Raw genomic sequence first — 286614 nt, 5'->3', positions numbered from 1 at the left:
AGCGGAGCCGCGTGTGTACGAGGTGTACGGAGCGGAGCCGCGTGTGTACGAGGTGTACGGAAAAAGCGTAAAACAATATTTGTTTCTGCTGCATTGACATAAGTACAATCTTTCATTATATATAAATCTATTACACGTCGAGTCAATGCTGTAAAGAACATTAAAGTGCCATGGTTGTGGTTGTGGTTTTGGGGTCACTCTTCTTCCCTCCCAAAAATGCAATCAGAAACTTGTAACTACTGATCTCTCCACAAGAAGAAGCCGACAACTCCATCAATGGGATCATTTTATAAAATTAGGTCTTCGCAAGATGAAAATGGTCTCACAAACCACATTTTTTTTCTAAATGTTCATAAAAAAACCCCAAACAAACAAAAATAATAATAACCTTACTTTGATTTTTTCCCCATTTTTCAATACTTTATGTGCTAAATTGAATGTTGTCATTCCAGACAACAACTAGTCCCACAAAACACAAGCCCTCCGTCTATGTGAATGGAAAAACAAAGTTATATTTTTTGGGAAAAAGGGGAGGAAAAAAAAAATTGGTCTTGTCAGAATAATGTAATTGCTATATATATATTTTTTTAAAATTGAATAATTTTACCCCAAAATTGTGATCTGTTATAATATTATCATTCTTCATGCGAGATTAATCATTAGTCTGTAATAAATCCAAACATCTGGAAGAAGTAGAACAATATATCTGTGATTCTCTTCTGCCAGGATAAGCGCCTCCTTTCTGTCCTTTCTGTGATTGAGAAAACGCTTGAAAGATTCAGAAAGTCCGATGAGTTTTTGGAGCTTATTGTAAAGGGCCTTAATAACGACCTGGGAAAGAAACCACCAGAAACAAAGGATCCAACCAGGTAAGTTCTAATTATCCCATCTGATAAAATGATCAGCTTTATTTCCATGGGATTGTTCTGTAGAAGAGATGGGACCTGCAGCATTTTGATCCTGAACTTCACTATGTATAGATGTAGCAAAGCTTAATGTGACAATTCACACAGCGCATTGATAAACTGTCTCAGAAGGTTAGCTCTCATAACAGAATTAACATCACTTATAGTGGAACTAAACTTACAATTTATTTTCAGAATTGTGAAAATTATGGCACTTTGCAAAGCACTTCATTAGTTTCTTTGACGTCATATCCATAAAATGATCATATTAAAGTGGCCTCCAGACCCTGCTTTTCCCCAGTGCAGGAGCGTTGCTGGGGTCCTAAGAGATCAGGGACCCCAGCCCCAAAGTACATGTTTCCCCATATAACCTCCCTGCCACTTAAAAGAGGATTTATACATATATAATTACAGTATACCACTGCTACTAATCTAAAATACACTATACAAAGACCAATATTCCCCAAATTACTACTATCCAAGGCCAAAATGATCCTGCTACACAATGTCCTCTACCACCACCACCACACAGTGAGTCCATATATGAAAGAAAACCCCGCAGGGTAAAAGACCATCAAAGGAGTCCAGGGAGTATAAAATCTATCATATTTATTCAGCAATAGAAAAATAGGATGATGGGGGAAGGGACACAACACATATGTGATTGTTAGACATGTAAGCAAAAAAACCAAGGCACGCAAGGAAGGGGCCATTCCAGGTATAATGGCTGTCTATAGGATCATCATGGGTGTACTAAAATATCCCAAAATAGACACCGCATATATTCCACTGGGGGCAACAGTCATCATATGCAGGTGCATCTCACTAAATTACAATATCATCAAAAAGTTAATTGATTTCAGTTCTTGAATACGAAAAGTGAAACTCCTATATTATATAGAGTCATTACAGAGAGAGAGATCTATTTCAAGTGTTTATTTCTGTTAATGTTGACGATTATGGCTTACAGCCAATGAAAACACAAAAGTCATTTTCTCAGTAAATTAGAATAATTAACAAAAAACAACTGCAACGGCTTCCTAAGTGTTTAAAAATGTTCCATAGTCTGTTTCAGTAGGCTCCACAATCATGGGGAAGACTGCTGACTTGACAAATGCCAAGAAGGCAGTCATTGACAGCATCCACAAGGTCCCAGAGTTCCAATTTTCCTTTGGAAATCAAGGTCCCAGAGTCTGGAGGAAGAGTGAAGAGGCCACAATCCAAGCTGCTGGAGGTTTAGTGTGAAGTTTCCACAATCAGTGATTGTCATCTGCTGGTGTAGGTCCACTGTGTTTTATCAACACCAAAGTCAGCGCAGTCGTCTACCAGGACATTTTACAGCACTTCATGCTTCCTTCTGCTGACACCTGTCCACACTGCCAAAAGTACCAATACCTGGTTTAAAAACAACAGTATCACTCTGCTTAATTGGTCAGCAAACTTACCTGACCTTAACCCCATAGACCATCTATTATAGAGAATCTATGGGGTATTGTCAAGAGGAAGATGAGAGACACCAAACCCAACAAAGCAGACGAGCTGAAGGCTGCTATCAAAGCAACCTGGGCTTCCATAACACCTCAGCAGTGCCACAGGCTGATCGCCTCCATGCCACATTGCCGCATTGATGCAGTAATTGATGCAAAAGGAGCCCTGACCAAGTATTGAGGGCATTTACTGAACATACATTTCAGTAGGACAACATTTCGGATTTTAAAAACATTTTTCAAGCTGATGTTATAAAGTATTTTAATTTACTGAGATAATGACTTTTGTGATTTTATTGGCTGTAAGCCATAATCAGTGGCGTACCGCCAATGGTGGCAGGCCACACCACTGCTATGGGGCCCGTGAGCCTCGGGGGAGCGAGGAGGATAGGTGAGTATTGGGGGGTGGGAGGTTGCGGCGGCGGAGGAGCGGGCACACGCAGTAGCGGCTGCTGTAGCTACCACGTGTGCCCGCTGCTAAAGGGACATTAATATTCCCTCTTCTCCACTTCCATGGGCGTGGAGAAGAGGGAATATTCATTCTTTTTAGTAGCGGGCACGGAGGAGCGCTGAGCTGTGGCTCCTGCTTACAGTTCCCGCTACTAAAGAGAACGCATATTCATGCTTGTCAACGCTCATAGTCCCGGTGTGGAGAGGAGTGAATATGCCGGCAGCAGCAGCAGCTCACCTCGGCAACTGAGAGCGCGCGCTGCTCAGATACCAGCATGAGCTGCTGGCAGACAGAACACAGGTGCTCTGGAGCAGAGGTGAGGAAGGAAGGTGAGTATAAGTGTTTATTTTTTGTGTGTGCAGTGATGGGGCCACACATACCAGGATTGGGGAGTGAGGGGGCCACACATACCAGGATTGGGGGATGAGGGGTGCCATATGTACCAGGATTGGGGGATGAGGAGTGCCATACATACCAGGATTGGAGGATGAGGGGGGGGCTATGCATACCAGGATTGGTGATGAGGGAGCCATACATACCAGCATGGTGAAATTTTCCAGTAGCTGCTGCATTTCCCACCCTAGGCTTATACTCAACTCAACACATTTTCTCAGTTTTTTTGTGGTAAAATTAGGGGCCTCGGCTTATACTCGGGTCGTCTTATTTAAAACATACGGTGTTTTAAAATCAGTGAGTACGTGGTGCCCATAATACTGCAGGACTGTGTGGTGCATTATGCTATATGGGGGCTGCATTTTACCCTTTGAGGTGTGAAATATACTGTATGGAGGACTATGGGGAGTGCATTATATTCTATCGAGGACCATGGGAAGTTCATTATACTATGTGGAGGATTATGGGGGGTGCATTATACTATATGGAGGATTTTGGAGGGTGCATTATACTATATGGAGGATTATGGGTGGCATATTATACTATATGGAAGTCTATGTGGGGCCATTATGATATTTTGAGGGCTATGTGGGGGGCCGTTATACTGTATGAAAGCAATTATACGGTGTGAAGGTTTGTGTGGGGTCCATCATACTGTTTGGAGGGCTAGTGTGGGCCATTATACTGTATGTAGGCCCATTATACTGTATGGAGGGCTGTGTGGGAGTCACAGTTGGGGGAATCATACTGTGTTAGGGTCACCATACTTTGCCTTGGGAGTTGAAGTGGGGTACAATAAGGTCATTATACTGTTCATGTAGAGGCTAATGTGGAGGAATGCACCATGGGGGTATCATACTGTGTTTGGGGGGCACTTTTATTGGCATCATACTTCATGGGGGCAATGAAAGAGGGATCTAGGACTTCAGTAGGAGGAACATTAGAAAAACTAAGTAAAGGCTGGAAAGTTGCGAGATCGGCTCTTCTGTGACACAGACAAATATTTCTTTATTTTTTTGGTGGGGGGGGGTCCAATTAGAGCTTCTGCTATGGGGTCTCATGATTTCTATGTGCGCCTCTGGCCATAATCATCAACATTAACAGAAATAAACACTTGAAATAGATCACTTTGATTGTAATGACTTTATAGAATATATGAGTTTCACTTTCAGCATTGAAGAACTAAAATAAATAAACTTTTTGATGATATTCTAATTTAGTGAGATGCACCTGTATATATAAGGGGTGTGGGTGCCATCATGTGGGGCTATGGGAGTCATCATGCTATATATAAGGGCCAGTGGGGCCATCATATTATATAAAATGGGGAGTGGGTGCCAGAATACAGTTTATAAGGGGCTGTGGGGCCATCATACAGTATAAAGGGAGCTGTAGGGGCCATAATATAGTGTACAAGTGGGTGTGGGGGCCATCATACAGTATATATTGGGCTGCGGGGGCTATCATACAGTACTGTATATATGGGGCTGTGAGGGCCATTATACAGGATATAGGGAGTTGTAGGGACCATCATGCCAGTTATAAGGAGTTGTAGAGACCATCATACAGTGCATAGGGAGCTGTGGAGACCATCATACAGTGCATAGGGAGCTGTGGGGACCATCAGACAATGCATAGGGAGCTGTGGAGACCATCATACAGTGCATAGGGAGCTGTGGGGACCATTATGCAGTGCATAGGTAGTTGTGGGGACCATCATACAGTGCATAGGGATATGTGGGGACCATCATACAGGGCATAGGGAGCTGTGGGGACCATTATGCAGTGCATAGGGAGCTGTGGGGACCATTATGCAGTGCATAGGGAGTTGTGGGGACCATCATACAGTGCATAGGGATATGTGGGGACCATCATACAGGGCATAGGGAGCTGTGGGGACCATTATGCAGTGCGTAGGGAGCTGTGGGGACCATTATGCAGTGCATAGGGAGTTGTGGGGACCATCATACAGTGCATAGGGAGTTGTGGGGACTATCATACAGTACATAAGGAGCTGTGGGGACCATCATACCGTGTATAAGGAGCTGAGGGAACCATCATACAGTGTATAAGGAGGCGTGGGGACTATCATACAGAGCGTAGAGAACTGTGGGGACCATCATACAGTGCATAGGGAGATGTGGGGACCATCATACAGGGCGTAGGGAGCTGTGGGGACCATTATGCAGTGTATAGGGAGCTGTGGGGACCATCATACCGAGCGTAGGAAGCTGCGGGGACCATCATACAGTACATAAGGAGCCGTGGGGACCGTCATACAGTGTATAAGGAGCCGTGGGGACCATCATTCAGTGCATAAGGAGCTGCGGGGACCTTCATACAGTGCGTAGAGAGCTATGAGGACCATCATACAATGCATAGGGAGCTGTGGAGACCATCATACAATGCATAGGGAGCTGTGAAGACCATCATACAGTGCATAGGGCACTGTGGGGACCATCATACAGAGCGTAGGGAGCAGGGGACCATTATACAGAGCATAGGGAGCTGTGGGGACCATCATACAGAGCATAGGGAGCTGTGGGGACCATCATACAGTGTCTAGGGAGCTGTGGGGACCCTCATACAGTATCTAAGGAGCTGTGGGGACCATCATACAGTGTGTAGGGAGCTGTGGGGACCATCATACAGCGCATAGTGAGCTGTGGGTTCCATCATACGGAGCATAGAGAGCTGTGGGTTCCATCATACAGAGCGTAGATAGCTGTGGGGACCATCATACAGTGCATAGGGAGCTGTGGGTTCCATCATACATGGCATAGGGAGCTATGGGGACCATCATACAGAGCATAGAGAGCTGTGGGGACCATTATGCAATGCATAGTGAGCTGTGGGGACCATCATACAGTGCATGGGGGAGCTGTGGGGATCATCATACAGTGTCTAGGGAGCTGTGGGGACCCTCATACAGTATCTAAGGAGCTGTGGGGACAATCATACAGTGTGTATGAAGCTGTGGGGACCATCATATAGTGTCTAGGGAGCTGTGGGGACCATCGTACAGTATCTAAGGAGCTGTGGGGACCATCATACAGTGTGTAGGGAGCTGTGGGGACCATCATACAGTGTATAGGGAGCTGTGGGGACCATCATACAGAGCGTAGGGAGCTGTGGGGACCATGTTACCAGTGCATATGGAGCTGTGGGTACCATCATACAGTGCATAGGTAGCTGTGGGGACCATCATACAGTGCATAGGGAGCTGTGGGGACCATCACACAGAGCGTAGGGAGATGTGGGGACCATGATACAGTGCATATGGAACTGTCAGTACCATCATACAGGGCATAGGGAGTTGTGGGGACCATTATGCAGTGCATACGGAGCTGTGGGGACCATCATACAGGGTATAGGGAGCTATGGGGATCATCATACAGTGCGTAGGGAGCTGTGGGGACCATCATACAGTGTCTAGGGAGCTGTGGGGACCATCATGCAGTGTATAGGGAGCTGTGGGGACCATCATACAGTGTCTAGGGAGCTGTGGGGACCATCATACAGTGTGTAGTGAGCTGTGGGACTATCATACCATATACAGGGTGCTATGGGGGCACTCAGGACATTATTTCTTTTAAATGGGTGCATCATCAGAAATTTCTTCTTTCACCACCCCGAAATCATCTTCCATAGACTTGAGTAAGAACTTTGTAGTTGGGTGTAGTTTGATTGTGGCTTTAAGGGGGCATTATTACTTAAAGGGGATTCTCTACGGTATTTGTTGCTTGGAGGGAGCACTTCAGATATTGAAACTTTCATAAGAGCATATCTGGCATTATTACTTGCTAGGTAGCACAGTGGGGTCTTTACTACTTTCTATGGGATGCTATTATTTTTATAGGTCCCCTCTATCTGGCACACAGTCTTTGTAGCATTAATTGGTGGAGGGTAATCATAGTAATGACATAATTTTTGAAGTATTGAGGTTCCCATTCCACGTCGGAAGAGCAGGCAGCATGGGGAGGTTGTGCAGGGTGGGAATAGATGGGGACGGTGCTGGAAATGTGAGAAGTCAGATGGTCTTTGTACAGAGTGTTTTTTATGTAGAGGCAATGGTCATATCATAATACTATGTACTCACTGTGTAGTGTTGATGGTAGAGGGCATTGTGTAGCGGGATTATTATTGCCTTGTATAGAAGTAATTTGGGGAATATTGGTCTTTCAGTTGTGTATTTTAGGTTAGCAACAATGGTGTACTGTAATTATATATGTATAGGTCCTCTTTTAAGTGGCGGGGAGGTTGTATGGGGAAACACCTACTTTGGGGCTTTGGCCCTTGATCTTTTAGGACCCTAGCAACGTCCCGGCATACAAGGGATATCGCGGGGCACAAAGTGTTCTGGACGTTTCCTTTACAGTATGAAGCATTTTCCACACAGTATCCTTCCTCTGTAATATACTCCAGGACTGGTGAGGCGCACTGTCGCTCCCTGTTTCACCATAACTCGGCCTCAGCACTGCAGTGCTGATCAGCAGGTCTGCTTACTTGTTCTTCGGTTTCGCGCACTATGTCTTCCACTACTGGCACCCTTGAACCCTTGCACTCGTGACTCCCACTAGTACATCATATTCAGTGCTGCTTTGGAGTCCGTAACTCGGCGTCCAATCCAAGGACCCTTCTCTGTAAGGCCACTCTGTCTCATCGGTCCAAAAAAGTCAGGCGCACTTCATGGCCGCCTCATATAGAATGAATGGAGCAGCATTTCAGCATGCGGACCACCGTTCCAATCTAAAGGGGATGAAGGTTCCTGTAGATTGGAGCTTGTTTTCATTGGACAACCCCTTTAATTTTTCACACCCTGTTTCTGCATTTAAGTCTATTTTTTGGTAAATATTCGATGACCTGGTGTAATTTGTGATGTGTTGTTGTTCACCTGAGGTTGTATTGACCTCATTTTATAACTTCTAAGGACCAGACTTTTTTTAATATATCCTGAATAGAACACAATAGAATTGTATGGAAAACATTATTGTGTTCTTCACAATTCAAGGCAACGTGTCCTTATGAGATCTTTTTCTTGAAGGTATATGGCCCTCAGGTTCTTTATCACCATGCAATCTGAAGAGCCAACTTAGACTAAGAGTGGCCACCACTGGGCATACACCATGGTGCAGTAAGGGCTAGCAATCTGTCCCTCCAATTGTGTGGGTACTTATTGCTTAGGGAATGTCAGTCCAATTCTTCTTTTTAAGAGGGTTCACTGTCTGTGCATCTCTGTGCCCGAAGAATATTAACCTGGTGTTACTGTATTACTGCTGTTCCAAGTGGCAAGCACATGGTTCTCTTACAGACAGGACCCTTGTTTAAACCCAAGTAGACTTGAATTGGAAAGGCCACTGGTCTGGACCAGGACTCTGGTTGTGGACGGTGATGGCGGCATGCACGGTTTCTATGGACGTGTCTGTGTTTAGTCAGAAAAGAATTTCAGTGGTGGCCTAATAACTGCAAGGAGCGACGGAGGTGTTGGACAAAGGTAACGAGTGGCTGCAGAACGGTTGGTAAATGTGGCCACTTCATGCGAATATTGGCCACTGATGACTGAGGCCTCCCTCCTGGTTTGGTCCTGGAGCCCCCGGCCACTTGTTGAACATCTTTCCTGTTTTTTACTGTTACACAAGACCCTGTGTCTCCTGTATTCTGCGGCTGCGTCCCGTTCTTCAGTCTTCTTTCTGTAGCATGGTGTGTACGGCGTCCTGGATACAATGTTACTGCTCCATCACAGACTGAACCCCAGAACAGTTGTCATGGAATTTGGTACCAGAGTTCTCTCTGTGTATGGAGCCCCCATATTTTGTGATTACTCTTATCATTCTCACTGTGTAAGGTGAAATCCAGGAAAAAAACACACAAAACAATATATATATATATAACTAATTTTTTTTTATTGAAATAGCAATAAGCAACATTGTAATGAAAATATTACTGGTCCTTTAAGAAATGAAACTATGGTCACAGTCACTCTCAGATTGGCCCCGGTGGAGACCACAAAACGAGCTGCGGTCATTGGGGACCACCTGAGAGTTATTGGGACCCAAAGATCCAGAAGAAGGCAAAGAAACCCCCCCAAAAGAATTCTGATTCAGGGGGGAAAAAAATTCCTTCCTGACCCCTTTTCTGGCGATCGGATATTTCCCTGGATCTCGTGTATCCTGCTGCATATTGCTGTATATAACATAGGCTTACGTCATGTGAACAATGGCCAAATAGCTGGTGGCTGAGAACTTCTCCTGTATGATAAAATCTGCGATGCAGGTTCCTAATACGGCTTCCAACGAAGATGAGACATCATCCAAATGTGTATAAGAACTAGCGAGTGATAAAGGAGACAATGGCTGGTAGGTAATAAGTCATTACCTGTCTGCCAATATCTTCTTCTGGAATACTTCAAGATATCATGTATTACATATTACATATTATTCTGAAAGAGCACCATGTAATACCACATGTGTCCTGAAGAGGCCACTACCTCCAGCAAAACACAGCTGATTGCTGAGGGGGTTCACTGCCGGACCCCCGACTATCAACTGATCGCCTGCAAGTCCTCATTTGGGGACAGGAGTTGTTCACACTTGGCATATTTTGTGATTCATGAGGGGAGGACAGTAGCCGGATATAGACTTTTTCTATAAAGTCAGATTAAAGGGGTTTTCAGGAATGTTGTTATGTAATATATAGGAGGTTCCCAGTGGTAGAGAAAACACACAGAGCTTTACTTTCTCCTGCTGCTCCAGCTCTGGATCTTCAGCGCTTCCTGTGCTCTATTGTGACAGGCTGCAGGGGTGATGGCTCAACTTCAGCACACATCATTGCTGCAGCCAATCACTGAGCTTAGAAGCTCTGTCAGCGTGGCCACTGAGCCAAATGATTGGCTGCAGAGCTGCAGTCATGATGTCACCCTTGAAGCCAGTGACTAAAGATCAGCGGCAGCGGTGAAGTGCTGGAGCTGGAGCAAGAGGTAGTAAAGCTTCATCTCTTCTACTTAAGTGACGATTTATAGGATTTATATTTAAGTGATGAAAAATAATTCAGAAATTTGTAAAAAAAATAAATAAAAATAATTTGTTTGTGTCTCCACTTTCCGAGATCTGAAAGCCGCGGCGTTTTCATGTTTCGGGAATGGGGCTGCGTGAGTGCTCGTTTTTTGCACCACAAACTGATGGTTATATTGATATCATTTTGGGGTATATACAATGTTTTGATTGCCTGTTATTATATATTTTTTTCTTGTTGCAACGACTGAAAATCTGAAATTCTGGCATTTTATGTAATGTTCTAGTTACGCCGTTTACTAAATGGATTAATTTATTTTATATTTTGATGGATCTGACTTTTACAAACGCAGCGATACCAAATATGTGTATTTTTTAAATGTTTTATATTTCTTAATTTTTAATGGGGAGAAAACTGGGATGATTTGAACTTTTATACTTTTTTAATTTTTTTTACTTTTCACTGTATTTGTTCGTCTCTTTAGGGGGCTTGAACCTGCGATCATCTGATTGCTTGTGCTATATACAGCATTGCTATATATAGCAGAAATCACGGTCTCCTATGAACACTAGCAACAGGCTGGCTGTCACAGGAATCCAGTGATGACAGACACAGGGATCTTCAGTGATCAAGTCACGGGTGCACCAATGAAGAGATGGAATGGTGCACCCCCTGCTGGCGCACATTAAATGCCGCTGTCACACACTGATAGCAAGATTTAATAGGCTAACTGTCGTGGGCAGAGCTCCGCTCAACCTGCGACTGTTAGAGGCATATGATTGCTGAATAACACAGCCATCATCTGCCGAGAAAGATGCAGACTCGGCGTGTGAGCCTGCAAGAAATGTGGGGAGCAGAATTATGACGGATATAGTCCTTCATAAGTTAAGATGCATTTCTTAGTTAAAGAGTGACCGTTATTAACTGTATTTTCTAGACTATATGACGCACTTTTTAACAACAAAAAATCTTGCTCAGTATTGTGTGCGTCCTATAGACCAGAAGCAGCGTCCTATCAAGTATGCTTATCATGTGTCTGGCACCTGCCGGAGCAGATTTCAGCTGATCGTGGGGGTGCCAGGTGTCAGACCCTCCGATCTCATACTGATGAGCTATCTTACAGATAGGTCATCAATTCTTAAGTCCCAAATAACCCTTTAAGGGGACTGGGAATGAAATCACCACCAAGGCACCAACAGAATAATAAATATGTCCTTGTATAAACTGTTGGTTCATTATAAGCTCATTGTCTACACAATGCAGAAATGAATGATTTATACAGGGGCATCTTTATAAACTCATTACACAGTGGTATTTCACAATGGTGGTGGTTTAGGGGCCTGAAATGAAGTGATGGGTTACCTTTAATACATACAAGAACATTCACACACATACACACTCACCTCAACACACACATACATACACACACAGACACAAATACACACTCACCTCTATACACATACAATAAACACAAGTGCACACACCCCTTCAGTGCTGCAGTGCTCGGTACACAAACACACAGACCGTTAGTCCAGGGACACACAAACCATCACACAGCCACCCCTTTATTGAAGGGGTCACAGAGACACATCCCTTTGGTGCTGAGGTCACACAAACAGACACAGACACACACCTTCAGTGCTGGGGCCACACACACAGCCCTTCAGTGCTGCATTTCAGGGGACATGTACACGTGTGCCAAACACACGTGCACACACCCCTTCAGTGCTGCAGTGTTGAGGACACAAGGACACACCCCATTTGTGCAGGGACACGCAAACCATCACACATCCACCTCTTTATTGATTGGGTCACATAGACGCCCCTTCATTTCTGGGGTCACAGACACACATCCCTTTGGTGCTGAGGTCACACAAACAGACACAGACACACACCTTCAGTGCTGGAGCCACACACACAGCCCTTCAGTGCTGCATTTCATGGGACATGTACACGTGTGCCAAACACACGTGCACACACCCTTTCAGTGTTGCACTGTTGAGGACACAAGCACACACCCCATTAGTGCAGGGACACGCAAACCATCACACAGCCTCCCCGTTATTGATGGGGCCATAGAGACACACATCTTTATTGCTGGGGTCACAGACACACATCCCTTTGGTGCTGAGGTCACACAAACAGACACAGACACACACCTTCAGTGCTGGGGCCACACACACAGCCCTTCAGTGCTGCATTTCAGGGGACATGTACACATGTGCCAAACACACGTGCACACACCCCTTCAGTGCTGCAGTGTTGAGGACACAAACACACACCCCATTAGTGCAGGGACACACAAACCATCACACATCCACCCCTTTATTGATGGGGTCACAGAGACACCCCTTCATTTCTGGGGTCACAGACACACATCCCTTTGGTGCTGAGGTCACACAAACAGAAACAGACACACACCTTCAGTGCTGGAGCCACACACACAACCCTTCAGTGCTTCATTTCATGGGACATGTACACTTGTGCCAAACATACGTGCACACACCCCTTCAGTGCTGCAGTGTTGAGGACACAAACACCCACCCCATTAGTACAGGGACACACAAACCATCACACAACCACCCCTTTATTGATGGGACCATAGAGACTCACCCCTTCATTGCTGGGGTCACAGACACACATCCCTTTGGTGCTGAGGTCACACAAACAGACACAGACACACACCTTCAGTTCTGGGGCCACACACACAACCCTTCAGTGCTGCATTTCAGGGGACATGTACACGTGTGCCAAACACACGAGTACAAACCCCATTAGTGCTGCAGTGTTGAGGAAACAAGCACACACCCCATTAGTGCAGAGACACGCAAACCATCACACAGCCACCCCTTTATTAATGGGGCCATAGAGACACAACCCCTTCGTTTCTGGGGTCACAGACACACATCCCTTTGGTGCTGAGGTCACACAAAGAGACACAGACACACACTTTCAGTGCTGGGGCCACACACACAGCCCTTCAGTGCAGCATATCTGGAGACATGTACATGTGTGCCAAACATACGTGCACACACCCCTTCAGTGCTGCAGTGTTGAGGACACAAACACACACCCCATTAGTGCAGGGACACACAAACCATCACACAGCCACCCCTTTATTGATGGGGCCATAGAGACACAGCCCCTTATTGCTGGGGTCACAGACACACATCCCTTTGGTGCTGAGGTCACACAAACAGACACACACCTTCAGTGCTGGGGCCACACACACAGCCCTTCAGTGCTGCATTTCAGGGGACATGTACACGTGTGCCAAACACACGTGCACACACCCCTTCAGTGCTGCAGTGTTGAGGAAACAAGCACACACCCCATTAGTGCAGGGACACGCAAACCATCACACAGCCTCCCCGTTATTGATGGGGCCATAGAGACACACATCTTTATTGCTGGGGTCACAGACACACATCCCTTTGGTGCTGAGGTCACACAAACAGACACAGACACACACCTTCAGTGCTGGGGCCACACACACAGCCCTTCAGTGCTGCATTTCATGGGACATGTACACTTGTGCCAAACACACGTGCACACACCCCTTCAGTGCTGCAGTGTTAAGGACACAAACACACACCCCATTAGTGCAGGGACACACAAACCATCACACAACCACCCCTTTATTGATGGGGCCATAGAGACTCACCCCTTCATTGCTGGGGTCACAGACACACATCCCTTTGGTGCTGAGGTCACACAAACAGACACAGACACACACCTTCAGTGAAGGGGCCACGCACACAGCCCTTCAGTGCTGCATTTCAGGAAACATGTACACGTGTGCCAAACACACGTGCACACACCCCTTCAGTGCTGCAGTGTTGAGGACACAAACACACACCACATTAGTGCAGGGACACACAAACCATCACCCATCCACCCCTTTATTGATGGGGTCACAGAGACACCCCTTCATTTCTGGGGTCACAGACACACATCCCTTTGGTGCTGAGGTCACACAAACCGAAACAGACACACACTTTCAGTGCTGGGGCCACACTCACAGCCCTTCAGTGCTGCATTTCTGGAGACATGTACATGTGTGCCAAACACACATGCACACACCCCTTCAGTGCTGCAGTGTTGAGGACACAAATACACACCCCATTAGTGCAGGGACACACAAACCATCACACAGCCACCCCTTTATTGATGGGGCCATAGAGACACAGCCCCTTATTGCTGGGGTCACAGACACACATCCCTTTGGTGCTGAGGTCACACAAACAGACACACACCTTCAGTGCTGGGGCCACACACACAGCCCTTCAGTGCTGCATTTCAGGGGACATGTACACGTGTGCCAAACACACGTGCACACACCCCTTCAGTGCTGCAGTGTTGAGGAAACAAGCACACACCCCATTAGTGCAGGGACACGCAAACCATCACACAGCCTCCCCGTTATTGATGGGGCCATAGAGACACACATCTTTATTGCTGGGGTCACAGACACACATCCCTTTGGTGCTGAGGTCACACAAACAGACACAGACACACACCTTCAGTGCTGGGGCCACACACACAGCCCTTCAGTGCTGCATTTCATGGGACATGTACACTTGTGCCAAACACACGTGCACACACCCCTTCAGTGCTGCAGTGTTAAGGACACAAACACACACCCCATTAGTGCAGGGACACACAAACCATCACACAACCACCCCTTTATTGATGGGGCCATAGAGACTCACCCCTTCATTGCTGGGGTCACAGACACACATCCCTTTGGTGCTGAGGTCACACAAACAGACACAGACACACACCTTCAGTGAAGGGGCCACGCACACAGCCCTTCAGTGCTGCATTTCAGGAAACATGTACACGTGTGCCAAACACACGTGCACACACCCCTTCAGTGCTGCAGTGTTGAGGACACAAACACACACCCCATTAGTGCAGGGACACACAAACCATCACCCATCCACCCCTTTATTGATGGGGTCACAGAGACACCCCTTCATTTCTGGGGTCACAGACACACATCCCTTTGGTGCTGAGGTCACACAAACCGAAACAGACACACACTTTCAGTGCTGGGGCCACACTCACAGCCCTTCAGTGCTGCATTTCTGGAGACATGTACATGTGTGCCAAACACACATGCACACACCCCTTCAGTGCTGCAGTGTTGAGGACACAAATACACACCCCATTAGTGCAGGGACACACAAACCATCACACAGCCACCCCTTTATTGATGGGGCCATAGAGACACAGCCCTTCGTTGCTGGGGTCACAGACACACATCCCTTTGGTGCTGAGGTCACACAAACAGACACAGACAAACACCTTCAGTGCTGGAGCCACACACACAACCCTTCAGTGCTTCATTTCAGGGGACATGTACACGTGTGCCAAACACACGTGCACACACCCCTTCAGTGTTGCAGTGATGAGGAAACAAGCACACACCCCATTAGTGCAGGGACACGCAAACCATCACACAGCCTCTACGCTATTTATGGGGCCATAGAGACACACATCTTTATTGCTGGGGTCACAGACACACATCCCTTTGGTGCTGAGGTCACACAAACAGACACAGACACACACCTTCAGTGCTGGGGCCACACACACAGCCCTTCAGTGCTGCATTTCATGGGACATGTACACTTGTGCCAAACACACGTGCACACACCCCTTCAGTGCTGCAGTGTTGAGGACACAAACACCCACCCCATTAGTGCAGGGACACACAAACCATCACACAACCACCCCTTTATTGATGGGGCCATAGAGACACACCCCTTCATTGCTAGGGTCACAGACACACATCCCTTTGGTGCTGAGGTCACACAGACAGACACAGACACACACCTTCAGTGCTGGGGCCACACACACAGCCCTTCAGTGCTGCATTTCATGGGACATGTACACTTGTGCCAAACACACGTGCACACACCCCTTCAGTGCTGCAGTATTAAGGACACAAACACCCACCCCATTAGTGCAGGGACACACAAACCATCACACAACCACCCCTTTATTGATGGGGCCATAGAGACTCACCCCTTCATTGCTGGGGTCACAGACACACATCCCTTTGGTGCTGAGGTCACACAAACAGACACAGACACACACCTTCAGTGCTGGGGCCACACACACAGCCCTTCAGTGCTGCATATCAGGGGACATGTACACGTGTGCCAAACACACGTGCACACACCCCTTCAGTGCTGCAGTGTTGAGGACACAAGGACACACCCCATTTGTGCAGGGACACGCAAACCATCACACATCCACCCCTTTATTGATTGGGTCACATAGACGCCCCTTCATTTCTGGGGTCACAGACACACATCCCTTTGGTGCTGAGGTCACACAAACAGACACAGACACACACTTTCATTGCTGGGGCCACACACACAGCCCTTCAGTGCTGCATTTCTGGAGACATGTACATGTGTGCCAAACATACATGCACACACCCCTTCAGTGCTGCAGTGTTGAGGACACAAACACACACCCCATTAGTGCAGGGACACACAAACCATCACCCATCCACCCCTTTATTGATGGGGTCACAGAGACACCCCTTCATTTCTGGGGTCACAGACACACATCCCTTTGGTGCTGAGGTCACACAAACCGAAACAGACACACACTTTCAGTGCTGGGGCCACACTCACAGCCCTTCAGTGCTGCATTTCTGGAGACATGTACATGTGTGCCAAACACACATGCACACACCCCTTCAGTGCTGCAGTGTTGAGGACACAAATACACACCCCATTAGTGCAGGGACACACAAACCATCACACAGCCACCCCTTTATTGATGGGGCCATAGAGACACAGCCCTTCGTTGCTGGGGTCACAGACACACATCCCTTTGGTGCTGAGGTCACACAAACAGACACAGACAAACACCTTCAGTGCTGGAGCCACACACACAACCCTTCAGTGCTTCATTTCAGGGGACATGTACACGTGTGCCAAACACACGTGCACACACCCCTTCAGTGTTGCAGTGATGAGGAAACAAGCACACACCCCATTAGTGCAGGGACACGCAAACCATCACACAGCCTCCCCGTTATTTATGGGGCCATAGAGACACACATCTTTATTGCTGGGGTCACAGACACACATCCCTTTGGTGCTGAGGTCACACAAACAGACACAGACACACACCTTCAGTGCTGGGGCCACACACACAGCCCTTCAGTGCTGCATTTCATGGGACATGTACACTTGTGCCAAACACACGTGCACACACCCCTTCAGTGCTGCAGAGTTGAGGACACAAACACCCACCCCATTAGTGCAGGGACACACAAACCATCACACATCCACCCCTTTATTGATGGGGCCATAGAGACACACCCCTTCATTGCTAGGGTCACAGACACACATCCCTTTGGTGCTGAGGTCACACAGACAGACACAGACACACACCTTCAGTGCTGGGGCCACACACACAGCCCTTCAGTGCTGCATTTCAGGGGAAATGTACACGTGTGCCAAAGACACGTGCACACACCCCTTCAGTGCTGCAGTGTTGAGGACACAAGGACACACCCCATTTGTGCAGGGACACGCAAACCATCACACATCCACCCCTTTATTGATTGGGTCACATAGACGCCCCTTCATTTCTGGGGTCACAGACACACATCCCTTTGGTGCTGAGGTCACACAAACAGACACAGACACACACTTTCATTGCTGGAGCCACACACACAGCCCTTCAGTGCTGCATTTCTGGAGACATGTACATGTGTGCCAAACATACATGCACACACCCCTTCAGTGCTGCAGTGTTGAGGACACAAACACACACCCCATTAGTGCAGGGACACACAAACCATCACACAGCCACCCCTTTATTGATGGGGCCATAGAGACACAGCCCTTTATTGCTGGGGTCACAGACACACATCCCTTTGGTGCTGAGGTCACACAAACAGACATAGACACACACCTTCAGTGCTGGAGCCACACACACAGCCCTTCAGTGCTGCATTTCAGGGGACATGTACACGTGTGCCAAACACACGTGCACACACCCCTTCAGTGTTGCAGTGTTGAGGAAACAAGCAACACCCCATTAGTGCAGGGACACGCAAACCATCTCACAGCCTCCCCGTTATTGATGGGGCCATAGAGACACACATCTTTATTGCTGGGGTCACAGACACACATCCCTTTGGTGCTGAGGTCACACAGACAGACACAGACACACACCTTCAGTGCTGGGGCCACCCACACAGCCCTTCAGTGCTGCATTTCAGGGGACATGTACACGTGTGCCAAACACACGTGCACACACCCCTTCAGTGCTGCAGTGTTGAGGACACAAACACACACCCCATTAGTGCAGGGACACACAAACCATCACACATCCACCCCTTTATTGATGGGGTCACAGAGACACCCCTTCATTTCTGGGGTCACAGACACACATCCCTTTGGTGCTGAGGTCACACAAACAGAAACAGACACACACTTTCAGTGCTGGGGCCACACTCACAGCCCTTCAGTGCTGCATTTCTGGAGACATGTACATGTGTGCCAAACACACATGCACACACCCCTTCAGTGCTGCAGTGTTGAGGACACAAACACACACCCCATTAGTGAAGGGACACACAAACCATCACACAGCCACCCCTTTATTGATGGGGCCATAAAGACACCGCCCTTCATTGCTGGGGTCACAGACACACATCCCTTTGGTGCTGAGGTCACACAAACAGACACAGACAAACACCTTCAGTGCTGGAGCCACACACACAACCCTTCAGTGCTTCATTTCATGGGACATGTACACTTGTGCCAAACATACGTGCACACACCCCTTCAGTGCTGCAGTGTTGAGGACACAAACACCCACCCCATTAGTACAGGGACACACAAAGCATCACACAACCACCCCTTTATTGATGGGGCCATAGAGACTCACCCCTTCATTGCTGGGGTCACAGACACACATCCCTTTGGTGCTGAGGTCACACAAACAGACACAGACACACACCTTCAGTTCTGGGGCCACACACACAACCCTTCAGTGCTGCATTTCAGGGGACATGTACACGTGTGCCAAACACACGAGCACAAACCCCATTAGTGCTGCAGTGTTGAGGAAACAAGCACACACCCCATTAGTGCAGGGACACGCAAACCATCACACAGCCACCCCTTTATTAATGGGGCCATAGAGACACAACCCCTTCGTTTCTGGGGTCACAGACACACATCCCTTTGGTGCTGAGGTCACACAAACAGACACAGACACACACCTTCAGTGCTGGGGCCACACACACAGCCCTTCAGTGCTGCATTTCAGGGGACATGTACACGTGTGCCAAACACACGTGCACACACCCCTTCAGTGCTGCAGTGTTGAGGAAACAAGCACACACCCCATTAGTGCAGGGACACGCAAACCATCACACAGCCTCCCCGTTATTGATGGGGCCATAGAGACACACATCTTTATTGCTGGGGTCACAGACACACATCCCTTTGGTGCTGAGGTCACACAAACAGACACAGACACACACCTTCAGTGCTGGGGCCACACACACAGCCCTTCAGTGCTGCATTTCATGGGACATGTACACTTGTGCCAAACACACGTGCACACACCCCTTCAGTGCTGCAGTGTTAAGGACACAAACACACACCCCATTAGTGCAGGGACACACAAACCATCACACAACCACCCCTTTATTGATGGGGCCATAGAGACTCACCCCTTCATTGCTGGGGTCACAGACACACATCCCTTTGGTGCTGAGGTCACACAAACAGACACAGACACACACCTTCAGTGAAGGGGCCACGCACACAGCCCTTCAGTGCTGCATTTCAGGAAACATGTACACGTGTGCCAAACACACGTGCACACACCCCTTCAGTGCTGCAGTGTTGAGGACACAAACACACACCCCATTAGTGCAGGGACACACAAACCATCACCCATCCACCCCTTTATTGATGGGGTCACAGAGACACCCCTTCATTTCTGGGGTCACAGACACACATCCCTTTGGTGCTGAGGTCACACAAACCGAAACAGACACACACTTTCAGTGCTGGGGCCACACTCACAGCCCTTCAGTGCTGCATTTCTGGAGACATGTACATGTGTGCCAAACACACATGCACACACCCCTTCAGTGCTGCAGTGTTGAGGACACAAATACACACCCCATTAGTGCAGGGACACACAAACCATCACACAGCCACCCCTTTATTGATGGGGCCATAGAGACACAGCCCCTTATTGCTGGGGTCACAGACACACATCCCTTTGGTGCTGAGGTCACACAAACAGACACACACCTTCAGTGCTGGGGCCACACACACAGCCCTTCAGTGCTGCATTTCAGGGGACATGTACACGTGTGCCAAACACACGTGCACACACCCCTTCAGTGCTGCAGTGTTGAGGAAACAAGCACACACCCCATTAGTGCAGGGACACGCAAACCATCACACAGCCTCCCCGTTATTGATGGGGCCATAGAGACACACATCTTTATTGCTGGGGTCACAGACACACATCCCTTTGGTGCTGAGGTCACACAAACAGACACAGACACACACCTTCAGTGCTGGGGCCACACACACAGCCCTTCAGTGCTGCATTTCATGGGACATGTACACTTGTGCCAAACACACGTGCACACACCCCTTCAGTGCTGCAGTGTTAAGGACACAAACACACACCCCATTAGTGCAGGGACACACAAACCATCACACAACCACCCCTTTATTGATGGGGCCATAGAGACTCACCCCTTCATTGCTGGGGTCACAGACACACATCCCTTTGGTGCTGAGGTCACACAAACAGACACAGACACACACCTTCAGTGAAGGGGCCACGCACACAGCCCTTCAGTGCTGCATTTCAGGAAACATGTACACGTGTGCCAAACACACGTGCACACACCCCTTCAGTGCTGCAGTGTTGAGGACACAAACACACACCCCATTAGTGCAGGGACACACAAACCATCACCCATCCACCCCTTTATTGATGGGGTCACAGAGACACCCCTTCATTTCTGGGGTCACAGACACACATCCCTTTGGTGCTGAGGTCACACAAACCGAAACAGACACACACTTTCAGTGCTGGGGCCACACTCACAGCCCTTCAGTGCTGCATTTCTGGAGACATGTACATGTGTGCCAAACACACATGCACACACCCCTTCAGTGCTGCAGTGTTGAGGACACAAATACACACCCCATTAGTGCAGGGACACACAAACCATCACACAGCCACCCCTTTATTGATGGGGCCATAGAGACACAGCCCTTCGTTGCTGGGGTCACAGACACACATCCCTTTGGTGCTGAGGTCACACAAACAGACACAGACAAACACCTTCAGTGCTGGAGCCACACACACAACCCTTCAGTGCTTCATTTCAGGGGACATGTACACGTGTGCCAAACACACGTGCACACACCCCTTCAGTGTTGCAGTGATGAGGAAACAAGCACACACCCCATTAGTGCAGGGACACGCAAACCATCACACAGCCTCTCCGCTATTTATGGGGCCATAGAGACACACATCTTTATTGCTGGGGTCACAGACACACATCCCTTTGGTGCTGAGGTCACACAAACAGACACAGACACACACCTTCAGTGCTGGGGCCACACACACAGCCCTTCAGTGCTGCATTTCATGGGACATGTACACTTGTGCCAAACACACGTGCACACACCCCTTCAGTGCTGCAGTGTTGAGGACACAAACACCCACCCCATTAGTGCAGGGACACACAAACCATCACACAACCACCCCTTTATTGATGGGGCCATAGAGACACACCCCTTCATTGCTAGGGTCACAGACACACATCCCTTTGGTGCTGAGGTCACACAGACAGACACAGACACACACCTTCAGTGCTGGGGCCACACACACAGCCCTTCAGTGCTGCATTTCATGGGACATGTACACTTGTGCCAAACACACGTGCACACACCCCTTCAGTGCTGCAGTATTAAGGACACAAACACCCACCCCATTAGTGCAGGGACACACAAACCATCACACAACCACCCCTTTATTGATGGGGCCATAGAGACTCACCCCTTCATTGCTGGGGTCCCAGACACACATCCCTTTGGTGCTGAGGTCACACAAACAGACACAGACACACACCTTCAGTGCTGGGGCCACACACACAGCCCTTCAGTGCTGCATATCAGGGGACATGTACACGTGTGCCAAACACACGTGCACACACCCCTTCAGTGCTGCAGTGTTGAGGACACAAGGACACACCCCATTTGTGCAGGGACACGCAAACCATCACACATCCACCCCTTTATTGATTGGGTCACATAGACGCCCCTTCATTTCTGGGGTCACAGACACACATCCCTTTGGTGCTGAGGTCACACAAACAGACACAGACACACACTTTCATTGCTGGGGCCACACACACAGCCCTTCAGTGCTGCATTTCTGGAGACATGTACATGTGTGCCAAACATACATGCACACACCCCTTCAGTGCTGCAGTGTTGAGGACACAAACACACACCCCATTAGTGCAGGGACACACAAACCATCACCCATCCACCCCTTTATTGATGGGGTCACAGAGACACCCCTTCATTTCTGGGGTCACAGACACACATCCCTTTGGTGCTGAGGTCACACAAACCGAAACAGACACACACTTTCAGTGCTGGGGCCACACTCACAGCCCTTCAGTGCTGCATTTCTGGAGACATGTACATGTGTGCCAAACACACATGCACACACCCCTTCAGTGCTGCAGTGTTGAGGACACAAATACACACCCCATTAGTGCAGGGACACACAAACCATCACACAGCCACCCCTTTATTGATGGGGCCATAGAGACACAGCCCTTCGTTGCTGGGGTCACAGACACACATCCCTTTGGTGCTGAGGTCACACAAACAGACACAGACAAACACCTTCAGTGCTGGAGCCACACACACAACCCTTCAGTGCTTCATTTCAGGGGACATGTACACGTGTGCCAAACACACGTGCACACACCCCTTCAGTGTTGCAGTGATGAGGAAACAAGCACACACCCCATTAGTGCAGGGACACGCAAACCATCACACAGCCTCCCCGTTATTTATGGGGCCATAGAGACACACATCTTTATTGCTGGGGTCACAGACACACATCCCTTTGGTGCTGAGGTCACACAAACAGACACAGACACACACCTTCAGTGCTGGGGCCACACACACAGCCCTTCAGTGCTGCATTTCATGGGACATGTACACTTGTGCCAAACACACGTGCACACACCCCTTCAGTGCTGCAGAGTTGAGGACACAAACACCCACCCCATTAGTGCAGGGACACACAAACCATCACACATCCACCCCTTTATTGATGGGGCCATAGAGACACACCCCTTCATTGCTAGGGTCACAGACACACATCCCTTTGGTGCTGAGGTCACACAGACAGACACAGACACACACCTTCAGTGCTGGGGCCACACACACAGCCCTTCAGTGCTGCATTTCAGGGGAAATGTACACGTGTGCCAAACACACGTGCACACACCCCTTCAGTGCTGCAGTGTTGAGGACACAAGGACACACCCCATTTGTGCAGGGACACGCAAACCATCACACATCCACCCCTTTATTGATTGGGTCACATAGACGCCCCTTCATTTCTGGGGTCACAGACACACATCCCTTTGGTGCTGAGGTCACACAAACAGACACAGACACACACTTTCATTGCTGGAGCCACACACACAGCCCTTCAGTGCTGCATTTCTGGAGACATGTACATGTGTGCCAAACATACATGCACACACCCCTTCAGTGCTGCAGTGTTGAGGACACAAACACACACCCCATTAGTGCAGGGACACACAAACCATCACACAGCCACCCCTTTATTGATGGGGCCATAGAGACACAGCCCTTTATTGCTGGGGTCACAGACACACATCCCTTTGGTGCTGAGGTCACACAAACAGACATAGACACACACCTTCAGTGCTGGAGCCACACACACAGCCCTTCAGTGCTGCATTTCAGGGGACATGTACACGTGTGCCAAACACACGTGCACACACCCCTTCAGTGTTGCAGTGTTGAGGAAACAAGCAACACCCCATTAGTGCAGGGACACGCAAACCATCTCACAGCCTCCCCGTTATTGATGGGGCCATAGAGACACACATCTTTATTGCTGGGGTCACAGACACACATCCCTTTGGTGCTGAGGTCACACAGACAGACACAGACACACACCTTCAGTGCTGGGGCCACCCACACAGCCCTTCAGTGCTGCATTTCAGGGGACATGTACACGTGTGCCAAACACACGTGCACACACCCCTTCAGTGCTGCAGTGTTGAGGACACAAACACACACCCCATTAGTGCAGGGACACACAAACCATCACACATCCACCCCTTTATTGATGGGGTCACAGAGACACCCCTTCATTTCTGGGGTCACAGACACACATCCCTTTGGTGCTGAGGTCACACAAACAGAAACAGACACACACTTTCAGTGCTGGGGCCACACTCACAGCCCTTCAGTGCTGCATTTCTGGAGACATGTACATGTGTGCCAAACACACATGCACACACCCCTTCAGTGCTGCAGTGTTGAGGACACAAACACACACCCCATTAGTGAAGGGACACACAAACCATCACACAGCCACCCCTTTATTGATGGGGCCATAAAGACACCGCCCTTCATTGCTGGGGTCACAGACACACATCCCTTTGGTGCTGAGGTCACACAAACAGACACAGACAAACACCTTCAGTGCTGGAGCCACACACACAACCCTTCAGTGCTTCATTTCATGGGACATGTACACTTGTGCCAAACATACGTGCACACACCCCTTCAGTGCTGCAGTGTTGAGGACACAAACACCCACCCCATTAGTACAGGGACACACAAAGCATCACACAACCACCCCTTTATTGATGGGGCCATAGAGACTCACCCCTTCATTGCTGGGGTCACAGACACACATCCCTTTGGTGCTGAGGTCACACAAACAGACACAGACACACACCTTCAGTTCTGGGGCCACACACACAACCCTTCAGTGCTGCATTTCAGGGGACATGTACACGTGTGCCAAACACACGAGCACAAACCCCATTAGTGCTGCAGTGTTGAGGAAACAAGCACACACCCCATTAGTGCAGGGACACGCAAACCATCACACAGCCACCCCTTTATTAATGGGGCCATAGAGACACAACCCCTTCGTTTCTGGGGTCACAGACACACATCCCTTTGGTGCTGAGGTCACACAAACAGACACAGACACACACCTTCAGTGCTGGGGCCACACACACAGCCCTTCAGTGCTGCATTTCAGGGGACATGTACACGTGTGCCAAACACACGTGCACACACCCCTTCAGTGCTGCAGTGTTGAGGAAACAAGCACACACCCCATTAGTGCAGGGACACGCAAACCATCACACAGCCTCCCCGTTATTGATGGGGCCATAGAGACACACATCTTTATTGCTGGGGTCACAGACACACATCCCTTTGGTGCTGAGGTCACACAAACAGATACAGACACACACCTTCAGTGCTGGGGCCACACACACAGCCCTTCAGTGCTGCATTTCATGGGACATGTACACTTGTGCCAAACACACGTGCACACACCCCTTCAGTGCTGCAGTGTTGAGGACACAAACACACACCCCATTAGTGCAGGGACACACAAACCATCACACAACCACCCCTTTATTGATGGGGCCATAGAGACTCACCCCTTCATTGCTGGGGTCACAGACACACATCCCTTTGGTGCTGAAGTCACACAGACAGACACAGACACACACCTTCAGTGCTGGGGCCACACACACAGCCCTTCAGTGCTGCATTTCAGGGGACATGTACACGTGTGCCAAACACACGTGCACACACCGCTTCAGTGCTGCAGTGTTGAAGACACAAGCACGCACCCCATTTGTGTAGGGACACACAAACCATCACACATCCACCCCTTTATTGATTGGGTCACATAGACACCCCTTCGTTTCTGGGGTCACAGACACACATCTGTAGCACCCTGAGGATTCGGCTGCTACAGGGGTATTGCACCTCAACCCAGAGGTGTGATATTCCACTCCCGGGTAAGGATGGAGTGTGGACCTGAGCTCGGTAGGCTGCATGCACTACACACATCCCATTTCCGAGGAGCAGACCAACGGTACTCCCACTTAGAAATGTGCAGGTACGACCGAGTCTGTTCCTGGCTGGAGTGGGAGGGGGGTGGTACATCCCAAGTAGTGTAGGGGCAGATAGGGGGAGCAGCCTGGGTAAAGATAGGAGCTCATTGGGTGCTGGTCACCTGAGCTCACACATAGAGGGAGTATATAAGGTGGGCACCATCTAAGATCAGGGTCAGTCTGGCAGAGCCAGTAAGAAGCAGAGGTCCAGATGAGCCTGCAGAGAGAGAGTGGAGCAGAGAAGGAAAGACCCAGAGAGGGAAGAAGAAAGGACTCTGAGAACCCAAATTCAATCCCCGGGTGAAGAGTCGGCAATAGGGTACCGGATCCCAAACTGGTGGGGGCAAAAGCACACCCTAGCCAGAGACCGGAGGCCGTGGGCAGCGTCTGCCACGGCCACCCACCACATCCACCCCGAAGGCAGACCACGTGGAGGGTCAGGGAACCCAAGGCCAAGGGTCTCCCAACAGAAGGCCCGAGGGAGCTGGACCTAGGTGGATCACTAGTGGGGACGGCCAGAGGAAAGGACAGAAGGAGAGCTCAGGGTCACGCTCCGGACTTGTTTGGGGGTTTGCTGAATCCAGGACCTGGTGGACGCAGCACGGCTCGGGTGGTCACTTGAAGCTGGAGTGACCGGAACATCAGCAGTGAGTAAATACCCTAAACTGCACAACCCGACTCTGTCTTCACTTAACATCTACGCTGCACCACCACAACCCCCATCCTCTGCACCTGACCCCCTGAGGCTATACCCCACCCGTTGGGGGTTATACTATCAAAAGCTGCACCAACACCATCAGCCTCAGCGGACCCTGCTGCAGCGGCGGCCGTAGTGACCGCAATACAACGGGTGGCGTAGTCGACATAAAGAACTTTATAACATCTGTAGGACTGCCACATACTACTGAGCTTAACACCCTGGGCACGGACCGGGTCACAGCCACTCGGAAGACTACAACCCCCATCTGATCCGGCTCCGGGTATTCCCCTAAAGAATATGGCCCAGGGGGTGCGTCAACTTTGGCGTAGTCGGCAGGATTACGTGCCCGCAACAACCGGGTACTGCGTGCCTGAAGAAAAGTGCAAGTTTACCTCAAAAAGAAGTCTCCTGCCGGTTCCGGAGGGTCCCCGCCATCGGACCCCATCACCAGTCGATTCCCGCCGGTTGTCCGCCATTAACAGCTTTTTCCCGCCATCTGCAGAGTTTCCCGCCACTGGGAAGCGATTCCCGCCATTTCCGAAGATTTCCCGCCTTGCCAGAGCGGACGCCATTATGGGCGTGCCAGAGGGTGGTGAGAGGCCGCCTCCCATCGTGGGCCAGGACCGAAAATGGCGCCAAAAGTGGAAACCGCCCCCACCAACAGAGACTGTGATGCTAGAGGTGTCTGTCAGCGTGAAAGAACTGCCCCTGGAGCTGACAATCACCAAGTGGCCCCGGGACCGCCCTCGAAGTGGGAGGAGATGAAAGAAGAGAGCAAAGATGGGTGTCGCTTGGAGCAGTCTGGAGAGAGCGCACCCGGAGACAAGAAGCCTGGAGAAGAGTATCGGAGGAGCTTACCCGGAGATGGCGAGAAAGCAGAGCAGCACCGGCCCGTTGGCCAGGAGCCTGCTAGAAACAGAGGAGGGAGAGCAGAGCAGCACCGGCCCGCTGGCCAGGAGCCTGCTGGAGACAACGGAAGGAGAGCAGAGCAGCACCGACCCGTTGGTCAGGAGCCTGCTGGAAACAACGACCCCACTAGGCCTAGTGGAGGTCCTAGCACAGCTCCCCCGAGACCGGGAGTGTGCACAGACCGCTCTGGAGGGCCTCGCAAGGAGGATGGCCCGGGTGCAGCGAGAGACGTTGGCGGAGTGGAGCCGTGAGATGGCCCAGCAGACCGAGACCTGTCAGCGGAGCACGCCACCCAAGACGAGGAGACAGACCGCCTCTGAGGATGGCGCGGGAGGACTGAAGGCCGGAGACGGCGCCGAGAAGGGAGCCGAACGAGTGGAGGCAGGTAAAGGGGACGTCTATACCCCAAACCGGGAAACCGCGTACCTGCCCCAGCTCCCCGTCGCAGAGCCCGAAGTCTATCCTGCCGTGCCCGTCGCTGCAACGTCACCGCCGCAGACTAGGCCTCAAACGGGAGCCGCGACCCCTGTGACGTCACACGCCTCGACCCCGAGCGTGGCCAAGCAGGAAGTACCATCGGCCTGGTCGCAAGGCCTAGTACCCCCGGGCGACGCAATACCAACAGCGCCCCCTACCTCCGCGGAGCCCCCGGCCTGGTCGCAGGGCCAAGTAACACAGGGCGCCGCCGTTCTTACGGTGCCCTTTACTTTCAAGGTGCCCCAGGCCTGGTCGCAAGGCCTGATTAACCCGGGCGCCGCTACCACCACGGCGCCCATAACACCTAAAGTACCGCACCTGGGTGAGGACCTATTCGCCCAGCATACGTGCCCGGATCAACACCAAAGTCAGCGCAGCCGTCTACCAGGAAATTTTACAGCACTTCATGCTTCCCTCTGCCGACAAGCTTTTTTGAGATGTAAATTTCATTCTCCAGCAGGACTTGGCACCTGTCCACACTGCCAAAAGTACCAATACCTGGTTTAAAAACAACAGTATCACTCTGCTTAATTGGTCAGCAAACTCACATGACCTTAACCCCATAGAGAATCTATTACAGACAATCTATGGGGTATTGTCAAGAGGAAGATAAGAGACACCAAACCCAACAAAGCAGACGAGCTGAAGGCTGCTATCAAAGCCACCTGGGCTTCCATAACACCTCAGCAGTGCCACTGGCTGATCGCCTCCATGCCACGCCGCATTGATGCAGTAATTGATGCAAAAGGAGCCCTGACCAAGTATTGAGTGCATTTACTGAACATACATTTCAGTAGGCCAACATTTCGGATTTTAAAAACATTTTTCAAGCTGATGTTATAAAGTATTCTAATTTACTGATATAATGACTTTTGTGATTTCATTGGCTGTAAGCCATAATCAGTGGCGTACCGCCAATGGTGACAGGCCACACCACTGCTATGGGGCCCGTGAGCCAGGGGGAACGAGGAGGATAGGCGAGTATTGGGGGGGTGGGAGGTTGCGGCGGCGGAGGAGCGGGCAAACGCAGTAGCGGCTGCTGTAGCTACCACGTGTGCCCGCTGCTAAAGGAACATGAATATTCCCTCTTCTCCACTTCCATGGGCGTGGAGAAGAGGGAATATTCATTCTCTTTAGTAGCGGGCACGGAGGAGCGCTGAGCCGTGGCTCCTGCTTACAGTGCCCACTAGTAAAGAGAATGCATATTCATGCTTGTCAACGCTCATAGTCTCGGCGTGGAGAGGAGTGAATATGCCGGCAGCAGCAGCAGCTCACCTCGACAACTGAGAGCGCGCGCTGCTCAGATACCAACATGAGCTGCTGGCAGACAGAACACAGCAGCTCTGGAGCAGAGGTGAGGAAGGAAAGTGAGTATAAGTGTTTATTTTTTGTGTGTGCAGTGATGGGGCCACACATACCAGGATTGGGGGGTGAGGAGGCCATACATACCAGGATTGGGGGATGAGGGGTCCATGCATACCAAGATTGGGGGATGAGGGGGCCATACATACCAGGATTGGGGGATGAGGGGGCCACACATACCATGATTGGGGGATGAGAAGGCCACACATACCATTCCTGACCCCATTTCTGGCGATTGGATATTTCCCTGGATCTCATGTATCCTGCTGCATATTGCTGTATATAACATAGGCTTACGTCATGTGAACAATGGCCAAATAGCTGTTGGCTGAGAACTAGTCCTGTATGATAAAATCTGCGATGGAGGTTCCTAATACGGCTTCCAACGTAGATGTGACATCATCCAAATGTGTATAAGAAGTAGCGAGTGATAAAGGAGACAATGGCTGGTGGGTAATAAGTCATTACCTGTCTGCCAATATCTTCTTCTGGAAGACTTCAAGATATCATGTATTACATATTACATATTATTTTGAAAGCGAACCATGTAATACCACATGTGTCCTGGAGAGGCCACTACGTCCAGCAAAACACAGCTGATTGCTGAGGGGGTTCACTGCCAGACCCCCGACTATCAACTGATCGCCTGCAAGTCCTCATTTGGGGACAGGAGTTGTTCACACTTGGCATATTTTGTGATTCATGAGGGGAGGACAGTAGCCGGATATAGACTTTTTCTATAAAGTCAGATTAAAGGTGTTTTCAGGAATGTTTTTATGTAATATATAGGAGGTTCCCAGTGGTAGAGAAAACACACAGAGCTTTACTTTCTCCTGCTGCTCCAGCTCTGGATCTTCAGCGCTTCCTGTGGTCTATTGTGACAGGCTGCAGGGGTGATGGCTCAACTTCAGCACACATCATTGCTGCAGCCAATCACTGAGCTTAGAAGCTCTGTCAGCATGGGCCACTGAGCCAAGTGATTGGCTGCAGAGCTGCAGTCATGATGTCACCCTTGAAGCCAGTGACTAAAGATCAGCGGCAGCGGTGAAGTGCTGGAACTGGAGCAGGAGGTAGTAAAGCTTCATCTCTTCTACTTAAGTGACGATTTATAGGATTTATATTTAAGTGATGAAAAAAAAATTCAGAAATTTGTAAAAAAAAATTGCTTGTGTCTCCACTTTCCGAGATCTGAAAGCCGCGGTGTTTTCATGTTTCGGGAATGGGGCTGCGTGAGGGCTAGTTTTTTGCACCACAAACTGATGGTTATATTGATATCATTTTGGGGTATATACAATGTTTTGATTGTCTGTTATTATATATTATTTTCTTGTTGCAACAAATGAAAATCTGTAATTCTGGCATTTTATGTAATGTTCTAGTTACGCCGTTTACTAAATGGATTAATTTATTTTATATTTTGATGGATCTGACTTTTACAAACGCAGCGATACCAAATATGTGTATTTTTTTAAATGTTTTATATTTCTTAATTTTTAATGGGGGGAAAACTGGGATGATTTGAACTTTTATACTTTTTTCATTTTTTTTTTACTTTTCAGTGTATTTGTTAGTCTCTTTAGGGGGCTTGGACCTGCAATCATCTCATTGCTTGTGCTATATACAGCATTGCTATATATAGCAGAAATCATGGTCTCCTATGAACACTAGCAACAGGCTGGCTGTCACAGGAATACAGTGATGACAGACAGTGTGCAGTGATGGGGCCACACATAGCAGGATTGGGGGATGAGAAGGCCACACATACCAGGATTGGGGGGATGAGGAGGCCACACATACCAGGATTGGGGGGATGAGGAGGCCACACATACCAGGACTGGGGGATGAGGAGGCTACACATACTAGGATTGGGCGATGAGGAGGCCACACATACCAAGATTGGGGGATGAGGAGGCCACAGATACCAAGATTGGGGGATGAGGAGGCCATGCATACCAGGATTGGGGGATGAGGAGGCCACACATACCAGGATTGGGGATGAGGAGGCCACACATACCAGGATTGGGGGATGAGGAGGCCACACATACCAGGATTGGGGGATGTGGGGGCCACGCATACGAGGATTGGGGGATGAGGGGGCCACACTTACCAGGATTGGGGGATGAGGGGGGGCACGCATACCAGGATTGGGGGATGAGGGATGCCATGCATACCAGGATTGGGGATGAGGGGGGCCATGCATACCAGGATTGGGGGATGAAGAGGCCATACATACCAGGATTGGGGGATGAGGAGACCATTCATATTAGGATTGGGGGATGAGGAGACCATGCATACCAGGATTGGGGGATGAGGGGGGGGGGCATGCATGCCAGGATTGGGGGATGAGGGGTGCTATGCATAACAGGATTGATGGATGAGGGGTGGCCAAAGATACCAGGATTGGGGGATGAGGGGGGGCCATGCATACCAGGATTGGGGGATGAGGGTTGCCATATGTACCAGGATTGGGGGATGAGGGGTGCCATACATACCAGGATTGGTGATGAGGGAGCCATACATACCAGGATGGTGAAATTTTCCAGTAGCTGCTGCATTTCCCACCCTAGGCTTATACTCAACTCAATACCTTTTCCCATTTTTTTAATGTTAAAATTAGGGGCCTCGGCTTATACTCGGGTCGTCTTATTTAAAACATGCGGTATTTTAAAATCAGTGAGTACGTGGTGCCCATAATACTGCAGGACTGTGTGGTGCATTATACTATATGGGGGCTGCATTTTACCCTTTGGGGTGTGAAATATACTGTATGGAGGACTATGGGGAGTGCATTATATTCTATCGAGGACCATGGGAAGTTCATTATACTATATGGAGGATTATGGGGGGTGCATTATACTATATGGAGGATTTTGGAGGGTGCATTATACTATATGGAGGATTATGGGTGGCATATTATACTATATGGAAGTCTATGTGGGGCCATTATGATATTTTGAGGGCTATGTGGGGGGCTGTTATACTGTATGAAAGCAATTATACGGTGTGAAGGTTTGTGTGGGGTCCATCATACTGTTTGGAGGGCTGTGTGGGGCCATTATACTGTTTGGAGGGCTAGTGTGGGCCGTTATACTGTATGTAGGCCCATTATACTGTATGGAGGGCTGTGTGGGAGTCACAGATGGGGGACTCATACTGTGTTAGGGTCACCATACTTTGCCTTGGGAGTTGAAGTGGGGTACAATGAGGTCATTATACTGTTCATGTAGAGGCTAATGTGGAGGAATGCACCATGGGGGTATCATACTGTGTTTGGGGGGCACTTTTATTGGCATCATACTTCATGGGGGCAATGAAAGAGGGATTTAGGACTTCAGTAGGAGGAAAATTAGAAAAACGAAGTAAAGGCTGGAAAGTTGTGAGATCGGCTCTTCTGTGACACAGACAAATATTTCTTTATTTTTTTGGTGGGGGGGGGTCCAATTAGAGCTTCTGCTATGGGGCCTCGTGATTTCTATGTGCGCCCCTGGCCATAATCATCAACATTGACAGAAATAAACACTTGAAATAGATCACTTTGATTGTAATGACTTTATAGAATATATGAGTTTCATTTTCAGCATTGAAGAACTAAAATAAATAAACTTTTTGATGATATTCTAATTCAGTGAGATGCACCTGTATATACAGTTAGGTCCATATATATTTGGACAGAGACAGCATTTTTCTAATTTTGGTTCTAGACATTACCATAATGAATTTTAAACAAAACAATTCAGATGCAGTTGAAGTTCAGACTTTCAGCTTTCATTTGAGGGTATCCACATTAAAATTGGATGAAGGGTTTAGGAGTTTCAGCTCCTTAACATGTGCCACCCTGTTTTTAAAGGGACCAAAACTAATTGGACAATTGACTCCAAGGCTATTTCATGGACAGGTCTGGGCAATCCCTTCATTATGTCATTCTCAATTAAGCAGATAAAAGACCTGGAGTTGATTTGCGGTGTGGTGCTTGCATTTGGAAGGTTTTGCTGTGAAGTCAACATGCGGTCAAAGGAGCTCTCCATGCAGGTGAAACAAGCCATCCTTAAGCTGCAAAAACAGAAAAAACCCATCCGAGAAATTGCTACAATATTAGGAGTGGCAAAATCTACAGTTTGGTACATCCTGAGAAAGAAAGAAAGAAAGAAAGCACTGGTGAACTCATCAATGCAAAAAGACCTGGGCGCCCATGGAAGACAACAGTGGTGGATGATCGCAGAATAATCTCCATGGTGAAGAGAAACCCCTTCACAACAGCCAACCAAGTGGACAACACTCTCCAGGAGGTAGGCGTATCAATATCCAAATCTACCATAAAGAGAAGACTGCATGAAAGTAACTACAGAAGGTTCACTGCACGGTGCAAGCCACTCATAAGCATCAAGAATAAAAAGGCTAGACTGGACTTTGCTAAAAAACATCTAAAAAAGCCAGCACAGTTCTGGAAGAATATTCTTTGGACAGATGAAACCAAGATCAACCTCTGCCAGAATGATGGAAAGAGAAAAGTATGGCGAAGGCGTGGTACAGCTCATGATCCAAAGCATACCACATCATCTGTAAAACACGGCGGAGGCAGTGTGATGGCTTGGGCATGCATGGCTGCCAATGGCACTGGGTCACTAGTGTTTATTGATGACGTGACACAGGACAGAAGCAGACGAATGAATTCTGATGTCTTCAGAGCCATACTGTGTGCTCAGATCCAGCCAAATGCTGCCAAACTGATTGGTCGTCGTTTCATACTACAGATGGACAATGACCCAAAACATAAAGCCAAAGCAACCCAGGAGTTTATTAAAGCAAAGAAGTGGAATATTCTTGAATGGCCAAGTCAGTCACCTGATCTCAACCCAATTGAGCATGCATTTCACTTGTTAAAGACTAAAGTTCAGACAGAAAGGCCCACAAACAAACAGCAACTGAAAACCACCGCAGTGAAGGCCTGGCAGAGCATCAAAAAGGAGGAAACACAGCGTCTGGTGATGTTCATGAGTTCAAGACTTCAGGCAGTTATTGCCACCAAAGGGTTTTCAACCAAGTACTAGAAATGAACATTTTATTTACAATTATTTAATCTGTCCAATTACTTTTTGTCCCTTTAAAAGCAGGGTGGCACATGTTAAGGCGCTGAAACTCCTAAATCCTTCATCCAATTTTACTGTGGATACCCTCAAATGAAAGCTGAAAGTCTGAACTTCAACTGCATCTGAATTGTTTTGTTTAAAATTCATTGTGGTAATGTCTAGAACCAAAATTAGAAAAATGTTGTCTCTGTCCAAATATATGTGGACCTAACTGTGTAAGAGGTGTGTGTGCCATCATACTATAAGGGGCTATGGGAGTCATCATGCTATATATAAGGGGCAGTGGGGCCATCATATTATATAAAATGGGGAGTGGGTGCCAGAATACAGTTTATAAGGGGCTGTGGGGCCATCATACAGTATAAAGGGAGCTGTAGGAGCCATAATATAGTGTACAAGTGGGTGTGGGGGCCATCATACAGTATATATTGGGCTGCGGGGGCCATCATACAGTACTGTATATATGGGGCTGTGAGGGCCATTATACAGGATATAGGGAGTTGTAGGGACCATCATGCCAGTTATAAGGAGTTGTAGAGACCATCATACAGTGCATAGGGAGCTGTGGGGACCATCAGACAATGCATAGGGAGCTGTGGAGACCATCATACTGTGCATAGGGGGCTGTGGGGACCATTATGCAGTGCATAGGGAGCTGTGGGGACCATTATGCAGTGCATAGGGAGATGTGGGGACCATCATACCGAGAATAGGGAGCTGCGGGGACCATCATACAGTACATAAGGAGCCATGGGGACCATCATTCAGTGCATAAGGAGCTGCGGGGACCATCATACAGTGCGTAGAGAGCTATGAGGACCATCATACAATGCATAGGGAGCTGTGGAGACCATCATACAATGCATAGGGAGCTGTGAAGACCATCATACAGTGCATAGGGCACTGTGGGGACCATCATACAGAGCGTAGGGAGCTGTGGGGACCATCATACAGAGCATAGGGAGCTGTGGGGACCATCATACAGTGTCTAGGGAGCTGTGGGGACCCTCATAAAGTATCTAAGGAGCTGTGGGGACCATCATACAGTGTGTAGGGAGCTGTGGAGACCGTCATACAGTGTATAGGGAAGTATGAAGACCATCATACAGTATCTAAGGAGCTGTGGGGACTATCACACAGTGCATAGTGAGCTGTGGGTACCATCATACAGAGCGTAGATAGCTGTGGGGACCATCATACAGTGCATAGGGAGCTGTGGGTTCCATCATACAGAGCGTAGATAGCTGTGGGGACCATCATACAGTGCATAGGGAGCTGTGGGTTCCATCATACAGGGCATAGGGAGCTGTGGGGACCATCATACAGAGCATAGAGAGCTGTGGGGACAATCATACAGTATGTAGGAAGCTGTGGGGACCATCATACAGTGTCTAGGGAGCTGTGGGGACCATAGTACAGTATCTAAGGAGCTGTGGGGACCATCATACAGTGTGTAGGGAGCTATGGGGACCATCATACAGTGTATAGGGAGCTGTGGGGACCATCATACAGAGCGTAGGGAGCTGTGGGGACCATGATACCAGTGCATATGGAGCTGTGGGTACCATCATACAGTGCATAGGGAGCTGTGGGGACCATCATACAGTGCATAGGAAGCTGTGGGGACCATCATACAGAGCGTAGGGAGCCGTGGGGACCATCATGCAGTGTATAGGGATCTGTGGGGACCATCATACAGTGTGTAGTGAGCTGTGGGACTATCATACAATATACAGGGTGCTATGGGGGCACTCAGGACATTATTTCTTTTAAATGGGTGCATCATCAGAATTTTCTTCTTTCACCACCCCGAAATCATCGTCCATAGACTTGAAGAAGAACTTTGTAGTTGGGTGTAGTTTGATTGTGGCTTTAAGGGGGCATTATTACTTAAAGGGGATACTCAACGGTATTTGTTGCTTGGAGGGAACACTTCAGATATTGAAACTTTCATAAGAGCATATCTGGCATTATTACTTGCTAGGTAGCACAGTGGGGTCTTTACTACTTTCTATGGGACGCTATTATTTTTATAGGTCTCCTCTATTTGGCACACAGTCTTTGTAGCATTATTTGGTGGAGGGTAATCATAGTAATGACATAATTTTTGAAGTATTGAGGTTCCTCTTCCACGTCGGAAGAGCAGGCAGCATGGGGAGGTTGTGCAGGGTGGGAATAGATGGGGACGGTGCTGGAAATGTGAGAAGTCAGAGGGTCTTTGTACAGTGTGTTTTTTATGTAGAGGCAATGGTCATATCATAATACTATGTACTCACTGTGTAGTGTTGATGGTAGAGGGCATTGTGTAGCGGGATTATTATTGCCTTGTATAGAAGTAATTTTGGGAATATTGGTGTATTTTAGGTTAGCAACAATGGTGTACTGTAATTATATATGTATAGGTCGTCTTTTAAGTGGCGGGGAGGTTGTATGGGGAAACACCTACTTTGGGGCTTTGGCCCCTGATCTTTTAGGACCCTAACAACGTCCCGGCATACAAGGGATATCGGGCATAAAGTGTTCTGGACGTTTCCTTTACAGTATGAAGCATTTTCCACACAGTCTCCTTCCTCTGTAATATACTCCAGGACTGGTGAGGCGCACTGTCGCTCCCTATTTCACCATATCTCGGCCTCGGCACTGCAGTGCTGATCAGCAGGTCTGCTTACTTGTTCTTCGGTTTCGCGCACTATGTCTTCCACTACTGGCGCCCTTGAACCCTTGCACTCGTGACTCCCACTAGTACAGGGGTCTCAAACTCGATAGAGTAAATGGACCACACATAAAAAAAAATGTAAGCTGGCGGGCCGCATTCCTTTCAAATTTAATACAGTGCAAAATTATAGTTAAACAATTATTTATTTAAACTACTATAACAATTCTCCATTACTGTATTATAATACTGCTAGGTTTAAGCTTAATGGAAATTTGCAGGCTTACTCCACATGCTTATTTTAACAATCCAGTTTTCCACTTCAAGTGTCGCTGAATTCAGTCTGGCTGCTCAGTTGTCAGCGTTTGCCAGATACGAGAATGTCAAAATTGGGCTTGAAATCATGAGCGTCGGCCAATCGCAATGTTGCACGAAGATGTTCATCTGTAAGTCTTGACCGTAATGCTGATTTGTTCAGCTTCATTGAAGAGAAAAACTGTTCGCATACGTATGTACTTCCGAACATGGCCATGATCCTGGCAGCGGCTTTAAGAAGATTTGGAAATTTCTCTCGTGCGACAAACCTATAGAGATCTGGAACAGCAATGTCCATATACTTCTGTTTAAGAACAGCGTCGCATTGCAAGTCCACAATCTCCATCTGCAGATCTTCTGAAACACAAGCAATGTCTACCGCAAACGGAGTGGTGAAGAGTGTAAATTCAGCTTCAAGATCCTGAAACCCATGAAAACGTCTATCAAACTCTTGTAGTAACTGAGAAATTATATTGGAAGAGTAGTTCAAGCGTTCTGGTTCAGCTCGTACCAGCGACTGCATAGCTGAGAAATGAGCCAAATTGCCTGACAGCAGCTGCTGGGCCACAAAGACAGCTACATCTGATTGCTTTTATACCAGCAAACATCATTGTAATCATCTGCTTTGGGCCCTGGAGCTTCAAGTTGAGTGCGTTGAGGTGTTCTGTGACATCTGTTAGAAACGCTAAGTCAGATAGAAAAGCTGGGAAGGAAAGTTGGAAAGCGTCTTCATCTTTCAGCGCCATAAAAATCTATCTCCTGTCTCAAAGCAAAAAATCTTTTCAACCCTCTTCACCGACTCAACCATCTGACCTCGGTATGCTACAGCAAGTCTCCATATTCACTGTCCATATCAGACAGGAATGAAGTGAACCGCCTATGGTTAAGACCTCTTGCCCGTATAAAGTTACCAGTCTTAACACAAAGTCCATAACTTCTTTCATTTGTACACTTTTTCCGCACAGCGCCCCCTGATGCAGAATGCAGTGTATAGCACTGAAAGGACCTGACAATGAACGCTGGCTTCGTTTTGCTTTCAATAATCCCACAACACCAATGTTTTCAGGACACATTGCTGGTGCCCCATCCTCTACCACAGACACCAGTTTATCCCATGGCGGTCCTGCTGGGTTAATACAACCTTCAAGCTCTTTAAAAATGTCCCGACCGGTCGTTGTGCCTTTCATTGGTAATAAATCCAATAATTCCTCGGTTATGTTTAGGTTTTCATCAACCCCACGAATGAACACAGCACAGTATGGAGTATCTGTTACCTTCAGTAAATGGTCGTGAATGATTTGTTATCATGTTACTGAGTAACTCGCTTTTCCAGAAGCTTCACTTCACCTGTTAATACTTGGGAAGAAGTTTCGCTGTTTTTGAAGAGACGCTTTCAGCTGCTGAAGCTTTTCCTCTCTGTTTGCCAGACATTGCTCCATGCTGTTTTCCATGCTGCGTCATGTAATGACGACGCACATTGTAGTCCTTAAGCTGCGACAAATGAAGACAAATCAGACTCCGGGCTCTCTCCGACCTCTGTGACAAAATATAAGTTTTCCCACTTTTCCTGAAATATTAGTTTTTCATCAGCAATCTTGAGCTTTTTTGATGACGATGCCATTTATGATGTTAAACAGGTGCTCTGTGTATTGAAAAATATGTCTGTTAGCAACTCCGTCCTGCTCCCATAGAAATGCATCATAGTCTGCGGGCGTATGCAGAGTATGGACTATAATGGTGCTGGCAGAGCGAACATGCGCTCTGTCGTGCATCACCGACTTGAGGCCGACACTCGGACATAGTAGACTGCGTCCAGTAGGTGTATACACCCGAAAATGATGCACGACAGAGCACACGTTGAGTCTGTCAGCACCATTATATATTCTATGGCCCTCGTCGGCACATACGTCCAAATCCCATTTTATATTGGTTCGGACATAAGCCCCGACGGGACCAACACACATGGGGAAGAACACAATGTGAAAGGGGCCTCAGCGATATATGAGGCTGCTGTGTTCTGCCCATACATTGCTTAGTTCACTGCCAGAGCAGTTTTCAACTGATAAAGGGATGTGCCGGGCGCCCGCACCCCACTGATCTCATATCACTGGTTTATTCAATGAAGTGGCCATTTAATCATTAAAGGGGTTGTCAGACAATTTTATTTTGATGGCCTATCATTAGGACAGGTGATGGATATCTGATCAGTGGGATGCAACATCCAGCTCCCCCCACTGATCAGCAGTTCCCGGTGCCCGTGGTATGTGCTCACTTGCGGAGCTGAACTACACAGCTCCATCAACTGCATAGTGGCCACGGCTGGGCCCTTCATATCCACTCTTATTGAATAGGCGTAGATTTGCATTACCCAGTTGCAGCCATTATAAAGGATAGCCCATCAATATAAAAGCAATGGACAATCCCTTTAAGTCCTGCAGAATCTCTTTATGTAGTTTCTCACCATAGCAATGCCTTACATGTCAATATTAAAGAGAACCTGTAATGTCAGAAAACGCTATTTACCTGGTGATATAGAGTCAATCTGCAGGTAAATATCTTTACAATGCTACATGGCCGTCTTACTGTAAGTGCAGCTACCAGGATAGAATTAACTTATTTCCTCCCGGGAGCTATGGGCTTTCAGTCATAGAAGTTACATTCATCGCTCACAGCACTGCTCACTATACTGTAAGCACGCCCCAGAACTTTTGATTTTCTCCGCACAGATGCGCTGCTCACTGAGCTGGCAACCCAAGTGCTGGAGCGTGCTTACAGCAACTACTCATAGTGTAGTAAGCCGGCTTAAGCAGCTCCTTGCATGACTGAAAGCAAATGGCTCTTGAAAGAAATATAGTTCAGTTTCCCAGTAGCTGAACTTTTAGTAAAGCTGCCAGGAAACGTTGTAACACTATTTACCTGCAGATTATTCCTGTATCTGACGTTTTCAGCTATACCATTTTTGGTATATGGCTTTTTGATAATTTTTTATTCTACTTTCTGTCAGTATGATGGAAAAGCTACATTTTTCACATGTCAGTATCTCCAGTGCTGGAGACATTGATACACGTAGACCCATTCAAATGAATTGGTCTGTGCACATCTCAGTGTGTTTCCACAGACCGTGTGTCCATGTGCTCCACATACTGATATGGTAGTTTTTTTGCAGATGCACAGTCCGCAAAATGTACCACACGGATGACATCCGTGTGACACGTACCGATGCCTGGGAATCAGCGCTACAGTTAGCGCTGTTCCCAAACGCTGGGTGCTGAATGCTGCCCTCATCATGGTTCCCTGCTGGCGCTGCGATCAGCACTAGCAGGGACAATGATGACGGTAGTAGTGTCTGATCTCGCAGTGTCCACCTATAAAAATAATAAAATCCATATACTCACCTCTCCTAGGTGTCCCCCGCTGTCATCCTCTGACCGATGCTGCCAAGGAGCAGGAGAGAATGAGCTGCGCTCAGTGAGTGACAGGACACGGCTTCTGAGCTCAGCTCTGGAGCCACACATTCTCCCCGGCTCCTCGGTATCAGAGATTTACAGCGGGGGACACCTAGGAGAGGTGAGTATATGGATTTTATTGTTTTATTCTTAGTTTTACACAGGGACACAGCGGGAGCAGACACTACCACTACCCTCATCCTTGTCCCTGCTGGTGCTGATTGCAGCGCAGGCAAGGAATCATGATGAGGGCAGCATTCAGCACCCAGCGTTTGGGAACAGGGCTAGCTGTACGCTGATTCCCTGGTGCCGGTATGCGTGATCCTGATGCAGCACATGGGCCGCACACGGATGCAACATGTAAAACGGATATCTCCGGTAACGGAAATATATTCAAAACCGGCCTAAAAAACAGGTTTTGTGGCGTTTTTTGGTGGAGATTATAGGAATATACAGTACGTTTACTAAAGTCAGTTTTATTCACCAAAAAAACTGCAAAATCAGTGTTTTCCCACTTTCATATTGCTATGGGTGAAAAACGCTGCAAAAACGCTTTTGTTCAATGTCCCCGTTGGGGCATACGTTCAAACCCTACAAGAAAACGGGATACGGATATTTGTGCCTACAGGGCCATAGACTGTAATGATGCCGGCAGAGCAAACGTGTGCTCTGCATAATTTTTTAGGGAGTGCACGCCTACAGGAGGCGGACACTCAGACATAATAGACACTTCCGAAAATGATGCCAGCAGAACGCACGTTCGCTGTGTCGGCACCATTACAGTATATGGCCCCATAGGCACATATGTCTGAATCCCGTTTTGTGGGGGGGTCCGGACGTATGCCCCGATGGGGACATTGAGTATAATGTGAAAGCACAGTAAGCCAGGGATATGGTACAGATTTATACCACAAATGTGGACTTTTTTTTTGCACTTTCAAGTTTAGTAGCAGAATATTTTTATTTCATATTTTATTTAGATTTTTTTTATGTAGCTTTTAACTTTTACTTTATAGTCACTGATCTAATGTCCTGCAATACTTCTGTACTGCAGAATATTAGGTCTGTCTGTCTGTCTTATATTGACAGTTCGCATGTAGGACCCTGCATATTCCTGTCCCCAAAGATGGCTAACCCAAAGGCCATTACTTGGCCTCAGGTTACCATAGGCTTAAGAGTAAGCCCCTCCCCTGAAATAGCCATCTAGATGCCGCTGTCACAATTGATGGCGGTATCTAAAGGGTTAAACGGCCGCGATCGGTGTTAATACCAATCGTGGCCGTTAAAGTAGGTTGTCAGCTGTGATGTACAGCTTACCTCAGCGGATGATAGTGTCGGCTCTGCATGTGAGCCGGCGCTATCATCTCGCTGTACACGCACAGCCACAGCGTATGTCACCTGCAACATCCAGCAATGGGGGGGAAAGTCACGCCTCCGCTCTCTGTGCACTGGCGTGATGTCATCACGCAGCGCCAGAGGAATGTCATAACGCAGGGCCACAGCCACTACGGAGCGGCGCACTCCTCCTCTCTGCTAGGGTCAGACATGTGGTGCACTGCGGGCCGCAGATGCCTGCCTCAGGGGCCGCATGCGGTCCGCGGGCCGCGTGTTTGAGACCATTGAGTTAGCCAGATGTAACGCACAGACAAACACATACCCTCTAATCGTATGTTACTTTATCTACTGACAAGGGTAACGGACACATATAGGCCATTATGCTCTGCGGTGTGGAACACATAACTACGGGAATGCGCAGTCACGGGTACGAGTGGCGCGGCAGCAATCAGTTTATCTGGCGTTTCAGTGTAAAGCACGTCACTTCCGGACATGCACACTAGGGGATGGACATTATCGGACCTCTAGCTCATGAGAAGTAGCGCAGGCGCAGTACATTATTGTAGACAGACTCCATTCTATATGTCCTATCACAATTCACCTCTAGGAATGGGAATGGGTCTCCTAGTCTGGGGAGGTTTTTTTTGGATGAAGTAGGATATTTAAACATGGACACCTGGCTATTAGGCACACTATGCTGAACATCATCAATTATTATCCCTGTATCAAGCCTCCTGATGAACCTGTTGAGGAAACACGTTGAGACGGATTATTGAAACATTCTTTGATGAGTACCATACCCTTTCCTTTATATATACCCTGAGATATATCTGGTTTTATTTAATGTATCAGTGTATTTTTTGATATACACTACCGTTCAAAAGTTTGGGGTCATTTAGAAATTTCATTATTTTTGAAAGAAAAGCACTTTTTTTTTCTATGAAACTAAAATTAAATGAATCAGAAATACACTCTATACATTGTTAATGTGGTAAATGACTATTCTAGCTGCAAACGTCTTGTTTTTATTGCAGTATCTACATAGGTGTATAGTGGCCCATTTCCAACAACCACCACTCCAGTGTTTTAATGGTACATTGTGTTTGCTGTGTAAGAAGGCTAATGGATGTTTAGAAAACCCTAGAAAACCCTTGCACAAGTATGTTAGCCCAGCTGAAAACGGTTTGGCTGATTTGAGAAGTTATAAAATTGACCTTCCTTTGAGCTAGTTGAGAATCTGGAGCATTACATTTGTTTGTTCTATGAAACTGTCAAAATGGCCAGAAAAAGAGAACTTTCGTGTGAAACTCGACAGTCTATTCTTGTTCTTACAAATAAAGGCTATTCCATGCGAGAAATTGCCAAGAAACTGAAGATTTCCTACAATGGTGTGTACTACTCCCTTCAGAGGAGAGCACAAACAGGCTCTAACCAGAGTAGAAAGAGAAGTGAGAGGCCCCACTGCACAACTGAGCAACAAGACAAGTACATTAGAGTCTCTAGTTTGAGAAATCGACGCCTCACAGCTCCTCAACTGGCAGCTTCATTAAATAGTGCACGTAAAACGCCAGTGTCAACGTCTACAGTGAAGAGGCGACTCCGGGATGCTGGCCTTCAGGGCAAATTGGCAAAGAAAAAGCCATAGCTGCGAGTGGCTAATAAAAGGAAAAGATTAATATGGGCAAAAGAACACAGACATTGGACAGAGGAAGATTGGAAAAAAGTTTTATGGACAGACAAATCAACATTTAAGGTGTTTGGATCACACAGAAGAACATTTGTGAGACGTAGAACAACTGAAAATATGCTGGAAGAGAGCCTGACGCCATCTTTCAAGCATGGTGGAGGTAATGTGATGGTCTGGAGTTGCTTTGGTGCTGCTAAAGTGGGAGATTTGTTCAAGGTAAATTGGATTTTGAATAAGGAAGGCTATCACTCCATTTTGCAATGTCATGCTATACCTTGTGCACAGCGCTTGATTGGAGCCAATTTCATCCTACAACAGGACAATGATCCAAAGCACACCTCCAAATTATGCATGAACTATTTAGGGAAGAAGCAGGCAGCTGGTATTCTATCTGTAATGGAGTGGCCAGCGCAGTCACCAGATCTCAACCCCATTGAGCTGTTGTGGGAGCAGCTTGACCGTATGGTACGCAAAAAGTGCCCATCAAGCCAATCGAACTTGTGGGAGGGGCTTCAGGAAGCATGGGGGGAAATTTCTCAACATGACCTCAGCAAATTAACAGCTAGAAGCCAAAGGTCTGCAATGCTGGAATTGCTGCAAAGGGAGGATTCTGTGATGAAAGCAAAGCTTGAAGGAGAAAATTATTCTTTTTAATAAAAATCATTATTTCTAACCTTGTCAATGTCTGGACTATATTTTCTAATCATTTTGCAACTCATTTGATAAATAAAAGTATGAGTTTTCATGGAAAACACAAAATTGTCTGGTTGACCCCAAACTTTTGAACGGTAGTGTATATCACAGTTAACTAGGGCTTCTGAGGTACAGCCACCCAGGGGTGGATTAAGAGTAGCAAGGGCCCCGGGCAGTTTAGAAGGCGCGGGCCCCCTCCACACACCTGATTTATCACGTGACATGTCACATGATCCCCTGTGATAGATCATGTGATAGTTCACGGGAAATTAATTTGGCACAATATTAATTGTGCTGCCCCATCTGAGAGCAGCACAATATTGGGGCAGATACCCTGATTCCAGCGATGTGTCACTTTTTCAGCTGCTTGTTGTCATTTTGAGAAAATCACCGTTTTATCTGCTGCAGATCTAGCAGCTCTCTGAATGCTGCGCTCTGTATAGCCCCACCCACACCACTGATTGGCAGCTTTCTGCCCATGCTCAGTGTACACAGAAATCTACTGATCAGTGAAGGGGGTGGGGTCCTACAGAACTTACTAGTCATCTAGTGATAATTACCTTCTGACAAATCAATGATTTTATCAAAACAACACTAAGCAGCCCAGTAAGTGACACATTACTGGAATCAGTGCCTCTAACCCTACATTATGCTGCTCTCAGATTAGGTGGCAAAAACCTGATGACAGATTCCCTATAAAGGAGCTGTAAAGACAAAAAAGTTTGTATTAAAAAAAAATACAAGCCATTTGTGAAATTAACTTTTTTTCATTGTTAATTCACATTAGACTGTATCTTCAACACTTTTGTCAGCAGGTCTTATTACAGACTCTGAATAGGGCAGCTCTCTCCCTCTCCCTCAGCAGAAAGTCACAGCATGGTTAAAAAACGGGATCTTTTATGATTTTCTCATAATAAATAAAAAAGGACATGCAAGTCCTCCAAACTATTTTCCGTTTCTCTATAGGGGAGGTCCTAAATCTTTCTTGTTCTTTAGTTGATCACATGTCAAAAAGGCAAAGCATTTACTATGAACTCACCTAAAAAAATATACACTTGGAGAGTAATATCATCATCTACATGTAAATATTCCTTGACTCTAAGGGCTCGCTCACACTGTCGTATAACACGGCCGAATGCTATGTGATGTTTTATCGGATAAGACTCGGCCCTATGTTATACTATGGGACAGTGCGATTATTGGCATGAGAAAATAATCTCATTCGATATTCGGACCATGTGCACCCATACAAGTCTATGGGTGCACGTAAAACATTGGACTGCACTCGGATGTCATCCAAGTGCAGTCCGATGAACACTCACAGAGACTATGGAGAAGATGGAGAAATTAAGTTCTCCATCTTCTCCATATCTGTGCTGCGAGAGAATCGGATCACACTCAGTTGAAGCTCTGACAGAGTTTGAGCCGAGTGTCATTAGCATAATTGGCCCTATTCTCTTGCATGAGAGAATATATGGCTTAGTGAGTGGACCCTAAAACTGAATAGTAGTGACGGACAGGCACCTCACAAGCGGGATCCATGTAGCTCTCAGATGTCATGTAGGTAGGGCTTCATTCCATGGGGTAGGGCTTAATTTCAAGGTATATAAAAAAATGGACTTCAAATAAAAATTAAATGAACACAAAAAGCACTAATTGAATTATTTTTTTCGTATTTATGTTTGCAGCCCCTTTAAAAACCCTTTGAGGACCAAGGCACATATATGTCCCATAGTTTTAAACTGGAAAAAAATTTGATTGAATAAAATTTAAGGTCCTCGAAGGTTTAAGTAGGTCATAAATTCATATGAATACTTGCTCATACAATTGCACATGCCAAAAAATGAAGAAGAACAGAATCAAAAATATGACATTAAGTGGAGCACTTACAGGTATTCAAGGTGAAAGAGACCAGCAAAGGCATCGTCTCGAATGACAGTAAATGAGATAGAATTCAGCAAGCTGAAAATGAAGACAGCAGGTTAGAAGCGAACCAGACTTTATGGTGCTCAGAATTAGTCAAGCAGAATTTATTGACTGCTCTTGCAAAGCACTGAGACTGCCGCTGTGTATAGATGGCGCTGTGCGGCCTCCCGCTGTGTATAGATGGCACCGTATAGATGGCTACGTGCGGCCTCCTGCTGAGTATACGTGTATAGATGGCTACGTGCGGCCTCCTGCTGAGTATAGATGCCGCACGGCGCTCCCCCCAGAGACAGCAGGAGACCGCACAGCGCCATTTATACTCAGCGGGAGACCGCACGTAGCCATCTATACACAGCAGAAGGCCGCACGGCGACATCTATACTCAGCGGGGGGCCGCACGTAGCCATCTATACACAGCGGGGGGCGCACGTAGCCATCTATACACAGCGGGGGGCCGCACGGCGCCGTCTATACACAGCGGGGGGCCGCACGTAGCCATCTATACACAGCGGGGGGGCACACGTAGCCATCTATACACAGCAGGAGGCCGCACGGCGCCCCTCCAGAGACATCAGGAGGCCGCACGGCGCCAACTATACTCAGCAGGAGGCCGCATGCAGTCATACACACACACAAACATATACAGACACGCATAAACACATTTGAAACACAAAAATACATACAAACAGACATCACACAATGACATCTGCCCATACACACACACACAAACAGACAGACATCACACACACACACACCTGCCCACACACACAGGCCAGCACAGGGAAATTAACTGCTGCAGTGCTGGCCCGGCCGATAAAGAAGTAGCGGCGGCCGCTGCTGGGGGAGCGGTCCAGGCCTCCCGCCACTGCTACCGCTATGTGCCGCGGCGGCCCGCACATATAATAAGGGCAATCCGGCATTAGACACCACGCCTGGAGCTGCGGGCCCCCTGCAGGCTCGGGGCCCCGGGCGGTCTCCCTGCAGGCTCGGGGCCCCGGGCGGTCTCCCAGATTGCCCTCATTATAATCCGCCTATGCAGCCACCAGTGAGCGGGGGCGCCATTATCGTCCCCTAGGGTGCCAACCTCCGCAGCTAGGCAGTATCTGCTTTGTTTAGGTAGGGGATCGGGTAAGGTAGTGACTGTATCAATTATTCAGCAGCATTATTGTTTACATCTGTTTATATACATCCACAGAAAGCCATTGAGCTTGTAATTTTGCTAGTATATATATATATATATATATATATATATATATTTATATAATAATGTTGTTAGTCCAGTTTTCAATGCATATATGTAAAAAAGGTTTAAGATTTCATTTTAGAGGGGTTTTCCCACAGTATTGTCCCCTACACACACAATATGGTACCATCCACCCCACCGACTACCCCACAGCTAATGAATAAATACTCACTTAGCCCCATTCTTGGTGCAGATACTAATGAACCCAGGACCTATGAGATATTTGCCACACAATAGGTAGCAGGGCTGTATCATCCATAGTGGCAGCCCTTGCGGCCACTATGGTGCCCATGAATTGAGACGGCTCAGCACCGAGCATGCTCTCCCTACCCATCATCACAATTTCAGTGATATCCACTTTCCCATGGTGGGGATACCATTGAATAGAATAGTAAATCAGGGAGTTGAAAGCTCCCCAATCCGCCATTCAGCCTTCACCTGTGAGTCTGAGACTCCGTGCACTGCAGGCACAATGGCGTCACTACATCACACCTGTAGTACGGAGCTTCAGTACTCACACTGCACAGACTGGAGAAGCGCAGCTCAGGAACAGAGATGGTTGAGTAGTGTGTGTTATTTATTTTTTTTTTATACCAGTAATTGTGGGGGCATCATTCTGTCTGGGAGCCCTCATTCTGGGCTAGATTGGCACACATGAGAACAATTTCCTGGTGATGAGTCAGATAGGGATAAGTAAGTGAGTTCAGTCAGTTCATTCAGTCCATCTGGTTGCAGACTTGAATTGATATGGTGATGTGTGCAGGAGGGAGACATCAAATAGTACGTTCTGAAGGAAAGCAAAGATATAATGGCAGTGTGAATCTGGATTCCAGGCAGGGAGCATAGTGGAGGCAAAGAGCCAGATAAGGTCCTTAACTCGGGCCAGGAGGCCTACTTAGATGGTACAGAACTTTGCCCTGAGTGGACAGTAGGCCTATTTAAAGAAGATTAAGTTAAGGAAGGATTCCATATCTTAAGCAAACAATTGTCTATACTAGAGAGGAAGCCACAGTATGGAGAACTGAAGATCCAGTGACCTAGAAAGGAGTGTGTGGCCCTCATCGAATGGACTTTCACATTACTAGTGAGGAGTCGTACCGATTCACCTCAGCCAGTGAGGTCCTCACAAATCAACTGGGAGCTGAGAGTAGGTCTGAGGGCCCATAGCGACACATCTCAACCTGTATGGTCCCCACAAGGGTGATGGGCCTTCCCATAATAGTTTACTGGACTGTTATAGCTTGTAACTGACGCGCCCCCTGGGCCAGTGCTGTAGGGGATACCCGGAGCCGGATCTCGATGGGGGTAGTAGTCCTTGTGGCGGTGACCCGGTCCGTGCCCAGGGTGTCAAACTAAGTGGCAGTCTATGGCAACAGATGTTAACTTGATTGTCAACTACGCCACCCGTTGAGTGCGGCTTTGAAGCCGCCGCTGCAGAGCAGTCCACTGAGGCCGGTGGTATATGTGCAGCAGTGATGGTATAACCCCCAACGGGAGGGGTATGGCCTCAGGGCAGAAGGTGTAGATGATGGGGGTTGTGAAGATGCAGAAGGGAAGACTCAGAGTCAGGAGATGCAGTTCAGGGCTTTTACTTACTGGTGTTCTTTTGGTCACTCTGGCCTTGAGTGACCACCCGAGCCGTGCTGCGTCCACCAGGTCCTGGACTCGGCCAACCCCCAGGCAATTCTGGAGCGTGGTCCTGAGCTCCTTTCTGACTCTCCCTTCCTCTGGCCGTTCCCACCAGGGATCCACTTTTGGCCGGCTCCCTCGGGTCTCTTGGTGGTCAAGCCTCCTCTGGGCTCCCTGACCCTATGCTCGGTGTGCCTTTCTAGTGGATTTGGTGAGGGTCGTGGCAGATCCTGCCCACAACCTCCGGTTCCTGGTTAAGGTTCGTTTTGGCCTCTGCCAGCTTGGGTTCCGGTACCCTTGTGCGCCAACCCTTCACCCTTCTGTCCTTATTCTGGGATCTTGGGGTTCCTTCTTGTTTCCTCTCTGGGTCCTTCTGACTCCTCTCTCTCTCTCTCTCAGCAGGCTCTGTTCTGGAGCTGGGCCCAGCCGGAGCCACAGCTCCCTGTCAGCCCTCCTGGCTGAGCTCCTCTGCTCTGCTCCTCAGGCTAAAGACTCACTGACTGACTGACCCTGTTCTAAGATGGTGCCCACCTTATATACTCCCTCTATGTGTGAGCTCAGGTGACCAGCACCCAATGAGCTCCTATCTTTACCCAGACTACTCCCCCTATCTGCCCCTACACTACTGGGATGTTCCACCCCCCCTCCCACTCCAGCCAGGGACAGACGCTGTCGTACCTGCACATAAACTGGTGGGAGTACCGTCGTTCTGTCCCCCGGAAATGGGATGTATGTAGTGCATGCAGCCTACTAGCTCAGTTCCACACTCCATCCTTACCCGGGAGTGGAATACCACACCTCTGGCATGAGGTGTAATACCCCTGTAGCAGCCGAATCCTCAGGGTGCTACATTCCCCCCTGGTAAATCACAGCACGTCCTCGGGCTGTAAAAGAATAAAAACATCCACAAACATACAAATTTTCTTTCAAAAACATCATAAACATATAAAACATTATATATATATCATCAGCATAAAACTTTTCATATAAAACTTTTCATAGTAAACATTCTTGTTCCTCCGGCCACGGTGCAACTTGTGACCGGGTAAAGTGCAACAGTCTCTTGTAGTAAAAACAACAGTTTCCTATAAAACCGGTAGGGGGCGCCTTAGAAAGCGCAACTATATACAAGGGAAGGTATGGCCGCTCTCAGTCCTCGGCCAGTGGGATTAGAGATGGCTGCTCACAGTCCTCAGCCTGTGGGGAGATGGGACACACTGGAACAGTTCACTGGTCCCAACGGGGACTATAATGGTAACAGTTATTGTACCTTCACGGGTAACTATTTACAGTGCTCCTACTGTACTTTAGTAGCGACGTCCTCCAGCTCCTTCCTCCGTGTATTCTTCAGACCCGTCCGGGTCCTCTTGCTCCTCCTGACACCTCAGCTCTTTCTCTGTCAGTCGGTGCACATGAAGGGCATAGGGTCCTTTGGCACATTGGTGCCGGGTGAAGGTGACCTCATCACCCAGGTAAAGATCACGACCTCTGTGTCCCTCCGGTAGGTGGGACTCGACATCTCTTCTGGTCACGAAGACGTCGCCGGGGGTGTGATGATCTCGAATGAAGCCCCAACCGTGCTGCAACTGGAATTTAATTACAGTCCCGGTGGCACGGGGACCGTGGGCTGCACGGGGGTTCCTCCTGGTCCGGCTCTTCTGTTCTGCACTTTTTATTTGCAGCCGCTGCTCGCGGACCCGCCTCTCTCTTCTTTCTCGGTCAAAGGCTTCCAACTGCTGGCGGCAGCACTCTGCACGCTCCGCTGCAGCCGCCCGGGTTTCTTGAGTGAACCCGATGAGGTCTCCTCCTGCGGGGTCCCACTCAAACTGCGCTTCCTCCAGCGAGAGCGGGGTCATCTTGACGGGCGCCGGAACCGGGATTAGGGGCTCATCCAGGGGTCTTTCTTTCCGGAGTCGGGGATGGTGGAACTCCGGTGGCCACACAAAGGGCTGCCCATCCGGGCATATGTGCTGGGCAAATAGGTCTTCACCCAGGTGTGGCGCTGTGGACGTTGAGGGCGCTGTTTTGGTGGCGGCGCCCGGGTTCACCAGGCCTTGCGACCAGGCTTGGGGCACCCTGAATGTAAAGGGCACCGTGAAGACGGCGGCGCCCGGGGTCACTTGGCCCAGCGACCAGGCCGGTGGCTCAGTGGAGGTAGAGGGCGCTGTTGGTACTGCGGCGCCCGGGGGTACTCGGCCTTGCGACCAGGCCGATGGCGCTTCCTGTTTGGTCGCACTCTGATTTGAGGCGCGTGACGTCACGGGGAGCGCGGCCGCGGCTTCTGCTTGGGGCCGAGTCTGGAGCGGTAGCGGTGCGGCAACGGGCACGATCAGTGGGACTTCGGGCTCTGCGACGGGGAGCGGGGGTAGGCTTACGGTGGCTGGGCTTGGGGTAGTGACGTCCCCTTTACTTGCCTCCATCTCTTCAGCTCCCTCTGCGGCGTCGTCTCCGGCCTCCGTCCCTTCTGCATCCTCTTCAGGGGCAGGCGTGCTCCTCGTTGCAGGTGGTGTGCTCCGCTGGCGGGTTCCAGCCTGCTGGGCCATCTCTCTGCTCCATGCGGCCAGTACGTCCCGCTGCACTCGGGCCATCCTCTGAGCCAAGCCCTCCAGTGCGGTCCGTGCATGCTCCCGATCTCTGGGGAGCTGCGCCAGGATCTCCACCAGGCCTTCTGGGGTTGTCGCTTGCAACAGGCTCCTGACCACTGGGTCGGTGCTGCCTGCCTCTCCCTCCATCTCCGGGTACGGCTCCTCCAGACTCCTCCAGGCTGCTCCCATCTTCTCTCTTTTGTTCTGTCTCTGCCCACATTGAGGGCGGTCCTGGGGCAACTTGGTGATTGTCAGTTCCAGGGGCAGACCCCTCACGCTGATGGACATCTCTAACATCACAGTCTCTGCTGGTGGGGGCGGTTTCCGCTTTTGGCGCCATTCCTTGACCTGGCCCACGATGAGAGGTGGCCTCTTGCCACCCTCCGACACGCCCATAATGGCGTCCGCTCTGCCAGGGCGGGAAATCTTCTGAAATGGCGGGAACCGCTTCCCAGTGGCGGGAAACTCCGTGGATGGCGGGAAAAGACTGCAGATGACGGGCAAATGGCGGGAAACGATCCGAGATGGCGTCCGATGGCGGGGACCCTCCGGAATTGGCGAGAGACTTCTTTTTGAGGTAAATGTGAACTTTTCTTCAGGCACGCAGTACCCGGTGGTTGCGGGCACGTTATCCTGCCGACTACGCCAAAGTTGACGCGCCCCCTGGGCCAGTGCTGTAGGGGATACCCGGAGCCGGATCTCGATGGGGGTAGTAGTCCTTGTGGCGGTGACCCGGTCCGTGCCCAGGGTGTCAAACTAAGTGGCAGTCTATGGCAACAGATGTTAACTTGATTGTCGACTACGCCACCCGTTGAGTGCGGCTTTGAAGCCGCCGCTGCAGAGCAGTCCACTGAGGCCGGTGGTATATGTGCAGCAGTGATGGTATAACCCCCAACGGGAGGGGTATGGCCTCAGGGCAGAAGGTGTAGATGATGGGGGTTGTGAAGATGCAGAAGGGAAGACTCAGAGTCAGGAGATGCAGTTCAGGGCTTTTACTTACTGGTGTTCTTTTGGTCACTCTGGCCTTGAGTGACCACCCGAGCCGTGCTGCGTCCACCAGGTCCTGGACTCGGCCAACCCCCAGGTAATTCTGGAGCGTGGTCCTGAGCTCCTTTCTGACTCTCCCTTCCTCTGGCCGTTCCCACCAGGGATCCACTTTTGGCCGGCTCCCTCGGGTCTCTTGGTGGTCAAGCCTCCTCTGGGCTCCCTGACCCTATGCTCGGTGTGCCTTTCTAGTGGATTTGGTGAGGGTCGTGGCAGATCCTGCCCACAACCTCCGGTTCCTGGTTAAGGTTCGTTTTGGCCTCTGCCAGCTTGGGTTCCGGTACCCTTGTGCGCCAACCCTTCACCCTTCTGTCCTTATTCTGGGATCTTGGGGTTCTTTCTTGTTTCCTCTCTGGGTCCTTCTGACTCCTCTCTCTCTCTCTCAGCAGGCTCTGTTCTGGAGCTGGGCCCAGCCGGAGCCACAGCTCCCTGTCAGCCCTCCTGGCTGAGCTCCTCTGCTCTGCTCCTCAGGCTAAAGACTCACTGACTGACTGACCCTGTTCTAAGATGGTGCCCACCTTATATACTCCCTCTATGTGTGAGCTCAGGTGACCAGCACCCAATGAGCTCCTATCTTTACCCAGACTACTCCCCCTATCTGCCCCTACACTACTGGGATGTTCCACCCCCCCTCCCACTCCAGCCAGGGACAGACGCTGTCGTACCTGCACATAAACTGGTGGGAGTACCGTCGTTCTGTCCCCCGGAAATGGGATGTATGTAGTGCATGCAGCCTACTAGCTCAGTTCCACACTCCATCCTTACCCGGGAGTGGAATACCACACCTCTGGCATGAGGTGTAATACCCCTGTAGCAGCCGAATCCTCAGGGTGCTACATAACAAAGTTATGTACCGCTACATGTAACCGTAAAGTTCCTGACTCTGCATAATGCAGAAGAAGCATTCATAAAGTGTTGAAAAGTTTAGTTTTGAACTTTGGTCTCCCTCATTCATCTCCATACTGTCTGGTCAGGGCCTGCCAGGTACAAAAGCAGCATGCGGTCTGCAGAGTTGGAGATATGACAAATATATATGTGTGTGTGTGTCTGTGTATATACACTGCTCAAAAAAATAAAGGGAACACTCAAATAACACATCCTAGATCTGAATGAATGAAATATTCTCATTGAATACCTTGTTCTGTATAAAGTTGAATGTGCTGACAACAAAATCACGCAAAAATCATCAATGGAAATCAAATTTATTAACCAATGGAGGCCTGGATTTGGAGTCACCCCCAAAATTAATGTGAAAAAACACACTACAGGCTGATCCAACTTTGATGTAATGTCCTTAAAACAAGTCAAAATGAGTTCAGTATTGTGTGTGGCCTCCACGTGCCTGTATGACCTCCCTACAATGCCTGGGCATGCTCCTAATAAGGTTGCGGATGGTGGGATCTCCTCCCAGAGCTGGACTAAAGCATCCGCCAACTCCTGTACAGTCTGTGGTGCAACGTGACGTTGGTGGATGGAGCGAGACATGATGTCCCAGATATGCACAATCGGATTCAGGTCTGGGGAACGGGCGGGCCAGTCCATAGCTTCAATGCCTTCATCTTGCAGGAACTGCTGACACACTCCAGCCACATGAGGTCTGGCATTGTCCTGCATTAGGAGGAACCCAGGGCCAACCGCACCAGCATATGGTCTCACAAGGGGTCTGAGGATCTCATCTCGGTACCTAATGGCAGTCAGGCTACCTCTGGCGAGCATATGGAGGGCTGTGCGGCCCTCCAAAGAAATGCCACCCCCACACCATTACTGACCCACTGCCAAAACAGTCATGCTGAAGGATGTTGCAGGCAGCAGATCGCTCTCCGCGGCGTCTCCAGACTCTGTCACGTCTGTCACATGTACTCAGTGTGAACCTGCTTTCATCTGTGAAGAGCGCAGGGCGCCAGTGGCGACTTTGCCAATCCTGGTGTTCTGTGGCAAATGCCAAGTGTCCTGCACGGTTTTGGGCTGTGAGCACAATCCCCATCTGTGGACGTCGGGCCCTCATACCACCCTCATGGAGTCAGTTTCTAACCGTTTGTGCAGACACATGCACATTTGTGGCCTGCTGGAGGTCATTTTGCAGGGCTCTGGCAGTGCTCCTCCTGTTCCTCCTTGCACAAAGGTGGGGGTAGTGGTCCTGCTGCTGGGTTGTTGCCCTCCTACGGCCCCCTCCATGTCTCCTGGTGTACTGGCCGGGCTCCTTTATTGAGGGTGTCTTGATAGAACATTTTTCAAGATGATAATGCATCCTGCCATAGAGCAAAAACTGTGAAAACATTCCTTGAAAGAAGACACATAAGGTCAATGTCATATCCTGCAAATAGTCCGGATCTCAATCCAATTGAAAATCTTTGGTGGAAGTTGAAGAAAATGGTCCATGACAAGGCTCCAACCTGCAAAGCTGATCTGGCAAGAGCAATCAGAGAAAGTTGGAGCCAGATTGATGAAGAGTACTGTTTGTCACTCATTAAGTCCATGCCTCAGAGACTGCAAGCTGTTATTAAAGCCAGAGGTGGTGCAACAAAATACTAGTGATGTATTGGAGTGTTCTTTTGTGTGTTTGTTTTTCATGATTCCATAATTTTTTCCTCAGAATTGAGTGATTCCATAATTTTTTTTCCCTCTGCTTGGTCTGACAACATCCGGGTCACCAGACAGCAGGAAGATTTTTTGGTCATGCTCAGTACATGACCAAACTATCTTCTCACTGTGCAGCGCTGACAGCCTGTATAGAACAGGGATGGTGCTCCATTCCTGTGCTATGCTGGCGATCAGAATAAAAAAAGTGAAAGTCTCATAGTTGGGCAAAGTAAACAAATAAAAAAACTGTCAGAAAGTGAAAATTTTTTTTTAAAAAATTGTAAAAATATAAAAAAAAAAAATAATAATAATCCACCAAAAATAAAAAATATAATGTACCCATCAATAAATATTATTATGAAAATAAAAAAAAACAATAAAAGTACACATATTTTGTATCGCCGCGTCCGGAACGACCTGACCTATAAAATTGTCCCACTAGTTAACCCCTTCAGTGAACACGGTAAAAAAAATAAATAAAGCATTGTTTTTTGCTTCATTTTTTATTATCATACCGCCAAACAAAAAATGGAATAACACGCGATCAAAAAGACGAATATAAATAAAAATGGTACCGCTGAAAACGTCATCTTGTCCTGCAAAAAACAAGCCACCATACAGCTCCATCATCCGAAAAATCTAAAAGTTATGGCTCTCAGAATAAAGCGATGCAAAAAAATATTTTTTTTCTATAAAATAGCTTTTATTGTGTAAAAGCGCCAAAACATAGAAAAACAATATAAATGTGGTACCGCTGTAAACGTACTGACCCGAAGAATAAAGCTACCTCATCAATTTTACCACACGCGGCGTAGAATAAAAAAAAAAAAAAAAAAAAACAATTCCTGAATTGTTGGTTTTTGTTTATTCTGCCTCCCAAAAGCTGGAATAGAAAGCGATCAAAACATGTCACATGCCTGAAAATGGCACCAATAACAACGTCAACTCATCCCGCAAAAATCAAGCTGTTACATGACTGTCTGCCAAAATATGGAAAAATTATAGCTCTCAAAATATGGCGATGCAAATACTAGATTTTACAAAATATGTGTCTTTTAGTGTGTGACAGCTGTCAATCATAAAAACCCGATATGATTCTGGTATCTCTATAGTCGCACCGACCCGAAGAATAAGGTTGTCTAATCACTTATACCGCACTAGGAACGGCGTAAAAAATAAACGCTAGGGCTGGGGTTGGGGTTAGGGTTGTGCTAATGTTGGGGTTAGGGTTGTTTTTTTTTTAAAAAAAAAAAAAAAAAGAGATGATGATATGGTTACTAGTGTTGAACGCAAGTGCTCGCTACTTGAGTTTGCATCGGGTGCTCGGGTATGCATTGAGTATTGCGGGTGCTCGAGTCTCCGCCCCATATGCTTCGCGGCCAAAAAAACCTCGCGGGGATTGCCTGCCATGCACGAGCGATCCCCGCATGTTTTTTTTGGAGTGTCTAATAACCGTGAAGCATGCGAGCGGGGACTCGAGCATGTCACTCGAGCATGCACGATACATGGTGCATACCCATGTACCTGATGTAGACTCAAGTAGTGAGCACTTGCGCTCAAGACTAATGACAACTTATTCAATATGATGACCTAATGTCATCAAATTCTGTGTTGTACCTCTGGGTTCAAAATGTTCACTATACCCCTTGATAAAATCCTTGAGGGGTGTAGTTTCCAAAATGGGGTCACTTGTTGGGTGTTTCCACTATTTAGGCACATCAGGGGCTCTCCAAACGCGACATGGCGTCCGCTCTCGATTCCAGCCGATTTTGCGTTCAAAAAGTTACACAGTGCTCCTTCCCTTCTGAACTCTGCCATGCGCCCAAACACTGTATTTTCCCCACATATGGGGTATTGGCGTACTCAGGAGAAATTGCACAAAAGTTTTTGGGGTCTATTTTTTCCTGTTACCCTTGTGAAAATAAAAAAATTGGGGCTAAAACATCATTTTTGCGGAAAAAGTTAGATTTTTTTATTTTCACGGCTCCATGTTATAAACTTCTGTGAAGCACCTGGGGGTTCAAGGTACTCACCACACAACTAGATAAGTTACCTGAGCTGTATAGTTTCCAAAATGGTGTCACTTGCGGGGGGTTTCCACTGTTTAGGCACATCAGGGGCACTTCCGCTAATTATTCAAGCAAATTTTACAATCAAAAAGTCAAATGGCGCTCCTTCCCTTCCGAACCCTGCCGCGCGCCCAAACAGTGGTTTTCCCCAACATATGGGGGTATCTTCTAACTCAGGAGAAATTGCACAACAAACTGCATGGTGCAATTTCTCCTGTTACCCTTATGAAAATGCAAAAGTGGGGGCTGAGAAAACATTTTTGTGGGAAAAATGTGAAAATTTTATTTTTACGGCTCAATATTATAAACTTCTGTGAAGCACCTGGGCGTTCAAGGTGCTCACCACACATCTAGATAAGTTCCCTGAGGGGTCTAGTTTCCAAAATGCTGTCACTTGTTTAGGCACATCAGGGGCTCCCCAAATGCAACATGGCGTCCGCTAATTATTCAAGCAAATTTTACATTCAAAAAGTCAAATGACGCTCCTTCCCTTCCGAACCCTGCTGTGCGCCCAAACAGTGGTTTTTCCCCACATATGGGGTATCTGCATGCTCAGGGTAAATTGCACAACAAATTTTGGGGTCCATTTTTTCCTGTTACCCCTGCAAAAAAAAAAAAAAATGGGTCTAAAGTAACATTTTTGAGAAAAAAGTTAAATATTCCTGTGAAGCACCTGAAGGGATAATAAAGTTTTTGAATGTGGTTTTGAGCACCTTGAGGGGTGCAGTTTTTAGAATGGTGTCACTTTTGGGTATTTTCTGTCATAAAGACCCCTCAAAGTGACTTTACATATGATGTGGTCCCTAAAAAAATGGTTTTGTAAATTTTGTTGGAAAAATCAGAAATCTCTGGTCAACTTTTAACCCTTCTTTTTGGTTCCAAAATTGTGCTGATGTAAAGTAGACATGTGGGAAATGTTATTTATTAATTATTTTGTGTGACATATCTCTCTTATTTAAGGGCATAAAAATTCAAATTTTGAAAATTGCAAAATTTTCACCAAATTTCCGTTTTTTTCACAAATAAACACAAGTGATATCGAAGAAATTTTTACCACAATCATGAAGTACAATATGTCACGAAAAAATAATCTCAGAATTAGGGGGATCCTTTGAAGCGTTCCAGAGTAATTACCTCATAAAGTGACAGTGGTCCGAATTGTAAAAATTGGCCTGGTCATTAACGTGCAAACCACCTCGGGTTGTAAAGGGGTTAAAAATGATGATAATCCTAATTGACCTAAAACTGGAAAGGTTTATTCTGATTTCATGTCAGATATTGAGTAAAACATGCAGATGTGTCTTTTTACATAGTGTCTGGAAACTTCTGGTTTCAAATGTATATATCCAGGGGTGGGTTAAGGATAGCCAGACCCCGGATTTGAGTTTATGTTACGCTGCTATCATTCGGTGATGTTGAGAAGTCTGGTCCAATCCAGCCCTTGTTCATTTTTATAAGAGTCAGCCTGTCAGCATTTTCAGTTGACAGGCGGATGCGCTTATCAGTTATAATTCCACCAGAGGCACTAAAAACACGCTCTGATAAAACGCTAGCGTGTTATGCACACGCCTGGACTGACTGACGTGTGCGGGTGTTGTGGTTCCACTGGACCATGGACCGGAGAGTGCCTGGAGGGGCGTGACTAAGTATCTGGCCGATCCGACCAAGGTGGCACGACGGCATACGACGCCAGTGCACCAGGGAGAAACCGGGCAGAGGGACCAGGTGCTACTCCAGGTCAAACTCCGGACACGGGGGTTGACCCACACTGGGATTACTGGAACAGGCAGGTTAGGCTGGCACAGACTGGTGGATGTAAGCAAACACGGCAAGTATGCAGATGGGTGGATACAGGCGAGTATGCAGGCAGGGAGGTACTGGCCGAAAGGACGGGCTGGAGCACAGAGAGGTTAAGACCCAGTACAGACTGGGTCACAGAACCACAGATGCGGTAGACAACCACAGCAGAGAGGGAACGCCCGAAGCGGTGGGCAAGAACAGAGCAGGACGGGGCTGCAGGAGCAGCGAGCACAAGCAGGGCAGGACAGGACTGCCGGAGCAGCGGGCAGAAGCAGGGCAGGGCGGAAACCGCAGAAGCAGTAAGTAAGATAAGAGCAGAGCAGAAACCGCAGGAGCGGCAAGCAAGGCAAGAGCAGAGTGAAAACCGCAAGAGCGGCAAGCTAAGCAGGAGCAGAGCGGACACCGCAGAGCGGTAAACAAGGCAGGAGCAGAGCAGAAACCGCAAGAGCGGCAAGCTAAGCAGGAGCAGAGCGGACACCGCAGAGCGGTAAACAAGGCAGGAGCAGAGTAGAAACCGCAAGGGCGGCAAGCTAAGCAGGAGCAGAGCGGACACCGCAGAGCGGTAAACAAGGCAGGAGCAGAGCAGAAACCGCAAGAGCGGCAAGCTAAGCAGGAGCAGAGCGGACACCGCAGAGCGGTAAACAAGGCAGGAGCAGAGCAGAAACCGCAAGAGCGGCAAGCTAAGCAGGAGCAGAGCGGACACCGCAGAGCGGTAAACAAGGCAGGAGCAGAGCAGAAACCGCAAGAGCGGCAAGCTAAGCAGGAGCAGAGCGGTAAACAAGGCAGGAGCAGAGCAGAAACCGCAAGAGCGGCAAGCTAAGCAGGAGCAGAGCGGACACCGCAGAGCGGTAAACAAGGCAGGAGCAGAGCAGAAACCGCAAGAGCGGCAAGCTAAGCAGGAGCAGAGCGGACACCGCAGAGCGGTAAACAAGGCAGGAGCAGAGCAGAAACCGCAAGAGCGGCAAGCTAAGCAGGAGCAGAGCGGACACCGCAGAGCGGTAAACAAGGCAAGGGGATAGGACTCTGTTCACAAAGAACAGACGGAGAAGGAAAGGCAGAACCAGAAGCACGCACAGTACTTACATAGAAGTAGCGAGCGTACACTAAATTCACAACAGAGGTACAGAGACGACGAGAAGGAATTTAGGAGCGGGTTCAAATTCTGCAGAAAGACGCAGAAAACAGACATAGAGGGAAAAGGGAGACAAGGTTAAAGTAGAAACGTGGCACAGACAACAGGGAACAGAGGAACGGGAACAGAGACAGCAAGGCAGGAACACAAACAGGACTCTGTTCAGACGGGAACAGATACCGCAAGGCAGGAACACAAACAGGACTCTGTTCAGACGGGAACAGATACCGCAAGGCAGGGACACAAACAGGACTCTGTTCAGACGGGAACAGATACCGCAAGGCAGGGACACAAACAGGACTCTGTTCAGACGGGAACAGATACCGCAAGGCAGAGACACAAACAGGACTCTGTTCAGACGGGAACAGATACCGCAAGGCACAGACAGGCAGATCTAGGAATACGGCCCCTAGAAGGCGAAAGAACAGGCAAGAAGCGTGTTACAAGAACAGACCACAGTTCAGACACAGAACTGGAAAACAGGCAGGAAAACAGGATAGGACCTGGCATGTCAGAGACAAAAAGGCAACTGACAAGAAACAATGCTCAGGCGCCATCTTGAGGAAGAAGGTGGTATAAATACCCAAAGATGGACAGCAATAGGCTGAAGGTGCAACAGGGGCGTGTCCGCAGCAGGTACAAGAAACAGGAAGTTCAGCGGGCGTCGCCCTATGCAGCCAAAGTGGACCAGAGCAGAGCACAAGGAAAGAAGCCAGACCAGGAAGCTGGGCGGGAGATGAAGTTTGCGATCTTGCATGATGAGAGATGGAACACCATGCAAGAACGCCGCCAGGTATGCTACAGTACCCCCCCCCCTTACGCCCCCTCTTCTTCAGGCCTGCAAGGATCTTCCGCAGGGAATTTGGGGGCCAATCCCTCTCTTCAAGGAGATTACTTCTATTGTCCACAGGAGGAGACAAAACTGGTCTTATAATCTGGATGGCTAGGATGCGACTTCCCATCCAGCCATCTTCAGCAACAGATGAAACGGGTGAAGTACCAGAAACAGCACACAAAAAAGTCTCTCTACATTTATTTTTAGGCAGCACCCCAAAAAGTTCAGGAGACAACTGGAGGTCCTCTGCCGGGTTGGAGGGGTGCAGAGACTCGGGGGTAGCCTCTGCTTCGGGGTACATCTTGTCAAGCTCACAGGATGAAATGGGCAAAGTATCAGGTACAAGGTGTAGAGAAGACACTGCCTCTTTGTTATGTGGTGGTACCCCGGAGGATTCAGGAAGCAACTGGGGGTCCTCCGCCAGGCTGGAGGGATACCGAGACTCGAGGGTAACCTCTGCTTCGGAGTACACAAGGTCAGACTCACTGGAAGAAGCGGGTGAGGTATCAGGTACCGAGTAAAGGAGAGTCTCTGTCCATTCGCTATCAGGTAGCACCCCGGAGGGTTCAGGAGACGACTGGAGGTCCTCCGCCTGGTCGGAGGGGTGTAGAAACTCGGGGGTAACCTCTGCTTCGGAGTACACTAGGTCGGACTCACTGGAAGAAGCAGGCGAGGTATCAGGTACAGAGAATAGGAGAGTCTCTGTCCTTTCGCTACCAGGTAGCACCCCGAAGGGTTCTGGAGACAACTGGAGGTCCTCCGCCTGGTCAGAGGGGTGTAGAGACTCGGGAGTAACTACCACTTTGAGGCACCCATTGTCAGGCCCACAGGACTGAGCGGACGAAGTATCGGGTACCGGGTGTAGGGAAGTCTCTCTCCAATTGTCATCGAGTGGTATCCCGGAGGCTTCAGGAGGTAACAAGGGGTCCTCCGCGCAGGTAGTAGAGGTGTACAGACTCTGAGGTAAACACAGCTTCGGAGCATCCTTGGACATGCACACTGGTTAAAGTGGGTGTAGAATCTGATGCCAGGTGCAGGAAGCTCTCCTGTGTGGACTCTGGATGGGTAGCAGTCTCTTCTGGCTGGAGAACTGGTGCACCACCCACGCACATCACCCGCTGGGGCTTCTCCGGGATACAGGAAGATGAAGCTTCAGTAGGGACTTCAAGGTTGGGGTCAGGAGGTCTCAGGGAGGACAGACCCTGGCGTGACGGCTTGCCTCTGCGTCCAGCACGTCTGGACTGCCTCTTGAGGTTGGGAGCAGTATTCCGGAGAGTGTAGTCATCCTGAGTGGATTCAGGGCAAGCAACAGTCTTTTCGGGCAGGAGAACTTGTGCGCTACCTATGCACATTACCCGTCGGGGCTGCTCCGGGATACAGGGAAGTGAAGCTTCAGCAGGGGCTTCAGGGTTAGGATCATCGAAAGCCAAAAGGAAGGCCACCAGGAAGGCCTGTAGGTCAAGAACGATAGGATCCTGTGCTTCCCATAGGGGGTTGATCCATTCCAAGGCATCACCCGCTAGGTTGGACATTATACAGTCATATGAAAAAGTTTGGGCACCCCTATTAATCTTAAGCTTAATGTTTTATAAAAATTGGTGTTTTTGCAACAGCTATTTCAGTTTGATATATGTAATAACTGTTGGACACAGTAATGTTTCTGCCTTGAAATGAGGTTTATTGTACTAACAGAAAATGTGCAATCTGCATTCAAACAAAATTTGAAAGGTGCATAAGTATGGGCACCCTTATCATTTTCTTGTTTTAAATACTCCTACCTACTTTTTACTGACTTACTAAAGCACTTTTTTTGGTTTTGTAACCTCATGGAGCTTTGAACTTTATAGCCAGGTGTATGCAATCATGAGAAAAGCTACTTAAAGTGGCCACTTGCAAGTTGTTCTCCTGTTTGAATCTCCTCTGAAGAGTGGCATCATGTGCTCCTCAAAACAACTGTCAAATGATCTGAAAACAAAGATTATTCAACATAGTTGTTCAGGGGAAGCATACAAAAAGCTGTCTCAGAGATTTAACCTGTCAGTTTCCACTGTGAGGAACATAGTAAGGAAATGGAAGAACACAGGGACAGTTCTTGTTAAGGCCAGAAGTGGCAGGCCAAGAAAAACATCAGAAAGGCAGAGAAGAAGAATGGTGAGATCAGTCAAGGACAATCCTCAGACCACCTCCAGAGAGCTGCAGCATCAACTTGCTGCAGATGGTGTCACTGTGCATCGGTCAACTATACAAGGCACTTTGCACAAGGAGAAGCTGTATGGGAGAGTGATGCGAAAGAAGCCGTTTCTGCAAGCACGCCACAAACAGAGTTGGCTGAGGTATGCAAAAGCACATTTGGAGAAGCCAATTTCTTTTTGGAAGAAGGTCCTGTGGACTGATGAAATCAAGATTGAGTTATTTGGTCATACAAAAAGGCGTTATGCATGGTGGCAAAAAAACACAGCATTCCAAGAAAAACACTTGCTACCCACAGTAAAATTTGGTGGAGGTTCCATCATGCTTTGGGGCTGTGTGGTCAATGCTGGCACTGGGAATCTTGTTAAAGTTGAGGGACGCATGGATTCCACTCAGTATCAGCAGATTCTTGACAATAGTGTTCAAGAATCAGTGTTAAATATGAAGTTGCAAAGTGGATGGATCTTTCAGCAAGACAATGATCCAAAACACCGCTCCAAATCTACTCAGGCATTCATGCAGAGGAACAACTACAATGTTCTGGAATGGCCATCCCAGTCCCCAGACCTGAATATCATTGAACATCTGTGGGATCATTTGAAGAGGGCTGTCCATGCTCGGCGACCATCAAACTTAACTGAACTGGAATTGTTTTGTAAAGAGGAATGGTCAAAAATACCTTCATCCAGGATCCAGGAACTCATTAAAAGCTACAGGAAGCGACTAGAGGCTGTTATTTTTGCAAAAGGAGGATCTACTAACTATTAATGTCACTTTTCTGGTGAGGTGCCCATACTTATGCACCTGTCAAATTTTGTTTGAATGCAGATTGCACATTTTCTGTTAGTACAATGAACCTCATTTCAAGGCAGAAACATTACTGTATCCAACAGTTATTACATATATCAAACTGAAATAGCTGTTGCAAAAACACCAATTTTTATAGAACATTAAGCTTAAGATTAATAGGGGTGCCCAAACTTTTTCATATGACTGTAAATCCCACCTTAACCCGATCAGAAGAATAAGCATTAGCATAGAACCGGAACTGCAGCAAGCATTGCCACACAAACGCACGGCATTGTTTTGGATCCCCGTAGTACCGTGGTGGATCCGCGGGAGCAGGTGAAGCTTCAGCAGGGACTCCAGGGTTGGGGTCATCGAAGACCATTAGGAAGGCCACCAGGAAGGCCTGCAGGTCAAGGACGATAGGATCCCAAGCTTCCCATAGGGGGGTGACCCACTTCAAGGCATCCCCCGCTAGGTAGTCAATTATAAATGCCACTTTAGACCAATCAGAAGGAAAAGAAAGAGGGTAGAACTTGAAGTGCAGCATGCATTGCTCCACAAATGCACGACTTTGTTTTGGATCCCCATAGTACTGGGGCGGATCCGCAGGAACGGGTGCAGAAAGCTCCATCTGGACGGGTGCGAAATTAGCCTGGAACTCAGCTAGAGAAAAAAAAAAAAAAAAAAAAATTTATTTATTTTTAATGCACGTATTAGCTGGAAAACGTCTCAGAGAGCGAAGGCCGTGGGGCTCAACGGGAACCATGGCCTGAGCATGCTGTTATGCACACGCCCGGACTGACTGGCGTGTGCGGGTGTTGTGGTTCCACTGGACCATGGACCGGAGAGTGCCTGGAGGGGCGTGACTAAGTATCTGGCCGATCCGACCAAGGTGGCACGACGGCATACGACGCCAGTGCACCAGGGAGAAACCGGGCAGAGGGACCAGGTCAAACTCCGGACACGGGGGTTGTCCCACACTGGGATTACTGGAACAGGCAGGTTAGGCTGGCACAGACTGGTGGATGTAAGCAAACACGGCAGGTATGCAGATGGGTGGATACAGGCGAGTATGCAGGCAGGGAGGTACTGGCCGAAAGGACGGGCTGGAGCACAGAGAGGTTAAGACCCAGTACAGACTGGGTCACAGAACCGCAGATGCGGTAGACAACCACAGCAGAGAGGGAACGCCCGAAGCGGTGGGCAAGAACAGAGCAGGACGGGGCTGCAGGAGCAGCGAGCACAAGCAGGGCAGGACAGGACTGCCGGAGCAGCGGGCAGAAGCAGGGCAGGGCGGAAACCGCAGAAGCAGTAAGTAAGATAAGAGCAGAGCAGAAACCGCAGGAGCGGCAAGCAAGGCAAGAGCAGAGTGAAAACCGCAAGAGCGGCAAGCTAAGCAGGAGCAGAGCGGACACCGCAGAGCGGTAAACAAGGCAGGAGCAGAGCAGAAACCGCAAGAGCGGCAAGCTAAGCAGGAGCAGAGCGGACACCGCAGAGCGGTAAACAAGGCAGGAGCAGAGTAGAAACCGCAAGGGCGGCAAGCTAAGCAGGAGCAGAGCGGACACCGCAGAGCGGTAAACAAGGCAGGAGAAGAGCAGAAACCGCAAGAGCGGCAAGCTAAGCAGGAGCAGAGCGGACACCGCAGAGCGGTAAACAAGGCAGGAGCAGAGCAGAAACCGCAAGAGCGGCAAGCTAAGCAGGAGCAGAGCGGACACCGCAGAGCGGTAAACAAGGCAGGAGCAGAGCAGAAACCGCAAGAGCGGCAAGCTAAGCAGGAGCAGAGCGGACACCGCAGAGCGGTAAACAAGGCAGGAGCAGAGCAGAAACCGCAAGAGCGGCAAGCTAAGCAGGAGCAGAGCGGACACCGCAGAGCGGTAAACAAGGCAGGAGCAGAGCAGAAACCGCAAGAGCGGCAAGCTAAGCAGGAGCAGAGCGGACACCGCAGAGCGGTAAACAAGGCAAGGGGATAGGACTCTGTTCACAAAGAACAGACGGAGAAGGAAAGGCAGAACCAGAAGCACGCATAGTACTTACATAGAAGTAGCGAGCGTACACTAAATTCACAACAGAGGTACAGAGACGACGAGAAGGAATTTAGGAGCGGGTTCAGATTCTGCAGAAAGACGCAGAAAACAGACATAGAGGGAAAAGGGAGACAAGGTTAAAGTAGAAACGTGGCACAGACAACAGGGAACAGAGGAATGGGAACAGAGACAGCAAGGCAGGAACACAAACAGGACTCTGTTCAGACGGGAACAGATACCGCAAGGCAGGAACACAAACAGGACTCTGTTCAGACGGGAACAGATACCGCAAGGCAGGGACACAAACAGGACTCTGTTCAGACGGGAACAGATACCGCAAGGCAGGGACACAAACAGGACTCTGTTCAGACGGGAACAGATACCGCAAGGCAGAGACACAAACAGGACTCTGTTCAGACGGGAACAGATACCGCAAGGCACAGACAGGCAGATCTAGGAATACGGCCCCTAGAAGGCGAAAGAACAGGCAAGAAGCGTGTTCACAAGAACAGACCACAGTTCAGACACAGAACTGGAAAACAGGCAGGAAAACAGGATAGGACCTGGCATGTCAGAGACAAAAAGGCAACTGACAAGAAACAATGCTCAGGCGCCATCTTGAGGAAGAAGGTGGTATAAATACCCAAAGATGGACAGCAATAGGCTGAAGGTGCAACAGGGGCGTGTCCGCAGCAGGTACAAGAAACAGGAAGTTCAGCGGGCGTCGCCCTATGCAGCCAAAGTGGAGCAGAGCAGAGCACAAGGAAAGAAGCCAGACCAGGAAGCTGGGCGGGAGATGAAGTTTGCGATCTTGCATGATGAGAGATGGAACACCATGCAAGAACGCCGCCAGGTATGCTACATAGCGGCAGGCAGGCCAGGACCTCCAAGGCGTAGAGAGCCAGTTCATTCCACGTGTCCAGCTTGGATACTCAATAATTATAAGGCACAGAGGAATCACGGAGGACGTTGGTACAGTCGGCAAGGTACTTCCTCAGCATCTTCCCAAACTTTGCACTCCTTCTGATAGTAACCAGCGCCTCAGGGCCTGTGCGATGGGAGGGGCTGAGAAAACTCTCCCAGAACTTTGAAAGTGTTCCCCTGCCTCTGTGGGAGTTGTGTCTCTCTCGACTGTACTCCTTGGTTGTCCAACGAACTGTGACCTCTGCCGCAAGCGTTTTCAGATCGGAATTTTTTTAATAGTTCCGCAACAAGGGCCTTCTGGTACTGTCCCATTTTTGTAGACCTGTCCGCCTCAGGAATAAGAGATATAAAGTTCTCCTTGTAGCGTGGGTCTAGAAGTGTCACCAACCAGTAATCACTGTCACCCAAAATTTTGAGAACGCGAGGGTCACGGGAAAGGCAGCATAACATAAACTCAGCCATGCGTGCCAGATTGCTAACAGGGAAGACTTCCATGTCCTCACCAAGAGGATGACTGACCATGCTCTCCTCCTCCTCCTCCCTGTCCTCAGGCCATGCACGCTGAACAGACGGTATGACAGTTGTAAAGGTAGTACCGTCTATAGCGCATGAAACTAGCTCCTGTTCTTCCTCCTCCTTTTCCTCATTGTCACCCAATCGACGTTGGGACGAGATGAGGCTGGGCTGTGTGTAATCACCCTGTATGGTTCCTTGCTCCATCTTATCGTGCTTCGCCTGCAATGCATCCTCTTTGATTGTGAGCAGAGAGCGTTTCAGAAGACAGAGAAGTGGGATGGTGAAGCTAATTATGGCATCATTGCACTCACCATCTTGGTGGAGTCCTCAAAGTTTTGGAGGATGGTATAGATGTCTGACATCCTTGTCCACTCCTGAGGTCTTATGCGTGGAGTCTGAACTGAATACCGACGGCCTTGTTGATGCAGGTAGTCAACAACTGCCCTCTTTTCCTCACAAATCTTTCCCAACATCTGCAGTGTAGAGTTCCAATGCATTGGGACATCACACACCAATAAGTGAGCCGGAAGCTGCAAACACTGCTGAAGCACAGCAAGGGCGGCGGAAGCTGTAGCCGACTTTCTAAAATGGACACACAGGCGGCGTACTTTGACAAGCAGATCCGGCAGCTCCGGGTAGCTTTTGAGAAACCGCTGAAACACGAGGTTAAGCACATGGGCCAGGAATGGTACATTGCCTCGCCTCAGAGCCGCCACCAGGTTCCGGCCATTGTCACACACGACCATGCCTGGCTGTAGGTTCAGCGGTGTCAGCCACAGATCTGCCTGCTCTTTCAGAGCTGTCCACAACTCTTCAGCATTGTGCGGTTTGTCACCTAAGCATATTAGCTTCAGCACAGCCTGTTGCCGCTTGGCCGAGGCAGTGCTTCCAGCTTGTGACTGATGTGGTCATTTCGGAGATGGAGGCTGAAGAGTAGGAGGAGGCTGAGGAGGATGAGGTGCAGGAGCAGTAGACTGTGGGGGCAACCCTGATTGACCTAGGGCCCACAATCCTCGGTGTCGGATGTGTTCCCTCCCAAGGTCTGGCTGGGTCCTGACTTCCACTATGTTAACCCAGTGTGCCGTCAGCGACATGTACTGTCCCTGCCCACAAGCACTTTTCCACGTGTCCGTGGTTAGGTGGACTTTCCCTGTATCTGCATTGTTGAGGGCACTGCTAATGTTGTGGGACACGTGCTTGTGGGGACTGCACACTGGGAAAAATAGTGGCGGCTGGGGACTGAGTACCGAGGGACTGCCACTGCAATCAGGTTGCGGAAAGCTTCCATCTCCATGAGCCTAAAAGGCAACATTTCGAGCGCAAGCAATCGTGAAATGTGGGAATTTAGTTGGCTGCGTATTTGCGCTTACATACCAAGGACTGGGGTATGGACAACTGAACGCTGCGCTGGGACAAGGACATACTTGCTGATGGTGCTAGTTGAGAGTGTGCAACGACAGGTGCAGCGCAGGAGGCATCTTCGCATGGCATGCGCCATGGGCAGGGGATTGGCTTGCACGCACAACAGCAGAAGCAGTGGTGTCACCTGCAGACACTGTTCCTGGACCCTGGGATTCGGTCCACAATGTCGGGTGCTTTGCTGCCATGTGCCTGATCATGCTGGTGGTGGTCAGGCTGGTAGTTTTGCTACCCCTGCTGATGCTGGCCAGGCAGGTGGTGCAAATGGCCTTTTTGGGGTTATCGGCAGAGTATTTAAAAAACAACCAGTCTCGGGAAGACTTAACAGTTGTACTGGCAACTTCAGTAGTGTTGGTGTTACGGGGAACGGTTGCTCGCCTTCTGTCTGTGGTCACCACACTGCTTTTTCCTGCCTGTTGGGGTGCTCTGCCTCCCTCCTCCTGTGTGCTGCTGTCCTTGCTCTGCATGTCCTCCTGCCAGGTTAGGTCAGTTACTATATCATTCACCACCTTGTCTTCCACTTCCGCACCCTGGTCTTCCTCCTAACTTTCTGGCAATTGTGTCTCATCATCATCCACCTCTTGTGACACTTTCCCACCGTCACCTTCGTATGACCGTGCCTGCTCAAATATTTGGGCATTGCTACATGCGATCTCCTTTTGCCCCGCTTAAAGAGGACCAGGTGAGACGTCCGAATCTATAAATGGAAAAGTGAACAGCTCTTCGGCGTGTCCAAGTGTGGGATCAGTTGTCTCTGGGCACTCGGCATGGTGGGAGGAAGGAGGTTCAGGGTGAGGAATATGCGGTCCAGACTCACAGCTACTGAGACTTGACCGTGTGAAAGACAGGGTGGTAGTGGTGGCTTAGTGAAGGAAGCATTATTTGCTATCCAACCAATAGCCTTTTCAAACTGCTCTGTGTTCAATAGTGGTGTATTGCGGTCCCCTATTAATTGGGACAGGAAGGTCGAGCGAGAAGATGTGGGTGTTTGTTGTGGCACAATTTCACGTTGCCCATGGCCTCGGCATGCACCATCACGTCCAGTTCCCCGTCCCTTCTCACGTGCCTTGCCCATTTTAAATGGAGGACAATATCTTCCACGCTCACTACAAATGGCTGAATTTGGAGCAAACTTATATGTGATCTGTGTGATGGACAAACCACAGTTTTAAATTGCTGGCCTGTAGGTAACTATTTTTAACAGCGTCGACCTCGTGTCAATAAGTTCACTGACACACTGCAACAAAATTTCAATGGAGGCCAAAAATGGCAGTATTTTCAGCACAATTATATGTGATCCGTGTGACGGACAAACCACAGTTTTAAATAGCTGGATTTTTAGCGCTTTAATATGGAAAGGACCTGGCTGTATTCTGCAGTGCCAACAAGCAAATGGCGCAGATAAACGGTGTTCTCTGGATTGCTTTTTAAGCAAATAATCAGGATTAAGATAAAAAATAAATTATTCCTGGCCCCTGATACCTGGGCCTATTTCTACAAATATCTGTAAAAGCACCAGCAGACAGAACTGGAATGGACCCTCTTGCTATGTGCACTGCAGTCTGCTATATACCCTGCCTGCCTGCTTAGCATGGCGGTGCCAGGTCTGATACAGACCTGATGACGCTGTGCGGCCAGCCAATCACTGTAATGCAACAACCAACATGGCTGCGGCATTACAGTGTGTGGCAGAAAATCCCTGCATGTTGATTGGCAATATAAAGAGCGCCAAACATGCAGGGAGGGGACTCGAGCTCCCGCCGAGCAACCCCGGAAAGTGTCACAAGAGCAGTGAGATGCTCGGGCATGCACCGAGCAGTAGCGAGCATGCTCGCTCATCACTAGTTACAGTTCATTACAACATTCCACTCTAAAGCGACAGAATTACGTGACTGTCTTATCAAATCATGGCCCATCTTAATGGCTGACCCCATATTGGCAAAATATCTACCAGAGAGACAGCAAATCACCTTCAGAAAGGTAAAAAATCTCAAATGTATGTGTACCATGTGGTAGATGTGTGGCGTGTCCTAATGTTGAACATGCTAACTCTTTCACAGATTCCCAGGGCTCTAGGACCTATTACATCACCAAACCGATAACTTGTACTTCTAAAGCGGTGGTCTATTACGCGATATGCCGGTGTCCTAAAATCTATGTAAGGCTCACAACAAGACAACTTAAGACAAGAATACGTGAACACGTCCTAGGTATTGAAGCGGAGGTATATGAAACTGATATTTCTACGTTAAAAACTATTCCCAAGCATTTTAGAATACACCATAAGTGTGACGCATCTAAACTTAAACTTCTGGGTATTGACATGATCACCACTAATATTAGGGAAGGTAGAGTGAGTCAACTATTGGCCCAGAAAGAGAGCAGATGGATTTGGACTTTAAAAACACTCCATCCATTGGGCTTGAACGAAAATATTAGTTATGCCCCATTTCTCTGATCACCTATATCCACATTGTTTTAGCTATTTTTCTATTTCTTTAGGCATTACATGGTGATTGGCATGTTTGTATACGTGATATCTAAATTTATATCTGTGAATGATGTTGAGGACTTCCATTCTGCTATTGGATAACATGGACATAATTGCTGGCGCTGTATGGTCTCTCAAGATCTGTAACTTTTTTCTGTGTGCGCATTTTTTGTCCATACAGTTATTATTGTATGTCTTTCGCTTTATAGATCAATATTTTGAGAGATATTTTCTTATATCTTATTATGCATTTATACTATGATCTCATATAATCATGTTATACTTCATGCTTTTCTTAAAGATATACTTTATTTGTTTTGTCATGGCCAATTAACTTCTCTGACTTATATATAATTGGCTATCGCCTATACCCCTTAGATATATATATACATTTGGGATGTGCAATTATTGACAGTTTACCCCATTATGCTTTTTTTCTCTCCGGTTGTATTTGACTATATATGTCTGTGGACTGGGCGGTACGCATGGCTTCACTGTTCTCTGTGGTGTCCTTGCTGGTCGTATCAATATGTGCTCCATGACGCCCGGTCACGTGGTTCCCCACGTGCTTGCGGCATCATGGATCATATGACGCGGTAGCCATGGATGCCGCAGTGTAGCGGTGATTGCCATGTGTCATGCCACGCCCTCCCTACACCCATTGGCGGAGAGACTACACCCCTCCTTTTCTATTGGCTCAAGGGTTTCTAAACCCTACCCACCTTCATTGACGCCACCTCCTGACGAAGGCAGCCGTGCTGAAACGCGCACCAGGGTGAGTGCCATTGAGGAGCGTGTTCACATCCACTGTGGCTGTAAGTATTCTATAGGATTCATGCTACACTCTTTTTGGTGCCGTTCTTTAATCTTTTTTCCTACTTAGGTGCATTTTCTAGGCTTTTAGATCTATTAGGATATACTTTTACCCTGTAGCCTAAGAGGTCAGGGCACTGATACCACTTATAAAGATCTGCTACCCCCGGTATGAGCTATCTATATTAGTACCTATATATAGACAGCGGTATGACTAACCTCTTATATAGCAACTACTTCTGACCTACCTCATAAGCACCTGCACTTTTATTGAATGCTTCACTGCATTTTAACAATATAATCTTATTTTTTGGCAGCCCAATTATGTATTTACATCAGAAAAGAATCATGTTTATTTGTCTCATGCTCCTCATTAGTGCTCCTCCATTGTTTTACTATTAACTGTCTCTGTGATTCATATTTTTTTCCTGTATAAATTATAATTAATACAATTTTGTAATTTTTTCACTATTATATGGGACTCTGACTTGAAGTTTTTTTCCTCTTGTTTCTTATGTATGGAGGACTATGTGGGGCCCATTATTCTGTATGGAGGACTATGTGGGGCCCATTATTCTGCATGGAGAACTATGTGGGGCCCATTATACTGTATGAAGGACTATGTGGGGCCCATTATTCTGTATGGAGGACTATGTGGGGCCCATTATACTGTATGAAGGACTATGTGGGGCCCATTATACTGTATGGAGGACTATGTGGGGCCCATTATACTGTACACTGGTTGGCCCACGACTTTGTCAAAGTTTTTCATTTTGGCCCTCTGCATGTTTTGTGTTTTACATCCCTGATGTAAAATCAGTATGGGTAATGTACATGGAAATGGCAATAATGGAAAGCTGCTAATTGGACTTTGCTACAAGCCTCCTAATATAGCTGAACACGTAGAGGATGATATGCTGCAACATATTAGAAAGGCAACAAAATCAAGTCATGGTCAAAAGTGTTGGATCCATTGAAATTGTTCCAGAAAATGAAGTCATTCTCCCAGAAAATTATTGAAATTACAAGTTTTGTTATACACGTTTATTTCCTTTACATGTATTGGAACAACACAAGAAAACAGAGAAAAAAAGGCAAATTGAACATAATTTCACACAAAATAGGCTGAAAAAAATTGTTGACACCTTGCAAAAATTGTGGGTAAACAACTTTGTTTCAAGCATGTGAAGCTTGTTCAAACACAATTTTGGCAAGTAACAGTTGTGGACAATATGAAAGTCACAACTAAAACCAAATAAAAAAGGGAGAAGTTGATTCAATCTTTGCATTGTGTGCATATGTGTGCCACACTAATTTTGGAGAAAACAGAAAAAGGAGAAGAGAACTGTCTGAGGACTTAAGAACCAAAATTGTTGAAAAATATCAACAATTTCAAGGTTATAAGTCCATCTTTAGAGATCCACATGTTCCTTTGTCCAAGGTGCACAGATAATCAATATATTTACAACCCATACAGTCAAATATGGTGGAGGTTCAAAGGTGTTTTGGGGTTGCTTTGCTGCCTCTGACTGTGTGCAAGGCATCATGAAATCTGAAGATTAGCAAAGGATTTTGGTTCACAATATAGTGCCTAGTGTCAGAAAGCTGGGTTTGCGTCCTAGGTAGTGTTGAGTAAGTATGTTCCATTAACCCTTTCGCCAAGTATGCTCGGGCTGAGCTCCAAGTATTTACAGCTTCTCAGTGATATGTTTGAATCACTCCCATGTGCATGATTTGCAACTGTTTGACAGCTTTATTACATGTGAGGAATGTCTATTTCTTACATATTCCTCACATGTAATAAAGCTGTCAAACAGTCACAAATCATGCACACGGGAGCGATTCAACCATATCACCGAGCAGCTATAAATACTCGGAGCTCGCCCGAGCATGCTTGGAACAGAACATACTCGCTCAACATTAGTCCTAGGTCATGGGTCTTCCAGCATGACAATGAGCCCAAACATACTTCAAGAAGCACCTAGAAAATGGATAGAAACAAAGTGCTGGAGAGTTCTGCCCAGCAATGAGTCTGGATCTAAATCTCATTGAACACCTGTGGAGAGATCTTAAAATTGCTGTATGGAGAAAAATATTAAAATTTGAGAGTCCTCAGTGGTTGATACCATCTTTTCAGTTAGCCATTAGTCAGTAAGCTTTCGAGACTACTCAGGTCTCTTCATGAGACATAGTATAATACAAAATCCGAATAGTCACATATTTATGCACAACAGGGCACAGGAATAATGCAATAGATAAGACAAGTGACGTGAAGCAGAACTATCAGTTTCGGAAAAGGATAAGCAGTTGTGGCCGTAAAAATGTGTGGACACAAGTAGATCTATTCTTTTTTTCTTTGTGGCGATTAGAATTCATCCTTGTTTTAAGTTTTTGCCTTGTCTCCCCTACATACAGACCCCCAGTTGGACATTTGGTACATATAATTAAGTACACTACATTAGATGTGATGCAGCTGAAAGTACCTGGGATCTTGTGGTCCTGATGTGAGTTGGGAATCTTTATCTTGTCCGTGGTCATTATAAATGGACAGGTTTACATTTACAGTTGGTGAGGATGAATTGTATAAGTTTCACCACAAAGGTGAAACTATCCTCCCGGTACCTTCTAATTCTAACAATGTTAGGTTTCTGGGAGATTATACTTGTTCCTTTTATTTTTGGTTCTCCTTAGCTTGCCTTCTTTGCCATATATGAATGTGTTTTTGTTTTTCATTCAGGGTTTTCGGATTTTACTTCATACTTTCCATTCCCCTTGTTGACAATGTGTTGTGGCCTCCCCTCTGGTTCCTCAGGAGGTATGAGAAACTCCTCACCGACTTATTAGGGAGTTAGGTCTGTGGTGGCGTTTTTAGTTGTACAGCTAGGGGCTTTCTTGTCTGTACAGAGACTAGTTGGGTGTAGTTGCGGTATTCTCCCCTGTGTGGGTTCTCCGGTGGTTATCAAGATGCGCTTTCTGTTTAAAACATTTCCCACATTCTGAACATGAAAAAGGCTTCTTCCCTGTGTGAATTCTCTGATGTTTATTAAGATGTGATTTCTGTCCAAAACATTTACCACAATCTGAACATGAAAAAGGCTTTGCCCCTGTGTGGGTTCTCTGATGGTTGATAAGAGTTGATTTCTCTGTAAAATATTTCCCACATTCTGAACATGAAAATGGCTTCTCTCCTGTGTGAGTTCTCTGATGGTTGATAAGAGTTGATTTCTCTGAAAAACATTTTCCACATTCTGAACATGGAAAAGGCTTCTCCCCTGTGTGAGTTCTCTGATGTTTGAAAAGATTTGATTTCTTTGCAAAACATTTCCCACATTCTGAACATGAAAATGGCTTCTCCCCTGTGTGAGTTCTCTGATGTATATTAAGACATGATTTTTGTACAAAACATTTCCCACAATCTGAACATGAAAATGGCTTCTCCCCTGTGTGAGTTCTCTGATGTATATTAAGATATGATTTCAGTACAAAACCTTTCCCACAATCTGAACATGAAAAAGGCTTCTCCACTGTGTGGGTTCTCTGGTGCTTAAGAAAACTAGATTTATGGTTAAAACATTTTCCACATTCTGAACATGGAAAAGGCTTCTCCCCTGTGTGAGTTCTCTGATGTTTGATAAGAGTAGATTTCTCTGTAAAACATTTCCCACATTCTGAACATGAAAAAGGCTTCTCAACTGTGTGAGTTTTGTGATGTTTGATAAGATTTGATTTCGCTGTAAAATATTTCCCACATTCTGAACATGAAAATGGCTTCTCTCCTGTGTGTGTTCTCTGATGGTTGATAAGAGTTGATTTCTCTGTAAAACATTTTCCACATTCTAAACATGGAAAAGGCTTCTCCCCTGTGTGAGTTCTCACATGTTTGATAAGATTTGATTTCTTTGCAAAACATTTCCCACATTCTGAACATGAAAATGGCTTCTCCCCTGTGTGAGTTCTCTGATGTATATTAAGATTTGATTTCTGTACAAAACTTTTCCCACAATCTGAACATGAAAAAGGCTTCTCCTCTGTGTGGGTTCTCTGGTGTTTAAGAAAACTAGATTTCTGGTTAAAACATTTCCCACATTCTGAACATGGAAAAGGCTTCTCCCCTGTGTGCGTTCTCTGATGTGCGATAAGATTTGATTTCTCTGCAAAAAAATTCCCACATTCTGAACAGGAAAATGGCTTCTCTCCTGTGTGAGTTACCTGGTGCCTAACAAGACTTGATTTCTGATTAAAACATCTCCCACACTTAGAGCAAGAAAATATATTCTTCGCTGTGTGAATTTTTTGATGTTTAAGAAAAGACTTTTTGAGAGGAAAACTATTTCTATATTCTGAATGTGAAAATGGCTTCTTTGCATTAGGAGCAGTTCGTTTTTTAATGCTTATTTTGTGACTTTGATTTTCCATAGTAGTCGGTAATGAATCAGAAAACAGGATCTGTTTCAAAGGATCAGATGACAGATCATTGCAGTGAAGGGATGATGGTAAATCTGGAGTAATGGCATTCATTTCAGTTGTATCCTGTGGGATCTCAAGGTCATCTGATTTAAAAATTGAAGATGTCAGCTGTCCCTCTGATCTCCTGGTACAGACATCTGCCAAGAAGAAAACCAATTATTATTTTTTAATAAAGAATCCTTGAATTTTATATTTTTGAACATTTCTACTTAAATTGTCTGTAAAAAAGGCAAGTTATATAAAAAAAAATCACTTATTCACCAGGACAATGACCATCTAATAGAAAACCTCATAGGATGAAGCAGTGGAGCGTGGTGTTCAACTGTTTGTTCATTCTGGCTCCCAAATATGGAGTAAAAGGCGCAGGCTCTGTCCAGCCACTAAGATTAGGGTGCCTGGGACCAGTAGTACTATCCAGTCTTGCAGTATAGGTGTGTGTGCTGTCCAGGTGGAGTAATCTGCTCCCTGCTTCAGCAATTTGGAAAGCACCGCACCCTACTAATGCTGGAAGCATATTGCCGGAAGCTGCCAGATACAGCCTTGTTCTCCTCTGGTTCAGTCCTCTGTGCTCATCTCCCGGCTTGTGTATTTGTTTCCAGCTGTGACCTCGGCCCGTTTACTGACTACTCTTGTGTCTTCTGATTTTGTATTTTCTCTATCCTCTTGGTTCTGACCCAGCTACCTGACTGTTCTTCTTCCCATCTCACTCCACCGAATAGCAGGTAACACCGTGGCCCAAGCCTAGGGGTCTCTGTGTAGGTTCAGATCCATGTAGAGGTGTTAAAGGGTGATGAGCAAAGTAATTTGTGAAATCTGTAAACAGGGTAGATAGTGACAAGCCTGTGCGTGGTGGCCATCTTTTGAGCATTCCTAATAGCTAAATGGCGCACCTTTCTTTCTTAACCTGCCATGTGCCCAAACAGTAGTGTACAACCGTATATAGGGGATTGTCAGATTCAAAAGAAGTTGGAAAATAATTTGTAAGGTCCATTTGTTTCCTATTATCCTTTGTGAAGAATTCCGAAGTTATCACCACATAAAGTGACACACATCAGATTTGAAAAATGGGGCCTGATTAGAAACATAAAACTGTGGGAAGTGGTTAAATCAGAGGATTACTGAAGTCAAAAACTGTGTCTACAGACAATAACACATCTACTGAAATGATCAAACTCAACAGTCTTCATCAGAGAAAAATGAGTAACTAGTGGTGAAACCTCTCTGGGGTAATTGGAGTATGGGGCTCGGTGGCTCTTGGCAATCTAAACTATCATAAGGGCCAATATTTTCTGGCAGATGAGTGTCAACAAGAAATATTAGACGTTAAAGTGAACTTTTTTATAATACTGCAGAGCTGAGGTGTCTTAAATTTAGATCTTGGGCATTTGGAAGAGGCAATGGAGACCTTTTTGAAAGACTACAAGGGAGTTACAGACTCACATAAGTGAGGCCGGCCGATCCCACCACAATCAAACTATCATAGAAAATGAACTTGTAAAAAAAAGAAAGAATATATAAACATGTAACATCCCCAACAACAACGTATGTATGAAGGGAGAAATCCAACACTAAACTGGAGTTGCACTCATTTATGGTTGACCATTTGGCGCGAACAAGCCGGAACCCCGAACACGAACCTGAATTTGAAATGCCGAACAAATTCACTCAATACTATTTATGATGTGGAGTGAATCCATGAAACCAGGGCTGGAGCCAACACATCTCCTGCAGGCGTGAATAAATGTATATTACAGCCATCAGCCACGCACAGCTTAGAGATATATCATGGCACAGGTGGAATGTTTTTTATGTAGTTTATCACAATCCTGTTTGAAGTTAGTTGGTTTTAAAAGAAATTGAACAGTCAGGATAAAGGGAAACTCTGCTGTTATTGTACAGAAATTCACACGTGTCCCTCACTGGACATTTAATGTTATCAATCAAAAAAGCGAAGTTTGGCCAGAAAGACTGGACCTGGTCTTGTAGGAACCATATGAGAACATTCAGCAGCACAGAAGGGAGAGAAGGTAGATTCATCCAATAAGATATCAGGGTTCCAGGAAGCCAACAGCATCATTACCCTCCGCTTTCTCTTACAGGCCCATCATAATATTTTTCTTCAAGTGATTTTCTAATTTGTCAGCACATTCTACATACGCTGTCATTTGGCTTTATAGTTTACAGACCTGGGCAGGTAACGGTCAGCGTCTCCTAATCCCAGGGGTAGGTAGATCCTCCAGGTTGTAAGTTCTATAGAAAAGGGCTTTCACAATTACACAAAGTAATTTGAATATTTTCGGACGGAGGAGAATGTTGTGGTCAAGCGGCAAAATGGTGATCACACGATTGTGATACGGCCGGACTACACCACCGATAAAGTAGCCACAGACAGGGACTGAGAAGAATCTGTGACTTCTCTGTATTCAGTGGTTACTACTCACCTGTGTAGTCATATGTAGGAATCTCCTCTTTACACCGCTCATCACCCCTCACATATGTCTCTGTATTAATATGGGTCAGATCTTCACCCTGAAACAAATATGATAAAAGTCAAAGACAGATGGAGAAGTCACATCTATGATCAGCTCTAATCCTGCCATCTCCACCGTTCTCATTACACAAATATAAAACATAATAATGGTGGATAAAACAGAACTGAAGACAAGACCTTTACAGCTGTCTACACATCATAGGGGAAATCTCATGATATCTTCTCTGTATCTACCTGAGGAACATTGGGATCTTCTTGTTTACAGTCCTGTGGAAGAAGAGGACGGGGACATCTCTCTGGTGTTGTCCTCTTACTGGATAGATCTGGAGGAAAGACATACAGGGACTGAATTCATTCTTTACATACAGATAATTATAGGCCGTGTGTATTTAGTCCTGTCTATTACCTGGTGATGTGAGGGGCTGGGGAACCTCCATCACGATGTCCCTGTACAGATCTTTGTGTCCTTCTAAATACTCCCACTCCTCCATGGAGAAATAGACAGCGACATCCTGACACCTTATAGGAACCTGACACATACAATGATACCGTCATCCCCCAATCCCTTCATAGCTTTACTATGAAATGTCCCAGCATTCCTCATTCCTGGCAGTGTCACCTCTCCAGTCAGCAGCTCAATCATTTTGTAGGCGAGTTCTAGGATCTTCTGGTCATTGATGTCCTCATGTATCAGGGGGTGAGATGGAGGCCCCATGATTAATCTCTGGTTATGGAGAGAAACATTAATAAATCTCACTACAGACATTTCCAGAGTCCTCACCTCTCCAGTTCTGTCCATCTGTTATTCCCATAGATAAGAATGATGTAATGTGACTTCATCAGAATCTCTCACCTCTCCAGTAAGCCGGAAGAGGATCTCTAGGGTGAGGTGTAATATCCTCTCCACCATCTTGTCCATCATTTTCCTGGATAAATCAGCAAAAATGTTCTTATATAGACGATCTTCACTGAGAGGATCCAGTATTTTAGAGATCTGAATGAGGAAAAGATAAGCTGATTGACCATTTTTCTGCAAACGATGATGCGGAATCCAAAATGTACCACGAGTACCCTTTATCCCTTAATCTGGTGTTCAGGTCTATTGCCTGTATACTAAAATCTGTGACATTCGAGCAGTACCTTCTCAACCATAAAAATTGTCCCTTGGGTTTTCCTCTTTTTATGGGGATGGGGGTGGTGGTTATCCCTCTTCAATAGTTTATTAGTCATTGAAGGTTTATGGTAGATGAGTGGCCCATTACAATCCTTCTTGATCAGTACATGCAGGAAAGGCAACTGGTAATAATTGGTGTTGGTCGGCTCCTTTAAACAAAATGTACTTTTCAGGTTATATTCTCAGTACCCTCACTTTTCATCCCTTCTTTTGAGGTCCACACAGTCAGACTCTACTGGCCCTTCTCCCTGCGAGTGGCGGGTGTGTATCGCCCTGCGGGCCCCTCCCATCAGTTTGTGGATCACTTTGCCACTTGGCTTCCACACTTTCTATCCTATGACATCCCCACCCTCATAATGGGAGACTTTAACATCCCAATAGGCAATTCCCTCTCCCCATCTGCCGCTCATCTTTTATCGCTAACTTCCTCCTTCGGCCTTTCACAGCTTACTAATTCTCCTACACATGAAGATGGAAATACTCTTTGACCTGATCTTCGCCCGGCTCTGTTCAATACATGACTTTACTAACTCTCCTCTTCCGCTCTCTGATCACAACCTTCTTTCATTCTCTGTCAAGAACTGTCACCCTGCTCAAGACACCCCCACTTTCCACACTTATAGAAATATACATGCCATTAACACCAAGAAATTTATGAAAACGTTGCAATCATCATTGGCCCCAATCTCCTCCCTCTCATGCCCTGACTCTGCACTGAAGCATTATAACGAAACATTGCAATGCGCCCTGGATGAAGCTGCACCTCCTACACAGAGAACAACTCGGCACAGACGGCGACAACCCTGGAACACGCTGCAAACACGTTTTCTCCAGTGGGGCTCCAGGTGTGCCGAACGGCTGTGGACAAAATCTAATCTGGCTGAAGATTTCCTCCATTATAAATTTATGCTTAAAACCTATAACTCCGCCCTTCACCTCTCCAAACAAACCTACTTTAACAACCTCATCATCTCATGGCCCAATAATCCTTAACACCTGTTTGACACTTTTCACTCTCTCCTTAATCAAACAGCACAGGCCCCAACCACCAACCTCAGCACTGACGATCTGGCCAATTATTTCAAAGAAAAAATTGACCATATCCGACAGGAAATTTTCTCTCAATCCCCAAATGTTATGCATGCTCCTTCCTCCCACACTGTATCTTGCTCATTTTCTGACTTCGAACAAGTCACGGAAGACGTGACAAGGCTCCTTGCTTCCTCTCGCTCTACCACCTGCACCAGTGATCCTATTCCTTCACATCTCCTTCAGTCCCTTTCTCCAGCTGTCACCACTCACCTAACTAAAATATTCAACCTCTACCTCTCATTTTGTATTTTTCCCTCCTTTTTTAAACACTCCAGCATACATCCATTTCTTAAAAAAACACCCCTCGACCAGAACTGTGCTGTTAACTACAGACCTGTTTCCAATCTTCCCTTTATATCTAAACTCCTGGGACGACTGGTCCACTCCTGTCTAATACGCTATCTCTCAGATAACTCCCTTCTTGACTCTTTACAATCTGGTTTCCGCTCTTTACATTCTACTGAAACTGAACTCACTAAAGTTTCTAATGATCTACTAACAGCCAAATCTAATGGTCACTACTCCCTGCTGATTGTAATGCTGTAATGCACACGCCCGGGCTGAGCGGCGTGTGCGTGTGATTCCACTGGACCGTGCCGGAGAGTGAATGCCTGGAGGGGCGTAACTAGGTATTCACCCGATCCGACCAGGGTCGCACGACGGCATACGACGCCAGTGCACCAAGGAGGAACCGAGCAGAGGGACCAGGTGCTACTCCAGGACAGACCCCGGACACGGCTGTTGACCCACACAGGGGAATACAGGAACAGACTGGTAGGCTGGCACACAGACTGGCGGGAAAAGGCAGGCACGACTGGTATGCAGGCAGGCGGGTATGCAGGCAGGGGGGTACAGGCAAGCACGGCTAGAGTGCAGACAGGGAGGCACTAGCAGGTAGGAACACAGGCGGGATAGAACCCAGTACACATTGGGACTCAGGAACAGAACCACAGATGTGGCGGACAAACACAGCAGAGTGAGGCCGCCCAGAGAGGTGAGCAGGGCAGGACAAGACCGCCTGGAGCGGTGAGCAAGAGTAAAGCAGGACAAGGCCGCCTGGAGCGGTGAGCAAAGGGTCTGAGCTGAGCGAGACTGCCGGAGCAGTGAGCAAGGAGTCAGAGCAGGACGAGACCGGCGGGAGCAGTGAGCAAAGGAGTCAGAGCGGAGCGAGACTGCCGGAGCAGTGAGCAAAGGAGTCAGAGCGGAGCGAGACTGCCGGAGCAGTGAGGTAAAGGAAGAGAGCAGAACGAGACTGCCGGAGCAGTGAGAAAGAGGGAGCTGAGCGAGACTGCCGGAGCAGTGAGGTAAAGGAAGAGAGCAGAACGAGACTGCCGGAGCAGTGAGAAAGAGGGAGCAGAGCGGGCTAGAACCGCCGGAGCGGTGAGCAAAGGAGTCAGAGCAGGCTAGAACCGCCAGATCGGTGAGCAAAGGAGTCAGAGCAGGCTAGGACAGGGCTCTGTTCACACGGAACAGACAGGAAGGGAAAGGCAGAGCCAGATACCCACAGGGTACTTGCACAGATACCCACAGGGTACTTGCAGTGAAGTAGCGAGTGGACCACAAACTCACAAACGGGAGTACAGAGACAACAAGCAGGAGCAAGGTACGAGTACAGACTCTGCAGAAAAAGGAAAGGAACGGACATAGAGGCAAAACAGGTAAAGGATAGGAGAGAGTTCAGACTGGAACTAAGTGTACGGAAGAGACCGACACTGCAGCGGGATACAGGAGCGGGTCTGGGAATACGGCCCCCAGAGAGGCGGGACGAACAGGCAAGGAGCGTGTTCAGACAGGACAGACAAGATACAGGAGCGGGTCTAGGTAATTGGCCCCTAGAAGGCGGGAGGAACAGGCTAGGAGCGTGTTCAGACAGGACAGACAAGATACAGGAGCGGGTCTAGGTAATCGGCCCCAAGAAGGCGGGAGGAACAGGCTAGGAGTGTGTTCAGACAGGACAGACAAGATACAGGAGCGGGTCTAGGTAATCGGCCCCTAGAAGGCGGGAGGAACAGGCTAGGAGCGTGTTCAGACAGGCCTGGAAATACAGCCTCCAGGAAAGGCAGACAAGAGAACACAGAACGGGACCTGGCACCTTCAGAGTGCAAGCACACACTGAATGAAACACAATGCTCAGGCAGGGATTGATTGGAGCAGCTGAGTTATATACCAGGTGACAGACAGCAATAGGCTGAGGACGCACAAGGGGTGTGACCCACAGCAGGTACAAAAAGCAGGAAGTGATCGGGCGCCGCCCTTAAGCAGCAGAAACAGACACAAACAGACAGCATGGAGGGAAGCCAGAGAGACATTCTGGACTGGAGACCAAGTGCGCGCTCTTGCACAGTGGGAGATGGACCACTATGCAAGGTCGCCGCCAGGTATGTTACACTGATTCTCCTGGATCTCTCTGCAGCATTCGACACTGTGGATGGGGTTCCGGTTGTTTTCTACTGGTCATGAAGATCCACGTATACTCGGACCCGGTGTCCGGTATATGCTAATAATATGTCCGAGACGGTTGGACTAGGGGACGTCTCTCCTTCCCCTCCCCGCTCGCTAGCCCACCCTGAGAGTTGGGGTACTCGGAAGCCGGGCGACTGTGCAGGGTGGATGTAGTTGCGGCCTAGGCCCGGTCAGTGCCCAGGGTTGTCACATTAAAAAGTTAAGGGCTAGGAGGGACGGCGACAGTGATTCGAATGGTGTGAAAGACTACGCCACCTGTGGTTTCTGGTGATCCTCCACCAACGCTGCATTCAGTCCTCTGTGGCAGGATGTAGTGGCAGCAGCAGATGGTACTACTCCCCACAGGAGGAGCAGGGCCTCAGGGCAGAGGAAGCAGGAGGATGGGAATTGTAGTGGGAGATGTGGTGCGGTGTCGTGCAGTGCCGCGTTGCAATAAGAAACCGGAGGCCATAGGGGTAGTCTTCCAAGCTTTACTTACGGTAGAATGCACAGCCCCAAGGCTTCTCCCTGCTCCTCACGGCGCGCTGCAGCCACCAGGACCGGGGGTCGACAACCTCCGAGTAGTTCAGGTGCTTTGGTCAGGACCCCGCACCAGAGTGTTCCTAGACTTTTCCCACTAGGTCCTCTCCTGTCTGTGTGTGGTATGTGTACTAAGGCCGGGTCTCCCTCTGGACTATGCACAGAACAAGGGTACGGGTGGCAACTCCGCTCCGTCCGTTACCCGGTGGGATCCACTGAGCCTCCGGGCTTCTCCGACTAAGACTTAAAGTGACAGAGTCAGATATCGGGGGCCGGTACCCCTTTTGCAGCAGGAATCCCTCTGACTAGGCCAGAATAGTGAGGACAGGTGGCGTATACCGCTCCGTCTGCATCCCCCTGGGATACTTTTGCCTGCAGAGCTTGTCTCCTCTGCTCCACTCCAGGCATTCTTGGGTAGGGACCTTGACCGGGTAGAGACAGCCGTTAACTCTAACCCGCTCCTCGACTCAAGGCCAGAGTACGAGGACCGTGTCCCCATCAACTGCAGGTTCACACAGAAAGCCACGTTCAGTGATGAAGATCACAATCAAAAGACCATAAGCCAAAGATGGCTGTTTATTAAATATGAATTTTGTTGTGTAACCTAAATGTGCGTCCTCCACCCTCACCCACTACTAGGTTCCCCCTATCTTTTGCCCCCCCCCCCATCTCCACTTATCCCGGGTGGGGCAGCACCCTGGTGCATATGAGCCCCCCCCTTAGGTGGGAGAGGTGTAGTGTTGGATGCAGAGGTGGGGTCCTGACAGTTACACCATCCTTACCTCGAAGGGGAGATACCACACCTCATTAAAGAGATGCAGTACCCCTGTGGCGACCGAACCCTCAGGGCGCCACAGATCTACCTCTCTGACTGCTCCTTCACTGTGTCTTTTGCTGGCTCCCCTTCTTCTCCCCTCCCCCTTATTGTCGGGGTTCCTCAAGGATCAGTCCTAGACGCCCTTCTTTTCTAATTATATACCACTCCTATTGGACAAACAATCAGCAGATTCGGTTTTCAGTACCATCTCTATGCTGATGACACCCAATTATACACCTCTTCTCCGGACATCACCCCTGCATTATTACAAAATACCAGTGATTGTCGTTCCGCTGTCTCTAACACTATGTCCTCCCTCTATCTAAAATTGAATCTGTCAAAAACTAAACTACTCCTATTTCCTCCCTCCACTAACCTATCTATGCCCGATATTGCCATTTAAGTTTGTGGCTCCATCATTACTCGCCAGCAACATGCCCGCTGTCTTGGGGTCATACTTGATTCAGATCTTTCCTTCACTCCTCACATCAAATCACTCGCTCGCTCGTGTCATCTACACCTTAAAAGCATCTCTAGAATTAGAAATTTTCTTACCTTTGACTCTGTAAAAACTCTTATGTAGCTCTTATTCATTCTCGTCTGGACTATTACAACTCTTTACTTATCGGTCTCCCTCTTTCTAAACTTTCCCCTCTCCAATCCGTCGTGAACGCAGCAGTCAGGGTCATATTCCTTGCCAACCGACACAACGATGCCTCTTCCCTGTGCCAGTCATTGCACTGATTGCCCATCCAATACAGAGTTCAATATAAACTTATCACTCTTACCCACAAAGCTCTTGATGATTCAGCACCGCCCTACATCTCCTCCCTCGTCTCAGTCTACCACCCTACCCGTGCCCTCCGTTCTGCTAATGACTTAAAACTAAAATCCTCCGTAATCCGAACCTCCCACTCCCGTCTCCAAGATTTCTCGCATGCTGCACCAATTCTTTGGAATGCACTACCCAGGACAATTCGATTAATTCCCAATACTCACAGTTTTAAGCGTGCCCTAAAAACCCATTACTTTAGACTGGCCTATCACCTCAACATACTTATCTAACTGTCCCAGTTTGGCCCATATTAAAATTTTCTTCAAAATCATGTTCATACCATCCATGCACTGAATAGCCTCTGTCTGTACTGTACACATACTGGCTGGCTATCAGTTCATGTAGTGTTATGTACTTACCATATTTAGTATATTAAGGCAGTATTATACAATATATGTACATTTTACCTTTTGTGTCTCCCCTATTTCCTTATAGACTGTAAGCTTGTGAGCAGGGCCCTCACTCCTTTTAATATCTGAGTTATGCTTATTCTGGAAAGTCTGTATTGTCTGTATAAGTCCCCCCTAAAATTGTAAAGTGCTGTGGAATATGTTGTCGCTATAAAAATAAAAATTATTATAATAAATTCAGATGTAAATCTAAGGTCCACTCTATTGATGTTGAGTTCCCCGACAAATTAAAAAGATTGTTCACTCGTCCCTGACCAGATGATAAAAATGTAGTCAATATATTTGTACCATACCCCAATATATGTCTGCCACCACTTATAATCATGTCTGAATATTGTGGATTCCTCCCACCAGTCCAGGGATAAGTTAGCATATGAGGGAACACAGCGGCTCCCCATTGCAGTACCCCTGAGCTGGTGGAAGTACTTCCTGTCAAAAAGAAAGAAGTTATGAGTAAGAGTGAATTTTAGAAGATCCTCCATGAAGTCATTATGTCTGCTACACTCTATTGATCTCGATTTCAAGAAATGTCTTACTCCTCTAATATCATCCTCATGCAGTATATTACTGTACAAAGCCTCGATATCTAGTAAGGCCTGCTCCCCTACATGCATGTATACATGCTCGAGGGTCTACAGGGGAGCAGGCAAAGGGAAAACCATTTTCCAGACGGATTATTTCAACTGTAAAATCTCAGGTGGTACTGGGGGAACATTATACTGTGGGGGGCATCATACATACTGCATAAGGGGGACATTACATTGTGTGGGGGCATCATACATACTGCATAAGGGGGTATAATGGGGGCATCATACATCCTGCATAAGGAGTACAATGGGGGCATTACACTGTGTAGGGGCATCATACATCCTGCATAAGGGGCATAATGGGGGCATTACACATCCTGCATAAGGGGCACAATGGGGGCATTACACTGTATGGGGGCATCATACATACTTCATAAGGGGCATAATGGGGACATTACAGTGTGTGGGGGCATCACACATACTGCATAAGGGGCATAATGGGGGCATCATACATCCTGCATAAGGGGCACAATGGGGGCATTACACTGTGTGGGGGCATCATACATCCTGCATAAGGGGCATAATGGGGACATTACACTGTGTGGGGGCATCATACATACTGCATAAGGGGCATAATGGGGACATTACATTATGTGGGGGCATCATACATACTGCATAAGGGGGTATAATGGGGGCATCATACATCCTGCATAAGGAGTACAATGGGGGCATTACACTGTGTGGGGGCATCATACATCCTCCATAAGGGGTATAATGGGGGCATTGCACTGTGTGGGGGCATCATACATCCTGCATAAGGGGTATAATGGGGGCATTACACTGTGGGGGGCATCATACATACAGCATAAGGGGCATAATGGGGGCATTACACTGTGTGGGGGCATCATGCATCCAGCATAAGGGGCATAATGGGGGCATTACACTGTGTGGGGGCATCACACATCCTCCATAAGGGGTATAATGGGGGCATTACACTGTGTGGGGGCATCATACATCCTGCATAAGGGGCATAATGGGGCATTACACTGTGTGGGGGCATCATACATACTGCATAAGGGGCATAATGGGGGCATTACACTGTGTGGGGGCATCATACAATCTGCATAAGGGGCATTACACTGTGTGGGGGCATCATACATACTGTATAAGGGGTATAATGGGGGCATTACACTGTGGGGGGCATCATACATACTGCATAAGGGGCATAATGGAGGCATTACACTGTTTGGGGCATCATACATCCTGCATAAGGGGCATAATGGGGGCATTACACTGTGTGGGGGCATCATACATCCTGCATAAGGGGTATAATGGGGGCATTACACTGTGGGGGGCATCATACATACTGTATAAGGGGCATTACACTGTGGGGGGCATCATACATCCTGCATAAGGGGCATAATGGGGGCATTACACTGTTTGGGGCATCATACATCCTGCATGAGGGGCATAATGGGGGCATTACACTGTGTGGGGGGCATCATACATCCTGCATAAGGGGCATAATGGGGGCATTACACTGTGTGGGGGCATCATACATCCTGCATAAGGGGTATAATGGGGGCATTACACTGTGGGGGGCATCATACATACTGTATAAGGGGCATTACACTGTGGGGGGCATCATACATCCTGCATAAGGGGCATAATGGGGGCATTACACTGTTTGGGGCATCATACATCCTGCATAAGGGGCATAATGGGGGCATTACACTGTGTGGGGGCATCATACATCCTGCATAAGGGGCATAATGGGGGCATTACACTGTGTGGAGGGCATCATACATCCAGCATAAGGGGCATAATGGGGGCATTACACTGTGTGGGGGCATCATACATACTGTATAAGGGGCATTACACTGTGGGGGGCAGTAAAGGGGCCCTGTACTATGAGAACAATACGTTTCCTCCCTTCCTGTCTCCATAGTTGGGTCGTATGTATCTATTACAGGAAACAGAACAAAAACCAGTAATGGGGACTCCACATACCTCCACCTGCAGAGCCGCCACCACATATATGGCTGCTCTGTGCGCACAGGAGCCGTGATGAGGTCACAGAAGGGGAGGAGTCAAGGGTCACATGATCAGGGGCCTCAGTGGATGCAGGACTCTGCTGTGCTGGTTGTCATGGTGCTGGATGAGCTGAAGTTTATGTGTGGGGTCAGGAGGGGTTTACAGTGTGGATGTAGCAGAGCCGCGTGTGTACGAGGTGTACGGAGCAGAGCCGCGTGTGTACGAAGTGTACGGAGCAGAGCCGTGTGTGTGCGAGGTGTACGGAGCGGAGCCGCGTATGTACGAGGCGTACGGAGCGGAGCCGCGTGTGTGCGAGGCGTACGGAGCGGAGCCGCGCGTGCGCGAGGCGTACGGAGCCGAGCCGCGCGCGTACGAGGCGTACGGAGTCGAGCCGCGCGTGTACGAGGTGTACGGAGCAGAGGGTGTGTATACAATGTGTATGTAGTGGAGCCGCGTGTGTACGAGGCTTACGGAGCGGAGCCGCGCGTGTGCGAGGCGTACGGAGTGGAGCCGCGCGTGTGCGAGGCGTATGGAGCGGAGCCGCGCGTGTGCAAGGCGTGCGGAGCCGCGTGTGTGAGGCGTACGGAGCGGAGCCGCGCGTGTGCGAGGCGTACGGAGCGGAGCCGCGCGTGTGCGAGGCGTACGGAGCGGAGCCGCGCGTGTGCGAGGCGTACGGAGCGGAGCCGCGCGTGTACGAGGCGTACGGAGCGGAGCCGCGCGTGTACTAGGCGTACGGAGCGGAGCCGCGCGTGTACGAGGCGTATGGAGCGGAGCCGCGCGTGTGCGAGGCGTACGGAGCGGAGCCGCGCGTGTACGAGGCGTACGGAGTGGAGCCGCGTGTGTACGAGGTGTGCGGAGCGGAGCCGCGCGTGTGCGAGGTGTACGGAGCGGAGCGGCGCGTGTACGATTTGTACGGAGCGGCGCGTGTACGGGGCAGAGCGGCGCGTGTACGAGGCGTACGGAGCGGAGCCGCGCGTGAACGAGGCGTACGGAGCGGAGCCGCGCGTGTACGAGGCGTACGGAGCGGAGCCGCGCGTGTACGAGGCGTACGGAGCGGCGCGTGTACGAGGCGTACGGAGCGGAGCCGCGCGTGTACGAGGCGTACGGAGCGGAGCCGCGCGTGTACAAGGCGTACGGAGTGGAGCCGCGTGTGTACGAGGTGTGCGGAGCCGCGCGTGTACGAGGCGTAGGGAGCGGAGCCGTGCGTATACGAGGCGTAGGGAGCGGAGCCGCACGTGTACGAGGCGTAGGGAGCGGAGCCGCACGTGTACAAGGCGTAGGGAGCGGAGCCGCACGTGTACCAGGTGTACGGAGTGGAGCTGTGTGTACGAGGTGTACGGAGCGGAGCCGTGTGTACGAGGTGTACGGAGCGGAGACGTGCTGAGCAGAGACGCACGTGTACAAGTTGTAGGGAGCAGAGCCGCGTGTTTACAAGGTGTACAGAGCGGAGCTTTGTGTACAGAGCGGAGCCATGTGTATACGAGGTGTACGGAGCGGCCAAAAGCAAAGCCCTCGAGGTGTGAAGAACATACGACCCCCTAAAGTGACCCCATTTCGGACACTGTACCCACAAGGGAAGTCATCTGAGGGTGTAATGGTTCTTACGTTCTTATGCCACAGGTGTCTCACTGATTTCTTTACCACTCGGTTGTGTGTAAATAATATTACATTTGCTCAGAGCCACAGCGAGGGGTTCAGCCAGGGGCGGACACACCGCCGATGCAGCCGCACCCAGGCAGTAGACCACGCAGCTGCTATAGTGCCCTTGACTGAGGGCTGATGCTGCTTAATCCCGTCCACTCCCACCCGTAATGATTTTTGATACCCTGGGCAGAGTGCGGGCATTGAAAAATGGGGCATGTCATGCAGGAGAGAGGCCGCTGGCCAATGAATGCTTTCCCATCAGACTATTGAGAGCGCTCATTGACTGCTGTGTCTGTCCTCCTGCAGGGACTTAGGCTAAGTGCCCACGTAGCGTTTTTCAAGCGTAAATGCTGCGGAATTTCCGCAGCATAAACGCTTGTTAAACGCTAGGTAATCCGCCCCCCATGGTCCCCAAGGGGATTCCGCACTGTCAATGCCCATGCTGCGGATTTTTCCGCAGCTTTTATGCTGCGCTCAAAAATCCGCAGCATGTCCATTAATTTTGCGGAAGCGCGGCGTAATCGCCGCCATTGACTTGCATTGAGACGCATATAATCGGTGTCAGTACATTTGTACTCACAGATTATATGCGTTTCAATGTGCGGATGGTACCCAGTTCTGGAGGAGAGGAGACTCTCATCCAGACCTGGGTACCATTGTACCTGTAAAAAAAGAATAAAATAAAGTTTATATTCACCTTCTGACAGCCCCTGGTCTCCTCCTCTGTGTTTGCGGGCAGGACTGAAGGACCTGCGGTGACGTCACAGTCATGTGACCGCAGGCCTTTCAGTGCAGTGTCCCGCGAACAGCTGGCAGCCAGGAACCAGCGCTGCAACACACGCCGGGCCATCGGAGGGTAAGTATAGGTTTATTTTTTTATTTTTAAACATTCTTACGGTCACACTGTATAAATCCATGCTGTTTGCATGGATTTATATACTGTGACCTAGTTGTCAAGCAGTTTCCAAGTGATGCTAAAATCGCCTGGAAAGTGCTTGTCAGAAACGCATGTGAAACGCATGCATGCTGTAACACCAGACTGCTGCAGGTTTGAAGCTGCATAAGCACGCAGTGTCAAACCCACAGCTGCTCCTGACCATGTGCACATACCCTAACAGTTCCCATAGAACACCATATCACATACATAGCAGCAGCTTTTGTTTTGGCCAAAAGATTTTGTAAGCCGCCACCACGACAAGGTAGACTCTTCTGGCAGGGCCCTACTCTACTCTAACCTATTAAACATTTCTTAAAATATCCAGTACTCTATTTAGGTATATTTTTCTTTAAGGGAATGTGTCACATACATTTTTTCATATAATATCACATACAAAGGGACAAAAACCGTCACACCATGGCCGGACTGCATATTACCACCACATAGTGACCAAATAATACCACATACAAAGAATACTGACACACGATGACTAGACCACATATCACCACATAGTGACCAAATAATACTACATACAAGGAGCAAATACCACCACACCATGGCCGGACCACATTTTACCACCACATAGTGACCGAACAACACCACATACAAGGAACAAGTACCACCACACCATGACCAGACCACATATTACCACCAGATAATGACCAAATAATACTACATACAAGGAACATAGAATTAAACCTCATACTCTTGTTCATGCATATTTGTATCCCACCCTGTATATAAACTGTTTATTGCAGGAAATTTGTGTGAAAACCACCGATGTTACTAAATACACCAGCATCTGATCTGGTGCAAAGCATAATATTCTGGCAAAGGATCATAGAGCCGCAGATATTCCAAGCATTATCAATCATATCAACGGGAGGCAAATAGATGCATCATTGTAAAACAGACAAAAACAAGTATGTACAAAACACTGGTGAGATTACTGTAGAACATTGCAATGGTGAATCAGATTAGATGGAATGTACAAATCCATGCTATCCAGGAGTTGGATGTATAACAGATCAATTGCAATGGGATACGTCTGCATAGAGTCTGATGCAAAACCTGATCGTGAGGCTATAGGTATAGCAAGCATTTCTATCTGTATCAATGAAAAACAGATTGTAATGGAAATATTGAAAATCTTTTCTTCTCCCCTGTCATAGATATTAAGAAGTCTCTCTCAGACTCCTCTTCCCTCCTCCCCTATAGTAATTGTCCACGGGAGAAGAGCTGACACTTTGGCCAGTGGCCTCTATGCAAATCAACACACATATGAGAAGGGCCTTGTAAGCAAATGCTGGCCAAAAAGCTGCTACCAAACTCAATTAACACAGGCTTGTGATAGATTTACAGCTAACTGGCTAACTGAGAAGGTTGCATTCCCAGTGCTTCAAAGGGAATGTAACAAAGGCCTGCAGACGGCCCGAAGCCAATATGGAATAACTAAAGTTCCATATGTCCGATAATAATGGGGCCTATATTTTGGGTGGCAGGGTCAGCTAAGGAACAATATGGATATTTAACAGTCACTGTAAGCCCCTCTGGGGAGTTGTGGCGCAAAAGTAACAAAATAGCAGACGGCAGCTATACCGTGTGTGGTCTCTGGAGAAAGGTAAAATCATAACGGAAAATATGGTATCACTTTTGGGCCTCTACGATCAACCCATGATAAGTTATTGCAAAAAACATATCTAATAAAAATATGAAGGCTGGAGACTAGCCCCCGTGATGTCATCACAGGGGGTATGTGGGCAGGTCTCCCTTTAGGCATAAAAGAATCCACGGAGGATGAATCAGCACTTATGTTGGAAGTTACATATTTTGTGTAGCACGGGTCACATTCGCTGAACGGCATCGGAGTGCTTCCCTCCACCTATACTGAGTCGTCCCTGCGAACAGTATAGAGTAAGTTGAGAATTGGAAGACAACAGTAATGTGTTGCCTGACAAAGGTTTTCTATAGCGTGTGGTGTCCACTTTATGAGATGTTACTATCCCTGTCAGGAAAATATCCAGAAATGGAGTGGAAATCAAAGGTTCACTGACATTGAATTTTAAATTTAAGGAATAGGAATTCAAATACAAAACAAATTGTGACACTAACTGGGGGTCACCTCTCCATACCAAAAGTACATCATCAACATATCTACCAAACCAAAAAATGTGCTAAAAAAATGGATTATCATCAGAAAAAATGTAAATTTCTTCCCACCACGACATGTACAGCATAGCCAAAGATGGTGAGAATTTGGAGTCCATGAGGGCTCCAAGTACTTGTAAATAATATTTAGAATCAAACATAAAATTGTTGCGGGACAACAAATATTTTATGTTATAATGAACCTTTGTAAATTCACAGAATATCCACTATATTTATTTAAATGGTGTTGAACGGCAATGATGGCCAATGCGTGAGGGATGGAGGAATGCAGGTTTACAACATTGCTGGTGACAAACCTATATTCTTCCTGCCACACGAACCTGTCAAAAACCATCAGGACAGACGTAGTATCTTTCACATAGCCTGGTGTTTGAATAACCAGAGGATACAAATGTTCACCAGCCATTGGTTAAATTCTCATTCAATGAACCCATACCCGAGATAATAGGGCGAAGGGTGGGGGGATACCCTTGTGTGTTTTGGGGAGACCATGAAAAATGGGATAATCAGGTAACAGCCAGCGCTGAATTTTGTTATTAAACACCGACAAATAAATGCCTTCCTCCAGAATAGTGGACAACATTGTTTTATACAAATTGGTAGGATTCATAGAGACCACCGGAGCAGATTTCATATATCAACAATTCTAATAGCACATACTCCGGGGCATCAAAACATGTTGTCCATACATAATAATGATCTCACACATTTTTCTTTCTTTGGTCTTGTAATGGTAAATTATCCGGTAAGGGGTGGAACAGACAGAAACACCTTAATATGCGTGAAGCCTTCTGGATCTGACGTGCAAATACTAAATACCCTTCGGGTAATGAATTTCCGCAATGACCGGTTTTACATCTAGTGATGAAATTCATACTGGTTTATTCCCAGCAGACATCTATATGGTGACATTCCAGGTTTTCTGAATTTATTTTGTGTTTTTCCGGTTATTATTTGCTGGTGTACTTATTTCCCTTTCTGTATATTGCGCTATCATTGCAGATTCATCTTCGCAGAACGCACATAAATGATGCAAATATCTTAAAGATTTTCAGCAATGACGGAGTATTTCCATTGCAATGTTCTGCAGCTTATTTATCTTCCATTTCTCATACATTTATTTTTGTCAGTTTTTTCGCAATATAATTCAATGATTTGTTTTTCGTTGATACAGATAGAAATTCCCGCTACATCCACAGCTTCACGATTCAGTTCTGCATCAGATATTTGTTTTTGTCAGTTTTATTATAATGTAATTACCTGTTTTTCGTTGATACAGATAAAAATGCTTGCTCCATCTATAGCCTCACGATCAGGTTTTACATCAGACTCTATGCAGACGTCTCCCATTGCCATTGATCTGTTATACATTCAGCTCTTGGATATCATGGATTTGTACGCTCCATCTAATCTGATTCACCATTACAATGCTCTACAGTAATCTGATTCGCCATTACAATGCTCCACAGTAATCTGATTCGCCATTACAATGCTCCACAGTAATCTGATTCGCCATTACAATGCTCCACAGTAATCTGATTCGCCATTACAATGCTCCACAGTAATCTGATTCGCCATTACAATGCTCCACAGTAATCTGATTCGCCATTACAATGCTCCACAGTAATCTCACCAGTGTTCTGTACTTGTTCTCGTCTGTTTTACAATGATGCATCTATTTGCCTCCCAGTGATATGACAGATAATGCTCGGTATATCTGCGGCTCTATGATCCTTTGCCAGGATATTATACTTCGCACCAGATCAGATGCGGGTGGATTTCCTCAATTTTGATTTGCATAATTTTTTCCCCTTTATATGTTCATTGTTATAGGTTTATAGTTTCTCCATATTGGTTATTGTGCATATTATTTTATATTCTATTTTTACGTGTGTCAGATCGATAAGAACAATATTTCTATTCACAATTTAGACATTGATGCGTTTTATCTGTTTATTGGACATTGTTATTGCGATGCTCTATACTGAATCTATCATCCATCTCATGTATACATGTTCCTGTCCCTCTATAATCAGTATATCCTCCCACCTTCCGTTGCTATAGTTGATGGCATTTGTGATGTTCTGACCCTGTGATCTCACACCTGTACACTTAATCCCGGTGTTGTGTTCCTATATGGGATAATCCCCTGGCAGCTAACACCGGTGGTCTTCACACAAATGTCCTGCAATAAACAGTTTATATACAGAGGGGGATACGGATATGCATGAACAAGAGTATGAGGTCTAATTCTATCTTATTTTTCACCATCATGGTGTTTTGCATTTCTGGCTAGTTGTGTGACGCTTGTAATGATCATCTTGTCTGTATTTGATCTCGTTGCCTTCAATGTGAACTGTGGCTGGGATTTTCTTCACACCTTTTGCATGTCTAATTGATTTCTCATTTTGTGTCATGTGACTCCATTGTGCTTGTATATATATATATATATATATATATATATATATATATATATATATATATATATATATGACTTCATTGTCCTTTTCTCATCTGCTATAACTATGGGTACAACCCTAGCGCCAGAAACACATAAGAATTTTAATTATTATTTTTTTTTTAAATGATCCAATACATTTTTTTCATATTTTACCTGTTGGAGTGCTGATTTTCTCCTTTTCGTTTTCTTCATATGTTTGTGCTCACCAGCCGGACTGGCACCCGTCAGTGGACTATCTTCACCCTGTTTGGATTCAGCGTTGCAGCTCCCTAACCCTCCCTCCTGTTTCTTCACAATATTTTAACACGTATCCTAGGCCTCGATGTTCTCCATACAAACTTGCTGTTAGAATTGTTAAGACGGGAGAAAAAGGTCTGAGGAACGCAGACCGGAAAGGTCTGAAATATATAAAGAAGATCTGGTAAAATGTCCATTTTGATCACACTAATACGACCAAACCAGGACAAGGGTTTCAAGTTATAATTCATTCGATTTTTAACCATTTGTTCAAGGATGGGGGATATAATTTAAAAGATACAGATCATCCAAGTTCCCCAGAATTTGTATACCCAGGTACTTAATTGTGTCTTTCTGCCACTTAAAGGGGAAGTTAGAAATTAGTTATTGTGTCAGTTCAGGGTTAAAAGTTATGTTCATGGCTTCTGTTTTAGAGTAGTTGACTTTAAAATTGCTTACATGGCCGAGTTATTCGAATTCCTTTATTATAGAGGGAAATGAGATCATTGGGTTTGAAACATAGAGCAACAGGTCGTCTGCATGTAGAGCTAGTTTATAGTGATGTGAGTCTATAGTAACTCCACTAATATCTGGATTTGTGTGTAATGCTACCGCTAAATGTTCCATCACCAATGTGTATAGGAGAGGTGATAAGGGACACCCTTGTCTCGTCCCCTTTTTAATAGAAAATGTGTCATATAGAAGGCCGTTTACCCTATCGCTTTAGGGTCAGTGTAGAAGGATAAAATTTTAGATAACAAGAAAGAGTCCAACCTAATTTGTGGTAGGGGGCTCTTCAAGAAAGTCCAATGCACTGTGTCGAACGCTTTTTTAGCGTAGGCAGAAACAAGGCACATTGGGATCCCGTTTTTTTGCATGTGAAATTAACGTTTTATTTTTATTATCACGAGCTTCTCTGCCCTTAATGAAGCCAACCTGATCATTGCTGACAATTGAGGGTAGATAGTGGGAGAGCCGTGTTGTAACCACTTTAGAGAATATTTTACATTATTTAATGATATTGGACGAATATTAGGGCAGGTATCTGGTTCTTTTCCAGGCTTTGATGGAACCATTATATGAGCCTTAAGTGATTGGGGGGCAAAAGGGGGAGTCTTCTGAGATATTATTGAACACTTTGGCTAAAAATGGTAATAACTGGGGGGAAAACATCTTATAAAATCTATTATTGAATCCATCTGCCCCAGGCCTCTTCCCGATAGGGAATGATTTATTGGCCTGTCCTATCTCTTGTTCAGTGAAAGCTTTGTCTAGTATCTCCTGCTCAGGGGTCTGTAAGGAAGGAACGGCAGTGTCCTTAATATATTTGTCATTTTTAGTTTCAAGAATATTAGGTGGCATGTCGTGGTATTGTCCATGAATATTATATAGCGAACTATAAAAGAAACTAAATGCTTCCGCTATGTCAATGGGGTTCTGAATTTCTGGCCCGGGTGCCCCTTTTATTTTGGATACTTATGTCCTTTACACGTGTGGATGTAACCTTCTTGCAAATGAGCAACCACATTTATCTGTGAATTAGTATGAGTATCTTCACATGTGATCTTGGCATTTTGTATACGTTTGATCTAGTAAAGACCTTCCCTCCTTTCTTTTTCTCAATCAGATTATTTTTATTTAACAAAACAAAGAAAGACCAACATTTTCTTTTTTTAAATAAACTTTGTGACAAAAAAAATAAAAAATAAAAACCAGTAAACAATACAAGAACCGGTATACAATGATATAAATCCCAATATTGCTCTATAGTACAATGTTTTGGAATAGTAATTTTACATTTGTACATAAATATCTGAATACTTCCTGACTGCTTATTTTTTTTCCTATTGAGACATCAAAAGAAAAAGAATATATCTAAGAAGGGACAATTGTGTGGACGGAGACAATTATTATTTGCTGACGCCTTGGGTATAAGGATATAAATTCCTGGTTTACTGTAAGGAAATGGACAAACGATCCAGTACAGTATTTCTGAGAAGGTTTTCTGAAGCAATACCTGGGGTAATTAACCATTGTTCCCATATGTGTATGAATTTCTTGAGAGCGTTCCTTTAATACAAGATCCCCTTTCCAAGCATAGAGTGTTATTTATCCTGGATTTTAGTTCTGTTATCGTTGGGGGAGAATTGTCTATCCAATGTAGGGCCATCAACTTTATGGCTGGGAATAATATTCTTGAGGTAGCTATTGCCATATGGGAGTCTGGGTCTACGTCCTCTCCCAGGAGTCCTAGGATACAGATTTTAGGTTCCAACTGAAGTTGTATCCCAGATACAGATAGTACAAGAGCGATCACCCCCTTCCAGTAGTCGCCAATATTTACACATTCCCACGTCATATGCATCAGGTGCGCGTCATTTTGACCACATCTAGGACATGTGTCATCAGTTTGTATTTCAATTTTAAATAAAGTACTTGGGGATCTATATACTCTTATGAATGAGAAGAATTCGGGACAATCTTTGTGACTCTGACAATGACAGATTCTGTGTCAAATCCAGTATTTCCCCCATTGCTCCTCAGATAACGGACCCACCTCCTCCTCCCATTTTGTCTTAACTATCAATATTATCCAAATGTAGGGCCAGTAACTGTCTATAAATAAGGGATATTAGACCTTTTGTATCCACTGCTTTAGCAATGGTATCTATTGGGTGATATCTATCAATCAGTATGGCGTTTATTCTAGTACCCCTATCCTCCCACTCACTAATATTATTTAGCTTCTGTAGCTCTGGTAAGTTATAGTTGTGCCATAAAGGAGTATAATTTGTGTACTTTCCAATCCCCAGAATATTTTTACCCCTATCCCACACCTTATATATTAACTTTAGTGTACGACATTTTAAGTAATTTTCTCGAGGAGGCCCTATATCTAGTACCGAGAATGGAAGCTTCCACTTGGTTCCTTCCATAAGTAGATGCCCTGAAATTACACAATATTTATCCCATCCATGAAACTACTTTAGCTCCATTCTAGCATTAAGCAGGTCTGCATATACCTGGAGGGAAGCAGATTGTTTATGTTGTTTGTCAAGGAGATCAATCCGCTCAAGCAAATGGGGACTTTAGCTGTTCTCTCCTTTTTTTAGCTTTTGTCTATGTTTTATTATTATCCCTCTGAGGACACATGTGAGTGCTTCCCATTTAAATGGTAAGGCAGTTTCATCATGCTCATATATTTGAAGGAGTCTATAGTCTCAAGAAGGTCTGAGACACAGAGTGAGTCTTTCGTCAGATTATCATTTAGGTTCCAACATCTGAAGCCTTGGTGGAGTCCGGCATAGTCAGATCTATAATATAACGGGAGATGAGAGTCTCTGTCTGAAGCCTTTATAGACTGCGCAAGCGTGACACGCCTGAGCAGTCCGGCTCCAGACAGAAGCAGGCATGGAGCCGTTACAGGTAAGAGGAGCGTATATGGTGCCAGAGATCACAGTATGCGTAGACACAGAACGCATACCGCGATCTCCGGCGCCATACTTACCTGACCGGGAGGAGCGTTGCCGCGGCGCCTTTCTTTGCCGGAGACCGGGGCAGGAGTGGAGGCGTCAGAGTCAGCACATGCGCATAGCGCTATCTGGCGCCATTTGCTGAAGACACATTTGCAGTGTGTCTTCAGCAAAATGGCGCCGGACAGCGTGGTATGGGCACGCGCTACTCCGGCGCCGCACTCCTCCCCCGGCCTCCGGCAGAACAGAACACCACAGCGCTGGAGCACAGGGAAGAAAGGTGAGTATAAGTGCTTATTTTTTTGTATGTGTGCAGAGTGAAAGGAATGAGGGGTGCCATACATACCAGGATTGGGGGGCGAGGGGGCCACACATCAGGATTGGGGGATGAGGGATACCAAGCATACCAGTATTGGGGGATGAGGGGTACCATGCATACCAGTATTGGGGGATGAGGGGTACCATGCATACCAGGATTGGGGGATGAGGGGTACCATGCATACCAGGATGAGGAATTGGGTGCCATGCATACCAGGATGAGGGGTACCACGCATACCAGGATTGGGGGGATGAGGGGTGCCATACATATCAGGATAGGGATGAGGAGTGCCATGCATACAAGGATTGGGGGGGTGAGGGGACCATGCATACCAGGATTGGGGGGGTGAGGGGTGCCATGCATACCAGAATAGGGATGAGGAGTACCATACATACCAGGATAGGGATGGGGTACCATGCATACCAAAATAGGCATGAGGGGTACCCTACATACCAGGATAGGAATGAGGGGTACCATGCATACCAGGATGAGGGATGGGGTGCCATGCATACCAGGATAGGAATGCGGGGTACCATGCATACCAGGATAGGGATGGGGTACCATGAATACCAGGATAGGGATGAGTGGTACCATACATACCAGGATAAGGATGAGGGGTATAATACATACCAGGATAGGAATGCGGGATACCATGCATACCAGGATGAAGGGTACCATGCATACCAGAATAAGGATAAGGGGTACCATGCATACCAGTATAGGGATGAGGGGTGCCATGCATACCAGGATGAGGGATGAGGAGTACCATACATACCAGGATAGGAATTGGGGATACCATGCATACCAGGATGAGTAATGGGGTGCCATGCATACCAGGATAGAAATGCCGGGTACCATGCATACCAGGATAGGGATGAGGGGTACCATACATACCAGGATAGGAATGCGGGGTACCATGCATACCAGGATGAGGGGTACCATGCATGCCAGAATATGGATGAGGGGTGCCATGCATACCAGGATTGGGGATGAGGGGTGCCATGCATACCAGGATTGGGGATGAGGCGTGCCATGCATACCAGGATGGGGGTGAGGGGTGCCATCCATACCAGGATGGGGATGAGGGGTGCCATGCATACCAGGATAGGGATGAGGTACCATGAATACCAGGATAGGGATGAGTGGTACCATACATACCAGGATAAGGATGAGGGGTATAATACATACCAGGATAGGAATGCGGGATACCATGCATACCAGGATGAAGGGTACCATGCATACCAGAATAAGGATGAGGGGTACCATGCATACCAGTATAGGGATGAGGGGTGCCATGCATACCAGAATGAGGGATGAGGAGTACCATACATACCAGGATAGGAATTGGGGATACCATGCATACCAGGATGAGTAATGGGGTGCCATGCATACCAGGATAGAAATGCGGGGTACCATGCATACCAGGATAGGGATGAGGGGTACCATACATACCAGGATAGGAATGCGGGGTACCATGCATACCAGGATGAGGGGTACCATGCATGCCAGAATAGGGATGAGGGGTGCCATGCATACCAGGATTGGGGATGAGGGGTGCCATGCATACCAGGATTGGGGATGAGGCGTGCCATGCATACCAGGATTGGGGATGAGGCGTGCCATGCATACCAGGATGGGGGTGAGGGGTGCCATCCATACCAGGATGGGGATGAGGGGTGCCATGCATACCAGGATAGGATGGTGGGGACAGGTTGGGGGCAGCACATACCAGCATGGGAGACCATATACCAATAAAAATGCTCGCCACCCGGGCGTAGAAAGGGTTCAATAGCTAGTTACAATGTACAGGAGCATGATCTGACCATACAGCAGTTCCTACCTGAGATGTAGGTTGCCATGTAGGCAAGTGACGGCTAATTAAGAAAAGGACTATATGGCTATGCATATTGTGTAAAGGAGAATAATAGGCATAATCCTTTACGTCTGGATGTAGTATCCTCCATACATCGCCCAGTTGAGATCAAAGCACAATTAGCAAAGCTTTTGTTTGTGTTTTAGATTGGTGACTCCAGCCCAGGGACGGGTCTAAAGAAGGATCCAAGACAAAATTAAAGTCACCTCCAATGATGATAAGGTCCTCCGCAAAATATTTTAGTTTGTTTAAGTAATGACGGCATGTCTTAATTTGGTCACAATTAGGGAGATAGAAGTTTGCCAAAGTCAAAATTTTGGAGTAGATGGAGATCTTAACAAACCCGAACCTCCTCTCCGTGTCAGACAGTGTGTCTACAATAGTATGCAGCAGTGATCTGTGGCGGCCGATACTCAGCACCTTAGACTTCAAAACTGCATTTTTATGGGACGCCAAGATGAATAATATCTATTAGTAATCTGAGGTACAGTATATGATCGCCTCTAAAGTGTGACTCCTGAAGAAAGAGAAAATGTACGTGCTGTTTATGCCTACGATAAAACACTTGAGCTCCTTTCTCTGGAACATTAAGTCCTCTGACATTTAATGAACAAGTTTTGAGTTGTGCCATATTATATGAAAAAAAGGGGGAATGGAAGAGAGAAAGGTTAAGAGAAAAGAGGAAGTATAGACGGTAGATAGTAATGTCTACCTCTCAGTGTCTAAGAAGTATAGATAATGAATATATCAAAACAGTAGGAAATTGCGAAACAAGCAGATCCCAATGCAAGTCCCTAACTGGGGGTTGTCTTTACAGGCGTAAGTCAAACTTTCAGTTCTAGGATTCCTATTAGGTGGAACCATGGAATATAAAGCAAGTAATGTAATACAGCCTGATATTACAGTAGTATCATGTGAACTCAACTTATATCCTGGTCTAAGATCTTATATGAATTTAGACATTCTATATAGTGGAAGAGTGGCACCTAACGCTCTATTTAGATATATCTAATTATATGCTTAACCCCTTTACAACCCAAGGTGGTTTGCACGTTAATGACTAGGCCAATTTTTACAATTCTGACCACTGTCACTTTATGAGGTAATTACTCTGGAACGCTTCAACGGATCTCCCTGATTCTGAGAATGTTTTTTCGGGACATATTGTACTTCATGATTGTGGTAAAATTTCTTCGATATCACTTGCGTTTATTTGTGAAAAAAACGGAAATACGGCGAAAATTTTGAACATTTTGCAATTTTCAAAATTTGAATTTTTATGCCCTTAAATCAGAGAGATATGTCACACAAAAGAGTTAATAAATAACATTTCCCACATATCTACTTTGCATCAGCACAATTTTGGAACCAAAATTTTTTTTTGTTAGGGAGCTATAAGGGTTAAAAGTTGACCAGCGATTTCTCATTTTTCCAACAAAATTTACAAAACCATTTTTTTAGGGACCACATCACATTTGAAGTCACTTTGAGAGGTCTTTATGACAGAAAATACCCAAAAGTGACACCATTCTAAAAACTGCACCCCTCAAGGTGCTCAAAACCACATTCAAGAACTTTATTAACCCTTCAGGTGCTTCACAGGAATTTTTGGAATGTGGAAGAAAAAAATGAACATTTAACTTTTTTCACAAAAATGTTACTTTAGACCCAATATTTTTTATTTTCGCAGGGGTAACAGGAAAAAATGGACCCCAAAATTTGTTGTGCAATTTCCCCTGGGCACGCAGATACCCCATATGTGGGGAAAAACCACTGACTGGGCGCACGGTAGGGCTCGGAAGGGAAGGAGCGCCATTTGACTTTTTGATTGTAAAATTTGCTTGAATAATTAGCGGACGCCATGTTGCGTTTGGAGAGCCCCTGATGTGCCTAAACAGTGGAAACCCCCCACAAGTGACCCCATTTTGGAAACTAGACCCCCCAAGGCACCTATCTAGATGCATAGTGAGCACTTGGAACCCTCAGGTGCTTCACAAATTGATTCGTAAAAATGAAAAAGTGGAAAAAAAATACTTTTTCATTATTACGGATCAATTTGTGAAGCACCTAGGGGTTCCAAGTTCTCACTATGCATCTAGATAGGTGCCTTGGGGGGTCTAGTTTCCAAAATGGGGTCACTTGTGGTGGAGCTCCACTGTTTAGGCACATCAGGGGCTCTCCAAACGCAACATGGTGTCCGCTAACAATTTGAGCCAATTTTCCATTCAATATGTTAGCGGACACCATGTCGCGTTTGGAGAGCCCCTGATGTGCCTAAACAGTGGAGCTCCCCCACAAGTGACCCCATTTTGGAAACTATACCCCTCAAGGATTTTATTAAGGGGTATAGCGAACATTTTGAACCCAGAGGTACGACACAGAATTTGATAACATTAGGTCATCATATTGAATAAGTTGTCATTGCTCTTGAGCGCAAGTGCTCGCTACTTGAGGTTGCATCGGGTACTCAGGTATGCACCATGTATCATGGGTGCTCAAGTGAAATGCTCGAGTCCCTGCCCGCATGTTTCACGGTTATTAGACACCCACAAAATACATGCGGGGATCGCTCGTGCATGGCATGCAATCCCCGCGAGGTTTTTTTGGCCGCAAAGCATATGGGGCGGAGACTCGAGCACCCGCGATACTCAGTGCATACCCGAGCACCCGATGCAAACTCAAGTAACGAGCACTTGCGCTCAACACTAGTCGCCATATCGTCATCTTTTTTTTTTTTTTTTACATTGGAAAAAAAAAACAACCCCAACCCTAACATTAGCACAACCCCAACCCCAGCCCTAGCGTTTATTTTTTACAGCGTTCCTCATGCGGTATAAGTGATGAGATTACTTTATTCTTTGAGTCAGTGCGATTACAGCGATACCAGAATCATATCGGGTTTTTATGATTGACAGCTGTCACACACTAAAAGACACATATTTTGTAAAATCTAGTTTTTGCATCGCCATATTTTGGCCTACAGAGTCATGTGACGGCTCGTTTTTTGCGGGATGAGTTGACGTTTTTATTGGTGCCATTTTCAGGCACGTGACATTTTTTGATCGCTTTCTATTCCTATTTTTGGGAGGCAGAATAAACAAAAACCAACAATTCAGGAATTGTGTTTTTTTACATTTTTTTATTCTGCTCCGCATGTGGTAATATTGATAAGGCAGCTTTATTCTTCGGGTCAGTACGTTTACAGCGGTACCACATTTATATAGTTTTTCCATGTTTTGGCGCTTTTACACAGTAAAAGCTATTTTATAGAAAAAAATATTTTTTTGCATCGCTTTATTCTGAGAGCTCTAACTTTTTGATTTTTCAGATGATGGAGCTGTATGGCGGCTTGTTTTTTGCGGGATGAGATGACGTTTTCAGCGGTACCATTTTTATTTATATTCATCTTTTTGATCGCGTGTTATTCCATTTTTTGTTTGGCGGTATGATGATAAAGCATTGTTTTTTGCTTTGTTTTTTTATTTTTTTTTTACCGTGTTCACTGAAGGGGTTAACTAGTGGAAGTTTTCTAGGTCAGGTCGTTACGGACGCGGCGATACCAAATATGTATACTTTTATTGTTTTTTTTTTTTTCATAATAATATTTATTGATGGGTACATTATATTTTTATTTTTAGTGGATTATTTTTTTTATATTTTTACAATTTTTTTTTTATTTTTTTTTTCACTTTCAGACACTTTTTTTTACTTTTTTTACTTTGTCCCACTATGGGACTTTCACTTTTTTTATTCTGATCGCCTGCATGGCACAGGAATGCAGCACCATCCCTGTGCCATGCAGGCTGTCAGCGCTGGACAGGGAGAAGATTGTTTGGAGATGCACTGCGCATGTCCAAGCAATCTTCCTGCTGTCTGGTGACCCGGATGTTGTCATGACGACATCGGGTCGTCATGGCAACACCCGGGAAGCCGCTTCAGACAGCGCTGGAAGCCGGAAGAGGAGGTGAGTATCGCCGATCACCTCCCCTTGCCCCCGCAATGCCGCGATCAACTTCGATCGCAGCATCGCGGGGGTTAATGTGCTGGGGGTGGTGCAGGACCGCTCCCTGCACATAGTATCGGGTGTCAGCTGTAACAATCAGCTGACACCCGGCGGCGATCGCGCCCGCACAGCCTGTGTGCGCGCGCAATCGCCATGACGTACTAATACGGGTCAGGCTCTTAAAGCCCAGGGCACTGACGCGTATTAGTATGTCATGGGCTTTAAAGGGGTTAAAGAAATAAGTAAGCATCTGCAAACTGTCTCTCATCAGGGAAGACAAGATTCATTTCAGGAGCTCATATGATTGGCAGGTTCCTTTCCCATCTGGCTGCATCACCATCAAGTTCATGATCCATTGAACGCCTTCTGTGACATGCTGGAACTCTCTGTGGCAATGGTGGAGCAGGTGGCCAGTCAGATATATGGAATGTCCAGGGCATCACAAATAGGTCTCATGTTGCTTGGATCTTTGAAAATATACAGCTGGAATGGGTACCCCCAGGAGTACATCAGGCCATTTTCCCGGATGGCATCAAGTAGTGGTTTCAATACCCTTCTTTTAGCAAGTGTCATTCAGGATAGATATGTGAGCAATTATATGCGTTTTCCATTGAAATCACCAGGACCCAACTCCTCTGCTTTACTCACAATGGCCTCTTTTACATTGAAAAAATGTATGCGACAGATAATGTCCCTTGGATGCTCAGGATCTGGGCCATGATTGCCTATTGTACGGTGCGCCTTATAAATCTCCACCTCCTTATCAATAGGATCACCAAGGATACTATGAATAATGATCGCAGTGTTGGCATAATCACTTGTGCATTGATGCTTTCAGGTATACCCCTTATCCAGATATTATTGTGATTTAAACAGATGGTTTATTTACTGGCTGTGAAGATCCAGTGTTAGTTTCTGAGCATTATGATGGCCTCTAACTTGGACGACATTATCCTCTAATCTCTGTACCTTGTCAGTAAGCTGTGACAGGATAGAAGTGAGGGGACGTATTTCAGTAATGTATGTGGTCTCCAGCCTCTGAATATATTGCTCCATATCTTCTTTAGTAGGGATAGACGCAATCTGATATACAAATAAGTTATGTTGTTCCCCATATCAGAATAACCTGTGGCTGTGGGGTAAATGTCCCTGTGAAGCAAGCACTGCTCAGCATGGGGGCTTTGGTGAGAGTACAGGGAGATTTATGGAGCTGTTTTCTTGTGAGGCCTACATTAAGAGAGAAGTTGGTGCAGGACTTACTGTCTGGAGCTGTCTGGCATCATGAGGGTTAAGGATGCTTCTTTTTCCATGCTGAGCTCAGGCAGTAATAGCTCCGGAGCAGGAAGATAAGACCTTCCATAAGAAACGCTGCATACCAGACATGCTGACGGAGGTGGAGGACCTCAGATTAACCTCTGATCTCTTCTTTCTTTTCCATATCGAAAGTCATGTTTGAGGCTGTAAATTGCTTATAATTCCCCAAGGAGCATGGTCTGAAGAGAGTGCTTTCAGTGTGTGCATTCTCTTGGTGCTATGTCCAGGCCATGTCCTTCCTGTTGATGTACAATGCGTCTAAAGGTGGCGTTGATTGGGGGCAGGATTGTGTGATGTAACAATCTTGTATGATGCAACATCCTTACAGAAACGCGAGTTGTGACACCAATGGAACAGCGCCAGAACAGGAAGTGCGTATGAGTGTTTTTATTTTAACAAGACCAAACATTAGGAATGAGAAGGAGTTGTCCTAGTAGTGGACAACCCCTTTATGAAGATACAATTTTCGGTTAAAAATGAAAAAGGCTTCTCCCCTGTGTGACCTCTGAAGTTTAAGAGTTGATTTCCGTGTAAAACATTTCCCGCATTAAGAACATGAAAATGGATTCTCGTCTGTGTGAGTACTTTGGGAACTAAGAAGTGATGATTTCTTCACAAAACATTTCCCACATTCTAAACAGGAAAAAGGTTTCTCCCCTGTGTGAGTTCTGTTGTGCTCAACCAAATCTATTTTTCGGCTAAAACATTTTCCACATTCTGGACAAAAAAAAGGCTTCTTCCCTGTGTGAGTTCTCTGATGTCTGATACAACATGATTTCGCTGTAAAACATTTCCCTCATTCTGAATATGAAAAAGGCTTCTCCTCTGTGTGAGTTCTCTGGTGATTAACCAAATCTGATTTCCGGCTAAAACATTTTCCACATTCTGAACAGGAAAAAGGCTTCTCCCCTGTGTGAATTCTCTGATGGCTGATAAAACTTGATTTCGCTGTAAAATATTTTCCACATTCTGAACAGAAAAAAGGCTTCTCCCCTGTGTGAGTTCTCTGGTGCTTAAACAAATCTGATTTCCGGCTAAAACATTTTCCACATTCTGAACAGGAAAAAGGCTTCTCCCCTGTGTGAGTATTGTTATGCTCAACCAAATCTGATTTCCGGCTAAAACATTTTCCACATTCTGAACAGGAAAAAGGCTTCTCCCCTGTGTGAATTCTCTGATGGCTGATAATACTTGATTTCGCTGTAAAACATTTTCCACATTCTGAACAGAAAAAAGGCTTCTCCCCTGTGTGAGTTCTCTGGTGCTTAACCAAATCTGATTTCCGGATAAAACATTTTCCACATTCTGAACAGGAAAAAGGCTTATCCCCTGTGTGAATTCTCTGATGGCTGATAAAACTTGATTTCGCTGTAAAACATTTTCCACATTCTGAACAGAAAAAAGGCTTCTCCCCTGTGTGAGTTCTCTGGTGCTTAACCAATTCTGATTTCCGGCTAAAACATTTTCCACATTCTGAACAGGAAAAAGGCTTCTCCCCTGTGTGATTTCTCTGATGGCTGATAAAACTTGATTTCTCTGTAAAACATTTTCCACTTTCTGAACAAGAAAATGGCTTCTCCTCTGTGTGACTTCGCTGGTGATTAACAAGATCTGATTTCTGGTTAAAAAATTTCCCACACTTGAAACAAAAAAATCTAGTTTCTGCTGTGTGAATGCTTTGATGCTTAGGAGAAGACTTTTCGAGGGAAAAACTATTTCCATATTCTGAACATGAAAATGGCTTCTTTGCTTTAGGAGCAATTTGTTTTTTAATGCTTATTTTGTGACTTTGATTTTCCTTAGCAGTCGGTAATGAATCAGAAGACAGGAACTGTTTCAAATGATCAGATGACAGATCTTTGCTGTGAATGGATGATGGTATATCTGGAGCAATGGCATTCACTTCAATTGTATCCTGTGTGATCTCAAGATCATCTGATTTAAAAATTGAAGATGTCAGCTGTCCCACTGATCTCCTGGTACAGTCATCTGCCAAGAATAAAACCAATTATTATTTATGAATAACATATCCTTAAAATTTATATTGTTGAATATTGCTACTTAAACTCTCCGTAAAAATGTACTTTATGTAAAAGTATCATTATTTAGCAAGAAAACATCACAGAAAAAATCAGCCATACCAACACCAAATCAGATAACAAATGCATTAGCATTTTAGTGTTGGTTGGGTGTACTGGGGTGTCTGTCCATGTGGGGTGCACTTATATAGTGCTGGGCAGCCTTCCTACCCAGTATGGACATCATCAGTATCCTAAGTCAGACACTGTGCATCAAAACTACCTGTGTGACTGGCGTCCTATGCAAGCTTCATCTGTGTGCATCTTTAATACTAGGCAACCACTCCCTCCATGAATTGGTACGATTGTGAGTGGTTGCTCCATAAGTATTTTGCACCTGCGCTGCCCCCACCTTTATCATGGGCGTCTGTGGCATCCTGCTAGTGCATTTGTTATATGATTTGGTGTTGGTAAGGCTGTATCTTTTTCTGTGATTTTTTTTTTTATTTTGCCCTATGTTAGCCGTCATTATTCACCAAGACAATAACAGTTCACAGTCTAATAGAAAACCTCATAGGATGAACCAGTGGAGTGTAGTGTCCAACTGTTTGTTAATTCTGCCTCCCAAATATGGAATAAAAAGCCACCAAACAATGTTATGTAGGTGAAATAATACCAATAAAAACTTCTACTCATCTCACAAAAAACAAGTCCCCACTCAGATCCATCATCTGTCAATGGAAAACCAGAGGTTTCCACATTATTAGTGGCTCAAAGGCTTTTGAAAAGCAACATGACTTCCATAACCCAATCCAGCAATATCCGCTCTCCCAAAGTCAGATCTCCCCCTCACTTCTGAGCCTTGCAGTGCGCTCAAAACACATTTAGCATCCATGTATTTGGCATTACTATAGTGAGAAGAACCCACTTAATTTACGGTGTGTGTCTCCTGGAGCACAATTTGGGCACTATGTGTTGGGTAATGAAATTATATATTTGTAATTTTCACTCTCCATCATCCTGCGTGCTAATTTCCGGAAAGTGCCTGTGGAGTCAAAATAGTCACTACTCCTATAGATTATTTCACTGAGGGTTATAATTTCCAAAATGGAGTCACTTTATGGGGATTTCTACTGCTCTGGTTTTCTGACATTTGGTCACATTAGGGCTTCTGCAAATAGTGGGTCCCATCTCCTCTGGGATCTGCTCCTGCAACGTCTGCTACTCTCACCAGGAGCTGCCTTATTCATCCTGCAGGCGGCGCTGGTGATGGAGGAGACGTCAGAACCAGAAGCTCTGGGCGGCGCAGGCTCTGTCCAGCCACTAAGATTAGGGTGACTGGGACCAGTAGTACCATCCACTCTGCCAGTATGGGTGTGTGTGCTGTCCAGCTGGAGTAATCTGCTCCCTGCTTCAGCCATTTGGAAAGCACCGCACCCTACTAAAGCTGGAAGCATATTGCGGGAAGCTGCCAGATACAGCCTTGTTCTCCTCTGGTTCAGTCCTCTGTGCTCAGCTCCCGGCTTGTGTATTTGTTTCCTGTTGTGGCCTCGGCCCATTTACTGACTACTTTTGTGTGAATTTGTATTTTCTCTGACCTCCATGTTCTGACCCGGCTATCTGACTATTCTTCTTGCCATCTCACACCACAGAACATTAGATAACACTGTGGCCCAAGCCTAGGGGGTCTCTGTCTAAGTCCAAATCCATGTAGAGGGGTTAAAGGATGATGAGCAAGGCAAACCCTGGGATCTGGAAAATGGAGTAGATAGCACCAAGCCTGTTTGTGGTAGCCATCTTTTGAACTGCCAGGTGACAACGAACAGAAGAATTCCAAAGTTATCACCATATAAAGTGACACGCGTCAGATTTGAAAACTGGGCCTAGATAGGAACACAAAACTGGCTGCAGGAAGGGGTTAAATCAGAGTATTTTGGGTACTAACTACTATAGTCAAAACTGTGAGTATAGACAATAACACATCTACTGAAATGATCAAACTCAACAGTCTCCATCAGTAAGTAGTGAGTAACTAGTGGTGAAACCTCTCTGGGGTAATTAGAGTATGGGGCTCGGGGGCTCTTCGTAATCTAAACTATCGTAAGGGACAATATTTTCTGTCAGATGATTTTCAAGAAGAAATATTAGACATTCAAAGAAAACTTTTTATAATAATGCAGAGATGAGGTGTCTTAAATTTATCTTAGAGATATATCGTGGCACAGGTGTAATGTTTTTTTTTGTTTAGTTTATCACAATCTGGTTTGAAGTTAGCCGGTTTTAAAAGAAACTGAAAAGTCAGGATAAAGGGAAACTCTGCTGTTATTGTACAGACATTCACACTTGGCCCTCACTGCAAATTTAATGTTGTAGATCATAAATGTGAAGTTTGGCCAGAAAGACTGGACCTGGTCTTGTAGGGACCATATGAGCACATTCAGCAGCACAGAAGGGAGAGAAGGTAGATTCATCCAATAAGATATCAGGGATCTAGGAAGCCAACAGCATCATTACCCTCTGCTTTCACTTACAGTCCCATCATATTTTTCTTCAAGTGATTTTCTGGCTTTGTGGTTTACAGATCTGGGCAGGTAACATCTCCTAATCACAGGGGGTAGGTGGATCCTCCAGGTTGTAAATTCTATGGAAAAAGCTTTCAATGCCCAAAATCATTTGAACAGTTTTGGGTGGAAGAGAATGTTGTGGTCTAGAGGCAAAATGGTGATCACATGATAGTAATACAGCCGGACTACACAACCGATAAAGCAGCCACAGCCGGTGACTGAGAAGAATCTGTGACTTCTCTGCATTTAGTGGTCACTACTCACCTGGGTAGTCATATGTAGGAATCTCCTCTTTACACCGCTCATCACCCCTCACATATGTCTCTGTAGTATTAATATGGGTCAGATCTTCACCCTGAAACAAATATTGTAAAAGTCACAGACAGATGGAGAAGTCCCATCTATGATCAGCTCTAATCCTGCCATCTCCACCGTTCTCATTACACAAATAGAAAACATATAATACTGGTGGATAAAACAAGACTGAACACAAGACCTTCACAGCCGTCTACACATCATAGGGGAGATCTCATGACACCTTCTCTCCATCTACCTGATGATCCTGAGGAACATTGGGATCTTCTTGTTTACAGTCATGTGGAAGAAAAGGATGGGGACATCTCTCTGGTGTTGTCCTCTTACTGGATAGATCTGGAAGAAACACATACAGAGACTGAATTCACTCTTTACATACAGATAATTATAGGCCGTGTGTATTTAGTCCTGTCTATTACCTGGTGATGTGAGGGGCTGGGGAACCTCCATCATGATGTCCTTGTACAGATCTTTGTGTCCTTCTAAATACTCCCACTCCTCCATGGAGAAATAGACAGCGAAATCCTGACATCTTATAGGAACCTGACACATATAATGATACAGTCATCCCCCCGATCCTTTCATAGCGTTACTGTATAATATCCCAGTATTCCCAGCAGTGTCACCTCTCCAGTCAGCAGCTCAATCATCTTGTAGGTGAGATCTAGGATCTTCTGGTCATTGATGTCCTCATGTATCAAGGGGTGAGATGGAGGCCCTGTGATTGGGCTCAGGGGTCTTTCCCATCCCTTAGACACAGGGGCCTGACAGCATACACTAGCGGTCTTCTTCACTAATGTGTAATCCTGGTTATGGAGAGACACATTATTAAATCTCACTACAGACATTTCCAGAGTCCTCACCTCTCCAGTTCTGTCCATCTGTTATTCCCATAGATAAGAATGATGTAATGTGACGTCATCAGAATCTCTCACCTCTCCAGTAAGCCGGAAGAGGATCTCTAGGGTGAGGTGTAATATCCTCTCCGCCATCTTATCTCTGTCCATATCCATCTTTGATGGGTCCATAAGGAAAATTCTCTTAAATAGAAGATCTTCACTGAGAGGATCTGATATTGTAGGGACCTGAATGAGAAGATGATGAGCCGATGTAACATCATAAAAATCCTGTGTAATAATACAATTACTGGAGATAATAAAAGGAAACATATGAGGAGATATATTATTTTACAGTATTTAGTTTTCTTCTTTACATCTAGTAATAAAACCTATATATTTTAGGCCACAGACAGCAAGCAGTTTCTTTCTTGGAGTCTGTAGCTGAACACATTTCTCAAAGACTCATCTTCCTTATTGCTAATTCTCGCCTCATTTACCAACACTAGAATCAGCATTAGCATAGGTGCAGGAGATATTCATTACACGTGACATGAGAAATAACTACTTCATGATGAGGACGACATATTCATCTTCTACTACGGCTCTTGAAACATATTTAGCCAGAGTGCTTCACTGACTACATCTCCACAGGCCGTCTATATCAGGGTTCCCCAACTCCAGTCCTCAAGGCCCACCAACAGGTCATGTTTTCAGGATTTCCTTAGTATTGCACAGGTGATAATTCCATCACCTGCACAGGCAATAATTCCATCACCTGTGCAATACTAAGGAGATCCTGAAAACCTGACCTGTTGGTGGGCCTTGAGGACTGGAGTTGGGGAACACTGGTCTATATGAATGTTTCCCGTCTTCCCCGGACTGTAATCTTCTATCACGTTAGATCTCATGTCTGATTCACACACAGAAGTTTGAGGCTTTGACACATGGTAAGGTTTTTATTATACATAGCAGGCCTATCCTGAATGGGTGCACCTTGCCATGGTGGGATAGCTTTCATGCTATTTTTGATCAAAAACAGTGTTGCTAAGAACCCTATTTTATTTAAATGCACTTTTGCTTTTTATTTATTTATTTATTTACAGCAGGGTTTATGACCATTTTTCTTCTTATAGTTTTTTTTTCTGATTAATGGCCCTAGTAAACATACATTTATGTGCTGCATGGATACCAACTAAAACCAAGCTCAAATTCTGTGTTTTTTCACGGGCACCATAGTGGCCGTGTGGGAAGACGCTATGGATGATACACCCCTAACTATCCAACTATCATTTGGTAAAAATCTCATAGGTCCTGGATTCATTAGTACCTGCACGAAGAATGGGGCTAAGTGAGTATTTATTAAAGGGAATCCACTCAACCGACTATCCCATGGCTGATTAAAGGGAATCTGTCACCCGCTGGGACTTATCTAACCTCTAATATGGGGATACAGGTGATAGAAATGTGAATCTATACTTACCTGTATGCCTCATATTAGAGGTCTGTTTGCTGTGAAATGGCTTTTTATTCAGTGAAGATTCCGATGCTTGCGGGCCGGGAAGAAATTCCCTGTGACGTGCAGTTAGCATGTCCAGGTCCCGCGCACTTCACTTTTTACGGAAGGTGCAGTTGTACTGTGTACTATGCAGTCATAGTACTGCAGGGATCTTGTGTGCAGGTGCCGGTGAGTCACGGTGAATTCCCGGCGCCTTGGCTCAAGATCTCTGCAGTACTATGGCTGCATAGTACAGAGTACAAGTGCGTCACTACCATAAAAAGCGCGCAGGCGCGGGATCTGGACATGGCGACTGCACGTCACAGGGCACTGTGACATGCAGGAAAGGGGGGAAATATTTTAATCAACACAGTAGGCGGGGATTTCTTCCCGTCCCCTGGCCAGCAAGCATAGGAATCTTCACTGAATAAAAAGCCATTTCACAACAAACAGACCTCTAATATGAGGCATAGATGTATAGATTCACATTTCTACCACCTGTATGTCCATATTAGAGGTCAGATAAGTCCCAGGGGGTGACAGATTCCCTTTAATCAGCCGTGGGGAAGTCATAAAACCAGATATGTATCAAGGTATTGTAAGGTGGCTAATGGCCGCGTAGTCGATGAGAGGTATGTGTCACAGAGATGGCTGGTCTCTGTGATGTAACCCGGAGTGTTTCTCTAGGGCACATAAGCACTAAGAGGATCGTTTGGTGCACCTGGGAGCCGGGTTACGGGTAGCTAGGAGAGAATGGGTGGGTCCAGCTACCCACATACCTCACCTCTGGGTGTGGTTAACAGCCTATAAAATGGAGGCAGTTGTTTGGCACATGGTCTGTGTGTTTGGAGGGAGAAGACCTCCTGTGTATGTTTGTCTTCAGACCAAGCCAGGACACTGGACGCTAGTCCAGCTTGTGTGCCACACAGGCCTGGCTGAGCAGAGACCTGATAAGGACATTTACTTTGTTTGCCTGATCTAAAGGCTATTTGCTTTTCTGTTTGGCTTCTGGGTTTATGAAGCAATAAACCCACATGAACTTTTAAAGGAACATGCCTCACGTTTTCCTCCTGTCGCACCCAAGTGAGTAAAACCTCTACAATTGGTGTTAGACGTGCGGGCAGTGTTCCCAGCAGAGATGTGTGACTGCTACAGGAAAACTTGCATGTCCTGGGTGAAGTCTGTTGCAAGCCATCAAGCATCGCCAGATGTAGCAACAGGAGACCAACAGGCTGTTGCTACAGCAGATCCAGCAGCACCAGCAGGAACAATGGCAGCAGATGCAGCTTCTGGCAACCGCCATCCAGGGCAGGAAGAATGCCCCAAACCCAGGTCCGGCTGATGACTCCCACGTCCCGAAGGCAGTAAGACGGGCTTTGCAGAAAATGACCCCTGGGGATGACATTGAAGGTCGTTGAGAGGGAGAAACTTCCGCCAGAGCATTGGGCAGAGGTACTGACGCCATACTTGATGGGAGAGCCCCAGAAGGTGTACTATGATTTAGCTTTGCAGGACGCCAAAGAGTATGGCAAGCTAAAAACTGAGATTCTCTTGCACTTGGGGGTGACAATGACTATCAGGGCACAGCGGGTTCAGTGCTGGGCGTATCACCGGGACAAACCACCTCGCTTCCAAATATTTGAACTGTTGCACCTGGTTCAGAACTGGCTGCAGCCGGAATCCTCTACGCCTGCGCAGATGGTAGAGCGGGTGGTGATGGACCGGTTTGTGCACTCCCTGCCGAGGCCCATACAGACTTGGGTTGCCAAGGGTGATTCCCAGAATGTGGATGAACTGGTCAGACAGGTCGAGAGATACCAGGGAGTTGAAGATTCCTTGGGAAGGCAGCCCACTCCATACTGGGGATCCAAAGTCCCTACGGGTGACGTTGTTTGCTGGAGGTGCCGAGGCCCAGGCCATATAGCCGCCCGTTGTCCCCTGATCCCTGAGCCGATGGATTGCAGCATAGGATGCCGTTGTTCATATTATGCTTATCTGGCCTGCAGTGTAAACTGTTCACCTAGCGAGGGGCCACAAGCATATCACGTGAAGGTGAACGGACGGGAGTTAATGGCACTGCTAGATTCCGGGATTCTGGTGACCCTTATGAGGACCACCCTTCCTCACAAATGATCCCGGGAAAAAAAGTTGGCATTCAGTGCATTCATGGTGAGGCTAAGGATTACTCCATGGCCAGAGTGGACATTGAAACGGCCCACAGTACTGAGTCCCAAGAGGTTGGCGTCGTTCAGAACTTATTGCACCCTATTATTATAGGCTGGGACTTTTGTTTGTTTTGGGATCTGTGGGGGAAGGGTTCCCGGCTTGCTGGCTCAGATAAGAAACCAGTTAACCTTGATGAGGTATCACCACATCCAGAGTCTGACAGGATTCCCTATTGTGTCCTTGTGGAGGATAAGGAGGTAGCGCCCCCAGAGTCTGCCATTCCGGAGTTAGGAGTGACCAGTGAGAATTTTGGGTCTGCCCAGCATAGAGACCTAACTCTGAAGGAAGCCTTTAATAATGTCACTGTCATAAATGGGGTTGCACAGGAGCCAGGGGCTGACACAAGATTTCCCCATTTTATGATGAGTGGGGAGTTGTTGTACCGGGTCAAGAAAGTGAGGGAAGAGCGTGTAGAGCAATTAATAGTGCCGGGCCCCTTTAGATGGAAGGTGTTGGACATGGCCCATTCACATGTCTTGGGGGGGACGGGACATCTGGAAGTGAAAAAAAACGCAGGAACGGATCGTGCAGAGGTTCTATTGTCCCGGATGTCCCCGTGAAATATTTAAGTATTGCAGGTCTTGCCCTATGTGCCAGTTAACCACTCCCACCTCTCACTTTCGAAGTCACCTCGTGCCATTTGGCCATTATTGAAGTGCCGTTCGAGAGAATTGATATAGACTTGGTCGGTCCCCTGGTTGAATCTGCTCGTGGGCATGAATATATATTGGCTATCCTGGACTATGCCACACGCTATCCTGAAAAGATTCCACTGAGAAACTCCTCTGCAAAGAGTATAACCTGCAAGTTGGTCCACGTGTTTTCCCAAACAGGCTTACCAAAAGGAGATACTCACAGACCAGGTAACTCCCTTTATGAGTAAGGTGATGAGGGAGTTATGCAATGTCCTGCAAATCTCCCAAGTGAGGATTTCAGTATACCATCCTCAGACAGATGGCCTTGTCGAACGGTTTAACAAGACTCTGAAGAGTATGCTGAGGAAGGTCATAGAAAGGGACGGCAGAAACTGGGACTGTCTCCTACCATATCTGTTCTCCATCCGAGAGGTTCCACAGGCCTCTACAGGGTTCTCGCCATTCGAACTCCTGCATGTCCGACATCCGCGGGGTCTCCTGGATGTCGCAAAGGAAACCTGGGAAGCAGAGGTCACGCCCCACAAGAGCGTTATCGAGCACGTCGCTCTGATGTAGGAGATGATTGCGAAGGTGATGCCAATCGTAAAATAACATCTCCTCCAGGCACAAGAAGTTCATGCCAGAGTCTACAACTGGTCAGCCAGAGTGAGGCAACTCAATCCGGGAGACCAAGTCCTCGTGCTAATTCCTACGGTGGAAAGTAAGTTCTTGGCTAAGTGGCAAGGGACATATGAGGTGTTGGAAAAAGTGGGTGAAGTGAACTACAAGGTTCATCAACCGGGACGACGTAAACCATACCAGATATACCACGTCAACCTCATCAAGCCGTGGCAAGACAGAGAAGCTGTGGACGCTCCATGCTAGCTGGGCAACCCAGAAGGTGACGTTGGCGCAATAGCGGAAATGCTAATGAAGGTTGAGAAACAGCAGTGTCGGGAGTTGCTGCAGAAGAACCAGGATCTGTTCTCGGAATTGTCAGGCTGCACAAGGTTCATAGAACACGAGATTCTGACGGAGCCACATGTGCGGGTGAACTTGAAGCCCTATCGGATACTGGAGGCGCAACGAGAGTTAATCTCCAAAAGAGGTGGCTCGTATGCTGAAGCTCGGTATCATTGAAGAATCCAAGAGCGGTTGGTCGAGCCCGATCGTCTAGGTCCCAAAGCCCGATGGTGAGTGGAGATTCTGCAACGACTATCGGAAGTTGAAAGAGGGCTCCAAATTTGACGCATATCCCATGCCACGCGTCAATGAGATGATCGAGAGGCTTGGGCCAGCAAGGTAAATAACCACCTTGGATCTGACGAAGGGATATTGGCAGATCCCCATGGCACAGGGAGCCAAAGAGAAGACTGCGTTTTCTACACCGGACGGATGCTTCCAGTATATCCAGATGCCGTTTGGACTGCAGGGGGCCACTGCAACCTTCCAGAGAGCCATGGATCGCATCCTTGCATCCCATAAGAAATATACCGCAGCATATCTGGACGATATTATTATCTTTAGACCAGACTGGGAGAGTCATCTGGAAGAAGTCCAGGCTGTGTTTGATGCTCTGAGGAAGGCAGGGTTTTCAATAAACCCGAAGAAATGTGCCATGGGGAAAATAAGAAGCTTACTAAAGTGGACCGCTGTAGAAAAAGCAAGTCAGAGCCTTCCTGGGAATCGTGGGATACTACAGAAAATTCATCCCAAACTTAACCATGATGGCCGCACCCCTGACTGACCTCCTTTAAAGGGACAAAATCAGCCATGGACAAGTGGACTGCAGAGGAAGAGATGGCCTTTCAAGAGATGAAACTGGCTCTGTGTAGGCAACCGGTCCTTCAAGAAGGAGTTTATACTCCAGACAGATGCCTCAGATGTCAGTTTAGGAGCAGTCCTTTCCCAGGAGATACACAGGGAGGAGCACCCTGTCCTCTACCTGAGTAGAAAGCTGTCCTCCTGCGAGAAAAATTATTCAGTCATAGAGTAGGAGTGCTTGGCCATAAAATGGGCAGTGGACACCTTACCGTACTGTTAGGTCGAAAATTTAAATTAGTATCCAACTATGCCCCACTCAGATGGATAAGGGAAACAAAGGGAAAAATGCCAGGGTCACCAGCTGGTTTATAGCCCTACAGGACTTCCACTTCCATGTAGAACATAGAGCAGGGAAGCTACATGGTAAAGCCGATGCCCTCTCCAGAATCCCTTGTCTGGTAGAAGAAGGTCCCAAGCCCCACGGCTTAAGGCAGAGGGGGGATACATGTAAGGTGGCTAATGGTCGCGTAGTCGATGGGAGTTATCACAGAGATGGATAGTCTCTGTGATGTAACCCGGAGTGTTTCTCTAGGGCACATAAGCACTAAGAGGATCGTTTGGTGCACCTGGGAGCCGGGTTACGGGTAGCTAAAAGAGAATGGGTGGGTCCAGCTACCCACATACCTCACCTCTGGGTGTGGTTAACAGCCTATAAAATGGAGGCTGCTGTTTGGCACATTGTCTGTGTGTTTGGAGGGAGAAGACCTCCTGTGTATGTTTGTCTTCAGACCAAGCCAGGACACTGGACGCTACCCCAGCTTGTGTGCCACACAAGCCTGGCTGAGCAGAGACCTGCTAAGAACATTTACTTTGTTTGCCTGATCTAAAGGCTATTTGCTTTTCTGTTTGGCTTCTGGGTTTATGAAGCAATAAACCCACATGAACTTTTAAAGGAACATGCCTCATGTTTTCCTCCCGTCGCACCCAAGTGAGAAAAACCCCTACGATATGTATAAAGGAAAGGGTATGGTACTCAGAGAATGTTTCAATAATCCGCCTCAATGCGTTTCCCCAGTAGATTCATCTGGAGGCTTGATACAGTGATGATAATTCATGATGTTCAGCATAGTGTGCCTAATAGCCAGGTATCCATGTTTAAAAAGCCCACTTCATCCAAAACCCCTCCCAGACTAGGAGGCCCATTTCCATTCCTAGAGAATTGTCACAGGATATACAGAATGGAGTCTGTCTACAATAATGTACTGCACCTACGCTACTTCTCATGAGCTAGAGGACCGATAATGTCAATCCCCTAGTGTGCATGTCGGGAAGTGACGTGCTTTACACTGAAACGCCAGATAAACTGATTGCCGCCGCGCCACTCATACCTGTGACTGTGCATGCCCATAGTTATCATTCCACGCAGGAGCGCCTCTAGGATCATTGTCCACAAATGCACATGCCCAGATGTCTGCATTCCACTCCAGAGCGCACATGGTATTGATTGCATTCCACCAACAGAAAAATCCTCTCTCTGAGATCAGTGTCATGGGAGACTAAAAACAAGTATTGCACATCCTCACATCATGCAACAGGCATGTAGATCTACTTTATCATTACAAAAAATATGGGATGGTGGCCCACAGTATATTCCTAAATGGTCTTATTTGACCCCTATTGCATAATTAGAGACTAACAAGTGTGGTGATCCTTGTGTATTACTAAACAGTGTTATGCACACGCCCGGGCTGACTGGCGTGTGCGTGATTTAGTGATTCCACTGTGCCATGAACCAGAGAGTGCCTGGAGGGGCGTAACTAAGCGTCAACCCGATCCGACCAAGGTAGCACGATGGCTAACGATGCCGTGCACCAGGGAGGAACCGAGCAGAGGGACCAGGTGCTACTCCAGGCCAGACCCCGGACACGGCTGTTGACCCACACCGGGGAATACAGGAACAGGCAGGTTAGGCTGGCACACAGACAGGTGGGTATTGGTAGACACGGCTGGCATGCAGACAGGTGGGCACTGGCAGGCACAGCTGGAGTGCAGACAGGAGGATACTGGCAGGCACGGCTGGTATGCAGACAGGAGGGTACTGACAAGTACGGCTGGCGTGCAGACGGGGAGGTACTAGCAGGTTGGAGCACAGGCGGGATAGGGTCCAGTACAGACTGGGATTCAGGAACAGAACCGCAGATGAGGTAGACAAGCAGAGCAGAGAGGAACCGCTGGAGGGGTGGGCAAGGCGGAGCAGAGAGGTACCGTGGGAGCGGTGAGCAAGCAGGGCAGGGAGAAACCGCCGGAGCGGTGAGCAAGGCAGAGCAGGCAGGAACCGCCGGAGCGGTGAGCAAGGCAGAGCAGGCAGGAACCGCCGGAGCGGTGAGCAAGGCAGAGCAGGCAGGAACCGCCGGAGCGGTGAGCAAGGCAGAGCAGGCAGGAACCGCCGGAGCGGTGAGCAAGGCAGAGCAGGCAGGAACCGCCGGAGCGGTGAGCAAGGCAGAGCAGGCAGGAACCGCCAGAGAGGTGAGCAAGGCAGAGCAGGCAGGAACCGCCGGAGCGGTGAGCAAGGCAGAGCAGGAAGGAACCGCCGGAGCGGTGAGCAAGGCAGAGCAGGAAGGAACCGCCGGAGCGGTGAGCAAGAAGGAACAGCCTGAGCGGTGAGCAAGGCAGAGCAGAGAGGACAGGGCTCTGTTCACACTGAACAGACTGGAAGGGTGAAGCAGAACCAGATACACACAAGGTACTTGCAATGAAGTAGCGAGTGGACTCCAAACTCACAACAGAAGTACAGAGACAAAGAGTAGGAGTTAGGTGCAGGTTCAGAGACTGGAGGAAAAGGGAAGATACGGACACAGAGACAAACAGGCTAGGAGAGTGTTCAGACAGGAACTGACACTGCAACAATATACAGGAGCAAGTCTGGGTATACGGCCCCCAGAGAGGCGGTCAAACAGGCTAGGAGTGTTCAGACAGGCCTGGGAAGTTATTGTGGGAGTAGATCCCACAGCACCCTCAGGTCCAGGTCGGTCAGGGTTTTCTGAGTACATTAAAGCTAAGGTCACTCTGATTGTCACAAGTTCCTATTACTGGTGTTATCCCATATTTTTCTTGGTGTCTTGGTTAGGTATGGAGGAGTGTCTGTCTCTCCCGATTTTCTGCAAACAATCGTGTGGAATCCAAAATGTACTGCGGGTACCTTTTTCCATGAATCTGGTGTTCATGTCTATTGCCTGTATATTAAGATCTGTGACATTAGAGCAGTTTCATCTCAACTGTAAAAATTGGCCCTTGGATATTGCTTTTTTTTTTTTTAAAGGATGATGGGGTGGTGACTATCCCACTTCAATAGTTTATTAGTGCTTGTAGGTTTATGGTAGTGGAGTGTCCTTAGGGTCCCATCTCATACTTTCTTGGTTGGTACATCCAGGAAAAGGAACTGGTAATAATTAAATTTGTTCTCTAACAAATTCAAGAAATTCTTCACTCGTCTCTGACCAGATGATAAAAATAGTGTCAATATATCTATACCACACCCCAATATATGGATGCCACCACATATGATCATCCCAGAATATTGTGGTTTCCTCCCACCAGCCCAGGAATACGTTAGCATACAAGGAGGTACAGAGACTCCCCATCGCAGTACCCCTGAGCTGGTAGAAGTACTTCCTGTCAAAAAGAAAGAAGTTATGAGTAAGAGTGAATTTTAGAAGATCGACCATGAAGTCATTATGTCTGCTACACTCTATTGATCTCGATTTCAAGAAATGTTCAAGAAATCATACCATTCTATGATTCTATGAAATGTCTTACTCCTCTGATACCATCCTCATGCAGAATATTACTGTACAAAGCCTCGATATCTAATAAGGCCTGGTCCCCTACATGCATGTATACATGCTCGAGGGTCTACATGTAGGGGAGCAGGAAAAGGGAAACCAATCCCAGAGGGATTATTCCAACTGCAAAACCTCAGGTGGTACTTTGGGAACATTATACTGTGGAGGGGGGCATCATACATACAGCATAAGGGGGGGCATTACACTGTGTGGGGGCATCATACATCCTGCATTAGGGGCATAATGGGGGCATTACACTGTGTGGGGGCATCATACATCCTGAATAAGGGGCATAATGGGGGCATTACACTGTGGGGGGCATCATACATCCTGCATAAGGGGCATAATGGGGGCATCATACATACTGTATAAGGGGCATAATGGGGGCATTACACTGTGTGGGGGCATCATACATCCTGTATAAGGGGCATAATGGGGGCATTACACTGTGTGGGGGCATAATGGGGGCATTACACTGTGTGGGGGCATCATACATACTGCATAAGGGGCATAATGGGGGCATTACACTGTGTGGGGGCATCATACATACTGCATAAGGGGCATAATGGGGGCATTACACTGTGTGGGGGCATCATACATCCTGCATAAGGGGCATAATGGGGGCATTACACTGTGTGGGGCATCATACATCCTGTATAAGGGGCATAATGGGGGCATTACACTGTGTGGGGGCATAATGGGGGCATTACACTGTGTGTGGGCATCATACATCCTGCATAAGGGGCATAATGTGGGCATTACACTGTGTGGGGGCATCATACATCCTGCATAAGGGGCATAATGGGGGCATTACACTGTGTGGGGCATCATACATCCTGCATAAGGGGTATAATGGGGGTATTACACTGTGGGGGCATCATACATCCTGCATAAGGGGTATAATGGGGGTATTACACTGTGGGGGCATCATACATACTGCATAAGGGGTATAATGGGGGCATTACACTGTGGGGGTCCTGTACTATGAGAACAATACGTTTCCTCCCTTCCTGTCTCCATAGTTGGGTCGTATGTATCTATTACAGGAAACAGAACAAAAACCTTATGATTCTTATAAAGGGGCAACACAAGACCCCAAAAGAGTCTCCGTGCTGAAGGGGTTAATGCCCTCTGCGCCCAGTAATGGGGGTCTCCACATACCTCCACCTGCAGAGCCGCCACCACATATATGGCTGCTCTGTGCGCACAGGAGCTGTGATGAGGTCACAGGAGGGGAGGAGTCAGGGGTCACATGATCAGGGGCCTCAGTGGATGCAGGACTCTGCTGTGCTGGTTGTCATGGTGCTGGATGAGCTGAAGTTTATGTGTGGGGTCAGGAGGGGTTTACAGTGTGGATGTAGCAGAGCAGTGTGTGTACGAGGTGTACGGAGCGGAGCCGCGTGTGTACGAGGTGTACGGAGCAGAGCCGTGTGTGTACGAGGTGTACGGAGCGGAGCCGCGTGTGTGCGAGGTGTACGGAGCAGAGCCGTGTGTGTACGAGGTGTACGGAGCAGAGCCGTGTGTGTACGAGGTGTACGGAGCGGAGCCGCGTGTGTGCGAGGTGTACGGAGCAGAGCCGCGTGTGTACGAGGTGTACGGAGCGGAGCCGCGTGTGTGCGAGGTGTACGGAGCAGAGCCGTGTGTGTACGAGGTGTACGGAGCGGAGCCGCGTGTGTACGAGGTGTACGGAGCAGAGCCGCGCGTGTACGAGACGTACGGAGCGGAGCCGCGTGTGTACGAGGCGTACGGAGCGGAGCCGTGTGTGTACGAGATGTACGGAGCAGAGCCGCGTGTGTACGAGATGTACGGAGCAGAGCCGCGTGTGTACGAGGTGTACGGAGCAGAGCCGCGTGTGTACGAGATGTACGGAGCAGAGCCGCGTGTGTACGAGGTGTACGGAGCGGAGCCACGCGTGTACGAGATGTACGGAGCAGAGCCGCGTGTGTACGAGGTGTACGGAGCGGAGCCGCGCGTGTACGAGATGTACGGAGCAGAGCCGCGTGTGTACGAGGCGTGCGGAATGGAGCCGGGTGTACGAGGCGTACAGAGCAGAGCCGCGCGTGTACGAGGCGTACGGAGCGGAGCCACGCGTGTACGAGGCGTACGGAGCGGAGCCGCGCGTGTACGAGGCGTACGGAGCGGAGCCGCGTGTGTACGAGGCGTACGGAGCGGAGCCGCGCGTGTACGAGGCGTACGGAACGGAGCCGCGCGTGTACGAGGTGTACAGAGCGGAGCAGGCGTATGGAGTGGAGCCGCGCGTGTACGGAGCGGAGCCGTGTATGTACGGAGCTGGGGGTGTACGGAGCCATGTGTGTACAGAGCGGAGCAGGCGTACGGAGTGGAGCCGCGCGTGTACGGAGCGGAGCCGTGTATGTACGGAGCTTGGGGTGTACGGAGCCATGTATGTATGGAGCGGAGCCGTGTATGTACGCTGTATACAGCTGTATACCCCCAGGTTCAGTCGGAGACACCGCGGCTCTTTATCAGACTGTAGAAGAACTGACTCTGGACACTCGGTAAAACTGCACTCGGACGTCTCTTGTTTCTCGCACAGATATTGATAACATAAGATGGAGTCAGACGAAACCTCCTACAAAACCTGATAACAAAGTCATTACTACAGGACTGGATGAGAAAGGGATTTATTCTACAAGAAACGCTGGGGCCACAAATGAGAGAATCTGGGCCCCGTGGCTGGATACTCCGGGCCCCCGGCGTGTTAGGACCAGACGGGGTCTTTGTCCCTGGAGCTTCTCTGCTCGGTATAATGAGACTCTGATCTTGTTCTTATAAAGAGGGTTGGAGTAAAATAGAAGCTGCCTGAATATGAGGACCTTGTCTGATCTCTATGTCCTTGTGTACAGAGCTATGGAGATAGCGCTATTCTCTGTATAATAGATGTGATGTCGCTGGAGCCCTAATATTCCTGTACAGGGGTCTCTGTAGAGATAATCTTACCCCAGCATTATGGATTGGGTGAAGGGAAAAGGGATTGGGGGCATTTTATTGTTATTTCCCTGTAATAAAAACTGTAATAAAATATAACGGATTAATAAAAAGTGTTTTGTTTTCCCACCATTTTGTCTGTAGGCGGTAAAGAGCCGAGGCTGAAGATGCTTTATCTACAAAAGGCCCCGGCCCCACTATCAGTATTTGGTCAGTATCTTTTCTCAGAAGTGGGAGCCAAAACCAGGAGTGGGTGATAAATGCAGAATTGGTGACTTGTTTCTATTATACCTTTTCTCTGATTGTTCCTCACCTGTTTTGGCTCCCACTCCTGAGAAAAAATACTGACCAAATACTGATAGTGGGGCCGTGGCCAAAGAGTGAGGATTGGAAACTCCGAATGTCCTTGTCTATTTGGGGATTGGGAGTTAGGAAAAGGGGCAGGAGAACATTTTGGGTTTTGTTTTGGGGGCAAGCGATGCAATATTTGTCCATATAGTGTAAATATATGAATACAGTTCGGTCCAGAAATATTTGGACAGTGAATTTTCGTGGTGATTTCAGCTCTGCAGGCCACTAATCTGGATTTAAAATGAAACTGAGATGTAATTGAAGTGGAGACTTTCAGGTTTAATTAAAAGGATTAAACAAAAATCTCCTGTGAAACGTTTAGAAATTACAACCATTTTTCTACGAAGCCTCCTCATTCCAGGGGTGCAAAAGTAATTGGAGAAATTAACTTTACCATAAATAAAATGCTCATTAATACTTTGTAGAGAATCCTTTGCAGCAATGACGGCCTGAAGTCTGGAAGCCATGGACGTCACCAAACGCTGGGTTTCCTCCTTTGTGAGGCTGTGCCGCCTTTACTGCAGTGACTTCAGTTGTTGCTTGTTTGTGGGTCTTTCTCCCTTATGTTTTGTCTTCAGCCTGTGAAATGCAGCTCGATGGGGTCGAGATCTGGTGACTGACGTGACCATTGCGCCATTACAGAATATTTCACTTCTTTACAGTAAAAAACTCCAGGGTTGCTTTCGCACTATGTTTTGGGTCATTGTTCATCTGTATTGTGAAGAACTGATCATGTGACTGCTGTCCATGTGATCGTCTCTGCCCAGCCACATGACCGTGACTATAATGATGTGATCGTACATCACTTCCCATTCTGCCACCACATTATTCATTATCATGTGATTTTTTTTATGTGCCGAATCCGTCAGCACCTCCAGTATTGGCGCGTCACCGGTGAGATGACTGCTTCCTCTCACGTGTTGGTCGCATCACATGAAAACAGCACCATCAATCATGCGCACAGGCACCTTGTTTTCAGTGGGCGTGCCATCTGAAGATAGCGTCTGAAGTCACTACCGCTTATTGGATGATGTTCCATTGATTTTGTATGTGCAGGAATCCACATGCGTTACAACTTTTTTGATTGGGTCCTACATGTAAATAGCCTGGTTGTTCAGTCCACCATCTCCCCATGACGAAGCCAGATGCAAAACGTGCGTCGGAAGTGTTTTTCCCTTTTGACTGGTGAGGTTACTTTATGCCACTGTGCATTTCTTACACTTTAATATTAATATAATATAATGATGGTCTGTTTCACTTCCATGAGAGCTCTTTTCCGTGTTATGGGTTAACAGCAACAGTTTCCAAATACAAATGCCACACCTGGAATCAGCTCCAGACCTTTTACCTGCTTAATTGATGATGGATTAATGAGGGAAGAGCCCATGCAGTCAATGAAAGAGCTTTTGAGATAATTGTCCAATTACTTTGGTCCCATGAAAAAGATACTGCTCCATATTAAAGAGCTGTAATTCCTAAACCCTTCAATTAGGATGTGAATACCCTCAAATTAAGGCTATGACTCCACTATCAGTTTTTGGTCAGTATTCGGTCAGTATTTTTTCTCAGGAATGGGAGCCAAAACCTGGTCACATGACCATGAATCGCCAATGGGTTGGCATGACAACCTGGGGTCTGGAGGAGACCCCTGCGGTTGTCATTGCCAGGATGCTATGAACGCCGCCTAGCGGTCGGCGCTTATAGCCAGTGAGCATTTCTGCTACACACAGGTGATCTGATGATTGCAGCTTCTACTCTCCCATAGAGACTATTGAAGGAAGTGAAAAGTAAAAAAAAATGTTTTTAAAAATATTAAAAAAATATAAAAGTTTAAATCGCCCCCTTTCACCACATTCAAAATAAAACAACAAAAAAAATAAAATATACACATATTTGGTGTCGCTGCATTTAGAATCATCCAATCTATCAATATATGGGCAGCTGACCAGTGCTCAACGGCCAGTGGCGGCTGCCCCATAGTTAGCCATGCTCCCGAAGTAACAAAGAGGGGTGGCAAGGTAGGGTAGCATGGTGGCTCAGTGGTTAGCACTGCAGCCTTGCAGCGCTGGGGTCCTGGGTTCAAATTCCACCAAGGATAGCATCTGCAAGGAGTTTGTATGTTCTCCCCGTGTTTGTGTGGGTTTCCTCCGGGTTCTCCAGTTTCCTCCCACACTCCAAAGACATACTATAAAATAAGTAGAGGGGAGAGAGCGCAGATTGTAAATGCAGTATCAAGATTCAAATCTATATTAAATAAGTGCTGGTTGCACTCACCTTTATGATGTCATAATAAACTTGTCAATAATTCCAAAATAACCATAAGATAGAAAAATGAGCTGCACTCACCAGTCCTTAACCGCTTCTCGACCGCCCACTGTACATAAACGTCCGCGCTGCCTGGGCTCTGTGCAGCGCGGACGTTTAAAAACGGTGGGTGGTCCCGCAGCGCTCAGGACCCCCAGGGTCCTGCAAGCGCTGTGGGAGCGGTGCAGAGCGATAGCTCTGACAGGGAACATCATCGGGACCTGATTGGATGAGGTCCCAGTGATGTTAACCCTTTGCTGTCTTCTATATGCCGCGATCTATAGTGACCGCGGCATATAGAAGACAGCAGGAGGAGAGGGGGTGGTATACTTCCCTCTCAGAAGACCCCTGATACCTTCCAGGACCTTGGGTTGCTATGGCAGCTGGAGGTCACATGACCGCCTCCAGCTCTGCCATATATGGTGTCCTGCCTGGCTCAGCCTGCAGCTGAAGCCTGGCAGGAGACTCTGACTGTGAAACAGTCAGTGAAGATCTCATGTAATGTAATATATGTCTATTACATTACATGAGATCAGTGATCAGAAAAATAAAAATTATTGTCCCATACAGGGACTAAGTAAAAATGTAAAAAAAAGTAAAAAAAAATGTTTTGAAACTGTTAAAAAAAAAATACAAAATAAATTAAAATAAATAAATAAAATATTAAACCGATAAATCCGTATACAGTGCCTACAAGTAGTATTCAACCCCCTGCAGATTTAGCTGGTTTGATAAGATGCAAATAAGTTAGAGCCTTTAAACTGCAAACGAGAGTAGGTTTTATGAACAGAAGCATAAATCTTACAAACCAAAAAGTTATGTTGCTCAGTTGAATTTTATTAAATTTTAAACATAAAAGTGTGGGTCAATTATTATACAACCCCTATGTTTAATATTTTGTGGAATAACCCTTGTTTGCAATTACAGCTAATAATCGTCTTTTATAAGACCTGATCAGGCCGGCACAGGTCTGTAGAGTTATCTTGGCCCACTCCTCCATGCAGATCTTCTCCAAGTTATCTAGGTTCTTTGGGTGTCTCATGTGGACTTTATTCTTGAGCTCCTTCCACAAGTTTTCAATTGGGTTAAGGTCAGGAGACTGACTAGGCCACTCCAACACCTTGACTTTTTCCCTCTTGAACCAGGCCTTGGTTTTCTTGGCTGTGTGCTTTGGGTCGTTGTCTTGTTGGAAGATGAAATTACGACCCATCTTAAGATCCTTGATGGAGGAGCGCAGGTTCTTGGCCAAAATCTCCAGGTAGGCCGTGCTATCCATCTTCCCATGGATGCGGACCAGATGGCCAGGCCCCTTGGCTGAGAAACAGCCCGACAGCATGATGCTGCCACCACCATGCTTGACTGTAGGGATGGTATTCTTGGGGTCGTATGCAGTGCCATCCAGTCTCCAAACGTCACGTGTGTGGTTGGCACCAAAGATCTCGATCTTGGTCTCATCAGACCATAGAACCTTGAACCAGTCTGTCTCAGAGTCCTCCAAGTGATCATGAGCAAACTGTAGACGAGCCTTGACATGACGCTTTGAAAGTAAAGGTACCATACAGGCTCGTCTGGAACGGAGACCATTGCGGTGGAGTACGTTACTTATGGCATTGACTGAAACCAATGTCCCCACTGCCATGAGATCTTCCCGGAGCTCCTTCCTTGTTGTCCTTGGGTTAGCCTTGACTCTTCGGACAAGCCTGGCCTCGGCACGGGAGGGCACTTTCAAAGGCTGTCCAGGCCGTGGAAGGCTAACAGTAGTTCCATAAGCCTTCCACTTACGGATGATGCTCCCAACAGTGGAGACAGGTAGGCCCAACTCCTTGAAAAGGGTTTTGTATCCCTAGCCAGCCTTGTGACCCTCCACGATCTTGTCTCTGATGGCCTTGGAATGCTCCTTTGTCTTTCCCATGTTGACCATGTCTGAGTGCTGTTCACAAGTTTGGGGAGGGTCTTAAATAGTCAGAAAAGGCTGGCAAAAGAGATCTTTAATCCACACATGTGAAGCTCATTATTCTTGGTGCCTGAACTACTTCTTAATACTTTAGGGGGACCAAACAGAATTCTTGTGGTTTGAGGGGTTGAATAATAAATGACACTCTGAATTAACTTTTAACGTTGTAAAAAAAAAAAAGAAAAAACAAAATTTGCTGCAGTGCATTTCCTACTTCCAGGCTGATCTACAGTAAAAATGTCACAATGCCAAGTTAATTCTGCATGTGTCAACCAGCTAAATCTGCAGGGGGTTGAATACTACTTGTAGGCACTGTATTTATGCAAAAATAAAAAAAGTACACATATTTGGTATCGCCGTGTCCGAAACAACCCGAGCTATAAAACTGTCACACTAATTAACTCCTTCTGTGCACACCGTAATAAAAATAAATAAAAAACGGAGCAAAAAACTATGCTTTTTCCTCATATCGCCAAACAAAAAGTAGAAAAAAATGCGATCAAAAAGCAAAATGGAAATAAAAATGGTACCGCTGAAAACGTCATCTTGTTCCGCAAAAAAAAAGCCGCCATACAGCTCCATCAGCCGAAAAATAAAAAAGTTATAGCGCTCAGAATAAAGCAATGCAAAAAAAATATTTTTTCTATAAAATTGTTTTATTGTGTAAAAGCGGCAAAACATAAAAAAAATATACAGTAAGTGTAGTATCGCTGTAAACGTACCGACCCGAAGAATAACGCTGCCTGATCACTTTTACCACACGCAGAACGGCATAAAAAAAAACTCAAAAAACAATTCCTGAATTATTGGTTTTTGTTAATTTTACCTCACAAAAAAACGGAATAGAAAGCGATCAAAAAATGTCACATATCCAAAAATGGTACCAATAAAAATGTCAACTCGTCCCGCAAAAAACAAGCCGTCACTCTGACTCTGTCGGACGAAATATGGAAAAATTATAGCTCTCAAAATATGGCGATGCAAAAACTAGATTTTGCAAAAAAAAAGCGTCTCTTAGCGTGTGACAGTTGTCAGTCATAAAAACCCGATATAAATCTGGTATCTCTGTAATCGCACCGACCCGAAGAATAAAGTAATCTCATCACTTATACCGCACGAGGAACGGCGTAAAAAATAAATAAAACCAATTCTTCACCTGCTACTGATTTGTTTATTATGTCTTCCAAAGATCGCAGTAAGGCTCTGCTCACACTTATCCTGTTCTCTGCTCTGAGCACTTACACCAGAGTTTCCGTGTAAATCTCTGAAATACGTGATTCAGCCAGAACCCATGATGGAAGATTCCCTGTAATGAGGCAGATATAGGCCACTGTGGATGCCGTCTGGCCTGTGATCCCACGGTGTCATTTGTTTTAGGCGTGCATAAAAGTGCAGTTGGCCACAGTTTTGTGCACTTCTGAAAAAAAGGACAACGCTAAACAGAGGCCAGACGGAGTCCAGATTAACTCTGCTGCCTCATTACAGTGAATGGATCCCGCAGGGGTTTCATCTGAATTACATCACTTGGAAATTTAGATGGAAACCCCGATGTAAGTGCTCAGCCTAGAGCGCCGGATAAATGTTACGTAAAATGTTCCCAATAAAAGCTTCAACTCAGTCCTCAAAAAAAGCTAGTCCCCACTCAGGTCCGTCATCTGTTAAAAATATAAGGGACTTCCAAGTTACTGGTAGCAGAAAGGCTCTGGAAAAGCGAAATGGCCCTTGCCCCCCAAAAGAAATTCAGAAAATTTTGTGCTCCCAAATCGAAATGCCTATTCTACAATAATTTGTTCTCCAATTGTCAAATAGCGCTCCGTCCCCCCCAGATCTCGCCGTATGGCTGAGCGGTATGATACAGCCACATATGGGGTATTGCCACTTTTAGAAGAAATTGTGTGACACATTTCGGCACCATTTTTACCCATTGCCCTGTGTGAAAATGTAAAATCTGAGGGTAAAACATTTTTTTGTGGTAAAAATATAATTATGCTTTTTTCACTGCCCAATGGTATAAATTGAAAAATTAAAAAATACTCACTACTTCCCTAGATGATATTCCTTGAGAGGTGTAGTTTACAAAATGGGGTCACTTGTGGGGGTTTCTGCTGTTTCGGCATGTCAGCGACTCTTCAAATGTGACATGGTGTCTGCAACCTATCCCAGCCAACATAGCGCTCCTTTCTCTTCCGAACCCTGCCGTACACCAAAGCAGTGGTTTTCCCCCACATATGGGGTATCGGTGTACTCAGGAGAAATTGCACAACAAATTTCATGGTGCAATTTATCCTATTACCCTTATGATAATGTAAAATTAGGGGATGAAAAACATTTTTTGTGGGAAAAATGTTAAAATTTTATTTTTACGGCTCAATATTATAAACTTCTGTGAAGCAGCTGGGGGTGCAAGGTGCTCACCACACATCTAGATAAGTTCGCTAAGGGGTCTAGTTTCCAAAATGGTGGCACTTGTGGGGAGTTTCCACTGTTTAGGCACATCAGGGGCTCTCCAAACGCAACATGGCATCCGCTAATTATTCAAACAAATTTTACATTCAAAAAGTCAAATGGCGCTCCTTCCCTTTCAAACAGTGCCATGCGCCCAAACAGTAATTTGCCTCCACATATGGGGTATCGGCGTGTTCAGGAGAAATTGCACAACAAATTTCATGGTGCAATTTATCCTATTACCCTTATGATAATACAAAATTAAGGGATGAAAATGGTTTTGTGGGAAAAATGTGAAAATGTTATTTTTACGGCTCAATATTATAATCTTCTGTGAAGCACCTGGGGGTTCAAGGTGCTCACCACACATCTAGATAAGTTCCCTAAGGGGTCTAGTTTCCAAAATGGTGGCACTTATGGGGGGTTTCCACTGTTTAGGCACATTAGGGGCTCCCCAAATGCGACATGGCGTCTGCTAATTATTCAAACAAATTTTACATTGAAAAAGTCAAATGGCGCTCCTTCCCTTCCAAACCCTGCTGTGCGCCCAAACAGTGGTTTTCCCTCACATATGGGGTATCAGCATGCTCAAGAGAAATTTCACAAAAAAATTTGGGGTCCATTTTTTCCTGTTACCCCTGTGAAAATAAAAAAAATTGGGTCTAAAGTAACATTTTTGTGAAAAAAGTTAAATGTTAATTTTTTTCTTCCACATTCCAAAAATTCCTGTGAAGCACCTGAAGGGTTAATAAAGTTCTTGAATGTGGTTTTGAGCACCTTGAGGGGTGCAGTTTTTAGAATGGTGTCACTTTTGGGTATTTTCTGTCATAAAGACCCCTCAAAGTGACTTCAAATATGATGTGGTCCCTAAAAAAATGTTTTTGTAAATTCTGTTGGAAAAATGAGAAATCGCTGGTCAACTTTTAACCCTTATAGCTCCCTAACAAAAAAAAATTTGGGTTCCAAAATTGTGCTGATGTAAAGTAGACATGTGGGAAATGTTATTTATGAACTATTTTGTGTGACATATCTCTCTGATTTAAGGGCATGAAAATTCAAAGTTTGAAAATTGCAAAATTTTCGCCAAATTTCCGATTTTTTCACAAATAAACGCAAGTTATATCGAAGAAATTTTACCACTATCCTGAAGTACAATATGTCACGAAAAAACAGTCTCAGAATCAGGGGGATCCGTTGAAGCGTTCCAGAGTAATTACTTCATAAAGTGACAGTGGCCAGAATTGAAAAAATTGGCCCGGTCACGAAGGCAAAAACAGGCTCTGGTGTGAAGTGGTTAAGAAAAGCGAGTAGAATTGTCTCCAATATAAATCGGAAAGATATACTCCGAAATAAACAGAAAAATAACATTAACACATTGGATACTAGGGTAACGTTTTCTACCACCTATAGTCCTCAGTATAATAAAATTACATCTAGAATTAAAAAGTATAACCCTATTATATATCAGAACAAGAAACTAAAAAACCTACTTTCTAATGACATCGGCTTTGTAGCCAGGAAAGCGCCCGCTCTGGGAACCATTCTTTCTCCTAGCTTATACACCAGTGAGACTAATACTGTACAACCAAATTGGCTCAGCACAAAAGGTTTCTTCAGATGTGGAGCCAATCGCTGCAAAGCGTGTCTACACGCGGTTAAAACAGATAGTTTTATGTCCTTAAGTAATGATAGAGAATATAAAATTCATGATTTCCTCAATTGTAATTCATCAGGGGTTATATACCTTATAGAATGCACCTTGTGGAAGGTCCACTATGTGGGTTGTACCACAGGTGCGCTGAAAGTCCGTATCAGAAGACATCTTTCTGATGCGATTAATTTGGAAGCCATAAATACATCAGCAGTATCGAGGCATTTTGCGAGAGTTCATAAAGGTGACACCTCATTCTTTAAATATATGGAGATAGAGAAGGTATATAGATCCACACGAGGGGGGGATCATAAGTGCAAACTTCTGAACCGGGAGTCCCTGTGGATTTTCACATTTGATACCACAGGGGTTAAATTCAAGACAGGATCTGATACTGCAGTATTAAGAAATATAATTCTGCATTTATTTCCATGCATGTACACTGGGTACGGAAAGTATTCAGACCCCTTTAAATTTTTCACTCTTTGTTTCATTGCAGCCATTTGGTAAATTCTAAAAAGTTCATTTTTTTCTCATTAAAGTCCACTCTGCACCCCATCTTGTCTGAAAAAAAACAGAAATGTAGAAATTTTTGCAAATTTAATAAAAAAGAAAAACTGAAATATCACACGGGCATAAGTATTCAGACCCTTTGCTCAGTATTGAGTAGAAACACCCTTTTGGGCTAGTACAGCCATGAGTCTTCTTGGAAATGATGCAACAAGTTTTTCACACCTGCATTTTGGGATCCTCTGCCATTCTTCCTTGCACATCCTCTCCAGTTCCATCAGGATGAATGGTAAACGTTGGTGGACAGCCATTTTCAGGTCTCTCCAAAGATGCTCAATTGGGTTTAGGTCAGGGCTCTGGCTGGGCCAGTCGTCAAGAATGGTCACATAGTTGTTCTGAAGCCACTCCTTTGTTATTTTAGCTGTGTGCTTAGGGTCATTGTCTTGTTGGAAGGTGAACCTTTGGCCAAGTCTGAGGTGCAGAGCACTCTGGAAGAGGTTTTCATCCAGGATATCTCTGTACTTGGCCGCATTCATGTTTCCTTCAATTGCAACCAGTCGTCCTGTCCCTGCAGCTGAAAAACACACCCATAGCATGATACTGCTGTTATGATCTGCTACAAGAACTAAGGAAAGAGAGGAAACCTGTCCATACAATAGGACTAAGCTGATTCCCTACGATGCAGCAGGCAATCTGTTCCTTGTGAACAGACCCGCCTTCGTCCGCGGCTAGTCTGAACGCAGACCTATAGATTAAAGGGAGGGGTGCCTAAAAGAACTAAGGACTGGGACAAAATTGGACACCTCCTGGCAGAAGTAGTAGCAGAAGAAGACAAACAGACAAAAGTACTTAGTGGTCCAAGGACCAAACAAACTAGAGAGATACAGTAGGTACAAAGCACCTGGCTAGATTAAGAGTCAAAGTAACACTGAAGTCCAGCAAAGCCTGAAGGGGGGAGCTGGAATAAATAGGCAGAAGGTCACGTGACCACAAAATAGAAAAAACTAACAGGAGGGTTCTAACAACTGCCGCCACCATGTTTCACTGTTGGGATTGTATTAGGCAGGTGATGAGCAGTGCCTGGTTTTCTCCACACATACCACTTAGAATTATCACCAAAAAGTTCTATCTTTGTCTCATCAGACCAGAGAATCTTATTTCTCATAGTCTGGGAGTCCTTCATGTGTTTTTGAGCAAACTCTATGCGGGCTTTCATATGTCTTGCACTGAGGAGAGGCTTCTATCTGGCCACTCTGCCATAAAGGCCCAACTGGTGGTTGATAGTTGACTTTGTGGAACTTTCTCCCATCTCCCTACTGCATCTCTGGAGCTCAGCCACAGTGATCTTGGGGTTCTTCTTTACCTCTCTCACCAAGGCTCTTCTCCCACGATTGCTCAGTTTGGCTGGACGGCCAGGACTAGGAAGACTTCTGGTGGTCCCAAACTTCTTCCATTTAAGGATTATGGAGGCCACTGTGCTGTTATGAACCTTGAGTAATGCAGAAATTCTTTTATAACCTTGGCTAGATGTGTGCCTTGCCACAATTCTGTCTCTGAGCTCCTTGGGCAGTTCCTTTGAGCTCATGATTCTCATTTGGTCTGACATGCACTGTGAGCTGTGGGGTCTTATATAGACAGGTGTGTGCCTTTCCAAATCAAGTCCTATCAGTTTAATTAAACACATTTGGACTCCATTGAAGGAGTAGAACCATCTCAAGGAGGATCACAAGGAAATGGACAGCATGTGACTTAAATATGAGTGTCTGAGCAAAGGATCTGAATACTTATGACCATGTGATATTTCAGTTTTTCTTTTTTAATAAATTTGCAAAAAAATTCTACATTGCTGTTTTTTTCAGTCAAGATGGGGTGCAGAGTGTACTTTAATGAGAAAAAAATGAACTTTTTAGAATTTATCAAATGGCTGCAATGAAACAAAGAGTGAAAAATTTAAAGGAGTCTGAATACTTTCCGTACTCACTGTATGTATCTATATACACTGCTCCAAAAATAAAGGGAACACTTAAAACAACAGAGTATAACTCCAAGTAAATCAAACTTCTTTGAAATCAAACTGTCCACTTAGGAAGCAACACTGATTGACAATCAATTTCACATGCTGATGTGCAAATGGACTAGACGATAGATGGAAATTATTGGCAATTATCAAGACACCCTCAATAAAGGAGTGGTTCTGCAGGTGGGGACCACAGACCACATCTCAGTACCAATGCGTTCTGGCTGATGTTTTGGTCACTTTTGAATGCTGGTTGTGCTTTCACACTTGTGGTAGCATGAGACAGACTCTACAACCCACAGAAGTTGCTCAGATAGTGCAGCTCATCCAGGATGGCACATCAATGCGAGCTGTGGCAAGAAGGTTGGCTGTGTCCAGAGGCTGGAGGCGCTACCAGGAGACAGGCTAGTACACCAGGAGATGTGGAGGGCGCCGTAGGAGGGAAACAACCCAGCAGCAGAACCGCTACCTCCGCCTTTGTGCAAGGAGGAACAGGAGGAGCACTGCCTGAGCCCTGCAAAATGACCTCCAGCAGGCCACAAATGTGCATGTGTCTGCACAAACGGTTAGATACCGACTCCATGAGGGTGGTATGAGGGCCCGACGTCCACAGATAGGGGTTGTGCTCACAGCCCAACACCATGCAGGACGCTTGGCATTTGCCACAGAACACCAGGATTGGCAAAATCGCCACTCGCGCCCTGTGCTCTTCACAGATGAAAGCAGGTTCACACTGAGCACATGTGACAGACGTGACAGAGTCTGGAGACACCATGGAGAGCGACATCCTTCAGCATGACCGGTTTGGCAGTGGGTGAGTAATGGTGTGGGGTGGCATTTCTTTGAAGGGCCGCACAGCCCTCCATGTGCTCGCCAGAGGTAGCCTGACTTCCATTAGGTACTGAGATGAGATCCTCAGACCCCTTGTGAGACCATATGCTGGTGGGGTTGGCCCTGGGTTCCTCCTAATGCAGGACAATGCCAGACCTCATGTGGCTGGAGTCAGCAGTTCCTGCAAGATGAAGGCATTGAAGCTAAGGACTGGCCCGCCCGTTCCCCAGACCTGAATCCGATTGAGCACATCTGGGACATCATGTCTCGCTCCATCCGCCAACGTGACGTTGCACCACAGACTGTCCAGGAGTTGGCGGATGCTTTAGTCCAGGTCTGGGAGGAGATCCCACAGGAGACCATCCGTAACCTCATCAGGAGCATGCCCAGGCGTTGTAGGGAGGTCATACAGGCATGTGGATATATATATATATATACTGTATATATATATATGCCTTTTTGTCATTCTAGTAGTAGGGCCATAATTAAGACATGATTTGTTGAAACGCGTAGGTCTGTAAGCTATGATAGTTGCACATTTGCTGTATTCTTTGTGGAGCAGTGTTTTATATGGCTAATAAAAGCTAAGTTTTAATATTTTTTCTACTAAACAAACCTTTACGCTGGATCATTTGCACTTTTCCCTTGTCTGGCTACACTTACGTTTCGCCCTGGTACCACTTATCTGCATCTCCAGAAGTTTCCCATTTCTCTATTATACTCTTCAAATTACATTTTGAGACTTTCTCCTCCTGTTGTTGCACATATTTTTTTTCTGCACAGGTATCATTAATCTATCAACTATAATGGCCGTACCAGGTTTTGCAGGTCCTGTATCCCGTACACATGACGTGGGCAGTGCACGGCATGCCGCTAGTTTTTATTCTGAGTGCTCTTATATACGGTCGTAGTTTTACACAATGTTGAGCCTGTGATTTGCAGAGTGAAATGTCTGACTGCTAGAACAGAAGTATACGGCATATTCTACAGCATGGATACATAAAGGACGTCCTGGGGGAATATACCTCCCTCCATCACTCGTCCAGTCCCTGCCTCACACTAGAGACATTTATAATAACTCCAGGACTATGGAGCTGGTCATTTTCTCATAATCTGTGGCCATTATTAGTAATCTCGCATTGTACGGTAATATCACCCTGGAGGTTGTGATGTATTTAGTGTAATAGCGCCATCTAGAATATACAGTATATATCAGGCGATACCATGCTTTCTATAGTTAGTCGTCTTATGTGCCCTCTATAGCTATATATTATACTTTATATTTCTTTATAATAATTTAGAATAAATTACTCGATAGTTTTACAGCTTTATGATGTTTATTAATCTGCTGTAATTATAAAAGAAAGTCCAACCTTACAGTGGACACAGGTGGAAGTGTCCTCCATGATGGTGTAGGCTGAGGTGGAGCAAGTATATAGTCAGTGGGGGATCAAGATGACCAGTATTCCCCAGGGTTCCTTGTTATCAGGGAGGAACCCGGTGTATGCAATCAAAAGATCTTATCCTCTGACCTGTGCCATCAACAGGTAATGATCCTCTTTCCGGCTGTGTGCAATCAACAGGTAATGACCATATTGCAGTGCGACATCAACTGGTCATCACCCTCCAGCTGTGTGCCATCAACAGGTAATGACCATCCGGGAGTGCGCCATCAACAGGTAATGACCCTCTGCCTATGGCCATCAATAGGTCATCACCCTCCGGCTGTGTGCCATCAACAGGTAATGACCATCCGGCAGTGCGCCATGAACAGGTAATGACCATCCGGCTGTGTGCCATCAACAGGTAATGATCCTCTGTCCGGCTGTGTGCCATCAACAGGTAATGACCCTCTGGCTATGGCCATCAATAGGTCATCACCCTCCGGCTGTGTGCCATCAAATGTTTTTATCTTCTGTCCAGTTTTGTGCCATCAAGAGGTAATGACCCTCCAGCTGTGGGCCATCAACAGGTCATCGCCCTTCGGCATTTAGGCTTCTTGTCTTCTGTAAGATGCGATTCTTGAGTCTCCTGATGTTAAAAAATATTGAAAAAATCACTGATTAAACTAATAATCTATCTAGTACATAAGCATCACAATTTATAATCTATCTAGTGCATAAGTATGACAATTTAGCTCACAGAACATACACTATGCTAAAACATTAGACCCTACAAGCAGAAATTTGCTAAACTAACATAAATATAACTGACAAATCAGTAGAAAAATCGCTACCAATGGCACAGCTCTCTTCACATCAACCTGTAACCATAGTAGATAAGAAATAGAGGACAATGCTCATAGTCAGTTATCAACAATTCGGCATGGGGCATCCCACCAGAGACATTATAATATCTAGTAGATTATAGATGGCAATAGAATTTACCAACAAGCACATAGTATGCCAAACTCAAGTACATAGTATGCCAAACCTCGACACGTTTTCCTAAAATAGGTTCATCAGAAGAGCATACTAGACAGTAATACTTAGCAAAGCGTTCATAGATATATGCGCCATATGATAAGGTGCTAAAGTGCAAGTGTGTGACGAAATATCCATTCGATTTCAGGTGCAATGCTGCATTGTATGTAGTAAGATGGTGCCCATCAGACAGCATGTATAGGACTAACCTGTGATGAAAACACGAGCAATGGGAAAGTTCAAGCAGTTGCCTTCTCAATCTTCCTCGCCTCTAAGACATCTAAGGAAACATCTTCTCCTCTTGATTTTGGGTGGAGGTGTTGTAGGCATTTCAGGCTCTGGCATTCTAGGTTCTGACATACTAGGTTCTGACATGGTAGGTTCTGGTGTTCTAGGTTCTGGTACTCTTGGCTCTGGAATTCTGGGTTGTTGGCTTCTCTGAAAAATCAGTAACCTCTCTTTATGCTCCGTGGAACTTCGAGCTCTTCTTCCTATATTGTTGTGAGGGATCGTTCTGACCCAGACAATATCACTGAACGCCAATTAATAGTTGCAACTAGGAACCTTTTTCGTATCCTGCGGTGCAGGAGCCATGGATGGAGTAGAACATTTGCCATTGGGCAGGACAGGTGTTCTCCTGGAGTCTTGCTCCTGAATCTGAGGGATGCAAATCGGCTCCTTACAAGCACTTTGTTCCTTCAGAATGGTTTTGTTCTCAGGAGTTTTCTGATTGTTTCACCAGGTTCAGACATTGCCCACTTGCTCAGGACAAGACTTAAGGCCAAATACTCTAGTATTGTCAGTAGTGTCATCACCGCAACAAAAACTGCGTCACGGAAGAGCCAAAGAGGAAGATTGATGGAAGCTTGATAGGTGCTTCTCCTGAGATCCACGGGTAGTGGGTCATCCTATAATAAAGAAAAAAACATAATAAAGTCCTGTATATTTATACCCAATCCAGTCAAACAGAGAGCCCTTGTTATTATACAGTGATGGATACATTATCAAGCAACTTTTAGAAATATCCCATTGAGAAGATCAGGAAGAAGTTTGGGATTCACCTCCAGGGTCCATGGAATATTATTTACAGTTGGACTTTCATATGACGGACGGTCACGTGTCCAGTATGAGAAGTCCTGCAAGAGGCGATATTCTCATTAGCTGATCCTTGTGACCTCCATATTGATGAGAACATACTCGCCCTCAGTGTACTGTAATGTGGGGGGTAGAGCAACGTAAAGCACAGAAATGATAGGGTGATACTCATCATCTCCAGAGGTCTCTCAGCACCAAGGTATGGTCAATGAGATACAAGCTGCAGATGGGCCGAGGCTTCTAATATACCCAGGGGTGACATCACAAAGCCCTCTGTGACATCATTGCACAGTTCTATCCATCATGTCACTGATACTTTGGACCTAACTAAATGTCTGAAAAAGAGAACCCTTCCACATGATTTCCAATCACGGAGCAGCTTCAGTTTTTCAAAAAAAGTTTAAAAAATATAATCTGTGCTGTGATTGGTCACAATGGCACATGAAGCAGAACGTCTTTAGATCTTTTAAAGGGAAAGTGTCAGCAATTTTTTTACAATTGTAAAATTGTAAAGTATTTATATTTATTTATAAATACACATATATATTTAAAAAGGTTTCAGTGGTATAAAATCTGAAAAAAATATTTTAACTGTTTTGATGTTTTCATCTTGTAAACACTAGGGGGAGCAGCTGCTGACATTTCCATGAAAACAGAATACAGCTAGCTCGCATTACGACTGCAGTAAAAGTGGGCGGGATCTGCTCACATGGGTGTGATGTCACTCCTCCCCTTCTGGGCGTTTGCAAAAAGGTAAATGAGACTGTAGTTTAGGATCACAGTGCGGAGCGATCACTGGTGAGTGCAAAGTGATATATAAGGGACAACACCAAAGTCATTAATCACTACAAGGACAAGGCAGGAATGTGGGAGTCAGAGGGGTCACCCCACACTTATATCCCCTCTGACTGTCACTTCCTAAGCTCCTTTCCCTGCCATAACCTCTTATTCCCGCAGGTAAATTCTTACAGGACCCCCCTCCCCATCCCCTTCCCCTGCCGCAGCTGATTCTAAACGTCCTCCATATGTAATAATAGACAGGTACTCACCGGCAGCCTATGGTAATTCACAGGGTAGAACAGGGTTCAGCACAGAAACAATATGGCGATCCTCATTGTCTCCAGGGGGTATCTCAGCACCAAGATATGGCCAATGAGATATGAGCTCCAGGTGGATGGAGCCCCCTTATATACCCCAAGGGTGACATCACAACTCCGTCTGTGACATCATCACCCACAACATTCCGTCACATGACATCACCCAGCACCAGCATCATGTGACCCAGCATAAATAGAAAGTCCTTGTTGCCTATAGCAACTATTCAAAACTAAGTTTAAACTTTTCCAACAGCTAAAGGCGGCTCTGTGATGGCAGTTTCTTCTTGTGGACGGTTGTGATAAATCTGCAGAACATCTACATAACGCGACATGTAGAAAATCCTGTCTTTTCCCCTCTGTTCTTCCTCTGGTGCTACAGAGACGGATAGAAGGAGCTTTTCCAGACCTTACAGTGCACAATATGGGACCTAATCACTGATATCCCAGATCTCCTCAGTACAAGCATACCGCCAACCTATGAGGACTAGAAAGAGGGCAAAACCATGCGGCACGCGTAGTCTGACCACGCCCCTATCCACACCCCAAGCTACGCCCATTTACCATGTCTTTCTCCCCCGGCAGGAAGAGTTATCAGAGGGGCGGTGGGGCATAGACCTAAATCCGGGACTGTCTGCTGTATCCAGGACGGCTGGGACTAGAGATGAGAGGATCGACTCATGGGACTCAGGTCCAGCATCCAGGTCAGTGGTAATTGGTGGCTGGACGGGAGGCCCTGTCGCGGCTTTAGATTAGCCCGGGCTGCTGCAAAATCATCTGTGCGTCCTGCTCTTCTCTAGTTGGGACCTGTGGATTATTTTTTGTTCCCTCATTCACAGTCAGACCCTTCAGAACTTTCTCATCTCTGTGTAGTTTCACTATATGACATCTGGCTTTTTTGTGTCTATAAGGCCGTGTTCACACGTAGCATAAATATTGTGCACCAATCTACACAATAACAATCTCCTCTGGTTATTGCATCTTTGGTGCACTATTTTAGGCTTTTTCCCCCTTATTTGATGCATTTTGGTGCAGATGTGAAACCGCGTTTTTAATTGTTTTTTACAGTACAGAAAAGCTTTGATTCTGCACTTAAAAAAGTATCTGCAGTTTCTTACAGACGTTTTTTTATGCTCCACATAGAAGTCTATAGAGGAAAAAAATCACCAAAACCGCACAGGGTGGGGGCAGGGTGAGGGACACTGAGGGCAGAATGGAGGCATGGGGGGGTCGAATGGGAAACATGGAGGCAGAATGGGAGACATTGGGGGCAGAATGGAGTCACATTGGGGGAGAATGGAGTCATATTGGAGGCAGAATGGAAACACATTGAGGGCTGAATGGAGACATGGGGGGCAGAATGGAGACGGGGCAGAATGGAGACAGGGGGGAAGAATGGAGACAGGGGGGCAGAATAGAGACGGGGCAGAATAGAGACCGGGGGGCAGAATGGAGACAGGGGGCAGAATGGAGACAGGGGGGTAGAATGGAGACGGAGCAGAATAGAGACCGGGGGCAGAATGGAGATAGGGGGCAGAATGGAGACATGGGGACAGTATGGAGACATTGGGGGCAGAATAGAAACCAAAGGGCAGTATGGATGGAGACAAGGGTGGCAGAATAGAAACATGGGGGAAGAATGGAGACAGGGGGGCAGAATGGAGACGGGGCAGAATAGAGACCGGGGGGCAGAATGGAGATAGGGGGCAGAATGGAGACAAGGGGGCAGAATGGAGACAAGGGGGCAGAATAGAGACCGGGGGGCAGAATGGAGATAGGGGGCAGAATGGAGACATGGGGACAGTATGGAGACATTGGGGGCAGAATAGAAACCAAAGGGCAGTATGGATGGAGACAAGGGTGGCAGAATAGAAACATGGGGGAAGAATGGAGACAGTGGGGCAGAATGGAGACGGGGCAGAATAGAGACTGGGGGCAAAATGGAGATAGGGGGCAGAATGGAGATAGGGGGCAGAATGGAGACGGGGCAGAATAGAGACCGGGGGGACAGAATGGAGATAGGGGGCAGAATGGAGACATGGGGACAGTATGGAGACATTGGGGGCAGAATAGAAACCAGAGGGCACTATGGATGGAGACAAGGGTGGCAGAATAGAAACATGGGGGCAGAATGGAGACAAGGGGGACAGAATGGAGACATGGAGGGAAGACTAGAAACATGGGGGGCAGAATGGAGACGGGGGCAGAATGGAGACATTGGGGGCAAAATAGAAACCAGGGGGTAGTATGGAGACAAGGGGGGCAGAATGGAGACAGGGGTGCAGAATGGAGTCACATTGGGGGAGAATGGAGTCATATTGGAGGCAGAATGGAAACACATTGAGGGCAGAATGGAGACATGGGGGGCAGAATGGAGACGGGGCAGAATGGAGACAGGGGGGCTGAATGGAGACGGGGCAGAATAGAGACCGGGGGGCAGAATGGAGATAGGGGCAGAATGGATACAGGGGGCAGAATGGAGACATGGGGGCAGAATGGAGACGGGGCAGAATAGAGACAGGGGGGCAGAATGGAGATAGGGGGCAGAATGGAGACATGGGGACAGTGTGGAGACATTGGGGGCAGAATAGAAACCAAAGGGCAGTATGGATGGAGACAAGGGTGGCAGAATAGAAACATGGGGGAAGAATGGAGACAGGGGGGCAGAATGGAGACGGGGCAGAATAGAGACCGGGGGGCAGAATGGAGATAGGGGGCAGAATGGAGACGGGGCAGAATAGAGACCGGGGGGGCAGAATGGAGATAGGGGGCAGAATGGAGACATGGGGACAGTATGGAGACATTGGGGGCAGAATAGAAACCAGAGGGCAGTATGGATTGAGACAAGGGTGGCAGAATAGAAACATGTGGGCAGAACGGAGACAAGGGGGACAGAATGGAGACATGGAGGGAAGAATAGAAACATGGGGGGCAGAATAGAAACCAGGGGGTAGTATGGAGACAAGGGGGGCAGAATGTAGACAGGGGGGCAGAATGGAGACAGGGAGGACAGAATGGAGACAAGGGGGGCAGAATGCAGACATTGGGGCAGAATAGAAACATTGGGGCAGAATGGAAGCAAGGGGGGCAGAATGGAGAAAGAGGAGCAGACTGGAGACATTGGGTGCATAATAGAAACATGGAGGCAGAATAGAAACATGGTGGCAGAATGGAGACGTGGCAGAATGGAGACATTAGAGGCAGAATGGAGAGACATTGGGGGCAGAATGGAGACGGGGCAGAATTGAGACGGGGCAGAATGGAGACATTGGAGGCAGAATGGAGAGACATTGCGGGCAGAATGGAGACATGGGGCAAAATAGACACATGGAGGCAGAATGGAGACGCGGGCAGAATGGAGAGACATTGGCAGAATGGAAAGAAATGGGGGCAGAATGGAGAGACATTGGGGCAGAATGGAAAGACATTGGGGCAGAATGGAGAGACATTGGGGGCAGGATGGAGAGACATTGGGGGCAGAATGGAGAGACATTGGGGGCAGAATGGAGACATGGGGCAAAATAGACACATGGAGGCAGAATGGAGACGTGGGCAGAATGGAGAGACATTGGCAGAATGGAAAGAAATGGGGGCAGAATGGAGAGACATTGGGGCAGAATGGAATGACATTGGGGCAGAATGGAGATACATTGGGGACAGGATGGAGAGACATTGGGGGGAGGATGGAGAGACATTGGGGGCAGGATGGAGACAAATGGAAACATGGGGGCAGGATGGAGACATTGGGGGCAGGATGGAGACAATGCGGGCAGGATGAAGACAATGAGGGTTAATTAAAGGATATTATTACTGCTGTAATGTATTTTATTTTTGAGGATACTGTTTTCTGTGGGGGGTTCATGTTACTGTGCAGCGCGGCACTATATCACTTTTTTTCTTCATCTGGTGTAGTGTAGAAGTTGGGGAAATATTGGGGAATGTGCTCTATAAGCTGCTCTAGATAACTGTGTTATTTTATGCAGAGACGAGTCCTGGCGAGAAGAAGTGATGGCGGTCTGCGATGGATGAAGAGGAAAAGTGGAGATGAAGGACTTCAACTAGAGACATCACCAGTGAGTCAGTGTGTTATCTGTACACTGACACTATACACTGTATACTATACACAGAGCTCCTGTGAATAATGGCACTATTAGTAATGGTAATATTAGTATTCTGTTTTTGTATTAATGCTCAGTATGGTAGTATTCGGTCACTATGTGGTGGTAATATGTGATCTGGTCATTGTGTGGCAGTATTTGTCCCTTGTCCACTACAGGATATTGGCCCCTCATGCTGTACACATGGAGTTTATTTCCGTCCTATTGAGACTGTGCTGCGAGATTTAGCAAACCTTCTTGTGACGGCACGTATGGATGCCGTCCTGGCAGAGCCAGACCACCTGTACAACCTGAATGGGCCGCCTCATGTTACCCACAATTACCAAGACAAAACAGAAATGGAAAACTAGAGAAGTCAGGTAGTAGGAAGAGAGAGGAATTGTCTGTGGCAATGTCATGCTCCAGGATTTGATCCCTTCAGTTTGTGTTCTGTGGTCGGCTTCTCTTTCTGCCGAGCCACAGGACACACACCTTTTCACTGGGTGTTTGTGTTCTGCTTTTCTGGCTGCAGCCTGCTTAGCTTTACACATTTGTATTTTTATTTGGATGCCTATCACATTTTGGGTGCAGCTTTATAGTCTGCGTTTCCTGCTGGTGATAGATTCATTTGGATATTCTGACATTCTTTTGATATTTGGAGCTAGGGTTTTTCGCTTTGCTGTTTATTTGCTATACTTTGCACTTTTCTTCTTTTTATCATTTGAAAATAGGCAGTATATTTGTTAACAGTACTTGCTGTATTCTTTGTTTGGTATTTTGTTTCTTCCTTTACTTGCTTTGGGATTATTCCTTTGTTCAGCACACTTCTCTTCTTTTAGATAATTCACACTCTGCTCTGCCCTCTGGTTCTTTAGGAGGAACGTGAAGCAACTTGTCTGCCTTTTAGGCAGTTTAGGCCATAGTTGCCATCTCCTAGTCTGTGGTTAGGTCTATCTTTTCACCCGCAGGTACCGCTGGGGACTGTGTAGTCAAGGTATCTAGTCTGTACAGGAGCAAGCAGGGTCAGTTGTAGTTTTTAGTGTTTAACCTATTTTCCCAAGTAAGTTGCTACACAAGCATAGATAAACTAGGAGTTGTTAGGAGCATTCAGGGTGAGCCACTATTGATAGGGGGCGCCATTGCGTTATCTTAGAGTGCCAACCTCCATCATCATGTAGGGACAGACCAGGGTCAGAGTAGTGCTTCTACCAGTCTGAATTGGGATCTGCCAGGTTCAGGTATTTGTTCCCCTTGTTTGTACGCTACCAATGTACATGGGCTTGTGCAGTCATAATAGGCCACTATCTGCACCATTCCCTCTTTCGGGGTGTCTCGCTGTTCCTCTCCCGGGCTCCTGTTGTCACTTTCATCTGCACCAGAAGAGGTGACATTGATTCACAATCACTTCTCCCCCTAACTAGACAGATCGATGTCCCTGACATTTAAGTGACTCGTGGTTATACAGTAAAAGTGTGTGAAGATGTCGGACACCGTCCCAGAAGACTTTTACAGTTTGTGTCATTATAACATGTATAATGGTTGAGCAATGTTTAATGCTGAATTTAATGTAATATCTCCCATCAGAGCTGTAGTAGATTGGACAACTGGGTAAGGAAGACTTAACAGTCTGCTGGCCCTACAGATGGGAGGAGTGTTTGGAAGTAAGAAGAGAGTTTCTTCCTGCTTAGAGAAGTCAGCACTGGAATGAGTAGTGCGGTGACGCCAAATACAGAGAGTGTGACAGATGAGGCCGCATAGTGAGGAGTGTGAGACTGGAAGGAAGCAGAACAGAGATAGCAAGATTCTGTAACTGGATCCAGTGACAGAGTAATATGGCCAGAGCAGCCTGTACCCTGTGTGGCGAAGTGGACTATAGACAGAAAGAGGTCAGCTGCACTGGATACGACCAGGAGCTTAAGGAGGTAGAGCTGTGGGTTAGCAGGTAACCCTGAGACAGCACAGGCAAAGTAACATAGTAACATAGTTTTTAAGGTTGAAGGAAGACTAAGTCCATCTAGTTCAACCCATAGCCTAACATGTTGATCCAGAGGAAGGCAAAAATAAAATATGTGGCAAACACTAAGCTCCACATTGGGGGAAAAAATTCCTTCCCGACTCCATACGACAATCAGACTAGTTCCCTGGATCAACGCCCTATCAAGGAATCTAGTATATATAACCTGTAATATTATACTTTTCAAGAAAGGAATCCATGCCCTTCTTAAATTTTATTAGTGAATCACTCATTACAACATCATGCGGCAGAGAGCTCCATAGTCTCACTGCTCTTACAGTAAAGAATCCCCGTCTGTGATTATGATTAAACCTTCTTTCCTCCAGACGTAGAAGATGCCCCCTTGTCCCCGTCTCTGGCCTCAGAGTAAAAAGATCAGTAGACAGGTCTTTGTACTATCCCCTCATATACTTGTACATAGTAATAAGATCACCCCTAAGCCTTCGTTTTTCCACAGTAAATAACCCCAAGTGCAATAACCTGTCTTGGTATTGCAGACCCCCAGTCCTCTAATAAGCTTTGTCGCTCTTCTCTGCACCCTCTCTAGTTCAGCTATGTCTTTCATATACGCCGGAGACCAGAACTGAACACAGTATTCTAAGTGTGGTTGCACTAGTGACTTGTATAGAGGTAAAATTATGTTCTCCTCATGAGCATCTATGCTTCTTTTAATGCATCCCATTATTTTATTTGCCTTTGCAGCAGCTGGCTGACACTGGCCACTAAACGTGAGCTTGTCGTCCACCAATACACCCAGGTCTTTTTCAGTTACAGTTTTGCCCAGTGTTTTACAATTAAGCATATAATTATACATTTTATTTCCTCTGCCCAAGTGCATTACCTTACATTTATCCCCATTAAAGTTCATTTGCCATTTATCAGCCCAAGCTTCTAGTTTACATAGATCCTCCTGTAATATAAAATTGTCCTCCTCTGTATTGATTACCCTGCAGAGTTTAGTGTCATCTGCAAATATTGAAATATTACTCTGTATGCCCCCTACAAGGTCATTAATAAATATGTTAAAAAGAAGGGGGCACAATACTGACCCCTGTGGTACCCCACTGTTAACTGAGACCCAGTCTGAGTGTTTTCCATTAATAACCATCCTTTGTTTCCTATCACTGAGCCAATTCTTAACCCACATACATATATTTTCCCCTATCCCCATTGTTCTCATTTTATGTATCAACCTTTTGTGTGGAACTGTAGCACCCCGAGGACTCGGCTGCTACAGGGGTATTGCACCTCGATCCAGAGGTGTGGTATTCCACTCCCGGGTAAGGATGGAGTGTGGGACTGAGCTCAGCTAGCTGCATGCACTACACTCATCCCATTTCCGGGGGACAGAACAACGGTACTCCCACCAGATAGATGTGCAGGTACGACAGCGTCTGTCCCTGGCTGGAGTGGGAGGGGGGGAGGAACATCCCAGTAGTGTAGGGGCAGATAGGGGAGGGACTCTGGGCATAGAGGTAGGAGCCCATTGGGTGCTAGTCACCTGGGCTCACACATAGAGGGAGTATATATGGTGGGCACCATCTAGAGACAGGGAGAGCTGAGAGAGTGAGAGGGAGAGTTCAGCCAGGAGGGCTGACAGGGAGCTGTGGCTCCGGCTGGGCCCAGCTCCAGGGCCAGGCCTGCAGTGGAGAGGAGGAGGAAGAGAGGCCCAGAGACGCAGGACAAGAGGGAACCCTGAGATCCCACAAGCTAACGGGTGAAGGGTTGGCAGATCAGGGTACCGGATCCCAAACTGGTGGAGGCTAATGATCCTCAGCCAGGAACCGGAGGTCGTGGTCAAGTTTTGGCGCGACCCTCACCACATCCACCAGGAAGGCACACCACGAATGGGGTCAGGAAAGCCAGAGAAGGTTTTACCACCAAGAGGCCCGAGGGAGCCGGACAAAGGTGGATCCCTGGTGGGAACGGCCAGTAGGAAGGAAGAGAGGGGAGCTCAGGACCACGCTCTGGACTGCCTGGGAGTTGGCCGAGTCCCACACCTGGTGGACGCAGCACGGCTCGGGTGGTCACTCAAGGCCGGAGTGACCGGAACAACACCTGTGAGTAAAAACCCTGAAACTGCATCGCATGTCTCTGAGCTTCCTTGCTGCACCATCACAACCACCATCTTCCACATCTGCTGCCCTGAGGCCATACCCCTCCCGTTGGGGGTTATACCATCCTTGCTGCACAATCCTACCACCGGCCTCAGCGGTCTGCTCTGCAGCGGCGGCCTCCTGGCCGCAATCAACGGGTGGCGTAGTCGACACTTAAACAACATCTACAAAAGACTGCCACACACTTAGTTTGACCACCCTGGGCACGGACTGGGTCACCGCCACAAGGACTACTACCCCTATCCAGATCCGGCTCCGGGTGTCCCTTGAACATAGCCCAGGGGGCGCGTCAACTTTGGCGTAGTCGGCAGGATAACGTGCCCGCAACCACCGGGTACTGCGTGCCTGAAGAAAAGTTCATATTTACCGTAAGAAGAAGTCTCCCGCTGGTCCCGGAGGGTCCCCGCCATCGGACGCCATTTCGGGTCGTTTCCCGCCGTTTGCCCGCCATCTGCAGCCTTTTCCCGCCATCCACGGAGTTTCCCGCCATTAGGAGACGATTCCCGCCATCTGAGACGATTTCCCGCCCTGGCAGAGCGGACGCCATTATGGGCGTGCCAGAGGGTGGCAAGAGACCACCTCCCATCGTGGGCCTGGTCCCAGAAGAGCGCCAAAAGCGGAGACCGCCCCCACCAGCAGAGACTGCAATGATAGAGATGTCCATCAGAGCGAGGGGTCTGCCCCTGAAACTGACAATCACCAAGTTGCCCCAGGACCGCCCTCAGTATGGGCGGATCAAAAACAAAAGAGAGAGGATGGGTGCAGCCTGGAGGAGTCTGGAAAGATCGCACCCGGAGATGGAGGGAGAGTCAGGCAGCACCGACCCTCTGGTCAGGAGCCTGTTGCAGGCCGCCACCCCAGAAGGCCTGATGGAGATCCTGGCACAGCTCCCCAAAGATCGGGAGCATGCACAGACCGCGCTGGAGGGCTTGGCTCGGAAGATGGCCCGAGTGCAGCAAGAAGTGCTGACAGAGTGGAGCAGAGAAATGGCCCTGCAGGCTGGAACCCGCCAGCAAAGGACGCCACCCGGGACGAGGAGTCTGTCTGCCTCTGAGGATGGTGCAGGAGGGACGAAGGCCGGAGACGACGCCGTGGAAGGAGCTGAAGAGATGGAAGCAGGTAAAGGGGACGTTACTACCCCAAGCCTAGAAGCCGTAAGCCTGCCCCAGCTCCCCGTCGCAGAGCCCGAAATCCCACCGACCGTGCCCGTTGCTGCACCGCCACCGCTCCGAACTAGGCCTCAAGCGGCAGGAGCCACGGCCACGCCCCCTGTGACGTCACGCGCCTTAACCCTGAGCGCGGCCAAGCAGGAAACGCCACCGGCCTGGTCGTAAGGCCAAGTGCCCCCGGGCGCCGCCGTCTCCACAGTACCCTTCACCTTTAAAGTGCCACCGGCCTGGTCGCAAGGCCTGGTGAATCCGGGCGCCAGTACCACCACCGCGCCCTCGACCTCCACAGTGCTGCCCCTAGGCGAAGACCTATTTGCGCAACATACTTGCCCGGATGGGCAGCCCTTTGAGTGGCCACCGGAATACCTCAATCCCCGATTCCGGAAGGAATGGCCCCTGTGTGAGCCCCTGATCCCGGCTCCGGCACCCGCCAAGATCACCCCACTCCCGTTGGAGGAGGCGCAGTTCGCATGGGACCCCACCGGTGAAAACCTCATGGGGTTCACCCAAGAGACCCGGGCGGCCGCAGCCCAGCGTGCGGAGTGCTGCCGACAACAACTGGAGGTCTTCAACAAAGAACGACGAGAGAGGCGGATCCGCGAGGAGCGGCTGCAGGTCCAGAGCGCGGAGCAGAAAAGCCGGACCCGGAGAAACCCCCGTGCAGCCCACGGTCCCCGCGCCACCGGGAATGTAATCAAGTTCCAACTGGAGCACGGTTGGGGCTTTATCAGGGATCACAAAACCCCCGGCGACGTCTTTGTCACCCGCAGGGATGTCGAAACTCACCTGCCGGAGGGACACCGCGGACGTGACCTTTACCTGGGTGACGAGGTCACCTTCACCCGGCATCAGTGTGCAAAAGGACCATACGCCCTTCATGTGCACCGGCTGACGGAGGAAGAACTGCGGTATGAGGAGGAACAAAAGGACCCGGACGGGTTTGAAGATTACCCTCAGGAGGAGATAAGGAGAGGACACCGCTGCTGAAGGGAAGTAGCATAGACTGAAACTGTAGATAGTTACCCGTAGGGGTACTTGATATGATGCAAATCAGAGTGTGGTCCCCGTTGGGACTAGTGTGAACTGTTTGCTGTGTGTCCCTTTTCCCACAGGCTGAGGACTGTGAGCAGCCATCCCTCTTCCCCACAGGCTGAGGACTGTGAGCAGCCATCCCTCTTCCCCACAGGCTGAGGACTGTGAGCAGCCATCCCTTTTCCCCACTGGCCGAGGACTGAGAGCGGCCATACCCTGTAAATAGTTGCGCTTCCTAAGGCGCCCCCTACCGGTTTTATAGGAAGAACTGATTTTCTTCTAGTGACTGTTGCACTTTACCCGGTCATAAGTTGCACCGTGAACGGAGGAACAAGAACGTTTTATATGAAAAAGTTTATATTGCTAGAATAATATATAAGTTACCTGTCATATTATATTCTGATAATGTTTTATAATGTTTTATATGTTAGTGTGTACTTTAAAAATTTTGTATGTTTTGGTATGTTTTATTCTTTTACAGCCCGAGGACGTGCTGTGATTTACCAGGGGGGAATGTAGCACCCCGAGGACTCGGCTGCTACAGGGGTATTGCACCTCGATCCAGAGGTGTGGTATTCCACTCCCGGGTAAGGATGGAGTGTGGGACTGAGCTCAGCTAGCTGCATGCACTACACTCATCCCATTTCCGGGGGACAGAACAACGGTACTCCCACCAGATAGATGTGCAGGTACGACAGCGTCTGTCCCTGGCTGGAGTGGGAGGGGGGGAGGAACATCCCAGTAGTGTAGGGGCAGATAGGGGAGGGACTCTGGGCATAGAGGTAGGAGCCCATTGGGTGCTAGTCACCTGGGCTCACACATAGAGGGAGTATATATGGTGGGCACCATCTAGAGACAGGGAGAGCTGAGAGAGTGAGAGGGAGAGTTCAGCCAGGAGGGCTGACAGGGAGCTGTGGCTCCGGCTGGGCCCAGCTCCAGGGCCAGGCCTGCAGTGGAGAGGAGGAGGAAGAGAGGCCCAGAGACGCAGGACAAGAGGGAACCCTGAGATCCCACAAGCTAACGGGTGAAGGGTTGGCAGATCAGGGTACCGGATCCCAAACTGGTGGAGGCTAATGATCCTCAGCCAGGAACCGGAGGTCGTGGTCAAGTTTTGGCGCGACCCTCACCACATCCACCAGGAAGGCACACCACGAATAGGGTCAGGAAAGCCAGAGAAGGTTTTACCACCAAGAGGCCCGAGGGAGCCGGACAAAGGTGGATCCCTGGTGGGAACGGCCAGTAGGAAGGAAGAGAGGGGAGCTCAGGACCACGCTCTGGACTGCCTGGGAGTTGGCCGAGTCCCACACCTGGTGGACGCAGCACGGCTCGGGTGGTCACTCAAGGCCGGAGTGACCGGAACAACACCTGTGAGTAAAAACCCTGAAACTGCATCGCATGTCTCTGAGCTTCCTTGCTGCACCATCACAACCACCATCTTCCACATCTGCTGCCCTGAGGCCATACCCCTCCCGTTGGGGGTTATACCATCCTTGCTGCACAATCCTACCACCGGCCTCAGCGGTCTGCTCTGCAGCGGCGGCCTCCTGGCCGCAATCAACGGGTGGCGTAGTCGACACTTAAACAACATCTACAAAAGACTGCCACACACTTAGTTTGACCACCCTGGGCACGGACTGGGTCACCGCCACAAGGACTACTACCCCTATCCAGATCCGGCTCCGGGTGTCCCTTGAACATAGCCCAGGGGGCGCGTCAGAACCGTATCAAAAGCTTTTGAAAAGTCCATATACACAACATCCACTACATTTCCTCGGTCCAGTCCGGAACTGGCCTCCTCATAAAAGCTGATCAGATTAGTTTGACAGAAACGGTCCCTCGTAAACCCATGTTGATATTGGGTCATGAGGTTATTCTTCTTCAGATACTCTAGTATAGCATCTCTTAGGAAACCCTCCAGGATTTTACCCACAGTAGAGGTTAAGCTTACTGGCCTATAATTTCCAAGTTCAGTTTTTGTCCCCTTTTTGAATATTGGCACCACATTTGCTATACGCCAGTCCTATGGTACAGACCCTGTTATTATGGAATCTTTAAAGATTAAAAATAATGGTCTATCTATGACGTTACTTAATTCCTGCAGTACTCGCGGGTGTATCCCATTGGGGCCCGGAGATTTGTCAACTTTAGTGATTTTTAGACGCCGCCGTACTTCCTGCTGGGTTAAGCAAGTGACATTTAATGGAGAAGTTTTGTTATCACTGATCATTTTTTCTGTCATGCGCTTTTCTTGTGTAAATACTGTCGAAAAAAAATCATTTAGCATATTGGCTTTTTCCTCATCCTCATCCACCATTTCCCCCAGACTATTTTTAAGGGGGCCAACACTATCATTTTTTAGTTTTTTACTATTTATGTAGCTAAAGAATATTTTGGGGTTATTTTTACTTTCTCTGGCAATGATTCTCTCTGCCTCAATCTTTGCTGCCTTGATTTGGTTTTTCAGAATTTATTTAATTTTCTATATTTATTTAATGCCTCATCACTACCTACTTGCTTTAGTTCTCTAAATGCTTTCTTTTTGTCACATATTGCGCCCCTTACAGCTCTATTTAGCCATAGTGGTTTCCTCCTATTTCTAGCATGTTTATTCCCATAGGGTATATATTGTGTACAGGTCCTATTCAGGATGCTAATAAATGTCTCCCATTTGCTTTGTGTAGCTTTATATCTCAGGATATCGTCCCAGTTTATTGCACTAAGATCATCTCTCAACCGTTGGAAATTTGCCTTCCTGAAGTTTAGTGTCCTTGAAACCTCTCTACTACACATCTTATTAAAGGTTACATGAAAATGTATTATTTTGTGATCACTATTACGCAAGTGACCCCCAACTCGTATATTTGATATGCGGTCTGGCCTGTTGGTTAATATTAGGTCTTGCAGTGCCCCCCTTCTTGTTGGGTCCTGAACCAGTTGTGAAAGGTAATTGTCTCTCATAGTTGTCAAAAACCTATTACCTTTGCTTGAACTACAGGTTTCTGTCCCCCAATGTATTTCAGGGTAGTTGAAGTCCCCCATAATAATGACTTCTCCTTGAGTCGCTGCTTCATCTATTTGCTTTACGAGGATATTCTCCGCTGCTTCCATTATTTTTGGAGACTTATAACAAACCCCTATCAGTAATTTATTATTTTCTCCCCCTCCCCTTATCTCCACAGGGACTCTGTTAAAAATTATGGGTATTCATTTTATTCTTAAATCTGAGTTCTATACATCAGCCATCGTGTCTAGTTGACATGTGTCATTTGTGTGTGTATTTTTAGTTCACTACCATATGTAGAACAGGTGTGCCATACGACCGGCTATAAAAGCCCATGGTTGGAGAAAGGGGGCTCTCTTGGACTTCACACGACACCAGTCAGAGGATCTACACGCGGAGGAAACAGCTGATGTAGGCCAATGGACTCATGGTCCATCCTGACATGTGCTCAGCAAAGACGGATGGAAACTACCATTCAGGACTCAGGGAAAGATGGACACTCATGATTGAATCTCTTTGTAACTACTTCACCTATTTTATATTCTGTTTCAACTATTCTTTTTAATGGACAATCCAAGAATAAATCAATACATTTTTTATAAGAAAATCTTGATATTGATACTTTGCGAAGTCCTCAGTAGAGAAAAATAATACAGAAAAGAGTAGCATTTAACATTTGGTGAGCCAGCCAGCTTTTTCGTTTTTTTAAGTTAATTTCCTTTTTTGAACAAAGGGGGGGGTCCTGACGAGCTGAACATCTGTTGTTCACGTGTCAGTAAATTCACTAATTTGTCACGAGAAGCAGAAAAGACCTACAGACTGAGGAAAGACAGGAAGCAGAGGTATTAACAAGGAACAGAATCAGACGGAATCAGACGAACTGAGGACACGTGCTGATAAAGAGAAGCTAAGGAATCTTAAGGTAAGCAAAATATGGATATAATTTCTTCTTTTGCTAAACAAAGTAAGATTAATTTTAGAGTTAATGAAGAAAATGACTTAGACTGTTTGTGGCTCAGTCTATATAGAGAATGTGAATTGCAGAATTTATAGTTAACTTCTAAATTGGTAAATAGAGAGAAACACAAATTGCGGAATATTCTACATCTTGTACAAGTATTTCATAATTTTGTACTTGAGAGATCTAAGCAGGACAATTGTGTAGAAGAAGTGTCAGATGGTGATATTGATTCTGACTGTAATGTGGAAATTGAACAAGATTTGAGACACGTGTCTGTAACTGAAGGTGACCTTGGGTCTGACCAAGAGGCGGACATACAGAAACCTGACATGGGAGGAGACATGACTGACATACGAGAAACCGACATACTAGGTGATGTGGGAGGAGACAAGAGTGACGTAGGAGAGACGGAAATAGCAGATGATTCAAAAGTAGCTACCGAGGCCCAACTTCAAATTAAAATGAGGAAAAATTTGCTAAAATTATACAAAATCATGCCAAAATATGATGTCAAAATCCATGCCTGTAGAAATTCAGAGACATTTGAGAGCTTTTCTGATAAGTTTGATTTATCCAATGAGGAGAGGAATCAATTATTTTAAATATGGATTCCTGTGACATTGTCCAGATGTTACTCTCCTAATGGATGGGAAAATGATTCGGACAGGTTAAAATATTTGATTTATTGTGTCAGAAAGGATTTTCCCAACATAGAAGATCTGCAGAAACTAAGGATTGGTAGGAAGGAATGTACATATACATTCATGTCCATATTGGAACGGTTGTACAAGGCTCTCATCAAAAATGGAAAAGTACAACAAATGATAACAACTTTTGTACAAAAATTCAAATTCCTAGATCCAGTATCTAGAGTTATAGCGCCACAAAAAGAATCCCTATTCAAATGTGCGCAGTTGCTGGATTCTGTTAGAAAACATGAGAATCGTGAAAAGAAAATAAATCAAGCTAAATTTATAAAACCAGGAAAGGTAAAATCTTACCAAAAGCCAATATCAAACTCTCATAGACTGAGTCATCCCCAAAGTGAACTCTATCGAATACGCAGAAGATTTCATATCTGTTATAAGCCATATCAGATAATTCAAAACTCCATAACTCCACAGAAAGAGTTAAAATGCAAAGCTGTGACTTTTCCCTAGAAAAGAAAATGGCCGAAATAGACGGACAGAGGCAGGTGAGACGACCAGGTGAGAGTGACGTCATGGAATGTGGACAGAAGGACAGGCAGTTCTCTGAGGGTTTGAAGGATAGAAAAATTAATTTTCTAAATAGGGGGTTTATGGAGATATTTGAGAGAGACAGAAGATTTGGTTTAGGGAGTGGCTAAGGAAAAACTGTAATTATAATGTTGTATAAGAATGTTATAAAATGTATCATTATTTATTTATAATCTTATACAGTAAAATTGTAGTTACATAGTTTCTAATAGTTCATATATACATATAATATATATATATATGCATTTGTCTAAGTGGAGATTGTGTATAATTGTATATATATATATATATATATATATATATTTATAGTAATAATTAAAATATTAATTAATAATTTAGAACTTCATATATAAATTAAAGTAGCAATATTTTGAATTACATTAGAACCAACCAATATATGTATAAGATATTTAAATAATTCTGTTTCTGTATGAATTTGATATTTAATTCTATTTTCTTATATTTCCTTAGAGTTTTCATTCCAAAGCAGGATTTGATCAAACAACTCTAAAATGGATTTATTTCTTTATTCACACAGGAAGTTGAAAAAATTGCATGATTTTATGTGTATGACATTTTAAAATAATAACAATATAACTAGTTAATTAGTATGTGTGTAATATTAATGAATTAATATTTTTCTGTGCATGAAGTGTTCGTTATAACAAGTATCTTTACAGCATGACGTGTGACAGCTGCGGCCTTTGAACTTTGAGTAAATAGTATAGAATCCCATTCATTCTATTTCCAGCTGATGTAACTAAAAACCTGGCAGCCAGTGAGTAAAAAAGAATCTACGTACATTTTTATTTTTTTTTCAAGACAAGAGTTTTTTTTCAAGTGTCTTAAAATTTCAGTGATTTACTCTCATATTATATTATATGTACAGTACAGACCAAAAGTTTGGACACACCTTCTCATTTAAAGATTTTTCAGTATTTTCTTGAAAATTATACATTCACACTGAAGGCATCAAAACTATGAATTAACACATGTGGAATTATATACTTAACAAAAAAGTGTGAAACAACTGAAAATATGTCTTATATTCTAGGTTCTTCAAAGTAGCCACCTTTTGCTTTGATGACTGTTTTGCACACTCTTGGCATTCTCTTGATGAGCTTCAAGTGGTAGTCACCGGAAATGGTCTTCCAACAATCTTGAAGGAGTTCCCAGAGATGCTTAGCACTTGTTGGCCCTTTTGCCTTCACTCTGCAGTCCAGCTCACCCCAAACCATCTCGATTAGGTTCAGGTCTGGTGACTGTGGAGGCCAGGTCATCTGGCGTAGCACCCCATCACTCTCCACCTTGGTCAAATAGCCCTTACACAGCCTGGAGGTGTGTTTGGGGTCATTGTCCTGTTGAAAAATAAATGATGGTCCAACTAAACGCAAACCGGATGGAATAGCATGCCGCTGCAAGATGCTGTGGTAGCCATGCTGGTTCAGTATGCCTTCAATTTTGAATAAATCCCCAACAGTGTCACCAGCAAAGCACCCCCACACCATCACACCTGCTCCTCCATGCTTCACGGTGGAAACCAGGCATGTAGAGTCCATCCTTTCACCTTTTCTGCGTCGCACAAAGACACGGTGGTTGGAACCAAAGATCTCAAATTTGGACTCATCAGACCAAAGCACAGATTTCCTCTGGTCTAATGTCCATTCCTTGTGTTCTTTAGCCAAACAAGTCTTTTCTGCTTGTTGCCTGTCCTTAGCAGTGTTTTCCTAACAGCTATTTTACCATGAAGGCCTGCTGCACAAAGTCTCCTCTTAACAGTTGTTGAAGAGATGTGTCTGCTGCTAGAACTCTGTGTGACATTGACCTGGTCTCTAATCTGAGCTGCTGTTAACCTGCGATTTCTGAGGCTGGTGACTCGGATAATCTTATCCTCAGAAGCAGAGGTGACTCTTGGTCTTCCTTTCCTGGGGCGGTCGTCATGTGAGCCAGTTTCTTTGTAGCGCTTGATGGTTTTTGCAACTGCACTTGGGGACACTTTCAAAGTTTTCCCAATTTTTCGGACTGACTGACCTTCATTTCTTAATGTAATGATGGCCACTTGCTTTTCTTTACTTAGCTGCTTTTTTCTTTCCATAATAAAAATTCTAACAGTCTATTCAGTAGGACTATCAGCTGTGTATCCACCAGACTTCTGCACAACACAACTGATGGTCCCAATCCCATTTATAAGGCAAGAAATCCCACTTATTAAACCTGACAGGGCACACCTGTGAAGTGAAAACCATTTCCGGTGACTACCTCTTGAAGCTCATAAAGAGAATGCCAAGAGTGTGCAAAGCAGTCATCAAAGCAATAGGTTGCTACTTTGAAGAACCTAGAATATAAGACATATTTTCAGTTGTTTCACACTTTTTTGTTAAGTATATAATTCCACATGTGTTAATTCATAGTTTTGATGCCTTCAGTGTGAATGTACACTTTTCAAAGTCATGAAAATACAGAAAAATCTTTAAATGAGAAGGTGTGTCCAAACTTTTGGTCTGTACTGTACGTGGGGAATATTCAAAGAAATATTAAGATATCAGACTTAATAGTTTATAATGCGCATTAATAATTGGAAAAAATTTGGGGTTAAATATATATATATCTATAACTTCCTATGTGGAACGTATGGGTTGAACAGATCTGTGAATGTCAGAGTGAACATGACAGATGAGTAAATCAGCAGCTGCTAAGTGTGATTGATGTGACAGAGGCCTCGTATGTTTGTAGAGGGAAAAAAAATGTTTCTTTATGTGAAGGTACACAAATATGTTTAATTCTGAGAAAATTATGATACATAATTAAGTATTATCTACATTATATATATATTTCTATATTTCTTTAATAATTATTATTTCTTGATTTAACTAATAGTGGATAAGAGCAACCACACATCAAAATGGATTATAAAGCAAATTTACATTTAGAATAATTTTTCCACATGATAATATCCTTGAATAACTATGATATTATTATTATTTTTAATGGTTACCTAAATAGGTACACACCTCTCTAGACAAATCTATGCTACTCATCAATATGAAATTTATGCAAAATATTTATAGAAGAATAATTAGTTTTAATTTGGTTCTGATATATACATAAATTTTATAAAATAATATTTTTGGTATTAAGGGGGAAAATGTTTTTGATACTGATTACATAATCACTTTTGATCAATACTTATTTTTCACACATTTTAATAAAGGTAAAATATTAATAAGGTACTATGGTATAATTAAGAAGGGTATTACATGCAAAGTTGCATAATTTAATATTTTTTGGTGATGCAAGGTTATGACAAATATGAAATCATCCAGATAATGGAGATATAAGGGTATTTTTTTATGGAGAATATAATTACTCTGCATTTGTCATTAAAATTTAAAGGCCTTATTTTTGTTTTTATTCTTATTTTTACTCTTAATTTTATTTTTCATTTTTAAAATTATATTCTTACTTATTTTCTTATTTTTCCATTTTTCATTTTTAATTCTCAATTTTTGATTTTAATTCAGTTCAATATTTCAATTGAGAAAACACATTAATATTTAATGGGGTAATGTCAAGTACAAGAATATTGCTTCATTAAATATAATGATGATATAAATTAATATAAGAAAAATGTTTCATTTTTTGAGTAAACACAACAATTCATTCATTCATTCATTCCTTCATTCATTCATATATTTATTCATTTTGGTCCAGGAGTATACATTCTTTGGTATTATTGGTTTAATAAAGAAATAAACACTTGTTGTTTCAAAACACACTGACACCTATGGGTTGGAAAAGGTAATTACACTTATGACATAAAAATATTTTATCACATGGAGAACTTGATTGAATTACTATCTATTATTGTTTATTATTCCAAACATAATTTGTTTTAATATTTTGATAATAATTAGATGGATATTACTGATTGCTATGGTACGCTGTGATATTATAGGTAAGGAAAAATTGCCAGATTTGGTATCAGATTAGGGAATGAAGACTTCAATCAAGACATCGCAATTATGAATTCTATCTTAATAAAGACTTTTCATATTTATAAATCAAAGAGACTCTCAAAAGTTACAAGAAGAAGCAACTGATATCCGGAAGTCGCAGAAGGTAACAGGTGTGAATGCTGAGTGGTAATAGACTGTGTCCATTACATACAATACAATTCACACCACTGATCACCAGGACGGGAGAGGACGATGATCCTACATGAACTGGGTTGTGTTCAAGTTTCATCACGTTCCAGTGGTTTCCTATCACCTGCAACGCTTCAATGAAAGCTGGTGAGCAGGTAATACCTGGCATATGTGTCCTGTACATAAAGGACTGAGTACTGGTTATGGTGCTATATAAAGCAGGGAAGTGTCAAGTTAACCCTTGCTTTACTGACCAAAGACGTCACATCTGTTCCAAGAGTGACACGAGACCAGTGCGGACGACACGGAAGATTCCAGAATATCCAACGTAAGTCCAGGTGACATCACACAGATATTAAAGCTACATTTCATCCATGGACTTTGTTTTCTTATCAATTGACACACATGATCTTTCTAATAAAGAGTACAGTTTATGGACTGAACAATAATGAACACAATTATGGACTGTACAATATCTACACGCTATCATTTATTTCAAAGGAGTTTTCATCTAAAGACTGTGTTATAAAAGAACCAAGAAGAAGACGAGACGACGACCCGATGACATCAGATGATGGGACCCGTGATTACTTCAATTTAGATATAGGGAAGTATAATTATACATATTAAATGAATATTAGTCACGGCTTACCATAACATGAATTCACATCATTATATAACAATAATCCGATATTGATATTATTATTACTATTGTTATTATTATGGAAATGTAATGATATTGCCAAGGAAGAAGGAAAGGAAAAAATGATTGTTATCCTAATGATAAACCTGTCTTCTTTTGAGGATTTTTCAGTCCTTTTTATCCTCAAAAAGGGGGGAATGTTAAATAATTAATAATCGATAATCATTTTTCTTAAATCTGAGTTCTATGCCTCAGCCATCGTGTCTAGTTGACATGCGCTATTTGTGCGTGTATTTTTGGTTCACTACCATATGTAGAACAGGTGTGCCATACGACTGGCTATAAAAGCCCATGGTACAGAAAGGGGGGGCTCTCTTGTTCTTCCCACCCCACAAGAAGAATCTTCATGCTGAGAAGCTGATGACATGTAGGCCTGGACACATGCTGGACAAAGACATGATTTACCAGCCAGGATCCAAGGAAAGATGGGTGAATCTCAACAATTAAGCTAATTATGGACAAATGGACAATTACTTTATAACTAATTATTGTATGTACCTGCTGCAATCTGATTCTTTTTAATGGACAATCCAAGAATAAATCGATACATTTTTTATAAGAATATCGTGATATTGATACTTTGCGAAGTCCTCAGTAGAAAAAATAATACAAAAAGAGTATTATTTTACAAACATCAAAAAATTCACACAGCAGAGAATAGATTTTCTTGTTCCAAGTGTGGGAGATGTTTTAATCAGAAATCAGATCTTGTTAGGCACCAGAGAACTCACACAGGGGAGAATCCATTTTCATGTTCAGATTGTGGGAAATGTTTTGTTCAGAAACCACAACTTAATATACATCAGAGAACTCACACAGGGGAGAAGCCATTTTCCTGTTCAGAATGTAGGAAATCTTTTACAAAGAAATCAGCTCTTATCGCACATCAGAGAACTCACACAGGCGAGAAGCCTTTTTCATGTTCAGAATGTGGGAAATGTTTTACAGAGAAATCAACTCTTATCACACATCAGAGAACTCACACAGGAGAGAAGCCTTTTTCATGTTCAGAATGTGGGAAATGTTTTACAGTGAAATCAACTCTTATCAAACATCAGAGAACTCACACAGGGGAGAAGCCTTTTTCATGTTCAAAATGTGGGAAATGTTTTAACCAGAAAGCGTATCTTGATAGCCACTGGAGAACCCACATAGGGGAGAGTGCCACAACTACACCCAACTAGTCTATGTACCGACTTAAAAGGCACTAGCTGTACAACTAAAAATGCCACCACGGACCTAACTCCCTAATAGGCCGTTGAGTTTATCGTACCTCCTGAGGAACCAGAGGGGAGGCCACAACACACTGTCACCAAGGGGAAAGGAAAGTATGAAGTAAAATATGAAAACCCTGAATGAGAAACAAAAACACATTCATATAGGGCAAAGAAGGCAAGCTAAGGAGAACCAAAAATAAAAGGAACAAGTATAATCTCCCAGAAACCTAACATTGTTAGAATGAAAAGGTACTGGGAGGGAAAGCAAACTGACCGGGAGGATAGTTTCACCTTTGTGGTGAAACTTACAGGATTCATCCTCACCAACTGTAACTGTAAAACCTGTCCATTTATAATGACCACGGACAAGATAAAGATTCCCACCTCACATCAGGACCACAAGATCCCAGGTACTTTCAGCTGCATCAAATCTAATGTAGTGTACTTAATTATATGTACCAAATGTCCAACTGGGGGTCTGTATGTAGGGGAGACAGGGCAAAAACTTAGAACAAGGATGAATTCTCATCGCCACACAATAAAAGAAAAAAGAATAGACCTATTTGTGGCCAAACATTCATGGACATGAAATTACTTGTATTAAAAGGTAACTTCAAATCTCAGAGAGACAAAGTTATGACAACCTTTGACACAATCAGAGCAGGAATGAATGTGTCTCATGGATTTATGTCTTTACATCAACTAAGGAATGTGCTCCTCAGACCGTTTGAGGGCATCACAATCATGGGCCAGACCTCAATCACAGGACAATAAAACTTTCATACTCCTGATATTTGAACTTTTCCAATATTTGCGGCCACAACTGCTTCTCCCTTTCCCATACTGATAGTTCTGCTTCATGTCACTTGTCTTATCTATTGCATTATTCCTGTGCCCTCTTGTGTATAAATATGTGACTCTTCAGATTTTGTGTTATACTATGCCTGATGAACAGACTTGAGTAGTCTCGAAAGCTTGAAATTTCTTACCTTTTAATCGCTAACTGAAAAGATGGTATCAACCACTGATGACTCTCAAATTGTAATATTTTTCTCCAAACAGCAATTTTAAGATCTCTCCACAGGTGTTCAATGGGATTTAGATCCTGGCTCATTGAGGGTCAGAACTCTCCAGCACTTTGCTTCCATCCATTTCTGGGTGCTTCTTGAAGTATGTTTGGGGTCATTGTCATGCTGTAAGACTGATGACCTAGCACACAAACACTGCTTTCTGACACTAGGCACTACATTGTGACCCAAAATCCTTTGCTAATCTTCAGATTTCATGATGCCCTGCACATAGTCAAGGCACCTAGTGCCAGAGGCAGCAAACTAATTCCAAAACATCTTTGAACCTCCACCATATTTGACTGTATAGGTTGTAAATGTATTAATTATGTTGCGCACCATGGACAAAGGAACATCTGGATCTCTGAAGATGGACCTTGAAATTGTTGATATTTTTCAACAATTTTGGTTCTTAACTCCTCAGACAGTTCTCTTCTTTTTCTGTTTTCTCCATGCTTAGTGTGGCACACATATGCACACAATGCAAAGATTGAATCAACTTCTCCCTTTTTTATCTGGTTTTAGGTGTCATCTTCATATTGCCCACACCTGTTACTTGCCACAATTGCATTTGAAGAAGCTTCACATGCTTGAAATTAAGTTATTTACCCACAAGTTTGGCAAGGTGCCAACAATTGTGTCCGGCCCATTTTATGTGGTTTTGTGTGAAATTATGTTCAATTTGCCTTTTTTCTCTATTTTATGGTGTTGTTCCAATACGCACAAAGGAAATAAACAAGTATAACAAAATGTGTAATTGCAATAATTTTCTGGGAGAATTACTTCATTTCTGGAACAATTTCAAGGGATCCAACACTTTTGACCATGACTTGTTTTTGTTGCCTTTTTAATTTGTTGCAGCATATCATCCTCTACGTGTTCAGCTATATTAGGAGGCTTGTAGCAAAGTCCAATTGGCAGCTTTCCATTATTGCCATTTCCATGTACATTTACCCAGACTGACTCTCTACATCAGGGATATAAAACATGCAGAGGGCCAAAATAAAAAACATAGACAAAGTTGTCGGACCACCAGTTTACAGTATAATGGGCCCTACATAGTCCTCCATACAGAATAATGGGCCCCACATAGTCCTCCATACAGTATAATGGGCCCCACATAGCTTTCCATACAGTATAATGGGCCCCACAAAGTACTCCATGCAGAATAATTGCCCCTCATAGGTGTGGTGGTTCTGGTGTCGCGGATTTTCCCTCTCTGCTTTCGTTGGTAAAGCACGCAGTGGATGCTGGGCTGTGACATGCGGTGAAATCCCGTCCACAGCCCATCAATCAAGGGGCAGTGTGTCACTTGCTCACGCCCGACTGCAGCCGGAACTTGACGTGACATCAGCGGATGTCGGAGCCGGCTGCAGCCAGGGTCACGTGATGCCTGGTGATAGCGCCGCCCACAGACAATAAAGAACAAGCAATGTATTTACAAAAAGACTTGTTGCCACTATATAAATCCATAGTGCCAATGTTAACAGTAATGGACAACCTTTAATTAATAGGGAACAAAATCTCTCCTCCTCTGGCATGGAGGACTGTAATCTTGAAATATTCCCAAACACCGGATGAAAACTACTGCAGCTAAAAAAAAAGGCAAAGTCCCGATAACCTTAGAGGAATGATTATTTAGAGCACGCTCGGTAAGGGGCAGAAACTCCACCCGGTCTTCCTGATTGGAGGAGACAAAACATCCCTAATACTGCTCTATTTCCTGGTTCATTCTTTCCGTTTGACCATTAGACTCGGCATGATAGACTGAGAGAAAAGACAATGGATAGGGAAGGAGGGGAGGTGGAGGCTTACCATGTTGAGAGAAGGAATGACTTCAGCTGGAGAAATCCTGCGGGCGCCGCACCTATCGGTGATTACAGACCATGAATGGAGAAAAAAAAAGTAGAACCGGCACATCCAACCAGGACTTATAAAAGGGAAAAAATTTATTTGAAGAAAAAAGTTAAATCATGGAAATAAATTCAGAAATCTCAGGAAATCTGATGCGTTTCAGGTGCAGAACGCACCCTTAGTCATAGGATGTCAGAGGTAACACATAAATGCAGCTATATATCTTAAAGAACAATGTCCATTGACTGGATAATGAATTAATTAATCAATACTGAGGTATCAGGTGTTCGCATACACATAATGTGAGTACATGGCGTTATAAGCTGACATGAGTGACATAGATATATTGAATAAAAACAAAAAGACTACCGCAGGGAAACACAGCACCATGTAACACCAGCCCAAAAACCACACAACTGGATATCAAACACCCTGCCACACTCAAAAATGGACTAAAGAAACCAGCGATCTTGGGAAAGAAAAAGGGCAGATTGTATTAACATCAGAAGTATGGATCCTAGCTGACTAACTCACAACTACCAAGAGAAGCAGCGCGGCTCAAAGAGGCACATAGCACCGCACACGAAACCACCGATATCCCGCCGGAGACACCAAGGACCAACATGTCCCAGCAATCCCGGAAAGCCGTCTACAAATACGAGCACAGCAGACACGGCCAACACTGCAACACAAGTGCCAAACGCCATGTTACACTCCAAGAATGAACTAGAAGAACCAGCAATCTTAGAAGAAAAGACTACATGGTATTGACATCAGTGGTATAGATCAGGGTAACTAACTGGAAGCCAACGAGGAATAAAGTGCGGTTTATAGGGGCGCATGATACTACATCCAAATACACCGACTCTGCGATGGAAACATTAAAGGACAACATGTCCCAGCAAAACGTCCACCAATGCGGACACGACGAGCATGGCCAGCGATGCAACTCAGATACCACAACGTCACCACCAGTAAGTAAAATGATTATAGTAATCTATACCGGCGGCCTGGATGAACGGATCTGCCGGCACCATACTGGAACCTCGGAGGAACAACTGGTCCCAGGAGTCCTGACTGACGAACCATTGCTACCAATGCAGCAGACATGGCTGACAATGAAACTTAATGCTGCAACTTGGCCGCAGGTGAGTGGAATGAATGTGAACAATTGTAAAACAGCAAAAGCCAACGACCCAATGGACCGGCCGTCTACACTACTGCGATAGACACAGATGGAAATATATACAAAGTCCATAAGGGAGTTTTATCGTCTCTTACTAAACGCATTGCCAGATAATTATTAGGAGAAAAAACAAGTGTGAATGGTGAATCAGATAGTGATTCACAGGAAGCAGATACATCATTTACAAAAGAAAACTGAACGTGTGCACAGGGTGCGACTGGAAGATACATATAGTGAATCACAGCTGATCATTAGACATTATATAGATTAAATGTCCACATTCCTGAATAAGTAAACACAGTATTTTGATGTAAAATTGAAGTTAAATATACATCGCCAAGCCGAAAAACGGGGAGAATGTTCATAGATGAAAAACAAATCATTTTTGAAGTCCACGCCATGGTGGTACATTGTGTTTAAAGTCAGGATCCAATACGCTTCCCTCAGGGCCGGCTGCTTTTTCCAGCTGCCACCACAGGCCACAAGATTGACCTTTTCGAGTCCGAAAAATGATGAACACGAGGAGACCCCTTTATGTATTAAGGTAAAATGTTTGGCCGCACCAGAATACCCCGAGTCGTTGTTGGTGATATTGTTGATGTGTTCGGCGATCCTCTTCTTCAGTTTGCGTGTGGTATAGCCAATATACTGAAGCTGACGGCTACTGCAGAATATACCGTATACCATGTGGCTGGACTCACAATTTATAAAGGATTTGATTGGATAGGATAAATGAGATGAAGTGCACATAGAGGGGAATTCCTGTTCTCTATTGTCAGTAAAGCCACATACGCTGCATCGATTTAATGCACAACCGGAAGCCGAGAGCCATGTAGAAGGTGTTCTGGTATTACGCAGCATACTGGGGGACAACATATTCCCAAGTGTTTGTCCTCTCTTATCAACTACCTGACACCCCCCTTCCAAAATAGTACTGAGACATTTGCCCTGGTTACATACATTTGCAAGTATTTCAGAATATTCTTTATAGTGTTAAACTGTCTACTGTTCGGAGTGGAAAATACAATATTCTGAGGAGAGGACAGTTTCAAATTATTATTGGTGCCGTACAATAAATCCCTGCGTGGAGTGTTCCTCACCTGTATGACGGATGTTAGATTTATCATCGCCTCTATCTAATAACCTGTCAGTTATGATTTTTCCTTCACTGGTAAAAGTGTCATCATTGGAGCAGATTCTCCTGGCCCTGGTATATTCGCCTCTGGGGATTGCATTGGTCGTGTGCTTGGGTTGAGAACTGGATGCCAACAGAATGGTGTTACCACCAGTGTCTTTACGGTGTAAAGAAGTATCAACCCTACCGGTGACTGTGTTACCATGCAATTCAATATCCAAAAACGAGACATGGATGGACAGCTGGCTAGAAGGAAAACGGATGTTACAATTGTTTGAATTGATGTAAGAAACAAACTCAGAATATGTGGATGTGTCTCCCTGGTAGACAAGGAGTACATCATCCACATATATGGAAAACCAAACCAAATGAGTAGAGAATGTATTATTAATAGAAATAAAATGTAAATTTCTTCCCACCAGGCTATAAAAAGTATTGCTAAAGATGGGGAGAACTTGGGACCCATCGGTGCCCCCTATGTCTGTAAATAAAATTTAGTACCAAATATGAAAAAAATATGTTTTTAACAGGTAATCCAATGATAATAAAATAAAATGTTTGAGGACTGGCGAATAGGCACTATACCTCTCCCAATGGTATGCAATAGCCACCATAGCTGTATTGTGAGGTATGGATGAGTATCAGTTGACCATATCACATGTAGCAAACGAATAGTTAGGATGGCATTTGAAATGATCGAAAACCTTAAGGACAGTAGAAGTGTCCTTCAAAAAACTGGAGTTTTAATAATGAGTAGTTGGAGATGACCATCCAACCACTCACCAAGGTTCTCGTTCAGGGATCCAATACCAGAAACTATTGGTCTGAGCGGAGGGAGGAAAACCCTTTGTAAACCTTAGGGAGCCCGTGGAAAATAGGAATAATAGGGTATTCAGGAATCAACCGTTTTCGTAATTTAGGGTTCAAAATACCGAGTCTGCTATATCCAGACTGTCAGGAAATATTAAAAATCTCTCAAATCTCTCCCTCCAAACTGTTCAGGCGCCCCACCTCCCCTATCCCATTTGGAGTAAGAAGAGCTTGCAATCTAAAAAGCTGCTTCTATGCAAAATAGTAGTGTACAAAAGAAGTGACAAACTTAATTATCCAAGCTAATTACCATACTAAATGGAGCTCCTGGTAAAGGAGACGTGTGACAAAAAGACACCTTTGAACATATGGGCCAGAGACTGAATGAGTTGTGCATTTGATCAGAAATAACAAGTATGACACCTGAAAGAGATAATAAATATCTCGTTAAGGCTTCAAAGGGAATCTATCACACTCCTTACAATAGCCGGGACAGTCCCAGCTGCACATGAGTTCGATCTCCAGACTCTGAGGCACTGAAATGAAATATGGAATAGCGGCATTTCTATATTTCCGATTGTGATAGGACATATATTTTTAGTGGCGGGGCTAAATAAGGAACAGTATGCACATTTTTCCATATCTGTGAGCCCTGCCGGTGAGCTGTAACTCAACAGTGCATAGATAACCAACAGCATCATGTTTGATCTCTAAGGAAAGGTAAAATCGCAATAAAAAAGATGGCATCATTCGCTAACTTCTGCGATCATGGAGCGAGGCGATATCACAGAAATTAGAGATTTAATAAAACCATGAAGGGCGGCGACCAGCCCACATGATGTCATCACAGGGAGTGTGTGGGCAGGGCCTACTTCGACATAAAAGATCAAGCTGATTATTGATCTATGCTCATGCTGGGAGATACATACTTTCATGTAAGCAGGGATCACGTTCACTGAAATGGCCAAATCAATCAAAGTGCTCTCCTTCAGCTAAACTGAATCGTCTCTGTGATTGGTATAATAAGTTCTTCTATTAATCCCTTTTATTTTGTGTAACTGTATATGCTGTATGGTATTGTCCCCCTTTGTAAAATATTTTGTAGATTTTTTTCATAAACATTGCCTCCCTTTGGTTTAAAGGGGTTGTCCACTACTTTCACATTGAAGCTCTATCCTTAGAATAGGGCATCAATGTATGATCAGCAGGGGTCCCGCACCCGGCACCCCCGCCAATCAGCTGTGATCGGTGCCAGGGGCAGGAAGTGCTTACCTGCGGTGCTTGGCCTTCAAGCTGTAGTGGCTGGCGCTTGTTACTGCACATCCGCCTCCTATTCAATTCAATGGGAGGTGGATGTGCAGTACCCTGCGGCGGCCACTACAGATGGACGGCCAAGCACCACAGGCAAGCACTGACAGCCGCCGTCACCACAGTCGATTGGCAAGGGTGCCGGGTGCGGGTAGTGGACAACTTCTTTAAATATAACATTTAATAGTTCTGTTTCTTTTGCTCTGTACTTGTTCCTCCTCTGAAGCTACACGCTACCTATAAGGCGTCCAATCGTCCGGAAAAACAGATTGGTGGTGGTAAAGAATAATCTTTCTTGGGTTATTGTGAAGCGACAGCGATCGTACAAGGGTGCATACATATATTCCATGTGTTGGAAGGTGGTGTGTACGCCGTACGCTCACTGCTAGCTTGCCAATACCTACGTAGTGAGAACAGCCTGCAGCAGCCTATATTGATTGTCGGCCAATCGTGCAATTGTCCAGACAATAGGGGGCTGCAGAGAACTGTTCACTCCAGAGATCACAGTGGGTGGTCTCTATGAGTAAACGGGATCGTGTGGAATCCTTGACACAGACATTCTGGTAACTCAGATTTAAATGCATTAGTAGGATCACATCTTAAGGTGGTGTAGGTGTTTGTGTCACTGAGGATGGAAAGAGCCATGTTACAATACAATTCAGTGTCCAATACCACAACATATCCACCTTTGTCTGATTGCTGGATGGTTATACTAACATTTTGTTGAAGTTCTCTAACCGCTGGAGCATATCAAAATTACTATTATACTTCATATTACAGATGCCACCATGTAATTTTTTTAAGGTTGTTTTCAACTAGCATTTGAAATAAAACTAAAGATAGAACCCTGGATTGCAGAGGATAGTATGCAGGGTTAGATGGGATGATGTTAATTCCTCGATCTTGTGGTTTATTCAAAGAAAAATCTGGATCCTGTAACGAAGACAAAGTTAGTAAGACAGTCTGTTCAACGACTAAGTGTAGCATCATTATGCTCCATAATCTCTGCCGTCATGTTACTAGGAGTGGAAGACTCTTCAGACTCATTGAAGAAATGTTTTGTAACTGTTAATAACCGTGTAAAGCGATTTACATCTCTTATTGTTTGAAAAAGGTCAAAATCTTGCGAGGAGACATAAATTGTGAGACTAGTCACGTGGTATACGGTATATTCTGCAGTAGCCGTCAGCTTCAGTATATTGGCTATACCACACGTAAACTGAAGAAGAGGATCGCCGAACACATCAACAATATCATCAACAACAAAGCAGGGTATTCTGGTGCGGCCAAACATGTTACCATAATATATAAACAGAATACTTCATGTTAATCATTTTTCGGACTCGAAAAGGTTGATCTTGTGGCCCGTGGTGACAGCTGGCAAAAGCAGCCGGCCCTGATGGAAGCCTATTGGATCCTGACTCTAAACACAAAGTACCACCATGGCGTGAACTTCAAAAATGATGTTTTTCATCTACTAATATTTCATTGTTTTTCGGCTTGGCGATGCAGGTTTAACTTCAATTTTACATCAAAACAATGTGTTTCCTTATTCAGGAATGTGGACATACAATTTACATAATGTCTAATGATCAGTTGTGATTCACTATATGTATCTCCCAGTCGCACCCTGTGCACACGTTCAGTTTTCTTTTGTAATTGATGCATCTGCTTCCTGTGAATCACTATCTGATTCACCATTCGCACTTGTATTTTCTCCTAATAATTATCTGGCAATGCGTTTAGTAAGAGACGATAAAACTCCTTTATGAAAGCTTTATATATTTCTATCTGTTCTTTCCAATTGTATATATTTCCATCTGTATCTATCGCAGTAGTGTAGACGGCTGGTCCATTGGATCGTTGGCTTTTGTTGTTTTACAATTCTTTCCATTCATTCCACTCACCTGCCATGTCTGCTGCATTGGTAGCAATGGTTCGTCAGCTGGGACTCCTGGGACCAGTTGTTCCAGTATGGTGCCGGCAGATCCGTTCATCCAGGCCGCCCGTATAGTTTGCTTTTTAGGCAGATATAATCATTTCTTACTTATGGTGACGTTGTGGTACTTGAGTTACATTGCTGGCCATGTTTGCTGTGTCCTCATTGGTGGACGTTTTTTGGGACTGCTGGGACATATTGTCCTTTAGCAGAGTCGGTGTATTTACAGTTGAAACCAGAAGTTTACATACATTATATAAAAAGACATATGATATTTTTCTCAATATCGGACATGAAATCAGAATAAACCTTTCCTGTTTTAGGTCAATTAGGATTACCATAATTACCATAATTTTTAATATTTGCCAAATGCCAGAATAATGAGAGAGAATGTTTTAAGGCATTTTTATTACTTACTGCAAAGTCAAAAGTTTACATACACTAAGATTACTATGCCTTTAAACAATTCTGGACTGCCTATATGATGATGTCATGTGTTTGGAAGCTTCTGAGACACACCTGTGGATGTATTTTAATGCACACCTGAAACACACTGCGTCTTTGTGCAGCATCATGGGAAAGTCTAAAGAAATCAGCCAAGATATCAGAAAGAGAATTATGGACTTGTACTTGTCTGGCTCATCCTTGGGTACAATTTCAAGATGCCTGAAGGTGCCTCGTTCACCTGTACAAACAATTATACGCAAGTACAAACAAAATGGGAATGTCCAGCCATCATACCGCTCAGAAAGGAGACGGGTTCTGTGTCCCAGAGATGAATGTGCTTTGGTCCGACATGTGCATATCAACCCAAGGACAAAAGCAAAAGACCTTGTGAAGATGATGGTGGAAGCTGGTAAGACTGTGTCAATATCCACAGTGAAACGAGTACTATATCAACATGAGCTGAAAGGCCACTCTGCCAGGAAGAAGCCATTACTCCAAAAGAAACATAAAAAAGCCAGTTTACGGTTTGCAAATGCACACAGGAACAAAGACCTTAACTTTTGGAGACATCCTGTGGTCTGATGAAACTAAAATTCAACTTTTTGGGCATAATGACTATTGTTACGTTGGGAGGAAAAAGGGAGAAGCTTGGAAGCCTAAGAACACCATCCCAACTGTGAAACATAGGGGGGCAGCATCATGTTGTGGGGTTGTTTTGCTGCAGGAGGGACTGGTGCACTTCACAAAATAGATGGCATCATTAGCAAAGAAGATTATGTGGCAATACTGAAGCAACATCTCAAGACATCAGCCAAGAAGTTAAAGCTTGGGTGGAAATGGGTCTTCCAAATAGACAATGACCCGAAGCATACTGCCAAAATGGTAACAAAGTGGCTTAAGGATAACAAAGTCAATGTTTTGGAGCGGCCATCACAAAGACCTGATCTCAATCCTATTGAAAATTTATGGGCAAAGCTGAAAAGGCAGGTGCGAGCAAGGCGACCTACAAACCGGGATCAGTTACACCAGTTTTGTCAGGAGGAATGGCCCAAATTCCGACCAACTATTGTGAGAAGCTTGTTGAAGGATATCCCAAATGTTTCACCCAAGTCATTCAGTTTAAGGGCAATGGTACCAAATACTAATGAAATGTATGGAAACTTTTGACTTTGCAGTAAGTAATAAAAATGCCTTAAAAACATTCTCTCTCTCATTATTCTGGCATTTGGCAAATATAAAAAATGATGGTAATCCTAATTGACCTAAAACGGGAAAGGTTTATTTTGATTTCATGTCAGATATAAAGAAAAACATGCAAATGTGTCTGTTCATATAGTGTACGTAAACTTCTGATTTCAACTGTATATATTGTATCATGTGCCCCCAAAAATCTGCACTTTATTTCTTGTTGGTTTTGAGTTAGTTACTCAAATCTATACCCCTGATGTCAATACAATGCAGTTTTTTATTCTAAGGCCCCGATCCCACTATCAGTATTCGGTCAGTATTTTTTCTCAGGAATGGGGGATAAATGCAGAATTGGTGACTTGTTTCTATTATACCTTTTCTCTGATTGTTCCTCACCTGGTTTTGGCTCCCACTCCTGAGAAAAAAATACTGACTGAATACTGACCAAATACTGATAGTGGGGCCGTGACCTAAAATCGCTAATGTTTCTAGTTAGGTAAGGATGAGGTTGCTTTATTAGTTAACTTTCATTTTAGGGGACATTGGCTTCATCTGGAATTGGCGTTATGGTAAGTAGGGTTTAATTTAGAACAATAAAAGGTCTCTGTGTTTATTTCAAATAAAATATTTTATTCATGGTACTCTTGTAGTTATTTCACATATCACTTTCACTATGGTGTTAGTAATGGGGGCGTCTTATAGACGCCTCTCCATTACTAAGCTGGGCTTCATGTCAGCTGGCCTTATAAGCTGACATCAACCCCAACCCTATTACCCCCTGCCACTACAGGGCAGTGGGAAGAGCGAGGCTAAGTGCCAGAATTGGTGCATCCTATGGATGCGCCACTTCTAGGGTGGCTGAGGGCTGCTGTTTCTAGCCTCGGAGGGGGCCAATATTCATGGCCCCTTCCTAGGCTATTAATATTAGTCCCCAACTGTCTGCATAGCCTTTGCTAGCTGTTAAAATAGGGGGACCCCAAGTCATTTTTTGCGGGTCCCCCATTTTAATAGCCTGTAAAGGCTAAGTATTCAGCTGGAGGGCTGATATTAGTAGCCTGGGAAGCTCCGTGGGTATTACCCCCTTCCCGGGCTTCAAAAATCTGCCCCAGCCGTCTGCTTAACCTCTGCTAGACTATAAAATTACGGGGGACCCCACACCAATTTTTTTAAATAAATACTTTAACAATAAATGACAAGTACAGTAACCAACACTGTCACTGTACTAATTATATACATGACTGACACCTTTCTATCTATCTATTCTATGTGTATAGCTATTCTTTCTATTCTAAATTGTCGGGTACCGATGTATTGTAACTGTATGCGGCTGATGAATTGCCGACTTTTAAAGAGACGGGTGCGTGAAAATCGGAGGGCACTCGCATGGTCTGAGTGCTGTGCGATTTTTTTCACACACTCATTGACTTGATTGACTTGCATTGGCGAGTCTCGTCCGAGATACATGGCAAATCGCAGAATGCTGCGAATTTGTTCTCAGCCCGATTTCAGCTGAGAAATCGGGCTGAGAACAAATGAGATGTCACTCATTCATTTTTTATTGCTCTTTCCCAACTAAAGCAGAGAGGGAAAGTGCGCGGTTGATGCTGGGCTGTGATGTGCGGTGAAACCCCGACCACAGCCCATCAATCAGACAACTAAGACGAGAACACACACATTTTGTGTGCCCCTAACGGGGATCTTCATGCGATCAGATAGACAGATTATAGGCTGGGGCAAACAAAGCAGTCATGTACACATTGGTACCAATGACAAAGTTATAGGGAGGTGAAAGGTCTTTAAAAATGATTACAGGGAATTAGGAGAGAAGCTGAAGTACAGGTGGTGTTTTCAGAAATACTGCTGATTCCACTACGTCACTAGAAAGTCAGCGGGAACTTAAGAAGATAATTCTCAGGAAGAAAGGGTTTGGGTTCATGGAGAACTGGGCTGACTTCTCTGTCGGCTACAGGCTCTACGATAGGGACAGGCTGCACCTCAATGGGGTGCATGCAGATGTGCTGGGGGAAAAAATGGTCAGATGAATGGAGGAGCTTTCAAATTAGTATTTGGGGGAAGGGAGGGTAGCTATGCAAATAAGGGGGTAGAGTAGACAGAGAGAGTGAGACATTCAAGGAAAGTAAGAAGGCGAGTAGCAGTAATAAATGTGCTAATAGTATTAAATGTCTGCAGGCAAATGCAAGAAATCTTGAAAACAAAATGAATGAATCAGACTCTTAGGTCAGCCACAGATTACAATGTGGTGGGCATTACAGAAACCTGGCGGGATGAAAGCCATGACTGGGTGACAAACATAGAGGGTTACACTGCATTCAAACGGATAGGAAAGAAAAATAGGTAGAGGGGTGGGTATTTTCATTAAAACCAATTTAAGACCTCAAGCTCAATGACGACATGGGGGGCAGCTTCAACAATGTACAGCACACATGTCCAACTTTTGGTGATTATATTTGACCCACGACACCAGAACCACTACACCTATGTGGGGCCATTATTCTGCATGAAGGATTTTGTGGGGCCCATTATACGGTATGGAAAGCTATGTGGGGCTCATTGTACTGTATGGAAAGTTATGTGGGGCTAATCATACTGTATGGAGGACTATGTGGGGCCCATTATTCTGTATGGAGGACTATGTTGGGCCCATTATACTGTATACTGGTTGGTACACGACAATTTTTCATTTTGGCCCTCTGCATGTTTTGAGCTTTACATCCCTGATGTAAAATCAGTTTGAGTAATGTACATGGAAATGGCAATAATGGAAAGCTGCTAATTGGACTTTGCTACAAGCCTCCTAATATAGCTGAACATGAAGAGGATAATATGCTGCAACAAATTAAAAAGGCAACAAAAACAAGTCATGGTCAAAACTGTTGGAATTGTTCCAGAAAATGAAGTAATGCTCCCAGAAAATTATTGCAATTACATGTTTTGTTATACACGTTTATTTCCTTGGCATGTATTGGAACAACACAAGAAAACAGAGAAAAAAAAGGCAAATTGAACATAATTTCGGACAAAATTGTTGACACCTTGCCAAAATTGTGGGTAAACAACTTTGTTTCAAGCATGTGAAGCTTGTTCAAACGCAATTGTGGCAAGTAACAGGTGTGGGCAATATGAAAATCACAACTAAAACCAGATAAAAATGGGAGAAATGGATTCAATCTCTGCATTGTGTGCATATGTGTGGCACACTAGGCATGGAGAAAACAGAAAAAGGAGAAGAGAACTGTCTGAGGACTTGAGACCCAAAATTGTTGAAGAATATCAATAATTTCAAGATTATAAGTCCATCTTTAGAGATCCGGATGTTCCTCTGTCCAAGGTGCGCAGCATAATCAATAAATTTATAATATATCAAGTCAAATATGGTGGAGCTTCAAAGATGTTATGGGGTTGTTTTGCTGCCTCTGTTCAGGTACTTTGTGTGCAAGGAATCATGAAATTTGAAGATTAGCAAAGGATTTTGGGGCATAATGTTGTGCCTAGTGTCAGAAAGCTGGGGGGCTTCCAGCATGACAATGACCCAGAAAATAGATGGAAACAAAGTGCTGGAGAGTTCTGACCAGCAATGAATCCGGATCTAAATCCCATTGAACACCTGTGGAGAGATCTTAAAATTGCTGTTTGGAGAAAAATATTAAAATTTGAGAGTCCTTAGTGGTTGATACCATGTTTTCAGTTAGCCATTAGTCAGTAAGCTTTCGAGACTACTCAGGTCTCTTCATCAGACATAGTATAACACAAAATCTGAAGAGTCACATATTTATACACAACAGGGCACAGGAATAATGCAATAGATAAGACAAGTGACGTGAAGCAGAACTATCAGTATGGGAGAGGGAGAAGCAGTTGTGGCCATAAATATGTGTGGACACAAGTAGATCTATTCTTTTTTTCTTTTTTTGTGTGGCGATGAGAATTCATCCTTGTTTTAAGTTTTTGCCTTGTCTCCCCTACATATAGACCCCCAGTCTATAATTAAGTTCATTGTGATGCAGCTGAAAGTACCTGGGATCTTGTGGTCCTGATGTGAGTTGGGAATCTTTATCTTGTCCGTGGTCATTATAAATGGACAGGTTTACATTTACAGTTGGTGAGGATGAATTTTATACGTTTCACCACAAAGGTGAAACTATCCTCCCGGTTAGTTTGCTTTCCCTCCCAGTACCTTTTCATTCTAACAATGTTAGGTTTCTGGGAGATTATACTTGTTCTTTTTATTTTTGGTTCTCCTTAGCTTGCCTTCTTTGCCCTATATGTGTTTTTGTTTCTCATTCAGGGTTTTCATATTTTACTTCATACTTTCCTTTCCCCTTGTTGACAGTGTGTTGCAGCCTCCCCTCTGGTTCCTCAGGAGGTATGAGAAACTCCTCAATGGCTTATTAGTTAGTTAGGTGTGTGGTGGCATTTTTAGTTGTGCAGCTAGGGCCTTTCTAGTCTGTACAGAGACTAGTTGGGTGTAGTTGCCACATTCTCCCCTGTGTGGATTCTGCGGTGGTTATCAAGATGCACTTTCTGGTTATAACATTGCCCACATTTTGAACATGAAAAAGGCTTCTCCCCTTTGTGAGTTCTCTGGTGCTTATCAAGATCCGATTTCTGGTTAAAACATTTCCCACATTCTGAACATGAAGTAGGCTTCTCCCCTGTGTGAGTTCTCTGATGTCTGATAAGAGTTGATTTCTGTGCAAAATATTTCCCACATTCTGAACATGAAAAATGCTTCTCCCCTGTGTGAGTTTTGTGATGTTTGATAAGAGATGATTTTTCTGTAAAACATTTCTCACATTCTGAACAGGAAAATGGCTTTTCTCCTGTGTGAGTTCTCTGATGGTTGATAAGAGTTGATTTCTTTGTAAAAGATTTTCCACATTCTGAACATGGAAAAGGCTTCTCCCCTGTGTGAGTTCTCTGATGTATATTAAGATATGATTTCTGGTTAAAACATTTTCCACATTCTGAACAGGAAAATGGCTTCTCTCCTGTGTGAGTTCTCTGATGTGCGATAAGATTTGATTTCTCTGTAAAACATTTCCCACATTCTGAACAGGAAAATGGCTTCTCTCCTGTGTGAGTTCTCTGGTGCCTAACAAGATCTGATTTCTGATTAAAACATTTCCCACACTTGGAACATGAAAATCTATTCTTTGCTGTGTGAATTTTTTGATGTTTAAGAAAAGATATTTTGAGAGGAAAACTATTTCTATATTCTGAACGTGAAAATGGCTTCTTTGCATTAGAAGCAGTTTGTTTTTTAATGCTTATTTTGTGACTTTGATTTTCCTTAGTAGTCAGTAATGAATCAGAAGACAGGACCAATTTCAAAGGATCAGATGACAGATCTTTGCTGTGAAGGGATGATGGTATATATGGAGTAATGACATTCATTTCAATTGTATCCTGTAGGATCTGAAAATTATCTGATTTGAAAATTGAAGGTGTCAGCTGTCCCTCTGATCTCCTGGTACAGTCATCTGCCAAGAAGAAAACCAATTATTATTTTTTAATAAAAAATCCTTGAATTTTATATTTTTGAACATTTCTACTTAAACGGTCCGTAAAAAAGGCAAGCTATATAAAAAAAAATTCACTTATTCACCAGGACAATGACAGTTCACAGTCTTATAGAAAACCTCATAGGATGAACCAGTGGAGCGTGGTGTTCAACTGTTTTTTCATTCTGCCTCCCAAATATGGAACAAAAAGCCACCAAACAATGTTATGTAGGCGAAAATAATACCAATAAAAACTTCTACTCATCCCACAAAAAACAAGTCCCCACACAGATCCCTCATCTGTCAATGGAAAAACAGAGGTTTCCACATTATTAGTTGCTCAAAGGCTCTTGAAAAGCAACATGGCTTCCATAAACCAATCCAGCAATATCCACTCTCCCAAAGTCAGATCTCCCCCTCACTTCTGAGCCTTGCAGTGTGCCTAAATCACATTTAGCATCCATGTATTTGACATTACTATAGTGAGAAGAACCCACTTAATTTATGCTGTGTGTCTCCTGGAGCACAATCTGGGCACTATGTGTTGGGTAATAAACTAGCCCATTTGCAATTTTCACTCTCCAACGTCCATTGCGTGGTAATTTCTGGAAAGTGACTGTGGAGTCAAAATAGTAACTTCTTCTATTGATTAATTCACTGAGGGTTATAATTTCCAAAATGGAGTCACTTTATGGGGATTTCTACTGCTCTGGTTTTCTGCCATTTTGTCATATTAGGGCTTCTGCAAATGATGTGTCCCATCTCCTCTGGGACATCTACTTCTCCTCCTGCTTCGACTTGTGTGACGTCTGCTTCCGTCACCAGGCGCCGCCTTATTCATTCTGCAGGCGGCGCTGGTGATGGAGGAGACGTCAGAAGCTCTGCGAGACACAGGCTCTGCGCAGCCACTAAGATTAGGGTTGCTGGGACCAGTAGTACCATCCAGTCTGGCAGTATGGGTGTGTGTTCTGTCCAGTTGGAGTAATCTGCTCCCTGCTTCAGCCATTTGGAAAGCACCGCACCCTACTAAAGCTGGAAGCATATTGCTGGAAGCTGCCAGATCCAGCCTTGTTCTCCTCTGGTTCAGTCCTCTGTGCTCAGCTCCCGGCTTGTGGATTTGTTTCTGTTGTGACCTCGGCCCGTTTACTGACTACTTTTGTGTGATTTTGTATTTTCTCTGCCCTCCTGGTTCTGACCCGGCTCCCTGACTATTCTTCTCCCCATCTCACTCCACAGAACAGCAGGTAACACTGTGGCCCAAGCCTAGGGGTCTCTGTGTAACTCCAGATCCATGTAGAGGGGTTAAAGGGTGATGAGCAAAGTAATTTGTGAAATCTGTAAACGGGGTAGATAAGGCAAGCCTGTTCGTGGTGGCCATCTTTTAAGCTTCCAGGTGACCAAGACCAGCTCCCCCAACACATTGTGTCTGCGAACTATTCCAGAAAAATCTGCATTCCTAATAGCTAAATGGCGCTCCATCCTTCTTAACCTACGATGTGCCCAGACAGCAGTGTACAACCGTATACAGGGGATTGTCAGATTCAAGAGAAGTTGGAAAATAATTTGTAAGGTCCATTTGTTTCCTATTATCCTTTGTGAAGAATTCCAAAGTTATCACCACATAAAGTGACACACGTCAGATTAGAAAAATGGGCCCTGATTAGGAACAGAAAACTGGCAGCAGGAAGGGGTTAAATCAGAGTATTTTGGGAACTAACTACTGAAGTCAAAAACTGTGACTATAGACAATAACACATCTACTGAAATGATCAAACTCAACAGTCTCCATCAGTAAGTAGTGAGTAACTAGTGGTGAAACCTCTCTGGGGTAATTGGAGTATGGGGCTCGGTGGCTCTTGGGAATCTAAACTATGATAAGAACCAATATTTTCTATCAGATGAGTGTCAAGAAGAAATATTAGACATTTAAAGTGAACCTTTTTACAATACTGCAGAGCTGAGGTGTCTTAAATTTAGATCTCAGGCATTTGGAAGAGGCAATGGAGATCTTTTTGAAAGACTATAAGGGAGTTACAGAGTCACATAAGTGAGGCCGGCCGATCCCACCACAATGAAACTATCATAGAGAGGGAATTTGTACAAAAAAGAAAGAATATATAAACATGTAACATCCCCAACAACAACGTATGTATGAAGGGAGAAATCCAACACTAAACCGGAGTCACACTCATTTATGGTGGACCATTGGAGCTACTATGAGTCCTGACCAGAAGAGTAGAGAAAGTATTAGCGCCCCCATTTCAGGAGAGATTGTGCAGTAATCTGAACTCCTTAGGATTGAAAACATAATGGAATTTATGACGTGGAGTGAATCCATGAAACCAGGGCTGGAGCCAACACATCTCCTGCAGACGGGAATAAATGTATATTACAGCCATCAGTCACGCACAGCTTAGAGATATATCATGGCACAGGTGTAATGTTTTTTATGTAGTTTATCACAATCCTGTTTGAAGTTAGTTGGTTTTAAAAGAAATTGAAAAGTCAGGATAAAGGGAAACTCTGTTATTATTGTACAGAAATTCACACTTGGCCTCACTGCACATTTAATGTTGTTGATCATAAAAGTGAAGTTTGGCCAGAAAGACTGGACCTGGTCTTCTAGGGACCATATGAGCACATTCAGCAGCACAGAAGGGAGAGAAGGTAGAATCATCCAATAAGATATCAGGGTTCTAGGAAGCCAACAGCATCATCACCCTCTGCTTTCTCTTACAGGCCCATCATAGTATTTTTCTTCAAGTGATTTTCTCACTTGTCAGCACATTCTACGTACACTGTCATTTGGCTTTGTAGTTTACAGATCTGGGCAGGTAACGGTCAGCGTCTCCTAATCCCAGGAGGTAGGTGGATCCTCCAGGTTGTAAGTTCTATAGAAAAGGGCTTTCATAATTTCCCAAAGTAATTTCAACATTTTCGGACGGAGGAGAATGTTGTGGTCTAGTGGCAAAATGGTGATCACACGATTGTGATATGGCCAGACTACACCACTGATAAAGCAGCCACAGCCGGTGACTGAGAAGAATCTGTGACTTCTCTGTATTTAGTGATTACTACTCACCTGGGTGGTCATATGTAGGAATCTCCTCTTTACACCGCTCATCACCCCTCACATATGTCTCTGTAGTATTAATATGGGTCAGATCTTCACCCTGAAACAAATATTGTAAAAGTCACAGGCAGATGGAGAAGTCACATCTATGGTCAGCTCTAATCCTGCCATCTCCACCGTTCTCATTACACAAATATAAAACATAATAATGGTGGATAAAACAAGACTGAACACAAGACCTTCACAGCCATCTACACATCATAGGGGAGATCTCATGACACCTTCTCTCCATCTACCTGATGATCCTGAGGAACACTGGGGTCTTCTTGTTTACAGTCCTGTGGAAGAAGAGGACGGGGACATCTCTCTGGTGTTGTCCTATTACTGGATAGATCTGGAGGAAACACATACAGGGACTGAATTCATTCTTTACATACAGATAATTATAGGCAGTGTGTATTTAGTCCTGTCTATTACCTGGTGACGTCCATCATGACGTCCTTGTACAGATCTTTGCGTTCTTCTAAATACTCCCAATCCGCCATGGAGAAATAGACAGCGACATCCTGACACCTTATAGGAACCTGACACATACAATGATAAGGTCATCTCCCCAATCACTTCATAGCATTACTGTATAATGTCCCAGCATTCCCAGCAGTGTCACCTCTCCAGTCAGCAGCTCAATCATCTTGTAGGTGAGTTCTAGGATCTGGTCATTGATGTCCTCATGTATCAGGGGGTGAGATGGAGGCCATGTGATTGGGCTCAGGGGTCTTCCCCATCCCTCAGACACAGGGTCCTGACAGTGCTCACTAGAGGTCTTCTTCACTACTGTGTAATCCTGGTTATGGAGAGACACATTAATAAATCTCACTACAGACATTTCCAGAGTCCTCACCTCTCCAGTTCTGTCCATCTGTTATTCCCATAGATAAGAATGATGTAATGTGACGTCATCAGAATCTCTCACCTCTCCAGTAAGCCGGAAGAGGATCTCTAGGGTGAGGTGTAATATCCTCTCCGCCATCTTGTCTCAATCCATATCCATCTTTGATGGATAAATCAGGAAAATTCTCTTATATAGAAGATCTTCACTGAGAGGATCTGATATTGTAGGGACCTGAATGAGAAGAAGATGAGCTGATGTAACATCATAAAAATCCTGTGTAATAATACAATTACTGGAGACAATAAGTGGAAACATATGAGGAGATTTATTATTTTACAGTATTTAGTTTTCTGCTTTACATCTAGTAATAAAACCTATATACTTTAGGCCACAGACAACAAGCAGTTTCTTCCTTGGAGTCAGCAGCTGAATACGTTACTTATAGACTCATCTTCCATAAAGCTAATTCTCACCTAATTTTCTGACACTGGAATTGACATTGAGAATAACCTCGGCACTCAATGGTTGTTAAAGAAAATTTTTTTTTTTAATGCAGGCAAAAAACAAAAGTAAACGTTTCGGTCGATCTGACCTTAATCAAGAACTATTGGAAATAGCACAAAGAACAAAACAATAAATAAAAGAATAATAATAAATAATAAAATAAAAAAGCATATACAAATGGATCATAGCGCAATAACATGATAATATCTCTTGTTTAACCTGAACAATAAACATGCTGTCAAATAGTGCATAATATTTCGTCAAACCCCATTAATGCAGATACAACATCATAGTACAGAGCAAGTATATATACAAATTGAAGAGAGGTGACACCTACTAGACTGCTGGATGGTATTCAAACGTAGGAATTCAAAAGTGTGGAGATATGGTGACACTGGTTGCTTGGGTCTGCAGAAAAGAGCAGAGAGTGGCAGACTCAGAGTTAACAGCTGAGAGGGACTGTGGAGGCAGAGATACACAGAATAGAGCTGGACGTAGCATAGCTGTGACCCAGAGTTCCTGGTTATAAGGTGGTGCTGCATGTAGTGGCTTAGAGGATCGCGGTGTCCACCGCTAGTTCCTGGTGCTGTGCGCGTTGTCCTGCAAAAAGCAAACATGGCATCTAAGAAGGTGTGACAGAGTTCGGCTGAATGCCCTTCCTCCCCAAGTACTCAATAGTATGGGGCTGACTAGTTCCTACAATACTGAAATGCCTAATAATGGTGTCTGGGCCTGCAATGTACGAAAGTCTATTAGGCCGGGCCAGAGGCAGCGTTCCATAAGTTACCTTTTAACGCCCCATAAACATTAGACTAAAGTTGCATGGAAGCACTGATTTTGGGGGTTTTGGTTGACTATATAATGTATTTGGGGGCCTCCCGACAGTACCAGTCAGTCATACAAACCACAGGAAAGCTGGAATATTTGTGTGTATGGAGGAGTCTGGAGAGATAACCGTCTGCCAAATGACCGATCAGTCAACACTTATCTCATGTGTATGGGGACGTTACTATTGCACAGGTAGTGATAGTACACGGCACTACAGTAGTACAGTGCATCACCGGAACGATCAGAGGCTTCTGTGTTGTATGATCGCACTAATGAGAGTTGTTTAAAAAAGTTTATAAAAAAGGTTTAAAAAAGTTTTAAAGTGAAAATATCACAGTTTTAGCAAAAATAAATATTCGTCACTACAGGGAAAACATCATATAATGGGAAAATGGAGAGGGAGGTCAGCTCACTGTTTATTCAATGCACTTTGTCTGAGGATCACCGCATGGAGCCGCCCTGGTCAGGGACATTTCAAGGTTCAAGTAGAGAAAGGAGGAGAGATGGATTCTCCAGCATGGTCTATATTGTTAAAACCTCACATTTATTGTGAGTTCATAAAAACTGTTGTGATGGCAAACCACCAAGTGCCCACATACCAAACCAATGCTTATTCCTGATTTACAACATGTGAGTCTCTGTGATACTTTTATATCCTTCCCTTTCCTGGGTGTCCATTGATTACTGAGCTCTTCTCAGACAATTTAACCCTGTATTGTATGATAGAAAAAGATAATACACAAATACAACTCATGCATGAGACATTCAATAAAATCACTGGAAATCACAGACAAATACAATTAATTGTACTGTAATATTAATCCTGTCTGATGTCCATTCCCTGTGGGGCTCTAGTGTGTAATTTAAATATCCAATCTGACTTTCTATTTAAGATTTTTCTTTTCATATCTCCACCTCTTAATGGTTTATAAGACTTTTATATTCCTAATATCTGAAGGATCTGATATCCCCTGTATGTTTTTGTGAAAAGCGTCTTGAAACCACAGACAGGTTTAATGTTGTGGGATTGATTGTGTCAGCTAAATGTCTTCTAATACATGTTTATAGCGGATCTGACGTCCATCCCACATATTGCAGGTAACTCTCTATACACTCTATTAAATAGATGACCCCTATAGTGTTACAACTGATGAAATTGTGTATTGCAAATTGCTGTCCTGTTAGGTTTTCTTCAAATGTGTCGGTTTTATTAACATAGTTGCATGCTTTACAGGGTGTATGTCCACATGTAAAAAAAAACCCTTATAGGATAACCAAGTCACCAAATACCGGCCCATTAAGACACACTTTGTCACTCTTGTATTCCCTACTGATTGAATCCCTGGACCAGTCTAAAACACGCTTCCAATTTCAATGGGAGAGAGATCTGAGTTGCACCTTAACGAGGGATCAGTGGAAGCGAATCTTCACCTTGACACACAAATCATCAGCTCGCGATTTCAGGAGGCCAGCTATAAACTGCTTTCTCGGTGGTATACGGTCCCAGCTCGCCTACACTCTATATTCCCAGATGCTAGTCCCATGTGTTGGACATGTGAAAGGAGGAGGGTGACCTACTACATATTTTCTGGGCCTGTAAACTCCTTTCTCCTTTCTGGGGAAAAGTTCTACTAGTGATTAGAAAATTCAGTGATCTTATTTCAGACCTTGACCCAGCTTTCGTCCTTCTCCATCACAGCAACATCCCTTTAAAAACATAAAAACTCGATACTGAGACACTTGATCACGTCTGCTAGAGCATGTATTCCCTTGCTATGGAAAAGTAACAATATCCCGACAATCTCACTATGGTTCTCCAAAACAAATGAGATTGTGTTAAAGGAGGAGCTCAATAACGATCAATAACTGCCATGATAAATTTTATAAAACCTGGCTCTACTGGAGTTTAAATCTTCCGCTGATTATCTTGACCTCATAGGGGAAAGCTAAGTCTATACTTCAGGAGCCTCTCTGAGGTTACCCTAACCCTCTTACCCATACATCCCTTCCCCCACTTCCCTTTGTCTTTGTGTGTATTTGTGTTTTTAGTTTTAACTACTCGTTTTTGCTTTTATAACCCTTATTTGTTAATCCACATGAATATGTAATGACTTAATGTTTAAGTCTGAGTCACCACGCTGGTATATCCTAAAACACATTGAACCAATGTTCTACCAGCGACTCTACTTTGGATTGTGTTTACTTATTTCATTTTCACGTGTTTTGGAAATACTGGTTATGGTTATGGTTATGTAGTCGTGTTTGACCTACTACTTGTTGCACAACTAGTACCCGGTGTTTGTATTTGTATTTCCTTTTCAAAACTTAATAAAGATAAATTTGTAAAATGATAATCAAGTCACATTGCGTTTGATATTTGTTTCTTGGAAAAAAACTCGGTGAAAGTTTTCCGCCTAGTGTAGAAGCCTTTTTGGATACAAAACTCAAACAAAATATGCAAAAGAATTTACAAAGTCTGGAGGATGGATCTCAGACATCGAAAAAACTAAGTTTGAAAGAGATATCAAAGACAACGAGTCAAATTCAATTTACACATGGAAATGAAACAAACCAAGAGCTACTGTTCTGAAATACAAGTCACACAATAAATTCAAAGGAAATAGAGGAGAGCGGAGGTCAGCTTCACAAATCCTAATGTGTCCATGGGTTCCTCTAATTATAATTCTCTGAGGACTTATCTGATGCATCAGTGGGATCAACTAAAGACAGATGGAACAAAAATAAATTCTCAAGTATTCCCCACAATTCAGCAGAAAACAACAGAGACAGGCAGGCAGAAAGCACAAACGTGCCCGGACATGTGCGTTCCATGCCGGAGTGCATCACAGTATCCTATCTGCGACTGCGCATGTCCGGAAGCATGCGTTCCACGCCGGAGCGCATATGGTATTGGATTGCAAAGATCAACATAGAAAAATCCTATCTCTGAGATCAGCATCATGGGAGACTAAAAACAAGTATTGCACATCCTCCCATCATGCAATAGGCGTGTAGATCTACTTTATCACTACATAAAATATGGGATGGTGGCCCACAGTAAATTCCTAAATGGTCAAATTTGACCCCTATTGCAGAGATACACATGGATCATCACACTTCTTAATTATGAAATAGTAGATGTAGGATATAACTGATCAGAAATAATTCTGATATAGAAGCTCAGATATCTCGATGAAGTAAAACAATATGTGAACCCCATTCACAGGGAATCAAGTAGCAATGGGTAGAGTATAAAATCCAAAAGTGTAATCCAGAATGGGGCTGTATTCACACAAAAAGTCCCTTAGGGGCTCGTGAATCCAGTCTAAAAATCCACTCACTTTCTTTTTTGAGGATACATCTATTGTGATCACCTCCTCTCACATTGGGTTTAACCACCTCAATGATACAAAAGATGTCTCCGGTTTCACCTCGATGTACACTGTTCATGTGTCTCGCTAATGGGGTGTCCCGACCATGGCATATATCACAAAAATTCCCCACACACACACACTCCTCCTAGACACCATCTCGGTCTTGCCTACATTATCTAGGGGGCAGGTGCATGTGGCCATATATACAAGTCCTGAGGTTATACAGTTGGAATAATCCCACTGGAAAAAGATTTTGATCGTGGAGGAAGTCGAGAAAGATTTACATGCTCTCATCCAATTACATGTACAACTTTCTCCACATCTAAAGAAACCGCAGACTCTTCTATCCAGCCAAGTCCCCTTCGGTGCAGGTTTTTTGTAGAAACTATGCACTAAATGGTCCCTAATGGACTGACCCTTTCTGAAAGTTATTGTGGGAGTAGATCCCACAGGTCCCTCAGGGCCGGGTCAGCCACAAGTATATCCCAGTGTTTTCTGAGGATATTAAAGATACAGTCACTCTGATTGTCATAAGTTCCTATTACTTGTGTTGTCCAATCTTTTTCTTGGTCTCTTGGTTAGGTATGGAGGAGTGTCTGTTTCTCCCATTTTTCTGCAAACGATGATGCGGAATCCAAAATGTACCAGGAGTACCCTATTTCCCTGAATCTGGTGTATATTAAAATCTGTGACATTATGGCAGTACCTTCTCAACCATAAAAATTGGCCCCTGGGTATTCCTCTTTTTATGGGGATGAGGTGGTTGATATCCCACTTCAATAGTATAATACTGCTTGAAGGTTTATGGTAGTTGAGAGTCCCTAGGGTTCCATCCCAATCTTTCTTGATTAGTACATTCAGGAAAGGGAACTGGCAATAATTAAATTCAGATGTAAATCTAAAGCCCACTCTATTGATGTTGAGTTCCCTGACCAATTCAAGAAATTGTTCACTCGTCTCTGACCAGATGATAACAATGTTGTCAATATATCTATACCATACCCCAATATATGGATGCCACCACTTATGATCATCCCTGAATATTGTGGATTCCTCCCACCAGTCCAGGAAGAGGTTAGCATACGAGGGGGCACAGAAGTTATGAGTAAGAGTGAATTTTAGAAGATCCTCCATGAAGTCATTATGTCTGCTACACTCTATTGATCTCGATTTCAAGAAATGTCTTACTCCTCTGATACCATCCTCATGCGGTATATTACTATACAAAGCCTCAATATCTAGGTAAAGGAAAAAACATTTTCCAAAGGGATTATTCCAACTGTAAAACCTCAGGCGGTACTGTGGGAACATTATACTGTGGGGGGGCATCATACATACTGCATAAGGGGCATAATGGGGGCATTATACTGTGTGGGGGCATCATACATCCTGCATAAGGGGCATAATGGGGGCATTACACTGTGTGGGGGCATCATACATCCTGCATAAGGAGCTTAATGGGGGCATTACACTGTGTGGGGGCATCATACATCCTGCATAAGGGACATAATGGGGGCATTACACTGTGGGGGGCATCATACATCCTGCATAAGGGGCATAATGGTGGCATTATACTGTGTGGGGGGCATCATACATCCTGCATAAGGGGTATAATGGAGGCATTACACTGTGTGGGGGGGCATCATACATACTGCATAAGGGGCATAATGGGGGCATTATACTGTGTGGGGGCATCATACATCCTGCATAAGGGGCATAATGGGGGCATCACACATCCTGCATAAGGGGCATTACACTGTGTGTGGGCATCATATATCCTGCATAAGGGGCATAATGGGGGCATTACACTGTGTGGGGGCAACATACATACTGCATGAGTGGCATAATAGTTTTCATTACACTGTGTGGGGGCATCATACATACTACATAAGGGGCATTACACTGTGTGGGGGCATCATACATCCTGCACGAGGGGCATAACGGGGGCATTACACTATGGTGGGCATCATACATACTGCATAAGGGGCATAATGGGGGCATTACACTGTGGGGGCATCATACATCCTGCATAAGGGGCATGACACTGTGTGGGGGCATCATTCATCCTGCATAAGGGGCATAATGGGGAATTACACTGTGTGGGGGCATCATACACACTGCATAAAGGGCATAATGGGGCATTACACTGTGCGGGGGCATCATACAAACTGTATAAGGGGCATAATGGGGGCATCACACTGTGTGGGGGCATCATACATATTGTATAAGGGGCATAATGGGGGCATTACACTGTGTGGGGGCATCATACATCCTGCATAAGGGGCATAATGGGGGCATTACACTATGGGGGGCTTTATACATACTGCATGAGGACGTCACTCTGGTGGTGGACTCACACTCCCTCATCCAGACTGACGTCTACAGGAAGCCCACTGCGGTGAACTCTTTGGTGCATGCTGCCTCTGGTCATACCCTCTCCACCATTAGGGCCGTCCCGGTCGGACAATTCCTCAGGATCAAGCGCATTTGCTCGACGGAAGCCAACTTTGAGAAGCAGGCGGCAGCTCTAACACAACGCTTTAAACAGAGAGGCTACAGTAATCGTTGCATCGGCCGTGGCTATGGTAGGGCCCGCAGCACCCCCCGCAGTTCTCTACTATATCCCCCCCCCGAGATCATCTTCCTCCGGGCCTCCTGAGAGGACCCGCTTCATTTCCACTTACAATCATGAGTGGGTTTCTATGAGGCGGGTCCTCTCACGACATTGGAATGTTCTTGGGGCGGAGCCCTCCCTGAGGGATGTGGTGGGACAATTTCCACTTATGACTGCCAGACGTGCCAGAAATTTGGGTGATCTGGTCACTTCAAGTCATTATGTCCCACCAGCATCTAATCCTTTCGGGTCGCGCGGTCCCAGGGTTGGGTCCTATCCATGTGGCCATTGCAGGGCCTGCGCTAATGTCCTTCGCAGTTCGTCTTTTACAAGCTCAGATGGCTCCCGTACATACCGAATCCTCAGATATATTTCCTGTGGTACAACACACGTGGTCTATTATGCCACGTGTAGTTGTCAGAAAATCTATGTAGGTCTCACCTCAAGGGAATTGAGGATTCGGGTGCGGGAGCATGTGCGGGACATTGGCGCAGCTAAATCTGTGTCGGACCCCCGTGAGCTCAGGACTTTACCGCGACATTTTAAACAAGTTCACGATTGTGACCCACGCAGCCTTTTGGTGCGTGGAATTGATGTGGTACATCTGGGCTCTCGGGGGGGTGACTACAAACTTTGCCTTGCACAAAAAGAGGCCAGGTGGATTAGTACCCTGGATACCCTGGCACCGCGTGGCCTCAATGAAAATCTGAGCTTCTCCTCATTTTTATGATTGGGTCCTTTTTGCTTGGCTTTTCTCTCCCTCAGTGTTTACTCTTTCTGTTCTAAAGTCCGTGCTCCTGTTTTTAGCCTGTTTTTATCATTTGTTTTTAACCTTGTTGTTTCTTACCCTTCTAGACTCGAGGCTACTAACTCATTATCCTTGTGCACCATATGGACCTTCTTCTATTTACCGTTCAAGGCATCCTATAGCGGATAACATGGAGCATCTTTCAAGAGCCCCTCGATTATCATCTTCCTATTTTTGTGGGAAATGGCCCTATGCTGACTACTCTCCACATATATATCGGGACTCATATTTATTTACCCTTCTGGGTATTTATTGTAACTATTTAGGAGTTATTTGATGGATCCTTATTATAATTATGCTCCATTTAGTTATCTTATGCATTTGTTTGTGCCTGAGAGCATTTTTGTCTTATTTAATATGTATTACACTATTTAGTCATCTGCTTACTATCTTCTGTTTGTATCTCCAATATCTACTTTTTCTTACACATTGATGGTATGCGTGTCTCCCGGCTCCTGGCTGACCCGTGCCCGTGTCCGGCTGTCCTCTGTCCCTGGCGCGCCCCTGGGGGCGTTTCCTAGGCACGCTGCCTGGGGCGCGCTCGGGACTTGACGGCTGTGACGTGTGCGGCGGGGGGCGCGGCTCCGGGTACACGCACCGCTACATTCCAATGTGTTTCTCTGTTATGTATCACGTGACTAGTGGTGGGCGTATATAATCAGGTCCTGCCGGGCACACATACAGCGCCTCTTGATAAAGAAGAGCGAAACGCGCGTCGGGGCGCGCTTTTTACCTTGCAGCACGTTCTGTGGCTCCCCTGGCATCTTGCGAGCTTCCTGCCTCCCGGACACTCTGCCATTGGGTGAGTGATTCTATCTAGGTTCCGGGTACCTTTTGTATACTCTTCCACCTAACACTACGAGGCATAGGGTAGCTGTACAATTCACCCTTAATTTGGATCCTTCTCTTATTGTTGCTATTTAGCGATTTTTGTATATATTATGGTTGACTATACCTATCTTATTGACTTTTATCCCTTAATGGGTGAACTGTAATATTTATCTACTGCTTTTTCTTGCAGTTATATATTTATGGAGTGTCCCTCTGCCTGTAGATTTATCTGTATCTTTGTATTTTGGATTGCTCAGCAATTTTATTGCCAGGGGTTGTCTTGTTTCTGGCACTGTTTTTTCCTGATCCCCTTGCCTTGTTATTATTTTTCTATATAGCTTTTTATCACTGTGATTATGAATTACTAATAAAGATTTTGTTTCTTTGCTAACTACTCTTTTGTTCTCCGTTTGTTCTTTATATTGGATATGAGTAGGCAATTTGAACCCGGTACTGGACTATTTGTCTTAGCACAGGGTTTTGTATTCTAGTATATAATTGGCCAGTTTTGTCTCATACTGCATGAGGGGTATAATGGGGGCATTATACTGTGTGGGGGCATCATACATACTGCATAAGGGGCATAATGGGGGCATTACACTGTGGGGGCATCATACATCCTGCATAAGGGGCATGACACTGTGTGGGGGCATCATACATCCTGCATAAGGGGCATAATGTGGTATTACACTGTGTGGGGGCATCATACATACTGTATAAGGAACATAATGGGGGCATCACACTGTGTGGGGGCATCATACATCCTGCATAAGGGGCATTACACTGTGGGGGGCATCATACATACTGCATAAGGGGAATAATGGGGGCATTACACTGCATGGGGGCATCATACATACTGCATAAGGGGCATAAAGGGGGCATCATACATCCTGCATAAGGGGCATAATGGGGGCATTACACTGTGAGGGGGCATCATACATCCTGCATAAGGGGCATAATGGGGGCATTACACTGTGGGGGGCATCATACATGCTGCATAATGGGCATAATAGGGGCATTACACTGTGTGGGGGCATCATACATACTGCATAAGGGGCATAATGGGGGCATTCCACTGTGGGGGGCATCATAATGCATAAGGGGCATAATGGGGGCATTACACTGTGGGGGGCATCATACATCCTGCATAAGGGGCATAATGGGGCATTACACTGTGTAGGGGCATCATACATCCTGCATAAGGGGCATTACACTGTGTAGGGGCATCATACATCCTGCATAAGGGGCATAATGGGGGCATTACACGGTGTGGGGGCATCATACATCCTGCATAAGGGGCATAATGGGGGCATTACACTGTGTGGGGGCATCATACATCCTGCATAAGGGGCATAATGGGGGCATTACACTGTCTGGGGGCATCATACATCCTGCATAAGGGGCATAATGGGGGCATTACACTGTCTGGGGGCATCATACATACTGCATAAGGGGCATAATGGGGGCATTACACTGTGGGGACATCATACATCCTGCATAAGGGGCATAATGGGGGCATTACACTGTGTGGGGGCATCATACATCCTGCATAAGGGGCATAATGGGGGCATTACACTGTGGGGCAGTAAAGGGGTCCTGTACTATGAGAACAATACGTTTCCTCCCTTCCTGTCTCCATAGTTGGGTCGTATGTATCTATTACAGGAAACAGAACAAAAACCTTATGATTCTTATAAAGGGGCAACACAAGACCCCAAAAGAGTCTCCGTGCTGAAGGGGTTAATGCCCCCTGCGCCCAGTAATGGGGGTCTCCACATACCTCCACCTGCAGAGCCGCCACCACATATATGGCTGCTCTGTGCGCACAGCAGCTGTGATGAGGTCACAGGGGGGAGGAGTCAGGGGTCACATGATCAGGGGCCTCAGTGGATGCAGGACTCTGCTGTGCTGGTTGTCATGGTGCTGGATGAGCTGAAGTTTATGTGTGGGGTCAGGAGGGGTTTACAGTGTGGATGTAGCAGAGCCGCGTGTGTACGAGGTGTGCGGAGCAGAGCCACGTGTGTACGAGGTGTACGGAGCAGAGCCGCGTGTGTACGAGGTGTACGGAGCAGAGCCGGGTGTGTACGAGGTGTACGGAGCAGAGCCGCGTGTGTACGAGGTGTACGGAGCAGAGCCGCGTGTGTACGAGGTGTACGGAGCAGAGCCGCGTGTGTACGAGGTGTACGGAGCAGAGCCGCGCGTGTACGAGGTGTACGGAGCGGAGCCGCGTGTGTACGAGGTGTACGGAGCAGAGCCGCGCGTGTACGAGGTGTACGGAGCGGAGCCGCGCGTGTACGAGGTGTACGGAGCGGAGCCGCGCGTGTACGAGGTGTTCGGAGCGGAGCCGCGCGTGTACGAGGTGTACGGAGCAGAGCCGCGCGTGTACGAGGTGTACGGAGCAGAGCCGCGCGTGTACGAGGTGTACGGAGCAGAGCCGCGCGTGTACGAGGTGTACGGAGCAGAGCCGCGCGTGTACGAGGTGTACGGAGCAGAGCCGCGCGTGTACGAGGTGTACGGAGCAGAGCCGCGCGTGTACGAGGTGTACGGAGCAGAGCCGCGCGTGTACGAGGTGTACGGAGCAGAGCCGCGCGTGTACGGAGCAGAGCCGCGCGTGTACGAGGTGTACGGAGCAGAGCCGCGCGTGTACGAGGTGTACGCAGCGGAGCCGCGCGTGTACGAGGTGTACGGAGCGGAGCCGCGCGTGTACGAGACGTACGGAGCAGAGCCGCGCGTGTACGAGACGTACGGAGCAGAGCCGCGCGTGTACGAGGTGTACGGAGCAGAGCCGCGCGTGTACGAGGTGTACGGAGCAGAGCCGCGCGTGTACGAGGTGTACGGAGCAGAGCCGCGCGTGTACGAGGTGTACGGAGCAGAGCCGCGCGTGTACGAGGTGTACGGAGCAGAGCCGCGCGTGTACGGAGCAGAGCCGCGCGTGTACGAGGTGTACGGAGCAGAGCCGTGCGTGTACGAGGTGTACGCAGCGGAGCCGCGCGTGTACGAGGTGTACGGAGCGGAGCCGCGCGTGTACGAGACGTACGGAGCAGAGCCGTGTGTGTAAGAGGTGTACGGAGCAGAGCCACGTGTGTACGAGGTGTACGGAGCAGAACCGTGTGTGTACGAGGTGTACGGAGCGGGGCTGCGCGTGTACGAGGCTTATGGAGCAGAACCGTGCGTATACGAGGTGTACGGAGCAGAGCCGCGTGTGTACGAGGTGTACGGAGCGGAGCCGCGTGTGTACGAGGTGTACGGAGCGGAGCCGCGTGTGTACGAGGTGTACGGAGCAGAGCCATGTGTGTACGAGGTGTACGGAGCAGAGCCATGTGTGCACGAGGTGTACGGAGCTGAGCCGCGCGTGTACGAGGTGTACGGAGCAGAGCCATGTGTGTACGAGGCGTACGGAGCGGAGCTGCGTGTGTACGAGGCTTACGGAGCGGAGCCGGACGTGTACGAGGAGTGCGGAGCGGAGTCGGGCGTGTACGAGGCGTGCGGAGCGGAGCCGGGCGTGTACGAGGCGTGCGGAGCGGATGCTGCCCCTCTCCAGGAGCGATCACAGCAGCACGGCATGAGACGTTCTTGTACTACACTGACTGTCCTGACAGAACACAGCTCGTCAGGACGTAGCCCCGACCTCCAGCGACAGCCGGACAGTCCCATTGGATCGGGGACGGTTGGGAGGTTTCTGTATATAAGTTGTGTGTTATAATTGTAGAATTATTAATGTCTTAGCATAAAAGGATGTACCTGGGTGTTTGTGCCGGGGTCCACATGCATGGAGGGGGTTGAGGCGGTGCTGGCTGTATTATGCAGACGGCATCTGCCTGTAACAGTAGTAACCAGAAACTACTAGAAACTCTGCACCAAATGAAGCAAATCCTTATTCTGGGAGCTTCGCCTTGTACGTAACACCCCCGGATCCGGTACAAGCCGGGCAGATGTTCTCATTCATGTCACTTTCTGCTTAAGGTTCTGCGGTTTTCTGGCCAACTATAAAAAAGAAAAAGTGTAAAACAATATTTGTTTCTGCTGCATTGACATAAGTACAATCTTTCATTACATATAAATCTATTACACGTCGGGTCAATGCTGTAAAGGACAGTAAAGTGCCAGGGTTGTGGTTGTGGTTTTTGGGTCTCTCTACTTCCCTCCCAAAAATGCAATCAGAAACTTGTAACTACTGATCTCTCCACAAGAAAAAGCCGACAACTCCATCAATGGGATCATTTTATAAAATTAGGTCTTCGCAAGATGAAAATGGTCTCACAAACCACATTTTTTTTTAAATGTTCATAAAAAAACCCAAACAAACAAAAATAATAACCTTACTTTGATTTTTTCCCCATTTTTCAATACTTTATGTGCTAAATTGAATGTTGTCATTCCAGACAACAACTAGTCCCACAAAACACAAGCCCTCCGTCTATGTTAATGAAAAAACAAAGTTATATTTTTTGGGAAAAAGGGGAGGAAAAAAATTGCTCTTGTCAGAATAATGTAATTGCTATATATATATATATATTTAAAATTGAATAATTTTACCCAAAAATTGTGATCTCTGATAATATTATTCTTCATGCGAGATTAATCATTAGTCTGTAAATAAATCCAAACATCTGGAAGATGTAGAACTATATATCTCTGATTCTCTTCTGCCAGGATAAGCGCCTCCTTTCTGTCCTTTCTGTGATTGAGAAAACGCTTGAAAGATTCAGAAAGTCCGATGAGTTTTTGGAGCTTATTGTAAAGGGCCTTAATGACGACCTGGAAAGAAACCACCAGAAACAAAAGATCCAACCAGGTACGTTCTAATGATCCCATCTGATAAAATGATCGGCTTTATTTCCATGGGATTGTTCTGTAGAAGAGATGGGACCTGCAGCATTTTCATCCTGAACTTCACTATGTATAGATGTAGCAAAGCTTAATGTGACAATTCACACACCGCAGTGATAAACTGTCTCAGAAGGTTAGCTCTCATAACAGAATTAACATCACTTATAGTGGAACTAAACTTACAATTTATTTTCAGAATTGTGAAAATTATGGCACTTTGCAAAGCACTTCATTAGTTTCTTTGGCGTCATATCCATAAAATGATCATATTAAAGTGGTCTCCAGACCGTGCTTTTCCCCATTGCAGGAGCGTTGCTGGGGTCCTAAGAGATCAGGGGCCAAAGCCCCAAAGTACATGTTTCCCCATATAACCTCCCTGCCACTTAAAAGAGGATTTATACATATATAATTACAGTATACCACTGTTACTAATCTAAAATACAAAGACCAATATTCCCAAAATTACTACTATACAAGGCCAAAATGATCCTGCTACACAATGTCCTCTACCATCACCACCACACAGTGAGTCCATATATGAAAGAAAACCCCGCAGGGTAAAAGACCATCAAAGGAGTCCAGGGAGTATAAAATCTATCATATTTATTCAGCAATAGAGAAATAGGATGATGGGGGAAGGGACACAACACATATGTGATTGTTAGACATGTAAGCCAAAAAAAGCAAGGCACGCAAGGAAGGGGCCATTCCAGGTATAATGGCTGTCTATAGTATCATCATGGGTATACTAAAATATCCCAGAATAGACACCGCATATATTCCACTGGGGGCAATAGTCATCATATGCAGGTGCATCTCACTAAATTAGAATATCATCAAAAAGTTAATTTATTTGAGTTCTTCAATACAAAAAGTGAAACTCCTATATTATATAGAGTCATTACAAACAGAGAGATCTATTTCAAGTGTTTATTTCTGTTAATGTTGACGATTATGGCTTACAGCCAATGAAAACACTAAAGTCATTATCTCAGTAAATTAGAATAATTAACAAAAAACACCTGCAACGGCTTCCTAAGTGTTTAAAAATGTCCCATAGTCTGTTTCAGTAGGCTCCACAATCATGGGGAAGACTGCTGACTTGACAAATGCCAAGAAGGCAGTCATTGACACCATCCACAAGGTCCCAGAGTTCCAATTTTCCTTTGGAAATCAAGGTCCCAGAGTCTGGAGGAAGAGTGGAGAGTCCACAATCCAAGCTGCTGGAGGTCTAGTGTGAAATCTCCACAATCAGTGATGGTTTGGGGAGCCATGTCATCAGTTGGTGTAGGTCCACTGTGTTTTATCAACACCAAAGTTAGCACAGCCGTCTACCAGGACATTTTACAGCACTTCATGCTTCCATCTGCCGACAAGCTTTATGGAGATGGAAATTTCATTCTCCAGCAGGACTTGGCTCCTGTCCACACGGCCAAAAGTACCAATACCTGGTTTAAAAACAACAGTATCACTCTGCTTGATTGTCCAGCAAACTCACATGACCTTAACCCCATAGAGAATCTATTATAGAGAATCTATGGGGTATTGTCAAGAGGAAGATAAGAGACACCAAACCCAACAAAGCAGATGAGCTGAAGGCTGCTATCAAAGCCACCTGGGCTTCCATAACACCTCAGCAGTGCCACAGGCTGATCGCCTCCATGCCACGCCGCATTGATGCAGTAATTGATGCACAAGGAGCCCGAACAAGTATTGAGGGCATTTACTGAACATACATTTCAGTAGGCCAACATTTCGGATTTTAAAAACATTTTTCCAGCTGATGTTATAAAGTATTTTAATTTACTGAGATAATGACTTTTTGATTTCATTGGCTGTAAGCCATAATCAGTGGTGTACCGCCAATGGTGGCAGGCCACACCACTGCTATGGGGCCCGTGAGCCTCGGGGGAGCGAGGAGGATAGGTGAGTATTGGGGGGGTGGGAGGTTGCGGCAGCGGAGGAGCGGGCACACGCAGTAGCGGCTGCTGTAGCTACCTTATGTGCCCGCTGCTAAAGGGACATGAATATTCCCCCTTCTCCACTTCCATGGGCATGGAGAAGAGGGAATATTCATTCTCTTTAGTAGCGGGCACGGAGGAGCGCTGAGCCGTGGCTCCTGCTTACAGTGCCCGCTACCAAAGAGAATGCATATTCACGCTTGTCAACGCTCATCGTCCCGGCGTGGAGAGGAGTGAATATGCCGGCAGCAGCAGCAGCTCACCTCGACAACTGAGAGCGCGCGCTGCTTAGATACCAGCATCAGCTGCTGGCAGACAGAACACAGCAGCTCTGGAGCAGAGGTGAGGAAGGAAGGTGAGTGTAAGTGTTTATTTTTTGTGTGTGCAGTGATGGGACCACATATACCAGGATTGGGGGGTGAGGAGGCCATACATACCAGGATTGGGGGATGAGGGGGCCATGCATAACAGGATTGGAGGATGAGGGGGCCACACATACCAGGATTGGGGGATGAGGGGGCCACACATACCAGGATTTGGGGATGAGAAGGCCACACATACCACTCCTGACCCCATTTCTGGCGATTGGATATTTCCCTGGATCTGGTGTATCCTGCTGCATATTGCTGTATATAACATAGTCTTACTTCATGTGAACAATGGCCAAATAGCTGTTGGCTGAGAACTCGTCCTGTATGATAAAATCTGCGATGGAGGTTCCTAATACGGCTTCCAACGAAGATGTGAAATCATCCAAATGTGTATAAGAACTAGCGAGTGATAAAGGAGACAATGGCTGGTAGGTAATAAGTCATTACCTGTCTGCCAATATCTTCTTCTGGAAGACTTCAAGATATCATGTATTACATATTATTTTGAAAGCGAACCATGTAATACCACATGTGTCCTGGAGAGGCCACTACGTCCAGCAAAACACAGCTGATTGCTGAGGGGGTTCACTGCCAGACCCCCGACTATCAACTGATCGCCTGCCAGTCCTCATTTGGGGACAGGAGTTGTTCACACTTGGCATATTTTGGGATTCATGAGGGGAGGACAGTAGCCGGATATAGACTTTTTCTATAAAGTCAGATTAAAGGGGTTTTCAGGAATGTTTTTATGTAATATATAGGAGGTTCCCAGTGGTAGAGAAAACACACAGAGCTTTACTTTCTCCTGCTGCTCCAGCTCTGGATCTTCAGCGCTTCCTGTGCTCTATTGTGACAGGCTGCAGGGGTGATGGCTCAACTTCAGCACACATCATTGCTGCAGCCAATCACTGAGCTTAGAAGCTCTGTCAGCATGGCCCACTGAGCCAAGTGATTGGCTGCAGAGCTACAGTCATGATGTCACCCTTGAAGCCAGTGACTAAAGATCAGCGGCAGCGGTGAAGTGCTGGAGCTGGAGCAGGAGGTAGTAAAGCTTCATCTGTTCTACTTAAGTGACGATTTATAGGATTTATATTTAAGTGATGAAAAAAAATTCAGAAATTTGTAAAAAAAAATAATAAAAATAATTTGCTTGTGTCGCCACTTTCCGAGATGCGAAAGCCGTGGCGTTTTCATGTTTCGGGAATGGGGCTGCGTGAGGGCTAGTTTTTTGCACCACAGACTGATGGTTATATTGATATCATTTTGGGGTATATACAATGTTTTGATTGTCTGTTATTATATGTTTTTTCTTGTTGCAACGACTGAAAATCTGTAATTCTGGCATTTTATGTAATTTTCTAGTTACGCCGTTTACTAAATGGAATAATTTATTTTATATTTTGATGGATCTGACTCTTACAAGCGCAGCGATACCAAATATGTGTATTTTTTAAATGTTTTATATTTCTTAATTTTTAATGGGGGGAAAACTGGGATGATTTGAACTTTTATACTTTTTTCATTTTTTTTTACTTTTCACTGTATTTGTTAGTCTCTTTAGGGGGCTTGAACCTGCAATCATCTGATTGCTTGTGCTATATACAGCAGTGCTATATATAGCAGAAATCACGGTCTCCTATGAACACTAGCAACAGGCTGGCTGTCACAGGAATACAGTGATGACAGACAGTGTGCAGTGATGGGGCCACACATACCAGGATTGGAGGTGAGGAGGCCACACATACCAGGATTGGGGGATGAGGGTGCCATGCATACCAGGATTGGGGGTTGAGGGGGCCACACATACCAGGATTGGGGGATGAGAAGGCCACACATACCAGGATTGGGGGATGAGGAGGCCACACATACCAGGATTGGGGGATGATGAGCCCACACATACCAAGATTGGGGCATGAGGAGGCCACACATACCAGGATTGGGGGATGAGGAGGCCACACATACCAGGATTGGGGGATGAGGAGGCCACAGATACCAAGATTAGGGGATGATGAGGCCATACATACCAGGATTGGGGAATGAGTAGGCCACACATACCAGGATTGGGGGGTGAGGAGGCCACACATACCAGGATTGGGGGATGAGGGGGCCACGCATACCAGGATTGGGGGATGAGGGGGCCACACATACCAGGATTGAGGGATGAGGGCGGTACGCATACCAGGATTGGGGGATGAGGGGTGCCATGCATACCAGGATTGGGGATGAGGGGGACCATATATACCAGCAATGGGGGATGAAGAGGCCATGCATGCCAGGATTGAGGGCTGAAGAGGCCATACATACCAGGATTGGGGGATGAGGAGACCATTCATATTAGGATTGGGGGATGAGGAGACCATGCATACCAGGATTGGGGGATGAGGGGGGGGGGCTTGCATGCCAGGATTGGGGGATGAGGGGTGCTATGCATACCAGGATTGGTGGATGAGGGGTGGCCATGCATACCAGGATTGGGGGATGAGGGGGGGCCATGCATACCAGGATTGAGGGATGAGGGGTGCCATATGTACCAGGATTGGCAGATGAGGGGTGCCATACATACCAGGATTGGTGATGAGGGAACCATACATATCAGGATGGTGAAATTTTCCAGCAGCTGCTGCATTTCCCACCCTAGGCTTATACTCAACTCAATACGTTTTCCCAGTTTTTTTGTGGTAAAATTAGGGGCCTCGGCTTATACTCGGGTCGTCTTATTTAAAACATACAGTATTTTAAAATCAGTGAGTATGTGGTGCCCATAATACTGCAGGACTGTGTGGTGCATTATACTATATGGGGGCTGCATTTTACCTTTTGGGGTGTGAAATATACTGTATGGAGGACTGTGGTGAGTGCATTATATTCTATCGAGGACCATGGGAAGTTCATTATACTATATGGTGGATTATGGGGGGTGCATTATACTATATGGAGGATTTTGGAAGGTGCATTATACTATATGGAGGATTATGGGTGGCATATTATACTATATGGAAGTCTATGTGGGGTCATTCTGATATTTTGAGGGCTATGTGGGGGGCCATTATACTGTATGAAAGCAATTATACGGTGTGAAGGTTTGTGTGGGGTCCATCATACTGTTTTGAGGGCTGTGTGGGGTCCATCATACTGTTTGGAGGGCTGTGTGGGGCCATTATACTGTTTGGAGGGCTGTGTGGGGTCCATCATACTGTATGGAGGGCTAGTGTGGGCCATTATACTGTATGTAGGCCCATTATACTGTATGGAGGGCTGTGTGGGAGTCACAGTTGGGGGAATCATACTGTGTTAGGGTCACCATACTTTGCCTTGGGAGTTGAAGTGGGGTACAATAAGGTCATTATACTGTTCATGTAGAGGCTAATGTGGAGGAATGCACCATGGGGGTATCATACTGTGTTTGGGGGGCACTTTTATTGGCATCATACTTCATGGGGGCAATGAAAGAGGGATCTAGGACTTCAGTAGGAGGAACATTAGAAAAGCGAAGTAAAGGCTGGAAAGTTGTGAGATCGGCTCTTCTGTGACACAGACAAATATTTCTTTATTTTTTTGGTGGGGGGTCCAATTAGAGCTTCTGCTATGGGGGCTCATGATTTCTATGTGCGCCCCTGGCCATAATCATCAACATTAACAGAAATAAACAAGTGAAATAGATCACTTTGATTGTAATGACTTTATATAATATATGAGTTTCATTTTCAGCATTGAAGAACTAAAATAAAGAAACTTTTTGATGATATTCTAATTTAGTGAGATGCACCTGTATATATAAGGGGTGTGGGTGCCATCATACTATAAGGGGCTATGGGAGTCATCATGCTATATATAAGGGGCAGTGGGGCCATCATATTATATAAAATGGGGAGTGGGTGCCAGAATACAGTTTATAAGGGGCTGTGGGGCCATCATACAGTATACAGGGAGCTGTAGGGGCCATAATATAGTGTACAAGTGGGTGTGGGGGCCATCATACAGTATATATATTGGGCTGCGGGGGCCATCATACAGTACTGTATATATGGGGCTGTGAGGGCCATTATACAGCATATAGGGAGTTGTAGGGACCATCATGCCAGTTATAAGGAGTAGTAGAGACCATCATACAGTGCATAGGGAGATGTGGGGACCATCATACAGGGCATAGGGAGATGTGGGGACCATCATACAGGGCATAGGGAGCTGTGGGGACCATTATGCAGTGCATAGGGAGCTGTGGGGACCATTATGCAGTGTATAGAGAGATGTGGGGATCATCATACAGGGCATAGGGAGCTGTGGGGACCATCATACAGTGCATAGGGAGATGTGGGGACCATTATGCAGTGCATAGGAGCTGTGGGGACCATTATGCAGTGCATAGAGAGATGTGGGGATCATCATACAGTGCATAGAGAGATGTGGGGATCATCATACAGGGCATAGGGAGCTGTGGGGACCATTATGCACTGCATAGGGAGCTGTGGGGACCATTATGCAGTGCATAGGGAGCTGTGGGGACCATCATACAGTGCATAGGGAGCTGTGGGGACCATTATGCAGTGCATAGAGAGATGTGGGGATCATCATACAGGGCATAGGGAGCTGTGGGGACCATTATGCAGTGCATAGGGAGCTGTGGGGACCATTATGCAGTGCATAGGGAGCTGTGGGGACCATTATGCAGTGCATAGGGAGTTGTGGGGACCATCATACAGAGCGTAGGGAGCTGTGGGGACTATCTTACAGTACATAAGGATCTGTGGGGACCATCATACGGTGTATAAGGAGCCATGGGGACCATCATACAGTGTATAAGGAGCCGTGGGGACCATCATACAGTGCATAGGGAGCTGCGGGGACCATCATACAGTGCGTAGAGAGCTGTGGGGTCCATCAGACAATGCATATGGAGCTGTGAAGACCATCATACAATGCATAGGGAGCTGTGGAGACGATCATACAGTGCATAGGGAGCTGTGGAGACCATCATACAGTGCATAGGGCACTGTGGAGACCATCATACAGAGCATAGGGAGCTGTGGGAACCATCATACAGAGCATAGGGAGTTGTGGGGACCATCATACCGAGTATGGCGAGCTGTGGGGACCAGCATACAGTGTCTAGGGAGCTGTGGGGACCCTCATACAGTATCTAAGGAGCTGTGGGGACCATCATACAGTATGTAGGGAAGTATGAGGACCATCATACAGTATCTAAGAAGCTGTGGGGACCATCATACAGTGCATAGTGAGCTGTGGGGACCATCATACAGAGCGTAGATAGCTGTAGGGACCATCATACAGAGCGTAGATAGCTGTGGGGACCATCATACAGTGCATACTGAGCTGTGGGGACCATCATACAGAGCGTAGATAGCTGTGGGGACCATCATACAGAGCGTAGATAGCTGTGGGGACCATCATACAGTGCATAGGGAGCTGTGGGTTCCATCATACAGAGCGTAGATAGCTGTGAGGACCATTATGCAGTGCATAGGGAGCTGTGGGTACCATCATACAGTGCATAGGGAGCTGTGGGGACCATCATACAGTGCATAGGGAGCTGTGGGTTCCATCATACAGGGCATAGGGAGCTGTGGGGACCATCATACAGAGCATAGAGAGCTGTGGGGACCATTATGCAATGCATAGGGAGCTGTGGGGACCATCATACAGTGCATGGGGGAGCTGTGGGGATCATCATACAGTGTCTAGGGAGCTGTGGGGACCCTCATACAGTATCTAAGGAACTGTGGGGACAATCATACAGTGTGTAGGAAGCTGTGGGGACCATCATACAGTGTCTAGGGAGCTGTGGGGACCATCGTACAGTATCTAAGGAGCTGTGGGGACCATCATACAATGTGTAGGGAGCTGTGGGGACCATCATACAGTGTATAGGGAGCTGTGGGGACCATCATACCAAGCGTAGGGAGCTGTGGGGACCATGATACCAGTGCATATGGAGCTGTGGGTACCATCATACAGTGCATAGGGAGCTGTGGGGACCATCATACAGTGTCTAGGGAGCTGTGGGGACCATCGTACAGTATCTAAGGAGCTGTGGGGACCATCATACAATGTGTAGGGAGCTGTGGGGACCATCATACAGTGTATAGGGAGCTGTGGGGACCATCATACCAAGCGTAGGGAGCTGTGGGGACCATGATACCAGTGCATATGGAGCTGTGGGTACCATCATACAGTGCATAGGGAGCTGTGGGGACCATCATACAGTGCATAGGGAGCTGTGGGGACCATCATACAGAGCGTAGGGAGCTGTGGGAACCATGATACAGTGCATATGGAACTGTGGGTAACATCATACAGGGCATAGGGAGCTGTGGGGACCATTATGCAGTGCATAGGGAGCTGTGGGGACCATCATTCAGAGCGTAGGGAGCTGTGGGGACCATGATACAGTGCATATGGAACTGTGGGTACCATCATACAGGGCATAGGGAGCTGTGGGGACCATTATGCAGTGAATACGGAGCTGTGGGGACCATCATACAGGATATAGGGAGCTATGGGGATCATCATACAGTGCGTAGGGAGCTGTGGGGATCATCATACAGTGCATAGGGAGCTGTGGGGACCATCACACAGTGTCTAGGGAGCTGTGGGGACCATCATACAGTGTGTAGTGAGCTGTGGGGACCATCATATAGTGCGTAGGGAGCTGTGGGGACCATCATATAGTGCGTAGGGAGCTGTGGGGACCATCATATAGTGCGTAGGGAGCTGTGGGGACCATCATACAGTGCATAGGGAGCTGTGGGGACCATCATACAGTGCATAGGGAGCTGTGGGGACCATCATATAGTGCATAGGGAGCTGTGGGGACCATCATACAGTGTGTAGTGAGCTGTGGGACTATCATACAATATACAGGGTGCTATGGGGGCACTCAGGACATTATTTCTTTTAAATGGGTGCATCATCAGAAATTTCTTCTTTCACCACCCCGAAATCATCGTCCATAGACTTGAAGAAGAACTTTGTAGTTGGGTGTAGTTTGATTGTGGCTTTAAGGGGGCATTATTACTTAAAGGGGATACTCAACAGTATTTGTTGCTTGAAGGGAACACTTCAGATATTGAAACTTTCATAAGAGCATATCTGGCATTATTACTTGCTAGGTAGCACAGTCGGGTCTTTACTACTTTCTATGGGACGCTATTATTCTTATAGGTCCCCTCTATCTGGCACACAGTCTTTGTAGCATTAATTGGTGGAGGGTAATCATAGTAATGACATAATTTTTGAAGTATTGAGGTTCCTATTCCACGTCGGAGGAGCAGGCAGCATGGGGAGGTTGTGCAGGGGGGGAATAGATGGGGACGGTGCTGGAAATGTGAGAAGTCAGATGGTCTTTGTACGGTGTGTTTTTTATGTAGAGGCAATGGTCATATCATAATACTATGTACTCACTGTGTAGTGTTGATGGTAGAGGGCATTGTGTAGCGGGATTATTATTGCCTTGTATAGAAGTAATTTTGGGAATATTGGTCTTTCAGTTGTGTATTTTAGGTTAGTAACAATGGTGTACTGTAATTATATATGTATAGGTCCTCTTTTAAGTGGCGCGGAGGTTGTATGGGGAAACACCTACTTTGGGGCTTTGGCCCCTGATCTTTTAGGACCCTAGCAACGTCCCGGCATACAAGGGATATCGGGCACAAAGTGTTCTGGAGGTTTCCTTTACAGTATGAAGCATTTTCCACACAGTATCCTTCCTCTGTAATATACTCCAGGACTGGTGGGGCGCACTGTCGCTCCCTATTTCGCCATAACTCGGCCTCAGCACTGCAGTGCTGATCAGCAGGTCTGCTTACTTGTTCTTCGGTTTCGCGCACTATGTCTTCCACTACTGGCGCCCTTGAACCCTTGCACTCGTGACTCCCACTAGTACATCATATTCAGTGCTGCTTTGGGGTCCGTAACTCGGCGTCCAATCCAAGGACCCTTCTCTGTAAGGCCACTCTGTCTCATCGGTCCAAAAAAGTCGGGCGCACTTCATGGCCGCCTCATATAGAATGAATGGAGCAGCATTTTAGCATGCGGACCACCGTTCCAACCTAAAGGGGATGAAGGTTCCTGTAGATTGGAGCTTGTTTTCATTGGACAACCCCTTTAATTTTTCACACACTGTTTCTGCATTTAAGTCTATTTTTTGGTAAATATTCGATGACCTGGTGTAATTTGTGATGTGTTGTTCTTCACCTGAGGTTGTATTGACCTCATTTTATAACTTCTAAGGACCAGACTTTTTTTTAATATATCCTGAATAGAACACAATAGAATTGTATGGAAAACATTATTGTGTTCTTCACAATTCAAGGCAACGTGTCCTTATGAGATCTTTTTCTTGAAGGTATATGGCGCTCAGGTTCTTTATCACCATGCAATCTGAAGAGCCATCTTAGACTAAGAGTGGCCACCACTGGGCATACACCATGGTGCAGCAAGGGCTAGCAATCTGTCCCTCCAATTGTGTGGGTACTTATTGCTTATGGAATGCCAGTCCAATTCTTCTTTTTAAGAGGGTTCACTGTCTGTGCATCTCTGTGCCCGAAGAATATTAACCTGGTGTTACTGTATTACTGCTGCTCCAAGTGGCAAGCACATGGTTCTCTTAGAGACAGGACCCTTGTTTAAACCCAAGTAGACTTGAATTGGAAAGGCCACTGGTCTGGACCAGGACTCTGGTTGTGTCCGGTGATGGTGGCATGCACGGTTTCTATGTACGTGTCTGTGTGTAGTCAGAAAAGAATTTCAGTGGTGGCCTAATAACTGCAAGGACCGACGGAGGTGTTGGAGAAAGGTAAACGAGTGGCTGCAGAACGGTTGGTAAATGTGGCCACTTCATGGGAATATTGGCCACTGATGACTGAGGCCTCCCTCCTGGTTTGGTCCTGGAGCCCCCGGCCACTTGTTGATCATCTTTCCTGTTTTTTACTGTTACACAAGACCCTGTGTCTCCTGTATTCTGCAGCTGCGTCCCGTTCTTCAGTCTTCTCTCTGTAGCATGGTGTGTACGACGTCCTGGATACAATGTTACTGCTCCATCACAGACTGAACCCCAGAACAATTGTCATGGAATTTGGTACCAGAGTTCTCTCTGTGTATGGAGCCCCCATATTTTGTGATTACTCTTATCATTCTCACTGTGTAAGGTGAAATCCAGGAAAAAAAAACACACAAAACAATATATATATATAATTAATTTTTTTATTGAAATAGCAATAAGCAACATTGTAATGAAAATATTACTGGTCCTTTTAGAAATTAAACTATGGTCACAGACACTCTCAGATTGGCCCCGGTGGAGACCACAAAACGAGCTGCGGTCATTGGGGACCACCTGAGAGTCCTTGGGACTCAAAGATCCAGAAGAAGGCAAAGAAACCCCCCAAAAGAATTCTGATTCAGGGGGGAAAAAAATTCCTTCCTGACCCCATTTCTGGCGATCGGATATTTCCCTGGATCTCGTGTATCCTGCTGCATATCGCTGTATATAACATAGGCTTACGTCATGTGAACAATGGCCAAATAGCTGTTGGCTGAGAACTCGTCCTGTATGATAAAATCTGCGATGGAGGTTCCTAATACGGCTTCCAACGAAGATGTGACATCATCCAAATGTGTATAAGAACTAGCGAGTGATAAAGGAGACAATGGCTGGTAGGTAATAAGTCTTTACCTGTCTGCCAATATCTTCTTCTGGAAGACTTCAAGATATCATGTATTACATATTACATATTATTCTGAAAGAGCACCATGTAATACCACATGTGTCCTGGAGAGGCCGCTACGTCCAGCAAAACACAGCTGATTGCTGAGGGGGTTCACTGCCAGACCCCCGACTATCAACTGATCGCCTGCAAGTCCTCATTTGGGGGCAGGAGTTGTTCACACTAGGCATATTTTGTGATTCATGAGGGGAGGACAGTAACCGGATATAGACTTTTTCTATAAATTCAGATTAAAGGGGTTTTCAGGAATGTTTTTATGTAATATATAGGAGGTTCCCAGTGGTAGAGAAAACACACAGAGCTTTACTTTCTCCTGCTGCTCCAGCTCTGGATCTTCAGCGCTTCCTGTGCTCTATTGTGACAGGCTGCAGCGGTGATGGCTCAACTTCAGCACACATCAATGCTGCAGCCAATCACTGAGCTTAGAAGCTCTGTCAGCATGGCCCACTGAGCCAAGTGATTGGCTGCAGAGCTGCAGTCATGATGTCACCCTTGAAGCCAATGACTAAAGATCAGCGGCAGCGGTGAAGTGCTGGAGCTGGAGCAGGAGGTAGTAAAGCTTCATCTCTTCTACTTAAGTGACGATTTATAGGATTTATATTTAAGTGATGAAAAATAATTTGCTTGTGTCGTCACTTATAGTCCTTCATAAGTTAAGATGCATTTCTTAGTTAAAGAGTGACCGTCATTAACTGTATTTTCTAGACTATATGACGCACTTTTTAACAACAAAAAATCTTGCTCAGTATTGTGTGCGTCCTATAGACCAGAAGCAGCGTCCTATCAAGTATGCTTATCATGTGTCTGGCACCTGCCGGAGCAGATTTCAGCTGATCGTGGGGGTGCCAGGTGTCAGACCCTCCGATCTCATACTGATGAGCGATCTTACAGATAGGTCATCAATTCTTAAGTCCCAAATAACCCTTTAAGGGGACTGGGAATGAAATCACCACCAAGGCTCCAACAGAATAATAAATATGTCCTTGTATAAACTGTTGGTTCATTATAAGCTCATTGTCTACACAATGCAGAAATGAATGATTTATACAGGGGCATCTTTATAAACTCATTACACAGTGGTATTTCACAATGGTGGTGGTTTAGGGGCCTGAAATGAAGTGATGGGTTACCTTTAATACATACGTGAACATTCACACACATACACACTCACCTCAACACACACATACATACACACACAGACACAAATACACACTCACCTCTATACACATACAATAAACACACGTGCACACACCCCTTCAGTGCTGCAGTGCTCGGTACACAAACACACAGACCGTTAGTCCAGGGACACACAAACCATCACACAGCCATCCCTTTATTGATGCGGCCATAGAGACACATCCCTTCATTGCTGGGGTCATAGAGACACATCCCTTTGGTGCTGGGGTCACACAAACAGACACAGACACACACCTTCAGTGCTGGGGCCACACACAGAGCCTTTCAGTGCTGCATTTCAGGGGACATGTACACGTGTGCCAAACACACGTGCACACACCCATTCAGTGCTGCAGTGTTGAGGACACAAACACACACCCCATTAGTGCAGGGACACACAAACCATCACACATCCACCCCTTTATTGATGGGGTCAAAGAGACACCCCTTTATTTCTGGGGTCACAGACACACATCCCTTTGGTGCTGAGGTCACTCAAACAGACACAGACACACACTTTCAGTGCTGGGGCCACACACACAGCCCTTCAGTGCTGCATTTCAGGGGACATGTACACTTGTGCCAAACACACGTGCACACACCCCTTCAGTGCTGCAGTATTGAGGACACAAACACACACCCCATTAGTGCAGGGACACACAAACCATCACACAACCACCCCTTTATTGATGGGGCCATAGAGACACACGCCTTCATTGCTGGGGTCACAGACACACATCCCTTTGGTGCTGAGGTCACACAAACAGACACAGACACACACCTTCAGTGCTGGAGCCACACACACAGCCCTTCAGTGCTGCATTTCAGGGGACATGAACACGTCTGCCAAACACACGTGCGCACACCCCTTCAGTGCTGAAGTGTTGAGGAAACAAACACCCACCCCATTAGTGCAGGGACACACAAACCATCACACAGCCTCCCCTTTATTGATGGGCCCATAGAGACACACATCTTTATTGCTGGGGTCACAGACACACATCCCTTTGGTGCTGAGGTCACACAAACAGACACAGACACACACCTTCAGTGCTGGAGCCACACACACAGCCCTTCAGTGCTGCATTTCAGGGGACATGTACAAGTGTGCCAAACACACGTGCACACACCCCTGCAGTGCTGCAGTGTTGAGGAAACAAGCACACACCCCAATAGTGCAGGGACACGCAAACCATCACACAGCCTCCCCGTTATTGATGGGGCCATAGAGACACATCTTTATTGCTGGGGTCACAGACACACATCCCTTTGGTGCTGAGGTCACACAAACAGACACAGACACACACTTTCAGTGCTGGGACCACACACAAAGCCCTTCAGTGCTGCAATTCTGGAGACGTACACGTGTGCCAAACACATGTGCACACACCTCTTCAGTGCTGCAGTGTTGAGGACAGAAACACACACCCCATTAGTGCAGGGACACACAAACCATCACACAACCACCTTTTTATTGATGGGGCCATAAAGACACACCCCTTCATTGCTGGGGTCACAGACACACATCCCTTTGGTGCTGAGGTCACGCAAACAGACACAGACACACACCTTCAGTGCTGGGGCCACACACACAGCGCTTCAGTGCTGCATTTCAGGGGACATGTACACGTGTGCCAAACACACGTGCTCACACCCCTTCAGTGCTGCAGTGTTGAGGACACAAACACACACAACCTTAAGGGAAGGGGCACACAAACCATCACACATCCACCCCTTTATTGATGGGGTCACAGAGACACCCCTTCATTTCTGGGGTCACAGACACACATCCCTTTGGTGCTGAGGTCACACAAACAGACACAGACGCAAACTTTCAGTGCTGGGGCCACACACACAGCCCTTCACTGCTGCATTTCTGGAGACATGTACATGTGTGCCAAACACACGTGCACACACCCCTTCAGTGCTGCAGTGTTGAGGACACAAACACACACCCCATTAGTGCAGGGACACACAAACCATCACACAGCCACCCCTTTATTGATGGGGCCATAGAGACACAGCACTTCATTGCTGGGGTCACAGAAACACATCCCTTTGGTACTGAGGTCACACAAACAGACACACACCTTCAGTGCTGGAGCCACACACACAACCCTTCAGTGCTACATTTCAGGGGACATGTACACATGTGCCAAACACACATGCGCACACCCCTTCAGTGCTGCAGTGATGAGGAAACAAGCACACACCCCATTAGTGCAGGGACACGCAAACCATCACACAGCTTCCCCGTTATTGATGGTGCCATAGAGACACACATCATTATTGCTGGGGTCACAGAAACACATCCCTTTGGTGCTGAGGTCACACAACCAGACACAGACACACACCTTCAGTGCTGGGGCCACACACACAGCCCTTCAGTGCTGCAGTGTTGAGGACACAAACACACACCCCATTAGTGCAGGGACACACAAACCATCACACAACCACCCCTTTATTGATGGGGTCACAGAGACACTCCTTCATTTCTGAGATCACAGACACACATCCCTTTGGTGCTGAGGTCACACAAACAGACACAGACACACACCTTCAGTGCTGAAGCCACACACACAGCCCTTCAGTGCTGCATTTTAGGGGACATGTACACATGTGCCAAACACACGTAAACACACCCCTTCAGTGCTGCAGTGTTGAGGACACAAACACACACCCCATTAGTGCAGGGACACACCATCACACAGCCACCCCTTTATTGATGGGGCCATAGAGACACAACCCCTTCATTGCTGGGGTCACAGACACACATCCCTTTGGTGCTGAGGTCACACAAACAGACACACACCTTCAGTGCTGGGGCCACCCACACAGTCCTTCAGTGCTGCATTTCAGGGGACATGTACACATGTGCCAAACACACGTGCACACACTACTTCAGTGCTGCAGTGTTGAGGAAACAAGCACACACCCCATTAGAGCAGAGACACGCAAACCATCACACTGCCTCCCCGTTATTGATGGGGCCATAGAGACACCCCTTCATTTCTGGGATCACAGACACACATCCCTTTGGTGTTGAGGTCACACAAACAGACACAGACACACACTTTCAGTGCTGGGGCCACACACACAGCCCTTCAGTGCAGCATTTCAGGGGACATGTACACGTGTGCCAAACCCACGTGCACACACCCCTTCAGTGTTGGAGTGTTGAGGAAACAAGCACACACCCCATTAATGCAGGGACATGCAAACCATCACACAGCCTCCCCGTTATTGATGGGGCCATAGAGACACACATCTTGATTGCTGGGGTCACAGACACACATCCCTTTGGTGCTGAGGTCACACAGACACAGACACACACCTTCAGTGCTGGGGCCACACACACAGCCCTTCAGTGCTGCATTTCAGGGGATATGTACACATGTGCCAAACACACGTGCACACACCCCTTCAGTGCTGCAGTGTTGAGGACACAAACGCACACCCCATTAGTGCAGGGACACACAAACCATCACACAGTCACCCCTTTATTGATGGGGCCATAGAGACACAACCCCTTCATTTCTGGGGTCACAGACACACATCCCTTTGGTGCTGAGGTCACACAAAGAGACACACACCTTCAGTGCTGGAGCTACCCACACAGCGCTTCAATGCTGTATTTCAGGGGACATGTACACATGTGCCAAACACACGTGCACACACCCCTTCAGTGTTGCAGTGATGAGGAAACAAGCACACACCCCATTAGTGCAGGGACACGCAAACCATCACACAGCCACCCTGTTATTGATGGGGTCACAGACACACACATCTTCAGAGCTGGGGTCACAGGCACACATCCCTTTGGTGCTGAGATTACACAAACAGACACAGACACACCTTCAATGCTGGGGCCACACACACAGCCCTTCAGTGCTGCATTTCAGGGGACATGTACACGTGTGCCAAACACACGTGCACACACCTTTTCAGTGTTGCAGTGTTGAGGACAGAAACACACACCCCATTAGTGCAGGGACACGCAAACCATCACACATCCACCCCTTTATTGATGTGGTCACAGAGACACCCCTTCATTTCTGGGGTCACAGACACACATCCCTTTGGTGCTGAGGTCACACAAACAGACACAGACACACACTTTCAGTGCTGGGGCCACACACACAGCCCTTCAGTGCTGCATTTCAGGGGACATGTACACATGTGCCAAACACACGTGCACACACCCCTTCAGTGCTGCAGTGTTGAGGACACAAACACACACCCCATTAGTGCTGGGACACACAAACCATCACACAGCCACCCCTTTATTGATGGGGCCATAGAGACAACCTCTTCATTGCTGGGGTCACAGACACACATCCCTTTGGTGCTGAGGTCACACAAACAGACACACACCTTCAGTGCTGGGGCCATCCACACAGTCCTTCAGTGCTGCATTTCAGGGGACATGTACACGTGTGCCAAACACACGTGCACACACCCCTTCAGTGTTGCAGTGTTGAGGACAGAAACAAACACCCCATTAGTGCAGGGACACGCAAACCATCACACATCCACTCCTTTATTGATGTGGTCACAGAGACACCCCTTCATTTCTGGGGTCACAGACACACATCCCTTTGGTGCTGAGGTCACACAAACAGACACAGACACACACTTTCAGTGCTGGGGCCACACACACAGCCCTTCAGTGCAGCATTTCAGGGGATATGTACACGTGTGCCAAACCCACGTGCACACACCCCTTCAGTGTTGGAGTGTTGAGGAAACAAGCACACACCCCATTAATGCAGGGACAAGCAAATCATCACACAGCCTCCCCTTTATTGATGGGGCCATAGAGACACACATCTTGATTGCTGGGGTCACAGACACACATCCCTTTGGTGCTGAGGTCACACAGACACACACCTTCAGTGCTGGGGCCACACACACAGCCCTTCAGTGCTGCATTTCAGGGGACATGTACACATGTGCCAAACACACGTGCACACACCCCTTCAGTGTTGCAGTGATGAGGAAACAAGCACACACCCCATTAGTGCAGGGACACGCAAACCATCACACAGCCACCCCGTTATTGATGGGGTCACAGACACACACATCTTCAGAGCTGGGGTCACAGGCACACATCCCTTTGGTGCTGAGATTACACAAACAGACACAGACACACACTTTCAGTGCTGGGGCCACACACACAGCCCTTCAGTGCTGCATTTCAGGGGACATGTACACACGTGCACACACCCCTTCAGTGTTGCAGTGATGAGGAAACAAGCACACACCCCATTAGTGCAGGGACACGCAAACCATCACACATCCACCCCTTTATTGATGTGGTCACAGAGACACCCCTTCATTTCTGGGGTCACAGACACACATCCCTTTGGTGCTGAGGTCACACAAACAGACACAGACACACACTTTCAGTGCTGGGGCCACACACAGCCCTTCAGTGCTGCATTTCAGGGGACATGTACACATGTGCCAAACACACGTGCACACACCCCTTCAGTGCTGCAGTGTTGAGGACACAAACACATACCCCATTAGTGCAGGGGCACACAAACCATCACACAGCCACCCCTTTATTGATGGGGCCATAGAGACACACCCCTTTATTGGTGGGGTCACAGACACACATCCCTTTATTGGTGGCGTCACAGACACACATCCCTTTATTGGTGGAGTCACCGGCACTGGCACACATCCCTTTATTGGTGGGGTCACAGACACACATCCCTTTATTGGTGGGGTCACAGACACACTTCCCTTTATTGGTGGGGTCACAGACACACATCCTTTTAGTGCTGGGGTCACAGACACACTTCCCTTTAGATCTGTGGTCACACAAACCTTCAATGCTGTGCCTACACACACAGTCACATGCACACACACCTACTGTACCTTCTTGCTGAATCCCAAAAAGTCTTCTCAGTTGATAATTGCTGGACGTATGATAGTTACTCCACAGATCTCAGAACAGCCTTGAGGAAGGTCAGAAAGAAAGAAAACAATGCAGCTAATAATCATCTGGAAATATCATGGGGATGAGGACACAGTCCATACAGCACACACTGCAGATCTCTTCCTGATCCTGCTCTGCTGTTTGTGCTGTGACACAATGCTGTGCAGCCAGTCCTCCTCCCTTTCCGATGTGACCCCATCCCCAGCGTTCAGTGATGAGCTACTTACCTGGACTGGTCCTCTTCAAGCTGTGACACAAGATGGCTCAGGAATAGAACTTTGTACATTCTGTAGCAGTTATGATGTCATGTGAGGTCTATGATGTCATGTTCTCGGTGCTGTCATGTGCTTTGTGATGTCATCATAACGGACACTGCTGTTTTATGTATCAAGTTTACACTTCAGGAAATAAATTACTAAACAAAAAAGTCACAGACTGCAAATATCCCACAGCCCCATGTTATAATTCATGACAGCTATTTAAATGAACCTTTATTTTAATCCATATAACCTACTGCTATATGAAAAATCCTCGAGACCTGAACTGGAATTTAAATTGTCGTGCATGCAGCATGTAAGAGCATGTTCACACATGGCCACTAACCAGAAAAAAACTAAGACAGAAATACAATACACAAACACCCTGCAGTAAATAAATAAATCGCAATAGTGCATGAAAATAATAAAGCGTACTTAGTTAACATAATTTTGATGGAAATAATGTGAAAGCTATCCCGCCTCGTCACGGCGACCCTTATGGGACAGTCCTAACTCTAATATTTAAAACCTTACCGTTTGTCAAGTGACGTACATGTGGATAAGGGAAGAGAGACTGAACCAAATAGTGGACACGGAGACATGGGGCGCAAGATGAATAAGCTTTCCAGCTCACAGAAAGCATCTTGCGCCCCATGTCTCTGTGTCCACTTGACAAACGTAGCCGTGATGAGGCGGGATGGCTTTCGCATTATTTTGATCACAATTCTGTTAACTAAGTCCCCTTTGTTATTTTCATGCACTATTGCGGTTTATTTACTGCAGGGGATTTGTGTATTGTGTTTCTGTCTTTGTCTTCTACTGCTATGTGAGTTACAGGAAAACACTGGACTAAAATCACTGACTGCGGTGGAATCCCCAATAAAATGTACATTTTATTTCCTTAAATAACATTTTCCTATACACACCTTACCTAATAATCGTGACATTTTGTGGAGCGTGCCAAATATTACCCTCCATTTAAAGTCTGCCAGCTGTGTTTTGTTGAACCTATTCACACTTGGTCGCAGACCAATACCACACTATAAGGCCAGTGCCTAAAACCGTGGTCATCAGACGTGATCCCATATCACTGCCGTAAAAATCCTGAAATTTTTGGGAGCTGTCAAATATTATACTCCATTTAACCCCTTTAAAGCATGGGGCTTAATAGTACGCACTAGGCTATCACCCCCGGTTCAGTGAGGGCTCCGGCGCTGAGCCTGCACTGAACCAGGCACATGTCAGCTGATTTATACAGCTGACATGTGACCCCAACAGCCGCGGGTGGAATCACGATCCACCCACGGCTGTTAACATGTTAAATGCCACTATCAATCTCTGACAGCGGCATTTAACAGCGCCGCGCCGGAAGTGCGTCACTTACCCCGCCCATCGGTGACCCCGTCACGTAATCGCGAGTCACTGATGGGTGGGCATGACAACCCTGGGTCTGCAGCAGACCCCAGTGATTGTCATGTACTGACGCTATGAGCGCCACCTAGTGGTCGGCGCTCATAGCACAGGAGCATTTCTGCTACATAGAGCTGATCTGCTCATCACCTCTATGTAGCAGAGGTGATTGGACAGTTGCTGCTTCTAGCCTCCTAATGAGACTATAGAAGCATGCAAAAAGTGTAAAAAAAAAAAAATGTTTTTAAAAATATAAAAAAAATTTGAAAATATATAAAAGTTTAAATCACCCCCCTTTCACCCCATTCAAAATAAAATTATAAAAATACCACCCACATACACATATTTGGTATTGCCGTGTTCAGAATCGTCCGATCTATCAATATATAAAAAAAGAATTAATCCGATCGGTAAACGGCGTAAAGAGAAAAAAAATCTAAACGCCAGAATTACGTTTTTTTGTCGCCGCAACATTGCAATAAAATGCAATAACGGGTAATCAAAACATCGTATCTACCCCAAAATGGTATCGATAAAAACTTCAGCTCGGCGTGCAAAAAATAAATCCGGCCCCAGATCCCGAAAAATGGAGACGCTACGGGTCTTGTAAAATGGCGCCATTTTATTTTATTTTTTTTAGCAAACTTTTAGATTTTTTTTTCACCACTTAAATAAAAAAGAACCTGTACATGTTTGGTATCTACACCCTCATAATGACCTGGAGAATAATAATGGCAGGTCAGTTTTAGCATTCAGTGAACGTGGTAAAAAAAATAAAAAATAAAAACATCTGTGGTATTGCACTTTTTTTGCAATTTCACCGTACTTGGAATATTTTTCCCGTTTTCCGTACATGATATGGTAAAACCAGTAATGTTGTTCAAAAGTACAACTCATCCCGCAAAAAATAAGCCCTCACATGACCATATTGACCAAAAAATAAAAACGCTATGGCTCTGGGAACAAGGGGAGCAAAAAATGAAAATGCAAAAACGGAAAATCCCAGGGTCCTTAAGGGGTTAAAGTACAGCGTATACAGTGTGTGTGTGTGTGGTGCATACGGCGTATACAGTGTGTGTTGTGCATACGGCGTATACAGTGTGTGTGGTGCGTACGGCGTATACAGTGTGTGTGGTGCGTACGGCGTATACAGTTGTGTGGTGCGTACGGCGTATACAGTGTGTGTGGTGCGTACGGCGTATACAGTGTGTGTGGTGCGTACGGCGTATACAGTTGTGTGTGGCATACGGCGTATTTGCATATAAAGGATGTGATGTTTTGTGTGTAACACAGACCTGTAGAAGCGTCTTCATGTGAAACAGCTGTTGTCGGCTTTTTTCTTCCCCGCTCTCCCTGCTTGCCGGACTTTTTATCCTCAGGGAATAAAGATTCTGCTTTTAAGGACTGGTGAGTGCAGCTCATTTTTCTTTCTTATGGTTATTTTGGAATTATTGACAAGTTTATTATGACATCATAAAGGTGAGTGCAACCAGCACTTATTTAATATAGATTTGAATCTTGATACTGCACTCACAATCTGCACTCTCTCCCCTCTACTTATTTTATAGTATGTTTTTGGAGTGTGGGAGGAAACTGGAGAACCCGGAAGAAACCGACACAAACACGGGGAGAACATACAAACTCCTTGCAGATGTTATCCTTGGTGAGATGTGCTAACCACTGAGCCACCGTGCTACCCTACCTTTCCACCCCTCTTTGTTACTTCGGGAGCCGGGCTAACTATGGGGCAGCCGCCACTGGCCGTTGAGCGCTGGTCAGCTGCCCATATATTGATAGATTGGATGATTCTAAATGCAGCGACACCAAATATCTGTATATTTTATTTTTTTTGTTATTGTTTTATTTTGAATGTGGTGAAAGGGGGCGATTTAAACTTTTATATTTTTTTAATATTTTTAAAAACATTTTTTTTTTACTTTTCACTTCCTTCAATAGTCTCTATGGGAGAGTAGAAGCTGCGATCATCAGATCACCTGTGTGTAGCAGAAATGCTCACTGGCTATGAGCACTGACCGCTAGGCGGCGTTCATAGCATCTTGGCAATGACAACCGCAGGGGTCTCCTGCAGACCCCAGGTTGTCATGCCAACCCATTGGCGATTCACGGTCATGTGAACTAGTTTTGGCTCCCATTCTTGAGAAAAAATACTGAACAAAAACTGATAGTGGGGCCATAGCCTTAATTTGAGGGTATTCACATCCTAATTGAAGGGTTTAAAATTACAGCTCTTTAATATGGAGCAGTATCTTTTTCATGGGACCAAAGTAATTGGACAATTATCTCAAAAGCTCTTTCATTGACTGCATGGGCTCTTCCCTCATTAATCCATCATCAATTAAGCAGGTAAAAGGTCTGGAGCTGATTCCAGGTGTGGCATTTGTATTTGGAAACTGTTGCTGTGAACCCATAACGCAGAAAAGAGCTCTCATGGAAGTAAAACAGACTATCATTATATTATATTAATATTAAAGTGTAAGAAATGCACAGTGGCATAAAGTAACCTCACCAGTCAAAAGGGAAAAACACACCCGACGCACGTTTTGCACCTGGCTTCGTCATGGGGAGATGGTGGACTGAACAACCAGGCTATTTACATGTAGGACCCAATCAAAAAAGTTGTAACGCATGTGGATTCCTGCACATACAAAATCAATGGAACATCATCCAATAAGCGGTAGTGACTTCAGACGCTATCTTCAGATGGCACGCCCACTGAAAACAAGGTGCCTGTGCGCATGATTGATGGTGCTGTTTTGATGTGATGCGACCAACACGTGAGAGGAAGCAGTCATCTCACCGGTGACGCGCCAATACTGGAGGTGCTGACGGATTCGGCACATAAAAAAAATCACATGATAATGAATAATGTGGTGGCAGAATGGGAAGTGATGTACGATCACATCATTATAGTCACGGTCATGTGGCTGGGCGGAGAAGATCACATGGATGGCAGTCACATGATCAGTTCTTCACAATACAGATGGACAATGACCCAAAACATAGTGCGAAAGCAACCCTGGAGTTTTTTACTGTAAAGTAGTGAAATATTCTGCAATGGCGCAATGGTCACGACAGTCACCAGATCTTGACCCCATCGAGCTGCATTTCACAGGCTGAAGACAAAACATAAGGGAGAAAGACCCACAAACAACCAACAACTGAAGTCACTGCAGTAAAGGCGGCAAAGCCTCACAAAGGAGGAAACCCGGCGTTTGGTGACGTCAATGGCTTCCAGACTTCAGGCCGTCATTGCTGCAACGGATTCTCTACAAAGTATTAATGAGCATTTTATTTATGGTAAAGTTAATTTCTCCAATTACTTTTCAGCCCCTGGAATGAGGAGGCTTCGTAGAAAAATGGTTGTAATTCCTAAACGTTTCACAGGAGATTTTTGTTTAATCCTTTTAATTAAACCTGAAAGTCTCCACTTCAATTACATCTCAGTTGTTTCATTTTAAATCCAGATTAGCGGCCTGCAGAGCTGAAATCACGAAGATTCACTGTCCAAATATTTCTGGACCGAACTGTATTCATATATTTACACTATATGGACAAATATTGCATCTCTTGCCCCCAAAACAAAACCCAAAATGTTCTCCTTCCCCTTTTCCTAACTCCCAATCCCCAAATAGACAAGGACATTCGGAGTTTCCAATCCTCCCTCTTTGGCCACGGCCCCACTATCAGTGTTTGGTCAGTAATCGGTCAGTATTTTTTCTCAGGAGTGGGAGCCAAAACCAGGTGAGGAACAATCAGAGAAAAGGTATAATAGAAACAAGTCACCAATTCTACATTTATCACCCACTCCTGGTTTTGGCTCCCACTCTTGTGAAAAGATACTGACCGAATACTGACCAAATACTGATAGTGGGGCCGTGACCTTTTGTAGACAAAGCATCTTCAGCCTCGGCTCTTTACCTCCTACAGACGAAATGGTGGGAAAACGAACCACTTTTTATTAATCCGTTATATTTTATTACAGTTTTTACTACAGGGAAATTACAATAAAATGTCCCCAATCCCTTTTCCCTTCCCCCAATCCATAATGCTGGGGTAAGATTATCTCTACAGAGACCCCTGTACAGGAATATTAGGGCTCCAGCGACATCACATCTATTATACAGAGAATAGCGCTATCTCCATAGCTCTGTACACAAGGACATAGAGATCAGACAAGGTCCTCATATTCAGCCAGCTTCTATTTTACTCCAACCCTCTTTATAAGAACAAGATCAGAGTCTCATTATACCGAGCAGAGAAGCTCCAGGGACAAAGACCCCGTCTGCTCCTAACACGCTGGGGGCCGGAGTATCCAGCCACGGGGCCCGGATTCTCTCATTTGTGGCCCCAGCGTTTCTTGTAGAATAAATCCCTTTCTCATCCAGTCCTGTAGTAATGACTTTGTTATCAGGTTTTGTAGGAGGGTTCGTCTGACTCCATCTTGTTATCAATACCTGTGCGAGAAACAGGAGACGTCCGAGCGCAGCTTTACCGAGTGTCCAGTGTCAGTTCTTCTACAGTCTGATAAAGAGCCGCGGTGTCTGCGACTGAACCTGGGAGTATACAGCTGCATACAGCGTACACACACGGCTCCATACACACGCGGCTCCGCTCCGTACACCTCGTACACGCGCGGCTCTGCTCCGTACACCTCGTACACACACGGCTCCGCTCCGTACACCTCGTACACGCGCGGCTCCGCTCCGTACACCTCGTACACGCGCGGCTCCGCTCCGTACACCTCGTACACGCGCGGCTCCGCTCCGTACACCTCGTACACGAGCGGCTCCGCTCCGTACACCTCGTACACGCGCGGCTCCGCTCCATACGCCTCGTACACACGCGTCTCTGCTCCGTACACCTCGTACACACAGCTCCGCTCCGTACACGTCGTACACGCGCGGCTCCGCTCCGTACACCTCGTACACGCGCGGCTCCGCTCCGTACACCTCGTACACGCGCGGCTCTGCCTCGTACACGCACGGCTCTGCTCCGTACACCTCGTACACGCGCGGCTCCGCTCCGCTCCGTACACCTCGTACACGCGCGGCTCCGCTCCGTACACCTCGTACACGCGCGGCTCCGCTCCGTACGCCTCGTACACGCGCGGCTCCGCTCCGTACGCCTCGTACACGCGCGGCTCCGCTCCGTACGCCTCGTACACGCGCGGCTCCGCTCCGTACGCCTCGTACACGCGCGGCTCCGCTCCGTACGCCTCGTACACGCGCGGCTCTGCTCCGTACGCCTCGTACACACGCGGCTCCGCTCCGTACACCTCGTACACGCGCGGCTCCGCTCCGTACACCTCGTACACGAGCGGCTCCGCTCCGTACACCTCGTACACGCGCGGCTCCGATCCGTACGCCTCGTACACGAGCGGCTCCGCTCCGTACGCCTCGTACACACGCGTCTCTGCTCCGTACACCTCGTACACACAGCTCCGCTCCGTACACCTCGTACACGCGCGGCTCCGCTCCGTACACCTCGTACACGCGCGGCTCCGCTCCGTACACCTCGTACACGCGCGGCTCCGCTCCGTACACCTCGTACACGCGCGGCTCCGCTCCGTACACCTCGTACACGCGCGGCTCTGCCTCGTACACGCACGGCTCTGCTCCGTACACCTCGTACACGCGCGGCTCTGCTCCATATACCTCGTACACGCGCGGCTCTGCTCCGTACACCTCGTACATGCGCGGCTCCGCTCCGTACACCTCGTACACGCGCGGCTCCGCTCCGTACGCCTCGTACACGCGCGGCTCCGCTCCGTACGCCTCGTACACGCGCGGCTCCGCTCCGTACGCCTCGTACACGCGCGGCTCCGCTCCGTACGCCTCGTACACGCGCGGCTCCGCTCCGTACGCCTCGTACACGCGCGGCTCCGCTCCGTACGCCTCGTACACGCGCGGCTCCGCTCCGTACGCCTCGTACACACGCGGCTCTCCTCCGTACGCCTCGTACACACGCGGCTCTGCTCCGTACGCCTCGTACACACGCGGCTCTGCTCCGTACACCTCGTACACACACGGCTCTGCTCCGTACACCTCGTACACACACGGCTCTGCTCCGTACACCTCGTACACACGCGGCTCCGCTCCGTACGCCTCGTACACACGCGGCTCCGCTCCGTACGCCTCGTACACGCGCGGCTCCGCTCCGTACACCTCGTACACGCGCGGCTCTGCTCCGTACACCTCGTACACACGCGGCTCTGCTCCGTACACCTCGTACACACGCGGCTCTGCTCCATACACCTCGTACACACGCGGCTCTGCTCCGTACACCTCGTACACACGCGGCTCTGCTCCGTACACCTCGTACACACGCGGCTCCGCTCCGTACAACTCGTACACACACGGCTCCGCTCCGTACACCTCGTACACACGCGGCTCCGCTCCGTACACCTCGTACACACACGGCTCTGCTACATCCACACTGTAAACCCCTCCTGACCCCACACATAAACTTCAGCTCATCCAGCACCATGACAACCAGCACAGCAGAGTCCTGCATCCACTGAGGCCCCTGATCATGTGACCCCTGACTCCTCCCCCCTGTGACCTCATCACAGCTGTGCGCACAGAGCAGCCATATATGTGGTGGCGGCTCTGCAGGTGGAGGTATGTGGAGACCCCCATTACTGGGCGCAGAGGGCATTAACCCCTTCAGCACGGAGACTCTTTTGGGGTCTTGTGTTGCCCCTTTATAAAAATCATAAGGTTTATGTTCTGTTTCCTGTAATAGATACATACGACCCAACTATGGAGACAGGAAGGGAGGAAACGTATTGTTCTCATAGTACAGGACCCCTTTACTGCCCCACAGTGTAATGCCCACATTATGCCCCTTATGCAGGATGTATGATGCCCCCACACAGTGTAATGCCCCCATTATGCCCCTTATGCAGGATGTATGATGCCCCCACAGTGTAATGCCCCCATTATGCCCCTTATGCAGGATGTATGATGCCCCCACAGTGTAATGCCCCCATTATGCCTCTTATGCAGTATGTATGATGCCCCATACAGTGTAATGCCCCCATTATGCCCCTTATGCAGGATGTATGATACCCCACACAGTGTAATGCCCCCATTATGCCCCTTATGCTGTATGTATGATGCCTCACACAGTGTAATGCCCCCATTATGCCCCTTATGCAGTATGTATGATGCCCCCACAGTGTAATGCCCCCATTATGCCCCTTATGCAGGATGTATGATGCCCCCCACAGTGTAATGCCCCCATTATGCCCCTTATGCAGTATGTATGATGCCCCCACAGTGTAATGGCCCCATTATGCCCCTTATGCAGGATGTATGATGCCCCCCACAGTGTAACACCCCCATTATGCCCCTTATGTAGGATGTATGATGCCCCCACACAGTGTAATGCCCCCATTATGCCCCTTATGCAGGATGTATGATGCCCCCCACACAGTGTTATTCCCCTTATGCAGGATGTATGATGCCCCCACACAGTGTAATGCCCCCATTATGCCCCTTATGTAGGATGTATGATGCCCCCACACAGTGAAATGCCTCCATTATGCCCCTTATGCAGGATGTATGATGCCCCCACACAGTGTAATGCCCCCATTATGCCCCTTATGCAGTATGTATGATGCCCCACACAGTGTAATGCCCCCATTATGCCCCTTATGCAGGATGTATGATGCCCCCACACAGTGTAATGGCCCCATTATGCCCCTTATGCAGTATGTATGATGCCCCCACACAGTGTAATGCCCCCATTATGCCCCTTATGCAGTATGTTTGATGCTTCCACACAGTATAATGTTCCCACAGTACCACCATCCCCCCACACACAGTATAATCAGTTGCGAAACTAGGATCTGATGGGCGCCTGTGCAAATTTCGACTGACGCCCCCTATCTGGTTGAAAATATGTATGCCCCTTTTCCTGGGCCCTATCCAGGTATATGCCCCCCTTATTCTGTCGCTGTTCTTTAATGTATAGAAAAAAAATAACTATTATACTCACCAGATGCGAACTTAGAAGTCATGGGGCCCCATAGCAGAAGTATAATGCACTCTCCAGGTCCTCCATACAGTATAATGCACAACCTATAGTCATCCATATAGTATACCTCACCGTCCATAGTCCTCCATGTAGTATACTATACCATCCATAGTCCTCCATATGGTATACTGCACTCCCCATAGTCCTCCATATAGTATAATGCACTCCTCACAGTCCTCCATATAGTATACTGCACAGCCCATATTCCTCCATATAGTATAAGGCACTCCCCATAGTCCTCCATACAGTATATGGCACTCCCCATATCCCCATAGACCTCCATATGGTATAAGGCACTCCTCATAGTCCTCCAGATAGTATAAGGAACTCCCCATAGTCCTCCGTATAGTATAAGGCGCTCCCCATAGTCCTCCGTATAGTATAATGCACTCCTCATAGTCCTCCATATAGTATACTGCACAGCCCATAGTCCATATAGTATACTGCACAGCCCATAGTCCATATAGTATACTGCACAGCCCATAGTCCTCCATGTGGTATAAGGCACTCCCCATAGTCCTCCATGTGGTATAAGGCACTCCCCATAGTCCTCCATGTGGTATAAGGCACTCCCCATAGTCCTCCATGTGGTATAAGGCACTCCCCATAGTCCTCCGTATAGTATAAGGCACTCCCCATAGTCCTCCGTATAGTGTAAGGCACTCCCCATAGTCATCCGTATAGTATAGGGCACTCCCCATAGTCCTCCATATAGTACAAGGAACTCCCCATAGTCCTCCGTATAGTACAACCCCGGAGGATATTCATTCAGTTGTTTAATGTTGTTGAAAAAAAGTAGATCACAGACATGGCACAAAACTAAAGTCATTTCAAATGGCAACTTTAGGGCTTTAAGAAACACTAAAAGAAATCAAGATAAAAAATGTGGTACTCAGTAAGGGTAATTTTTTGCAGACCAAGCAAAGGGAAAAAATGATGGAATCACTCAATTCTGAGGAAAAAATGATGGAATCATGAAAAACAAACACACAAAAGAACACGCCAATACATCACTAGTATTTTGTTGCAGCACCTCTGGCTTTAATAACAGCTTGCAGTCTCTGAGGCATGGACTTAATGAGTGACAAACAGTACTCTTTATCAATCTGGCTCCAACTTTCTCTAATTGCTGTTGCCAGATCAGCTTTGCAGGTTGGAGCCTTCTCATGGACCATTTTCTTCAACTTCCACCAAAGATTTTCAATTGGATTGAGATCCGGACTATTTGCAGGCCATGACATTGACCTTATGTGTCTTCTTTCAAGGAATGTTTTCACAGTTTTTGCTCTATGGCAGGATGCATTTTCATCTTGAAAAATGATGTCATCATCCCCAAACATCCTTTCAATTGATGGGATAAGAAAACTGTCCAAAATATCAATGTAAACTTGGGCATTTATTGAAGATGTAATGACAGCCATCTCCCCTGTGCCTTTACCTGACATGCAGCCCCATATCATCAATGACTGTGGAAATTTGCATGTTCTCTTCATGCAGTCATCTTTATAAATCTCATTGGAACGGCACTAAACAAAAGTTCCAGCATCACCACCTTGCCCAATGCAGATTCGCGATTCATCACTGAATATGACTTTCATCCAGTCATCCACAGTCCATGATTGCTTTTCCTTAGCCCATTGTAACCTTGTTTTTTACTGTTTAGGTGTTAATGGTGGCTTATGTTTAGCTTTTCTATATATAAATCCCATTTACTTTAGGCGGTTTCTTACAGTTCGGTCACAGACATTGACTCATTTGCTTATTTGTTTTGTTGTGCATTTCCTGTTTTGGAGACATATTGCTTTAAGTTTCCGGTCTTGACGCTTTGATGTCTTCCTTGGTCTACCAGTATGTTTGCCTTTAACAACCTTCCCATGTTGTTTGTATTTGGTCCAGATTTTAGACACAGCTGACTGTGAACAACCAACATCTTTTGCAACATTGAATGATGATTTACTTTCTTGTAAGAGTTTGATAATCCTCTCCTTTGTTTCAATTGACATCTCTCGTGTTGGAGCCATGATTCATGTCAGTCCACGTGGTGCAACAGCTCTCCAAGGTGTGATCACTCCTTTTTAGATGCAGACTAACGAGCAGATCTAATTTGATGCAGGTGTTAGTTTTGGAAATGAAAATTTACAGGGTGATTCCATAATTTTTTCCTCAGAATTGAGTGATTCTATATTTTTTTCCCTCTGCTTGGTTTGCATAAAATTACCCTTACTGAGTACCACATTTTTAATCTTGTTTTCTTTTAGTGTTTCGTAAAGCCCTAAAGTTGCTATTTGAAATGACTTTAGTTTTGTGCCATGTCTGTGATCTGCTTTTTTTCAACAACATTAAACAACCGAATGAATATCCTCCGAGCCCGGTGATTCCATAATTTTTGCCAGGGGTTGTATAATGCACTCCCCAAATTTCTACATATAGTATAAGTTTCTCCCCATAGTCCTCCGTATAGTATAAGGCACTCCCCATAGTCCTCCATATAGTATAATTCACAGCCCATAGTCATACATATAGTATAATGCACAGCCCATAGTCCTCCATAATGTATAATTCAAAATCCATTGTCATACCTGTAGTATAATGTACAGCCCATTGTCATGCATGTAATATAATGCACAGCCCATAGTCATACGTATAGTATAATGCACAGCCCATAGTCATACGTGTAGTATAATGCACAGCCCATAGTCATACATGTATTATAATGCACATAATACACATCCCATAATCATACATATAGTATAATGCACAGCCCATAGTCATCCATGTAGTATAATGCACAACCCATAGTCCGTACATGTAGTATAATGCACAGCCCGTAGTCCGTACATGTAGTATAATGCACAGCCCATAGTCATCCATGTAGTATAATGCACAGCCCATAGTCATCCATGTAGTATAATGCACAGCCTATAGTCATACATGTAGTATAATGCACAGCCCATAGTCATACATATAGTATTATGGCCTAGGGTACCATGTACTCACTGATTTGAAAAACAACACATTATATTACCTTCACTCCGCCGCGCAGCGTATTTTTCTAGAGCTGGCAGCTGACTTCAGCATGCATGCAACAGGAGCGCATGATGTCACTTCCATTCGCCCCTAGTCAAGTGCCCGCCAAAGTCAGTGTTGATTGGTCAGCAGCGTGTATTGTGGCACACGGACCGGATGTGAGTGAAATACTAGGGATTAATGAGGATCTGGGGGGGCTGGGATATGCAAAGAAAGTAGGGAGCTGAGTAGGAGTAATAAATGTGCTAATAGTATTAAATGTCTGCTGGCAAATGCAAGAAGTCTTGCAAACAAAATGAATGAACTGGAAACTCTGTATTCTGTGACTGATATAAATGTGGTGGGCATTACGGAAACCTGGCTGGATGAAAGCCATGACTGGGTGACAAACATAGAGGAATATACTACATTTTGGGACATAGTCAGCAATGGTGTGATGCAGGGATCTGTGCTAGGACCGATTCTTTTTACCTCTTTATTATTGACCTTGGGAATGGGATTGTAAGTAAAGTGTCAGTCTTTGCTGACGACAACAAGCTATGTAGGATATTAAAATCTGATCATGACATTACAATATTGCAAAACGGATAAGGTGACTAAAAGGGCAAACACTTGGCAGATGAGGTTTAATGTAGATAAATGTAGAGTAATGCACCTAGGACGGAGTAACCCCGTTGCTGCATATACTGTACACTAAATGGGAGTATGCTCACGACTACAGAACAGGAGAAGGACTTGGGTATTCTGGCTACAAATAAGCTGAGCAGCAATACTCAATGTCGAGAAGCAGCCGCAAAAGCAAACAAGATTTTAGGATGTATAAAAGATATAACTAAAATTGCGTGATCCCAATGTATGGGATTCAGTTTTGGGCTCCACATTTTAAAAAGGATATTCAGAAGTTAGAGTCAGTTAATAGGCGGGCAACTAGATTACAAGGGATGGAGGCCTCTCATATGATGAGAGGTTGAAAAAGTTGAGCTTGTTTAGCTTAGAAAAACAACGCCTCAGATGGGATCTTATGTACATGTATAAATATATGTGTGGTCAGTACAAAGGACTACCACATCACCTATTCCTTCTAAAGACCATACTAAGGACCAGGGGGCACTCATTACGGGTGGAAGAAAGGCAATTTTGGCACCTAAACAGGAAAGGATTCTTTGCAGTCAGACTGTGGAATGCCCTACCACAAGAGGTAGTAATGGCAGACACTATAACAGCTTCCAAAAAAGGGCTGGATGATTTGCTCGATACACATAACATTGTGGGTTACAGTTAAATTAGACAAAATGTACAATTGGGGGAGGAAGGTTGAACTTGGTGAACCTAGGTCTTTAGTCAGCCTACATTACTGTGTTACTATGTTGCTATGAATGTGAGTCTGAAGACACACATTTAGCTGAAACGGCTGGCGTTGTCTAGGCCCAGTCGTAGCTGTGACTGCGGTCATTAAGCTTCTAAATATAATGCTCCCACAGTACCTACAGCATATACAGTTACAAAAAAAACAAGAAAACTTACTACACCAAATCACAGAGACAATTCAGTTTAGCCGAAGGAGAGCACTTAATTTGGCCGTTTCGTGAACGGGGGTTCCTGCGTGAACGATATGTATCTCTCTACATGAACATATCCCACACATACACTCCCCCGTGATGACCTCACATGGGCCAGGTTGTGCGCTTGTCTCAGTCCTTCATGATTTTATGCAACCCCCAACTTATGTGATAATTCCACTCCGGATGATCGCAGAAGTTGTAGATTGATGCCATATTTTCCATCTGGATTTTATCTTTACTTAGAGACCAAACATGGCATAGCTGTTGTCAGTTATGTGGCCAGTGTGCATTTATGGCTCATTGGCAGGGGCTACAGTAATGAGAAAATATGTATCATTTCTCTGGCTATCTCCAGTGCTGAGCATGTATGTGTGAAGATATTCAAGGTAATCCCCTGTCAATCACTGTGTACTACGTGACGGTGATTACAGAGATCTCCATACACAGTATAATCTGACTCTTTTGAATACACTGCAGCTTGAAAAGGAGGGGGCTGAGAAGCGAGGAGTGAGATCTCCCACAGCAGCTGACAGCTACACAGGATGTCCCATCCCCCAAGCCATGAGGCAGGCTCTTTGTGTAAGATACTATAATTTAATGTTGAGTTATGGGAGAACGATATGTCCCAGTGATAAACAAACCAGATTTTTGGAAACTGGAAGGAAGGGAGAATCTCACCAGCCCTTTCTCCACCGCCCAGCTAGCAAGGATAGAGAGATATGCAGCACAGCCTTTCGGAAGCCCCCAGGGCCACTGTGTTTGGTCTCCACGTATAGCAGAGGCCTAGCTGGGTCCATTGACACCAGAACCGGTTCCCTGGGACTATCCAGTAAGGAGGTATAGCCCATTTTAGTTTTGGGAGTCTCTTAACTAAGAGAGACCAGGGGAGGAAATTTGGGCGCAGCCACAAGGCCGGATTGGGAGTGATCCAGAGGGGTTAAGTACTCCTGGAACCCTGACATCATCGTCTTTGTTCCTGGGGAGGTCGTGCGATCAAGACATGTGGGACAAGTCCATCAACCAAGTGAAGGCCCACAAACCTCTCCTGTGGCAGCCCTTCCCCAGAAAGACAGGTCATCCATCTAAACCAGTAACTGACTTGTAATAACTGCCTTATACCTTTTGCACCGATGCTTTTTTGCTTGTAACTCTGACCACTGTATATGTATAACCCTTATGTATATAGTGTATTGTTTAGTGTGCCCTTATGGCGATTAAATATATAACTTAATCTTGGGCTGTTCTTTTATCTCGACCCACGAAACTTACGCCTGTTGTTCGGTCCAACGAACAAGCTACTGGACTGGTTTCTAGCCCGATATAGTCTATTATATCAAATAGAAACTGATGGTAGCTCTCCCAGGCTGACTAGGCTCTGCTTCACTGGAGCTAGTGAGCGGAGCCTCTCAGCCTATCAGGGTTGTGGGCGAGTGTGGTGCCACATCAGTGACTGAGTGGACCACCTCTACCCACTCCCTGGTTCCTTCCTGTCCCGTGTGGACAGGGAGTGTCTGCGCAAAATGTACCAACCTGACCTTACGCGTCCTTCGGGGGGGTGCGGAATGTCACGTAGGTGCAGAGGGCAGGTCCTTACCACGTGCTCCATCTGACATAACTGTGACGTCAGGTGGGAGGCGGGGTGTGAATCCATCACAAGAGGCGGCAACAGCGAGGTTCTGCGGGGTCACCCCGTTGCCGCTTCTTCACATTATGTCTCATTAATATTGGATTCATATAAATTCCAATATTCTATATTTTCTTTCGGAGACATCCTGACTGCTGAAGCTGTGCTGATGAAAGGAATGTGTATGCTGGGTGACTTTGGCTATTTCTAAAGAGTGTGAGATATTCCCTTTTATCCTTAAAATACCTTTTCCTGTCTGAACAAATAGTTTAATCTGCACTCTTTGTCTATGCACAATACACACCCTCATAGTCTTTCCCCTACAAGAAGAAGCTCTTGCATGTTAATTAAGCTGATTCACTGTTCCGCAACATTCAATTTTTTACTGGTATTAGTTTCTTGTCTAAGTCTTAGAGACTGTCAGCTGTTTGTCTTACTAGAAAACCTTGTGCCTGCTTTAATCCTCTTACTTCACAAGGGGCGGCCTGCATGTTGATGAGGCTGGTTCACTTCACACTATAGGTAATTTGTTCAATCCTACATCTAAGAGTGTCAACTCAGATTGCAAATGACAGAGGGAAGGAGGGAGGGGGACAATTGACTTCAGAGATTTTTATTTTCTATGACATATCCAGAAAAAAAACAAACACTGTAACTGGAGACATTAGCATCAAGTCACTCCTTTATTGGTGTTCTTATTAACAAGCTTTTATAAATGAGATCTAATGTGATAAAAAGGTTACAGCCTGGGTAAGACAGAAAACTTTCATATAGATTACCAGTGATGATGTAATCAGTGAAGGACTCTGGCCAAATATGTTTCTAGAGCCATAGTAGAAGATGAAGATGTTATCCTAATCATGAAGTAGTTATTTCTTGGGTCATGTGTAATGAATAAAAACAAAAGGTGTTCACACCCCTATAGGGAAAACATATAGCTACTACCTAATTCCCCGAAGGTAAATGAACCCTAATTCAGGGATGTGTTGAAACATGACTTTTAGTTTTTCTTCTTAAAATAACTGTGATCAAAATTTTTTAAAAACACATCGGTGTGCCAGTGCCAGTCCTATACAATGTATGATCCACTGATCTATTCAGTAAGCAACGTGTTTAGATCATACCTAGCTATATATATCTGTTCATCATGACTGCAGTTCATGGCTTATTATTGAACTGAACTGAACCTATGTTGCTAATGCACTGACACCACCAATGCTGTTTAAGAGACAATCACATAGCCACCCCAACAAGTTTCACCCCAAGGGCTTCCTCAGGTGGCTGGAGCTATAATGAATACAGAAATATGCTGCTGACCTTTTTAAAGCCTTTGGATATGCACCATAGGTCCACAAAGAACCAATAGACTTTCCAGCACAAATCAGCCAATCACATTCTGTATTTTTCGGACTATAAGACGCACTTTTCCTCCAAAATTTTGTAGGAAAGTGGGGGGTGTGTCTTATAGTCCGATATACATAAATACTGTGGATGTGGGTGGTGGGGGAAGCGACAGCGGCGGAGGAGCGGGGCACAGGAAATGAATATTCATCGGAGTGGGGAGTAGTGAATTTCATTTTCCTTCATAGCCGTCACACTGTGCCTGCAGTGCGGCTCCTGGTATGTATGGCACCTTCATCCCTCTTCCTGGTATGTATGGCACCCTTCATCCCTGTATGTGTGGCCCCCCTCATCCTGGTATGTTTGGCACCCCCTGATCCCCCTCACGCTGCACAGAAAAAAAATAACAATTAAACTCACCTCCTCTCTCGTCCAGAGCTGTGTCCCGCTCTTTGCTGGAATAGTCACTGCTCCCCATGCCGGGACTGTGTGCGTGGGAAGCAGTGACCATTCATTCTCCCTAATAGCGCGTACACTGTATGCACAACGTGGCTCCTGCTGGGCTCGGCGGTCACCGTGCCTGCTATTAAAGTCCATGAATATCCATGGGCTTTAATAGTGGGCACGCTGACCACCGAGCGCATCAGGAGCCGCGCTGCGGCTACAGTGTGCGCGCTATTAAGGTGAGTGAATGATCACTGCTCCCCACGCACACAGTCCTGGTGTGGGGAGCAGTGACTATTCCGGCAGAGCATCTCGCTGCGTGAGGGCGCATGGCAGTTACGCCATGCGCGGCTCACACAGTGAGATCCCTGTCGGCAACAGAGCTGGACGCAGTGCTGGAGGAGAGAGGAGGTGAGAATGATTGTTTTTTTGTTTTTTTTGTGTAGCGTGACAAAGCGGGATGAAGGGGGCCGTACATACCGGAATGAGGGGGGCCATACATACCGGGATGAAGGGGGCCATACATACCGGGATAAAGGGGGCCATACATACAGGGATGAAGAAGGCCATACATACAGGGATGAGGGGGGCCATACATACAGGGATGAAGGGGGCCATACATACAGGGACCAGGATGAGCGGGGCCACACATACAGGGATGAAGGGTGCCATACATACCAGGAAGAGGGATGAAGGTGCCATACATACCAGGATGGGTGTGAGGGGGGCCATACATACCAGGAAGAGGAATGAAGGTGCCATACATACTAGGATGGGTGTGAGGGGGACCATACATACCAGGATGAAGGGTGACATACATACCAGGAAGAGGGATGAGGGGTGCCATGCATACCAGGATGGTGGATTGGGGTGCCATGCATATCAGGATGCAGATGGGGGCCATGTATACCAGGATGGGGGATATTAACAGAATTGGGGGACATTACTCCTATAACAGTGTCAGCAGCAGACCCCCTCCCCCTTAACAGTGGATCATGATCACATTTTTTGCTTATATATTTTTTTTTATTTTCCTCCTCTAAAACCTAGGTGCGTCTTATGGTCCTAAAAATACGGTATATATCGCATATGCTTAGCAAATCTCATAACTGATACAATGACCAATCGTGACAGTTATGTATTATTTTCCCAAGATGCCTCATCTCAGAGAGCCTATGATTCACCACCGCATCAGATGCCAAGGGGGGACCAACCTATATCCTAGGACCTGATAGGTGTTCCCGTGTCCACTTGCAGCGTCGATAGCCCGTGTACGCTGATGTCAGGTTATTTACCTTTTTCCTTATTGGATAACAGAGCCAGCCACTCATCGCATGCCATGTCTCGCCCTCTGATAGATGAGTGTCAAATGACATCGCTCTCCATGGGTAATGGAGCCGGCCACTCATCGCATGCCACGTCTCGCTCCCTGATAGGTGCGCGTCAGATGACATCACTCTCCATGCGGTGACATCACCAGACATGCGCACTCACCAAAATTCCAAACTCAGGACACATTGTGTTTCAATAACAAACTGCGCATGTCCTCAAATCTCTTAAAAAGACATGATCCACATATGCAGAAAAGGAGAGATAGACAAATAATCATCATCTCTCCCTATCAGCGTTATTCATTACTCAAATCGAATGTCTGTGAACTATATAGAATAGTTGCAGGGACACAATATTTATATAAATATGAATAAATTCTCTATGCTAATCTCATTAATTACTCAGATCAATTTCATATAAGCCATAAATTAATCAGTTGAAATTGTCTAAATCCTACTATTTACATAAAAAAATTAATTGCTGGTTTACTCTCAAAAGGTTGTAACACTAACCATCAGACATATTTCCATATATCCTAATAAGTCTTGTTATCACAAAAACTTATATATAATTAACTCAATAAATTAATCATCTACTAGTATGTTGTTATTCAACATTCATAGTGTAAATAGGCATAATTCATTCATGTCACTCATATAAATGCTCCTATACGAAAGCACTATAGCTAAATAAATCCTTCATTAAGCCCCATAGGACTACGTGAATTAAGCTTATAGATCCATCTAGCTTTTTCCCTCAAACATAATTGGTCAAGGTTACCTTTCCTAGGGCCAAGGGTCATTTTACAAATGCCCCAAAATAGCAGTTCCAGGGGTTTTTCTGCATGTAAACCTCTCATATGCTTTGAGAGAACCGTATCTGCACCAGTATTAATAGAGCTAAGATGTTTAGATATTCTCCTCCTAACCTCCTGGATGGTCTTCCCTACATACAATTTAGGGCAGGGACATTTCACTACATAAATTATCCCCTTAGATCTGCAATTAATTTGGTCCCTAACGAAATACTCATGTCCATCAGTTGGATTCGTAAAAGTCGTAACCCGAGTCATATATTTACTAAAGGAGCAGCCCCTACAAGGATCGGAGCCTCCATGATGTTTCGATTGCCAACTCAGAATACTGCCTGCTCCTCCTAAAATTTCTGTAATTGAGGAAATCCCTCAAATTTTTCCCTATATGGAAGGTAATTTCCGGATGTCCACCAACAATCGCCCTCAAATCGGCATCAGCTGAGAATATAGGCCATTACTTCCGCATGATGTTATACACTGTGCTTGTCTGATCATCATAGTTTCCTATATGTCAGACTCTATTATTCTCTGGTGCATTCCTCTTGGGGCATAGCAGCGAATCCCTATTAGTTGTCTTAGCCCTATTAAAGACTTTGTATAGCACCTGTTTCGGATATCCCCTTGCTGTAAATCTTGAGAATAGATTCCTACTCTCTTGGATAAAAGTATCCTCATCCAAACAATTATGTCTCGCACGCAGGTATTGACCTACCGGTATACCTGCTCTCAACACCCTGGGGTGCCAGCTATCCCAATGAAGGAGATTGTTGGTGGGGGTCGGCTTACGAAATATGTCCATATGAATATTACAGGTCCCATCAATTTGGTTTGTCAGGTCAAGGAAATTGATCCTCTTAAAACCGATTTCATGGGTAAAGAACATTCCAATCCGATTCTTATTCAAAATAGATACAAAATCCCAAAAAAATCTGTCACCATCCCACAAAATCAAAACGTCAATGAACTTACCCCAAAATAAAATGTGACTAGTATGAAAACTGAAATCCTCATTGAAAACGTGTTGGTCCTCCCACCACCCCAAAAATAAATTTGCAAAGGTTGGGACACATGTTCCCATTGCGGTCCCTTTCTTTTGATAGTAGTAAAATATATCATCAAAGGTGAAAAAATAATGCGTAAGTACGAATCCTAAGAGTGACAAAACAAGAGTTATGTGATAAGAATTGTCTACTCTTCATATTTAAAAAAATACGCAATTGTCCCAATGCCCAGCTCATGGTCGGTATTACTGTAGAGGGCCTCCACGTCCAGACTAGTCAGAATGATGGTATCAGATACAGTAATATCACTTAGTTTAGAGACTAGATCTTTTGTGTCACTTATAAATGAGGGTAATGCATGAACAAATGGTGTTAAAATTTCGTCAAGATATGTACTCGCGCTCTCTGTCAAGTGGACTTCAAGCACTTCATGCTTCCCTCTGCCGAGAAGCTTTTTGGAGAAAGAAATTTCATTCTCCAGCAGGACCTGGCACCTGTCCACACTGCCAAAAGTACCAATACCTGGTTTAAAAACAACATCATCACTGTGCTTGATTGGCCAGCAAACTCACCTGACCTTAACCCCATAGAGAATCTATGGGGTATTGGGAAGAGAAAGATGAGAGACACCAGACCCAACAATGCAGATGCGCTGAACGCTGCTATCAAAGCAACTTGGGCTTCCATAACACCTCAGCAGTGCCACAGTCTGATCGCCTCCATGCCACGCCGCATTGATGCAGTAATTGATGCAAAAGGAGCCCCAACCAAGTATTGAGTACATTTACTGAACATGCATTTCAGTAGGCCAACATTTCGTGCTGACTTTGGTCTTGATAAAACAAAGGACCTACACCAGCAGATGACATGGCTTCCCAAAACATCACTGATTGTGGAAACTTCACACTAGACCTCAAGCAGCTTGGATTGTGTGCCTCTCCACTCTTCCTCCAGATTCTGGGGCCTTGATTTGCAAATGAAATGCAAAATTTACTTTCATCTGAAAACAACACCTTGGACCACTGAGCATCAGTCCAGGTCTTTTTCTCCTTGGCCCAGGTAAGACGCTTCAGGCGTTGTCTATTGGTCTTGAGTGGCTTGAGACAAGAAATGCGACACTTGTAGCCCATGTCCTGGATACGTCTGTGTGGTGGCTCTTGAAGCAATGAATCCAGCAGCAGTCCACTCCTTGTGAATCTCCCCCAAATTTTTGAATGGCCTTTTCTTAACAATTCTTTCAACCGGTTATCCCGGTTGCTTGTGCACCTTTTTCTATCACACTTTTTTCTTCCACTCAACTTTCCATTAATATACAACCCCTGGCAAAAATTATGGAATCACCGGGCTCGGAGGATGTTCATTCAGTTGTCTAATGTTGTTGAAAAAAAAGCAGATCACAGACATGGCACAAAACTAAAGTCATTTCAAATGGCAACTTTAGGGCTTTAAGAAACACTAAAAGAACACTCCAATACATCACTAGTATTTTGTTGCACCACCTCTGGCTTTAATAACAGCTTGCAGTCTCTGAGGCATGCACTTAATGAGTGACAAACAGTACTCATTAGGGTAGGGTCTGAGCACATTGCTTACTGAATAGTTCAGTGGATCATACATTGTATTGGACTGGCACTGGCACACTGATGTGTTTTTATCAAATATTGATCAGTTATTTTAAGAAGAAAAAATAAAAGTCATGTTTTAACACATCCCTGAATCATTTACCTTTGGGTAATTAGGTAGTAGCTACGTGTAATGAATATCTCCTTAAGTATTGCTAATGCCGATTCCAGTGCCAGTAAATGAGACAAGAATTAGCGTTATGGAAGATGAGTCTATGAGAAAAGTGTTCAGCTGCAGACTCCAAGGAAGAAACTGCTTGTTGTCTGTGGCCTAAAATATATAGGTTTTATTAGTAGATGACAGGGAAAAAAGTAGAATGTTGTAAACTAATAAAAATACCATGGTTGCTTGGGTCCTCCTCCAGTCTCTTCATTTCCTGGTCAATCCCAACGTACTTGTGATTCCTACAGCTAATCAGTTGCCAAAGCAGTGGCCAACTTAGCCAATGATTGGGAGCATGGAGGAGATGTCCTTTTCTGCAATTCAACTTATGTTCCAATCCATACAAGACTAGAGAATATAACATCTACACGTTCTATCTCCTGATATATTTCCCCTTATTGTCTCCAGTAATTGTATTATTACACAGAATTCTTTATGATGTTCCATCACTTTCCTATTTAGGACATCTTCTATATTAAGAGAATTTTTCTGAATCACCTATCAAGGATGGATATTGACAGAGACAAGATGGCGGAGAGGATATTACACCTCACCCTAGAGATCCTCTTCCGGCTTACTGGAGAGGTGAGAGATTCTGATGACGTCACATTACATCATTCTTATCTATGGGAATAACATATGGACAGAACTGGAGAGGTGAGGACTCTGGAAATGTCTGTAGTGATATTTATTATTGTGTCTCTACATAACCAGGATTACACAGTAGTGAAGAAGACCTCTAGTGAGCGCTGCCAGGCCCCTGTGTCTGAGGGATGGGGAAGACCCCTGAGCCCAATCACGGGACCTCCACCTCACCCCCTGATACATGAGGACATCAATGACCAGAAGATCCTAGATCTCACCTACAAGATGATTGAGCTGCTGACTGGAGAGGTGACACTTCTGGGAATGCTGGGACATTATTAGTAATTATATGAAGGGATCGGGGGGATGACGATATCATTGTATGTGTCAGGTTCCTATAAGGTGTCAGGATGTTGCTGTCTATTTCTCCATGGAGGAGTGGGAGCATTTAGAAGGACACAAAGATCTGTACAAGGACATCATGGAGGTTCCCCAGCCCCTCACATCACCAGGTAATAGACAGGACTAAATACACACTGCCTAGAATTATCTGTATGTAAAGAATGAATTCAGTCCCTGTATGTGTTTCCTCCAGATCTATCCAGTAAGAGGACAACATCAGAAAGATGTCCCCGTCCTCTTCTTCCACAGGACTGTAAGCAAGAAGATCCCAATGTTCCACAGGATCATCAGGTAGATGGAGAGAAGGTGTCATGAGATCTCCCCTATGCTTGTGCTCAGTCTTGTTTTATCCACCAGTATTATATCTTTTATATTTGTGTAATGAGATCGGTGGAGATGGCAGGATTAGAGCTGATCATAGATGTGACTTCTCCATCTGTCTGTGACTTTTACATTATTTGTTTCAGGGTGAAGATCTGACCCATATTAATACTACAGAGACATATGTGAGGGATGATGAGCAGTGTAAAGAGGAGATTCCTACATATGACTACCCAGGTGAGTAGTAACCACTAAATACAGAAAAATCACAGATTCTTCTCAGTCACTGGCTGTGGCTGCTTTATCAGTCGGATAGTCCAATCATATCTCAATCGTGTGATCACCATTTTGCCGCTAGACTACAACATTCGCCTCCAAATGAAAAATTGTTCTAATTACTTGGTGAAATTGTGAAAGCCCTTTTCTATAGATCTTACAACCTGAAGGATCCACCTACCCCCTGGGTTTAGAAGACGCTGACCGTTACCTGCCCAGATCTGTGAACTACAAAGCCAAATGACAGCGTACGTAGAATGTGCTGACAAGTGAGAAAATCACTTGAAGAAAAATATTATGATGGGCCTGTAAGAGAAAGCGGAGGGTAATGATGCTGTTGGCTTCCTAGATCCCTGATATCTTATTGGATGAATCTACCTTCTCTCCCTTCTGTGCTGCTGAATGTGCTCATATGGTCCCTACAAGACCAGGTCCAGTCTTTCTGGCCAAACTTCACTTTTATGATCGACAACATTAAATGTGCAGTGAGGGCCAAGTGTGAATTTCTGTACAATAACAGCAGAGTTTCCCTTTATCCTGAGTTTACAATTTCTATTGCAAACCAACTAACTTCAAACAGGATTGTGATAAACTATACAAAAAACATTACACCTGTGCCATGATATATCTCTAAGCTGTGCGTGGCTGATGGCTGTAATATACATTTATTCACGCCTGCAGGAGATGTGTTGGCTCCAGCCCTGGTTTCATGGATTCACTCCACGTCATAAATTCCATTATGTTTTTAATCCTCAGGAATTCAGATTACTGCACAATCTCTCCTGAAATGGGGGCGCTAATACTTTCTCTACTCTTCTGGTCAGGACTCCCAGTAACGCCAATGGTCCACCATAAATGAATCCAACTCCGGTTTAGTGTTGGAGTTCTCCCCTCATACATAGGATGTAACATTTTTTTATTCATGTCTTTTTTATCCCTGGTTCCTTTTGTTTGATAGTTTAAAGTGGGATCGGCCGGCCTCACTTAATGTTTAACTCCCTGGTAGTCTTTCATAAAAGATCTCCATTACCTCTTCCAAATGCCCGAGTTCTGAATTTAAGACACCTCATCTCTGCACTATCATAACAAGTTCTCTTTAAATGTCTAACATTTCTTCTTGAAACTCCATGTGACAGAAAATATTGTCTCTTACGATAGTTTAGATTCCTAAGAGCCGCCGAGCCCCATACTCTAATTACCAGAGAGGTTTCACCACTAGTTACTCATTTTTACTGATGAAGACTGTTGAGTTTGATCATTTCAGTTGACGTGTCATTATTAGTGTTAAGCGAGCATGCTTGTTTAACCCTTTAAACGAGCACGCTTGGGTGCTCGGTGAGTATTTTCGTCGTGCTCGGCGTCTATGTTTGAATCGCCACGGCTGCATGTCTTGAGGCTGTTAGACAGCTGTGACACTTGCAGGGATTTCCTGTTTGTTAGACAGCTGTGACACACACAGGGATTGCCTAACAGCCGTGACACATGCAGCTCAAACATAGATGCTGAGCATGCTGCAAATACTCAGAGAGCACCTGAGCACGTGCTTGTTTAAAGGGGTAAATGAGGATGCTCGCTCAACACTAGTCATTATCTATGGTCACATTTTTTGACTACAGTAGTTAGTGTCCAAAATAATTTGATTTAACCACTTCCCGCAGACAGTTTTATGTTGCTAATCAGGCTCTATTTTTCAAATCTGACGTGTGTCACTTTGTGGTGATAACTTTGGAATTCTTTACAAAGGATAATAGGAAACAAATGGACCTTAAAAATTATTTTCCAACTTCTCTTGAAACCGACAATACCCTATATACGGTCGTACACTACTATCTGGGCACATGGCAGGTTAAGAAGTGGAGGAGAGCCATTTAGCTGCTTGAATGCAGATCTTGCTGGAATAGATTGCAGACATAATTTATTGGGGACACTGTTCATGGTCACCTGACAGCTCAGAAAATGGCTACCACGAACAGGGTTGGTGCTATCTACTCCCGTTTTTCAGATCCCATTGATTGCTTGGCTCAACATTCTTTAACCCCCTTACATGGATCTGGACTTACAAAGAGACCCCTAGGCTTGGGCCACGGTATTACCTGCTATTCTGTGTTGTGAGATGGCAAGAAGAATAGTCAGGTTGCCGGGTCAGAACCATGAGGGCAGAGAAAAATCAGAAAACACGAGTATTCAGTAAACGGGCCGAGGTCACAACCGGAAACAAATACACAAGATGGGAGATGAGCACAGGGGACAGAACCAGAGGAGAACAAGGCTGTATCTGGCAGCTTCCGGCAATATACTCCGAACTTTAGTAGGGTGTGGTGCTTTCCAGTTGGCTGAAGCACGGAGCGAGATGTGCCCTTAGTCATAGGATATCCTATAACTAAGGGCCCATCTCGGTGCCAGAAACACATAAGGAAGTTTGATTTTAACTCGGTTTTAATGATGCACTAATAAAGAATCAATTTTTACCTGGATGGTGATGCTGAATTACGTTCCTCCCCCCTCCTTCCTTGATTCAGACATAAGCACTGACCTAAAAAGGTGCAGGGACATGTGACATAAATAATTTTTAATGTTTTGACCCTGCCAGAATCTTATTTATAATGTCGCTGTGAAAAAAGAGAAAAAATCTATAAATGTCAAAACACGCATACATATTTACTTATATACCGAAGTTATATACATAAGGCTTTCACATGTTCATCATCAATGTGCGACAGTTACAAGTACAATCTTCAGCAGCTTCTAGGACATCCGTCCTGCAGGTAAGTATTGCTGATATTCTGGGCGCATGGTTAGTCATTGGTAAAAAATGGGACAATGGAAGCAAAAAGATTAATGATTAAGTGGAGGAGCAATGGAGCCGGAGGAGGACCAAGGAGTAGAATGATAGAGCTTAGATGGTAAAGAAGTTAGGTATCAGGGCAGTGACATAAGGAAAATGGGTCAACAAATAGATGAGTATAAAGGCATGTTAGGTATAGGGCAGAGACATATGAGGAATAGTGTTGAGAGAATCTGTTTGACATTTCAAATTTGTGTTCGTGTGCGGGGTTCCGAATTGTTCTCGCCAAAAAATCGGCTCCACCCATGAACATCCCTGATTTTCCACGCTGTCACGCAGATGACAGCTGCGTGACAGCGTGGCAAATTAGGGATGTTCATGGGCGGAGCCGATTTTTTGGCGAGAATAATTCGCAAACACGAATTTGAAATGCCGAACAAATTCGCTTAACACTAATGAGGAATATAGGTCCCCACTTAGATAAGTAATAAAGCTTTTTAAGTAACAGTTAGAGACATATAGGGAGTACAGGTGCCCAAACAGATCAGTATAGAGGCATGTTGTATGATCTTGCCTGGTGGCTTGCTTGACTGCACAAAGTATGCTGGGTGGGTACCTTTAATGGAGCTGTGAACAGCTCGTGCATCTGTCTCTGGTTGAGAATGAAGGGTTTATGTATGTTTCCGCCATTACCACCGGACCGGAAGTGCGTGTGCTCAAACCCGCCCCCCAGAAGTTGCGTCAAGGGCGGGTGATGTGGCAGGGAGAGTGGGTCTGTTGGGGCGGGCCCGTCCCCCATAGGGCCATGTCACATGTGTAGCGTACCCATGGCGACAGATGAAACCCGCGCATGAGCTCTAGGTTATATGCAATAGTTATTTTATGTTGTCATCACGGTGCATCGATGAGGGGCAAAAGGGAGGTTGATCTGGGTGGGAGAATAAAACGACTTGTGCTGGTTGGATCAAATGGTGCCCGGGATTAAAGCAGTAATGGAAGGGGGTGTAAGGAATGTATGGAGTCCTGTATTAAACTATAGAGTGTGAGGCCATGTTTTTTTTGTATGTAATTAGGTTTGCAAGAATAATACATGGGAGTTGTGTGTAAGAGGGTGAGGAGAAGGTGAGGAAGGGAAGGGGTGGAGAAGGAAATCAGTGGGGGGGGGAGGTGAGAGGGGAAGGGGGTTTGAGGAACTCACCTGGCGAGAAGGAATAGGAGTAGGTTGTAGAGCTGATCTAGTGTGTTTTGAAAAAAGATTAATCAGGTTAGCCAATCTATTTCACAGTTGAGTCCCTGTGTCAGTGTCTGGAGGGTGTGTATCCAGAACCACTCCTGTTGTTTAAGGTGTTTGATATGGTTACCATCTCGTCTGGGTACTTTTTCAATCACCTGGAACCTGAGTTGTGATACTGTATGCCTGGCGCTGGAGAAATGATGGGATAGTGGTAACCAAGTTTTGCCGCAACGAATCGTGGAATTATGGCTGGCAATGTGGTCCCTGATGTGTTAAGTAGTTTCCCCTACGTATAGTAGACAACATTTGATTACATACAGTACAGACCAAAAGTTTGGACACACCTTCTCATTTAAAGATTTTTCTGTATTTTCATGACTATGAAAATTGTACATTCACACTGAAGGCATCAAAACTATGAATTAACACATGTGGAATTATATACTTAACAAAAAAGTGTGAAACAACTGAAAATATGTCTTATATTGTAGGTTCTTCAAAGTAGCCACCTTTTGCTTTGATGACTGCTTTGCATACTCTTGGCATTCTCTTGATGAGCTTCAAGAGGTAGTCACCGGAAATGGTCTTCCAACAATCTTGAAGGAGTTCCCAGAGATGCTTAGCACTTGTTGGCCCTTTTGCCTTCACTCTGCGGTCCAGCTCACCCCAAACCATCTCGATTGGGTTCAGGTCTGGTGACTGTGGAGGCCAGGTCATCTGGTGTAGCACCCCATCACTCTCCTTCTTGGTCAAATAGCCCTTACACAGCCTGGAGGTGTGTTTGGGGTCATTGACCTGTTGAAAATAAATAATGGTCCAACTAAATGCAAACCGGATGGAATACCATGCCGCTGCAAGATGCTGTGGTAGCCATGCTGGTTCAGTATGCCTTCAATTTTGAATAAATCCCCAACAGTGTCACCAGCAAAGCACCCCCACACCATCAAACCTCCTCCTCCATGCTTCACGGTGGGAACCAGGCATGTAGAGTCCATCCATTCACCTTTTCTGCGTCGCACAAAGACACGGTGGTTGGAACCAAAGATCTCAAATTTGGACTCATCAGACCAAAGCACAGATTTCCACTGGTCTAATGTCCATTCCTTGTGTTCTTTAGCCCCAAAAAGTCTCTTCTGCTTGTTGCCTGTCCTTAGCAGTGGTTTCCTAGCAGCTATTTTACCATGAAGGCCTGCTGCACAAAGTCTCCTCTTAACAGTTGTTGTAGAGATGTGTCTGCTGCTAGAACTCTGTGTGGCATTGACCTGGTCTCTAATCTGAGCTGCTGTTAACCTGCGATTTCTGAGGCTGGTGACTTGGATAAACTTATCCTCAGAAGCAGAGGTGACTCTTGGTTTTCCTTTCCTGGGGCAGTCCTCATGTGAGCCAGTTTCTTTGAAGGTTTTTGAAGCTCCACTTGGGGACACTTTCAAAGTTTGCCCAATTTTTCACACTGACTGACCTTAATTTCTTTAAGTAATGATGGCCACTCGTTTTTCTTTACTTAGCTGCTTTTTTCTTGCCATAATACAAATTCTAACAGTCTATTCAGTATGATTATCAGCTGTGTATCCACCTGACTTCTGCACAACACAACTGATGGTCCCAACCCTATTTAAAAGGCAAGAAATCCCACTTATTAAACCTGACAGGGCACACCTGTGAAGTGAAAACCATTTCCGGTGACTACCTCTTGAAGCTCATCAAGAGAATGCCAAGAGTATGCAAAGCAGTCATCAAAGCAAAAGGTGGCTACTTTGAAGAACCAAGAATATAAGACATATTTTCAGTTGTTTCACACTTTTTTGTTAAGTATATAATTCCACATGTGTTAATTCATAGTTTTGATGCCTTCAGTGTGAATGTACAATTTTCAAAGTCATGAAAATACAGAAAAATCTTTAAATGAGAAGGTGTGTCCAAACTTTTGGTCTGTACTGTATACCACCACGTTAGATTCTCTGCAGAATGAATGAGGACAGACATGGTGAAAGAAGTAGACATCGCAGGAGTAGATCTCAGAGGAAATGGGACACACGCCCTAATATGACAAAATGGCAGAAAACCAGAGTAGTAGAAATTCCCATAAGGTGACTCCATTTTGGATTTTATAACCCTCAGTGAAATAATCTATAGGAGTAGTGACTATTTTGACTCCACAGCCACTTTCCGGAAATTAGCACACAGTGGATGTTGGAACGTGAAAATTGAAAATATACTATTTTATTGCCCAACACATACCAGATTGTGCTCCAGGAGACACAGACATCATAAATGAAGTGGATTCTTCTCACTATAGTAATGCCAAATACATGGATGCTATGTGGTTTGGGCGCACTGCAAGGCTCAGAAGCAAGGGGGAGATCTGACTTTGGGAGAGTGGATATTGCTGGATTGGTTTATGGAAGCCATGTTGCTTTTCAAGAGCCTCTCAGACCAGTGCCGTAACTATAAACTTCGGGGCCCCAGGGCAAAACTTCATTGTGGGGTCCCTCAACATTTCAATCACTAGAGGTTGTGCGTAACGTGGTGAAGCCTGCTACGCATTGCTGTATACAGCACACAGGCTTCACCACGTTCCGCAAGACCTTTAATAGATTTTGTTGTTTATGATGCAAGTTTTAGAAGTTAAATATTCAGTGAATATGTTTGGAAAATTAATAAGGTGAATAATTCCAAATATTGCACAATTTTAAAATAACTATATGTTTATTAAATAGCAGGGCTTCTCACATCTGTCACAGAGATATGTGTCTGCTGAGACTGTCTCCTCTCAATGATGCTGAGAGTTTGTTACAGTCAGTGTGCACTGTGCCGGCCTCGCCAACTCTCTGTGATCTCCAGACTAACATATTGTTACAAATCTTGTGCTATGAGACTCTCCAGCCCAGTGCAGGTTTCCATTCATTGACAGCTGGCAGAGCTCCTGGAAATTATTGAAATGATAGTCTCTCCTGTCCTCCGGGTGACATTGTCTGACAGGAATATAGGAGCTGGGTATTTTATGAGAAATTAAAGTATTAAAATACAATTTTTTACCATCAGTTTGGGGCCCCTTGGGTGGTTGGGGCCCCGGGGCAGTGCCCCGGCTGTAGTTACGGCCCTGTCTGAGACCCTAATAATGTGGAAACTTCTTTTTTTCCTTTGACAGATGATGGATCGGAGTAGGGACTTGTTTTTTGTGAGATGAGTAGAAGTTTCTATTGGTGTTATTTTCACCTACATAACATTGTTTGGTGGCTTTATATTCCATATTTGGGAGGCAGAATTAACAGACAGTTGAACACCACGGTCTACTGGTTCATCCTATGAGGTTTTCTATTAGACTGTGAACTGTCATTGTCTTGGTGAATCATTCAATGTTTTTACATAACTTGCCATTCCTACAGACACTTTAAGTAGATATGTTCAAAAATATAAAATTCAAGGATATTTTATTCAAAAATAGTAATTTGTTTTATTTTTCGCAGATGACAGTACCCAGAGATCAGAGGGACAGCTGACATCTTCAATTTTTAAATCGGAAGATCTTGAGATCCCACGTAATACAACTGAAGTGAATGCCATTACTCCAGATATACCATCATCCTTTCACACAAAAGATTTGTCATTTGATTCTTTAAAACAGGTCCTGTCTTCTGATTTATTACTGACTACTAAGGAAAATCATAGCCACAAAAGAGGCATTAAGAAACAAACTGCTCCTAAAGCAAAGAAGCCATTATCAGAATATGGAAATAGTCATCAAAAAATGTATACAGCAGGGAATAGATTTTTTTGTTTCAAGCATGGGAAATGTTTTAACCAGAAATCCAATCTTGTTAGTCACCAGCGAAGTCACATAGCGGAGAAACCATTTTCATGTTCAGAGTGTCAGAAATGTTTTACAGAGAAATCCACTCTTATTTCACATCAGCGAATTCACACAGGGGAGAAGCCATTTTCATGTTCAGAATGTGGGAAATGTTTTACAGAGAAATCAAGCCTTACCAAACATCAGAAGACTCACACAGGGGAGAAGCCTTATTCCTGTTCAGAATGTGGAAAATGTTTTGCAAGGAAATCAAATCTTATAGCACATCAGAGAACTCACACAGGGGAGAAGCCATTTTCATGTTCAGAATGTAGAAAATGTTTTACAGAGAAATCAAGTCTTGTCAAACATCAGAGAACTCACACAGGGGAGAAGCCTTTTTCATGTTCAGAATGTGGGAAATGTTTTACAAAGAAATCAAGTCTTACCAAACATCAGATAACTCACACAGGGGAGAAGCCTTTTTCATGTTCAGAATGTGGGAAATATTTTCAAAAGAAGTCAAATCTTATCAAACATCAGAGAGCTCACACAGGGGAGAAGCCTTTTTCATGTTCAGAATGTGGGAAATGTTTTACAGAGAAATCAAGTCTTATCAAACATCAGAGAACTCACACAGGGGAGAAGCCTTTTTCATGTTCAGAATGTGGGAAATATTTTACAGAGAAATCAAGTCTTACCAAACATCAGATAACTCACACAGGGGAGAAGCCTTTTTCATGTTCAGAATGTGGGAAATATTTTGCAAAGAAGTCAAATCTTATCAGACATCAGAGAACTCACACAGGGGAGAAGCCTTTTTCATGTTCAGAATGTGGGAAATATTTTGCAAAGAAGTCAAATCTTATCAAACATCAGAGAACTCACACAGGGGAAAAGCCTTTTTCATGTTCAGAATGTGGGAAATGTTTTGTAGATAAATCAACTCTTGTTAGTCACCAGAGAACTCACACTGGGGAGAAGCCATTTTCATGTTTAGAATGTGGAAAATGTTTTGTGAAGAAAATATCTCTTCTCAGTCACCAGAGAACCCACACAGGGGAGAAGCCTTTTTCCTGTTAAGAATGTGGGAAATCTTATACAAGGAAAACGAGTCTTATCGCACATCAGAAAACGTACACAGGGGAGAAGCCATTTTCATGTTCAGAATGTGGGAAATGTTTTGCAAAGAAATCAAATCTTATCAGACATCAGAAAACTCACATCAGGGAGAAGCCTTTTTCATGTTCAGAATGTGGAAAATGTTTTTACCATGAATAGGATGTTGTTATACACTAAAGAAGCCACAAAGGGGAGAAGCCATTTTCTTGTTTAAAATGCGGGAAATGTTTTACAGAGAAATCAAATTTTATCAGACATCAGAGAACTCACATAGGGGATAAGCCTTCTTCATGTTCAGAATGTGGGAAATGTTTTAACCAGAAAGTTCATCTTGATAGCCACCAGAGAACCCACACGGGAAAACGTCGCAACTACACCCAACTGGTCTCTGTATAGACTAAAAAGGCCCTAGCTGCACAACTTAAAACACCACCTTGGATCTAACTCTGTAATAGGCCGCTGAGGGGTTTCTTGTACCTTCTGAGGAATCAGAGGAGAGGTCGCAACACATTGTCAACAAGGGGAAAGGAAAGGGAGAAGTAAGATACAAAAACCATGGGTGAGAAACTAAGATACATTCATATAGGGCAAAGAAGGCAAGCTAAGGAGAATCAAAAATAAAAGGAACAAGTATAACCTCCCAGAAGCCTAACTGGTAGAAGGAAAAGCTGCTGGGAGGGAAAGCAAACAGATGGGGAGGATAGTTTCACCTTTGATAAAACTTACAAAAATCATCCTCACCCACAATTACTGTGAATTTGATAACCACACATATCTACATGAGACTGGTACAGATATAGGAAGTAAAATGGCTTAACAGTATGCAAATTTTCATGGTCAAGCTTGAAAGTGACTTCATGTCCTCACATCACATCAGGCCTCTGGCCTACTACCGTTACATTGACGATAGTTTAATCATCTGGACAGAGTCTGAGCAACAGCTAAAGATGTTCCTTGATCTGATTTAATCAATTTCATCCCACCGTCAACTTAACACTCAACTACTCCTGTACTGAAATTAACTTTTTGGACACCATCATTAAGTTGCAGAACAATGAAATAGAGACGTCCGTGTACCAGAAGCCAATTGACCTTCCAACATACCTTAAATGGGTCAGTTTCCATCCAAAACACACAATCTCCACTGTCTACAGCCAAGCCATTAGAAAAAATCGGATATGTTCCAATACTATGGACAGAGACAAATACCTTGGTGGCCTCTGAAACACCTTTTTGAAGCAGGGCTACCATCAAACAACAATTGAAAACCAGATTGCAAAAGCCATCAGACTATCAATCATGTCCTACATTTCAAAACTAAACAAGAGAGCAACCGGGTGCCTCTCGTAGTCACTTACAATCCAAATCTGGAGGTGTTAATGGGAGCTGCACGGAAATTACAACTATTATTACAAAAAGATGCCTGATTACAATCTATATTTTGAGACCTCCCACTTCTGTGATTTAGGTAGCCACCAAATCTAAGAAGCTTCATTGTCAGAAGCTCCCTGTCCTCTCCAACAGCTTCAGGTACCTTTCCCTGCAGCCAGAAAAATGTAAAACCTGTCCATTTATAATGAACACAGACAAGATGAAGATACACAACTCACATCAGGAGACAACCACAAGATCCCAGGTACTTTCAGCTGCATCATATCTAATGTAGTGTACTTAATTATATGTTCCAAATGTTCAATTGGGGGTCTGCATGTAGGGAAAACAGGGCAAAAACTTAGAACAAGGATGAATTCTCATCGCCACACAATAAAAGAAAAAAGAACAGATCTACCTATGGCCAAACATTTTTGTATCCTTGATAACCGCATCATGGACATGAAATTACTTGTATTAAAATGTAACTTCAAATCTCAGAAAGACAAAAAAAATTTGGGAGTACAAGCTTATGACAATCTTTGACACACTCACAGAGCAGCAATGAATGTATCGTATGGATTTATGTCTTTCTACATCAACTAAGGAATGTGCTCCTCAGACCATTTTGGGAGTTTTACAATCATGGACCAGACCTCAATCACAGGACAGTAAAACTTTCACACTCCTTATCTATGAACTGTTCCAATATTTACAGCCACAACGACTTCTCCCTCTTCAATACTGATCGTTCTTCTTCACGTCACTTGTCTTATCTATTGCATTATTCCTGTGCCCTGCTGCGTATAAATATGTGACTCTTCAGATTGTGTTATAGTATGCCTGATGAAGAGATCTGAGTAGTCTCGAAAGCTTGAAATTTGTTACCATCTTTTCAGTTAGCCATTAAAGGGTATCAACCCCTGAGGACTCTCAAACCTTAATATTTTTCTATCTACTGGCTAACACGATACTATGATATATATTTTTTGCGAAATTTTTGCTAAACTTGAGAAATGTGTTTTTTTTTCTGTTCAGGAACTTTCATTCATGGGTGTTACGGGTCCGGGTGGTGGAACCTCTGTGCTTTGGTGCAAGGAGGGACCAGAGGGGCGTAACTAAGTGCCTACTCGGACCGACCCAAGTCACACGGCGGCTTAGTCGACTCCGTGAACCAGGGAGGGACCGGGCAGGTGAACCAGGTGCCACTCTAGGACCGACCTTGTGTGATAGCAGGTGACTCCCATGGGTCAGATGACAGGAGCTGACCGGTACAGCGGATGAGCACGGCAGGAAGGCTGGCGGGTGATCCGGGTAGATAAGCAGGCAGGTATGGCTGATAGCCAGACAGGTGCTCCGGGTAGGCAAGCAGGCGGGTGCAGCAGATAGCCAGACAGGTGCTTGGGGCAGGCAAGCTGGCGGGCAACGCAGGTAACTGGCAGGTGCTCCAGGTAGATAGATTGGAGGGCATGTCAGGTAACTGGCAGGTGCCCCAGGTAGGCAGGCTGGCGGGCACAGCAGGTAACTGGCAGGTGCTCCAGATAAGCAGACTGGCGGGCACGGCTGATAGACTGGCAGGCAGGATTGTTAGACAGACTGGCGGGCAAGGCTGACGCAGCGGGACCTGAGGGCTGAAGAAAGTGTTAGCACACAAAACAACAACCTTGCACAGGCACCTTTATTTTGGAGGAGGTGCCTTATAAAGGGGAAGTCCTCCGGGGACTCTTTAGGACGGCGCCCGGCCCCTTTAAGAGGAAGGAAGCGCGCGCGCACCCTAAGTACTGTGCCCGGGAAGCTGCGCGCGGTGCGCGCCACAGCAGCAGCAGGAAGGCGCCGGACCGGGACCACGACAGTGAGGGGAGCGCCGTCTCTGCCCGGCAGGAGGCAGAGACGCCAATGCTACAATGGGGTTCATTTTATCAGCTGAAGGGTTTAAGATGGATCCTTGAAAAGTTTTTTCTTCATTATGGTTTCCATCCCCATTTTGGTGGATTTTCAAAGATAAGTTCTGAATGTACTGAGGTGGAGGACGCCAAAGAGAAACATGGGGATGTTACATGGGTTGAAAAAAAAAACCTAGGTCCATCAAGTTCAACCCTTCTCCACCAATTATACATTTTTTGTCACTAAATTATCTATAACCCACAATGTTATATGTACTGAGGAAATTATCCAGCCCTTTTTTAAAATTTGTTAGTGTTTGCCATTACTACCTCTTGTGGTAGAGCCTTCCACAGTCTGACTGCTCTAACTGTAAAGAACCCTTTCCTGTTTGCCGGAATGGCCATTCTTCCACCAGTAATAAGTGCCCCCTAGTCCTTAGTATGGTCTATGGATGGAATAAGTCAGCTATTGATAGTCACCATCGTGCTCTCTAGAAACCCCAGAGCATCACCTAAGAATAAAAGTAAATCATAAGCATACAATGCCGCCTTCTCTTCCTTGGTCCCATATTTAAATCTCAGAGGTTTTACTAATTATTGCCACAAGAAGTTCAATTGCTATTTGTCAGGGAGATATTGGTATCAGGAAAATATTCTTCCATATTTCCCTGACATGGATATTGACCATTTCTCCCTTTTGTCAGTACAAAGCTGCCTCCATAAAAATCTTAGCACAAAGCCCCAATTAACACAGTCATGAGTAAGGCCTTAAACCAACTGCTGTCAGCCAAGAAGTGTTACAAGCTACTTAGAATGCGAGCCTCTTGTACCTGGATGACGCAGGGGGTGATTAAAACGCAGGATTGCCATAATTTGCGTGTAACTGGGAAAGCTTGTTTCCCGAGCTTCAAACAGAAATCTATAGACACTTCGACTTCCAAAACGAAGTATGAAATATTGTAAGTTTCATACTTCCGACAATAATGGGACCTATATTTTTAGTGGCAGGGACAGCCGAGAAACGTATACATAATTTTTCATTATTGTAAGCAAGATCAGGGAGCTGTAGCGCGAAAACACCAGAATAACAGACTGCAGCTATGCAATGTGTGGTCTCTAAATGCAGGTAAAATCATAACAGAAAAAATGGCATAGTTTGCAAGCTTCTGCGATCAACGAGCAATGAGTTATCGCAGACGTTAGCATTTTTAATAAAAATGTGCAGGCTGGAGACCAGCCCACATGATGTCACCACAAGGGGTGTGTAGACAGATCTCCACTTAGGTATAAGAGAACCCATGGAAAATACATAACCACTCATTTCCAGGGGGGTATAAGGATTATAAGCAACGGGTCTCGTTTGATAACGCTCAAATCAAACTGAGGAGCCACTCCTCCACCTATATTGAATCGTTTCAGCGATCGTATAGTAAGTTATCTTTTTTTATCCTGTTTATTTTATGTAACTGCTTATGTATTTTAATGTCTCCTAGGTTCAGGCCTGTTTGTCTTATTTGTTTAGTGGATTGTTTGTTGAATTGTTGCCGGTAAAGTTAGGGTAGCACCCTGTTGATTGAAGTTCTCATAAGATCTAAAGGGTAAAACCAGACATCTCTGAGAAGAAAGTGAGGTAGAGGTTAAAAGTCTAAATCTCATGTTAAGGGGAAGTAGCCTTATGCTTCAATAGGAGATCACTCTTGGCCTGGATCTTGGATCTGTAGTTGATCAAGTGCATGAGACAAGACTGTGGCAGTGATTGCCTGAGGGAAAAGATTATATTCAATCTGTGTCCCTGTTTTAGTGAAGTGATATTCACTTGTTTCTGTATTGTGTTTCGTTAATTTGTAATTTTTGTTTGGAAAGCTGATTTGTTTATTTTTGTTGTCTTCTGTGAAAATAGTTGGAAGTAATTAACATGGAAATAGTCAGTAAATTTATTGAAAAATATGCCTCTGCTCAGTTCAGTACTTGTGCAGATGATGCATTGACACATCAGTTTAATGACCTTATGAAACAATGTGAAGGGCAGAATGATAACAAAAGTAAATTGTCGAAAAAGAAAGCAAAGAAAGAGAAGTTAGCAAATGTTTTGTGTATGTTGTTGAAAATGAAAGGAATTGCAGAACAAAAGGAATTGCACTGGTATTCAGAGAAAGCTCAATTAAGAGGTGAAGTGGACAAAATTGAACAGGAAGTCAGTCTGGCTATTGCTAGTGCTGAAGATCATAATTGTGAGTGTGAAGATCTAAGGGATGAGGTAGACAATATGAATTACCAAAATTGTGAATTAGAAGATAAGCTGGAGGAGTATAAGGAGAGATGTAAACTTAGGGAACAGCGTATTGCTTTGCTAGAAGGAAAAGAAGCGAAGTATAATGATGATATGACAATACTTAGGAACCAGTTGTATGATGCTAATGTAAAATTGGAGCTAAAAGAACATTGCATTATGTCCTTGAAATCACAAGAATGTACTAGAGTGAATAACCATAGTTATTGTAATCAAATGTGCAAGTCTGCTGATCAGGAGGAAAGAGATTGGAAAAGAGGGGAGGAGCAGCCTGTGTGCACGGCTGATAACCCTGAGTATAACCCAGATCATAGTTCCTCTCTCTTTACTCCTGAGTCAGGAGGGAGCAGACAAAGGAGAGACAATTTGCTTAGTAACAGCAGTAATTTAGTCCAATCCACAACACTCTCCATACAGGATAAGACAAATCTATGCCAGATATTAGGGAAGTTTGATACAAGTGCCTCAGCCATTAGTCTTTCCAATAAGTTAGAGGCAGTAGTGACACAATACAGTCTGGGTAATAGAGCGGCATGTGCCTTACTTCGGGTATGGCTCCCATCTCAACTTTGTGAAAAACTGCAGCCCCCTGTAGGAGCTCACAAAGGATTATCTGCAGATCTTGAATGTAATTGGGGAAATGCTAGTGACCGAGTGGAGGAATTAAAGAGAGTTATGGGGGGACGAGATATGAGAGGTACTAATGCCTTAGAAAATGCAAAATTAAATAGAGGAGATGATCCTATTATTTTTTGCAGTGAATGTTTGACATTATATCGTTCTACCTATAACTGCCCTGACATGTCTCCTGATGATAGCCGTTTTCTATATTCAATGGCTAACAACTGCACCTTTGTTGATTATCCAACAAAGGTTGCCTTGAGGAACGCAAATTCCTATCAAGCCTTTGTAAATATATTAAAGGATTGGATTCAGGATACAAGTCATGACAACAAGCCCCAAAAGAGGATATCAGAGGTAGTCAAAAATGAAGGCAAAGTAAGATTTATTGGAAAATGTTATAAATGTGGTTACACAGGTCACACTATGAAAGAATGTAGAAGTAGTAAAAGAGTTATCAATAATAGACCTTTTAATAATAGGAAGCAAAGACAAGAACCAAATACTGCAAGGAATGGAGAGCATAGTCTTCCTGAAGTTACATTATATGGCCCACTTCTGGATGAACTGAGGAAGATTGGGAAGGCAATGGCAGAAAAGCCAGAGGAATTAAAGACCCCACCTTCAACAAATCCTTATGTAAAACAATAGGGATGTCACGCCCCAGTGTTGTCCCTAGTGAGTCAGCTTAGCAGGGACAAGGGCGGGAGACCCCTTATTCAGGGTACGGTAGGGGGCCATCGTACAAACATTGTACTGGATACAGGGGCTGCTGTCAGTTTGACTAATCTGGATTTGATTAAAGACCCTGGTGGTAAACACATTTTTCTGAGAGGATTTGGAGGACAGTTAGTATCTTCAGAACAATCTTTACCAGTGACAATAAACCTGGGAAATCTATGTGTTGAGTATGGCTTATATCTTTCACCAACACATGAAGGTACCATTATTGGGTCAGATATTATGAAGGAATATGGACTTATTCTTGATTTATGCAACTGGATGTTGTGGAGAGGATCACGGTATAAAGGCTATTTAAAAATGGTAACTGACAATTATGGTATTGATTCCATCAAAGGTGCTCAATCTTTAGATCCAGCCATGATATTGAGAACAGATGATGAAATATTGGCCGACATCTTGTGGCAACATAACAATGTGTGGGCAAATTCAAAAACCCAATGTGGCAAGGTGTCCAACATGGTAGTAATGGTAGAGGGTCCTGATCCCCCACCCCAAAGACAGTATAAAATACCACCAGAGTCAGTCCCCTACATTAAGAGAATACTGGATGATTTGCTGATTCAAAATGTCATCAGGGAATGCCAATCCACTAATAATGCACCCCTATGGCCAGTTAAGAAACCAAATGGTTGGCGTCCGACATTGGACTACAGAGCTTTAAATAAGTGTACCCCTCCTGTCACTAATGTGGTTGCCAAAATGCCTGACATGATGACAGCACTCAAACCCTCCTCCACTGTGTATTAATCAATAGACATCTCAAATGGATATTTCTCCATTCCTTTACACCCTGACTGTCAATACAAATTTGCATTTACATTTCAAGGGAAATAGTTAACATTTTGTCGGTTACCACAAAGATTCAGGTCCAGTTCTACTTACTTTCATAAGTGCATGGTTGAAATTTTGTCATCTTTTTCAGAACCTGATTGCATTGTACAGTATGTAGATGACGTTCTGCTCCAAACTGACACAAAAGATCAGCACTACACATTGTTGAATGAGCTGTTAACACTCCTTGAGAAGGCAGGCCTCAAACTTAATCCTAACAAAGCCCAGCTGATGAGAGATTCTGTGTCATTTTTGGGAGTAATAGTTTCAAAAGGGGGGAGAATTCCTGACCCCAACAAATGTGAAACTATTAGGAAGTTGCCTAGGCCAAACACAAAAACAGGAATGAGACAGTTCTTGGGACTTGTCGGATTTTCCAGAGATTTCATAGAGGGATTTGCTGAGAAAGCAAAACCCCTCTATGAACTCCTAAAAGGTGATCAGGGAGAAGCTGACCCACTGGAATGGATGGAAGAGCATGAAGGAGCTTTTGTCAGGTTTAAAATCAGCCTCACTCAAGCACCTGCTCTGAGCAATCCAAACCCAGATCTACCTTTTGCATTACAGGTTCATGCCTCTGTGATAGCAATTACGGCTGTATTGCTGCAGGAGAGGCAAGGAAAATGGGTTCCAGTCGGATACCTATCAAGGTTGTTAAGTCCTGTGGAAATAGGATTTGATGATTGTGTTAGGAATCTGTTGGCAGTGCATTGGGCAATACTATCCACAGAGTACATAGTAGGATTTTCTAAAATCATACTCCAAACACCCCACACTCCTATCAAAATGCTCTTGGAGCGAACACTCAGTGGTGTATCTTCTCAAAGGGTAGCAAGATGGCTTGTACATTTAACACCTAGGAACATCACAGTGACTCACGATACTAACTACATCCTGCCACAGTTGATGCAATACAAAGGGGAAAAACATGACTGCGGGGAGTTACACATGACCAAGACACAGGAAGTGTTTAGGTTAATGACAGGAAAAGAAGATCTAAAAATTTGGGTGGATGGAACAAGGTATTGGGAAGAGGGACAATTTTACACAGGTTATGCCCTGTGGTGTCCTCAAGCAAATTAACAAATTCTCATTAAATGCCCAAGGAAATTCTCAGCGCAAAGAGCTGAACTGGAAGCTGTGAGGGAAGCAATTTTGCATTTCAGTACAGGGCCTATCACAATTTTCTCTGATAGTGCATATGTCACAAGATCACTTACTGAGTACATGCCTTTATGGCACACAAGAGGATTCAGTGATGCATCAGGTAAGACACTAGTACATGGTTCAGTTTTGAAAAACATTTGGGAAAGGACTAGTGCAGAACCACAAAGAGTGGCAATAATAAAGGTGAAGGCACATCAAAAGGGCAGTGACGAAATTACAGTTGGTAATAACAAGGTAGATGAATTAGCCAAAGAGGTAGCAATGATAGGAGAAAAGTGGACTTCCTATGATGTAGAGGGAAAGCAAGCCTGGGAAGAACAAGATTTTGAGGACAAGGACAAAGATGAGGTTGAATTAGAGTGTTTACCTGTTGTTAAAACACCTACATCTTGTTTGGCAGCAGAGCAGGATAAAGACCCAGTTTTAAATCAAATAAAATGCAAAATTAAGGAAAAATCATCAGATAAGCCCCAAAAATATATCCTGCAAGATGAGCTATTGCTGAGAGAGACTTCAGAAGGCCCTAAATTTGTAGTGCCATCTCAGTACCAAAAGGATATTGCTAAAGAAAACCATAGATTGACAGGACACATGGGGGTTGACAACACTTTAAAGTTTATTCAAACCAAGTACTGGTGGGAGAACATGAAAACTAGTATTACAGAAATTTATCCAAGAATGTTTAATCTGTGCCCAAATGAACCGTAGGCCAAGGGGACAAAAACCTGTGCTTTCCAGGGTGCCTTTGGCTGAGGGGCCATGGGAGAGATTACAAATTGACTTTGTTGGTCCCTTGCCAAGTGCTCCAGGAGGTTATCGGTACCTGCTAGTGATAGTTGATGTTTTTTCCAAATGGGTGGAAGCTTTGCCCATAAGGAAGGACACTGCTACCGCAACAGCAACTGCATTATGGAGGGAAGTTTTCTCAAGATGGGGATTCCCAAAAGTCATTGAATCAGACAGAGGTACACATTTCACCGGCAAAATCATGACTAATATGTGTGAAATGTTGAATGTAGAACAGAAGTTTCATGTCTCATATCATCCGCAATCATCTGGGATGGTAGAAAGAATGAATCGGACTTTAAAAGAGAGATTAAAGAAAATGGTGTTGCAATCCGGAAATAGTTGGCTGTGTCACTGTCATGGTTGTGTCGCCACGAAGATCGTCACGATTGCACAGCCTGACTTCTCGCAGCTGAGTTTTTGGTGTTTTGTGCTTTTCGGCAGTGAGGGAGTTAACTCTCTCTCTCTGTGCTAGACAAGGTCCAGCCTCGCCCAGCTGCAATCAATGCTGCAGTAGTGAGATTCCTTCATATGTCTGCTGATCTGTTAGGGAAGTTGTCGGTGAAAGCATTTCATGCAGACTAACAGAGCTTATCGTGGTATTTGGAGTTTCAGAGCTAAGTGTATTTGGAGTGGTTTTTCCCTTCCTCGCTTTATCATTTATCTCCTTTCCCGTTGGTGTTCCCTCTGTTGTGGTTGTGTAGTTTTTGTATGCAAGGTGGTTTTGGTTTTACCCTTGTACTGTCTCGTTCGTCTAAGTACTGAGTGTTGGCATATTATTACCTGCCCCCTTTTGTTGTGATCGGGGTCCTTCTCAGGACTAGATTACTTAGGTGCAGGGATCCTCAGGAGGTAGGGGTTACGCTGGGGGCCTGGACCTCTGTACCTTTAACAGTACCTCCAGGTAGAGGGATTAGTCAGGGCCCCAGCTTAGGGTCAGCTTAGGCCCCCTACCTCCAGTACACAGAGACAGCGTGACAGTCACCTGCCTGCAATTCTACTGGCAATACGGGGCACGGATGCAAAGAGCACTGCAATCACCCCATATCAATTAATGACTGGTAGAGTAATGAACCTTTGCCATCCTGCGGATCCCAAACTTAGTACTCCCATGAGAGAAAGTGCAGAGAAGGAAAAATTCCTGATTCAGTTACAGGACCAAGTGCAAAAATATTTAAATTTTGCAGCTGCCAATATGGCTCCAAAGGCAAAGGAAGAACCAGGCAAGCCACCAATAAAATTACAACTAGGTGACAGGGTGATGGTAAAGAATTTTGTACCCAAATCTTCATGGGATGCAAATTGGACAGGACCTTATGTGGTAACTGTGACGCTGAGTGAACAAGTGGTAAAAGTTAAACGAGTAGAGAAGAAAAGCGTCAAATGCATGAAGAGAAGGGATATAGAAAAGTGGGTTCATGCAGATCAGTGTAAACGGATATAACTGATAAGAATTTGATGCCGCTCTTGTTCTTGTTTTCCAGGATCCTAAATGAAGCGTGAATTAAAAAATGGAAATTTCTGGATTCTGGATATTAGAATTGCAGCAGTTTTGTTGTCAATTGGGATCATCAATGCTATGGAATCAACTCACATTGATCACTCTGGAGATATCGATCAGGGTATATTACCTAACGAGAAATATGGGAACGTAATATTTACACACCCAGACATAAACATTGATGCAGATTCTAACTATAAAAATAATGGTGTTAAAAGTAGGACAGTGAGACTGATACCAGAGGGTAAAAGGGTAACTGGGAGATATTATCAGGGTCCCAGCAATCAGTAGAGTGTTGTCTTTTCATTTGGGAGAGTCAATCACAGTTCTAGTACGCAGAGGTTAACATATATGGAAGGTGTACAAAATATAGATCCAAGATCACTGCAACCATTTATGATGGCTACAGTATATGTAAATGAAACTGGGTACTGGTTGGGGGAGGAGTCTAAGTTACCCAACAAAAATGAGCAAAAGGGGATAGATTATGGGTCCTTTAGTGACAACTTAAAAGAAGGAGAATATTTGTTTGTATGTGGAATATATTGGCATAATAATATACACCCAATGTTCAGGCCAAAAAGGATCACCTTAACATATCGTAAGGCGTGCATTGGAGATTCCACAGAGGTTGAGATGTCAGTTCAGCAAGGGCAAAATTATATAATTGGTTCCCTATCTAAACCATATAAATCCTATATGGAAATGGTTGGTTATTGGGCATGTGGAACACCAGAAATAGAAATAGGTGAGATGCACATTATTGATGCCGCTCCAGATCATATCAAACCATGCGTGTCCAATGAATCTGACAGCAATCAACGGACAATGTACTTAGAAGAAGGCCACCCTTTACAGGTCAACCTAGATTCTACTAAAACCATTGCTAGTGACGTTCAATATGCATTTGTTACTTGGCGAGTTAATATCTCTCTATGGTTGATAAAGACCTACTATCCAATTTGTGCAGGATGTACGCTAAATCATGTATGTGCACTATATCGGTGGTTTACTACTAAAAATGCAGAAAATCGGATAAAACACCATCATAAACTATTTAATTCGAGGAATGACAGAGGGCAAAGGGATACTTTCAGCACACTGTTGGGAGGATTAGGAACAGGTATGGGTGTAATTAACGAAGCTGATATCAGTAGTTTAAGGACAAAACTTGTAGATATAGCAACCAATAGCAAGAAAGGTTTTGAAGTACAAAGAAAAATCAATGATATAATTAACAATTTACAACAAGATCATGTAAACACTTATATCAGGTTAGCGAAAGATTTTATCCAACACTTTAAAGAATTAATGGAAGATACACTGACTAGAGGTAGAAATATGTCTTGGGCTCTAGTCTGTTCACAAGGACAAATGGCTTATCAACTAACATCAAGTTAGCGGTACAGTCCATTTATGATGGACAATAGCCATTTAAATAGTTGTCTCAAGCCATTACTGTGTTACCTGAACTCATGAGCTTTACACATTCTAAATGGTGGGTGAACACGTGGGTTGGGTGCAGCAACTATGACTTTGAGAAATGCTATGCTTAATTTATTCCATATACTAAGTCACCTTTAGAGCTCATGCATAGAGTTAGTTCAATTGGTATTTTAACTGGAGATTCTACATTACTACACCCGAGATTAGAACATCCTCAAGTGATTAGGAAAAATGGAAGATGGAAACAGGTTGACATTTCACTTTGCATACAAAGGAATCATAATATTCTATGTACGCCAGGACAGTTTAGGTTGGTTGAAGACAAATGCTGGAGTAATTCATCCACGTGTATTCTAGATGAGGAATCAATCTCAAAAGACAAAGCACCAATCTTCTATCTAGGGCATAAAAGAGTTTGTTTCTTCCTCCTAAATACCACCAATGTATCTATAACAACACAACATTGTTCTGTAATGACATCTGTAACCAGGGGAGCATGGTGCACTCTTAGTGGGGTTACAGAAATCAAGACACCCAACTGGGTTTACGCAATTCCTACTATTGCTAATCTGTCAGTTGATCTGAAATATCACACTCCAGTTAATTTGCAAGCCTTAAGCCTAGGAATGGGAAAAGAACTTGGAGAATGGTTGGTAAAATTCAATAAGGATGAATATTTATTGATGAAGCTTAATCAAGAAAAGGCAAATGCCACAATTCTATTGCATCATGACCAAAATGAACTAAAGGAAGTTACCCATCTGTTAGAAAATAATGCCAAGGGTTATTGGTGGGAGGTAATATTTGGTCATTCAAATGCGGCAAATGGCATACTGAATTATTTAATCCACCCAATTGTCATATTACTTGTTGTTTCTGTAATTTTATCGCTTTTTCAAGTATACATGTGCTGTGTAACCCGTTACCTATATAAAAAGGTACAGAGTTTAACTATAAAAGAACTAGCCAGTGTCAAAATTGCATCATGTGACACAAATGTACAAATTCCCATTGAATTAGAAGAAATTGTAATATGTGAGAACTGCGGCAGAAGAGGGCACAGTAAGAAAGATTGTTTGATTCCAAAGCGAAACCTATAGAAAAAGCCTAGTAAACATGGATATTCTATCACAAATTATGTTATTGTTTGTTGGTTGATCTAAATGATTTTTTGTGTGATGTGACGATCATATGTATAATTTGATGTGTATTTTCTTTATATGCCTCCTTCAATGTCCTATTAGAAATCAAGCTATTGAAAAGTTAATTTTTTTTTTTTGGAGTAAATGTTGGCAAATGATGAGTGAATGTGTTAGAAGACTCCTTGCCCTAAGAAGAAGAATCAACTATGGTGGTGTTATAGCAGAAGATGGAGTCTCTCAAGTTTAAAGGCCCCATCTATGCTATATAAGTCTGACAGTTATTTTAGGTAAAAACAACAGCAAGCTGAAATGTTCCTTCTTGTATCAATAGTGTGTCCTTGCTAAGAAGATAAAGTGTACTCCCTGGCCAGATATTTCATCTTGTAGCAATAATGTGTTCTTGCAAGAAGATAAAATGGCCTTGCTAACCAGATAAGTCTAATTAAATATTTTAAAGCATACAGAAACTAGCTTTTTTCGCTTGTTCAGCTAAACTGTATAATCGAACCATATATGGCAAATCCGTTTCCTGCCTTAAGGGTGTATATTAGCCCTGTGTTTTGTAATAAAGTTTAGAGTATGTTTAGACACAAACATCCTGTCCTGTGTCTTCTTCTCTCCGATATCGTAATCCAAAGGATAGAAGACCAAGAATGCAGTGACGACAGCTGGCGCTTCGAACAGGGACCTTGAGTTAATCTACCCAGGGGTGCTCGACCGGTCCGAGACGTGGGACGAGTGAAGCTCTCTGTTGGTGATATATACAGTGCTGAGGTAAGAATAACTGTTATATTCTACCTAATTATATCACTGCATAGAAGAGACTCCCTCACCCCCGAGCAGTCGGCTCCCCAGCTAAATTAAACAGATTGTTGTCTGGCTCAGGTCCCTTTGAACCAGTAAAATCCCTCAGATAAATTGACAGTCCTGCCTTCTATCCTTTGGAGAATTTAAGAATGAAAGTATGGATCCAATGATTGTGTTGTGGATGTGTCCCGGGATTGATGTTTTTGGTCTGTTTTTCTGGCTGGCGTATAAGTCCTAGAGAGGCTAGTAGTGGAATGGTTCAGAAACCTTTGTGGCCCATTGTCTAAGTGACCATTGTCTAAGTGACTGAGGAGTCTCTTCTAGGTGAGGAGAACCAAAAAAAATGGGGAACCAAAATGCCAAGGAAGGCATTATAGCCAAAGACTTAGTGGTACGCAGAGAAGGGAAACAGGCACTGATTGGAATTGACAAAATATTGTGTAAAGCGGGAATGAATGAGAATGGAGAGATGAATGGAGAGAAATGGAAATTCTTCTTTAACTCCTACCATGGATGGCTGAAAGATAAGGGTCTGTTAGGAACAGTGGATGTATGGATGAATGCATGCGCTTATTTTGAAGGAAAGATTGAAGAATTAGGAGACGGACGTTACAGACTGACAAAAACCGGAATGACAGATTTTCCTCCCTGTCCGCTCCCGACGTCACCCCCACCCCAGTATCAGAATTCCCAGGAACCTAAATGTTGGGTTTGCCCCAGATGTGGACAGCAGAACCCCTTGACAGTAGACATCTGTGTGGCATGTGGAGGACCGAGACCCCACCCAGCTAGACAATTCCCAATGAGAACGGTAGTTGTGCCAGGAGCAGCAGCAGCAGGGGGGGGATGCAGTGGTTCCAGGTCAGGAAGCTCGTACAATGTTAATGTATAGACCATGGAGTCCTTCAGAGCAGTTGGCACTGATCTCCCAGCTGCCAGACCCATCCCAGTCCCCTATGCGTTTCGCTAGAATGATCACCACCATACAGGATACGTACCATGCCACTAGAATAGATCTGCAGGGGGTAATTAAGGGAAAATTGGCAGATGAAGCCCGCTATGATAGGTTGATAGATGAGACAAAAAAACAATATGCCAATAGGACCGGACCCGTAGATGCAGAATCTAATGATGCAGCAGCTGGAGTCCAATTCGCAGCAGCGTTGGTAAAAGCATGTCAAGACAGTCAAGCAGAAAAGCAAGTTACACTAGAAGATAGAGTGCAAGGGAAAGAGGAAGATCCTAAGGATTATTTCTATGCACTAAAGAAAACCTGGTCAGAAATGGGGTTCAACCCCGGGAATAAGACTAGTGAGAGGGTATTAGCAAGTGCTTTCATGAATGGACTAAAGAAAGAGATTGCAGAGAAGGTAAAAGCAAGTAGACCGGACTGGAGATCAGTGAAGGCAGAAGATTTAGCTAGAATAGCTCAGGGGGCACAGCATGACATAGCGCAGGCAAAAAGAGCTGCCAGAGTACATATAGTAGAGACGACCCCCAGAAACAACAGAGGCAGAGGACGGACTGAAGGAGGAGGACAGAAACTGTGTTACGGATGTAAAAAGCCAGGACATTTTAGAAAGAACTGTAGGACCAACCCGTATCCAAATGCTCAGAGTACGGGTCCTCCAGCCGACCAAACAACGCCCCCATAGGATGAGGGTAGCTTGCACATGAACCCTCTCATCTCCTTACCCCCAACTCCCAGTTGTATAGTGCAGGTGAACCTACCAGGGGGACATGAAATCGATTTCCAAGTAGATACGGGGGCCGACAATTCAGTAATTACGCAAGGTGATTGGCCATATACTGACACTGATTTTTCACATCATGTCATTGCCACCCCCTTCAATTCCCCATCTGTCCTGCTCCCTGTCACTAAAAAATTCCCCTGCAAATTCAAGGAGCTACTGTACATAGCCAGCTCATGGTATCGCCCCAAGGCCAATGTAATCTTTTGGGAAATGATGTGTTGTCCCAATTACAAGCACATATTGAGTATCATCCCGATGGCACTGTCACCATGACCCCAGGTTTAAAACCAAGTACCCTTTGCAAAATGATGTCACTAGATATTGCCAGCATAGAAGAGACAAATGAGTGTCCCCTGATATTAGAGCAGGCTGTGCCACATGATTTTTGGGCCTCAGACAAAACAGATGTTGGTAGGTTAAGAGTTCAACCAGTAATGGTGAAATTAAAATCAGGAGCAATCTTACCTCAACAGAGGCAGTATCCCCTTAGCTCGGCTCAGGAGAATGCCATAGCCCAGCAAGTCCAAAAATGACTACAGAGAGGAGTCCTAGTCAAAACCCAGTCCCCTTGCAACACTCCCCTGTTCCCAGTAAAGAAAAAGAGCGTGCCAGGACAACCAGCCGCATATAGAATGGTCCATGACCTCCGGTTGGTTAACAAAGCCACAGAACTTCTAACACCAGTTGTGCCCAACCCGCATACTCTTCTGTCACAGATACCTTCTAACTCTCTTTGCTTTTCAGTGGTCGATTTGGCAAATGCATTTTTCAGTGTACCATTACATACTGACTGCCAGTACTTGTATGCTTTCACATTCCAGGGTAGTCAATATACATGGACAGTGTTGCCACAGGGTGCCCAGAATTCACCCACAATGTACACTGCAAGTCTGCAGGAAATACTGGAGGGATGGTCAGAACCACATATCGTTGTTTTGCAATATGTCGATGACCTGCTCATTTGTGTCCCCTCCAGGAAACAATGTCATAGTGCAACTATATCGCTTATGTTGTTTCTCTATCGCGCTGGCTGCAAGGCATCGAAAGATAAGCTTCAGTTTTGTAAATCTTCAGTCACCTTTTTGGGACATTGCATTACACCAGGAGCTCGTCATTTAACAAATGCACGTAAACAAGCAGTACAGGCATTCACCGTCCCCATTAATGTTGCAGCCCTCAGAACTTTTCTTGGACTTGTTTCCTATTGCAGACAGTGGATTCATGCCGTCTCTGTTTTAATGCAGCCCCTCTATGACTGTCTTACTCCAACACCTTTTGTACTAACATCAGAGGCAATAGACTGTTTTTATTCTCTCAAAAAACGTATTTTGGCCGCTCCAGCTTTGGGTACCCCTAATTATGAGCTCCCATTTACTCTGTACCTTCATGAGCAAGCTGGACATGCAGCAGGAGTTTTAAGTCAAACACACGGTGATAATCAGAGACCTGTTGCCTACTTTAGTGGCAGATTAGATGCGGTAGCCAGAGGTGCACCATCCTGTGTACGTGCTCTGCATGCTGTTGGACTATTACTCCATAAATCCGCAGACATTGTTCTAGATCATCCGCTCACCGTGCTAACACCTCATGATGTCTACACTATATTGAATCAAGTGCAACCCGCTCACCTCTCAGCAGCACGTCATCTCAGGTTACAATGTGCACTGTTAATGCCTCCCAATGTTTCTTTACAGAGGTGTACTACCCTGAATCCAGCAACTTTGTTACCTCTCTCGGATCTAAAGGAGGAGTCAGGTACTGTGCTTTTTAAGGAAGATCCAAGAGAGGAAGTTCCTCATGACTGTGTACAAATGATGGCACAAGAAACGGCAGGTTTACCTACTGTATTTGAACATGAATTACAAAATGCAGATTTTGAATTTTTTGTAGATGGATCCCGTCACCAGGACGATTCAGGTACTTTCCATACTGGATATGCAGTTGTCTCCCTCAATGCAGTAATCAAGGCAGAACCAATGCTCCCACACCAGTCGGCTCAAGAAGCTGAACTTAGGGCCCTAACCGAGGCCTGTAAACTAGCGGAAGGTAGTATTGTTAACATTTACACAGATTCTAGGTACGCATTCGGTATATCGCATGATTTTGGTCCAATATGGAAGTCAAGAGGTTTCCTGACGGCAGCAGGACACCCCATTAAGAATGCTGATGCGGTCCAGCAGTTAATTGATGCGCTACAACTACCCAAACAAGTAGCTGTCATAAAGGTAAGAGCACATACCAGACGCACCGACCAGGTAAGCAGAGGTAACGCAATGGCAGATGCAGCGGCAAAAACAGCAGCCTGTAAGCCGCAACAAGGGTCAACAGTACGTCAGTTAAGTGCCCCTAAAAACCCCTTTGTGTCGGAGGACATCTTATCCCAAATGCAGGCTCAGGCTCAAAAGGAGGAGGTTGATAAGTGGTTAAAGGAAGGAGCATGCCTGAATGAAGCAAATGGGGTATGGGGGAAAGGGACATGACGATGCCTTCCAAGGGCACTGTACCCAGCAGCTGCCCAGATGCTACATGGGCCGACACACCAATCTAAAACGGGTGTGATGAGTGTGATGCAGAAACATTGGGTGGCACCAGGATTCTCCACCTGTATTGAAAACCTGGTACAAGGGTGCATGATATGTGCTACACATAATCAGGGTAGAGTAGTTAAAACACCACCCAAACACCCCCCCCGGCCCCTCTATCCATTCCAGAGACTGCAAATTGATTATATTCAGCTGCCAAAGTCAGGATCATGGGAATATGTGTTGGTCTGTATTGATTTGTTCTCAGGATGGCCAGAGGCTTTCCCGATTGCCAAAGCCACGGCTGCGGCAACCGCAAAGAAACTGCTTGCGGAGGTGGTCTGCAGGTATGGGGTACCAGAGGTAATTGAGAGTGACAGAGGTATACACTTCACAGGTGAAATAATGAATGAAGTCATGTCAGCTCTAGGAATTCAACAAGCATTCCACATCCCATATCACCCACAAAGTAGTGGAAAAGTGGAAAGACTGAATGGGACATTGAAATTAAAAATTCAGAAAGCCATGGCTGAGACAGGAAAACCATGGCCGGACTGTTTACCGCTTGCTCTGTTTTCAGTAAGATACACGCCTAATAAAAAGACTGGACTCTCTCCATATGAGATATTGTTTGGCAACGTACCCAGCCTAGGGTGTTTCTATCCGCAAGCATTAGAAATGAACAACCATGTGCTAAGTTCCTATGTAAGGGCTTTACACAAAAAGATTAAGCAAGTACATGATAATGTCTTCAGTTCTCTTCCAGATCCAGATCAAGACTCTAGCAGCCATACGCTGCAACCTGGAGACTGGGTGGTTATAAAAAGACACGTGAGGAAAAGCCTAGATCCACGGTTTGACGGACCCTTTCAAGTTCTGCTGACCACAAGTACAGCCGTTAAGCTAGAGGGAAAAGAGACCTGGATCCATGCGTCCCATTGCAAAAAGATACTAGGAGAACCAGCGGACAAAGAATGAAGACATTGTTTATACTTACCTGCATCCTTACAACCACAGGTGCATGGACTAGGTTGAGCGCCACAGATGGAGATGACAATAGATTCATTAGACACTATCTTGCTCTAATCGATGGACTAAAGGAGCAAAACCAGACCATTGCTAATTGTTGAATATGTACACATGCCCCTGTGACATCCACTATCATACCCTTTCTCGCTGTTCCAGTCTCATGGGAAGAGATAAACTTTTGGGTGAACTGTTCAGATACTTGGGCCAATAATTCCACACAGAGATTTTCCTTTCTAAATCCCGCAAATTGGTTTAAAGGTATCGGTGGGTGGTTGGCTGGTATAGTACAAGCTATTTTACAGGTTTTGCTAATGTGTCTTGCGGTTTATTTGGTTTTTAAGCTTTTTCTAATGTGTATTCAGCGTTGTACTAAAAGAAAACATAGAGATTCGTATTGATAACTGAAGGAACAAAAGGATGGAATGTTATAGCAGAAGATGGAGTCCCTCAAGTTTAAAGGCCCCATCTATGCTATATAAGTCTGACAGTTATTTTAGGTAAAAACAACAGCAAGCTGAAATGTTCCTTCTTGTATCAATAGCGTGTCCTTGCTAAGAAGATAAAGTGTACTCCCTGGCCAGATATTTCATCTTGTAGCAATAATGTGTTCTTGCAAGAAGATAAAATGGCCTTGCTAACCAGATAAGTCTAATTAAATATTTTAAAGCATACAGAAACTAGCTTTTTTCGCTTGTTCAGCTAAACTGTATAATCGAACCATATATGGCAAATCCGTTTCCTGCCTTCAGGGTGTATATTAGCCCTGTGTTTTGTAATAAAGTTTAGAGTATGTTTAGACACAAACATCCTGTCCTGTGTCTTCTTCTCTCCGATATCGTAATCCAAAGGATAGAAGACCAAGAATGCAGTGACGACAGTGGCGAAGAGGATTCTGGATTTGTGGCTCCTTAAAAGTTATGTGTCATTCAGACACAAAGGGGGGCATGTTGGAGGCCAACAGGTACAATATATATATATCATAGGAATGACTGAACTCTGTATTGAATTTGAGTGCTGGATATTTCCAGGACTCTATCAAGAGATACTAGGTACAAGGTTGTGAACCTGCTAGGCGAGAAGGCCGGTGTTCTTTGTGTGATGTCCTTTGTTTTAGTGATAAAATAAAGGTTGCATCTACATATGGAATGAGTATAGGCCCTCCAGCCTCTTGGATGATACAGGTACACACACCTTCTGTGGTGAACTTGAATACAGATCCTGTTTGTCACCTAGTGTAATCTACATATGTACACTGCCCCTCTGGACTTGAATTGCATACCATTGCTCCTGAGGTATACATCCTGTCTCCAGCCTATGGATATGTATATTGGTGCACAATGCTTTTGATGAACATCTTGGAGCCAGCCCAAATGGAGTTGAACCTGTCCTACACAAGGACTTTCTTCCAGAAGTACAAGAGTGCCATCTGCAGGAAGGTGTTGACCAATGCAGCCAATGACAATGCTCATACTACCCTGAAGATGATTGGATATTTGCCACAGAAGATACCGGAGAAGAAGGGCGGAGTCGGGGGTTGTATGTGGGTGTGGATGTGAAATTTTTAGTATAAATGAAGTAGAGTCAAGACTATCTCTCTCTCTCTGCCATGAAGGATCATTGCTAAGTATACTTATAATTGTATTTGTATTTTCTCTAATTAGAGGACATTGAAGAAAGGTTCTATTGTGAAATTGTTGATTGAATTGCCTTATTATTATCTTATTTTTCTTGCTATTAAACATTTGTATTATTTTCCCAAACTTGAGTTATTGATTATATAGGAAAGGTTCAGGACAGGATATAGAACGGGAAATCACAACCTACAATCCTTGTATATATTTTTACTAAACACTGCCTCCATTTTGGATTAAATATAAAATTTATTAGTTCTGTTTGTTTTGTCCTGTAATCATTCCCTTCACCGAAGCCATATATGCTACCAAAATACAGGCGTCCGGCCAGGCCTGCATTATATTTCAAACTCGGCCGGTGGTGGCAGAGAATAATAATAATTGGGCTATCGTGAAGCTGATAGTGACCGTACGGAGGGCGTAAACACGTATTCCATGTTTTGGAACCCAGAGGTGTGACGTCATGCTCACTGGTCACTCGCCAATACCCACGTAGCGAGCAGTCTGGATTGCGTGCTCGCGATTCTGGACGAAATACTGACAGCGTGACGGCAACGGCGAAATATTGCGTGATCTCCCCAGTGTCGTCGATGTGGAGTTCCTGACAAATTGGTGGCAAGCGGTGGGATATAACAGAACATCAGTGGCTGGATTGAGCAATCATTCCTGTCACTAAAAACTTGCACGATTCTTGCGAGAATTCTGTGCAAAGATTTAAGAAATCAGACTCAGTGTTTTAATATTTTTTATCTGGGACATTACTATATGTCGCATGCACATCGGACTGCGTTATACCAACTACAGTCACTCCGCAATACCGTCATAAAACCAGCTGACAAGGGAGGGAACATCGTTCTGTGGCCTCATCAAAAGTACGAGAGAGAGGCGTTGCGTCAACTCAAAGATGAAGACACTTACTCTAAATTATCCTATAATCCGACAGCCTCCTTCTCTGCTGTCCTTTAGGGAATCTTGACACGTGCCTGTGAGCGGGGTACGATAGATAAAGGGACTGTTGAGGCTTTAACCGTACGTTTTCCTAAGACAGCAACATTCTATCTGCTTCCAAAGATCCACAAGGATACCGTCAACCCACCGGGACGTCCGATCGTGTCCGGAGGAGGGGGTGTGCGCGTGCGTGGCGGTGCTCCGTTCCCTTGTGCCCGGGCCCGGCTGTCTCAATGCTGCCAGTGCGCTCCTGCGATGTGTCATTGATGCATTCGCCGACGCGCGTGCGGTGGGCATGACGGCCGGGACTCGCGCGGCGGGGGGGCGGGACTCCGGACCCACGCGCCGCTAATCCCCCAATAGGTGGTTAGTATTGTGGTCACATGCTCATGTAGGGGAGCACATTAGGAATGTCCTTGTGGCACTCTAGCACACGCGTACCTTGAAGAAGGCAGACAAAATGCACGTCTGTTCAACCACCACCTGCACACCAGGGATCCTTCTGGATCAGAGGGCTTTACATTTTGAACCATTTAGGTGAGTGGCAGCGCTGGGAGTAGTAGAATAAGGAACGGAATCTTCCATTTGCCCTGGTCCATTTGGACCTTTCCAACTTCAGGAAATTCTCCTGCCAGTGATGCTGCATCAGTAACAACCTCACTGATTTATAATTATTGCCACACATCTCTGAAACCTCAGGTTGTGTGTCCCTGGTCGGCTAGAACAGGGTTCCCCAACTCCAGTCCTCAAGGCCCACCAACAGGTCATGTTTTCAGGATTTCCTTAGTATTGCACAGGTGATGGAATTATTGCCTGTGCTGATGATGGAATTATCACCTGTGCAATACTAAGGAAATCCTGAAAACATGACCTGTTGGTGGGCCTTGAGGACTGGAGTTGGGGAACCCTGGGCTAGAAACCCTGCATTTTACACTGTGTGCCGAATTATTAGGAAAGTTGTATTTTAGAGGATTATTTTTATTATTGATCAACAACTATGTTCTCAATCAACCCAAACGACTCATAAATATCCAAGCTTAATATTTTTGGAAGTTGGAATGTTTTTTTTTTTAGATTTGGCTATCTTAGGAGGTTATCTGTTTGTGCAGGTAACTATTACTGTGCAGAATTATTAGGGAACTTAATAAATACCAAATATAATCCCATCTCACTTGTTTATTTTCACCAGGTAAACCAATATCAGTGCACAAAATTTAGAAATAAACATTTCTGACATGCAAAAACAAAAATCCAAAAAATTAGTGATCAATATAGCCATCTTTATATGATGACACTCAGCAGCCTCCATCCATAGATTCTGCCAGTTGCTTGATCTGTTTTCGATCAACATTGTGTGCAGCAGCCACCACAGCCTCCCAGACACTGTTCTGAGAGGTGTACTGTTTTCCCTCCCTGTACATCTCACATTTTATGATGGACCACAGGTTCTCTATGGGGTTCAGATCAGGTGAACAAGGGGGCCGTCATTATTTTTTCTTCTTTTAGACCTTTACTGGCCAGCCACGCCGTGGAGTAGTCGGATGCATGTGATGGAGCAATGTCCTGCATGAAAATCATGTTTTTCTTGAACGATACCGACTTCTTCCTGTACCACTGCTTGAAGAAGTTGTCTTCCAGAAACTAGCAGTAGGTCTGGGAGTTGAGCTTCACTCCATCCTCAACCCGAAAAGTTCCCACAAGTTCACCTTTGATGATACCAGCCCATACCAGTACTCCACTGGAGTGGAGCTCTCTGCCCTTTACTGATCCAGCCTCTGGCCCATCCATCTGGCCCATCAAGAGTCACTCTCATTTCATCAGTCCATAAAACCTTTGAAAGATCAGTCTTAAGATATTTCTTGGCCCATTCTTCACATTTTATCTTATGTTTCTTGTTCAAAAGTGGTCGTTTTTCAGCCTTCCTTACAGTGGCCATGTCCCTGAGTATCGCACACCTTGTGCTTTTTGATACTCCAGTAACGTTGCAGCTCTGAAATATGGCAAAACTGGTGGCGAATGGCATCTTGGCCGTTTCACGCTTGATTTTCCTCAATTCATGGGCAGTTATTTTGCGCCTTTTTCGTCCAACACGCTTCTTGCGACCCTGTTGGCTATTTGCCATGAAACGCTTGATTGTTCTGTGATCACGTTTCAAAAGTTTGGAAATTTCAAGACTGCTGCATCCCTCTGCAGACATCTCACAATTTTGGACTTTTCAGAGCCCGTCAAATCTCTCTTCTGACCCATTTTGCCAAAGGAAAGGAAGTTGCCTAATAATTAAGAACACATCATATAGGGTGTTGATGTCATTAGTCAACACCGCTCCTCATTACAGAGATGCACATCACCAGATTTACTTAATTGCTAGTTGGCTCTCAAGCCTCTGCAGCTTGGAGTAGGACAACATGTATAAAAAATATGTGATCGAAATACTAATTTGCCTAATAATTCGGCACACAGTGTATAGCTCCCATCCTATTTATATGAAGTTATTGGTATATTTTATCATGTAATTTGTATTTAATAAAATGATGCTTTTACTGCCGCAATACTCATTTGTTCTCCTCTTTTCTTCTACATTACTATATGTGTAGCTGTTGCATCCCCTTCCCTTCTCTTGTTTTTCTGTCCTATCTTTTATTTGGCAACAATGGCTACACATGGAGAGCCCTGGTATCACCAGCAGTCCAAGGACGTTTTTACTGCCCTCTGTGAGCTGAGACAGATTGACCCCACAGGCAAACCAGGCACCAAATGATTACTGAACTGTTGCAAGGTGCTGCAGAGCCTGACCAACAGCAGAGCCCTGGTGATGGGGCGGCCAGCCAAGGCCCCTGCTGCAGGAGTCCCACCTGTGACTGCCAGCCATACCCGCAGCCAGGGTAGTGTGGACCCGCACCTGCAGATGGCCCTGGAGCCGCTCGCCGCAGACAATCATAATGGACTGCTGCAGCTCATCCTGAAGTTTCCAGGAGCGAGCATATCAACAGGCAAAAACTGACTGAGAAACTGACCGACAAAACCAGCTGGAGCTAGCCCGAATCCAACTGCACACATCCTCCACACAGACCTGTGAATCCAAGAGTGCTAACTGTTTTAAACCCCGTCCTGAGCATTTCCCTGTGATGGAAATGGATGGGGACTTGGACACATTTCTGCGAGGCTTTGAAAAGGCCTGCAGACAGTATCAGTTGCTAAAGGACCAGTGGGCAAGGTACTTAACTCCAGGGCTCAGTGAAAAGCCCTGGAGGTGTTTGCTTCTCTCCCTCGAGAACAAGATGGAGACTACGAGGCCGTCAAGCAGGCCCTGATAAAAAAAGTACCAGCTGACTCCAGAGGTTTACCAAAAAAAGTTCAGAGCCCTCCAACGTGGACAACATGATAGCTACAGTGACATGATAGACGGGCTCAGAATCAACTTTGAGTAGTGGATCCAAGGACTGTCAGTCACCACCTTCGAGGACCTGAAGGATCTGATGGTGAAAGACCAGTTTCTTCATCTTTGCCCACTGGAAATGCAATAGTTTATGTTTGACCGGGAGCCGAAGGAAGCCACCAAAGCAGCCCAGATCGCGGATGTCTATGAGGCCAACCGCACTCCAGAGGTGCGGAAGTCAGCCGCCGCCAGTGGGAAAGGGGGTAAATCTACTGTACAACTATCCCCAGTGTTCCAGCCAACCGGCCCTCAGCGGGTTCTGCCCCATCTTCCAGCACCTGGACTGCATTTAACTCCCGTAAGTGCTATACTTGTGATCAAATGGGTCACATCAGTCTTGTCTGCCTGGAGAGGCAGAAAATGGACATCACACCTGAGGCCCCAGGGTCTACTGCAGCTATTCTTTTTGTGGGTGGGGTGGTTGGCAGGGCCCGGGAGAACTTACAACCTATTACTGTGGGCAGCACCATTACTGTTGGCCTTAAGGACACTGGCGCAGAATGTATCCTCATCCGCCCTGAGTTCGTGTTACCCGAAGAATTCATTCCTGGGAAGACCCTGACTGTCACCAGGTTTGGGGGTGTTCGCCATCCCATACTGATGGCCCGAGTTTTCCTGGACTGGGGTGCGGGGAGGGGTGTAAGGGAAGTAGGGGTGTTGGAGAATCTCCCCACTAATGTGCTATTGGGAACTGATCTGGGACGGTTGGTTGCCCGATGCATTCCTGGCAACTTTCCCAGATCTGATCTGTCATGTAATGCAACTGTCAAAAATGTCAATGTGATGTATAATAAAAATGTGTGTTGTGGTAAATGGGAACTCAGCCACCCCACCCCGCGGAGTGATGCGGCTGAGGATCCCCTAAAGTGAGCCAGCATAAGTGCTATGGGCAATGGGAGCAGGCACGGACACCAGGAAGCAAGTTGTCCCGTGCAGGTGACCAGTGTCACGCCAGATAGTGGGATGGTCAATGGTAGCTGCCCCATGACTAGCACGGCTCCAGAAGTGATGATAAAGGATGGGGAGAAACACGGGAATCATAGGGAAAGTGGTTCTGTGCCACTGACCAGTGTCACGACGGACTGTGACATGGCCGGTCGTAGCTGTTCCATAGCTAGCCTGACCTCCCAGGTAGCCATGAGGGGTGGAAGGTTAGGCCCCACAACCAGGAAAGGTAAAAGGAAGGTGTGTCCCCCATCTGTTAGGAGTATGGGAGGAAGGCACCCATAGCCTGTCAGGTGTGGGGAAAACGTATCCCAAACCTGTCAGGGTGGTCAAATCAGCTGGAAGGGTGGGCTGGGAGATGGGCTTAAGGGGTGACCTGTAAGTCAGCCCCCGCGCCACCTCAAGGAGGGGGAGATGTCAGGGAGATATTGATGTCAGGAAAATATTCTTCCATATTTCCCTGACATGGATATTGACCATTTCTCCCTTTTGTCCGTACCAAGGTGCCTCCATAAAAATCTCAGCACAAAACCCCAATTAACACAGTCATGAGTAAGGCCTTAAACCAACTGCTGTCAGCCAAGAAGTGTTAGAAGCTACTTAGAATGCGAGCCTCTTGTCCCTGGATGATGCAGGGGGTGATTAAAACGCAGGATTGCCATAATTTGCGTGTAACTGGGAAAGCTTGTTTCCCGAGCTTCAAACAGAAATCTATAAACACTTCAACTCCGAAACTAAATATGAAATATTGTAAATTTCATACGTCCGACAATAACGGGACCTATATTTTTAGTGGCAGGGACAGCCGAGGAACATATACATAGTTTTTCATTGCTGTAAGCAAGAACAGGAAGCTGTAGCGCAAAAACACCAGAATAGCAGACTGCACCTATGCGATGTATGGTCTCTAAATGCAGGTAAAATCATAACAGAAAAAATGGTGTCGTTTGCAAGCTTCTGCTATCAACGAGCAATAAGTTATTGCAGAAGTTAGCGTTTTTAATTCAAATGTGCAGGCTGGAGACCAGCCCACATGATGTCACCGCAAGGGCCGTGTGGACAGATCTTCCCTTAGGTATAAGAGAACCCATGGAAAATACAGGAACATTCATTGCCAGGGGGTATAAGGATTATAAGCAACGGGTCGCATTCGATAACGCTCAAATCAAACTGAGGAGCCCCTCCTCCACCTATAATGAATCGTCTTAGTGATCGTATATTAAGTTATCTTCTTTTATCCTGTTTATTTTATGTAACTGCTTATGTATTTTAATCTCTCCTTTGTAGCATCCTTGTATATATTTTTCCTAAACACTGCCTTCATTTTGGATTAAATATAAAATATAATAGTTCTGTTTCTTTTGTCCTGTAATCGTTCCCTTCCCCCAAGCCATATACGCTACCAAAACTCAGGCGTCCGGCCAGGCCTGCATTATATTTCAAACTCGGCCGGTGGTGGCAGAGAATAATAATAATTGGGCTATCGTGAAGCTGACAATGACCGTACCGAGGGCGTAAACACATATTCCATGCTTTGGAACCCAGAGGTGTGACGCCATACGCTCACTGGTCGCTTGCCGATATCCACATAGTGAATAATCTGGATCATGTGCTCGCGATTCTGGACGAAATACTGACAGGGTGACGGCAACGGCAAGATATTGTGTGATCTCCCTGGTGTCGTCACTGTGGAGTTCCTGACACTATTGTAATCAATAAGGGAGATAGGGTGTACTCTTGTCTTGTTCCTCTGTGCAACAAAAATTGTTTAGACTTAGAGCCATTTGCTCCTATTTTGGCCTTTGGGTCCGAATAAAGCAATTGCACCCATTTTATAAATTTGTCACCAAAATCCATCTTCTGCAACGTAGCCCACAAATATTGCCATTCTCTACTGTCAAAAGCTTTAGCGGCATCCAAAGACAGGATCACTCTCTGACCAATATTATCAGCCCTTCCTTGCATATTAATATAAAGCCTTCTGGGATTGATCACAATAGACTTATTGAGCATAAATCCAGACTGATCGGGATGTATTATTGAGATTACTTTTGAGAGTTTGTTAGCAATAAGTTTGATGTCTAATGTTAAAAGAGAGATGGGTCTATGGGATGCCGGCAAGCTGGGTTCCTTGCCTTGTTTAGGTAATACCGTAATTATGGCTTCCTGCATGGATGTGGGCAATGATCCCCTCTCAAAACATAAATTGTATACCTCCAATAACACTGGTAGTAATACTTCCTTATATCTCTTATATAGTTCCACTGTCCATTCCTGATGCTTTATCGGTGGCCATTGAGCTCAGTGCCCATTCCCATTCTATAGCGATTCATCTAATAAATTCCGAGAGTCTTAAGGAAAGGACAGAGAGCTGAGCTTTATCTAGGAAAGTCTGTTCTTCTGAGGGTTGAACCCGAGAAGTGTACAGCTTTGCATAGTATTCCTCCAACACTTTCAGTATGTCCACTGTGGACTGTACCACATTACCCTCCCTAGTCTGCATTCTAGGTATAAAGGTGGAGATCCTCTGGGCGGCAGCTATCACAGATTATACAGGTGCATCTCACTAAATTAGAATATCATCAAAAAGTGAATTTATTTCAGTTCTTCAATCCAAAAAGTGAAACTCATATATTATACAGAGTCATTACAAACAGTGTGATCTATTTCAAGTGTTTATTTCTGTTAATGTTGATGATTATGGCTTACAGCCAATGAAAACACAAAAGTCAATATCTCAGTAAATTACAATAATTAACATACGTGACCTGCTTTATCCCCCTCTTCACAATATTGCATCTTTTGAAATGGCTTCTTCCTTCCTGCAGCTGCAATGTTCCCTGATTCAGCAGGTCCTGAGCTGCTTTCAGCCTGTTTTGCGCAGCCGGCGTTGGATCTGTAATCATCGCATTCTCCGCATCTCCCAATTCCTGAAACACCAATGGATCCTGCTGCTTATTCCGGGATTTAGCTGCTGAGATTTCTGTTATAAATATTCCTCTAAGGTCGACCTTCATGGCTTCCCATACATATAAGATAGAAGTTGTATTTTAAATAATCACAAGATATTACATTTTCCCCTCAAAGGCTATAACTTGCATCCAAAAGGGGTTTAATTTCCCTGTGGGTCAGGGACGTGGCATGGCCGGACATGTGAGTGGACGTGCGGCAGAAGAACTCCGGGGATAAGTAGTGGATGGAGTCATCCAAGATGGTGCTGGCGCTTCTTCAGCAGGTACAAGAGCGGGAAAGTCGGTGGCTGCAGGCGCAGCACTTAGGCTCTAGCTGGCTTTGCTAGAGCTCCAGGCACAGCAGTTTGCATCGGCCGTGAGGCACATATATAAATTATTGAGGTGTCTAACCACATCTCTGCACTCTCAGAGGAATTTAACAATACTGCTGAAAATGACTGAAAGTTCCTGCGCCCTGCAGCCTCAGTCAGAATTCGCTACTTTCCATCATAACACAAATCAGCACATAACTGAGCCTACGATAAAGGATGTATTTATGGCTGTAACACAGTATGGATCTGCGCTATCTTCACTCAGCAGCTAGATGGGGGAGATCAAAGAGGAACTTTCTTATATGAGGCAAAGGCTACAAAAAGTTAATGACCGAACCAAAGTAGCAGAATTGGTGATCTGGTGGATAAACGTCCTCAAATTATCTGGGACAGCCAGAGACATGATCAACAAATTTTGGCCCTATTATCTAAGACAGATGATTTGGAGAACAGATTCAATCGAAATTACATAAGAGTGATCAGTGTCCCTGAAAAAACTGAGAGCAATAACCCTACTGAGTATTTTGAGAAATGACTGCGCTGATTGGAACTGAGTATCTGTCTCCGCTCTTTGCTTTGGAGAGGGCGCATAGAGTGCCATCCTGGCCACTGCCACCAAGGGCTCCTCCACGTCCAGTTTTAATGAAGCTGCTGCATTATAAAGACAGGCCATCGTTAAAGCTGGCCAAAATAAAGGAGACATTTCCATCAATGGCCAAAGAATTTCCTTTTCTCTGGATTACGCCATTGAAGTTACAAAACGCAGGGCACAGTTTCTAGCTGTAAAACGCCGATTGTGTAGCTTGCACACACCATACTCCATGCTTTACCCTGCGAAACTTAGGGTGGCGACTCTGGGAGAGACCTTTTTCTTTGAACATCGGAAATATGCACTCTACTGGATTAACCTAAATGAGCAGAGGATCAGTCAAAGTCAGCAACGTTGAACTTGAATAACTTAAGATTTATGCCATCGGTAAGTACCTGATTGACTGTTGGGGTCATATCCTTTATTATCTAACCCACGGCCCAGTGGACACACTTATCCTGTACTACATCCTACTCTTGCAAGCCCTCAGAAATGTTTACCTTTCTTATTTTAGGTTGTTTGCTTGCCTCGTACACGGCTACAGGGTGGGCTGGTGCCTTCCTCCCTCCAGCTTACATGGATGGCTTTATGTTTGTGTTGAGTGAGTTTTTAGGGTTTCTGTTCCTATAATAAGCCACTCGGTTCTGCAACTAACAATAGTCAAATTGATTAAGTGGAAATATCTCAAAACTGGTTTGAAAAGGAAAGTTGAGGGCGTGATACTCTACAAATCATTGGTATTTTACATCTCCTACATGATTAGATATAATAAATGTGATTTTCCACACATATACAGCATCATAAAGTTACTGCTGTAACATATAGTCTCCAGTGAGACCTGCTATGGACTGTTACTACAAGGACAGATCGCTAAATACGACAAAACCAAAGAAACAAACCAAAACAACGATCAAAGAAGTCCTTAAGATGAATCTTATGTAAAAATATAATCTTTATTGAAAAATAGAAAAATGATTCAAACAGTAATGTGGCAATATAAGAACGAATGGCATGAAAGCCATGTGCAACAGTAGACAGGACATGCAGTCCACCCGGAACACAGCAATAAAGGTAAAGTCATATATACAAAGACACACATTTACAATATTAATCACTCCTATGATCCGAACCACTGCATAGTACTGCCTGCTAACATAGTGTATTTTCGGCATTAACTGATATTCATATATTAAACAGTGTCCCCAATTATCTTCAATAAGGAAATCTTAAGGAGGTGCTGCTGACCGGGTGGGCGCACGCCTGCCCCAACGCACGTTTCGGCGAACCTTCGTCAGGGGGCAGTGCTACAATATCTACTCAGTCTATTTAAATATGTGCCCATCAATCAGCTTCCGGTCAGCAGTACCTCCTTAAGATCTCCTTATTGAAGATAATTGGGGACACTGCTTAATACAAGAATATCAGTTAATGCCTAAATACACTATGTTAACAGGCAGTACTATGCAGTGGTTCAGATCATAAGAGTGATTAATATTGTAAATGTGTGTCTTGGTATATATCACTTTAAATGAGTGAAAAAGGTTTTTTTCAGCTCACCTGTCCTCTTTGTGCATGGCAGCCATCCCAGGATAATCCAGTCAGTAATAAAAAATCCAGCACCAAAAGGTTACACTCCAACGAATTTCAAAATATTCATTAAAAGCATAGACAACCGACAGAAGAGAAAATGGCAGAAATAGCAGAGGTCCCAGACACCGGTTTACGCGTTTCAGGGCCAAATATATAGTCATAACCTAGTCTTATACCAGTGAGTCAGGGTTTTATATTGACCAAGTATTAAAAAAAAAATCGCCCCCGTCACATGATTCAGATTTTTCCACACCCAATCATTAAAAATCTTTTACCAGTACAAAATATACAAATTTAAAACCAACAATATAATGCTGACATTATACACAGTTAAAAGGTAAGTGAAAAGTATTAATAAAACAAGATTACATCTGTACGCTTATTTAAACCGGTGGGATGGGCGGTCTCCATCATCAGGATCCAGTGGGTTTCTCGGCTAAGCAGTTTCCGTCGCCAGGCTCCTTGCCTTCTGGGCTTACTGACGCTTTCCATTCCAAAAATTGAAAACCGCTCAAATCACCACCGTGCATTTGGTAAAAATTCTTTGCTATAGGTGGTGACAAAAATGGGGTTTTGATTCTCTTGTTTCTTTGGTCTTTTTTTCTGGAATTTTACCATGTCTGTTCTGGGGATTTTTTCCACAGCTTTTTTTTGCTTTTTCCAAAGACCAACTCTGACAACCTCTTTCCCTTAAACGTGCACAGATTTCTCCTCTCTCTTCAATATATAGGATTCATGGTCACTGCAGTTTCTTTTAGATCTACACTGTGTGCAGAATTATTAGGCAAGTTGTATTTTAGAGCATTATTTTTATTATTGATCAACAACTATGTTCTCAATCAACCCAAAAGACTCATAAATATAGAAGCTTAATATTTTTGGAAATTGGAGTGTTTTTTTTTTTTAGATTTGGCTATTTTAGGAGAATATCTGTTTGTGCAGGTAACTATTACTGTGCAGAATTATTAGGCAACTTAATAAAAACCAAATATAGTCCCACCTCACTTGTTTATTTTCACCAGGTAAACCAATATCAGTGCACAAAATTTAGAAATAAACATTTCTGACATGCAAAAACAAAAACTCAAAAAATGAGTGATCAGTATAGCCTCCTTTCTTTATGATGACACTCAACAGCCTTCCATCCATAGATTCTGTCAGTTGCTTGATCTGTTTTCGATCAACATTGCGTGCATCAGCCACCACAGCCTCCCAGACACTGTTCCGAGAGGTGTACTGTTTTCCCTCCCTATAGATCTCACATTTTATGATGGACCACAGGTTCTCTATGGGGTTCAGATCAGGTGAACAAGGGGGCCATGTCATTATTTGTTCTTCTTTTAGACCTCTACTGCCCAGCCACGCTGTGGAGTAGTTGGATGCATGTGATGGAGCATTGTCCTGCATGAAAATCATGTTTTTCTTGAACGATACCGACTTCTTCCTATACCACTGCTTGAAGAAGTTGTCTTCCAGAAACTGGCAGTAGGTCTGGGAGTTGAGCTTCACTCCATCCTCAACCCGCAAAGGTCCCACAAGTTCATCTTTGATGATACCAGCCAATACCAGTACCCCACCTCCACCTTGCTGGCGTCTGAGTCGGAGTGGAGCTCTCTGCCCTTTATTGTTCCAGCCTCTGGCCCATCCATCTGGCCCATCAAGAGTCACCCTCATTTCATCAGTCCATAAAACCTTTGGAAAATCAGTCTTAAGATATTTCTTGGCCGATTCTTGACGTTTTATCTTATGTTTCTTGTTCAAAAGTCATTTTTCAGCCTTCCTTACCTTGGCCATGTCCCTGAGTATCGCACACCCTGTGCTTTTTGATACTCCAGTAACGTTGCACCTCTGAAATATGGCAAAACTGGTGGCGAATGGCATCTTGGCGGCTTCACGCTTGATTTTCCTCAATTCATGGGCAGTTATTTTGCGTCTTTTTTGGCCAACACGTTTCTTGTGACCCTGTTGGCTATCTGCCATGAAACAATTGATTGTTCGGTGATCACGCTTCAAAAGTTTGGAAATTTCAAGACTGCTGCATCCCTCTGCAAGACATCTCACAATTTTGAACTTTTCAGAGCCTGTCAAATCTCTCTTCTGACCCATTTTTCCAAAGGAAAGGAAGTTGCCTAATAATTAAGCACACCTTATATAGGGTGTTGATGTCATTAGACAACACCCTTCCTCATTACAGAGATGCACATCACCAGATTTACTTAATTGGTAGTTGGCTCTCAAACCTATGCAGCTTGGAGTAGGACAACATGTATAAAAAGTATCGAAGTGATCAA

The 286614-nt window shown here is 45.4% G+C and overlaps 5 protein-coding genes across 6 annotated transcripts; 2 read left to right on the top strand and 3 right to left on the bottom strand.

The window, feature by feature from the left end:
* Positions 1 to 74951: 74951 nt before the first annotated feature.
* On the bottom strand, positions 74952 to 113847 carry LOC141225676 (uncharacterized). Of its 2 annotated transcripts, XM_073667082.1 has the most exons (6): positions 80966 to 81420; positions 80732 to 80836; positions 80519 to 80642; positions 80347 to 80435; positions 80063 to 80150; positions 74952 to 77758 (listed from the first exon to the last, which is right to left on the bottom strand). In XM_073667082.1, exons 1-6 carry the CDS (start codon positions 81032 to 81034, stop codon positions 76062 to 76064), a joined length of 2172 nt encoding a protein of 723 aa, XP_073523183.1. In that variant the 5' UTR covers positions 81035 to 81420; the 3' UTR covers positions 74952 to 76061. The 2 variants fall into 2 exon arrangements, with proteins under 2 accessions (XP_073523183.1, XP_073523184.1); XM_073667083.1 differs by lacking the exons at positions 80063 to 80150; positions 80347 to 80435; positions 80519 to 80642; positions 80732 to 80836; positions 80966 to 81420 and adding exons at positions 109264 to 110402; positions 113260 to 113350; positions 113549 to 113646; positions 113730 to 113847 and having other exon boundaries at positions 74958 to 77135.
* Positions 113848 to 113891: 44 nt separating this feature from the next.
* Positions 113892 to 196631, bottom strand: LOC141225688 (oocyte zinc finger protein XlCOF29-like). The gene is made up of 3 exons (XM_073667094.1): positions 196587 to 196631; positions 114246 to 114395; positions 113892 to 114116 (listed from the first exon to the last, which is right to left on the bottom strand). The coding sequence occupies exons 2-3, from the start codon at positions 114336 to 114338 to the stop codon at positions 113892 to 113894; spliced, it is 318 nt and encodes a 105-aa protein (XP_073523195.1). The 5' UTR covers positions 114339 to 114395; positions 196587 to 196631.
* LOC141225682 (uncharacterized) lies at positions 179761 to 185630 on the bottom strand. The gene is made up of 4 exons (XM_073667090.1): positions 185433 to 185630; positions 185252 to 185349; positions 184965 to 185055; positions 179761 to 181861 (listed from the first exon to the last, which is right to left on the bottom strand). The coding sequence occupies exon 4, from the start codon at positions 181773 to 181775 to the stop codon at positions 180837 to 180839; it is 939 nt and encodes a 312-aa protein (XP_073523191.1). The 5' UTR covers positions 181776 to 181861; positions 184965 to 185055; positions 185252 to 185349; positions 185433 to 185630; the 3' UTR covers positions 179761 to 180836.
* A 30466-nt stretch (positions 196632 to 227097) lies between the features above and the next one.
* LOC141225678 (uncharacterized) lies at positions 227098 to 254316 on the top strand. The gene is made up of 7 exons (XM_073667084.1): positions 227098 to 227142; positions 241955 to 242077; positions 242207 to 242386; positions 242469 to 242589; positions 242673 to 242770; positions 242947 to 243037; positions 250563 to 254316. The coding sequence occupies exons 2-7, from the start codon at positions 242000 to 242002 to the stop codon at positions 251966 to 251968; spliced, it is 1974 nt and encodes a 657-aa protein (XP_073523185.1). The 5' UTR covers positions 227098 to 227142; positions 241955 to 241999; the 3' UTR covers positions 251969 to 254316.
* A 2773-nt stretch (positions 254317 to 257089) lies between these two features.
* On the top strand, positions 257090 to 259725 carry LOC141225674 (posterior protein-like). Its single transcript, XM_073667080.1, has one exon. It carries the CDS (start codon positions 257177 to 257179, stop codon positions 258821 to 258823), a length of 1647 nt encoding a protein of 548 aa, XP_073523181.1. The 5' UTR covers positions 257090 to 257176; the 3' UTR covers positions 258824 to 259725.
* The last annotated feature ends 26889 nt before the right edge of the window (positions 259726 to 286614 follow it).

This window comes from Phyllobates terribilis, unplaced genomic scaffold (genome assembly GCF_046119375.1).
Source record: "Phyllobates terribilis strain yellow unplaced genomic scaffold, ASM4611937v1 Scaffold_411__1_contigs__length_1673714, whole genome shotgun sequence".
Lineage (NCBI taxonomy): Eukaryota > Metazoa > Chordata > Amphibia > Anura > Dendrobatidae > Phyllobates > Phyllobates terribilis.
Note: the sequence above shows the minus strand (reverse complement) of the source record. Positions and strands in the feature narration are given on the sequence as shown.

Bases quoted from the DNA above. Each gene is read 5' to 3' on its own strand.
- LOC141225688 (XM_073667094.1), bottom strand. From the start codon at position 114,338: ATGGACCCATCAAAGATGGATATGGACAGAGATAAGATGGCGGAGAGG. The intron at 114,117-114,245 runs GTGAGAGATTCT...CTCCATAACCAG, and splicing joins TCTTCCGGCTTACTGGAGAG to GATTACACATTAGTGAAGAA.
- LOC141225682 (XM_073667090.1), bottom strand. From the start codon at position 181,775: ATGAATGTCATTACTCCATATATACCATCATCCCTTCACAGCAAAGAT.
- LOC141225678 (XM_073667084.1), top strand. From the start codon at position 242,000: ATGGATATTGACAGAGACAAGATGGCGGAGAGGATATTACACCTCACC. The intron at 242,590-242,672 runs GTAATAGACAGG...TGTTTCCTCCAG, and splicing joins CCAGCCCCTCACATCACCAG to ATCTATCCAGTAAGAGGACA. The intron at 243,038-250,562 runs GTGAGTAGTAAC...TATTTTTCGCAG, and splicing joins TCCTACATATGACTACCCAG to ATGACAGTACCCAGAGATCA.
- LOC141225674 (XM_073667080.1), top strand. From the start codon at position 257,177: ATGGAAATAGTCAGTAAATTTATTGAAAAATATGCCTCTGCTCAGTTC.
- LOC141225676 (XM_073667083.1), bottom strand. From the start codon at position 113,814: ATGGAGGAGTGGGAGTATTTAGAAGGACACAAAGATCTGTACAAGGAC. The intron at 113,351-113,548 runs GTAGATGGAGAG...TATTTGTTTCAG, and splicing joins ATGTTCCTCAGGATCATCAG to GGTGAAGATCTGACCCATAT. The intron at 110,403-113,259 runs GTGAGTAGTGAC...TATTCTTGGCAG, and splicing joins TCCTACATATGACTACCCAG to ATGACTGTACCAGGAGATCA.